Here is a 288,358-nt window from a genome sequence, read left to right as displayed (position 1 = left end):
TAAGACATATACAGGATTTGCAACCAACAATTTGGTAACTTTTTTTTTTTTTTACAAATGTACAGGGGATATTTATGAAAATTGATCACATACTAAGCCATAAAGCAATATCCAACTACTTTCAATAATTACTATCACAAAGACCAGATGTTTCTGACCAAAATGCAATTTAAAAAGTAAACATATGAATAGAAAACAAGGGTGTGCATATGTATGTGTGCACACATACAAGTTTCTAAATTATTCATGGGTAAAGAGAGAAGAACCCCTAATCGAAATTACAGAATATTTTTAAAAGATGTATTTATTTATTTTGGGGTGGGAGGGCAGAGGGAAAGAGAGAGTCAACCAGACTCCACACTGAGCATGGAGCCCAAATTGGGGCTCAATCTCACAACCCAGAGATCATGACCTGAGCCAAAACAAAAAGTAGGACACTTAACTGTGCCACCCAGGTGCTTCAGAAATTATAGAATATTTAGAACTGAATAGCAATGAAATTATTGTCACTCATCACACTTTGTAGAACATAGGCAAACTGATGATTAGGAAAAAAATTGTATGTTTAAATATTTAGAAAAGAGGAAATGGTGAAACCTAATAAGGTAAGCAAACAATTTAGGAAGTGAGGGGGGAAAAACACAGGAGAATAAATCCGAATAAAGTATAGGAAAGTAGTTAACAAAGGACAGTTAGGAAAATAGAAACAAAGTTATTAACAAGATATTCCCCCAACAGACAGCTCTCACTATTTGGCCCACAGTGATACTCAGAGTTGAAAACCTCACCAAATGCTGAGAGCTTCCAAATAAATTTTTAGGCTCTAGCTCTCTCAATCATTGATATACACCCAAGATTATCACATATATAAGGAAAGCCTATAACATAGAACGCAAATCAAATTGAACAAATGGGAGGTGGACAACTTGGATAAAGCAAAGATTCTTCAGAGAGAAATAAAAATTTAAAAGTTATTATTAATATCTTCAGAGATATAAGAAAATTCAAAGCTTTAATGAAGCAATAGCAGAGTGTTAGAATAAAAGGAACATGCAGGAAACAAAATTCAATGTATGATAGCAGAAGTAAAAATCAGGAAGGGAGACTGCTAAATAAATTTAAGAAACTTTACCATAAAGTAAAAGGATAATAAAATAAAATTAGAAAACCGTTTCAGTGTGTCCAGCATCCAAAAGGAGAACAGATAAAATAAAGTAGAATATCATCAATGAAATAATTCAAGGAGATTTATCAAGAATGAAAGACATAACTTTCTAGACTGAAAAGGGTATGGCACAATGGATGGAAGTAAGCACACTCTGAGGTATGTTATTGTAAAATTTCAGACCATAGAGTAGAAAAAGTTCCTAAAACTTCCAGAGGGAAAAAACAGGTGACATAGATAGGATTGAGAATCACAATAGCTTCAGATATTTCTATACCAATATGGAAAGCTAACAGACACTTTAGCAATGACTTTCTGAAGGAAAATGTTTTCTACATTAAATTCCCATACCAACCAATTACCAATTTGGGTGGGAAAAGTACAGATATCTTCAGACATAGATAATCTATGATTTTTTCCTTCTACATATCCTTTCTCAGAAAGCTACTAAAGAATGTGTCCCATCAAAGCTAGGAAGTAAAGCAGGAAAGACAAATACATGACATACAAGAAATGAAAGCCCAATGCAAAGAAAGATGAAAGTCATCCCCAAGATGATAATGGACGAAGAGGTATAAGATGGCAAACAATCCAAATTGTATCATGTATGAAATTCTTGGACAAAAAAATTTAGGATCCCATAAAAACAGCCACTCTTTCTTGTAAAACATATGAATGGGCCTAATAAAAGTCCACAGAGAGACATTATTTGCTCTGATGGGTCCAAATGTTGCAGGTGTCAGGCTGAATCTGAAAGACAACAAAGAATAAGTTCCTAAAATAAGTGGATTCACTAAGCCTGATGATTCTTTTTTGGCCAAAAAAATAAGCAAAACCTTTCTGATACCCACAAACTGAAACATAAGAGAACTTACCCTATATATGCATATATACTTGTATATACCTAGAATAACTCTGGAAAGATAAATGTAATTGCCTCTGGGAAGAGGAACTTAGTAAAAGGGATATGAGGAAGATTTATTTTTCACCATTTATTCCTTTGTTTCTTTTGAATCTTATACATATGTACATACAGCCTATCCAAAATGAATAAAATAAAATATATAACTTGTACCCTTTGATCCAATAATTTTGCTCCTAGGAATTTATCCTAAAATACATCTTCACAAGTGCAGAGTGATACATGTTCAAAGTTACTTACTTAAGTGCTATTTTTAACAGCATAAGATTGGATATAATTTATGTCCTTTGACCAAAAAAACTGATAAATTTACATATATATAACCTTTATATATGTGTGTGTGTGTGTGTGTGTATATCCATATAGGATTATACTATGCATCCACAAAAGAAAATGAAAAATGATCTTTCCTGATACGAAACAGTATTATTCCATATACTATTGAATATAAAAGTTTAGAAGAACAAAAGTATACTACCTATTAAGAAAATGTAAAAGTGTTTACTTATACATATTTTTACTTATATATTCTTGTGTATCATTACCTAGGAGGATATGCAAGAAATTGATAACAGTGATTAGAGGGTAATTTAATGGCAGAAGAACAAGAATGAGAGAGATTTCCTATTGCATATCCTTCTTTGCCTTCTGAATTTTAACCACGTAAATACATTACCTATGCAAAAAATACACAAAATAAATCAAAATAAAGATATAAAAGAAAATAAATAATATTTGAAATAAAAGAGCGTTGCAATTAGTAATACAGCAAGGAATTAAATAATATCAATTATTATCACTAATTTTATACCAATGTGTGTTAAAATATAGATATAACTCACAAATTCCTGGATAACTTATCAAAACTGGATCAAAAAGAATAGAAAAACAATTATAGTAAAAGGCATTGGGCCAGTAACTGTTAAATGTTCCACCAAGTAAACACTGGTCTCAAACCGTTCGATAGGTAAATTCTATCAAATACTCATGGAACAACAAAATATTAAAAAAAAATAAAGGCAGGGATTTTTATATATTTTGTTCTGTGCTATATCTCAAATATCTAGAGCAATTTCTGGCATAGAGTAGACTCCTCATTCATTTTAGGAGTCTAGAGTAGATTCTTAGTTCTTTGGTATGAACTTAATTGTGCAAACAGACATGAACAGTATGTATATACAATATCTTCCTAAACCTAGTAAATGGCATCTTACCATAAACCTAGAAGAAGCATCACCTCAGTAGAGAATTGTTAGAATTATTTTCTGTAGAATCAGTAACAGGATAAAGTTTCATAATAAAAGAACTCCTATTTAGCACTGGAGAGCCTAACCCACATAATAGTATTAAAGAAGACATACAGATGGCTAACAGACACATGAAAAAATGTTCAACATCACTAGCCATCAGGGAAATTCAAATCAAAACCACCCTGAGATACCACCTTACACCAGTTAGAATGGCAAAAATTAACAAGGCAGGAAACAACAAATGTTGGAGAGGATGTGGAGAAAGGGGAACCCTGTTACACTGTTGGTGGAAATGCAGGTTGGTACAGCCACTCTGGAAAACAGTATGGAGGTTCCTCAAAAAGTTAAAAATAGAGCTACCTTATGACCCAGCAATTGCACTACTGGGTATTTACCCCAAAGATATAGAGGTGAAAAGAAGGGGCATATTCACCGCAATGTTCATAGCAGCAATGTCCACAATAGCCAAACTGTAGAAGGAGCTGAGATGCCCTTCAGCCAATGAATGGATAAAGAAGATGTGGTTCATATATACAATGGAATATTATTCATCCATCAAAAAGGATGAATACCCACCATTTGCATCGACATGGATGGACTGGAGGGGATTATGCTAAGTGAAATGAGTCAAGCAGAGAAAGACAATTATATGGTTTCACTCATATGTGGAACATAAGGAATAGCATGGAGGACATTAGGAGAAGGAAGGGAAAAATGAAGGGGGGGAATCAGAGGGGGAGATGAACCATGAGAGACTATGGACTCTGGGAAACAAACTGAGGGTTTCAGAGGGGAAGGAGGTGAGGGGATGCATTAGCCCGGTTATGGGTATTAAGGAGGGCACATATTGAGATGAGCACTGGGTGTTATACACAAATAATGAATAATGGAACATTACATCAAAAACTAATGAAGTACTGTATGGTGACTAACATAATAAAAATAAATAAAATAAATAAATAAAAAGAAAATAAAAGCTGTAAGGATTAGAATGATAGAAACAGATATGATTACCTACCTAGAAAACCCAAATAGTTTTACAGACAAATTACTAGAATTAATAAGAAAATATGGCAGTGGCTAGACTAAAATTCATATACAAATATTGTAATTTTATACAGCAGCAATAAACAAAATGTTTTTAAATATTTGAAGTACCATAAAAATATATAAATTATCTGGACATAAATATATCAAAATATGGGCAATGTTTTTATGGAGAAAGTATAAACCAAAAGTGAAAGACAATAAAGAGAACTACATTAATGGAAATTTATACCATACTCATAGTTAAGGATACTCTCTACAATGAAAATATCAGTTGTCCTATAGATAGATAGATAGGTAGATAGATAGATAGATGATAGATAGATAGATAGATAGATTCATGCAATCTCAGCTAAAACATCAGCAGTCTTACAAGGAATAAGTGACTCCAAAATTCACATGGAAATGCAAAAGAGAATGCGGAAGAGAAGAGACTCCAGAGAGCATAGAAAAAATTAAAAAGGAAGACAGGAGATATACTAGCAACCAACTTCACCTGATATCTACAGAACATTCCAACTCACAACAAGAAACCGAGGCAAGGGAAACAAAAGCAAAAATAAACTATTGGAACTTGATCAAGATAAAAAGCTTCTGCACAGTGAAGGAAACAATCAACAAAACTAAAAGGCAACCCAAGGAATGGGAGTAGGTATTTGCAAAGGACATCTCTGATAAAAGGTTAGTATCCAAAATATATAAGGAATTTATCAAACTCAACACCCAAAACCAAATAATACAATTAAAAATGGGAAGAAGACATGAATAGACATTTTTCCAAAGACATTCAGATGGCCAACAGACATATGTAAAGATGCTCAACATAACTGATCACCAGGGAAATACAAATCAAAACTACAACTAGGTATCATCTTACACCTGTCAGAATGGATAAAATCAACACCATAAGAAACAACAGGTGTTGGCAAGATTGTGGAGAAAGAGGAACCCTCTTGCAACTGTTGGTGGGAATGCAAACTGGTACAGCCACTCTGGAAAACAGTGTGGAGGTTCCTCAAAAACTTAAAAATAGAACTATCCTACAATCCAGCAATTGCACTAGTAGGTATTAATCCAAAGAACATGAAAACACTAATTCAAAGGGAATATATGCACCCTGATGTTTACAGCAGCATTATCTACAACAGCCAAATTATGGAAATAGCCCAAGTGTCCATCAACTGATGAATGGATAAGGAAGATGTGGTATGTATATACAGTGGAATATTATTCAGTCATAAAGAATGAAATCTTGCCATTTGCAACAATGTGGATGGAGCTGGAGAGTATTATGCTAAGCAAAATAAGTCAGTCAGAGAAAGACAAATACCATATGGTTTCACTCATGTGTGGAATTTAAGAAACAAAACAAATGATCAAAAGGGAAAAAAGGCAAACCAAGAAACAGACTCTTAACTACAGAGAACAAACTGATGGCTACCAGAGGGCAGGTGGGTGGGGGGATGGGTGAAATGGAGGATGGGTGAAATAGGTGATGGGGATTAAGGAGTGCACTTGCTGTGCTGAGCAGCAGGGATTGTATGGAAGTGTTAAATCATGCTATTGTCCACCTGAAATTAATATTACACTATTAAATAAATAAATTTTATTTATTTAAATTTAAATAAAACATAGAAATTAGCAGAATTTAAATAAAACTTAGAAAAAAGAAACAGAAGAAACAAGCAGAAAAATATAATAAGAGAGCAGACTTAGTCTAATATACAAATAACATTAATATAAGTGGTTCAGATACACTAATTACAAGACAGAAATGGACCGAGTAAATTTATTAAAAAATTTCCCAACTATATTTGTCTATAAGAAACTCACTTTAAACACAACACAGGGGCACCTGGGTGGCTCAGTTGGTTAAGTATCTGCCTTCAGCTCAGGTCAAGATCTCAGAGTCCTGGGATCGAGACCCTGCATCAGGCTCCCTGCTCAGTGGGGAGTCTGCTTCTCCCCATCTCGTCCCCCTCCCCCCCAAACTCATGTTCTCTCTCACTCTCTCTTTCTCAAATAAATAAATAAAATCTTTAAAAGAAAAACATAACAACACAGGTACCTCAAAAGTAAGAGAAGAGAAAAAGATGGAGCATGCTAATGTTAATCAAAAACTAAACTGGATGAATTGGTTAAAAGTAAAACAATGAAAAAAGATACGCATCAGTCAGAATAAAATATCTAAAGTAGCTATATTAGGTATCAGAAAAGGGGACTTCAGAACAATGACTATTATCATGAATTAGGAGGAACTTTTTTAATGACAAGAACTCAAGAAGAGAGAACAATCCTAATTGTGCACGCACATAATAATGGAGCTTCAAAATTTGTGAAGTAATAACTGACAGAACTGAAAGAAGAAATAGACAAACCCACTATTGGAGTTAAAACTTCAACACTACAGTTGTTTTAAATAGTTTATAAATATAAATAAAGAAACTAAGAAATGAATAGAAATCTTTTATAAAAATGCTTCAAGAGAAGCTGATAGCTATGGAAGACAAAGGAGATCAACCATATACATGATTCATCATTTATAACAAACAGAATACACAGAATGGTCCAGAATACTTTTAAAAATCTTTCATTAATGAGAAAATGCTTGAACCTGTAGATTGACCTTACACAAGGAGAAAAATATTGAGTTTTCTACAAGGATATTAGAAACCCACATTATCCTGGATGGCTTCACAGCAAGTCAGTGCCAGAGGACAATGGAGCATGACTCATGGCTTTTTTTTACTTTTTTACTTTTTACAGCAAATCTTGAATTAAAAATTACAAAGTTTATATCTTATTTACAGCTTTATGGGGAAATAGAATCAAGGGCAGAGGAATGTGCACTGTGCTGGGTAACGGAATTCCAGGACCCATCTCCCAGATCTCTCCTATACTGTCTGTATCCTTGAGTAAGTTACTTCACCTGTCCTAACTCAAGGTGAAAACTATGTAAAAATCACAACCTCAAAGGTAGGGTGATGGCCTGGCTGCCAAGACTGGTCCTGAGGAGCAGGTCCTCAAAAGGAGTGAGATCAGGCATGATCCAGGAGAATGCCTATACTAGGAAGATCCAATCTGGTGGGCAAAGACAGTGCCCTATGTGAGGTGGGCAGGTATGGGCTATGACTGAATGGCAATGTGAAGTGGTTAAGAGCACAGGCTTTAGGGTGAAACATTTGGGTATTTGAATCTGAAGTTGGCCATCCTACCAGCTGTGTGATCTTGGGTAAAGCATATTAGCCTCATTTTCCTCATCTGTAATATAAAAATAATAATCCTGCTCTCATAAAATTAAGTTTCATATTGTTTGCAAAATACCCATAATTGTGTTTGGTGCAGCATTTGCACTTAATAAACTGCAGCTATCATTATTCAACAAATTCTAGGCCTTCCCAAATGTGCACCAAAGACTGTTGCTAAGTGTCCTGCCCTAGTTTGTACTGGCTTAGAAAAGGGCAGGGTTGAGCCTGTTCATCCCTTATGCCCCTGTAAGGAGCTAGGTAAGTCAGGAGCAGACACACTGCCTCTTAACTTCAGTTTTGTCATCCTACATAAAAGGGTTTGATCAGACAATCTCTAAGGACCTCATAGCTCATAGTTCTCAAACTCTTTGATCTGTGAACCAAATCTAATGTGTATTCTATGTTTAGAATTGATACATTGTTAGATCAGCTGGGAATTGCCAAAATCATATCATCTATTGATTTATATAAAGGGTTATGGTAAATGACCTTGGATAAAGAATCTAATCTAAAATGGTATTTGTAACATCAAATGGAGTGTAAAGATTTAACGGCTTACCCTTTGGACTGAGGACCTCTTAGACTCATATATTCTTACAGTTTAAAGTGATCTCAGAAGCTAACTTGTCAAACCTCCCAACCATTGGAGGAACCACTTCTACAGCATCCCTACAGTGCTCACAACCTGGCTTGAATATATCTCATGACAGGCACCTTACTACCTCATGAGATGCCTTTTTCATTTCTGGAATTCTATTATTAAAGGACACTTATGTTTATTTTGAGACCAAAGTTTTTTAATCCCAAAACCTTTCCTTCTTGAACAAAATGGTCGTCTTATTGGAAATAACTGTCAGCCTTCTCCTTAACTTCTCTTCCAGGCTACACATCCTTAAACACTTCAGTCATTCTATGTATGTTTCCAGACCCCACAGCATCCTGATTGCCTTCCTCAGGACCACTTTGTAGGCCAGTTAAATGTATCCCCTGAATTAAGTACAGTACACCAAACATGGTGCAAGAAAGAACAGTTATCCCCAGTAGGTGGGACACAATGCCCTTTTTAAGGTCACCAAAGACTTAAATAGACATTTCTCCAAAGAAGACACACAAATGGCTAAGAGGTATAAAAAAATGCTCATTGTCACTAATCATGAAGGAAATGCAAATCAAAACCACAATAAGATAGTACTTCATACCTGTCAGGATGGTTATTATAAAAAAAAAAAAGACAACAAGCATTAGCAAGGATGTGGAGAAACTGGAATATTTATGCACTGTCAGTTGGAACACAAATCATGCTGCAGCTTTTTTTTTGTAAACAGTATGGAAGGTCCTCAAAAAATTAAAAATAGAACTACCATATGATCCAGCAATCCTACTTCTGGGTATTTATCTAAAAGAATTGAAATCAGGATCTCAAAGAGGTAATAGCACTATGTTCATCTTAGCATTATTTGTTTTTTTTTTTTTTAAAGATTTTATTTATTTATTTGAGAGAGAGAATGAGATAGAGAGAGCATGAGAGGGGGGAGGGCCAGAGGGAGAAGCAGACTCCCCGCCGAGCAGGGAGCCCGATGCGGGACTCGATCCCGGGACTCCAGGATCATGACCTGAGCTGAAGGCAGTCGCTTGACCAACTGAGCCACCCAGGCGCCCCTCATCTTAGCATTATTTGTAACCACCAAGACATGGAAAAAATGTAAATGTCCATTGATAAACAAATGGATAAAGAAAATTAGGTACATACATACATACAATGGAATACTATTCCACCTGAAAAAAAAGAAATTCTGCCATATGTGACAACACAAATGAACCCTCAGGACATTATGCTGAGTAAAATAAGCCCATCACAGAAAGACAAATACTACATAATTCCACTTACATGAGGTATGTAAAATAGTTAAATTCATAGAATCGAAGAGTGGAATGGTGGCTTCCAGGGGAAAGGGGTAAACATGGGGAGTATACTAATCAACAGGCATAAAGATTCAGTTAAGCAAGATGAATAAGCTCTGAAGATCTGCTGTATACCACTGTACCTACTGTCAACAATAATGTATTGTACAGTTAAAAATTTAAGAGGTTAGATCTCACATTAAGCGTTCTTACCACAATAGCTTTTTTTTTAATGGAGTCATACTAAAAAGAAGAATGGGTTTTATGTTCAAGAAGCCCCACTTCACTGTTAGCTCATATTATACTCATTGCTTTGACCATGGCATCCTCAACAAAACAAGTGGTTAGGCTACAAGATCAAAGGCACTTTTTAAAAAAGTTATGTGAACTCTTACTTCAAATGAGACCATATTTGTATCCCTAACATGGAAACAGAACCAATGGAAGTGTGCTGGTTTTGCCTGCGCCATTGGATCCCTGCTCACTCAGTTACCCACCCACTGCTCATGGACGGGACCTCTAAGGCATTGCCCAGAAAGCTGGAAAAATCCCTGAACATCCTGATCTCCCAGTTTCCTTCAAACCCTAATATTCTAAAATTTTCACACACACACACACAAAAACACAATTTTCACATGAACTGTTGCCATGGATTATAGCATAGTGCTCACCATTGTCAGTTCAAATCCTACTTCTACCATTCTGTGGCTACATGATATTGGGAAAATTTTGGTGCCTGTAGAATGGGAAGAATAATTGCCCTTACCTCATAGGGATGCTGTTAGGATTAAATGATTTAACTGACAGAGAGCTCTTAGAATAGTACCTGGTACTTAGATTCCTATCAGCTGCCAGCTCAAGCTTCCCCAATCTTGACTCACATAATTAAATTTCTGAACCTAAACTCAGAACATTAAGCTTTCTGCATTTAAATTTTCTCTACTTGGTATAGACTCAGTCTTCAGGATTCAGGCTCAAGATAAGTTTGAATCTTGATTCCCTCATCTTTTCCCTTGGCTATCTCTCCCAGGACTCTGGCATCTGCATTTTTAATAGGCAAACCTGTGCCTTTATCCAGGTCACCAGTCTCTTCCTAAAGATGAAATTTGACTTTATTGTGTGGCTATGACTATAAAAATAACATGCCAGTATTTTTTAAAGATTTTATTTACTTGGAGAGAAAGAAAGCAGGGGGAAGGGCAGAGGGAAAGAGAGACTCTCAAGCAGACTTCGTGCTGAGTGCAGAGCCTGATGTGGGGCTTGATCTCATTAACCTGAGATCATGACCTTAGCTGAAATCAAGAGTCAGATGCTTAACCAACTGAGCCATCAGGGTGCCCCAACACACCAGTACTTAACCACCATGTATGTGGATATCATAAAGATAATGTTTGGGTAAAACTTAGTAAATTCCTCTTTGGACTTCCAAAGGTCATACTTTCTGAAAACAATGTATAAGTGAACATATTACTTATCACAATGAATTAGAAATACATAAGATTTTTTTTTTAAAGATTCTGTTTATTTATTTATTTGACAGAGAGATAGGGAGCACAAGTAGGCAGAGCAGCAGGCAGAGGAAGAGGCAGAAGCAGGCTCCCCACTGAGCAGGGAGCCCCATGTAGGGCTCTATCCCAGGACCCTGGGATCATGACCTGAGCCGAAGGCAGATGCTTAACCGACTGAGCCACCCAGGTGTCCCTAAATACATAAGATTTTAGATACTAGTCATTACCTAAACTTTGAAGTAGCCCAATCAATTATTTTTTTAATTACTTAGAAACCAAAGGAAATTTGAGAACCCAACAACTGATAAGCCACAAAGTGTTAAGACAATTTCTAAGAGAAGCAATGCGTTTTTGCTTCTTTACCAGTCTCCAAAACTCCATTCAATCCAGAAAACTTTCTTAGCGCTGATAGATTACATCTCAGCTCCCTAATATGGCTCATGGCATTTTCCACAACTTTGACCCACCTACCTCTCTCACCAATATTCCAGTCACACAAAATTTGTTCTCCTTTTTATGAATGTATCATATACTTCTACACTTGTGACATCTGATATACTATTCCTTCTGCCTATTAAATTTCCTTCGTTTTCTCTCTGTGGCAACTTTCATTCATTCTTACAGACCCACTTCTTCTGTGAAATTAACTCCAATTCCAAAATCACTCCTCCTTCCTCTGAGCTTCCCATTGGATTCTGTGATTCTTCTTTTATAGTCCTCACAATGCTATATTGTGATCAATTGTTTCCAAGTATGTCTCATTGGCAACAGCTAGCTAGGGGATATTGTATGATTCCTCAACTAATGAACCAGTTTTAAGCATATTGGAGAACTTAGATTTTAAGCCAGTAGTATAGGACTGACTTTCATTATTTCATTTCTGTGGGAATTTCATTATTTATGTAGGAAAATATGAATAATGTTCCCAAGAGAGGAATTTCAAATTACCTTTGAGAACACAATCCTATTACGGATCTGTTCTTTCATTCAACAAATGTTTCTCAAGCAATTACTGTATCTCAGGCATTGTTTGAGCCAGAAGAGGTACAACAGTAAGCAAATCAGTCAAGTTTCATACCCTCATAGAGCTTATACTAAAATGGGGAAGATAAAATTAAAAGATGAAATAAGGGGTCCCTGCGTGGCTCCTTGGTTAGTTAAGCATCTGCCTTCAGCTCAGGTCATGATCCCAGAGTCCTGGGATCGAGCCCCAAGTCAGGCTCCCGCTCAGCAGGGAGTCTGCTTCTCTCTCTCACTCTCCCTCTGTGTGTTCTCTCTCTTCCTCTCTCTCAAATAAATAAAATCTTTAAGAAAAATAAAAGATGAAATAATTTTAAAAATATGGTGTTTGAAGTGATAATGGTAAGGGGGAAATAAATCATGGTAGAAGGATAGAAAATATCAGGGAATTAGTTGCAGTTTTTCAATAAGTGATCAGGGACGGCCTCACAGAGATGACGCACTAAAATAAAAACATGAGGGAAGTGAGTAAGTGAGCTGTGTGAATAGCTGAGAAAAGAGAATGCCTGGCAGAGGAAACAGCAAGGTCAAGGCCTAGGAGGGGAAGACTGCCTGCTATGTTCAAGGACAGCAGTGATGCAAACTGGCTGAAGTGGGAAGAGCCAGGTCACACAGAGCTCCATAGGTGAGCATGAGGACTTTGGGTTTCAGTCTGATGACATGGGAATCCAATGACAGTAATAAGCAGAAGAGTGATATGACCTGATTTGTATTTTCACAGGGTTACTTTGGATGCTTTGATAAGAATAGTTTTAGGGGAGGCATGGAGAACAAACACAGAAGCAAGACATCAGGTAGGAAGTTATGTGATAACACAGGTGAGATGTGATGGGAGTTGTGAAAAGTGGTAAAATTTTAGAAGAATTTGTCAAGACTCTCTGACAGATCAATGAAGGCTGTGATAAAATAGAAAGAGTTAAGGCTGAGTATTATGACTTTTCATCCTAGCAATTTAAAGGATGAAGTTCCATTAACTGAAATGGAGAAAAGAGTAAGAAAACCTGGTTTGGAGAAAGATCCAGAGCTTAGCTTTGGAGATGTTAAATTTGCAATCCCTATTAGACATCCAAGTGTAGATGTCAAATAAGCAGTAGGATACATGGGTCTTATCAGAGAAGACACTGGGTTGAAGAATTTGGATGATATCAACACTGAGATGCTATTTAAAGGCATAAATCTAGACTAGATCACCTATAGAGTGACTATGGATAGGAAAAATGAAGAGATCCAGGGGCTGAGCACTATGGTACTCCAATATTTAGGTGAGGAAATAAGAGGAGAAAAACAGGGGGGAAAGGGAAACAAAAAGACTGAGAAAGAGCATTTATAAAACTGGGAGGAAAACAAGGCAAGTGTAATTATCTTAGAAGCCAAGAAGAGAAAGAGTTTCACAGAGGAGAGAGTGAACAGCTGTGTGTCAAGTGCTGTTGAGATTTTAAGTAAGATGAAGACTGAAAATAACCATTGGATTCAGCAACATGGAAATCAAGGGTGACCTTGACAAGTACAGTTGCAGGAGAACAGCGGTAGTGAAGGCCTGATTGGGGTAGTTTCAGGTGAGAATGGAAGGAGATAAATTAATTTTTAAAAATTTAAGATGCTCTAAAGTAATGAGAAGGAGTTAGTAATTACTAGAATGGGAACAGAGGTTGAGAGGGGTCTCCCTTCTTTTAGGACGTGAGAAACACTGGATTGTTAATATGCAGTAGACAAGGATATTCAGTAAAGAGGAGAAATTTGTTGATGGAGGAGAAGGGGAGAATCGCCAGAGTGATGTCCTTGAGCAGGCTTTAGGGAATATAGCAGCAAATGCTACATGGGAGCAGTGATATGGGCAGAATATGGACAATGGTCAGATATTGGGAAGGCCACATAAGCAAGTTACAAATCAAGGATGTAGAGTGAAGGTAAGGATCAGGCCTGTAGGTTGAGGTTGGAGACTAAGTCAGGATCATGCAGGGAAAGAACAAGTAAACAGGAGGACCAGAGTCAGAAGAGCAATCTGAGACTAGTCCAGGAGGTTACTATGAAGTCAAGGCAAAGGAAACTAGAAAGCATGCACTGTATGACTAATATGCTACACAGACAGCATTTTGTGCCAACACTCCTTTTGAGAGCCTGTACTCCTTTCCCATGGATTTTCTTCACCTGGTTCCTGAATCTGATGGCCAATATATTCTTTCTAAGAGATTCCCTTTATCGTTATATTAATGAAGAGTTATATTTGTATACAAAAAGTATTATTGAATGTGTAATGTACCAAGAGCTCTGAAAATTGCCTATTCCAGAAAGTCCCATCAATGCTTCCAAAACCCACAGAAACAATCACAGTGATAAATACCAGGGTGGCGGACCGTGGTCACCAAACCATTTTCAATTTCCTGGGCACTCACCTTACTATCTTTTTGCCTCTGTGCATCTATCTGCGGTCAAATGAAACTGAAATGTCAGAGTTGCAAGAATGAAACAGTCTGAGTTCCTGAGCCGCTGGGTCCTTGGAAGATAACAGCATGGGGGGCCATCCAACCTGGATCAGATTCTGATAAAAACAAGAAATAACTCTTTGTTGTGTTAGGTCAATGACACTTATTTTTTTCCCACAGCATAGCCTAACATGACCCTGCCTACACCATAAGTACACCACCTTAGAACTGAGGCAACCATTTGGTCTATAAATGCCAACGCTTTAAGTCATAGCAAGCATCACAGATGCTTAAATAACAAGTTCCCTTAGGATATAAAACATAATTTGATCCACAACAATTTGGCTTTCACACAGCACATCTGGTTTTCAGGAATACATCTATGTAAATTGAGTTACCTCCATAATGATATTGTATTTGCATCTGAGGAACTGAAAAGACAAGACTGGCTGCAGGTTAAGTAAAAACCACGTAGGTCTATCTTGATTTGCTCTCCAAGCTCCTGTGATAACATATGTAAACACCCTGTAGGTAATTAGATTCTAAATTCTTCTTCGCTGTAATGATCCAGGTGTCATTGGAATGATGGTTTTTAAAAAAGTCATTTTTCCTACATAAGGTTACAGTGTATGATTTTTTTTCTTTTTTAATTAAACCTCTGTACAGTGAATAATGCACCTGATTTAGACATTCAAATCTTCCCCCCTCCGCGCCCCCCCCTCCACTACCACCACCACCACCTCAGCTAAGAGAGTTAGTCTAGCTGATTCAGGCAATTGTGTTGCCTTATAAAACACTGTCCCCAAAGAATCCTTTTAGCCACTCAGAGCTGACATAGAGTCAATTATTAAGGTTTCTACCTGTATTGCTCAGTCTGCACTTTACACCTTAGTACTGTCCCTATTAATCTGCTCAGGAACCACTTTGTTATTTCTGATGCTGGGGTAGGGATTGTTCAGGTATCCCCTTGGGTTTTCTTTGGTTGTTTAACCTTGGAGGAGAACAGAAATGGTAGCAGCAGGCTGATATTTGGGTTTAGACCATGCCACCTAGTCCAGGTGTTGAAGAGAGGGTTGCTGGAATGTGTCCTGCATCATGAACCTCTTATTGAAAGTACTTTCTACTCCATTGACAAAATGACAGGACTTATTAACCAGAATTTATCTCTACTGGTTCTTTTATCACCGACAGTATGTTTCCATAACAGCTTCACTGTCCCAAATATTTGTTAAAGGCTTAAACAGTTTCAAATGTGTGCTCCTTTATTTAATTTACAGCTGCTTCTGAAAATGCACTATTCAGTATTAGATGAAATAGCTTATATCTCCTGTCAAATTTCACATTTTGTCTTATGCTTTGGTAGATTTCATGGTGATCTCTTTTTAACCAGTAAAATTTGTTTTAGGGAAGATGATATATTTTCTTTAAATAGTCAAGCTGCAGAAAAAGTCCTATATCATGAAGTATTTTCACTGGCTTACATATCAACAGTAGGTCTTGCAGACCTTTAAAAAATATCTGGGCCTCTTCGTTCTCAGGGAGGCTGGTTGCATTCTTGCACAGCCTCATTTCACAAAAACAACTATGGTACAGTCCAATGCATGCTCAACCTAACGCATCGGGCTCTAAATCCTGACCCTGCCACATTCAAACTCTAATTTTAGACAAATTACTGAACTTCTCTGAGCCTCATCACCCTCATCTGTGAATTGGGGCAAATCATACTTGTTCACAGGGCAATTCTAAGGAGTCAAGACAATACCCATGTAAAAGTGCCTAGCATTGAGTCTGGCCCAAAATAGGCAATCAAGACTCTTTATTAGAATCTCCAGGGCACACACACTGCATCTAGCATGAGATCCTATGAGTTAGTTTACACCAAATCTCCTAAAGTGAAATAATATGGAGAACTCCAGGGCAATTTAAGATGTTCTGGCCATTTAAGATTTACCTGATTTACACCCAACTTCCTGTGCTTATCCTTCAGTAATACAGGTCTTGCTGTTCAACTTGCTACTATTTTGAGAGGTTTTACTTTTACTCTCCCCACCAAGGAATAGCCCTGTGGCTTCTCCACCAGAGTTCTGGTTCCCTGTCTCTCCCTACTGCCTCTGCCTCAGTCAGTGCCAACAGAGCACAAGAAGTACCTAGCAAGGCTTTGTTTTTAACTCAGAGATGTAGGTGTCTGGGGCTGTGGTGGATGGCACCAATCTACTTTCTCTTCCTAAGAGAATCTGCTTAGATGAATCCATGTCTGGAGTACAAAGGCATCTCCTCCAAACATTCCCTATAAGAACCTACTTGCTGCCAAGCTCAGGGGATGGAAGGAATTCAGGTTCAGGGCCAACAGTGACACTGAGTTCTCTTCCTTTCAACCTACAGGCAAGTCCTTCTGCGGCAGAGAGTACTTTCAAATAGCAAACGTGACCTTCTCTCCAATCTGTACCCAGCTAACATACAATCCCCTAACCCAGCTAGTGCCTATGGGTGGCAGGAGGTTTCATCTAAAGTGGCTTAAATAATTCTTCTCTTCTCTCCCTCTCACCATTCTTTGCCATCTCAGTGACCGGCTTTCAAACTCTGTTGACTGTAACCCACACATAAGAAATACATGTTACTTTGCAACCCAGTATTCACACATACATGCACACATGCACACAACTATCAAAAAAGTGATGCAACAATTATTTCCCTTGCTATGTATGAGGTGCTTTATTTTCCCCTCTATTATATTTTACTTCATTTTTTAAAATGCTGGTCATGACCTATCAAATTGATTTTATGCCTCACTAATGGGTCACAGCTTGTAGTTTTAAAAATACTGATCCAGGTATTTAATAAGGAGCTACTAGTCTGGAAAAGGAGAGTATGAAAACCATACTTCAAAGTAATTGGAAAGCTTAAGTTTTGTTAAAAGTATACGGACAGTTCTGGTAAGATAGAAAAGATGCACTTTACCCTATTCCTCCTACTAAGTACAACTATAAACTAGAAAATATATATAAAGTAAACATAAAATCCTGAAAGGTGGAGAGAAGGTGGCAGACTTCTAGGGACTAGGGAATCCAATGAATGGCATACTGCTGAACTCTCTGGTTTTCTTTTTGCCTCATTTATGTCTCAGACTTGAAGCTGAAGAACTGGCAACCTGGAAATGGCAGCAAGTGCAGACAAAGTCCACTCTCTCTAAACTAAGGACCAAGAAAGGGGAATACTACAAAGACTGAAAACTTTTAGATAATAATCACTCTATGCCAAAGACAACAGGTAAAACTGCAACCCCATCCCCACCCATGTCAGCAAAGGCCAAGTGGAAAACCTAGACAAGATTACAACCCACTTAAGCCACAAGACACCTTAATCGACCTAATGTGGGGATATCAGAAAATGATGAGTATAACATCCTAACTGGATGGTAATGAGCTCCTCTCATCCCTGTCTACCTACAGTGACATTGCAGATATGGTGAGGAGCCTGGGCTTCTGCCTCTACCCAGAAGTACCTCCTCTGGGTACTAATGAGTACTCAGAAGACAGACCTCCCCTTCCCACTAAGGTGGTGTCAGGGGAAGCCTAGTGAAGAGTCAGGACTTTTACCACTCTTCAGGGGTAACAAGACCACCCACTCTATGTGGTGCAGACCATGTGAGGAATAGTGAGGAACTTTTATTTCCTGCAGCCAAGAGGTATCAGACTGAAGCCAGAATTCCCACCACTGCCCAGCATTAACAAGGAGCCTCTGCTCTGTTGTCAGTGGAGGTTTAGTGGGAAACCTGAACTTCTACCCCCATATGTCAGTAATGAGTTGATGAACCTCCCTTCCCTTCCAGAAGGGTTCCATAGGACACGAGTTTTAATAAGTTCTAGAGTCTAATAATGTAATACCCACAAGGTCAGGTTTAAGTAGAAAATCACTCATCATGACAAGAAACAGCAAAATATCAAACTTAATTTTTAAAAGATAATACATACTATCATTGAGATGACAGAGATGTCAGAATTGTATGATAAATATTTTAAAGGAGCCCTCATAGGGGAACCTGGGTGGCTCAGTCGTTGGGCATCTGCCTTCGGCTCAGGTCATGATCCCAGGGTCCTGGGATCGAGTCCCACATCGGGCTCCTTGCTCGCCGGAGAGCCTGCTTCTCTCTCTACTGCTCTGCCTGCCACTCCCCCTTCTTGTGCTCTCTCTCTCTGACAAATAAATAAATAAAATCTTTAAAAAAAATAAAAAATAAATAAATAAAGGAGGCCTCATAAAAATGCTTCAATTACCAGTTACAGACATGCTTGAGACACATGAAAAAATATAAATTCCAGACAAAGAAACAGAAATCTTCAGCAAATAAATAGAAGATATAAAGGAGAACCAACTGGAAATTTTAGAACTGAAAAGTACAAAAACCAAATTTAAAAATTTAACAGCAGCAAATAAATAAATATAAATTTAACAGCAGAATGAATAGGGCAGAGGAAAGAATCAATGAACTGGAACATTGAATAGAAATAAGTCAGAGAAAGAAAGTCATTCACATGTAGAACTTAAGAGACAAAACAAATGAGCAAAGGGGGGAAAAATGAGAGAGACAGAGACAAACCAGGAAACAGACTTAGCCACAGAGAACAAACTGATGGTTGCCAGAGGGGAGGCAGGTGGGGATGAAGGAGTGCACTTGTCATGATGAGCACTGAGTTGTTAGAATCACAAAATTGCTGAATCATTATATTGTATACCAGAAACTAATGTAACACTGTATGTTAACTATACTGGAATTAAAATTAAAAACTTAATTAAAAAAAGAAAGTTTAAAAAAAAATCTTTGACTTCTTTTTGTCCAGCATATAATAAGCTTTTAAATTGCCACTGCATCCTAACAATAAGTAAAAAGGCTGAACACAACAGAAAATCAATAACTCTTCTTGGATCCAAGAGAGAAATAAGGTTACGGGACAAGCCACTGACCTCAAAACTGCAAAGACTGGAGAGAAGGAAAGATGGGTGGACGAGTAGGGGACACTATTTCAACTGGTCCCCGGAACTGAGCTGGATATCTACCAGACCACTCTGAGCACCCATGAAACCAGCCTGAGTTGTAAGAAGATCTGGATCTCTACAAACAGAATATCGCAGGTGGTTGGTTTTGAGGTACGAAGCAGGGAGCCCTGATTCCATGGGCAGATATCGGAGGATAAACGGCAGCGGGAGGGTGCCTGGCCGTGGGGAACCTACACCCCCGGTGAGCGACAGCCTGGTGCGCTGGGGATGGGGCACAGACTCGCAGACCGGTGGCTGCGGGGAAAGGACTTTAGGGCAGCCCCTGGGGCAGAAACCCGAAGCGGCGGGGTCGCACAGGTGAACTGGGAGCGGCTGGCAGTTTTAGAAGCACAAAGGGCAGAGACGTGCCCCAACCTGGAGGCAGGACTGGGAGCGCTGCGGAGGGGCGCACAACCCAGGACGCTGCAGTTTATAGCAGCACAGACAGAAATGGAGACAGTGTGGCCTGGAGAGCTCACTGAAGAACAGACTATGGTCTCTCTGCTCCGAGGCAGAGGGTTGGAAACGGTCTCTTCTGCTCTGACTCACGGAAGAGATGCAAAAAGTCGCCAGGGAAAGATGCCAGAGAACAAAAGCCCCAAAAACTGATTCCCACTGAGCCCATCCCCCGCCACAGGGGGGCAGGGCAACTCCGCCAAAACAGGGTTGCCTGAGGAACAGCGCACAGACCCCTCCCCCAGAAGACAGGCTGGGAAAACAAGAGGCCAGCAACCCTAAGGTCCCAAGAAAACAGCTGTATCTTGCTTGGGTTCTGGTCAATAATTTGGACTCTATACATTCCCTCAAACACCCCTCAACAGAATGACTAGGAGGAAGAACCCCCAAAATAGAAAAGACTCAGAGATCATGACTTATGCTGCAGATTTACAAATGGATGCAGATATAACCAAGATGTCGGAGATGGAATTCAGGCTAGCAATTGTGAAGACAATGGCTAGAGTGGAGAAATCAATTAATGGCAACACAGAGTCTCTAAAGGCAGAAATGAAAGCTAAATTGGCAGAACTTAAAAATGCTATCAATGAGATCCAATCCAATCTAGATAATCTAACAGCTAGGGCAACTGAGGCAGAAGAACGAATAAGCGACCTGGAAGACAATATAATACATAAAAAGGGAAAAGAGGAGGCCAGGGAAAAACAACTCAGAATCCATGAAAATAGAATCAGAGAAATAAGTGACACCATGAAGTGTTCCAATGTCAGAATAATTGGAATCTGGAGGGGGTGGAGAGAGAGAGAGGACTAGAAGATGTATTTGAGCAAACTGTAGCTGAGAACTTCCCTAATCAGGGGAATGAAACAAACATTCGTGTCCTAGAGGCAGAGAGGACCCCTCCCAAAATCAAGGAAAACAGGCCAACACCCCAGCACGTAATAGTAAAACTAGCAAATCTTAGAACCAAGGAAACCATCTTAAGGGCAGTTACGGGGAAGAGATTCCTTATGTACAAAGGAAGGAACATCAGAATAATGTCAGGCCTATCCACAGAGACCTGGCAAGCCAGAAAGGCCTGGCAAGACATATTCAGGGTACTAAATGAGAAGAACATGCAGACAAGAATACTTTATCCAGCAAGGCTTTCATTTAGAATGGATGGAGAGATGCAGGGCTTCCACGACCGGCAGAAACTGAAAGAATATGTGACCACTAAGACGGCCCTGCAAGAAATATAAAGCGGGGTTCTATAAAAGGAGAGAGACCCCAAGAGTCATATACAACAGAAATTTACAGGGACAATCTATAAAAAAAACGTCTTCACAGGCAACATGATGATAATTAATTCATATCTTTCAATAATCACTCTCAATGTGAATGGCCTAAATGCTCCCATAAAATGGCACAGAGTTGCAGATTGGATAAAAAGACAGGACCCATCCATATGCTGCCTACAAGAGACTCATTTTGAACCTAAAGATACATCCAGACTGAAAGTGAAGGGATGGAGATCCATCTTCCATGCCAGCGGACCTCAAAAGAAAGCTGGGGTAGCAATTCTTAAATTAGACAAATTAGATTTTAAACTAAAATCTGTAATTAGAGACACAGAAGGACACTATATCATTCTTAAAGGGCCTATCCAACAAGAAGATCTAACAATTGTAAATATCTGTGCCCCCAACATGGGAGCAGCCATCTACATAAGCCAACTGTTAACCAAAATAAAGAGTCATATTGATAACAATACATTAATTGTAGGAGACCTCAATACTCCACTCTAAGCAATGGACAGATCATCTAAGCAGAAAATCAACAAGGAAACAAGTGCCTTGAATGATACACTGGACCAGATGGACCTCATATATTTACAGAACATTCCACCCTAAAACAACAGAATACTCATTCTTCTCGAGCACACATGGAACTTTCTCCAGAATAGACCATATCCTGGGTCACAAATCTGGTCTCAACTGATACCAAAACACTGAGATTATTCCCTGCATATTTTCAGACCACAATGCTTTAAAACTCGAACTCAATCACAAGACAAAAATTGGCAGAAATTCAAACACTTTGAAGCTAAAGACCACTCTACTCAAGAATGTTTGGGTCAACCAGAAAATCAAAGAACTTAAAACAATTCATGGAAATCAATGAGAACGAAAACACATCGGTCCAAAACCTATGGGATACTACAAAGGCGGTGCTAAGGGGGAAATACATAGCCATCCAAGCCTCACTCAAAAAATAGAAAAATCCCGAATTCACCAACTAACTCTACACATTAAAGAACTAGAGAAAAAGCAACAAATGACGCCTAAGCCACACATTAAAGAGAAATAATTAAAATTAGAGCAGAAATCAATGAATTAGAAACCAGAAAAACAGTAATCAGATCAACAAAACTAGAAGTTGGTTCTTTGAAAGAATTAATAAGATCAATAAACCACTCGCCAGACTTATCCAAAAGAAAAGAGAAAGGACCCAAATTAATAAAATTATGAATGAAAGGGGAGAGATCACGACTAACACCAAATAGAAACAATTATTAGAAATTATTATCAACAACTATATGCCAATAAACTGAGCAATCTGGATGAAATGGAGGCCTTCCTGGAAACCCATAAGCTGCCAAGACTGAAACAGGAAGAAATTGACAACCTGAATAGGCCAATAACCAGTAACGAGATTGAAGCAGTGATCAAAAACCTCCCAAAAAACAAGAGTCCAGGGCCTGATGGATTCCCTGGGGAATTCTACCAAACATTCAAAGAAGAAATAATACCTATTCTACTGAAGCTGTTTCAAAAAACAGAAACAGAAGGAAAACTTCCAAACTCATTCTATGAGGCCAGCATTACCTTAACCCCCAAACCAGGCAAAGACTCCATCGAAAAGGAGAATTTCAGACCGATAACCCTGATGAATACGGATTCCAAAATCCTCAACAAAATCCTAGCTAATAGGATCCAACAATACATTAAAAGAATCATCCACCACAACCAAGTGGGATTCATCCCCAGGATGCAAGGGTGGTTCAACATCCGTAAATCAATCAATGTGATAGAACACATTAATAAGAGGAGGGAGAAGAACATGTGGTCCTCTCAATTGATGCAGAAAAAGCATTTGACAAAATACAACATCCTTTCAAGATTAAAACTCTTCAGAGTATAGGGATAGAGGGAACATTCCTCAATTTCATAAAATCCATCTATGAAAAACCTACAGTGAATATCATCCTCAATGGGGAAAAGCTGAGAGCCTTTCCCTTAAGATCAGGAACACGTAAAGGATGCCCACTCTCACCACTATTGTTCAACATAGTACTAGAAGTCCTAGCAACAGCAATCAGAAAACAAAAAGAAATAAAAGGTATTCAAATTGGCAAAGAAGAAGTCAAACTCTCTTTTCGCAGACGACATGATACTTTATGTGGAAAACCCAAAAGACTCCACCCCCAAATTACTTGAACTCATACAGCAGTTCAATAATGTGGCAGGATACAAAATCAATGCACAGAAATCAGTTGCAGGCGCCTGGGTGGCTCAGTTGGTTGAGCGACTGCCTTGGCTCAGGTCATGGTCCCGGGGTCCTGGGATCGAGTCCCGCATCGGGCTCCCTGCTCTGCGGGGAGCCTGCTTCTCCCTCTCCCACTCCCCCTGCTTGTGTTCCCTCTCTCGCTGTGTCTCTCTCTGTCAAATAAATAAATAAAGTCTTTAAAAAAAAAGAAAAAAGAAAAAAAAAAAGAAATCAGTTGCTTTCTTATACACTAACAACGCAACTGTAGAAAGAGAAATTAGAGAAACGATTCCATTTACAATAGCGCCAAACACCATAAGATACCTTGGAATACACCTAACCAAGGAGGTAAAGGATCTATACTCTAGGAACTACAGAACACTCACGAAAGAAATTGAAGAAGACACAAAAAGATGGAAAAATATTCCATGCTCATAGATCGGAAAAATAAACATTGCTAAAATGTCTATGCTACCCAGAGCAATCTATAATTTCAATGCCATCCCGATCAAAATTCCAATGACACTTTTCAAAGTGCTGGAACAAACGATCCTAAAATTTGTATGGAATCAGAAAAGACCCCAAATCGCCAAGGAAATGTTGAAAAAGAAAAACAAAGCTGGGGGCATCATGTTGCCCGATTTCAAGCTATATTAGAAAGCTGTGATCACCAAGACAGCGTGGTACTGGCACAAAAAGAGACATATAGACCAATGGAACAGAAAAGAGAACCCAGATATGGACCCTCAACTCTATGGTCAAATAATCTTTGACAAAGCAGGAAAAAACATGCAATGGACAAAAGACAGTCTCTTCAATAAATGGTGCTGGGCAAATTGGACAGCCACATGCAGAAGAATGAAACTAGACCATTCTCTAACACCATTCACAAAGATAAACTCAAAGTGGATGAAACACCTCAATGTGAGACAGGAATCCATCAAAATCCTAGAGGAGAACATAGGCAGTAACTTCTTTGACATCGCCCACAGCAACTTCTTTCAAGATACATCTCCAAAAGCTACTGAAACAAAAGCAAGAATGAACTTTTGGGACTTCATCAAGATAAAAAGCATCTGCACAGCAAAGGAAACAGTCAACAAAACAATGAGGCAACCCAGAGAATGGGAGAAGATATTTGCAAATGACACTACAGATAAAGGGCTGGTATCCAAAATCTATAAAGAACTTCTCAAACTCAACACCCAAAAAACAAGTAATCAAGTCAAAAAGTGGGCAGAAGATATCAAAAGACACTTCTCTGAAGAAGACATACAAATGGCTAACAGACACATGAAAAAATGTTCATCATCATTAGCCATCGGGAAATTCAAATCAAAACCACATTGAGATACCACCTTACACCAGTTAGAATGGCAAAAATGGACAGGGAAAGAAACAACAAATGTTGGATTCATTGTGGAGAAAGGGGAACCCTCTTACACTGTTGGTGGGAATGCAAGTTGGTACAGCCACTTTGGAAAACAGTGTGGAGGTGCCTCAAAAATTTAAAAATAGAGCTACCCTATGACCCAGCAATTGCACTACTGGGTATTTACCCCAAAGACACAGATGTAGTGAAAAGAAGGGCCATATGCACCCCAATGTTCATAGCAGCAATGTCCACAATAGCCAAACTGTAGAAAGAGCCGAGATGCCCTTCAACAGATGAATGGATAAAAAGATGTAGTTCATATATACAATGGAATATTATTCATCCATCAGAAAGGATGAATACCCAACTTTTACATCAACATGGACGGGACTGGAGATTATGCTAAGTGAAAGAAGACAAGCAAAGAAAGTCAATTATATGGTTTCACTTATTTGTGGAACATGAGGAATAGCATGGAGAACATTAGGAGAAGGAAGGGAAAAATGAGTGGGGGGGGATTGGAGGGAGAGATGAACCATGAGAGAATATGGACTCTGAGAGACAAACAGGGTTTTGGAGGGGAGGGGTGAGGGGGAATTGGTTGGCCCGGTGATGGGTATTAAGGAGGGCACGTACTGCATGGAGCACTGGGTGTTATACGAAAACAATGGATCGTGGATCACCACATCAAAAACTAATGATGTACTGTATGGTGACTAACATAACATAATAGAATTAAAAAAAAAAAAACTGCAAAGATTGATGGGTGAATACAGAGAATCATGACTTACCTGAGTAGAAACCCTGGAGCTTAAACTTCCAAAGAAACCAGTGCTCAGGTAGGAAAGCCTGAATAGTAATTGACAACTGCTGGAGGTTCAGTGTGCACAACTCCTGACAGTTAAAAACTCCAGGGAGATGCATTCATAGGAGGCCTCACATATTTTTGAGTTTTATCTCCAGGAGCTTGACTTGGTTTTCACAGTATCAGACAAAATCCCTTTCATGTTTCCAGCAGGGAGAAGGGAAAAGGAACCATTTTGGAAAATGTCTGAGTGCTCTGTTCTACTTAACAAGGTCTGCCCTCAGAAGAAGTATTTTAACCAGAGCCTAAGCTGTTGAGGTTTTAACAGAGCCTAACTCCTCTATGGGAAGAGAAATATTTAAAAACAGCCATTTTTTGCCTTCCACATGGAGGAAAGGGAAATGCTCAACACCATCCCCCTCTAATCTTCCCCAAGAGAAAAGGGAAATACCCAACTCAAGCACACTCTAACCATCCTGTCCCAATCAAAGGCAGTAGGGGGAATAAGGGAGAGTGAGAAACACATGTGGAGTTTACAGTCTAGAGAAACTAAAATTCTCTAAAAGGCTGAGACCCAATCATAGGACTATAGAACACTTCCTTTTCCCCAGCAGCCTATCTGTGGTACTCTCTTTTATCTAGTACATCATGTCATTTCTACCAAGAAAAAATTACAAAACATACTAAGAGATTAAAAAAAAACACACACACAATCTGAAAAAACAAAGCAGACCTCAAAACCAGACTCATAAATAGGAGGGATGTTGGAATTATCAGACCAGGAATTTAAAATAACTATGACTGGGCGACTGGGTGGCTCAGTTGGTTAAGCAACTGCCTTCGGCTCAGGTCATGATTCTGGAGTCTCGGGATCGAGTCCCACATTGGGCTCCCTGCTCAGCAGGGGGTCTGCTTCTCCCTCTGACCCTCCCCCTCTCATGCTCTGTCTCCCATTCTCTCTCTCAGATAAATAAATAAAATCTTTAAAAAAATAAAATTAAAAAAATAAAATTAAATAACTATGACTTATGTGCTAAGGTTTCCAACAGATAAAACGAAGAGCATACAAGAACATATGGGCAATGTAAGCAGAGAGAGAGGCATTCTAAGAAAGAACCAAAAAGAGATGCTAGGGATCAAAAACACTGTAACAGAAATGAAGAATGCCTTTGATAAGCTTTTAGTAGATTGGACATGCTGAGGAAAGAAACTCTGAGCTTGAGGATATCTCAATACAAACCTTCAAATCCAAAAAGCAAGCAGGAAAAAAAAAAAAAAAAGACTGGGAAAACCAGGACAGAATATCCAAGAACTGTGGGACAACTACAAAAGTTGTAACATATATGTAGTGAGAATACTAAAAAGAGAGAGAGAGAGAGAGAGAGAGAAAGGAACAGAAGAAATATTTGAAACAATAGCGACTATTAGTTTTCCCAAATTAATGTCAGACACCAAACTATAGATCTAGAAAGCTCACAGAACACCATGCACAAATAGTAATATAAAAACTACACCAAAGTACATCATTTTCAAATGACAGAAAATCAAAACTAAAGAGAAAATCCTCAAAAAAGCCAGAGGGAAAAAACACCTCACCTATAGAACAGCAAAGAAACTATATGTGACTTCTCAGAAACTGTGTAAGCAAGTAGAGAATGAAGTAAAATATTTAAACTGTTGAGAGGAAAAATAAACACCAACCTAGAATTCTGTGCCCTGCAAAATTATCCTTCAAAAGTGAAAGATAAAGACTTTCTCAGAAAAACATAAACTGAGGGAATTTGTTGTTGACAGGCCTGCCTTGCAAGAAATATTAAAAGAAGTTCTTTAGAGAGAAGAAAAGTAACAGAGGTCAGAAACTCAGATCTACACAAAGAAAGAAGAGTATCAGAGAAGAAATAAGTGATAAAATAAAAAGTTATAAAATAGAAGCTTTTTATTCTTAATTGTAACAGATAAGTTGGTTCAAAATATTAATAGCCACAATGTGTTTTATAGGTGGTTTTTATTTATATATATAAATATAGTTATTTAATATACATGTTTAATATTAACATATTTAAATATTAGTATATTTGATATATATAGTGAGAGTTATATATGTTTAAGTATAAGAGAAATGAATGACAGCAAAAATAGAAAGAGCAGGAAGGAGGAAATCAAGATTATGTTGTTACTATAAGGTACTCACACTGTGAAATGGCAGTGTTACTTGAAAGTAGACTTGTATTAGTTGTAAATGTATATTTCAAACACTAAGGCAACCAATTAAAAAAAAGTTAAAAAAAAAGTATAATTAAAATGCTAAGGAAGGAAGAAAATGAAATTATTTAAAATGCTCAATTGAAACCACAAAGGTCACAAAAAAGAGTGGAAGACAAAATAGGAACAAAGAACAAAAGCAACAAATACAAACAGTAACAGTTATGGCAGATATTAATATAACTGTATCAATATAGTTATCACTTTGGATGTCGATGGTCTAGATTTATCAATTAAAAGACAAAGATCATCAGAGATAAAACCCAGTTATATGTTGTCTATAAGAACTCTACCTTAAATATAAAGACACATATAGATTAAAAGTAAATGGATGGAAAATATATATGCCATTCTAACACTAATCAAAAGAAAGCAGGAGTAGCTACATTAATTTCACAAAGAGCAGAGTTCAGAGCAGGAAAGTTATCAGGAATAAAGAGGTGGCATTATATAATGATTAAGAGGTCAATAGAAGACATAACAACCTTTAGCATGTATGGACCTATGACGAGAGTGTCAAAATATATGAGACAAAAAACTGATAGAACTGCCAAGAGAAATAGATGAATCCATCATTATAGTTGGATATTTCAACACCCCTCTATCAGAAGTGGACAGACGCAGCAGGCAGAAAATTAGTAAGGATATAGTTGAACTCAATAGCACCATTAATCAACTGAATATAATGGACATCTATAGACTATTTCATCTCAAAACAGCAGAACACACATTCTTCTTAAGTGCATATGGAACATTCACCAAGACAGGGCACATTTTAGGCCATAAAACACACCTCAACAAATTTAAAAGAATACAAATCATACAATGTCTGCTTTCAGACTACAGTGTAATTAAACTAGAAATCAATAACAGGAAGATAGCTAGAAAATCCCCCAAATACCTGGAGATTAAACAACACATTTCTAAATAACACACAAGTCAAAGAAGAAATCTCAAGAGAACTTTTTAAATTTTTGAATTAAATGAAAATAAAAACACAACTTATCCAAACTGTGGGATGCAACAAAAGCAATGCTTAGAGAGAAATTATATTATTGAATGCATATATTAGGAAAGAAAAAAGATCTAAAATTAATCATCTAAACATCCACCCTAGGAAACTAGGAAAAGAAGAGTGAATTAAATCCAGTCAGCAGAAGAAAATAATAATAAAAATCAGAGCAGAAATTGAAAATAGAAATAGGGAAAAAACACAATGAAACTAAAAGCCTGTTCTTTGAAAAAAAATAAATAAAATCAGTAAGTCTCTAGCCAAGCTAACTAGAGAAAAAGAGAGAGGACACAAATCACTAATATCAGAAACAAAAGAGGGGACATCACTACAGACTTCATGGACATTAAAAGGATAATCAAAGAATATTATGAATAACTCTATGCCCACAAATTTGATAACCTATCTTGATAAAATAGATCAATTCCTTAAAAAGTATAATCTGCCAAAACTCACACAAGAAGTAGGCTATCTGAATAGGCCTATATTTATTAAAGATATTGAATCAATAATTAAAAACTTTCCAAAATAGAAAGCACCAGTCCCAGATTGGTTCACTGGTAAATTCCACCAAACATTTAAGGGAGAAATATTATACCAATTCTCTATAATCTCTTTTAGAAGACAAGAGCAGAGAAATTACTTCCTAACTCATTCTATGAGGCCAGCATTACCCTCTGACTAAAACCAGACAAAGAAATGACAAGAAAACTACAAATTTTACAAAAATCTCCCATAAACATAGATGCAAAAACTCTCAACAAAATGTTAGCAAACTGATTCCAAAAATGTAAAAAAAAAAAAAAAAAAAAAAGAAAGTATATACTGCAACCAGGTGTGATTTATCTCAGGTACGTAAAGCTGTTTCAACATTTGAAAAACAATGTAATCCATCATATAAACAGGCCACAGAAGAAAAAAATCACAAGATCATCTCAATATGTGCAGAAAAATTATTTGACAAAATCTAAAACCCACGGATTATTTTTTTGAAATCTCAATAAACTAAGAATAGAGAGAAACTTTTTCAACTTGATACAGAATATCTATAAAAAAAACCCTACAGATAACATTATAATGGTGGGAAACTCAAAGTTTTCCCACTAAGATCAGCAACAAGGCAAGGATGTCCCCGCTGACCATTGTTTTTCAGTATCATACTGGAAGTCCTAGAAAATGCAGTAAAATAAAAAAAGGAAATAAAAATAACAGATCGGGAAGGAAGCAATAAAACTGTCTTTAAAGATGACATGATCATCTAGGTAGAATAAAAAAAAAATCAACAAAACATTCCTGGAACATTGCAGTATACAAAGTTAATACACAAAATTTATTTGCCTTCCTATATATCAGCAATGGACAAATGGAATTTGAAATTTAAAATGCAATACTACCAGGGTGCCTGGGTGGCACAGTCAGTTGAGCCTCTGACTCTTGGTTTCAGCTCAGGTCATGATCTCAGGGTCCTGGGATTGAGCCCTGTGTCAGCTCCACACTCAGCAGGAAGTCTGCTTCTCTGCCCCCTCTCCCTTTCCTCCTGCCCCTCCCCCCGCTCACATGCTCTATCTTTAAAATAAATAAATAAATCTTTTTTAAAAATAGACAAATACAGGTGCCTGGGTGCCTCAGTCAGTTAAGCATCCAACTCTTGATTTTAGCTCAGGTCATGATCTCCGGGTCATGGATCAATCCCCTTATCATGCATGGCTCAGCACAGAGTCTGCTCTGGATTCTCTCTCCCTATACCCCACCCCCCCTTCAAATAAATAAATAAATAAATAAACAAATAAATAAATAACAATACTATCTACACTTGCACCCTGAAAAATGAAATACTTAGGTATAAGTCTAACACAATATATACAAGATCTGTATGAGAAAAACTACAAAACTCTGGTGAAAGAAGCCAATAACAAACCATTAGAGATAAGTGTTCATGGATAAGAACACTCAGTATTATCAAGATATCAGTTCTTTCCAATTTGATCTATAGATTCACTGCAATCCAAATAAAAATCCAGCAAGCTATTTTGTGGATGTTGACAAATTCATTCTAAAATTTATATGGAGAGGGAAAAGACCCAAAATAGGCAACACAATATTGAAAGGCAAAAACAAAGGTGGAGGACTGACACTATCCCATTTCAAAACTTACTAAAAAGCTATAGTAATTCAAACATTCATGAAAGAATAGAAAGATAAAAAGAATAGAGTCCAGAAATAAACCCACATAAATACAGTCAACCTATCTTTGATAAAGCAATATATTGGAAAAAAGATAGTTTTTTTTTTCAGTAAGTGGGGCTGGAATGATTGGCCATCCACATATGAAAAAACTAAATCTAGATAAAAAGTGGAATAGTAATCTGATGGAATATTATTCAGCCAAAAAAAAAAAAATGAAGCTCTGATACAACTGTAAGATGGATGAGCCTTGAGGGAGGAGCAAGATGGCGGAGGAGTAGGAGACCTGGATTTCGTCTGGTCCCAGGAATTCAGCTGGATAGAGATCAAATCATTCTGAACACCTACGAACTCAACAGGAGATCGAAGAAAAGAATAGCAACAACTCTCTGAACAGAAAAGCGACCACTTTCTGGAAGGTATGACGTGCGAAGAAGTGAATCCAAGGTGATATTCAGGAAGATAGACAGCGGGGGAGGGGGCCCCCGTCAGCAGCTTCTGGCAAGTGATAGAGCTGCAGAGCACAAAATCGGAACTTTTAGAAGTCGGCTCCGCTGAGGGACATCGCTCCCATGGCTAAGCAGAGGGTGGAACCCTCGTGGGACAGTGTGGTCTCAGTACCCTCGGGGTCACAGAAAGACCGGGGATGCCTGAGTGTAGCAGAGCTCCCAGGGATCATAGCAGGGAAGCTGGCTGCAGAGACGGAGCCGAGGCACGGGCTCTCAGCTCGGGGTTGCCATAAACCGTGATCCGCGGCACAGTCGGGCCACTGATCCTCCAGCAGGGACCCAACAAGCGGCAGATCCAGGAAGACTCCCCTTCCTCCCCCGGGGGGAGCGGCGTGGGAGCGCACTGCAGGGATCTGCTGGGTTTGGAAACTCCACACCAAGTCAGGTGCCACAGATAGAAATGCTCGGTCACAGGCCAGGTGAGCATGGAGTGCGGCCGGACACGGGGGAGATGGGAGTGATTGACTGCTTTTCTCTAGGGGCTCACTGAGGAGCGGGGCCCCAAGTTCTCAGCTCCTCCGGGACAGAGACTGGAAGGCTGCCATTTTCACTCTCTGCCTCCAAAGCTGTACGGAAAGCTTGCAGGGAACAAAAGCTCTGGACAGCAAACCCGAGCAGATTACTTAGCCCGGACGGGCAAGGGTGGGGCAATTCCCCCTCTGGCAAAGACATTTGGGAACCATGGCAGCAGGCCCCTCCCCCAGAAGATCAGCAAGAACAGCCAGCCAAGATGGCTCAGTCGTTAAGCATTTGCCTTAAGCTCAGGTCATGATCCCAGGGTCCTGGGATCGAGCTCCACGTTGGGCTCCCTGCTCAGCGGGGAGCCTGCTTCTCCCTCTCCCCCTGCTTGTGTTCCCTCTCTAGCTCTGTCTCTGTCAAGTTAATAGATAAAATCTTAAAAAAAAAAAAAAACGGCCAGCTAAGACGAAGTTTACCGATCAATGAGAACAGCAGAACTCCAGCGCCAGAGGAATACTGCACATAGAATTCATGGCATTTTCCCCATGATTCTTTAGTCTTTCAAAGTTAATTTTTTTTTAACTACCTTTTTTTTGAATTTTTTTTTCCTTTTTAAACCACCATCTTACCAATTCCTTTTTTTAAAAATCTTTATTATTTTCATTTTTAGAGTCATATTCTGTCCCTTCATAGTAGTTACCCTTATTTTTGGTGTGTGTATATATATATATATATATAAGTTGTTCTCTCTTTAAAATTTTGGGATACAGTTTCTTCTAACAGATCAAAATATACCCTAAATCTCTAGTGTATGGCTTTGTTCTACTCTCCTGCCTGATCACATTCTCTCCCTTTTTTCTTCTAAATCCTCTTCTTTCTTTTTTCAACCAACTTACCAATTCCTTTTATAAAATCTTTTATAATTTTCATCTTTACAGTCATATTCAATCCCTTCATCATATTAACCCTTATTTTGTACATATATAAGTTTCTCTTTCTATAAAATTTTGGGAGGCACTTTCTTCTAACAGACTAAAATACACCCAAAATCTAGTGTGTGGCACTGATCTATGCACCAGCCTGATCATATTTGATCATATTCTATTTCTTTGTTTTGTATTGTTTTCGTTTTTTTCTTTTCTTTTCTTTTTTCTTTCTTTCCCTTTCTTTTCCCCCAGCTTCAGGTCTTTTCTGATTTGTTTGGTGTATATATTCTGGGGATGTTGTTACCCTGTTAATATTTTGTTCTCTCATTCATCTATTCTCCTCTGGACAAAATGACAAGATGGAAAAAAATCACCTCCACCAAAAGAACAAGAGGCAGTACCGACTGCCAGGGACCTAATCAGCATGTACATTAGTAAGATGTCAGAACTAGAGTTCAGAATGATGATTGTAAAGATACTAGCTGGGCTTGAAAAAACCATGGAACTTATTAGAGAAACCCTTTCTGGATTAATAAAAGAACTAAAATCTAACGAAGTCAAAATCAAAAAGGCTATTAATGAGGTACAATCAAAAATGGAGGCTCTAACTGCTAGGATAAATGAGGCAGAAGAGAGAATTAGTGATATAGAAGACCAAGTGATGGAAAATAAAGAAGCTGAGAGAAAAAGAGATAAACAACTACTGGATCACGAGGGCAGAATACGAGAGATAAGTGATACCATAAGATGAAACAATATTAGAATAATTGGGACCCTAGAAGAAGAAGAAAGAGAGGGGCAGAAGGTATATTGGAGCAAATTACAGCAGAGAACTTCCCTAATTTGGGGAAGGAAACAGGCATCAAAATCCAGGAGGCACAGAGAACCCCTCTCAAAATCAATAAAAATAGGTCCACACCCCAACATTTAATAGTAAAATTTACGAGTCTCAGAGACAAAGAGAAAATCCTGAAGGCAGCTCGGGACAAGAGATCTGTAACCTACAATGGTAGAAACATTAGACTAGCAACAGACCTATCCACAGAGACCTGCCAGGCCAGAAAGGACTGGCATGATACATTTAGAGCACTAAACGAGAAAAATATGCAGCCAAGAATATTATATCCAGCTAGGCTGTCATTGAAAATAGGAGGAGAGATAAAAAGCTTCCAGGACAAACAAAAACTAAAGGAAACTGCAAACACGAAACCAGCCCTACAAGAAATATTGAAAGGGGTCCTCTAAGCAAAGAGAGAGCCTAAAAGCTATATAGACCAGAAAGGAACACAGACAATATACAGGAACAGTCACCTTATGGGCAATACAATAGCACTAAATTCCTATCTTTCAATAGTTACCCTGAATGTAAATGGGCTAAATGCCCCAATCAAAAGACACAGGCTATCAGATTGGATAAAAAAACAAGACCCATCGATATGCTGTCTGCAAGAGACTCATTTTAGACCCAAAGACAGCCCCAGATTGAAAGTGAGGGGGTGGAAAACCATTCACCATGCTAATGGACACCAAAAGAAAGCTGGTGTGGCAATCCTTATATCAGACAAATTAGACTTTACATCAAAGACTGTAATGAGAGATGACAAAGGACACTATATCCTACTTAAAGGGTCTATCCAACAAGAAGATCTAACAATTATAAATATCTATGTCCTAACATGGGAGCACCCAATTATATAAACCAATTAATAACAAAAGGAAAGAAACACATTGACAACAATACAATAATAGTGGGGGACTTTAACACCCCCCTCACTGAAATGGACAGATCATCTAAGCAAAAGATCAACAAGGAAATAAAGACTTTAAATGACACACTGGACCAAATGGACTTCACAGACATATTCAGAACATTCCATCCCAAAGCAACAGAATACACATTCTTCTCTAGTGCCCATGGAACATTCTCCAGAATCGATCACATCCTAGGTCACAAATCAGGTCTCAACAGGTACCAAAAGATTGGGATCATTCCCTGCCTATTTTCAGACCACAGTGCTTTGAAACTAGAACTCAATCACAAGAGGAAAGTCGGAAAGAACTCAAATACATGGAGGTTAAAGAGCATCCTACTGAAGTATAACTGGGTCAACCAGGGAATTAAAGAAGAATTTAAAAAATTCATGGAAACCAGTGAAAATGAAAACACAACTGTTCAAAATCCTTGAGATGCAACAAAGGCAGTCCTAAGAGAAAAGTACAGAGGAATACAAGCCTTTCTCATGAAATAAGAAAGGTCTCAAATACACAACCTAACCCTACACCTAAAGGAGCTGGAGAAAGAACAGCAAATAAAGCCTAAACCCAGCAGGAGAAGAGAAATAATAAAGATCAGAGCAGAAATCAATGAAATAGAAACCAAAAGAACAGTAGAACAGATCAACGGAAGTAGGAGCTGATTCTTTGAAAGAATTAACAAGATTGATAAACCCCTGGCCAGACTTATCAAAAAGAAAAGAGAAAGGACCCAAATCAACAAAATCATGAATGAAAGAGGAGAGATCACAACCAACACCAAAGAAATACAAACAATTATAAGAACATATTATAAGCAACTCTATGCCAGCAAATTAGAGAACCTGGAAGAAATGGATGCATTCCTAGAGATGTATCAACTACCAAAACTGAAGCAGGAAGAAATAGAAAACCTGAACAGACCTATAACCACTAAGGAAATTGAGCAGTTATCAAAAACCTCCCAACAAACAAAAGCCCAGGGCCAAATGGCTTCCCAGGGGAATTCTACCAAACATTTCAAGAAGAATTAATACCTATTCTTCTGAAAGTGTTCCAAAAAAATAGAAATGGAAGGAAAACTTCCAAACTCGTTTTATGAGGCCACCATTACCTTGATCCAAAAACCAGACAAAAACCCCATCAAAAGGAGAATTACAGACCAATATCCTTGATGAACATGGAAGCAAAAATTCTCACCAAAATACTAGCTAATAGGATCCAACAGTACATTAAAAGGATTCTTCACCAGGGGGGGAAATCGGAGGAGGAGACGAACCATGAGAGACGATGGACTCTGAAAAACAAACTGAGGGTTCTAGAGGAGAGGGGGGTGGGAGGATGGGTTAGCCTGGTGATGGGTATTAAAGAGGGCACGTTCTGCATGGAGCACTGGGTGTTATGCACAAACAATGAATCATGGAACACTACATCTAAAACTAATGATGTAATGTATGGTGATTAACAATAAAAATTAAAAAAAAAAAAAAATGATTCTTCACCACGACCAAGTGGGATTTATCCCTGGGCTGCAAGGTTGGTTCAACATCCGCAAATCAATGTGATACAGTACATTAATAAAAGAAAGAACAAGAACCATATGATCCTCTCAATAGATGCAGAAAAAGTATTTGACAAAGTACAGCATCCTTTCTTGATCAAAACTCTTCAGAGTATAGGCATAGAGGGTACACACCTCAATATCATAAAAGCCATCTATGAAAAACCCATAGCAAATATCATTCTCAATGGGGAAAAACTGAGAGCGTTCCCCCTGTGGTCATGAACATGGCAGGGATGTCCACTATCACCACTGCTATTCAACATAGTCCTAGCCACAGCAATCAGACAACAAAAAGAAATCAAAGGCATCCAAATCAGCAAAGAAGAAGTCAAACTCTCACTCTTTGCAGATGATATGATACTTTATGTGGAAAATCCAAAAAACTCCACCCCAAAACTGCTAGAACTCATACAGGAATTCAGTCAAGTGGCAGGATATAAAATCAATGCAGAAAAATCAATGGCATTCCTATACACCAACAAGACAGAAGAAAGAGAAATTAAGGATTCAATCCCATTTACAATTGCACCCAAAACCATAAGATACCTGGGAATAAATCTAACCAAAGAGGCAAAGGATCTGTACTCAGAAAACTATAAAATACTCATGAAAGAAATTGAGGAAGACATAAAGAAATGGAAAAACGTTCCATGCTCATGGATTGGAAGAACAAATATTGTGAAGATGTCAATGCTACCTAGAGCAATCTACACATTCAATGCAATCCCTATCAAAATACCATCCACTTTTTTCCAAGAAATGGAATAATCCTAAAATTTGTATGGAACCAGAAAGGACCCCAAATAGCCAGAGGAATGTTGAAAAATAAAGCAAAGCTGGCGGCATCACAATGTCAGACTTCAAGCCCTATTACAAAGTTGTCATTATCAAGACAGTATGGTACTGGCACAAAAACACATAGATCAATGGAACAGAACAGAGAGCCCAGAAGTGGACCCTCAACTCTATGGTCAACTCATCTTTGACAAAGCAGGAATGAATGTCCAATGGAAAAAAGACAGTCTCTTCAACAAATGGTGTTGGGAAAATGGGACAGCCACATGCAGAAGAATGAAACTGGACCACTTCCTTACACCACACACAAAAATAGACTCCAAATGGTTGAAAGACCTCAGTGTGAGACAGGATTCCATCAAAATCCTAAAGGAGAACACAGGCAGCAACCTCTTCGACCTCAGCTGCAGCAACTTCTTCCTAGAAACATCGCCAAGGGCAAGGGAAGCAAGGGCAAAAATGAACTATTGGGACTTCATCAAGATAAAAAGCTTTTGCACAGCAAAAGAAACAGTCCACAAAACCAAAAGACAACCGACAGAATGGGAGAAGATATTTGCAAATGACATATCAGATAAAGGGCTAGTATCCAAAGTCTATAAAGAACTCATCAAACTCAACACCCAAAGAACAAATGATCCAATCAAGAAATGGGCAGAAGACATGAACAGACATTTGTCCAAAGAAGACATCCAAATGGCCAACAGACACATGAAAAAGTGCTCAACATCGCTCGGCATCAGGAAAATCTAAATCAAAACCTCAATGAGATACCACCTCACACCAGTCAGAATGGCTAAAATTAACAAGTCAGGAAATGACAGATGTTGGTGGGGATGTGGAGAAAGGGGAACCGTCCTACACTGTTGGTGGGAATGCAAGCTGGTGCAGCCACTCTGGAAAACAGTATGGAGGTTCCTCAAAAAGTTGAAAATAGAGCTACCCTACAACCCAGCAATTGCACTACTGGGTATTTACCCCAAAGATACAAATGTAGGGATCCGAAGGGGTACGTGCACTCCGCTGTTTATAGCAGCAATGTCCACAATAGCCAAACTGTGGAAAGAGCCAAGATGTCCATCGACAGATGAATGGATAAGGAAGATGTGGCATATAGATATAGATATAGATATATATTGATATAGATATATATAGATATAGATATAGATATATAAAGAGGTATAGAGAAAGATATATATAGATAGAGATATACACACACACACACACACACACACACACAATGGAATATTATGCAGCCATCAAAAGGAATGAAAGCTTGCCATTTTCAACAACCTGGATGGAACTGGAGGGTGTTATGCCGAGCGAAATAAGTCAATCAGAGAAAGACATGTATCATATGACCTCACTGATATGAGGAATTCTTAATCTCAGGAAACAAACTGAGTGTTGCTGGAGTGGTGGGGGGTGGGAGGGATGGGGTGGTGGGGTGATAGACAATGGGGAGGGTGTGTGCTATGGTGAGCGCTGTGATTTGTATAAGACTGTTGAATCAGACCTATACCTCTCAAAGAAATAATACATTATATGTTTAAAAAAAAAAAAAGATAGCAAGAGGGGAAGGATGAAGGGGGTAATCGGAGGGGGAGACAAACCATGAGAGACTATGGACTCTGAAAAACCAACTGAGGGTTCTAGAGGGCAGGGGGATGGGGGGATGGGTTAGCCTGGTGATGGTTATTAAAGAGGCACGTTCTGCATGGAGCATGGGTGTTATATGCAAACAGTACATCATGGAACACTACATCAAAAACTAATGATGTAATGTATGGTGATAAACATAACAATAAAAAAAAGATGGATGAGCCTTGAAAACATTGTGCTAAGTGAACTAAGCCAGACATAAGACAAATATTACTGTTCCACTTACATGAAATACGTAGAATAGACAAATTCATAGAGACCAAAAGTAAATTAGAGGCTAGCAGAGGCTGGGAGGAGGTGGAAAGGGAGAGTGATTGATCAATGAGTGCAGAGTTTCTGTTTGAGGTGATAAAAATTTCAGAAATAAGATAGTAATTATGGTTGTACATCACTGTTAATGTAAATAATGCCACTGAATTGTATACTTAAAATGGAAAACCTTGTTATATGTATTTCACTATTATAAAAAAATATCTAAGCAAATCCCAAAAAGGATAAACCTAAAGAAAGACATGTCATAGTCAAATTCTGAAAACTAAAACTGAGAAATAATCTTGGGAACAGCCAGAGAATAATAATAACTTGTCTACTGATAGAAAAAACATCTGAATGATAGCATATATCTCTTCAAAAGCCATAGAAGTAAAAGGAAGTAGCACAATATTTTTCAAGGGCTGAAAGAATAGAACTGTCAATCCAGAATCCTATATCTAGTGAAAATATCCTTCAGGCATAAATGGAAAATCATGGCATTTTTCAGATGAAGGAAAACTAAAGATTTGGCACCAGTACATCTATCCTAAAAATAATAGCTAAAGATGTTTTCTAAACACAAAAGAACTGGAATATCAGCAAGGAAGGAAGGAAGGAAGGGAGGGAGGGAGGGAGGGAGGGAAAAAGAAAGAAAGAGGGGGAAGGAGGGAAGATAGGTAAGCAAAAATATGGTATCACATTGATTTTTTTTTAAAGATTTTATTTATTTATTTGAGAGAGAGAGAGAGCACACACAGAGGGAGAGTAAGAGGGAGAAGCAGACTCCCTGCTGAGCAGGGAGCGCAATGCAGGGCTTGATCCCAGGAAGCCAGGATCATGACCTGAGCCGAAGGCAGACACTTAACTGACTGAGCCACCCAGGTGCCCCAATATTTTATTTTTTATTTTTTTTTACTGATGTATAGTTGACACACAATGTTACATTAGTTTCAGGTGTACAATATAGTGATTTTACAACTCTACCATTATGCTATGTTTACCACAAGTGTAACTATCACACCAACTGATATTTTAATATTAAACCAGCCTTGTATCCCTGGAATAAACTCCATTCGGTTGTAGTGTATAATTCTTTTTATATACTGTTAAACTCCATTTGCTAATATTTTGTTAGGATATTCTCATGAAGGATATCTGACTGTAGTTTTTTTTTTTTTTTTGTACTGTCTTTGTCTACTTTTGGTATCAAGGTAATACTAACTTTATAAAATGAATTGGGAAGTGTTTCCTCCTTTTCTATTTTCTGGAAGAACTTGAGAATTGTCTCATTCTTGATATTGGTAATTTATGTCTTCTCTATTTTTTTCTTTTGTCAATATTGCAAGAAGAGTGTCAATTTTATTGATCTTTTTAAATAACCTGATTTTTGTTTCTTCCATTTTCTCTAGGGTTTTTTTTTTCCATTTCATTGATTTCTGCTCTTATCTTTATTATTTCTTCCTTTTGCATGCTTTGGGTTCATATGCTCTTTTTTCTCTAGATTCTTGAGGAGAGAGTTTACATGGTTGATAACAGACTCTTCCTCTTTCCTAATATATGTATTTAGTGCTCTAAGTTTCCCTCTTTTCTTTTTTTTTTTTTAAAAGATTTTATTTATTTATTTGACAGAGAGAGACACAGCGAGAGAGGGAACACCAGCAGGGGGAGTGGGAGAGGGAGAAGCAGGCTTCCCGCAGAGCAGGGAGCCTGATGTGGGACTTGATCCCAGGACCCTGGGATCATGACCTGAGCTGAAGGCAGTCACTTAACCAACTGAGCCACCCAGGCACCCTCCCTCTTTTCAATGTTTTAGCTATGTCCTACAAATATGACTTCCATCACTCTTATTCAAAATAGTTCAAGTTCTAGCCAGTACAATCAAGCAAGAAAAGGAAGTTAAATATATACTTATTGAAAGGAAGAAATAGAACTGTCTCTAATTTTTAGATGACATGACTGTCTTTATATAATAAATGTTTTAAAACTCATAGAACTAATAATTCACCAAAGTTGGAAAATACAAATAAACATACAAAATCAATTATATTTCTATATCCCAGCAAAAAACATGCAGACACCAAAACTGAAAACACAACACTATTTACAATAACTCAAAAAAATCTAACAAAATATGTACAGGATTTATATGCTAAAAACTGTAAAATTCTGATAAAATAAATCAAAGATCTAAATTAATGGACATACCATGTTCATAGATTAGAAGACTGAACATAGTAAAGATGCCAATTTTTCCAAATTGATATACAAGTTCAATGCATTTTCTACCAAAATTTAAAAAAAAAATCTTGTGGATATAGACAAGATTATTGTAAAATTTATATGGAAAAATTGAAGGAACTAGAATAGCTAAAGGCAATTTTGAATAATAAGAATATTCTACTTGAGGAATTTCTGGGTGGCTCAGTCAGTTAAGCATTTGCCTTCAGTTCAGGTCATGATCCTAGGGTACTGGGATGGAATCCGGCATTGAGCTCCTTGCTCAGCGGGGAGCAGGCTTCTCCCTCTGCCTGCCGCTCCCCCTGCTTGTGTTCTCTCTCACAAATAAATAAAATCTTTATAAGAACATTGTACTTGATTCTAAGACTTAATATATAACCACAGTAATCAATACTGTGTGGTGTTGATAGAGAAATCAGCAGATGGATCACTGAAACAGAAAAGAAGACCCAGATACAGGCCACATAAATATGCACAACTTATTTGTGACAGAGGTACAAGAGTAATTCAATGAAAGCAAGATAGTTTTTTCAACAAATGGTACTAGATCAATTGCACAACTCTTAGTATTAAACAACAACAAAATCCACCTTGACCTAGGTCTTACCCCTTAAGCAAAACTTAACTGAAAATACATCATAGGCTTAAATGTAAAGTATAAAGCTATAATGTTTTAGAAAACAACATAGGAACATCTTCAGAATATAGGGCTAGGCAAAGAGTTCTTAGACTTGATACCAAAACATGATACATATAAGTAAAAACTAATAAACTGGACTTTATGAAAATTTTAAAAAATATGTTCAACAGAAGATCTTGTTAATAGGCTGAAAAGACAAGCTACAGACTGAGAGAAAATATATGCGAACCACATATCTAATGAAGAACCAGTATGTAGAACATATAAGTAACTCAATTTGACAGTAAAAAATAAAAAATAGGGGCCCCTGGGTGGCTCAGTCAGTTAAGCGTCTGCCTTCGGCTCAGATCATGATCCTGGGGTCCTGGGATCAAGCCCTGCATTAGGCTCCCTGCTCAGAGGGGAGTCTGCTTCTCCTTCTCCCTCTGCCCCTCCCCCCCCACCTCATGCTCTCTCCCTCTCTCTCGCTCGCTCTCTCAAATAAATAAAATCTTAAAAACATAAAAAATTTAAAAAATAAAAACAAACAAAAAAGAAAATATAATTAGATAAACAAAAGACATAAAGAGACATTTCATTAAAGTGGATATAGAGATGGCAGATAAGTACCTGAAAATATGTTTAACATCGTTAGTCATTAGAGAAATGCATATTAAATCACAATAAGATCATTACACATCTATCAGAATGACTAAAATAAAAAATTGTGACACCAAAGGCTGGGAGAATGTGGAAAACTGGATCACGCATGCATTGCTAATGGGAATGTAAAATGGTACATCCAGCTCTGGAAAACAGTTTGGCACTCCCTTAAAAAACTAAACATGTAACTACCATATAACCCAGAAAATGCACTCCTGGGAATTTGTCCCGGAGAAATGAAAACTTACATTCACACAAAAACCTACTTAAACATTTATAGCAGCTTTATTTTGATATTTCAAACTAAAAACAACCCAGGTGTCCTTCAATGGGTGAATGGTTAAACACACTGTGGTGGTACCTCCGTATCATGGAATGCTACTCAACAATAAAAAGAAACAAACTACTGATACATGCATCAACCTGGATACATCTTCAGAGTATTATGATGAGTGAAAAAGACCAAAAGGTCCCACACTATTTTGTTTACATAACAATTTATGAAATGACAAAATTATAAAAATGGAGAACAGATCAATGGTTGTCTGAAGTTAAGGAGGTGGCGGCACCTGGGTGACTCGGCTGGTTGGGTGCCCAACACTTGATTTCGGCTCAGGTCATGATCTCAGCGTCGTGGGATCCGGCCCCACATTGGGCTCTGCACTCAGCACGGAGTCTGCTTGTCCCTCTCCCTCTGCTCCTCCCCCCACTCTCATGTGCCCGCTGTCTCAAATTAAGATAAATAAATAAATAAATTCTTTAAAAAAATAAAAGAAGTTTAGGAGGGGGTAGGGGCAGGAGGGGCATCCCCTCGTGATGATGGAAATGTTCTGTATCTTGGCCAAATCACATCAATATGCTGCTTGTGATATTGTACTACAGTTTTGGAAGATGTTACCATTGAGGAAAACTGGATAAAGGAGGGTAATGTAGATCTCTGTGCATTATTTTGTACAAATGCATGTGAATATACATTTATTTCAAAGTAAAAAAGTTAATTTTTTTTAAAAAGTGTCTGGACAGCATGAGCTGGAGACCTGAATTTTTTAACTTTCATCCATGGACCTTAGGCAAGTCATTTCACCTTCCTGGGCTTCAGTTTTCTTACCTGTGGAGCAGAATGGCAAAAGCTAGCTCAAAGTTCACTTGATTTTGATGTATAAATATAGAAAGCAAAAGCAGGATGAAGGAAGTGTGCACACAGTGATAATATTACCAGCCTTGCCTACCTTACAGGGCTATTTTGAAAATAGTATGGCAGAGAATATCCTGAAGTGAACTGGAAACGGCAAAGTATTATGCCAAAATTAGTTATTATTGCATTCTTTCTAGGCTAAAAAAAAAAAAAAAAAAAACCCAGGGGAGAGGGATCTGGATACATCCTGAAGTACATAACAGTTAATAAAATAATTGGGTTAAATTGTCTGAGGTTATCATGTGGAAAGAATAACACTTGATACGGCTTTATTGTGTCTTGTCTCTTACCCTTCTACCTCCTGCTACTGCTACACCTTCAGCCTCCTGAGGCTGGACAGAGAGTCTCACAGCCTAAGGCTGTAAGCTTTGGGAGTCTTCCACATCCACATAGGAGGGAGGAGGACAGTTACTGTACGTAACAAGCAATCTCCTGAAAGCTATCCATATGTGTCGGCACCCATTCTCCATTCTTAAGACAGGATCCACTTCATCCTCTTGAAGAAAAAAAAAAACAGAACAATATTTTATAGATTGGGGGTGAAAGAGAAGCAGAAATAATAGAACTAGCAATCTCAAGTCATCCAATGACCACTGGCAACCCATATGATGAGCCCTACAACACTCAAGAAAGCATTCTATTCAAGGTCAACCAAAAAGCCGGGGAGACAGAGAAATAAAGGGAGCAAGGAAAAGGCAAAGGTCACTTAGCACAGCAGTCTAGAGAATTATAGGCTTTTTCTGACACCTGGCATGTGGGTAAAAGGATAGTCCAACACCAACAGATAAGAAATTACTTTGCCACCCATCATAAAAACACAGTAGTGGCCCCTATGTGGCCCCTTACAACCCCTTAATTGCAGAGAGATATGCAGCAGGAGACAGCAGGTCCACTCGGTCAAATAAAGGGAAGATGGGGGTGTTTGTTTCATTTCTTCTAGGGCACCTGAAGTAAAAGAAGGAAGAGAAAAGAGGCCTTAGGACACTTGAGAGACAGAAATGAAGGAAAGCCACATAGCAGGAGTTCATGTAAATTTATTGAGTAGATATATTCACTGAAGATGTGAGGTCTTCCTAAGCCTGGGGCCTTCACACCTCTAGAGAGCCCAGGACAGAGCTTCATGTGAAAAGAACCAAGGCAAACTGGTGGATAATTGGGCGCAAGACAAATCCCTTTGCCTCAACTGGTTGTGAACGTTACTGTTCAAATAATTTCCACAGTTCCTTACTTACTGCCATAAAGAATTTTAGAATTTTATGGAAGCACCTTACAAAAAGAAAACACAATACTTTTCGAGGGAAAAGTTAGGATTTGTCAGCAAAGGGCATTATTAAGTAAGTGGCCCATTCCAGGATGCAAGAGGGTATTCCAAACACCTTGAAAAGAAACAATGTAAGTCACAGAGGAAAAAAAGATTACTTCCAGAGGGAAAACTGTTCTTTCTCCTCCACCAAATCCCATAGCTTTATTAAGATGTAATTACCTTTAAAGTATATAATGTGATGATTTGGTATACATATATATTGTGAAATGATTACCATAATAGGGTTAGTTAACAACTCCATCACCTCACATAATTACCTTGTGTGTGTATGTATGTGGGGTGGGAAGGGGTTGGTAAAGAACATTTCAGATCCACTCTCTTAAACTTTCATGCATATAATACAGTATTGTTAACTATTGTCACCATGCTATACATTAGATCCTCAAAACTTATTCATCTTATAACTGGCAGCTTGTACCCTTTGACCCACATCTCCCCATTTCCCCCAATTCCCAGTCCCTGGCAACCACCATTCTATGTTGTTTATGAGTTTGGCTTTTTTAGGTGGAAGATTGTTCTTAAGTTCCATTCCAATTCATATATTGCTAGCACTGTGGTATAAACATGAGAGAGAAAAAAACAATTTTTAAAAACTGTGTCTATATGCAACAAGTTTATAATCAAGAAAAAACCAAAGAGCCCTGTGTATAGTGAATAGCTAATGATTAACTTATATATTTCAATCTACTAAAGATAGCTTAGAGATTACATACATATATATTTTTACATATATATTACATGTATAAATATAAGCATAGAATATTTGAAAGTGGGATTTTCTCCTTGGTTCCAAATATATCTACTCAATAAATTTACATGAACTCCTGCTATGTGGCTAGCAGTGTGCTGGGCACAGGGTTGCAAAGATGACTGATATACAGTCAAAAAGGAGAGAGAGATGGGTGCTTATAATTACAAAATAGTGAACTGTTTGGGGGTGGTGGCAAGAACAAGACAGGATGATTGACAAAAAGGGATGAATAAATTCTCTGGCTGATGGAGAAGTTGCAGGGGAAAGATGGAATAGTGGTGGAAGGATAGGAGAGGCAGTCAAAAAGTCAATGGTCACTCTTTAGTTATGACCTACAAGTGGCTTGAAATAGGAGAAGGAATTGTGTAGGCAGGAACTAGGTGCCTGACTGGTTCTTGTTGAACAAATTCCCAATAATGATTATAGTTATTTCCCTGGTATTCCCTGGTTGTATCTAATTTACTTTCCTAAAACATAAGAGCAACATTAGAGTGACTTCTTCCATGGGACTTGCTTTATTGAGTTTGATGATACTTCTGGTAAATTTTTCTGTAATTTGCCCCCTCTAGCTTCCCTAACATAATATTTATCTGAAAGCAATTGCAAGAGAAGATGTAATCACCTTGACTCAAGGCACGATACCCCTGATTTCCTGGCCTTTTATCTCTTTCCTATAACTTTGGTACCGACCATAAATACCAGTGACTCGGAAGCAAACATACATGGAGATGGTTGTGGGACATGCTTTTCTCACAATGTCTAAACTCAACTTCCTATTTCTGGTCTGAAATATGATTCTTGTTCTATTCACTTCCTCTTGTATTTCCCATGACAACTGAGACAAGATACCAGTTTGATTTTAGACCAAGCTGCATTAGACCACCTACCACGGGGAGTTCATACTAGAAACAAGGGGAGTCTCTCTGTAGCCAGAAGCCCATTCACAGTTTAGAGTGAGGCAAGGGTAAAATCAGAGCCACTGGTTAAAAGCCCCAAGCCCACAATTTTCTCCTTTATTCACATTTTCTATTATGCACTTGGAGACATGCCCATGCACTGATGAACAATTGTATTCTGCATTTTGCATTCTGCTTTGTTTGTGGAGACCTGGATAGATTTGTGGACACTGGGATAAATTATGTGAGGTGATGTGGCTATTCTTTACTGTTTCAGGTGATGAGAGCTGGAAGCCCATGGACATCTAGAGAAATTATTTTCAGAAATGAGCAGTGGTAGCGGATCATGTGATGAACTCTAGGCACAGAAATAAATTATGATCTGAAACAGCTTGGACATTCATTATTCCTGATGGAGCTAGGCCCTCATTTGGGTTTGGAGATTGTTGTGATGTATGTATCTTAAACAGAAAATTCCTCAACCTTTGCTACAATATGAACTCCTGAGGTGAAGGTAAGGTATGATCATCCAAAATTTGAGTTGTTTTCCATGCTCTTGTTTCCATATTTACTATATATTGAGAAGGGTTCTGAAAATTAACTCCTTCATCGAGACATTAAGCCATAGGAAACTCTGTTTTATACTGGGCTACAGGAATTTGAAAGTCCTTCTTCTAAATTCATGAAGCCAGTTAGGCACAAAAATTTCTCACAAGGATAATTTGAAGGGCTTTTCGGCTAAGGGACACAATAAAAACAACAGATCTTATTTTTCACTGGATAAAGCCATTATAAATTGAGAATTTCATTTGGGGCCACTGTAGATGCATAATGAACCAATTAGAAGATGTCCTGTCTTGATTACATGATAAAAACCTAGGTAATTCTCTGATGTTGACTTTCCATGAATTGTGGCCCTTATCACAGAATAAACTATTTAAAATAACCAAAATGGAAAGTTTCAGTTTTCTGGCAGAGAACAGCATCCTTTTCTTCCTTCCTTTCCTGATTACAATCTCAGGGCATGGCACATTTCATTTCTATCAATTTGGATCTCATTTCTGGCCTCATGCCCATTGGGCCCAGTTATGTTCAAGGGCATTTTGGAATGTGTTAAGTGGCAGGTGTAATCACTTGCACTTTTATACCTCTGAGCATGGATGGGAAAGGATCCCCAGCATCAATCTTCTGGATCCTTGGCCCAGGCTGTGGTATGGCAGGATGTGACTGCCTTGCTCAATAAAGGTCACCTAGCTCTGAGTAACTTTGTGTCAGGAAATTCTGAGATGCTAATTTTGAGTCAAGAACTTAGCTTTAGGAAATAAGTTGATTTTGTTTTCTGCTGTTCTGCTAAAGCTGCCATCCTGAGTTTCTGATTACATGTGAAAGCATTGCCTATTGTTCCACAGAAGGACCACTGTCAGTTGGGTGCCTGGGTGGCTCAGTTGGTTAAGCGACTGCCTTCGGCTCAGGTCATGATCCTGGAGTCCTGGGATCGAGTCCCGCATCGGGCTCCCTGCTCGGCGGGGAGTCTGCTTCTCCCTCTGACCCTCCTCCCTCTCATGCTCTCTGTCTCAAATAAATAAATAAAATCTTTAAAAAAAAAAAAAAAAGAAGGACCACTGTCAGCATCCAACTGTTGTGTCTAATAGGGAAGGCAGGACACGCTCTGCCTATGGAACCTGTGTCACTCTTGACTTGCCTGACTGCTTCCCCTCTGACTCAAACATGTACCTTATAACATTTTCCTTGGGAGCCAAAAAGAACAGTGAATAAGCAAATCCTCTGCTGGAGCTGAATAAGTGGCAAACCTCATAAAGAAAAAGATGATATGGGCCTTATACAGAACACCTCACTCTGAGCTGGCTGCTGGCATACTGGGGTGTGTGCCCCCTGGCTTATCTGGGAGCACAGATCACCTGAGGCTGGCTTATCAGTCAGTCCTACTGTGACCTCACAGAGATCACTGATAGCTAATATTAAGTACCAAAGTGGTACCCATAGTTCTTGGCCTTAGCAGCCAAGGACTCAATTGAGTGGTAGGATTCACTACCTAAGCTTATTGCAGTGAGCTTATTAGGAAGTAGCTAAAATGATAGGGAGTATGCACGACAGAGTGGGGAAGAGCATCAAAGCCAGGTGCACAGGCTTTGGGTTTGGACTATAGATAGCATTTAACATGGGTAACCTAAGGCAAACCTTATTAATTCTTGATTTTCTCATCCATTCAATCACTTGTGTGACAAATGCATGTTGAGCAACTACTATGTGTGAGGTGCCATACTAAGGACTGGGAAGCAATGAACAAAGTTGCATGGAGCTTGCAGTCTTGTTGGCGGAGACAATGAACAAAATAAATAAGCAAAATAAAGTATGTTCAATGGTAAGAATGGTCTTGGAATAAAACAGCACCTATTTCTTAGAATTGTTATGCAGGTTACATGAGATGGTATCTGGCCCTAAACAAGCTCTAATATTGCAAGTGGCACTAATATTAGGAAGGCACTAATAGGAAACAAATTATTTCTGTTCGAACTCTGTCTTCTTCAACAAGTTTATAATCTACTAAGTGGGGGGAAGCAAGAGTCCTAAGGGACTGAAGAGATCACACAAAATATGACCCATAGAGGATCACTACTCTGTCCTAGGCCTCCCACAACCTTCCCCTTTCTCTCTTTCCATGAGCCTAAAGATTCAGGTCCTCTCGAGACCTGCCATGACACACCCAGGGCAAGACAAAAGTTCTTCTTCTCCAGCACTGACTGCTAGGAAGAATGGAGTCTCCTTTTACGATATGATGCAAAACAAGGTTTGCGCCCTTTTCATTCAATGTTTTTCTGCTATTTCCATAGGAAAGCAGTTGTTCAACCATAATTACAAAAAAAATGACAAACTTGGAGAACTTACAAAGCTTCCAGCAGCACTGTGTCTGGTCAGTGTTCCTGACCTCAGAGGTACTCATAACCTGAACATCCCAAACATATTCTCTTTCCTCAACACCCTGCCCTCTGTCTCCTGCTCTTTTCTGGGTCCCTTAGACCTTTGCTACTCAAACTGTGGTCCATGGACCAGGAACACCAGCATCATCTGAGTGCTTGTTAAAAATTCAGAAGCTTAGAACTTCTAAATAAAAATCTTCATTTTAACAAGATACCCTGGTGATTTGTGTGCACACTGACAATCAAGGAGCACTATTTTGGTCCTTCTCTCTTGTAGAGTGAAGACAGGATAGCAGTTGTTAAAAAATGATAATGATGATAATAGTAAAAAAAAAAAATAACAGCATTACAACTACCACTACCAACACTAATAATAGGATTTACTGAGAGTGTACTACCTGAAAGGACCATGCTAAGGGCTTTCTATTCAATAGCTCCTTTAACTAGTGCCTATTCTAGTGTCCCTTATGTCTCAGTAAATTTTAGGATTTCCCATCTCAGGATATCCCTCGTTCCACATTTCATATGAGAAGAGTCACCTTAAAGCATAAACTCTCAGGAAATCCAGGCATCAGAGAAGCCAGAAGCCTAGTTGGGCACAATGTCCACAAAAATAGCAATGAGGAGAGTTGCCAGAGCTGCCAGAGTGGGCCAGATAAACAGACAGCCATGGGGAGATTCACAGGAACTGGAGTTAAGGGAACAGGGCCAGACAGAAAGAACAGAGTGAAGGATTGCTAGTGAGGCAGCCTGTCCCAAGTTCACTGCCATTACTATCCCTTACCCTCCTGAGTCTGTCCCAAGAAAGCTCAGCCTTCTACCTACAAGATAAAGACATCTAGATACACACACAGACACAGAGACACACACCACCCTGATTGAAAGTACCTAGGCAGAGTCAAAGAAGGGCAGGAAACAAACAGCTCCTTATGACTGAGATGGGACTAGAATCCAGATGTAGACAGATATATATATATCTGCCCCATAATGATAAAAGCCCCCGCAAAGGTGGGATGCTGCAGGAGACTGTGATTTAGCAAATGACTGGGCCATAACATGAGGAAGCCAAGGTTGCGTGTCACTTCTCATGTGGGTCAGGCTAAGGTGGTCCACGTCCAAAGACACACCCTCAAAAGGTGTTTCACAATCTCGCAACCAAAAGTAAGTGGACATAGAAGTATTGAGTGGGAAAGTGGCCACAGATACAACACAAATGAACCTAAAGGCCAGCTATGATAAACTCCACTCTACACTACATCTCTTCTCAAGACACTGTCTTCTAGATCATTGATCCTTACTCATAGATATGAATGGGTTTCAGCAACATCTCATACCAGAACTGATGCTGGAAGTGAAGCCTACACTCATATTTGGGTTGTCAATCACTATCTCGTGTGCGTAACCTAAACAATGTATTGATTCTGATTGCCTAGAAATGCACTTGAGAAGGACGAGGTGACATTTCAAAGGAGAGACAAGATACTTTCAAGTCAATTAGAAGCAGCAGGGAATTCAGTGCATGGGGGAGGAGCTTACCTCAAAGGAGCAGCCCCCTGAGAATGTGAATTAAGCCCCCTCTGATACACCAAGTCCTCCAGTAACCTCCAACATCTAAGAGATGTGGTTGCCTGCCCCATCACCCATGCTACCATCAAGATGCCATGGCTTTCTGCACCATACCTGTAAGATGCAAAGTGGTTGTGACTGTCAGGACAAATGCAGAGTATTGACTCACATGGAATCCCAGTCTAAGCACCTAACATCTCAGGTTTGGAAGACGGACGGTTGCTTTGACTTGATAAATAAAACATAATCCCTTCTATTTGCAAAGCACTCTGTACTTTTCAGACAACTTTAGCCTCTCATTTACTCTCAGTGGCACCTACTATAATCCTGTAAGAAAGACTCAGCTATCATATTTATGCCCAGATGAGAGATGAGGAAATTGGGATCTAAAAAGATACACCAATTTAGTCAAATTCACCCCCATTAGGTAGTGTCCGATGTTCAACTAGAATCAGATTATCCCAGGGACCTTTCCATTTAATCTCACAGGCTTTAACCCTGACTGGGGTGGGGGAGGAGCCTTAGGAAAGGCAAGCTACTCCAGGGGATTTTAATTCTGTACATGAGTTTAAAACAAGGTCCATTTATTAGATCTGCCTGTGGCTTTAATGCCAGTCTTATAGTCAGGCAGACAGAGTCCTACCCTAAAAAGGAGGAGAGCTCCCAAGAGCCTGGATTCCCAAAGACAAGTCAAACACTCACAGGCAGATTTTCAGGATTTACCAAGCCTGAAGCTTATACTTGGGAATTCCTGTTTTAGAAAAGAATACAAAATGACAAACTCGCAAGGCAGGGTGTCTGGCTGGCTCGGTCAGGAGAGCATGCAACTCTTGATCTTGGGGTTGTGAGTTCGAGTCCCACACTGGGTATAGAGATTACTAAAAAAATCACAACAACAACAAAGAAACAAGATGACAAACTCGAAGTTAAGTAAGTGTAAATATTTGTTTAGAATGAGAAAATAAATCACAATAAAGTATAAATTTTAAAAAGCTGACAAATACCACAAATACTAAAAATTTTTCAAATTTTAAAAAATAACCTAATACTATTATTAATTGCTTGACAAATTCTACATTGCTTCTTTTTCCATATATTATTAAATGCATAATCACATTTTCGTATGGCAGTTATAAGTTTCTATAGAGAGAATAGAAAGACAATTCAGTCTTTATAACTGGTGACCATTTCTTATTAATAATTCAGAGAAGTTTCTTTCAGCTTCATACCTGTAACTATCAATGTCATGTAAATTTTTAGGATTGTGGGCAAATTCGGGAAAACTTCTGTCAAGTTTCTTTCATATTTGATCTGAAAGATTTAAAAGACTTTTCCATAGACTAGCTTCTGTTTCAAAACTTGTTTATTCTCCACCTACATCCAGCACCAGGCAAAATAGCACATCCTGATACCATGATAAGACCTCCAGCCCTATAATTCTAGAGGCTGGTGATGGTACCAGGGATGGCAAAAATATTTCTAGAAGCCATTCCTATACTGGGGCAACTGGCAATAAAATAACTACAAATGGAACCTATATTAACAAACCCACAAAACACAAACTCAATGTCTCACCTCAGCTTCTCCTTAGCATTACAAAATGCCCTTAGACATTCCAACATCTCCCTGCACAAGGGCAGCAAGACAGAGGGGAACTTGGAGTTGAAAGAGACAGCAATCTCAACCAACTGTAATTTAAAAAAAAACAACTTAACATCCAAAATGTATAATCATGAATATATTACTAGAGAGTCTCCCACATTCTTAGAAGGGGTTCTGCTAGAGAGGCACTCTGCAAATGTCCCTTTTGCCCATTGGTGTTTTTGCTTATCAATAAGATGAGGTGGCCAATCATTTCCACTCCTCTAAGAGGATACAGGATTGACCCGGATTAGAGATGACTTCACAGGGACTAAACATGGGGGTTCTTACATCCTGATCCAGAATGCCCGGCATCTGCCACACCCATCCTCAGCTGGAGATGCAGGATAAAATGGGATCAATTGAATACTGTGTGGGGTATACAAAGCACTTTGAGCTACTTGAAGAAAGAACAAATTAAACACAAGTCAAACAGAAAGAATACAAACGAGTTGTTTTGTAGACTCCCTGGAGTCTGCTATTAAGCCTGCTTCACTCTGGTACTGAAAGACTGGTCAATTAATCCCAGTGCACCCTGGCATCCTGGCTTCCAAGTCCCTCCAGTGTCCAGGCTTTAATGTAGATCCAGATAATGGCTCTCTCCTCCCTCCAATGGCTCTCTCCTCCCTCCAATCAGGCCAGGCAGCCTCGTGGTGCTTTACTCCAACAAATCTCCTGCAGCTCCAGTAACTGCTGCCACTCACTGCTTCTTTAAGGGTCTTAACAAAACTTGCTTAATCCTCCTGGCATGGAATCCAGCTGCAGCAGGGCAGGTTTTATGGAGTGTGTAATCACAAGATTTCATGCCCGTCATTACAGGGCTCCAGCTTCCTTAGCCACCCTGCTGCCCTGTACACTGCAGGACTGTCCCTAGCACCGCTCTGCTCTGCTCCTCTCCCCACCACTGCCGGGCCCTGTGGACTGAGTGTTGTGTGATTCTGTGCAGAGAGCAGAAAGGGGAGAGGATGGGGGAAGGGAAACAGGGAGGGAAGACAGATGTAGAAAAGACAGAGGCAGAGATAAAGAGAAAGTTAGAGAAAACTGTACCAAGTCCCTAAGGAAATCAGATGGAGGTGTTCTTTTAGCTCAGCCAAAGGAAAGAGTGAGCTTGTGTTTTTAAGCCTGCAGGCTGTTGGCAAGGAAAATAAACCTCAGAACAGCCCCTGAATCCGATGGTAGCAAGGAGAAAAGGATGGAAAATTGAGGACAGGAGAGTGGGGGAGTTGGGAGAGATGACTGAATTTTCCCTAAAGGATCCTAGAAGAATCCTTTGAATGCAGAGTGTTTTACTCAGCGATACTCGGCACTGACCGACTTCAGCCGCTGACTTTTCCATGGAGGCTGTAGATCAGTAACTTAAGTCAGCATTTACATTAATGTAGTGATCAAATGGATGAATCTCGAGTGTATTTTGGGTCAGGGGAGGTGGGAACTTCATGGCATGCCAGACTCAATGGTTATCATTGTCCCAAATATCATCATCAACACCACTTTCATCATTGTTGGTCTTTTAGTTGAGAAAACCCTTCAAGAACAGGCTCCTGCAATTTTGACTCCCCTCCCCACCCTATGTCTTCTGCATTAACAGACCCCGGGGCACAGTTGCACAGACATCTTCCCGCTGTAGCTCTCTGCACTCTCCCCTCCCCCTTCAACTTTCTTCCATGTATGTGATTGTGGGGATTCTGGTGTAAAGCCAAATATCATGGAATTGTGGATAGGAAATAAGAGAAAAGGACAAAGAGGGAAAAACCAGAGAAAAAGCAACAAAATTTAAACTTAGCATTGCCTGAAATGCACAAGCACTGTTTATCTAGGTACTCAGAAACCATATGCAGATCACATGCAAATGAACCCATGGCTCTCTTAACTAATTTGCTACACCTGGATGTGGCTCTTAGGAAAAGCCTAATGGAGACACCTGCTATCAACACTGAAGGAATAGTCCCCCTGGTAGTATTTCACCCCTTCTGTTTCTGCTACCAATTCTAACTAGGGGAAGTAATGAGCTGGCACAAAACAATAACTAAGAGCTGGCGGGGGGGGGGGGGGGGAGAAAAAGTAACCATTGATTTTCATTCAAGCTGTCACTCTTCTGTGCTGAGAAATTACCAGAAGGCATCGACCTACCCATCAAACCTCAAAATGCAAAACACACTTCATATCCTCTACAAGGGACATAGGGTACATTAGTCAGAGGTAGCCGTGTTTCCAGCCTCTACCTTCCGTGATGGGAGAGAAGGGGCCCCTTTTCCACTGCCTGGGCTAGGGGAAGGGAGTGTCAGCCTTCATTCTCCCAGCTAGCTCCCAGCAATCAGCAGGGGACCAGGGGAAACAGTTGGACCAAGCCGGCTTCTTGTTGGGAACTTTCTCTGATCTTGGACTGAGTGACAGGTCTGTGATGTTCCCACCTGCAGTAGGAGAAAGCAAATGATGCTCCCTCCTTCATCTGCCTGCCCCGCACAGGAAGGGCTGCTGACAGGGTCTACTGCACTAACTTCCCAGCTGAGCCCTTTCCTTGAAGTCTCACACCCACCTGGCTCCTGCAGAGAAATTGGTCTTTTAGGATTAGGATGATTCAGGACAAGACAGTCTCAAATTTCCCAAAGATTTAAATGAAGGAGGAACAGGGATGAAAAAGGAGAAAATATGTACATCGAGGGGGACACCTGATAGGTACCTGGAAGAGGTTTTTGCAATATTAATACATTTTTCACCCAGCAAACATGACTTCTTATATGTGCAGACTATGTGAGATTTGGGGTCCATTTCCCAGAACAGAAAATGGAAAAACACGTTGGCGTATGCCCAGTCACAAGTATGCTATCCTCAAGTCCCTAGACAGCAGTCTTAAGGGAATTCATGGGGGTTCACATCTCTATTTCAACCTGTATCAGTCAGGGTTCAAAGAAGCAGAACCACTAGGAGAGCTGGTAGATACACAGACAGGCTGGCAGGCAGACACACAAATGGATGGATAGATGGGTAGACAGATTTATTACAAGGATTTGACTTGATGCAATTGTGAAACCTGGCTAAAGGATTTCATCTGTACAGCCGCTGCTGCAGCTTGGAGACCACGGGGCAGGCAGTCAGGACAGTGGGGGAAAGAAAGAATGAGCAGGAGCTCAGAAGCCACGGGATGAACTGAAAGGCATGTCAGTTCTCGCCTCTGGCCTCAGTGGCATGGCTCTCCTGGAGCCAGGCTCCTTTATCGTGGAGCCAAACACACACATCTGGCCTTAGAGTCAGGGAGGCTGGGAATCCAGAAGAAGGTGGAACAACCCAGGCCCAGTGGCTTCTTCTCACTGACGGATGTCCAGGAGCTACCCAAGGGCTGCTGCTTCACTGGCACCCTCCTTCACTTGTGCGAACCTCGCCAGCAGCTTACCTGCACAAGAAACATACAGGAAAGGGAGCTCTGGGAAACCTAGTTCTGCCTGCCTGAGTCCACACATTGTAAAGCCACCATGCCATCTAAAGCTTCTCTCCCAGAAAAGACTAGGCTCTAGGCTTCACCTCTGCCAGCAGACGGTGTCTTGTCATAAGCAGAAGCTCTAAGCTTTCAGGACTGGCCCCTGACACGGCTGGAGGAAGGACACAGAAGCACATCTGAGGGAGAGAGTTTGCAGAGTCACCCAAATGTGCCAAGGGCCAGTGATGGAGAGGGAAGCCTGGCTTGACACAGCCTCCACTCCTCTCCTTCCCCAACCCCAGGGCACTTGGACCAGTGAAGGGACACAAACTATCATCTTGCCAACCTCACTGGCAGAGTCTGCGGTCTCCTCCTGGGCTGCAGACTTGTTCATTTTATTATTCAGCTCTGACTGCTTATAGAGGGAGGAGTCAGCCTTGCTGGAGGATGCAGACAGGAAGGCTCTCTTCATCCTCAATTTTCACTTTGATAGTGGGTTTCACTGCAGGGACTTGCAATCAGCTGTGTTCTACTAGTGCTACTGTGGAAATGAAGGAAAATTGCCTGCGGTTGGATAAAAAGGAGCTAGATGTTCTAGCCCCACGTTGGCATGCACAGAGATTATTAAACTCCTCATTAACTGAACTAGGGCTTTGCCAGGACCCCAGGCAAGTGGTGTGGGACTGTGAGCACATGCATGACTCAGAGGATGAGTGCATCCAAAAGGCAACACTGATGGTTTGGGGGGGGCGGGGAGTGGCTAATTCCTGACACTCCTCTCAGTGAGGCAGGACTCAGAAATGCCCCCTTTCCTGGACAGCCCCATGGGAATGTCAGCTAGTCAATCCTAGAGAGGCCTGTTTCAGCATAACAGATACGCACCCCAGTCTGATGCTCAATCTAACTTACCAGATGGCACTGAAAAGTCACAGCTTCCGTTTTTCTTACCCTGACAAGGTTGCAGAAGGGTAGAAATGAAACACTTCTTCTAAGTGAAATAGTGTCTGTTCTGGCACCGGGGAGGCTTCCTTCCAACACGAGAGTGCGGAGGCTTGCATATGCGTGTGTGCACATGTCTGTGTGCCTGTGTGAGCAGGAGGTTGGGGCAGGGATGGTAGAACATGTGATCCCTAAAACCCTACTCTCTTCTCATGTCCTTACAAACTCTAATGCTCAAAAACAAATAGCCCAGGTCACGGAACAGGCATACAGCACAGTCACAACATGCATCAGGTAAAAGCAAATTAAGTGTACAAGTAGTTAACTCAAAATCAGTCTTTGTAGTCTAGAATATTTGCAGCGTATCTTAATCAGGGGTATCAAGAAAGTCAAACAGCCAGGACAAGATGGACCCAGGTTGGAGCTCTGTTCTCACTGATATGGCACCTTCGATTAGCAAGCTATGCCACACTGCTGTAAATTATGAGTTGCTCTGCAAAGTGGTCCAAGGGGAGCTGGTCAAGATCATCAGAGATGCTAGAGCTAACAGTGATACTAGGAGAAGCTAAGAAATTAGTGAACTGTGGCAGAATAGGCAGTGAGAGGTTCAGAAAGCACAACTAGCTTAGTCCCTACTTCCAGAGAATGACAAGACAAATCCCCAGTTCAGGATGTTGATGTCAAAGCCCACCTGTTCATCTTCATCGCCTGCCTTTCAATGCGATGATTGGCCACAGTCAGCCAAAAGCATTTCCCCATTCACACTTCTGGATTCAGGTTTCCTCAGATCTGGGACTTTGCAGAAATATGAGTAAGTTCGATATTCATATCACAGAGTTATGGAAGCTACATCTTTGTTGCAGCTTACTGGAGCCTACATTTCAAAACTTCTGCCTGCCCCAACCTGTTCTTTAACCTCCAATTCTGGACCCCATATGCACCTCTTGGAACAATAATTTCCTAATTCTTTTCTTGCCTGAGACCTCCTAGACCTTCTTCCAGAGACAGAATCTAGTAACAGTGACCATTAACTCTTTCTGAAACTCAGCCTTGCCTCTTAGGGTAGCTAACATCCTGTTTCTTCCAACATCAGATAAATGCATTCTGGGTCATGCATTCTTTGTGTCTGGCCCAGCAAAAACATTAGAGTCTCTGCACCTGAGTTGGTCCCAGTACAAGAAATACTACTCCTTCTTCTTGATAATCCATGTAGATTGGTAGGTGAGGTATCCACCGAGCACCAAGCTTGAGCCACTGTAGAGAAAGCTGATCTCTGTATTGGTCAGAGCAGGAGGAGGACGTAGCCAAATTTTGGCATCATTAAACTGGTCAACCAGCTGCAAGACATTACCAGCTGCTGTGTTAATCATTAATGAGGCAGACAGTGCGTGTTGCCTGTGTAGTGAACCAAACATTATGACTTGGGTTTTCATTTCATTTAAAATTAACTCACTGAATGAAGAATCGGTCTCCAGCTTGTGAGACAGAGCTGTTGGCACAAAGAGGGGACTGGCAGGCCAGAAGCACAAAAGGAACATAAAGTCCTCACTGACATGATCCAACTGTTTGCATGCAGGCCATGTCTTTTAATTCAATTCGATCTCAGCTCCTCAAAGCTGCCGCTCAAAATATTTCTGTGTTCCCAAGCAGAGCCTCCACGTGTCACAGTTCCTTCCTGCTGTGGGATGTGCTGATGGCTCTCCAAATTACTTTTACTATGGCTTAAAACTCAGGCAAAGTGGGAGCATAGTCCTAATTTTTGTTTTTGGATTGTATTGTCTTGTTCAAGAAAAAGATATGCAATTTTTGGAAAACTTTTTATTGTGTTTAAACACAAAGTCAGAGAGAATAATATAATGAACTCCCACATACATTTTCCTTTAGTAACAATCAATATTTTACCAATCTTGTTTTATCTATCTCCCCAAATTGGTTGTTTTCGTTTTTCCTAGAATATTTTGAAGCAAAACCAAGACATCATGCCATTCTACCCCAAAATTATTTGGTATGGATTTCTGACTGATAAGAACATCACCTATCTATCTATGCCTATATAACCACTACGCCATTATTAAACCTAAAAAATTGACATGTGTTTATTACCATCAAACATGTAAACATTTCAAATTTCCCGGATTGTCTCAAAGTTGTCAGTTTACAACTGGTTGTTCTATTCAGCATCTAAACAAGGTGCACACATTGCATTTGGTTGGTAGGTTTTATTTTATAATACTCTCATCCTTTTTCCCAGAATGGTTAGTAAAACTGGGTCATTTGTTCTTCTCTAAAAAGTCCTATATTCCAAATTTGGTTGATTGCTTCCTCATGGTGTTATTGAACTTGTTCTTCTATCCTCCATATTTCTTGTAAACTGGAGGTTAAAGCTGAAAGTTTGATGAGATTCAAGTTCAGGGTTTTTTTAAAGTGAAAAGCATTCATAGATGGCGCTGTATATTTTTTATTGCATCATATCATAGGGTACATGGTATTTGGAGCCCCATTTTTAGTGATGCTAAGATTAAACAATGGGGTCAGTGGATCACTCTATTATAATATTCTTCATTAATCTTTCACCTAAAAATTGTGCATCACTTGATCAATTGATGACCCATTGTCTCATTAGAGGTTGAAATGGGAATTTTCAGTTCCATTAATTGGAATTCTGTAAAGAAGAACCTGTCTTTATCAGTCATTGATTTTCCTGAATACAATTCCTACAGCAAAGGCAAGATAATGGCTTAACTCTTACCCATTTTTGAACCAATCTTCAGAGTAATGAATTGTGCCCTAGAAAGGCCCAATAGTGACCATTTTTGTATTAACAGTTTGAAGTCATGGGTTCTTGTATGTTTCATGTGTTTCAATTAAATGTGGTTAATGATCAACTTTCCCAATGTAAGCTCTACAAATTGGCTTCATTGTTCTTTTGACATGACCATTAGCTTTTTAAAAATATATTTACTGTGGTATAATATATATATATCATAAATTTTGCCATTTTAGCCATTTTAAATGTACAGTGGTATTTATTACATTCACAATGTTGTGAGATAATCACCACTATCTACTTCAAAACCTTTCCATATTCCAAACAGAAACTCTGTACCCAATAAACAATAATTCTTCATCTACACCTCTAGCCTCTGAATAACCAATAATCTATGTTTCTATGAGTTTGACAATTCCAGATATTTCATATAAGTAGAATCATACAGTATTTGTCCTTTTGTGTCTGGTTTAGTTCACTTAACAATGTTTGTGCTCCCTCTCTTGCTGTGTCTCTCTCTGTCAAATAAATAAAATCTTTAAAAAAAAATATTTTCAAGATTCATCTATGTTGTAGCATGTATCCATCTATGTTCACTCATTTTTATGGTTGAATAATGTTTCATTGTATGTACAGACCACATTTTATCAATTCATCTGTCAACATACACTTGAATTGTCTCCACCTTTTGGCTGTTGTAAATAATGTTGCAATAAACAATGGCATACATGTATTTGTTTAAGTCCCTGTTTTTGATTCTTTTGGCTATATATCTAGGAGTGGAACTGCTAAGTCATATGGTAATTCTATGTTTAACTTTTTGAGGAACTGCCAAGTTGTTTTCCACAGCAGTTGAACCATTTTACCACCAGCAGTGTACAATGGTTCTAATTTCTCCACATTCTCACCATTGTGATCCATTAGTCTTCGATAGCTTGCCAGTTTTCTGGAACAACATGATGCTCAAAATAATCTTGTACAATTATTGCTCTAAACTTGGAATCAGCCATTTCTCCAAGAAATCCTTGTTTCTTTGAATTAAGAATAGTATTTAGGGAACACTGGCTAGGTACTAGGGCTGCTCATAGATGCTGGGTTATTACTGCTTCTGAGTCATTTCAATGAACAGAGATATTTACTCTACTGGTACTCTTTTAATTCCCAGCTTTTTCAGCTGGCAAAGGTTCTTTAAGTAAGAATAAAGTCAGAGCAAAGACCATTGTCAGTACAACGTGGCCTCAAGGTAAGGCTCAAATTAAGAGTGGCTATAAGACTTCTTGTTAAGAGTTCAAAAGGATTTATGGCATTGTCTCAAACACTCTCAAATAAACAAAAACCCTTCTAAGGATCTTTCAGGCGTCTTACCAAAGCACCCAACTTGCAGCTCAAACTGGAAAGAGATCTACTCAAAGAGATTTGTAGGTGCCTTTCTAAAATGAAGTGAACCCCCGGTAAGATTCATAGAATACTTACAAAGTTTTAAAAGATAATTTTATAAAAGGCAATACAAGTTCAGATTAAAATGCATAGAAAGAAAGAAAACTTCTACGGACATACAAAAGGCTAAGAAAACTAACTCACTTGAAAAATTAAACCATTTCCTAAGGATACCTCAGAGATCACAGCCCAAATCCCAGAGGACAGAGCCAAAAGCTGAAGAAGACCAATACCAAAGACCAGAACTGTGCCTTTATCATGGACTATCCCATGGTCCAGGATACTGTGGACATAGGCCCAACTGGATTTTATAATTGCTGTGGGCCATTGACTGCCATATGCCTTCCATTTCCCTCTTTTTATTTTTTATTATTTTTTTTATTATGTTATGTTAGTCATCATACAGTACTTCATTAGTTTTTGATGTAGTGTTCCATGATTCATTATTTGCACATAACACCCAGTGCTCATTGCAATACATGAATTTCCCTCTTTTAAATAGGAGTGACTACTGCAGTTATTCTATCACTGTCTTATTGTTTTATGTTTGATATGGGTGTTGGTGGGGGGCAGTAACTTTTTCTTCAGATTGAGAAGAAGTACACTTGAGAAGCCTAATCCACATCTGGACTTGATGCAGATCATGAGATGCTGGAGTTCAGCCTGATGCCATAATTGGAAGAGACTTTGGTGACCTTGGAAGGGAGGTTGTGGTGTAGTTTTCACATGGGAGGGAAGTGAATTATTGTGGTCAGAGGGAAGAGTGTGATAGATGGTCTCTAAGATGGGCACCATCAATCCTTCCTCTCCTGTACACACATGCTACTCCACATACCAAGTGGTGACATCTAGGCTGAACTTGAGACTTGCTCTGAACAGAAGAATGCATCAGAAATTATGTTTTAGGACTTATGAGTCCAGACCTTAAGAGAACTTGTGGCTTCCACATCTTCTGTCTTGGAAATCAGGCACCATATACTAAAAACCCAATTATTCGAGGACCCTCATTCCATGAGAAAGCCAAAGTCAGCAACTTGGAGAGGCCTGACAGAATGAGAGGATGACCAGTCAGCTACTAACTCTTCTGGAAAACTACATTGGTGAAAGAACTGCAGTTTTGAGCACCAAATATATGAGTAAAGAAACCCTCTTGGAAATTTGAGGTCCAGCAGACACCACGTGGAACAGAAGAACTACCCAACTGAGCCCAGCCCAGACAGCAGAATAAGAAAACTTTAAGTTGTTATTCTTTCAAGCTCCTGCTTGTGGCACCCTGTAATGCAGCAATAGATAATTGAAATGCTGACTGAATAAATTCTTCATTTCTTATATTTTATTATTTTTTATTTCTAGCATGTCCACTTGATTCTTTTTTACAGATTCCTTTGCTCCTTGAAATACCCCATTTATTTCTGCATGCTGTTCACCTTTGTTTTACTAGGTCCTTTAATGTATTTATTATAGTCATTTTAAAGTTCTTTGATAATTTCAACATTTTGGCCATCTGAGGGTCTGTTTCTATTGATTCTTTTTCTTTTGATTATGTGTCTTATGTTCTTGCTTCTTCCACTGACCCATAATTTTTTACTATGCCAGACAACGTGTGTAAAAAAAAAAAATGGATTGATAAGTAAATATTTGTTCCCAGAAAACATTGCATCCCTTCTTCTGTCAGGCCACTACTGTAAGGGTCTGTTTCCATCTAATCTGTATTAAACTGGGCTTTGTTGCAGTTTTACTTAGATTTAGTTTACAACTGAATTTAAATATTTTGAGAGCAGGATCAGAACTTTTCCTTCAGCACAGCTTGGGATCAGAACACTAGGGAGACTGTGGAGGTTTTTTTTTACACTTTGTATCCCAGTCACCAACTTTCAGAACAATGAGAGACCTCTGCTTTGCAGCCTAACCACGAGCTTTTGGGTCACTGGGGAGTTCTCTTTTGTTTTTAGGCCCACTTTTAACTTTCTGTACTTCAGGAGATCACTCTGCACTCTGATGTCGTCTCCAGTTTTTAGAGAACTATAGCAATGGTAAAGACCTGAAGTGCCTAGGAGGGATTTTTTTCTACCTATGTTGCTCTTCCCCCAGCTTTCAGGGAGCATCCTCAGTGCATCTGGGGAAGAGCCAGTGATAGATTCAGTGAGGCTTAGAGAGATTTCCATAAATTCTCTTACCCTGGTGACAGTCTTCATTGGGCCATTACTTTGCACTCAGGAAAGGCCCCATGCATCTAGGTGGAGGATTTGTTCAGTTCAGATGCCCTCCCCCAGCATTCATCAGGCCACTTTATTGCACTTGGAGAAGGTCCTTGCCTTTCACTTAGGAAAGACCCTATGTTTATCATGGAAATTTCCCTCAGCTCTCTTGCCCAGTTGCCACCTTTGAAATTCTTTTTCTGTGTTCTTATTGAAGATTCAAGATGGAGTTAGCAGGTAGGTACTAACACATTCTGTGACTGAGGATACCATTGCACCAGCACCCATGTGGTCATTAAAATCGATGGACAGTCAGCTTGGTTTCTCTTTATACCTGTCTATGGTGGATTCCTCACTTTCCCACTGTTCTCCCAGTGAGGAACACAACCATGGGTCTCTTTTATTCTCAAATATAACTCACACAGGTTTCTTTGCATCTTCAGCTCTTTGTTGGGTTTTAATTATGATTTCATATTTTACTCTGTCTGTTCTTGTTACTTAGGTGGTCAGTTAAAAAAAGAAGCTGCATCAAGAACTGATGACATTTTCAGACTTCCTATTGACTTAGTGAGTTTCAGTTCTACAAAACTCAGTTTCTCCATCTATAAAACAGCTGCCACCTACTACTCAAAAGGTTGTAAAGATTAAATAGTAAACAGTGGTAAAATACTTAAAAATGGGGAAGGAAGTAAAATGCCAGTTTTAATTTAGACACAACCCACACACTTATTTGCTTCATCTTCCTCACACACTATACTCCATGGCTCCAATTTCCCTTCAGTAAGTTCCTTGAAAATATCATGTGCTCTAGCCTCTGAACATGCTGTTCTCTTTTCCAGGAACACTTGCTTCCTCTTCCCTCCTTTGGCCCTCCTAACTCTTAGTTTATACATTATTTCTTCCAGGAAACTTTCCCTGACTCCCACTCCTCCAATTAAGTACTTACCCATCAGAACACTTGCCATTCTGTATTATAATTGTGTATTATGTGTATACACTCCTCACTGGACTATAAGTTTTCTGAAAGCAGGACTTACGCTTGCCTTATGAGTTGTTACATCACAGCATATAACACTCTGTATATAGTGGGTACATATTAAGCATTTGTTAATAAATAAATAAATGACTGAATGAGTGAATAATTCACTCAAAATAGTGCTATTATTCCTTTGGAAAATATTTATTAGACACCTATTAGCATGATGCTAGGTGCTCCAGAAACAATAATGTATATCTATCTATAACAGTGCTCCCAGCCTTAAGGAACATAACATCTAGCTGGCAAGAAGAGAGATAAAAGAACATAGGAAAATCTAAATAGCATTTAAATATTCAACAAAAATAAGGTGGTCAACACAGTACTAGAAATCCTAGCCTCAGCAATCAGACAACAAAAAGAAATAAAAGGCATTCAAATTAGCAAAGAAGAAGTCAAACTCTCTCTCTTCACAGATGACATGATACTTTATGTGGAAAACCCAAAAGACTCAACCCTCAAATTACTAGAACTCATACAGCAATTCAGCAACATGGCAGGATACAAAAATCAATGCACAGAAATCAGTTGCACTTCTATACATGAACAATTTAACTGAAGAAAGAGAAATTAAGGAATCGATTCAATTTACAATAGCACAAAAAAACCATACGATACCTAGGAACAAACCTAACCAAAGACGTAAAGGATCTATACTCTAGAAACCACAGAACACTTACATGAAAGAAATTGAGGAAGACACAAAGAGATGGAAAAACATTCCATGTTCATAGATTGAAAGAATAAACATTGTTAAAATGTCTATGCTACCCAGCACAATCTACACTTTCAATGCAATCCCTATCGAAATACCATTGACATTTTTCACAGAGCTGGAACAAACAATCCTAATGACAAAAGACCCCGAATTGCCAGGAGAATGTTGAAAAAGAAAAGCAAAGCTGGGGGCATCACAATGCCGGACTTCAAGCTATATTACAAAGCTGTGATCATCAAGACAGCATGGTATTGGCACAAAAACAGACACATAGAACAATGGAACAGAATAGAGAGCCCAGAAATGGACCCTCACCTCTATGGTCAACTAATCTTTGACAAATGAGGAAAGAATATCCAATGGAAAGAAAACTCTCTCTTCAGTAAATGGTGCTAGGAAAACCAGAGAGCCACAAGCAGAAGAATGAAACTGGACCATTCTCTTACACCATACACAAAGATAAACTCAAAATGGATGAAAGATCTCAGTGTGAGACAGGAATCCATCAAAATCCTAGAGGAGAACATGGGCAGTAACTTCTTCGACATCAGCCAGAGCAACTTCTTTCAAGACACATCTCCAAAGGCAAGGGAAAAAAAGCAGAAATGAACTTTTGGGACCCTGTCAAGATAAAAAGCTTCTGCACAGCAAAGGAAACAGTCAACAAAACTAACAGGCAACCCACAGAAGGGGAGAAGATATTTGCAAATGACATTTCAGATAAAGTGCTGGTATCCAAGATCTATAAAGAACTTCTCAAACTCAACACCCAAAAAACAAATAATCCAGTCTAGAAATGGGCACAAGATATGAACAGACACTTCTCCAAAGAAGACATACAAATGGCTAACAGACACATGAAAAAATGCTCAACATCACTAGCCATGAGGTAAATACAAATCAAAACCACAATGAGATACCACCTTACACCAGTTAGAATAGCAAAAATTAACAAGACAGGAAACAACAAATGTTGGTGAGGATGTGGAGAAAGGAGAACCCTCTTACACTGTTGGCGGGAATGCAAGCTGGTACCGCCACTCTGGAAAACAGTATGGAGGTTCCTCAAGACATTAAAAATAGAGCTACCCTACAACCCAGCAATTGCACTATTACATGTTTACCCCAAAAATACAGATGTAGTGAAAAGAAGGGGCACATGCATCCCAATGTACATAGCAGCAATGTCAACAATAGCCAAACTGTGGGAGGAGATGAGATGTCCTTCAACAGATGAATGGATAAAGAAGATATGGTTCATATATACAATGGAATATTACTCAACCATCAGAAAGGATGAATACCTACATTTTGCTTCAACATGGATGAAACTGGAGGGGATTATGCTAAGTGAAATAAGTCAAACAGAGAAAGACAATTATATGGTTTCACTCATATTTGGAACATAAGGAATAGCAAGGAGGACCATATGGGAAGGGAAGGAAAACTGAGTGGGCAAAAATCAGAGAGGGAGACAAACCATGAGAGACTCTAAACTCCAGGAAACAAACTGAGGGTTACCGAAGGGAGTTGGGGGGTGGGATGGGGTAGTGAGGTGATTAGCATCAAGGAGGGCATGTGTTGTGATGAGCACTGCATGTTATATGCAACTAATGAATCATTGAACACTACACCAAAAACTGAACATAAGAAAAAAATATAATAATAATTTCAATCAGGAAAGATGGGGTCAACTTTTAACAGTACCAGTGTTGTTGATAAAAGATATAAAATCTGAGACTGTGCCTTTATGTTTGGCAGTTAGGAGGTTAACAGTGAACTCAGAGAGGAACTTCCAAACATGGTGACAATAGAAGCCAGAATGCAGGGCATTTGGAGGGACATAGTAGTGAGGAAACTCAGTCTGTGGGCGGAGCCCACATATTCAAGAAGTTTGGCAAGGAGAGAACAGGGGACCATTCTTTTGGAAGCACTAGATCAAGCTTGTTTAAAGGCAGATGGGAATTTACCCAAAAAGAGGAAGAGAGACTGAAAATGCCCAGGAAAAGCAGATAGAACATCATTCTGAAAGAGAAGATAGAAACCAGCAGTACCTACTGGGGCCAGGAGTGAGCTTAGCAAAGGGTGACTCCTCATCCAAAGATAGGAGAAGGATAAAGGCAAAAACTTTGAGGGAGCAGGTGGAGAAGGAGAAACTGACAGATGGCTCCCATAATCTCAGAAAAGCACAAAGCAAGGCCATTTGCTGAGAGCAAAAGAGGACTGCTAATGTGGGAAACTTAAGGAAAGTGGAGAAGGTTTGGAAGAGCTAATATGCAAAAGTGTCCTTTCTTGGATCATGGTCTATATCAGATGTCCTTGTATTCAGCAAAACAGGGCAGATATATGAGGGACACATGACATAAAACCTTCCACTGTGACTGGGCTGGTTTCTCCCAGACAGGCTAATGAAGAACACTGACAGGGAAGGCAAAGGCATTTCCAAGTGCATCCTATGGCAGAGTAGTAGAGAAAAGAAGGAAAATAAAACCCAGAGGAGTGTTACATCAGATCCCAGCGTATATGAGAGAAATGCTCAGCACCAAGGTAAAGACCAAGCTGAATAGTGAAGACTAGAAGAGGAGCTTCAAAGAAAACAGAAAAGGAGATAGGGATCAGAGTTCTAACTAGTGAAGTTCAGAGTACTCTGTTATTTCACAACATCCCAGGATGTTTGGCTATATTTTTATCAAGCCATCCACAACTGCAACTATTTTCCTCCTAGACCATTTTAGAAGTATGCTTGAACAGAAAAGTGACCACTTTCTGGAAGGTAGACGTGCGGAGAAGGGAATCCGAGGTGATATTCAGGAGGATAGACGGTGGGGGAGGGGGCCTCCGTCGGCCACTTACGGCAAGTTATAGAGCAGCGGAGCACAAAATCGGAACTTTTAGAAGTCAGCTCCGCTGAGGGACGTCGCTCCAGTGGTTAAGCGGGGGGTGGAACCCTTGAGGGACAGTGAGGTCTCAGGACCCTCGGGGTCACAGAAAGACCGGCGGTGCCTGAGTGTGGCAGAGCTCCCAGGTATCAGAGCGGAGAAGCTGGCTACAGAGACCAAGCTGAGGCGCAGGCTCTCAGCTCGGGGTTGCCATAAACCGTGATCCGCAGCACAGGTGGGCCACTGCTCCTCCAGCAGGGACCCAACAAGCGGAAGATCCGGGAGAATCCCCTTCCTCCCCGGGAGGAGCGGCATGGGAGTGCACCGCAGGGATCTGTGGGGTTTGGAGACTCCACACGGGGTCAGGTGCCAGAGATAGAAACACTCAGTCACAGGCCAGGTGAGCCCGGAGTAAGGCCAGAGACCGGGGAGATGGGAGTGATTGACTGCTTTTCTCTGGGGGCGCACTGAGGAGTGGGGCCCAAGTTCTCGGCTCCTCCGGGATAGAGATTGGGAGGCTGCCATTTTCACTCTCGTCCTCCAAAGCTGTATGGAAAGCTTGGAACAAAAGCTCCCAAGAGCAAACCCCAGCAGATTACTTACCCTGGACCCGGCAAGGGCGGGGCAATACCGCCTCTGGCAAAGAGATTTAGGAACCACGGCAACAGACCCCTCCCCCAGAAGATCAGCAAGAACATCCAACCAAGACCAAGTTTACCCATCAATGAGAATGGCAGAACTCCAGCGCTAGGGGAATACTACACATAGAATTCACGGCTTTTTTACCATGATTCTTTAGTCTTTCAAAGTTAATTTTTTTAATTTTCTTTTTTTTCTTTTTTTTTTGAATTTTTCTTTTTCCCTTTTTCAACCAACATCTTATCAATCCTTTTTTTAAAAAATCTTTATTTTTCATTTTTAGAGTCATATTATATCCCTTCATACTGGTTAACCTTAGTAACCTATAAAGAAGTTGTTCTCTCTTTAAAATTATGGGATACAGATTATTCTAACAGACCAAAATATATCCTAAACCTCTAGTGTATGGCTTTGTTCTAGTCTCCTGCATGATCACATTCTCTCCTTTTTTTTTTAATTTCTCTCCTTTCTTTTTTCAACGAACTTCTTATCAATTCCTTTTATAAATTCTTTTATAATTTTCATCTTTACAATCATATTCCATCCCTTCATCATATCTACCCTTACTTTTATACATATGTAACTTTTTCTTTCTTTAAAAATTTGGGAGGCAGGTTTGTCTAACAGACCAAAATATGCCCCCAAAATCTAGTGTGTGGCACTGATCTATACACACCAGCCTGATCATATTTGATCATATTCTGGTTTTTTTGTGTGTGTGTTTGTTTGTTGTTTGATCTTTTTCTTTTCCTTTTCCTTTTTTTCCCTTTCTTTTCCCCCAGGTTCAGGTCTCTTCTGATTTGTTTAGTGTGTATTTTTCTGGGGTCATTGTTACCCTCTTAGCATTTTTTTTATCGCACTCATCTATTCTCCTCTGGACAAAATGACAACACAGAAAAAGTCACCTCAAAAAGAACAAGAGGCAGTACCGACTGCCAGGGACCTAATCAATACGGACATTAGTAAGATGTCGGAACTAGAGTTCACAATGACAAATATAAAGATACTAGCTGGGCTTGAAAAAAGCATGGAAGATACTAGAGAAACCCTTTCTGGAGAAATGAAAGAACTAAAATCTAACCAAGTCAAAATCAAAAAGGCTATTAATAAGCTGCAATCAAAAATGGAGGCTCGGGCGCCTGGATGGCTCAGTCGTTAAGCGTCTGCCTTCGGCTCAGGTCATGATCCCAGGGTCCTGGGATCGAGTCCCACATCGGGCTCCCTGCTCTGCGGGAAGCCTGCTTCTCCCTCTCCCACTCCCCCGGCTTGTGTTCCTGCTCTCGCTATCTCTGTCTCTGTCAAATAAATAAATAAAATCTTTAAAAAAAAAAAAAAAAATGGAGGCTCTAACTGCTAGGATAAATGAGGCAGAAGAGCGAATCAGTGATATAGAAGACCAAATGATGGAAAATAAAGAAGCTGAGAAAAAGATAACTACTAGATCACAAGGGCAGAATTCAAGAGATAAGTGATACCATAAGATGAAACAATATTAGAATAATTGGGATCCCAGAAGAAGAAGAAAGAGAGAGGGGCAGAAGGTATAATGGAGCAAATTACAGCAGAGAACTTCCCTAATTCGGGGAAGGAAATAGGCATCAAAATGCAGGAGGCACAGAAAACCCCTCTCAAATCAATAAAAATAGGTCAACACCCCGACATCTAATAGTAAAACTTACAAGTCTCAGAAACAAAGAGAAAATCCGGAAAGCAGCTCAGAAGAAGAGATAGGTAACCTACAATGGTAGAAACATTAGATTGGCAACAGACCTATCCACAGACCTTTCAGGCAAGAAAGGACTGGCATGATATATTCAGAGCACTAAATGAGAAATATATGCAGCCAAGAATACTATATCCACCTAGGCTGTCATTGAAAATAGAAGGAGAGATCAAAAGCTTCCAGGACAAACAAAAACTAAAGGAATTTGCAAACACAAAACCAGCCCTACAAGAAATACTGAAAGCAAAGAGAGAGCCTAAAAGTAACATAGACCAGAAAGGAACACACACAATATACAGTAACAGTCACCTTACAGACAATACAATGGCACTAAATTCCTATCTTTCAATAGTTACCCTAAATGTAAATGGGCTAAATGCCCCAATCAAAAGACACAGGTTATCAGGTTGGATAAAAAAACAAGACCCATCAATATGCTGTCTGCAAGAGACTCATTTTAGACCCAAAGACACCTCCAGATTGAACGTGAGGGGGTGGAAAACCATTTACTATGCTAATGGACACCAAAAGAAAGCTGGGGTGGCAATCCTTATATCAGACAAATTCGATTTTGAACCAAAGACTGTAATAAACAGATGAGGAAGGACACTATATCCTACTTAAAGGGTCTATCCAACAAGATCTAACAATTGTAAATATCTATGCCCCTAACATGGGAGCAGCTGATTATATAAGCCAGTTAATAACAAAAGCAAAGAAACACATTGACAACAATACAGTAATAGTGGAGGACTTTAACACCCCCCTCACTGAAATGGACAGATCATGTAAGCAAAAGATCAACAAGGAAATAAAGACATTAAATGACACACTGGACCAAATGGACTTCACAGACATATTCAGAACATTCCATCCCAAAGCAACAGAATACACATTCTTCTCTAGTGCCCATGGAACATTCTCCAGAATCGATCACATCCTAAGTCACAAATCAGGTCTCAACCGGTACCAAAAGATTGGGATCATTCCCTGCCTATTTTCAGACCACAATGCTTTGAAACTAGAACTCAATCACAAGAGGAAAGTCGGAAAGAACTCAAATACAAGGAGGCTAAAGAGCATCCTACTAAAGAATGAATGGGTCAACCAGGAAATTAAAGAAGAATTTAAAAAATTCATGGAAACCAATGAAAATGAAAACACAACTGTTCAAAATCATTGGGATGCAGCAAAGGCAGTCCTAAGAGGAAAGTATATAGCAATACAAGCCTTTCTCAAGAAACAAGAAAGGTCTCAAACACACAAACTAACCCTACACCTAAAGGAGCTGGAGAAAGAGCGGCAAATAAAGCCTAAACCCAGCAGGAGAAGAGAAATAATAAAGATCAGAGCAGAAATCAATGAAATAGAAACCAAAAGAACAGTAGAACAGATCAATGAAACTAGGAGCTGTGAAAGAATTAATAAGATTGATAAACCCCTGGCCAGACTTATCAAAAAGAAAAGAGAAATGACACAAATACATAAAATCATGAATGAAAGATGAGAGATCATAACCAACACCAAAGAAATGCAAACAATTATAAGAACATATTATGAGCAACTATATGCCAACAAATTAGATAATCCTGGAAGAAATGAACGGATTCCTAGAGACAATGTAAACTACCAAAACTGAACCAGGAAGAAATAGAAAACCTGAACAGACCTATAACCACTAAGGAAATTGAAGCAGTCATCAAAAATCTCCCAAAAAACAAAAGCCCAGGGCCAGATGGCTTCCCAGGGGAATTCTACCAAACATTTCAAGAAGAATTAATACCTATTCTTCTGAAAGTGTTCCCAAAAAATAGAAATGGAAGGAAAACTTCCAAACTCGTTTTATGAGGCCACCATTACCTTGATCCAAAAACCAGACAAAGACCCCTTCAAAAAGGAGAATTACAGACCAATATCCTTGATGAACATGGATGCAAAAATTCTCACCAAAATACTAGACAATAGGCTCCAACAGTACGTTAAAAGGATTCTTCACCACAACCAAGTGGAATTTATCCCTGGGCTGCAAGGTTGGTTCAACATCCACAAATCAATCACTGTGATACATTAATAAAAGAACAAGAACCATATGATCCTCTCAATAGATGCAGAAAAAGTATTTGACAAAGTACAGCATCCTTTCTTGATCAAAACTCTTCAGAGTATAGGCATAGAGGGTACACACCTCAATATCATAAAAGCCATCTATGAAAAACCCATAGCAAATATCACTCTCAATGGGGAAAACCTGAGAGCTTTCCCCCTAAGGTCAGGAACATGGCAGGGATGTCCACTATCACCACTGCTATTCAACATAGTATTAGAAGTCCTAGCCACAGCAATCAGACAACAAAAAGAAATCAAAGGCATCCAAATCAGCAAAGAAGAAGGCAAACTCGCACTCTTTGCAGATGATATGATACTTTATGTGGAAAACCCAAAAGACTCCACCCCAAAACTGCTAGAACTCATACAGGAATTCAGTCAAGTGGCAGGATATGAAATCAATGCACAGAAATCAGTGGCATTCCTATACACCAACAACAAGACAGAAGAAAGAGAAATTAAGGAGTCAAGCCCATTTACAATTGCGCCCAAAACCATAAGATACCTAGGAATAAATCTAACCAAGGAGACAAAGGATCTGTACTCAGAAAACTATAAAATACTCATGAAAGAAATTGAGGAAGACACAAAGAAAGGAAAAACGTTCCATGTTCATGGATTGGAAGAACAAATATTGTGAAGATGTCAATGCTACCTAGAGCAGTCTACACATTCAATGCAATCCCTATCAAAATACCATCCACTTTTTTCAAAGAAATGGAACAAATAATCCTAAAATTTGTATGGAACCAGAAAAGACCCTGAAGAGCCAGAGGAATGTTGAAAAAGAAAAGCAAAGCTGGCGGCATCACAATGCCAGACTTCAAGCCCTATTACAAAGCTGACATCATCAAGACAGCATGGTACTGGCACAAAAACAGACACATAGATCAATGGAACAGAACAGAGAGCCCAGAAATGGACCCTCAACTCTATGGTCAACTCATCTTTGACAAAGCAGGAAAGAATGTCCAATGGAAAAAAGACAGTCTCTTCAACAAATGGTGTTGGGAAAATGGGACAGCCACATGCAGAAGAATGAAACTGGACCATTTCCTTACACCACACACAAAAATAGACTCCAAATGGTTGAAAGACCTCAATGTGAGACAGGACTCCATCAAAATCCTAAAGGAGAACACAGGCAGCAACCTCTTCGACCTCAGCCGCAGCAACTTCTTCCTAGAAACATAGCCAAAGGCAAGGGAAGCAAGGGGCAAAAGTGAACTATTGGGACTTCATCAAGATAAAAAGCTTTTGCACAGCAAAAGAAACAGTCCACAAAACCAAAAGACAACCGACAGAATGGGAGAAGATATTTGCAAATGACATATCAGATAAAGGGCTAGTATCCAAAATCTATAAAGAACTTCTTAAACTCAACACCCAAAGAACAAATGATCCAATCAAGCAATGGGCAGAAGACATGAACAGACATTTTTCCAAAAAAGACATCCAAATGGCCAACAGACACATGAAAAAGTGCTCAACATCTCTTGGCATCAGGGAAATCCAAATCCAAATCTCAATGAGATACCACCTCACACCAATCAGAATGGCTAAAATTAGCAAGTCAGGAAACGACAGATGTTGGCGGGGATGCGGAGAAAGGGGAACCCTCCTACACTGTTGGTGGGAATGCAAGCTGGTGCAGCCACTCTGGAAAACAGTATGGAGGTTCCTCAAAAAGTTGAAAATAGAGCTACCATATGAGCCAGCAAATGCACTACTGGGTATTTACCCCAAAGATACAAATGTAGTGTTCTGAAGGGGTATGTGCACCTCAATGTTTATAGCAGCAATGTCCACAATAGCCAAACTATGGAAAGAGCCAAGATGTCCATCGAAAGATGAATGGATAAATGTGTGTATATATATATATATATATATATATACACACACACACACACACATACATACACACATACATTCAATGGAATATTATGCAACCATCAAAAAAAACCAAAAAACAAAAAAAACGAAATCTTGCCATTTGCAACGACGTGGATGGAACTAGATGGTATTATGCTAAGTGAAATAAGTCAATCAGAGAAAGACATGTATCATATGATCTCACTGATATGAGGAATTCTTAATCTCAGGAAACAAACTGAGGGTTGCTGGAGTGGTGGGGGGTGGGAGGGATGGGGTGGCTGGGTGATAGACATTGGGGAGGGTATGTGCTATGGTGAGTGGTGTGAACTGTGTAAGACTGTTGAATCACAGACCTGTACCTCTGAAACAAATTATACATTATATGTTAAAAAAAAAAAAAAAAAAGATGATAGTAGGAAGGGAAAAATGAAGTGGGGGGAAATCGGAGGGGGAGACGGACCATGAAAGACTACAGACTCTGAGAAACAAACTTAGGGTTCTGGGGGCGGTTCGGGGGATGGGTTAGCCTGGTGATGGGTATTAAAGAGGGCACGTACTGCATGGAGCACTGTATGTTATACGCAAATAATGAATCATGGAACACTACATCAAAAACTAATGACGTAATGTATGGTGATTAACAACATAATAAAATAATAAAATAATAAATAAATAAATAAATAAATAAATATTGGCTGACTATTAAAAAAAAAGTATGCTTGGCTTTTGGCATCAACAAACAAGCAGGTGGCACCAGAGAAATATGTCACATACAGCAGGGCTCAAGGTCAATGTCAAGATCTAACACAAGACAAGTTCACAGTCCTGTAAACCACTGAGGTATTACCAAACAGAACTGGCACAAAGGGAGCAAGTCAAAAGCTTTACACTAGAATTGAGATTCATTCTGAAGATTAGTTCTTGAGGAAGAGGTAGAGTAGGCCATTTATTAGAATTTGGGAGAGAGTGAGAGATGACTGGGACTTAAAAACATGACTGATCTTGGGCCTCTAACTAGTTACAAGGGTCATATTAAATCAATTTCTCCTATCACCATCAACATGAGTTTGGGAACTCCAAAAGGATTGAGCCAGCAATGACAATGTATAGGCTTAAGACATGGTGCAGATGGGTTTGGACACAGAATCCCAGGAGATCTGGTTGGCCAGAGTGAAGCTACATAAGACTCATGAACTAGGTCTGGAACCACAAAGTCAGGGGAGTGGAAATAATCATCATAAGAGTGCAGAGAAGTAAAGACTACTGGTCCAATGTAGGCAGATACCAAGCCATTTCTGAAAGTGTAAATAAGATGGGATAACTGTGATAGCCCAAAGGCATTCTCTACCCTCAATTTTGAAGGCCTGTGTTCAGCCTGGGGAACCAGGCAGGTCTCCATAGCACATATAGTATAGGAATCAAAAGGACACAAAGGACTCAGCACAAGGAAGCTTAAGTGAGATCACCTGGTATATTAGTGAATCTGGGCTGAATTCTGAGAGCCTTTCTGATCTTGTGAAAATGGAATTGGGAAATGACAGTTTGGTGGAGGTGACCACAGGTAACAACTAAAATGTGCAGTGTACAAATATGTTTTTTTGCTGCCAAGCATCCATTCTCTTAATCTGTGAGGAAATATCCTTCTACCTGTGTGTATGTGGTCTTGGGCATGGGTGATTCACAGTGCCTTCCACTACCATTTTCCATCACAGAAGCTAAAAGAACCCAGATCCTGGTTCATCCCATATTTTGCCATCCTAGAAAATAGGCACTGGGCCCTAAGCTCAGCCAATCAGACTCTAGGATTTTGAATCCTGAACACATAAGGCAGGGAGGTGTGGATTGGTGGACACTGCAGTGAGAGTAATAGGATCCTTGGTCCCTTCTAATTTTCTAAGTATATTCTTGATCTCATCAATTCTCTGAGCCCTTCATATCTTTCCAGTCTATGCCCTTTCTGGTTACAATTATCAGAGATGCTTTCTATCACTTGCAATCAAAATTCCTGACTGACACAGTATGGTACATGGTCAGAAGGATGAGAGCATATCTAGTTGTCAGCAAGGGCACTATTGATTAAACTGACCTTGAAATGGAGAACACAGAGAAAGATGTTACTGGTTGAGGTGAAACTGAGGAGTCAAAAGTTAAGAAAGTTGTGGGCATGAATGGGTTTTGGAGAGAGGGAGACCGCACATAATTTAGTAGTTGCTTTGGAAAGGATGAGGGGCTGGTGGAAACAAAGAGCTTACTGTCTAGCAAAGAAAAGAAAATTACATGAACAATCACCACAAAATGTGATAAATGTCACCGTTAAGAATATGAGCTTTGAAATAAAAATATCTATATTCGGGCGCCTGGGTGGCTCAGATGGTTAAGCGTCTGCCTTTGGCTGAGGTCATGATCCCAGCGTCCTGGGATCGAGCCCCGCATCGGGCTCCCTGCTCAGCAGGGAGCCTGCTTCTCCCTCTCCCTCTGCCTCTCTCCCTGCTCATGCTCTCTCTCTATCTCTGTGTCTAAAATGAATAAATAAAATCTTTAAATAAAATAAAATAAAATAAAAAATAAAAAAAATATCTATATTCAAATTCCATCCTTCATGAACTATATGAATTCTCAGTATCTAAGTTCCTTTATTTGTAAAACAGGGTAGTAGTCTATACATGGAAAACAATTCAAATAGTGCAGAAAAGCGGGCATATACTCAAAAAATGTTATTTTTTTTTTATAGGGAATGCAGGGTGTTCTATGGAAGCATAAAGCCATTTGCCTAACCTAGTCTTAGAACAGGGGCAGAAATTAGTGGTAATAAAGAAAGTGATGTTTAAACTAAGACCTGAAAGATGAATAATAACAATAGTAGTAATAATTGCTAACGTTTATTGAGCTCCTTCCATGTGTCAGGAGTTTTAAAGTCCTTTATTTGTCACAAGAGCCCTACAAGATAGGCACCAATATTATCCCTGTTTTGTGGATGAAAGAACCTTGCTGCTCAGAGAAGTTAAGCGCCTACACTGAAATCACTATGTTAACTAGATGATGAGGAAAAGGAGAAGTGAGAGAGAGGCAGAGGGGTAGCATACTGGAGACTACTCAAAATAAACTTCTGATCTGGAGTCCTGTGAAATCCTTCATTGCCAAAGACCCTGCCTTCACCTCTACAGATTGGAGGCATTTTTCTGCCTAAAAACATCCTCAGTTTTATAACATAAGATGTTCAGAGGACACAATTCCTTAGACTAAATTTTGTTTTCCACCCCAGTTTTCAAGAGCATGTATTCTTCATAATCAAAGAGTAACTGATGTGGTTATTGATCATGACAACATTAATACATTTTAATTTGATTCATATCAGAGCACCTCCCAGAGCTGACTCTCAAAATCCTGCTCAGTTTCCTCCTGCCTCTGATGTGAGTGAGGAAAAAACATGCTCAGTGCTCTCCTCTTCACTCAAAGAGAGGCCACATTTGTCCTGCACACTAATCAAAGAAATGTGCTTCTGTCTTTTCCCAATTGGAGCCCTGACTTCATTACTAAAATGAGGTGTCAGCTGAGATGGGTGACTGGGGCAGCTGTTCAACATATGCCTAGCAACACTGAACAGTCCATGAGTCCAGGAAGTGAGGAATGCTCTATCCCTTCTATGTTGAAGGGGAAATTGTAAGTAAACTTAAAGTAATTACCCAGTTGGAATCTGTCCAGGCCATGTTCAATGCAATTGAAAGCTTTTGTCCTTGATGCCAACCCTCTCCAGCTTAGGGAGGTCAGAGAATCTGGAATATTTTCACCACTCTGTGCTGCAGAGACCTGATCTGCTTTGAAGATCTGTCTGAAATTCACTGAGGTCGCTGAGGGGAGGGATTACCGCCTTCCCAGCCAAAGAACATCCTGTCTCCTGAGAGTTAATATCATTTCAAATGCTCTTTGGTTCATGTTAAATATTGGTGCTCTCTTCCTGTGTGTAGTGGCATACAGAGTGCCTTCCACAGATATTATCCTATTGAGCAGTACAACAACCGTGTGAGGGAAACAGGGGCATGTATTCTCACTCTCAATTCAGAGGAAAGGAAACGATGATAGAGAGAGTAACTGATTGAGTGAGGATGGAGTCATGGTCTTCTGAGTCTTGTCGTCTGGGCAGTTAGTGTCTGTTTTTCTCTACCCAACTTGAACTCTAACACCATGATTCCCAATTGTGATGGTTAATTTTATGTGTCAACTTGACCGGGCCAAAATTAACATTATTTCTGGGTCTGTGATGGTTCTTCCAGATGAGATTAGCATTTGAATCAGTGGACTCAGTAAAGCAGACTGCCCTCCCCAATATGGGTGCCCACCATCCAATCCATTGAGGGCCTGAATAGAACAAAAACTGGAGGAAGGAGGAATTCACCCCTTTTGCTTCCTGCTTGCCCATTTGAGCTGAGACACTAGTCTTCTCATGCCCCTGCACTGGGGTTTACACCATTGGCTCACCCAGTTCTCAGGCTTTGAGGCTCAGCCTGAGTCTCCAGCTTGAAGACAGCACATGGTGGGACTTCCCAGCCTTCATAATCATTTGAGCCAGCTCCTCATGATAAAGCTCTTCCTTTATTTATTTGTTTATCTTTGGTTCTGTTTCTCTGGAGAATCCTTACTAATACACGAATCAACCCTCATTTGGGGACATCTGAGGTTTTTTTTTTTTTCTTTCCAATTGCCTTAAAGGTCTTCAAGAAATAGCCCCCCAAAATATTTTTTTCAAAAGAAAAGTCACATAAAGTAATATTTTTAAAGATACACATTTCAGCTTCTGAATCTTATGAAGACGATAACCTAGTACTTGCTGACTTCTTCAAATTCAACCCTGGAGTACATGACAAGGCAGGTGGGACACGTGACTGTTCAGAGCTAACAAAAGAGCATGTGAATCTCATGGGAGGCTGGAAGATGTTTTGAACTGGTAGGTGGGGAATATACTGCATTCTGAGACAAAAGGCTGTGAAATGTAGCAGTGAGAAAGTAGACTCAAGAAAAGCACTTTGCTGTAGCCCTTGACTTTCTCCCTCATTGCTTTGAGAAAATTATCACCACCAACCTCTTCCCTGCAAAAGTCCTTTTACATTCCAGACAATTGTTGGCAGTATAATTAAGCAATGCAGATGCATGCTGGGGGAAGAGATGCTGAATGCAGGGGCAGCTGACCAGGCCACTGCTAGCTGTGCTAGATGCTGAATGCAGCTGGCAGCTGACCAGGCCACCAGTGTCGTATGTATTGCTAGAACATACGACACTGTGTGCATTAGGGAAAGGCACCCCTGCCTCCAGATAGGCAGGGCCTCACACCAGGGTACAGAGCTGGGGAGTGGAGGTTGATGGCAACATCTGCTCCCCCTCTCCCATGAGTTGGAGCCAACTGCACAATTATGAGCAGCAGCCTTAGCCCTTCAGTATCCTGACCCCCACTTACTCTTCCCCCAAACTCCCATGCCTGGAGGAATTACAATCTGTGGAGACTGATTCATCCCAGTATTGCCTCTCCCCAATAATTCAATTTAAAGGAGAACCTACCCAGGGAAGTTGCCCAGGGGACAGGCAGTAAAAGGCAATGATACGAAGTGCTTTGATGGTGCCTGTTGTGCTATGACCTAGGGTCGACACATCCCATTCTTTAAAATGTGTCTAAATGGATAGAGACTAGAGCTGATACTTGGTCTTTTCCAACAAACATTACCAGGCAGAGTACCTGATATCCACAGGAGAGCATGAGTTATAAACCCAAATAACTATAGTAAAGAAAGACAAAAACAGATCATCATACACTATCTGAAGCAGAACCATTTCAACAAATGGAAGAATGTAACATTAGTAAGATAACTATGTTTAAGGAGATGTAGGATGATATTAGTGAAGTAAAATAAGACATCTTAAAAAGAACCAAATGAAATACTACATATTAAAAAAGTATGTATTGGAATAAATAACAGGATGAAATTGAGCTAGAGCAAGAATTAGTGGATTGGAGAATCAGAATGTGAAATCCTTCATAAAAGCAACAGGAAAGAATAGACAGAAAATATAATTAAAGAAAAATTTAAAAGCTAAGAAATATGGAGAATTGAAGTACTAACATCCAGATAATAGGATCCCAGAAGGAATGGGGGTAGAGAAATAGAAAAAGAAAAATATTTAAAGAAATAATGTAGATAAATATTCCAAGATTAATAAATGATAAAACCCTTCAGAATGAAGAGGCTCTTTGAGGAGAGATAAAGAAATATCCATACCTATTCACATTATAATAAAATTTTAAAATACTAAAGCACAGAAAAATACTTAAAGCTTCCAAAATGGAAGGGAAAAAGGTCCCCTGTGAAGTAGCAAGAGTCAGGCTAACACTAAAAGTTTCAAGAACAATGAAAGCAAGATGATAATGGAATTTTTTAAAAAAGGATAATGGAGTATAATTTTCAAGCATTGAAGGAAATGTATTTTTAAACCTAGAATGTTATTATAATTCAAATATGAGGGCATAAAAATATTTTCAACTATAAAAGACCTCAGGAGGTTTGACATACAAAAATCCCCACTACAAACACTCTTGTGGGATATACTCAAATAAGAAAAAAAGTAGAAATGCTCCAAGAGATAGGCAAAGTAAACATAGTTAAATATCTTGATGTTTATTGTTCATTGTTCAAGCTGGTTTTTTTGAATAAGCGATAGAAAGAAAACTCTGACAAATCTGATCAAAGAAATATTGTAAATACTACAATAAATAAAATACAGGGGGAAAAGAGCAAACAACTATAAATACAACAAGGATTCAGATGATAATATTGTCAACTACATATTAATAACTTCTGAAACCTAGAAAACAGAAAATGTAAAGTGCCAAAATTAGTGCAATGTGAAACAGAGGACATGAATAAACAAATAACTATATCTAAAAGGCAATATCTCAGGTTTAAGACCTCCCTTCTAAAAAAAAAAAAAATTATAATCCCCATGTTCAGACTGTTTTAGAAGTGAATTCTGCCAAAATTCTAAGGATTAGCTATTTCCTAGGTTGTACAAATTTTTCAAGAGAAAGGAAAAAGCAAAAAACACCCAGCTAATTTAATGAGGGAACAATAATCAATATTTTCTTTAAAACCAAATAAAAGGGGCACCTGGCTAGCTCAGTCAGTTTAGCGTCCAACTCTTGATTTTAGCTCAGGTTGTGTTGGGTCCTGGGATCTAGTCCCATGTCAAGCTCCACAGTCAGCGGGGAGTCTGCTTGAGATTTTCTCCCTCCATCTCCCTCTGCCCCTCCCCCATCCCTCCCCCCCTCTAAAATAAAGTCTTTAAAAAATATAAAATAAAACCAAATAAAAATAAGAAATTAATCATGTTAAACGTAGATGAAAAAAAACTAAGTAAAAGTCTAGCTAAACGACTAAACATAAGCACATCATAATGATACAGTGATTATGTGGTTTTAAAGATCTTTCCTTTGAAAGTTACATACTGAAGCATTTTTTGATGAAATGATACAATGTCTGGAATTTGCTTCAAATGATCCAGTCTGGAGGGATGTGAAGAAAGGGCAACAGTTGAAACAAAATGGACCATAAATTGATAACTACTGAACCCAAATGGTGGGTATACAAGAGATGGTTATATTATTTTCTGTACTTTTTAATTTTGCATAAGAAAAAATTTAAAAATGATTATGAGTAGTTATTCCAGTACTGAAACAGTGGTTTCAAAAAATCAGAGAAATCTATAAATGTAATTCACAATAGTAACAGATTTAAGAATAAAAATATGATTCTCTCAGTTGATGCAGAAACAGTATTTGACATGATTCAACACCTGTTTATGATGACATTTTAAAAAATATATTCTTATCAAATCAGAAATCCAGTCAACTTTAACTTTTTAAAGTTAAGAGAACCTATAGCAACATTATATTTAATGGATAATTTTAGATGTTTTCCCTATAAAATTGGGAGCAAGAAAAGTAATTAATCATTAGCACTACAACTTTTTAACACAGTGCTAGAAGTCCTAGCCAACACTATATTGAAAGAAAAAAAAAAAGAAACAAGGCAAATAAGGCATTTCAAGAAAGAGATAAAATGTCATTATTTACAGAGAGATTAAAAAGAAAATTCAGCAAGTTTGTAAAGTACAAGATCAATTTATAAAAATCGATAGGATTTTAATATCATGAAGCTCTCAGTTCTCCCCCATATTAATCTATAAACTCAAAGCAATCTCATTCAAAATACCAGTTGGAATTTTGAGAAACTCAATAAGCTCATTTGAAATCTTATATAAAAAATTAAAGATCCACAAATATTTAAGTCAACCTTGAAAAAAGAATTTTAAAGATTTTTATTTATTTATTTATTTATTTATTTATTTATTTATTTATGAGAGGGGGAGGCGGAGGGGCAGAGGGAGAGGGGAAGAGAATCTCGAGCAGACTCCCTGCTGAGCACAGAGCCTGACTCGGAGCTTGATCTCACAACCCTGAGATCATGACCTGAGCTGAAATCAGGAGTCTGACACTTAACTGACTGAGCCACCAGGTGCCCTGAAAAAAGTTTCAAAGATAGAAGCATAGAGTTGTTCTACCACATATTAAATATAGTAATAAAGTCCTAGTAATGAAAACAAGGTGATACTGGCATGAGAACAAAATATGGACAATGGAAAAACATTGTTCCATAGAGAACAACAGTAGTTCAGAGAGAGCGCGCCACGTATGCATGAGAACTTAATGTATGATAAAGATGGCACCCAAATCAAAGTGAAAAAAAATGGCTGTTTAGTGAATAAGGTTGGGGAAATAAGCTCACTACATGGACAAAAATAAAACTAGATCTCTACTTAATATTTCATATAAGCTGGAAAATGGATGGATTAAAGATCTAAATGCAAACAGCATTTTTTATAAAGTTAAGCAGGAAAAAAAAAAGCTGTATGAGAATATCTATGTGGCCTAGGTATGAAGAAGGACTTCTTAAACAAAACGTCCAAGCACAAGTCATAAAGAACCCCCATCCAAAAAAATAATTGCATCAAAATTAAATATTTCTCACAGAGATAGAACAAACAATCCTAAATTTATGTGGAACCAAGAAAGACCCCAAATAGCCAAAGCAATCCTGAAAAAGAAAAGCAAAGCTGGAGGCATCATGATTCCAGATTTCAAGCTCCACTACAAAACTGCAGTCATCAAGACAGTATGGGGGGGCGGAGCAAGATGGCAGAGGAGTAGGAGACCTGGATTTCGTCTCCTCTCAGGAATTCAGCTGGAGAGAGGTCAAACCATTCTGAACACCTACAAACTCAACAGGAGATCGAAGAAAAGAAGAGCAACAACTCTCTCATCAGAAAAGCGACCACTTTCTGGAAGGTCGGACGTGCGGAGAAGTGAATCCGAGGCGATATTCGGGAGGATAGACGGTGGGGGAGGGGCCTCTGTCTGCCGCTTCTGGCAAGTGATAGAACCACGGAGCACAAAATCGGAACTTTTAGTCGGCTCCGCCGAGGGACGTCACTCTGGTGGCTAAGCGGGGGGTGGAACCCTCCGGGACAGTGTGGTCTCAGGACCCTTCGGGTCACAGAAAGACCGGGGGTGCCTAAGTGTGGCGGAGCTCCCAGGTATCGGAGCAGGGAAGCCGGCTGCAGAGGCGGAGCCCAGGCGCGGGCTCTCAGCTCGGGATTGCCATAAACTGTGATCCCTGGCACAGTCGGGCCACTGCTCCTCCAGCAGGGACCCAACAAGCGGCAGATCCGGGGAGACTCACCTTCCTCCCCTGGGAGGAGCCGCGTGGGAGTGCACCGCAGGGATCTGCTGGGTTTGGAGACTCCACCCGGGGTAGGGTGCCAGAGATAGAAACATGCGGTCACAGGCCGGGTGAGCACGGAGTGCAGCCGGAGACCGGGGAGACGGGAGTGACTGACAGCTTTTCTCTGGGGGTTCACTGAGGAGCGGGGCCCCGAGTTCTCGGCTCCTCCGGGACAGAGATTGGGAGGCCGCCATTTTCACTCTCCGCCTCCAAAGCTGTACGGAAAGCTCGCAGGGAACAAAAGCCCCGGAGAGCAAACCTGAGCAGATTACTTAGCCCGGAGGGGGCAAGGGCAGGGCAATTCCGCCTCCGGCAAAGACATTTGGAAACCACGGCAACAGGCCCCTCCCCAGAAGATCAGCGAGAACAGCCAGCCAAGACCAAGTTTACCCATCAATGAGAATGGCAGAACTCCAGTGCTAGGAGAATACTGCACATAGAATTCATGGCTTTTTTACCATGATTCTTTAGTCTTTCAAAGTTAATATTTTTTTAACTGTCTTTTTTTCTTTTTTTTTTTTTTTGAATTTTTCTTTTTCCCTTTTTCAACCAACATTTTATCAATCCCTTTTTTTAAAAAAACATTTTTATTTTTCATTTTTAGAGTCATATTCTGTCCCTTCATAGTAGTTACCCGTATTTTTGGCATATATATATATAAGTTGTTCTCTCTTTAAAATTTTGAGATAGTTTCTTCTAACAGATCAAAATATACCCTAAATCTCTAGTATATGATGTTTTCTATTACCCTGCCTGATCACATTCTCTCCCTTTTTTTTTCTTTTTCTTTTTTTAAATCCTCTTCTTTCTTTTTTCAAACAACTTCTTATCAATTGCTTTTACAAAATTTTTTATAATTTCCATCTTTACAGTCATATTCCATCCCTTCATCATATCAACCCTTATTTTTGTACATATATAAGTTTTTCTTTCTTTAAAATTTTGGGAGGCACTTTCTTCTATAAGACCAAAATACACCCCAAATCTAGTGTGTGGCACTGATCTATATACCAGCCTGATCATATTTGATGACATTCTGGTTTTTTTGTTGTTGTTATTTTGTTTTGTTTGTTTTTATCTTTATCTTTTTCTTTTTCATTTTTTTCTTTTTCTTTTTCCTCTCTTTCCATTTCTTTTTCCACTGCTTCAGGTCTTTTCTGATTTGTTTAGAGTATATTTTCTGGGGACATTGTTACTCTGCTAGCATTTTGTTCTCTCATTAATCTATTCTCCTCTGCACAAAATGACAAGACGGAAAAAATCACCTCAACAAAAAGAACAAGAGGTAGTACCGACTGCCAGGGACCTACTCAATACAGACATTAGTACGATGTCAGAACTAGAGTTCAGAATCATCACTTTAAAGATACTAGCTGGGCTTGAAAAAAATATGGAAGTTATTAGAGAAACCCTTTCTGGAGAAGTAAAAGAACTAAAATCTAACCAAGTAGAAATCAAAAAGGCTATTAATGAGGTGCAATCAAAAATGGGAGCGCTAACTGCTAGAATAAATGAGGCAGAAGAGAGAATCAGTGATATAGAAGACCAAATGATGGAAAATAAAGAAGCTGAGAAAAAGAGAGATAAACAACTACTGGATCACGAGGGCAGAATTCGAGAGATAAGCGATACCATAAGACGAAACAACATTAGAATAAATGGGATCCCAGAAGAAGAAGAAAGAGAGAGAGAGGAGCAGAAGGTATAATGGAGCAAATTATAGCAGAGAACTTCCCTAATTTGGGGAAGGAAACAAGCATCAAAATCCAGGAAGCACAGAGAACCCCTCTCAAAACCAATAGGTCAACACCCCAACATCTAATAGTAAAACTTACAAGTCTCATAGACAAAGAGAAAATCCTGAAAGCAGCTCGGGAGAAGAGATATGTAACCTACAATGGTAGAAACATTAGACTGGTAACAGACCTATCCACAGAGACCTGGCAGGCCAGAAAGGAATGGCAGGATATATTCAGAGCACTAAATGAGAAAAATATGCAGCCAAGAATACTACATCTAGCTAGGCTGTCATTGAAAATTGAAGGACAGATCAAAAGCTTCCAGGACAAACAAAAACTAAAGGAATTTGCAAACACAAAACCAGACCTACAGGAAATCTTGAAAGGGGTCCTCTAAGCAAAGAGAGACCCTAAAAGCAACATAGACCAGAAAGGAACACAGACAATATACGGTAACAGTCACCTTACAGGCAATACAATGGCACTAAATTCCTATCTTTCAATAGTTACCCTGAATGTAAATGGGCTAAATGCCCCAATCAAAAGACACAGGCTATCAGACTGGATTAAAAAACAAGACCCATCGATATGCTGTCTGCAAGAGACTCATTTTAGAACCAAAGACACCCCCAGATTGAAAGTGAGGGGGTGGAAAACCATTTACCATGCTAATGGACACCAAAAGAAAGCTGGGGTGGCAATCCTTATATCAGACAAATTCGATTTTGAACCAAAGACTGTAATAAGAGATGAGGAAGGACATTATATCCTACTTAAAGGGTCTATCCAACAAGAAGATCTAACAATTGTAAATATCTATGCCCCTAACATGGGAGCAGCCAATTATATAAGCCAATTAATAACAAAAGCAAAGAAACACATCGACAACAATACAATAATAGTGGGGGACTTTAACACCCCCCTCACTGAAATGGACAGATCGTCTAAGAAAAAGATCAACAAGGAAATAAAGACTTTAAATGACACACTGGACCAAATGGACTTCACAGACATATTCAGAACATTCCATCCCAAAGCAACGGAATACACATTCTTCTCTAGTGCCCATGGAACATTCTCCAGAATAGATCACATCCTAGGTCTTAAATCAGGTCTCAACCGGTACCAAAAGACTGGGATCATTCCCTGCCTATTTTCAGACCACAATGCTTTGAAACTAGAACTCAATCACAAGAGGAAAGTCGGAAGGAACTCAAATACATGGAGGCTAAAGAACATCCTACTGAAGAATGAATGGGTCAACCAGGAAATTAAAGAATTAAAAAAATACATGGAAACCAATGAAAATGAAAACACAACTATTCAAAATCTTTGGGATGCAGCAAAGGCAGTCCTAAGAGGAAAGTATATAGCAATACAAGCCTTTCTCAAGAAACAAGAAAGGTCTCAAGTACACAACCTAACCCTACACCTAAAGGAGTTGGAGAAAGAACAGCAAATAAAGCCTAAACCCAGCAGGAGAAGAGAAATAAAGATCAGAGCAGAAATCAATGAAATAGAAACTAAAAGAATAGTAGAACAGATCAACAAAACTAGGAGCTGGTTCTTTGAAAGAATGAACAAGATTGATAAACCCCTGGCTAGACTTATCAAAAAGAGAAGAGAAATGACCCAAATCAACAAAATCATGAATGAAAGAGGAGAGATCACACCTAACACCAAAGAAACACAAACAATTATAAGAACATATTATGAGCAACTCTATGCCAGCAAATTAGAGAACCTGGAAGAAATGGATGCATTCCTAGAGATGTATCAACTACCAAAACTGAACCAGGAAGAAATAGAAAACCTGAACAGACCTATAACCTCTAAGGAAATTGAAGCAGTCATCAAAAATCTCCCAAAAAACAAAAGCCTAGGGCCACATGGCTTCCCAGGGGAATTCTACCAGACATTTCAAGAAAAATTAATACCTAATCTTCTGAAACTGTTCCAAAAAATAGAAATGGAAGGAACACTTTCAAACTCATTTTATGAGGCCACCATTACCTTGATCCCAAAACCAGACAAAGACCCCATCAAAAAGGAGAATTACAGACCAATATCCCTGATGAACATGGATGCAAAAATTCTCACCAAAATACTAGCTAATAGGATCCAACAGTACATTAAAAGGATTCTTCACCACGACCAAGTGGGATTTATCCCTGGGCTGCAAGGTTGGTTCAACATCCGCAAATCAATCAATGTGATACAATACATTAACAAAAGAAAGAACAAGAATCATATGATCTTCTAAATAGATGCAGAAAAAGCATTTGACAAAGTACAGCATCCTTTCTTGATCAAAACTCTTCAGAGTATAGGCATAGAGGGTACATACCTCAATATCATAAAAGCCATCTATGAAAAACCTACAGCGAATATCATTCTCAATGGGGAAAAACTGAGAGCTTTCCCCCTAAGGTCAGGAATGCGGCAGGGATGTCCACTATCACCACTGCTATTCAACATAGTATTGGAAGTCCTAGCCACAGCAATCAGACAACAAAAAGTAATCAAAGGCATCCAAATCGGCAAAGAAGAAGTCAAACTCTCACTCTTTGCAGATGATATGATACTTTATGTGGAAAACCCAAAAGACTCCACCCCAAAACTGCTAGAACTCATACAGGAATTCAGTCAAGTGGCAGGATATAATATCAATGCACAGAAGTCATTGGCATTCCTATATACCAACAACAAGACAGAAGAAAGAGAAATTAAGGAGTCAAGCCCATTTACAATTCCACCCAAAACCATAAGATACCTAGGAATAAATCTAACCAAGGAGACAAAGGATCTGTACTCAGAAAACTATAAAATACTTATGAAAGAAATTGAGGAAGACATAAAGAAAGGAAAAACGTTCCATGCTCATGGATTGGAAGAACAAATATTGTAAAGATGTTAATGCTACCTAGAGCAATCTACGCATTCAGTGCAATCCCTATCAAAATACCATCCACTTTTTTCAAAGAAATGGAACAAATAATCCTAAAATTTGTATGGAACCAGAAAAGACCCCGCATAGCCAGAGGAATGTTGAAAAAGAAAAGCAAAGCTGGCGGCATCACAATTCCGGACTTCCAGCTCTATTACAAAGCTGTCATCATCAAGACAGCATGGTACTGGCACAAAAACAGACACATAGATCAATGGAACAGAATAGAGAGCCCAGAAATGGACCCTCAACTCTATGGTCAACTCATCTTTGACAAAGCAGGAAAGAATGTCCAATGGAACAAAGACAGTCTCGTCAACAAATGGTGTTGGGAAAATTGGATAGCCACATGCAGAAGAATGAAACTGGACCATTTCCTTACACCACACACAAAAATAGACTCCAAATGGTTGAAAGACCTCAATGTGAGACAGGAGTCCATCAAAATCCTAAAGGAGAACACAGGCAGCAAACTCTTTGACCTCAGCCGCAGCAACTTCTTCCTAGAAACATCGCCAAAGGCAAGGGAGGCAAGGGCAAAAATGAACTATTGGGACTTCATCAAGATAAAAAGCTTTTGCAAAGCAAAGGAAACAGTCCACAAAACCAAAAGACAACCGACAGAATGGGAGAAGATATTTGCAAATGACATATCAGATAAAGGGCTAGTATCCAAAATCTATAAAGAACTCATCAAACTCAACACCCAAAGAACAAAGAATCCAATCAAGAAATGGGCAAAAGACATGAACAGACATTTTTCAAAAAAAGACATCCAAATGGCCAACAGACACATGAAAAAGTGTTCAATATCGCTTGGCAGCAGGGAAATCCAAATCAAAACCTCAATGAGATACCACCTCACACCAGTCAGAATGGCTAAAATTAACAAGTCAGGAAATGACAGATGTTGGCGGGGATGCAGAGAAAGAGGAACCCTCCTACACTGTTGGTGGGAATGCAAGCTGGTGCAGCCACTCTGGAAAACAGTATGGAGGTTCCTCAAAAAGTTGAAAATAGAGCTACCATACGGTCCAGCAATTGCACTACTGGGTATTTACCCCAAAGATACAAAAGAAGGGATCCAAAAGGGTACGTGCACTCCGCTGTTTATAGCAGCAATGTCCACAATAGCCAAACTGTGGAAAGAGCCAAGATGTTTATCGACAGATGAATGGATAAAGAAGAAGTGGTATATATATGCAATGGAATATTATGCAGCCATCAAAAGGAATGAGATCTTGCCATTTGCAACGATGTGGATGGAACTGGAGGGTATTATGTTGAGTGAAATAAGTCAAACAGAGAAAGACATGTATCATATGATCTCACTGATATGAGGAATTCTTAATTGCAGGAAACAAACTGAGGGTTTTTGGAGTGGGGGTGGGAGGGATGGGGTGACTGGGTGATAGACACTGGGGAGGGTATGTTCTATGGTGAGCGCTGTGAATTGTGTAAGACTGTTGAATCACAGATCTGTACCTCTGAAACAAATAATGCAATATATGTTAAGAAAAAAAAAAGAAGAAGAAGAAGGTAGCGGGAGGGGAAGAATGAATTGGGGGAAATTGGAGGGGTAGACGAACCATGAGAGACGATGGACTCTGAAAAACAAACTGAGGGTTCTAGAGGGGAGGAGGGTGGGAGGATGGGTTAGCCTGGTGGTGGGTATTGAGGAGGGCACATTCTGCATGGAGCACTGGGTGTTGTGCACAAACAATGAATCATGGAACACTTCATCTATAACTAATGATGTAATGTATGGGGATTAACGTAAGAATAAAAAAATTTTTAAAATTAAAAAAAAAAAAAGACAGTATGGTACTGGCACAAAAACAGACACATAGATCAATGGAATAGAATAGAGAACCCAGAAATGGATCTTCAACTCTATGGTCAACTGATCTTTGACAAAGCAGGAAAGAAGATCCAATGGAAAAAAAGAGTCTCTTCAACAGATGGTGTTTGGGAAACTGGACAGCCACATGCAGAAGAATGAAACTGGACCACCTTCTGACACCATACACACAAAAAAATTTTTAATGGATGAAATACCTAAATGTGAGACAGGAAACCATTAAAATCCTAGAAAAGAACACAGGCAGCAATCTCTTTGACCTCAGCCATAGCAACTTCTTTCTAGACACGTCACTGAGGCAAGGGAAACAAAAGCAAAAATGAACTATTGGAACTTCATGAAGATAGAAAGCTTCTGGCACAGCAATAGAAACAATCAACAAAACTAAAGGCAACCTACAGAATGGGAGAAGATATTTGCAAATGACATATCTGATAAAGGATTAGTATACAAAAATCTATAGAGAATTTATCAAACTCAACACCCAAAAAACAAATAATCCAGTTAAGAAATGGGCAGAAGACATGAATAGACACCTTTCAAAGAAGACATCCAGATGGCAGACACATGGAAAGGTGCTCCATATCACTCATCATCAGAGAAATACAAATCAAAATCACAATGAGATATCACCCCTGTTAGAATGGCTAAAATTAACAACACAAGAAACAACAGTGTTGGCAAGGAGAGAGGGGAACCCTCTTGCACTGTTGGTGGAAATGCAAGCTGGTGCAGCAACTCTGGAAAACGGTATGGAGGTTCCTCAAAAAGAACAGAACTACCCTACAACCTAGCAATTGCACTACTAGGTAATTATCCAAAGGACATGAAAATACAGATTTGAAGGAGTACATGCATCCCAGTGTTTATAGCAGCATTATCCACAATAGTCAAACTATGGAAAGAGCCCAAATGTCTATCAACTGATAAATGGATAAAGAAGATAATACTCAGACATCAAAAAGAATGAAATCTTACCATTTGCAATAATGTGGACAGAGCTAGGGTGTATTATGCTAGGCAAAATAAGTCAGTCAGAGAAAGACAAATACCATATGGTTTCACTCATATGTGGAATTTAAGAAACAAAACAGAATTAACAGGGTGCCTGGGTGGCTCAGTTGGTTAAGCAACTGCCTTCGGCTCAGGTCATGATCCTGGAGTCCCTGGATCGGGTCCCGCATTGGGCTCCCTGCTCGGCAGGGAGTCTGCTTCGCCCTCTGACCCTCCCCCCTTTCATGCTCTCTCTCTCAAATAAATAAAATCTTTAAAAAAAAAAAAACAGAATTAACATATATATGGGGGGAACAGAGAGATTAAGAAACAAACCATGAGACTCTTAATGATAGAGAACAAACTGAGGGGTGCTGGAGGGAGGTGGGTAGGGGACGGGCTAGACGGGTGATGGGTATTAAAGAGGGCACTTGTTATGATGAGCACCGGGTGTTGTATGTAAGTGATGAACCACTGAATTCTACTCCTGAAACCAATATTGCACTGTGTGTTAACTAACTAGAATTAAATTAAAATTTAAAAAAAAAACACAAAACAGAATGAGATACCACTACACACCTATTAGAATGGCCCAGATTTAGAACACTGACAAGACCAAATGCTGTTGAGGATATGGAACAACTGGGACTCTCATTCATTACTGGTAGGAATGAAAAATGGTACAGCCACTTTGGAAGACACTTTGGCAGTTTCTTAAAACTACTAAACATAATCTCATCATACAATCCAGCAACTGTACTTCTTGATATTTACCCAAAGAATCTGAAAATGTATGCCCACACAAAAACCTGCACATGAATGTTTATAGTAGTTTTATTCATAACTGCCAAGACTTGGAAGCAACCAATATGTCCTTCAGTAGGTAAACGGGTAAACTGGTACATCGAGATAATAGAATACTGTTTAGTAGTAAAAAGAAACAAGCTATCAAATCATGAAAAGACATGGAAGAAACTTAAATGCATTTTATTAAGGGAAAGAAGGAAATCTGAAAAGACTATGTACTGTATCATTCCAACTATATGACATTCTGGAGAAGGCAAAACTAGAGAGATAATAAAAGATCAGTGGTTGCAGGGAATTGGGTACAGGGAGGAATAGGCAGAGCACAGAGGACTTTTAGGGCAGTGCATGAAGTATCTATGTCATGACACCTGATGTATCTATGTCAAACCCATAGAATGTACAACACCAAGAGTGAACCCTAAGGTAAACTATGAAGTTTGGGTAATTTCAGAGTGTCAATGTAGGTTCATCCTTGGTAACAAATGAGTCACTCTGGTGAGTGATGTCAATAGTAGGGGAGGCTATGCATGGTTGTCGGGGTGTTTATAGAAAATCTCTGTCCCTTCCTCCCAATTTTGTTACAAACCTAAAACTGCTCTAAAAAAGATCTTTAAAAAAAAAAAACAAAATTAAATATTTCTCTATTCAACAAAGGACACCAGGGGCACCTAGGTGGCGCAGTTAGTTGGGCATCCGCCTCAGCTTCCTGATCCTGGGGTCCTGGAATCAAGCCCCGTGTCAGGCTCCCTGCTTGGTGAGGAGTCTGCTTCTCCCTGTCCCTCTGTGCTTCCCCACCCCTGCTCATGCTCTCTCTCTCAAATGGATAAAATCTTGAAAAAGGGGGTGGGGCATCAAAAAGTTTATAGAGATAACAGATTAGGAGAATATATTTCCAATGTCTCAAATAAAAAATTCCATCTGGAATATTACAAGGCACTCGTAACAACTCAACATTAAAAATGTATATACAGGGACATCAGTTTGCAAATGGGTAAAGTATAGGAACATATAATTCACAGAGAAGAAATCTAAATGGCTACCAAATATATGAAGGCATACTCAAAATTAGTAATCAGAAAACCATAAATTAACACAACAACAGGATGTCACTTTATACCAATTAAAGTGACAAGAATCAGAAAGCTGGTTAATGTGTTAGTGAAGGTGTGGGATAAGAACCCTGAGCACTGTGCAAGGATACTCACTGCAGCATGGCTTGAGATGGTAGCAGAGATCATCCAAGTGCCCATCAATGGACAGTGGATAGGCAAACTGTGGATAATGATATCCATTAAGGAGCTAATACCATCAGTATGATATTCTTTGCCTAGAGGAATGCACTTCACAGAATAAGTTAGAAGCAATAGCGTATATGTACATATATAGTAACATGGATTGATCTGAATATACAGTGCTGATATGTGTATAATACAATTGTGTAAATTGAAAGTGTGTGTATACGAAACAATAATTTACATCTTAAGATAATGCATCCAAACAAGAGGATGCACATTAGACTTTAGAATGGTTGCCTAATGGGTACCGAGAAGGAAATAGGGTAAAAGGAAATAAATGAATAAATAAATGAAAGATTGAATAACTAACCTTACATGGATTAATGATAATGTATCGTGAATGGAGGGGTATGAATAACTTAACATTCATTAGGTTTCAAAATAAATAAATAGATAGATAGATAGATAGATAGAATTTCATAAGTACCTATGTTCGATGGCATTCTGAAGAGAGATAAACAGTGAAGAGATGAGACAGAGCAAGGCAAAATCAGCTATGTGCAGCAAATAACCAACCAAAACTGAAAACTCTTGCTTTGGTTTATGGTTCACACACTTGGTCGGTCTCTGGAACACCTTCTTCATCAAGACTAAAGACCCTGAGAACCACCAACTCCATCCACTCCTGCTTATTCTCACCTCTCTAAATCCTTTCTGAGTGTCTAGGAAGATGACCACAGTTTTTTATGAGAGGCTAAAGCAGACTGACACAAGCTAATGATGAACATTACAAAGAACTGCCATGGTGCCAAAACACTTCCCTTAACCCTAAACTGCAAAATAAAGCTTTGGAATTCTAACACCTACAGGGAAGTAAAAAAGGTAAAATCTTTAATTAATGATGAAATTTGTGACACTAATGACTAGTGAAATATCCAAATAACCTTACTCTTAGGTGTAGAGTCCAACTTTCCCAGGGTTCTTGTTTCTCTTTCTCCTGCCCTTCTGCCCTGCCTTGACATATTCAAAAACCAGGCAGTAAGCAAAAATTATATAACTGGTTTTAGCCTAAGACAACCTCCCTGTGGACTTGGGCACTGCCAGGGGTTAAAGCAGCTTGAAGAGGTATCATCCTCACTGCTACAATGGCTGAGATCTGACCTTTTCCTCCCCATAAAGGAAGCCTTTCCAACCCTGCGGTCCCCATGCAGATTCACTCGTAATTATGCTCCCTGTGGCTCTGTTTCTCACAAGTTCTAACCTATGTAGACTACATCCATGGGTACCCTTGTCATCTGGCTTCCAGTGGAGTTCGGTCAATCAGGAGTAATGGCAGGAGACCAGAATAGTGGGGAATTGCCCCAGTTCCCCTCCTGAAGGGTTGCCTTCTAGGGCTGTATGCATTCCAGCAATCTTGGCTATAGTCAAATGATGCTCCCAGAAGCCCTGAATGTCCTAGGGCTCCAGGAGCCACTCAGTCTCACCACTCCCTCAGACTGTGGGGCGGTGCTGGAGCCCACTGTTGCTAGCCTCCAGTGTACTGCTTAGTTTGCCTACACCATATCTTTAAAAATTATCCTTTTAGGGGCACCTGGGTGGCTCAGTCATTAGGCATCTGCCTTCGGCTCAGGTCATGATCCCAGGGTCCTGGAATCGAGCCCCACATCAGGCTCCCTGCTCCGCGGGAGGCCTGCTTCTCCCTCTCCCACTCCCCCTGCTTGTGTTCCTCTCTCACTGTCTCTGTTAAATAAATAAAATCTTTTTTAAAAAATGATCCTTTTAATAAAAAGCTCCTAAAATTATCCTGATGTAATCCTCCGGTCTGTTTCCTCCTGCACCAATGACTGACACACCCAACCTGCTCTGTATCTGGCAAAGGGGTCATACACTCTTTTGATCCTAGAAAGAAGTTCACCTTCTTTGAGGACCATTTTTAAGCCCTCTGTGAACACACAGAGTTTCAAATTTTGATGTTGCTTAGAGGTTGTGAGTCAAAGTTATAAACCATACTGGTTTGGAGACCTGGTCTGAATCACCCAAAATCTGCTGAGAGGACCTTTGAAAATGATGGACCAAAAGTTTTCCTCAATCTGTTCTCGGAGGTATCGCCTCCCTCCCCTTTCTGGGATATTTTGCTGGAGACTACCCTCTGTGCTTTTATAGGTTTCATTACAATTGTAACAGTTTTATGTTTCATTGTTAAGAGTTGAATAAAACTTTACTCATAAAAAGTAAATCATTGCAAATCCCTAGACAAATGGAATGGTCTCGGCATCATAATATTAATTTATATGGCATATGCAGCATAACTTCCATCTGCAGAGCACCTCAGGTTAAAATGACTTACAGGGTTAAAGAGTAGTTGGGGCAGGCTAAGAAGGAGCTAGTCCACAAGACAAATGTAACAAGTGGATATCGATAAGCTAACACAGGGATCACTTCGCCACTCTACTGGGTGCCCGACAACTCGGAGGTAAAACACCACAGCTGTTAACTGCTAGAGCAAAAAGTCTCAATTTAAGAAAGGGAATAAAGAAAAATGGCCTGCCGACAAGTACTGCACAAGGGGAGTTTAGAAGGCACAGGACAATGAATACAATTAGAATCACTTGGGAGAGCCGTGGAGTGCCATGGAGTTCCATCTCCTGCCATGTGGCCTGGTTCCCTAACTACACTATTACTTAAGGCGAGGTATTGGTGTTATTTCTTATATACTCTCTCCCCACTGCACACACAATGCAGACACACACATTCATGGGACAGATACACAGAAGAGGCAGGGTTCAAGAGTGCCTACCAACCATTCACTCAACAAATGTGTCCTATGTTCCTGGCACTGTCTGAGCCCTCAGAAGTGACAGTAAATACAACAGTCCTTGGTCTCATGAAGCTTATATTCCAGTTGTCTATGTGATTGGATGGAGTGGGGGAAAAGGGACAGTAAATAACAAACAAATACATAAGATGTCATGTAGTATGAAAGCGTTAAGGGGAAAAAATATGACCCAACTGAGAGTGATAGAGGATGCTATTTTAGAAAGTTTAGACAAGGAAGCCAATAGCTAGGAAAGATAGACAAATCAGATAAGGTCCTCTTATCTGGGAAAGTATTCACATTTTTTAATATAGTGATGCACAGGGCTGGATGACCCCAGAGTAGACTTCAGTCTTTCCTAAAATGATTCCTGCTGCTGAAGGCAGCCCAGTACCTACAGTGTCCTGGAGAAAACAATGCATTGCCAGTGCCATCCCCCATGAGCCCAATTTTATACACTCTTTTGATACTGAGATGCAATGACAGATAAAGCTCTGTAAGAAAGGATCAAGAGGAAGGTAAGTGACAGGTACCAAGTGAGTCCCACAGGCTATAAACCTGTCACGAGGAAAATAAGGATGATAAGAGTTTATATCTGCAAAGCTCTAGCCTCCAAGGAAAACATGGGTCTCTTTCCAGATTGTCTATTGAAGTAATTAAACAGTAAGACATCCCTTAGTAGTACAGGGAAACTCTCCTTGACTTCATTTCATAGATGGTAAAACTCGAGGCCCTGAGACATTCTTTAATTACCCTATCTAAGGTTAACTATAACTAGCAGAGGCAAAACATAGGGTTGGGGCAATTGGGTACATTATTAAAAGGGAAACATACACCCCAGACCAGTGTAGGGAAAATAGGGAACTTCTGCCTAAATTGTATAAAATGACTACATTTACCTAATAATTGTTTCCCTCTTCCCTTCACTATGCTTATAAGGTCTTGCCAGAGATCATTAATGAGGTTTGAGAGATGGTATGTCACAGTTGAAAGAACACAGGCCATTCATGAATACACATTTTACAAGAACACAGAAACAAATCAAAACAAACAAACCACTCCTTTACCTGAGGCAAAAATCAAATACCTTATGTAGGGGAGTCAAACAGACCTGACCCAGTGGCTCATTGGCAAGTCCTCAACTTTTCTGAATCCCAGTGTCATGCTCTGAAACACAGACATAATAATATAGACAGCCCCTGTCAGTTTTCAGAATTATGGCACATGGAAGAACACCATGGCCGACTGCAGTAGGGCTCGCCAATGTGCAGTTCTTTTCCTTCCTGCGCACATGGAAGATTATGAAATTAGCCACCTTGAAGTTTTCAAAACCACACAGTGATTCAGGATGAGTCAGCAAAAGTCTCAGTGACATTCTCCAGCTTCCATCTTTCCCCTTGGCAGAGAGTTTGGGGGCCATGTATCTCAATGGGAGGGCGAAAATTACTGAAGCAGGATGGATGGATGGATGGATGGGTAGGTGGATGGGTGGGGACAGCTTTCTGGATAGTTGCAGGAAACCACAATGGATTTGGCAGAAGCAAAAAAATAAACTCTTATTGTTAAACCACTGACATATAGGGGTTGTTTGTTACTGCAGCATGGTTTACTCCAACATGATTTATACACATGCAATCTCCACCTTTCTTGTATAGCCAGGAACAGCTATAACCTCAGATCCTACAGGACATGAATGGTAGGAAGAAATCAAGCACTGGTCTACTGGCCTTTTGAGCTTTTAATGTGAGCCTAAGGGCTGGACACGAAGACCTGGGAATGGGGAAATAAGCCATGGTCTACCACTAGAATTAGAATGCTCGGTTCATGTTCAGGCATCACTGTATAAACCTGCCTAGGCTGTCTCTGGGAGGGAGCTTACCCTAATCCATGAAACTCTCCCCTAGATCATCCAGTCCTCTGTGCATTTTTTTCCCCAGGAGACACTAAAGCCCAGAACAAATCCCCTTATGTGAAGATTTTACAGTAGCCCTTCCCCTGCCTCTGAGTAATAGGAGTTGTCTGTTATCTCTAGCTAGAAAATTAAAGTTTTACTTGGCCACAGCCAAAAGGTAATACAATTCTATAACCTTGTGGTTTCATCTGTTTATTACTTACTGTTTGGGGAAAAGACAATAAATAAAATATCTGTGCATGTAATCCCCTTTTCCCTCCGGGACTCATATAGGTTCCAAATTTCTAAATAACCTCAGTGTGAAGCAATGTTTGTAAACAGTCCACCAGCTTCTTTATGGCTCTCTCATTAACCTTTTCAACCTTCCAATTCCTGTTTCTTGGGTCTGATAACTTCTATTTAATAATCTTAGTACAAACTACTGCATAGACTAAAATAACAGAATGGGCATGTCCTCACACTTACTCAAACAGTGTGCCAGCCCCTGTGTAATTACAGGACTATAAAACATCAAGAGGGGGCCATAGGATAGAGAGGAGGCTATATATGGATGATAACATAAGTCACACAAAAACTGATCTTGGTCATATTATCTAGTAGCTGGTTCTCCACGCAAAACCTCTACATTCACTCCCTCCCAGCTGTCTTCAGTAGAAAATGCAGGAGCCAACAACTGTGCTAAGAAGAACCACCAAAAAGCAGGGTAATGAGATCCTCACAACCTTGCAAGTTTCTCATCTTCAGAGTTTTCAGTTGCCCTGGAAAGCGTATCCTGAGTATATTGGGGGGCTTGGGGGGGGACTACTGTTTACTATAAGAGTAGCCTGCTTTTGATCATCCCCACCTCTCCTCATCTGCTGCTCTGGCTTGGATTTGACACATCACTTCTATAATAGGAAGCCAGAAGGACACTGGGCCTCAGGCATTTTCATTTCTTAAAGACTCTTAATGACTTGTTAAGATTCCAGGAGAACAGTTACCCTGATGTGCTTCTTTCCAATGTCATCTGCCCAGTCCTGATCTCCTGGTCCTTCTGCCTTCCCGTTGCTTCCATCAAAACAGAAGAGGATTCTATAACCTCAGGTCTTTTACAACTTGATAAAACACTTTCATAATAATGCATTCATTCTCCTAGGTAATTTTAAGCCTCTTATCTTTAATTGTAGAATTAAGGATTTTATCTCCCATGAAAGGAATTTATTGCATCAACTAAGCCATGTGCAGGGTAGAGGTGGAAGGGAGCTTCCTAGGGCTCCTACAAATCACACTAAGTCTTGGGAGAACCAGAGCCGACACTGCTTCAGGAACATGAGGGACGGAGGTCAGAGGAGAGAGCCTGAGTCAGAGAGAAGCGTAAGTGTTCTGCTTCCTTGCTCCCTTGACTGTCCTCAGGTGCACAGACCTGTGCTGCTTCCTAACAAGCTCTTTTCTGCAGTGGTTGCAAGGGAAAAGATCCTGGAGTTGCTGGTTTCCGGCACTGCAGCTCCTGGTCCTGGAACAAGAGGATCTGAGCCCCTCCCCTTCCTTGGTCCTCCAGGATCCTCTCTCATCCTAATACTCTGGGGCTACACAGCCCAGTCCTTCTGTCCCTCCATCTCCCCTCCCCAGAGCCACCCTCACTGACCTGTTTGTGCCCCTTCACCAAATGCCCCCCACTGCTGCCACTTTCCCTCTAGAAAGATTGTCCACTCCCTCAAAGCACAGAGTTCTCTGCCTTGAGGTCTTTAACAAAGGGATACCTGAATTGTGGGAGGAGGAAAAGAGCTGGAAACCTCCCATTGCTCCAGAAGTATCAGCTCCAGAGACAGGAGAGCCTAGGTAATCACAGAAGAAGCTTCAGTCATGGGAGAGGTAGAGCCAACAGAGACCCGGGATTTACCACTTTCCCTTCATATGCAAGTGCATCTGTGAGAGAGAGAAAGAGAACATGAGGGTGTTGAGGGAAAAATTGACGTCTTTGACAATAATTATAGTTACCAAGAAACTTTAAAAGTGAGAAAAAGAACTGAAACTTTGGCTAGCTAAAAGTAATACTAATTACAGCCTTTATGCAAATTAACTCTAATTATCATGCAACACAATAATAATATGTCTATCACTATAACATGTCAGATTAACTTTCTTGTAAATTTTCCGTAACAATTCTGAGCTTTCTTCATGTGCAAGAATTGTGTAAGTAAAAACTATAAATTAGCAGGACTACCTTGTCTTTTCAAGTCCTGTGCGCACATTTCTACATGCTTATCTTTTTCCTTAATGATTTTTAAATGGTCTTTATGCATTTAGGAAACAATTCATCTACTACATGTGCTGCAAATACTTATTCCAGTTTGGAACTTGTCTTTTAACTTTGACGGTGTATTAGACTATATAGAAAAATTGGTCTGACTGGGTCCTTCATAATCACACTTCATGAGCTCACTTTCCATGAAGCATACTCTCCCGCTCACAAGTTTTTTAAAATATAGGAAAAAGTACCCATTATATCCATTTGCTGAAGCCTGAAATTCCTTTGAACAAGAAATAATCTTTCATTCCACAATTAGAGATAAAAGGTTTACAGATGCACAGAACCTTAGAGATAATACATTAATGTGTTTCAGGTAAATGTGTGTGATGGTAACAGTCTTGCCTATTTATGGGAGGGGGGTTCACTTAGAAAGCAATAGAGAATTTGGTGCCAGAATGGGGGAGGGAGGGAGGAAGGAAGGCCACCAGAAGCAGTTCAGAGTCCAAGACTGACCACCTCCTAGAAACTTCCCGACTTCCACGTCAAGTTAGATAGCTCTTGCCTGTGGTCCCACAGCACCTATGTATATCTCTGTTGTATCCCACGGATCTCACAGCAATACAATTACTATTCACTTCTGTCTTGCCCTCTTTGCTGTAAGATGCTTAGAGAGCAGGGACTGCACTGACTAGTTGGCCATCATTTCCACAGCACCATGCCTTATGCATTTTCAATAAATATTCACTGAATGCATAAGAAAAGGAATACATCAATAAACAAATATTATTTTCCACAGGGCTTATGTGACTGGATTACTACTTCTGTCATAGAAAGATAGAATAGGACTGGATATTAAAGGAGACAATTGAGTCCCTACAGGATGACCACCACCTTTCCAGGATTTAGCCCCAAAATGCCCACTCAAAGACCATGCCCTCCCACAGAATTCAGATTCCAATGTATCAAGATGAATGGGGGGAATGCCTCCCTCCCCTCACTCCCCAAGAGAAACAGAGCTTCCCTAAGATTAGCTGAGATCCTCACCCAACAGGGTACCTTGACCAAGCCAGAGCTCCTTTAGCATTCTCCTGAGTGTTTTATTATTAATCTGGCTTGAACCTCTTTACCTTCCTGGAATTTGCTGAGCTTTTGATCCTCCATTAGCTGGCCTCAGATAACACCACATCCTGCTCTCTGTAACCGTGACCAGCTGCAATGAATCTCAGACTCCTATCTAGACAGCACAGGCTTTGCCCAACACACCATCAGGGCTGACCTCTCCTCTGGCCTTCCTGGCGAGTTCAGCCTGACTGACCCTGGCTTCTGCCTCATTCTGGTACCTTGTACAGACAGGCACTTGCCTATTCCCTGCCCTACTCTAAATACATTCAGCCCTGACCATACACCCTTGCCTGCCAATGCCTGAACCTGCTCTGTCTGGACAATGTCAGCTCTTCCTGACAAGGTCTATGCATGTGCATCACATAGTAGGGGGTTGTTTGCCACACTAGTGTCTTCTTGCATCCAGTGCTGTGTGAGTATCCCCACCTGCTCACCTCTGTTTTCAAACTCCTGTTACCTGAGTGCTTTAACCTAGACTTCTAGACTCCTATCGTCCTAGCACTGGCTTGGATTCCTCCTCCTGGTTACTCAGTGATCATTCTTCTGGGAACCATCCAGGCTGCCTCTCAGAATTCAGGACTGATCTCTGCTCTGTTGCTGGTAACTGCAGGCACCTTCAGATGGTGCCTGAGCACCCACCCCACTGCACACTCTGTTCTTCCGTTCCAGTGGGCACCCTCCCAGAACTGCTCACCTGGATCATCATTGTCCAGCCCTGAGAAGGGGATATAAGTACAACCTCCACCTGTGCCACATAAAATAAAATCAGATCTCTTTTGAGAAGTTCATCGGCAAAACAGCAGAGTGTGCAGGTTCCTTCCCAGCCTGGGGAGAGGCTTCTGAGTGGAGCAAAGCTGGGTAAACAGTGGAAAGGGCTCTAGTAAAAAGAACCTATCCCCTAATGTTCTACAACAAATTTTCTAGGAAAAGGTGGCTGAGGAACATCTAGTTAACTGTGTGACAACAAGGCCTTTAGAAGTGAAGAGATCAGCTCCTGGTATTAGTCTTTCTAATGAGCTTACTCAGATGGTTGATCCAGCTTCTAGCTACACAACCAAGAGCAGGAGGAAATGAGCCTCCAGGCCATCCAGATAGCTTTTCTCTCTGGCTCCTTCATGCCTGGCTTACCATCAGCCCCCACCCCCAGCCTGAGTCCCCAGTGTTGCCCACACAAGCCTATTCTCAGCTCTTACACAGACATCCACAGCCTACTTCCTCTCCGGGCCCCAGCAAGATGAAAGGTTCACAAATGCACAGAACCTTAAAGATAATACATTGGTGTTTCATGAAAAAGTGTGTAATGATAGCATCTTTTCCTATGTTTGTGGGAAAGAGTTTTATCTAGAAAACAGTGGAGAGTTCCATGCCATCATGGGTGAGGGAGTGAAGCCACTAAGACGAGCCCTTGAGCTGCTCTAGACTTGACAGTTTTTCTCATTGCAAGGACCCTGTCCCAGTTTATGTCACTTTCTCAATCTCCTGCCCACCTCTGACCAAAACTCACCCATCTTCTAATTCATTCTCCTAGGACCCTGCTCTCTAATAGAACCGTAGAGCCATAGAGTTTTAGGTGTACATGATCTAATCATAACATGGGACCATAAAGATCTCTAGCCCAGTGCAGTAAAATCACTGTTACAAAAGGTGGGATTTTTGGTCTTTGTGTCCCCTCCTTTACTGACAGGTCCCATTTCTTCTCTATAGCACCCTGTCCCCTATCCTTCTAAATCATCAGCTATTTGATCCTGGCTAACTGTCTAAATCTTTTTATGCCTTTGTTTTTTCATTCAGCAAAATGGGATTATATTGTACCTTTTTCAAAGGATTGACCAGAGGATTGGAGATAATCCTATGTGAATCACTTAGCATGGTACCTGGGGCACTCCATAAATGTTAGCTCTTACTATTTCTTTAAGCCTTTATATCTCCTAGTTATTCTTTAAGAAAACCAACCCAAACCAATCTATTAAATAGTATTTAACGGCAATGTATTTTGCCAGGTAATTGAACTTTCCCAGGTAATATAACTACATTGAGCCTGCAAGTATGTTTTCATCCAATGAGAGATGTACCTGGAGAATCCCAAGCTTCCTGGCAGATGGAAAAGGGAAGTACTTTAGGGGAAGTGGGATTCAGTGATCCCTGATATCAAGCAAAGTAGAGAATGACCTGGGCTTATTGTCCAAATTCCTTAAAGCCCCAAATGGAAAAGGACAAGGACTTATTTTCACACCTCCATTAGAAAAGGAGGTTACAATAGATCATTTTATTTCTCCTGCTCATGCCATATAGTCTTCCTTTTTAATTTTGCTTAAGAGTTAAAGTATGGCATGACTAATTTAAATTCCTAAACTCTTAGGCTATTTAACAACTATAGCAATGTTTATCTTTTACAGATTTTTTTTCTATGTCCAAATCAATTCCACTATTCTGCTAAACACTGACATCAGTTTTGGCAGACATTTATTACAAAGGTGTTTCTAGCTTTTCCACAGGCTGATATTTTTCCAAGAGTTTATTCAAATTCTACACAAACACCAAAAATTCTCCTAAGGTGAGCTCCCCACCCTGAATTGCCTTCCAGTTTTGATTAGCAGGGCCAATTTCTAATGGAAAGCCAAAGGTGTAACATGTTTCCTTCCCTGCTTTTTTATCAAATGCTCCTTTGGAGGAGTGTTCATTGCCTGTTAATTGTCCAAGTTTATTTCCTTCATAGGTCTTATTAAAGCAGAGTTGGCAGAGGGGGCGACAGGGAATGTAGCTGTACCTCAGCAGCCTTCAAAGTCATCTTTAATCTTATAATCGCCTTCATCCATCAGCCAGCCTCTCTTTTCCCTTGCCTCCATTTTCAGAAATGGTTATTCAGAAAAGCCTTTCTCATTCTCATTTGCTCACATTAATTCACCCTGCTCTTTGGCTGCCCTAACTTGCGTTGCATATTCTCATTTGATTCCCTCCTGTTGCTTTCCTTTCCAAGTCAGATTTTTCTTTGCTCATAGATTTTTAAGCCACCCTTTGTAAATCCACTTCGCAAAGAGCAAGCAATCTCCAATCTTCTTTTCCAGAGCAACTGTAATCCACTATGCTTTAATTATAGTGTCTATTCAGATGTTCAAAATTCCATCCAGTTATAGATTTTAATATTTCTTCCCTCTGCACTGTATTTATTAGATTAATTCCCCAAATGTGCTTTTTTGAAGTTTAATACCCTCGGTCTTTGAAGCCATTGCTTACTTAAAGAATTCAAAAAGATCATGATTGCTGGTAACAAGGCAGCTGCCTTGGGTTTAACTACATGATTCAGCTGTTGCTATCCCAGTTAGTCTTATTGCTGTTCCACTCTAAGCTTGAGTTGCCAGCATCTTAATCAAAACCCTGTCCTCTCCCTGTCCTGGGACACACTGCGACGGATGTGGTTTTGCCTATAACCCATGGAGGATCTGTACCCAGGAAGTTTCACGGAAAGATAAATCAAATAAGGATTGGCGTCTTTTCTATTATTGTTCACTCTCATCTTAGATGATTGATAATAAGTTAAAGCAACTCACATTTATCTGGACCTTCATTTTCATACAAGTGAAATGAAGAAGGAGGGCTAGATGGTTTTTAAGATACCTTCTAGCTCTTGTAAATGCTATGTTTCTACGATTCCAATTTATTCTCACAAATTGTGAAGTTCATTATTTCTGGCATATTAATCTGGACTATGAAACACTTTATTGTTTAAAAATAAATATTTTATTTTAGATATGTTGAGTAGTTAAATCTTATTTTTTTAAAAGCTTTATTAAGGTAAAATTCACATATGCACGTAAAGTGTGCAATCTGATATGCTTTGCCATCTGTATATACTCGTTAAACCATCACCACAACCAAGATAACATTAATATCCATCACCCCTACTTTGGGATTCGTTGAGTATCCCTTATGATTCCATACTATCTACCTTGTTGGAATTTTAGCTAGAATTCTTTGTAGTTTTGTTTCAGGAGTAACTCTAAAGTTTATATACCTTTAACCAATCTACCCTCAAGTGATATTGTACCACTTCATTTATTGTTCAAGAACCTAGCAACCAAAAATTTCATTTCTTCTCTCTTAACCTTTGTGATATTGTTGTCATACGTTTTCATTATTTTATTAAAGTATAGTTGAAAAAAAATATAGTTGACACAAGATTTTACATTAATTTCAGTTAAATGACATAGTGATTCAACAAGTCTATACCTTATGCTATGCCCACCACAAGTGTAGCTACCATCTGTCACACAATGGCTATTACAATACCACTGAATATACATTTTGCTTCTCTATGTTATAAACTCCAACATAGCTATTATTTTTGCTTTCAACGATCATTTTCTTTCAAAGAAATTAAAATAATTGTTTGAAGTCTTACATTTACCCACATAGTTACCATGTCCAGTGCTCTTTATTCCTTTGTATAGATTCATATCTCCCTTGTATCATTTTTCTTCTGTCTAAAGGACACTTTTTCTATAGTAAGAATATGTTGGTACCAAGTTTTTTCAGGTTTTGTACATCTGAAAAATCTCTTTTTTATTTTTTAACATTAGCTGTTGAAACATTTTCATTGGGTATAATATTCTAAGTTAACAGTTACTGTTCCATCAGTACTTTAAATGTTGACTCACGCTCTTCTCTTGTATTGTTTCTGATAAGAAATCTGTTGTCATCCTTAACTTTGTTCCTCTATACATAATGTACCCCCTTTTCTCCTGGCTGCTTGTAGGGTTCTTCCCTTTATCACAGAATGTTATACAGTTTGATTATGATGTGCTCCTGTGGTTTTCTTCATGTTTCTTGGGCACTGGTGAGCCTTGAAATTATGGATCTACAGTTTTCATCAAATTTGGACAATGTTTGGTCACTATGCCTTCAAATTTTTTTTTGCTACTCTGCTCTCCTCTGAGGATGCCAATTACATGTATCTCAGGCCACTGGAAGTACACTACAGTTAACTGAGGCTCTGTTCATTATCTTTCCCAGGCTTTTATCTCTGTGTTTCATTCTGGATAGTTTCTACTGTGTTTTTATGTTCAATAATCTTTTCTTCTGCATTGTCTAATCTGCCATTAATCTTACCTAGTGTATTTTTCATCTCAGAAATCATAGTTTTTATCTCTAGAAGTCTTTTTTTAATTTTTTATTGTTATGTTAATCACCATACATTACATTAGTTTTTTTTTTCCTTATGTTAATCCCCATACATTACATCATTAGTTTTAGATGAAGTGTTCCATGATTCATTGTTTGTGCGTAACACCCAGTGCTCCATGCAAAACATGCCCTCTTTAATACCCATCACCAGGCTAACCCATCCTCCCACCCCCCTCCCTTCTAGAACCCTCCGTTTGTTTTTCAGAGTCCATTGTCTCTCATGGTTCATCTCCCCCTCTGATTTTCCCCCCTTCATTCTTCCCCTCCTGCTATCTTCTTCTTTTTTTTTCTTAACATATATTGCATTATTTGTTTCAGAGGTACAGATCTGAGATTCAACAGTCTTGCACAATTCACAGAGCTCACCATAGCACATACCCTCCCCAATGTCTACCACCCAGCCATCCCATCCCTCCCACCCCATCCTCCACTCCAGCAACCCTCAGTTTGTTTCCTGAGATTAAGAATTCATCATATCAGTGAGGATACATGTCTTTCTCTGACTGACTTATTTCGCTCAGCATAACACCCTCCAGTTCCATCCACGTCATTGCAAATGGCAAGATCTCATTCCTTTTGATGGCTGCATAATATTCCATTGCATATATACACCACATCTTCTTTATCCATTCCATCTGTCGATGGACATCTTGGCTCTTTCCACAGTTTGGCTATTGTGGACATTGCTGCTATAAACATCGGGGTGCACGTACCCCTTTGGATCCCTACATTTGTATCTTTGGGGTAAATACCCAGTAGTGCAATTGCTGGATCATATGGTAGCTCTATTTTCAACTTTTTGAGGAACCTCCATACTGTTTTCCAGAGTGGCTGCACCAGCTTGCATTCCCACCAACAGTGTAGGAGGGTTCCCCTTTCTCCACATCCCCACCAACATCTGTCGTTTCCTGACTTGCTAATTTTAGCCATTCTGACTGGTGTGAGGTGGTATCTCATTGAGATTTGGATTTGGATTTCCCTGATGCCAAGAGATGTTGAGCACTTTTTCATGGGTCTGTTGGCCATTTGGATGTCTTCTTTGGAAAAATGTCTGTTCATGTCTTCTGCCCATTGCTTGATTGGATCATTTGTTCTTTGGGTGTTGAGTTTAAGAAGTTCTTTATAGATTTTGGATACTAGCCCTTTATCTGATATGTCATTTGCAAATATCTTCTCCCATTCTGTCGGTTGTCTTTTGGTTTTGTGGACTGTTTCTTTTGCTGTGCAAAAGCTTTTTATCTTGATGAAGTCCCAATAGTTCATTTTTGCCCTTGCTTCCCTTGCCTTTGGCGATGTTTCTAGGAAGAAGTTGCTGCGGCTGAGGTCGAAGAGGTTGCTGCCTGTGTTCTCCTTTAGGATTTTGATGGACTCCTGTCTCACATTGAGGTCTTTCAACCATTTGGAGTCTATTTTTGTGTGTGGTGTAAGGAAGTGGTCCAGTTTCATTCTTCTGCATGTGGCTGTCCCATTTTCCCAACACCATTTGTTGAAGAGACTGTCTTTTTCCCATTGGACATTCTTTCCTGCTTTGTCAAAGATGAGTTGACCATAGAATTGAGGGTCCATTTCTGGGCTCTCTATTCTGTTCCATTGATCTGTGTGTCTGTTTTTGTGCCAGTACCATACTGTCTTGATGATGACAGCTTTGTAATAGAGCTGGAAGTCTGGCATTGTGATGCCGCCAGCTTTGCTTTTCTTTTTCAACATTCCTCTGGCTATTTGGGGTCTTTTCTGGTTCCATACAAATTTTAGGATTATTTGTTCCATTTCTTGGAAAAAAGTGGATGGTATTTTGATAGGGATTGCACTGAATGTGTAGACTGCTCTAGGTAGCATTGACATCTTCACAATATTTGTTCTTCCAATCCATGAGCATGGAATGTTTTTCCATTTCTTTGTGTCTTCCTCAATTTCTTTCATGAGTATTTTATAGTTTTCTGAATACAGATCCTTTGCCTCTTTGGTTAGATTTATTCCTAGGTATCTTATGGTTTTGGGTGCAATTGTAAATGGGCTTGACTCCTGAATTTCTCTTTCTTCTGTCTTGTTGTTGGTGTATAGGAATGCCACTGACTTCTGTGCATTGATTTTATATCCTGCCACTTGACTGAATTCCTGTATGAGTTCTAGCAGTTTTGGGGTGGAGTCTTTTGGGTTTTCCACATAAAGTATCATATCATCTGCAAAGAGTGAGAGTTTGACTTCTTCTTTGCCAATTTGGCTGCCTTTGATTTCTTTTTGTTGTCTGATTGCTGTGGCTAGGACTTCTAATACTATGTTGAACAGCAGTGGTGATATTGGACATCCCTGCCACGTTCCTGACCTTAGGGGGAAAGCTCTCAGTTTTTCCCCATTGAGAATGATATTCACTGTAGGTTTTTCATAGATGGCTTTTATGATATTGAGGTGTGTACCCTCTATGCCTATAGTCTGAAGTGTTTTGATCAAGAAAGGATGCTGTACTTTGTCAAATGCTTTTTCTGCATCTATTGAGAAGATCATATGATTCTTGTTCTTTCTTTTGTTAATGTATTGTATTATCTCTAGAAGTTTTTTATTTTTTTATTTTTTTAAAGATTTTATTTATTTGACAGAGAGAGATACACAGCGAGAGAGAGAACACAAGCAGGGGGAGTGGGAGGGGGAGAAGCAGGCTTCCCGCAGACCAGGGAGCCCGATGCGGGGCTCAATCCCAGGACTCTGGGATCATGACCTGAGCCGAAGGCAGACGCTTAACGACTGAGCCACCCAGGCGCCACCTCTAGAAGTTTTTTAAACATATTTCCCACAATATGATCTTTAATATGCTCCATCTTCTCTCTAGCTTCTTGGGCATATGAAATGTCTTTGTCTAATAATTTTGTCATCTGTGCCATTTCTGGGTTGGTAGTGATTGATTTTTCTCCTGATTATAGATCATATATTTTCTTGCTTCTTTGCATGCCTGGTAATTTTTTACTGGATGCCAGACATTGTGAATTTTATCTTGTTGGGTGCTGGATATTTTTGTACTTCTATTAATAATCTTGAGTTTTGTTCTGCTTCACCATTAATTTACTTGGAAGCAGTTTGATCCTTTTTTGGCCATTCTTTTAAACTTTGCTAGGCAAGATCATAGCAGTGCTTTGTCTAGGACTAATTTCAAATCCACTGCTGGAGCAGGACCCTTCTGATTATTCTACCCAATGTCTCATGAATTATGATATTTTCCACTTTGGTGGGAACAGACTATATTCCCAGTCTTGTTTGAGTTTTGAGACTGTCCTTCCCAATCCTCTCAAGTTATTCCATCCCCAGCTTTGGGGAGTTTCCTTATAAGCACATGCTGATCAGTACCCAGCTGCAGACTCAAGGGAGACTGTTTATGCAGCTCTCTCCTGCAAGCATCTGCCCTGCAAAGTCCAGCCACATTGGCCTCCCCAGACTATCAACTCTATCTGCTCAAACCAAGGAGACCCCCAAGGTTTTTCTGCACTTCCCCTCCTATGCCATGGCCTGGAAATTTTCTCTTGGTAACACTGGGATAATCAGAGGACTCACATCATTTGTTTTCTCTCTCTCAGGGATTACTATATCCCTTTTCTTTGATGCCTAACATCTTACAAGCCATTGTTTTGTGCTATTTGTCCAGGTGTTTAGCTGTTTCATGCGAGCAGGCAAATCTAGCCTCTGTTACTCCACCTTGGCCAGAAGCAGAAGTGATCCACCTGAACTGGAACTGCTACAGAACTCTCATTTGGATGACCATCCCCCTAAGTATTTCATGACTAATGCCACAGACTGCCCATCTGTCTTCCAGTACTACAGCTTCAAGTCATTCTCAACAACCTTTCTTAGCTCTGCACCTAAATATATATTTACTGCTTCACTAATTTTTCTTCAATAAACAGTTTCATGAAAATGCCATGAATGCTTACTGCTTTTCTTTCTACGTTGGTTTCCACTATTTGTAAATCACATTATTACAGAAGTCCTAGTAGAGGCAAGCTCATCGATGCTGGCCTAGTTTAAGAACCAGAGACAAAGATTCAAACATTTTGGTGGCCGCATTCTAAGTCCATTTTACATGTTTCATATGTACAAATTTGGTGATGACTTCCAAAGATAGGGGAAGGTTTCCTCCTGGGGAAAAAAACTGTCTCTGTGCATAAAAAAGAACCCCCCCTTTCCAATTATTCACTGTTTCCAAAGTATAAACTGGCCCTGATTTCCCAACAATGCCACAACTGGATTGTAATGATTTGTGCAAAATCAGTTCTTAACTCCCTTCTATTCATTATATATTCTCTTATTCCATCTAATAGTTAATGGATGAATTTAATACATACACATACACACACCCCTATCTAGTGCTCTGTTCATGCCAATATAGACTATTTCTCAACCCATTTTTTCATGTACAATAATAAAAAAAAAAAAACTAATGTTACAAAATAAATAAATGATACCAGAACTGAGGTCCTGGGAGAACCCATTCAATTGAAAGCCTGTTAATAGACAGTAAAGTGCCCTGTGCCCTAGGGAAGAAAGGTGCTATAAAAACCTATAATATTGTTGCCACAGTTAGACTAGCTCTATAGTACACAAAAGAGCCAGAGACATTTCCTTTAATCTAGTTCCTGTGATTTCACCATGTCACCTTGATTTTACATCAGGTAACAGAATAAAAAGTTTTCTGTCCCAACTTCTGTCTTCCCAGTGGGCCTATGCTCCATGCTTATATGTACTGTTTTCTGTTCTCCTGGCAGCAGGGCAGCATTCAAACATTATGGATGAGACTGGCAGCCTATCAGGAGCCTGAGGGTGCAGGCTCATCATCCAGGAACAGAGGGAACCAAGCTGCAGGCTTGTTCTGAGGCTCAGCACATGCTCCCTGTGTGTGGCCAGGGCAATTAGGATCAATCAGACCCTTTCTTAGCTCAGTTGCTTACAGTCACAGAAGGGTCACTGGTCCACTGAAGGCCCATTTCTCCCAGACCCTCCTTCACAGGCCTACCCGACAAGCAAACAAGGAATTGTTGGACCATGCATTTTCTCAAAAGCCATTTTCTGCCTGCAAGGTTAGACCTCACAAACTAACACAGCCAGTCATATGAAACAGGCCCCCACACAATGTTTTCAGGGGTGAGTGACCAATGTAGTCTCCTTCCTAACCCTGGAAAGGGGCACAGGATGTTGGAGAAATGCCAATGATCTTCTTGAATGAAACAAACTTATTTGGTTCTTCTTCACTAACAAATTTCCTCCACTCAAAAAAACATGACTTATAGTTGAGTAACTCTTGATATATGCTTATTTAACAAATACGTATCAGGCCCCTGTTCTGCAGCAGACACAGTGCTAGGAGGTGGACGTGTGGAAATGAGCAAGGTAGTCATGGCCCCAGCCATCACAGGGCTCACTGTTTGTTGAAGAGATCAGACAAGACAAAAGCACTTGCAACAATGACAAGAGAAGCCCCGGATATAAACACACATAAGAGAGTCACTGTATGCAGGCCCCGAAACCTTAGGGAAAACATCCCTGTGGAAGTTATGACTAAGTTGAAATCTGCCAGATGAGGCTAACACAGGCTAAAAGAAGTGGAGGGGGAGAGAGAGAAGAGTGTTCCAGGCTGAGGAACCATCATGAAATAAGGAAGATCTTTGTGAGAGGTTTCTCAAGACTGGAGTCCAGTGTGGGCTTCGAGTGGGGGGCAGATTATAATGAGGGGGAGGCATGGGGTGGCAGCAGGGGCCCAATCCAAGGCTTTGGGACTTTAACACGCAAGGTGTTTGAATTTTAACCTGGTGGCAGCAGGGTACCACTGAAAGGTTTTAAGCAAGTTCCATCCAACAGTATGAGAGTCACACTGTAGAAAGACCACTCAGGTTGGGAGAGTGTGGGGCACAGGTAATAAGGTGGAGATGAAGAAAGTAACAGGAAACTATTGTCACCTAAACAAGGAATGACCCTGATCTGAATCAAGTTAGTAGCAGTGGCGTTTCAGTAAAGTAGATACATTCAGAAATCCATATGAGGTAGACTCAACAAAAGTACACAAGGGAGAGGTGGGAGCCAAGCAAGATGCTTCTATAAAGGGGATGGTGGTACCATCTGATGAGAGGAAACATAAGAGGAGACAGAGGTCCATAGTGCACACTAAGTTTTTCTTTCATCAATTTGGTTCAGGTGCCTGTAGGAAGTGAGGGAGGTGGAGAGGTCAGATGGTCCCTGACACCCCTGTACCCATCCTCACTTGGAAGATGAGGGTGACTGGCAGGATACTGAAAAGCAGAGAGGCTGAGGCATGACATGAAAAGAAGATATTCCTCAAGGACTCACAGGAAGTTCATGGTTGGGTCCCCAAGTTTTGGTCCAAAGCTCCAACCTCCTGACCTGGTATCCTTATCAAAGGGAATTTCTGATTTTACATTAAATGCCAGGTAGTAGTCTGGAGTAGATCCAGAGGCCCCAGAGCTAGAGACATATTTTAAATTAGTCAAAAATAGATGAATAAATCAGAGGCTACTGAAGCCAGCTTGTTACCTTCAGGCTTGATATGTGCCAACAACTGCCTTGCTTAGGACAATGGGGACAGCTGAAGGCTGAGCCCACATGCCCTGAAGGCTGTACTCAGCCCACCTGCCCCTTCCCTCTGCCTCTTGCTCCTCCTGCTGAGGACACAGAGGATCCTGGTTCTGTTATCAGAGCTCTCATCCTCAGATGCAACTCTTCTCTTCAGACCCTTCTCCGGTTTCTCCTGCCACCTGTATGCCACACATATTAGAAGAGATCCACTTTCTTGACAACCCAAAATTGTGCCGTGCCTCCTTCAAGCCCCCGGTCCTGGCCTCAGGCTGCAAACAGATCCCTAGGCCACCATGGCCACCCTCTGTCCTCTAAACCTGCAAATGAATAACTGGGCTATGATTTTGCTGGGGAACTCTCATTGCACACAGGCACATTAGACTGCAGAGTCGATGCTCTTTCCCATTGAGCTGGAAATGTAAATAGAGAGAGAAAAACGACTGTGCCATGAAATGCTCCACAGGGTTCCTAAGGACCTAATTATGAATGGACATTAAATATTTAATCTCATCTTTAACCCTCGAGCCTGAGGTCCAGAGTGGGCTTGACTTACTCCACCAGCCAAACTCCACAGGATTTTCCCACATCAGTTTCTCTCCCATGGATAGTTTAGCCTCACCATCAAAATGTACCCTCTTTTCTCTCCACTTATGAAAACAAACTTGCTCCTACCCCTACCTCCTTGCAGTTCCTCCTTCTTCCCAATGAATCTTTCTCAGCCTAAAAATCAGTGGTTTTATATTAGCCCCATTTTTATTTAATGGTAACAATGATGATGACAACCGCTGGCATCTACTGAATGCCTACTATGGAGCAGGCCCCGGGGGGTGCTTTAGAAACTTTACATATGTTCTTTCATGTAATCTGCAGAAAACCCTATGAGGCAAGTTTTTTGGGGGTTTTGGGGTTTTTTTTTATTGTATTATGTTAATCACCATACATTACATCATTAGTTTTTGATGTAGTGTTCCATGATTCATTGTTTGCATATAACACCCAGTGCTCCATTCAGTACGTGCCCTCCTTAATACCCATCACCAGGCTAACCCATCCCCCTACTGCCCTCCCCTCTAGAACCCTCAGTTTGTTTCTCAGAGTCCATAGTCTCTCATGGTTCGTCTCCTCCTCCGATTCCCCCTCTTCATTTTTCCCTTCCAATTTTTTTTTTAACATATAATGTATTATTTGTTTCAGAGGTACAGATCTGTGATTCATCAGTCTTACACAATTCACAGCGCTCACCATAGCACATACACTCCCCAATGTCTATCACCCAGCCACCCCATCTCTCCCACCCCCCACCACTCCAGCAACCCTCAGTTTGTTTCCTGAGATTAAGAATTGCTTATATCAGTGAGATCATATGATACATGTCTTTCTCTGATTGACTTATTTTATTCCTATTTCATAGATAGAAAACTGCAGCTCAGCCAGAATAACTGGCCCAAGTTATATCGTGTATAATTGGTAAAGCTGGGATTCAAACCCAGGTCTGACTTCACAGTTCATGCTCATCTACCATATGATAAAAATAGTAATACTAAAAACTCACTCTAGGGCGCCTAGGTGGCTCAGTTGGTTAAGGGACTGCCTTCGGCTCAGGTCATGATCCTGGAGTCCCTGGATCGAGTCCCACAACGGGCTCCCTGCTCGGCAGGCAGTCTGCTTCTCCCTCTGACCCTCCCCACTCTCATGTGCTCTCTCTCATTCTCTCTCTCACAAATAAATAAATAAAATCTTTAAAAAAATAAAATAAAATAAAAACTCACTCTAGAACTCAATGAAATCCTAATACCCCTTTTAAGCATCAATAATCCTGGCTTAACTTCGGTTCTCCCCAAGATCCTATAAGGAGATGTGCACTGCAAGGCAAACGAGGCCATTTCCAAAGTACAGAGAAGAGGAGGAAAGTATGTCTAGTACCTTGTAGGTGCCAAAGGCCCTGAAGCATTTTCTATCCCAGTGAATCTTTACAACCACGTGGATAGGTATCATTACGTAAGTTTTTCCAGTGAGGAATCTTAGATAACTTGTACCTATCGTCATAAACCAGTTGAATTGTGGCACAGAGTTGATCTGCATCACTCTCACTGCCAAGCCCAAGAGTGTTCTAATCCCAACTATTACCACACACAAAAAGCAGAGACACTTCCCTCTTCATTAATTTTTATAGGATGCTGGATGTGACAGTCAGCAATGCCTTCTGTCCTTCTGAGGTGGTGCAACCGAAACCTTGATTTCTGACTTTGTCCTTCATTTGAGGCACATGTTTCACAAGAGCCTGCAGGGATGTCTGTCCAAAAGTAAAGGTAAATCTCAGCCTGTCACTTCCAATGTGGCCCAGTAAACACCATATTCCTGTGATATTAAACTTCCCACAGATAACAATAAACTCTGGAAAAAATCCAGAAAGGAAATAAGAAAATAACCTGAAGAGTGAAAAACCAAAGCAGGCCGATTCTGGAGGGGTGTCAAAAGGAAATTTGCATGGAATGAGTTACCCATTCTTATAAATTTAAGAAAGAGACAGAATTTTATAGGGTTGTTTAAGCTAAAGTAGTCAAAACAGAAAACCATAATCTTTTTGGCCTGAAGAACCAGAAGACAGAGTTTGGTATATTTACAGTCACTGGAAAGAGAGAATCACAGAAACAAGAGTTATATAGATGGTCCCCCAGATTCTGTGCATAAACTCTACCCTGCCCAAACCTCTGGCTCACCCTTCACAGTACCAGATGGACTCAAAAGCAGTTCAGCTAAGGATAAAAGAACTACATTTGGCTATTGGCCAACATACAGGATGTGCAGTTTAAATCCAACCAAAGTAATTGTCTGGGAAACCAAAATGTCAATAGTCTTCAAAGATATATAACTGAATCTGGAGTGTCCACAATAAAACCAACAGTACTGAGGGTAAAGTAAAAAATATTTGACCTTTTAAATAGGTCAGAAAGGGAAAGATAAATACTATATGGTTTCAATTATATATTGAATGTAAAAAACAAAACAAAACAAACAAAAAACAGAAACAGACCCATAAATACAGGGAACAAACTGATGACTGTCAGAGGTGAAGGGGTGGGGAATGGACAAAATGGGTGAAGGGGAGTGGAAGATACAGCCTTCCAGTTATGGAAGGAGTAAGTCACAGGAATAAAAGGCACCGTATAAGAAATAAAGTCCATGATACTGTAATGATACTGTCCTGATGTAACAGGACAGATAGTAGCTATACTTGTGGTGAGCATAGTATAACATATAAAGTTATTGAATAACTATGTTGCACACCTAAAACTAATGTTAACATTGTGTGTCAACTATATTTCAATAAAAGAAAAATATCTGAAATTCTAAGAACTATGGAAATTCAAAGGACCAAGAAAAAAGTTATCAACAGAGATTAAAAACAAGTCGACCCAGAAATTGGAATTATCAGGGAAGGATTTTAAAGCAGCTATTATAACTCTGCTCAATAGTATGAAGTAAAATATGCTCACAATGAACAAAAGATATGAAATCTCAGCAGATGAACTATATTTTTAAACTGGAAGTTCTGAAACTGAAAAATAGATTCTACAATTTAAAATTCATGGGATGTGCCTAACAGCAGAATGAGATGACAGAAGAAAGAGTCAGGGAACCTGAGGATAGATCAACACAAATTATCCAATCTGAAGAGTAGGTGGAAAAAATTATTTTAAAATGGACAGAACTTTATTAAAACATATAATATATGCATAATTGGAGGGCCAGAATAGGAGGGACAATGGAGCAGAAAAAACATCCGAAGAAATAATGACCAAAATTTTTCCAAATTTGATGATAAACAGATTCAAGAATCTCAGGGATGTAAGTAAGATAACTGTAAGAAAACTATGCCTAGGCATATCATAATCAAACTGCAAAAAAGAAAGAGAAAATCTTGCAAGCAGACAGAGGAAAACAATACATAACATACAGAAGAATAAAATATAACAATTACCATAGCCTTCTTGTCAGAAGCCTTGGAAGCCAAAAGATAACAGAACAATGTCTTTAAAGTGCTGTAAGAAAAACTGTTAACCCATAATTCTCTATGCAGTGAAACAACCCTTCAAGAATGAGGCAAAATTAAGGTATTTTCAGGTATTCTAAAAATAAGAATTCATCACCAGCAAAATTGCAATATATTAAATGCTAAAGGAAGCTCTTAGGGATAAAAGAAAGTGATACCAGGTTGAAACTCATATCCTTAGGAAGGAATGAAGAATATTGGAAATAACAAATATATGAGCAAATACAAAATGCTATTTTTTCTTTTTATTCTATAAAATACATACGACTACAGAAAATTATAATATATAGGGTTATATAATTATAACATATAGTCTTATAGGGTTTATGTAGATTTAATACATATTCCAAGTATAGCATAGATGCCTGATTGGGGTTGAGGCAGGTAAATGAACCTAAATAGTTGCAAATTTTCTATACATTATATGAATTGGTACAATATTAACTCTTAGCTGATTGTGAAAAGTTAAGAATTTATATTGTAGTCCCTAAAACAACCAGTAAAAAATGCAAAAAAGTAATTTAATAGAGAAATTAATGTGGTATTCTAAAAATTATTTGATCCAAAAGAAAGCAGGAAAGGAGAAAAAGAGAAACAAAACCGAAGCATACAAAGAGAAAATAAATAGAAGGCAAGCCAAAATCTAAACATATCAATAATTACATTAAATGTCAATGGACTAAACACTCCAATGTAAGTCAGAGATTGTTAAAAAAAAAAAAAAAAAAAAGACCCAACCATATGCTTCCTATAGGAGATTCCACTTTAAACAGAAACAGATAGGGAAACCCCTCTTACACTATTGGTGGAAATGCAAACGTGCAGCCACTCTGGAAAACAGTATGGAGGTTCCTTGAAAAGTTAAAAATAGTACCCTATGACCCAGCAATTGCACTACAAGGCATTTACCCAAAGGATACAAAAATACAGATTCAAAGGGGCACATGCACCTCAATGTTTACAGCAGCATTATCAACAATAGCTAAATTATGGAAAGAGCCCAAAAGTCCACTGACTCATGAATGGATAAAGAAGAGGTAATATGTGTGTGTGAAGAATGAAATCTTGAAAAAAGAATGGAATCTTACTATTTGCAACAACGTGGATGGAGCTACTGAATTATGCTAAATGAAATACATCAGTCAGAGAAAGACAAATACCATATGATTTCACTCATGTGTGGAATTTAAAAAACAAAACACATGAACATGGGGGGAAGAGAGAGAGGAAAATCATAAAATAGACTCTAAACTATAGAGAACAAACTGAGGGTTGCTGGAAGGGAGGTGGGTAGGGGGATGGGCTAAATGGGTGATAGGTATTAAGGAGAGCACTGGTTGTGATGGGCACTGGGTGCTGTATGTACACTATATATTAACTAACTAGAATTTAAATAAAAACTTGAAACAAAAGAAAGGAAGGAAGGAAAAGAAAAGAAAGAAAAGAAAGGGAAAGGAAGGGAAGGGAGGAAGGAAGGAAGGAAGGAAGGAAAAGAAATAGGTTGAAAGAAAATGTGTAATATGTAATATATGTAAAATGTATACACTAGGCAAATAGCAAAATAGGAAGACTAGAGCAGCTATTTTAATATCAGATAAAACACATTTCAAGATAAAAAGTAACATTAAAGATAAAGGACATTGCAATGTGATAAATGGCTTGGGCGCCTGGGTGGCTCAGTAGTTAAGCGTCTGCCTTCGGCTCAGGTCATGATCCCAGGGTCCTGGGATGGAGTCCCACATCGGGCTCCCTGCTCGGCAGGAAGCCCGCTTCTCCCTCTCCCACTCCCCCTGCTTGTGTTCCTGCTCTCGCTCTGTCAAATAAATAAATAAAATCTTTTTTTAAAAATGTGATAAATGGCTCAATTGATCAAGAGGACGTACTAATCATCAGTGTGGCATGTACCTACATACAGCAGAGCTACAAAACACATAAACCAAAAATTTACAGAATTAAAAGAGAAACAGACAGTTCTACAACATACTAGGATATTTTAACACCCATCTCTCAACAACTGATAGAACTCTTTAGACAACAACAAAAAATCAGTAGAGACATAAGTGATCTAAATCATACTTTTCAAACACCTTGACCTACAACCAAAGAATACATATTCTTTTCAAGTGCACATGGTATGTTCATCAAAACAGGCCATATGCTGGGTCATAAAAGAAGTTTCAATAAATTATAAACCACTGAAAATATAATAGCCCTCTGTGGAACCTAAAATTTAAACTCCTTAAGATCAGAGACATTTTTTGTTCTCTGCTATATCTCTGGATCAGGCAGGGTTCTCTAGAGAAACAGATTATTAGGAAATAAATACCTATATATTATCTATTACATATCTCTTGTATAAAATATATATTTTATGTTTTACTTTTAATTGTGTATGTATGCATGTGTGCATATATATACATACATGTGTATATATGTATTAACATATAGATTTAAGGAATTAGATTATGCAATTTGAGGGCTGATAAGTCCAAAATCTGTAGGGCAGGCCGAACAGGCTGGAAACTTGAGCAGGAGTTTGCTTCAGTCTTGAAGCAGATTTCTTCTTCCCCAGAAAACCTGTCTTTACTATCAAAGCCTTCAACTGATTAGATACAGCTCATCCACGTTATCAAGGGCAATCTCCTTAAACTGATTGTAGATGTTAATCACATCTACAAAATACCTTTGAGGAACACCTAGGTATGTGTTTCATTAAATAATTGGGTACCACAGTCTATCTAGGTTGACACATAAAGTTAACCATCACAATCTCTAAAGCCAAGAACAAACTGATGCTTAAAGGTTAACAATAATCATTTGTTGAATGGACACTGAATATATAATTATGGGATCATGGGGCCAAAATCTGAAGGTAGAACATAACCTTAGAGACTAGGCCAGGATGTTGAAGCTTCAGAGATTCCCCATGCTTCATCTTCCAGAGCATCGATGTCAAGGGCTGTGGTGGAGTCCAGGAAATGGTTTTTTACAAGCATACCAGGGCCTCCACATGGGGATGTGCAAATTATTCAATGTACTACTCAATCCCATTGCCCCACTAGCATCCACATGTGATCCTGATGCAAATAATCCACAGACCACAATCTGAAAACTCTGAAGTTACTGACTCATCAAATATAATACTCTCTGTGGCATTCCAGACAGTAGCCCTCTAGCACTTTGAAGGAGTGTGTGCTCACTACCTACTCAGTCTATTTCATCTTTAGTCAGCTGAATGTCTAAAAGTCCTTCATTATATTGGGTCTAACCAGGACTTTCTGAAATTTCTGATCATTGATACCAGTTCTCCTATGTGCAACTCAGTATTTCAGGGTCTATGGCTGTTCTACAAAAAATTGATAGGGCAGCTTAGCTTCATACAGTTGTTTAGAAGACTTGGTCCCGGGGCATCTGGGTGGCACAGTCAGTTACGCATCTGACTCTTGGTTTCTGCTCAGGTCGTGATCTCAGGGTCCTGGGATCGAGCCCTGTGTTGGGCTCTGTGCTGGGCGTGGAGTCTGCTTGAGATTCTCTCTCTCTCCCTCTGCCCCTCCCCCTACTTATGCACATGTTCTCTAAAATAAATAAATAAAATCTTTAAAAAAAAAGAGAGAGAGACTTGGTCCCCATGATGGCTACTGCTGACCTGTGAAGGGACCTAATGTAAGCCAGATATATTGGCAAGTGTACTAACATGTGGGATTGTCTGGGAAGAGCCCACAAAGGCACTGACTAGTTAGGAGAACATCAGGAATACTTTACAGGGCCATGGTGGTACAGTGAGCCATGGACACCTACTTCAAGAAGGTAGGTTGTGATGGTAAATACCTGGTTCTGCTTATTAGAGGATGGACGACCAGACCTAACAAAAATGCTAAATTATAAATCCGGAGTAAGGAACTAGAATAAAACTGCTTAAGATGACTGGAAACAGCAAAAGAAATTTGGATGTAGACAATGCTGGGGCTTTTCTACCTTAGCTGACACAAGTTGGTATACTCTCTAAGCCATTCTTTTGCTGATTCACTAAATACTGAGTACATGCTTATTGTAAAACACGTACGAGGAATGGGTGGTGGTTTAACATGGTCTCTCCCCTGGTGGGATTCAAATCTGGTGGGGGTGACACAGTAAACAAGCCAAAATGTAAGTATGTTAAATAATGAGCACCTTATGAAAAAACAGGGTATCTTTGTAGAGGGAATAACAAGGCAGACCAGGTGTTCAGGGAAAGCTAGAGCATGAGATCTGAGGGCGAACAGAAGTTTACTGAGTGCTCTAGGCACAGGCAGAGGGAAAGGCACATGCAAAAGAGAGGCAACAAAGAACTTGGCACAGACGGGACTCTGAAAGCCAGTGTAGTGGGAGCACGGGTGAAGGGAGGCTGTGGTTCAAGATGAGGCTGCGGAGGTAGACGCGACAGCTGTCACGGTAAATATTGGAAAGGAAGCCATTGAAGGATAAAAAGCAGAAAGCTGAATAATTCACGTTGGAAGGGATTACTCTGGTTATAGTGGGAGAACAGAATGGAAGGGGACAAGACTGAAGGAGGTTATTTAATAAGTACTGCCTAAGTGAGAAATATTGGTGGTAAGAACTAGGGTATCTGGGGGAAGAATCTGAGAAAGGCAGATGCACTCAAAATACACTCATGAGTTAGAACAGAGTGTATTCCGTGAGAGGAGAGACCATGTCTGTTTTGCATAGCAGTGTAACTTCCCTTAGCACGGTGTCCAGTATGGAAATATGAGTAGAGTCAATTCTCATTATTCACAGATTCCATATTTGTGAATTTGCCTACTTGCTAAACTTTACCCCCAAATCAGTATTCATGGTCCTTTTGCCATCATTCAAAGATACGAACCCGTGCAGACAGGAGAGAACTTTGAGTTGCCTGATACGCGTGTTCCCAGCTGAGGTCCAAGAAGGCAACACTTGTTTCTTGGTTCAGTGCTCATGCCTCATGAACAGGTGTCCTTCTCACTGATACTTAGTGCCATTTTCTTTGCCTTTTTGTGCTTTCTGCTGGTGCTTCTACTGTTTCAAAGGATGCCTATGTGTACTGTCCAAGTGTTTTCTAGTGTTCCTATGTGCCAAGTGGCTGTGATGGGCCTTGCAGAGAAAATATCTATTAGATAAACTGTTCAGAAATGAGTCATAATGCTGCTGAGTTCAATGTTAATGAATCAATAATATAGATTAAAGAAGGTGTCTTCTAACAGAAACACACATAAAACGTATTAAGCACTTGACAAAAATGTGGTGACCAGAGCCTCACAAGAACCTAACCCCATGTTTTCCGGCTAGTGTTCCCTAAATCTGCGTTCTCACGACTTTATGGCACATAACTACCTCAAATACCGAGAACCAACTACAGATGCTAACTGAACAAATGAAGGCAAGAAATGTGACAGCACTTACTCATGAAATGAGGCTGCAGGCTTGAACAACTGCGTTGACGTGGGTGTCACTCATGGAAACAGGATATTCTGGGAAAGGAACAGGTGAGGGGAGGGGAATGAACAATTCCATTTTGACATGTGTCTTTTGAGACACCTTGGACGTGATGACATCCAAGTAGAGAAGTCAAGTAGCCAGGTGGATATACGAGTCTGAACCTCAGGGATTTCTGGACGGGAGACGTAAGTGTACACGTCATCAGCATACAGATGGCACAGAGAGCTACAGGGATAGAGGAGATCGTGTAGGAAGTAAGTGTAGGCACACGAGGGGGCCCAGGGCTAAGCTCTAGAGCACAGCCCCACTCAGAGAGGCCAGACTGAAGCGGGTAGCCAGCAGGGAAAAGGATAATCAGGAAATGTGTGGAGTCGTGGAAGCCAGGAGGGGGCTGTGTTCAGAAGAAATGTGGCCAGCCCTGGCAATGATGGCCAGGGAACCATGAACACGAATGTGAGAGCTGCCCTTGGACAGTGCAAGGACTATGTCAGGGAGCTTGAGCCACCTGCCGGGCAAAGGAGCAGACTGAAGAATGACCAAAAGAGGAGAGAAAATAAATACAATTCAACAACTTTTAGAAGTTGGGCTCTGTAGAGAAGCAGAGAATTGAGGCATTGGCTGATGCGAAACGGGGTCAAGACAGGATTTTATTTTGATTGGATTTTAACTTGGAAAATACTACAACATGTGTGTGAACAGGTAGGAATGATGCAGTAAGAAAGGGGATAATTGGTGATGCTAAAGAGAAGAGAAAACCGAAGACCCTGCAGAGGTAAGAAATAATGGGATCCAGGGCACATTTGAAGGAGCTAGACTTTGTCAAGGGGAGTGATTACCACTCTTGTTCTGTGTGTGTGGGTGTGTGGGGGTGTGTGTGCATGGGTGTGTGTGTGCACGCGTGTGCGTGGGTGGGTGTGTGCACGTGTGCACATGTGCCCTCACCCATATACCTCTGCAATTGATATCCAAGGTCAGTGTAAAACTCTCCGTGAATTCCTATTATCTTACTGATTTTCACCAAAGTTCCAACAGGTACAGTGCCTCCAGTCTCCCTAGGTTTGCATCTTTCTTTTTTCCCCATGTTTCAACCTTCAGACCTTTGCACTTGATTTTCTATGAAGTTACCCTTCTGGGGTTCTTCTAAGTCTCTGACTTAGTTCTTTCTAGAGACTTATCTTCTGTTCCCTTCTCCCGGCTTCTAAAAATTTGAGTCAGAGGCAGTGCCTCTGGTAGAAAAAAGACATGACTCAAATCCATTTTTGGCATTAGGTGGTTGTATTGGGGGCATACCTGGGGACATGGATTTTACTTAATCTTTATATTGTTTCAAAGAAAGTCCTAAATCAGCAGAGGTTGCCATGAAGAAAAATACCAATTCAAACCCAGGTCCCCACCTGGCTCAATCCCTGACCCAGCGAACAGCTGCCTGTTACCCCTTGGAAGGTCATGGTTGGGCTTCCTCTTTGGGAGAAACCACCATACACTGTGATTTTAGCCACCCTCTCCAACGTAAGTCATGGAAATAAGATGGGGGTGCAATGATTTTAAGTCCCTGGCAACTTCTTTGGCACGCTCTGAAAAATGATGTTCTAGAAGAGGCCTAGTTGATGTAAAGGTGAATAATAAATAATGAGCTTCAAAGCAAGGAAGAAATGACACCGCAGTGACTGGAAAGGGGCCACCGCAGCCTCGAACGCACCCTGCTCATGTGTTCACATAGGTGGTAGGGAGGGATGTCTCCCTGCAGTAGATGTTGTAAGGAGACCAACAGTACCCAAGCCACACCAAGAGAAGAAACAGCCTGATTCAAGTGAGAGCAGCAGAGGAAAGCTCTGGAGTAAGAAATGGAGAGTGAGCTGGGGGTGCTCAGGAGGCCCCCCGGCTTGCTGCAGCGTGAGCCTAGAATTGGGCCAGGTGAAGCAGCAGCGGAAGGAAAGGATGAGGCAGGCAGAGAAGCTGCAGACAGACTGTGTAAACCTCACAAATCACAAGAGGATGTTTAGGGCTTTCTTTGAAACAATATAAAGGAAGTATAGAGGCAGACTAAGAAGTGATTGATAACAATTTAAGATTAGAGCCAATCTTATTCCACTCGATATCCTTTTATTAACCAGGAGTACAGAGTTAGGTTGCTACAGATCAATTTACACTGTATTCTATTTTAATAAAGGGGGATCTGTTTTTTTTTTTAAAGCAGATGTGATTTGATTATGTGCTAATCTCTGCCCAATTAATAGTGTTACTCGGACTGTCTCCAAAGTGCATCAAAACAAACTAGTTAAAAAGGAAGGATTAAGTAAAATCCATTTTTGGCATTAGGTGGTTGTATTGGGGGCATACCTGGGGACACCTGATTTCACAACCTCCTCCTGACATTCAAACCACCTTGTGTGCATAGGCACAGGCCCAAGACAATGACAGCCAGATTTTCAAATCTAGTTTCTCATAGACCCTTCAGTCCCCTCAGAGACAGGAGAGGATTTGGTGGTGAGGTTTGTCTAATTAATGGCAAAATGTGGGAGTAAAAAACCCACACCACAACCCAAATACTTCATCACCCTTTCAAGCAACTTTTTTGAACACAGAGTTTTGTAACATGCAGCTGCACAAGACAGAGGTGAGGGCAACACAACACTCACACAACCACATATGCATGCACCGCACATGCCCACACACACAGAGCCCACAGCACTCAGGGCACACCGATGCTACTGCTGGATTTGGTGAAGAAGAGAACCAATCTAACCTTAGGAGATGAAAAGTTTAAAATAAACGTCTTGATACAACTGCTACCTGAAATCACCTGCTCCAAAGCAGTATCATTACCATAACTATTACTGTTAATATTAATAACAAAAAAACTAGTATTTGCATAACACTTTACATAAATTATTGGGCTTTGAAGATATTTTGCTAACATTTTCAACAAATAGTCAAGTTAGAGTGAACAAAAAGAAAAAAACCTTTGTATCAGGGGCTCCCAGGCTTTCTATCACCAAAGACCCCCTTTTTCTTCTCCCTACAAGGTTTCTTATTTTTAATATGTTTTTGTCTGACAATCTTTACTAAAGAGCATTCTATCTCCTTATCTTTATTCATCAAAGAACAATCAGTGCGCAATAATCCACATTACCTCACAGAGCTAATATAATTCCATGAACTTGGTGTTTGAGTTACCTCCTGATGCCTTATTATCAGTAAATCAATTCTAGTTTGGCTTTTTGATATACTGAAGATAACTTTAAGATCATCACCCTCTTAACGGACTTCTAAGGATCCTCTGGCTCTGCGCAGGGAAGCAGTGACTGAGATCTCAGATGATTACTTCCTACTTCTTTCTTTTAAAATTAAATATGTGCAGATAGAGGAAGGGTTTAAAAATTTTTAAAGAAAACTCAGAAATCTCTGATAACAGATATCACAAAGATGTGGGCACGCGCACGCATACACACACACACGCACGCACACACGAAGGCAGGCAGGCAAAAAACTAACCACTGCCAATACCAGTCTCACCAAAACCACATTCTGGCCTGGCAGAGCTGTTACTAGCACTCTCCACCAGTGTGGAGCTCTGAGGTCAATCCACCTGATCTCCTTTCCTGGCCGTCACTTCTTAAGTAAATGCATGGGAAAGTTTCTAAACTTCTCCAGCCCTCAGCTTCCTCATCTGGAACATGGGTTCATAATGGGCCCACTTGTTAAGGCTCAATGGGACCTCTGTGAATAATTACACAAGAAACGCTTCACATGGCATCTGACACGTGGCAAGGTGGTGATACATCTTAGCTATTATTATCATCCTAAGTACATACTTCCAGGACCAGTGGCTGGTTCCCAAGCTATTTCAGGGCCATGAAAAGAAAAATCTGGTCATTCATGAAATCCATTTCTGTTGAACCTCTTGTTCCCAACATTGTTAGAATAACTGGGAATCTCTGCTTTGGTTAAATCTGAATCAGCAGGCATAGAAGTTAGGGATGAAAACTGTGAAGGCAGAATTGCCTCTTTTCAAAGAATTTCTCTAGCTCCTAGCAGTTAGGAAGAGCTGGATATAACCTGGAGCATATCTCTAAGAGGGAGAGAAAGTTGAGTATATACCTGGAGTATATCCCCAAGCCTCATGTTTCCCTTCCCATAAAAGAGATCATAACTATCTCCTCAGGCACTGGAGATTTAAGGAGATGGCAGATCCCCTCCCCCTCAAAAAAAAAAAAATAGCTATCATGATTACTATACATTAACACATGAAAGTATATTTGCTGAATCTAGTCTCTGGTGCAAAATAGAAGACTTCTGAAATCCAAATACATCCTCATTTACTAAGGCAAAGCACTTAGATAAACCGATAATTAGCCTTGGAAATGGAAGGCTAAAAAGAAATATCACTAGTAAGTTTGCTCATTTTTCTTTTCCCCTCGCACACATTAACTGTGGCTTGATCTTGAACTATGTCAATATACATCAGCTAGTTCAACAGTTTTAAGTGATCTACTTATTTTGCTGGTGCCTTGAGTTAAAGGACTGATTAGTAGTCAATTAATAGCTGGCCAGTTTAATCAAAAGCATCGAACTGCAGTAGTTTTTCCCTAATGTTGCAGTTGTATCAGAGGTCCTGCTGGAGACCTATGGAGAGGAGAAATTGTTCACAAAGATGCCCCATGCATCCCCTTGCTTCTAAGATGGCTCAGATGACCCCCATGTCCAGCTCCACCCCAGATCCCCTTCCTCAGCTATCTATCCAAATCAAATTTGACAGGGAGGGCCCTTCCCTTTCTTCTCCGACTCTGAACTGAAGCCTTCACAGACCTTCTCCGTGGTTCTATGGGGAAAACCAAACCCTACCTAAATAATAAAAAGTGGAAAAGTTTCCCCAGGCAGACTGTCTCTTCCGTACCTTGATTAGCCAAGCAAAATGCAGACATAAAAAGCAATTGCTTTTTTTCCCCAGATGCTAAAAATGTCAGCCTTGATTTACCCCGATACTCTGACTGACTCACGGCAGACATATATCCTTCACGCCCAACGCAATCATTTGTTGACCTGCTCAGTGGTGGAGAGAGGGAGGGCTTTGCATTTATCTTCCTGATACCAGCACCTCAATCCCAGTAACTTTTCCTTCATCTACTCCTGTGAGAAGCAAAGCCTGGAGGAGTCAAGGCAGAAAGGCCCATGTTTACTATATTTTTTTTCTGAAACCTCATGCAACAAGGGTATTTTTTTTTTTATTAAGAAGGGAAGAAGAAAATTAAAATAATATTTTTACAGATTTCCTCTCACCTGACCCACAACCTCACCTCATCACTGCTTCATCCTTGATTAGGAAAATGCAAGAATACCTCCCCCATGGAAAGGAGCTGTCTTTCTGCTACAGGAAAAACCTGATGTCTTTCTGCTGGATACTGTCCCAGGTCAGCACAGGTGACATTCCAGGGACTTACAGGAGAGCTGTGAAAATTGCCATTGTTTATAGTTTGCCCAAACACAGCCGGGTGGCCCGTCAGTGTGAAAGCATAGCCTCCATAAACTTAGCATGTGAAACACAATCCACTATGCAAATGGGCACTGACTGGTTAATAGGGTCTGACCCCTCACTAAGAGAGGCTCTGGGCCAGTCATTTCTTTCTTCATAATTAGGACCCCAAATCCTTAAGATGGTCCCATACATGTCTCATCTCTTCCTCCACAGGGACCTTGCTGCATTTTGAAATGCTTTGGGCTCTCCTGAAACAAGGAAAGAGGTAGATTGAGGGCACAGTTCTCTCTGCTCTTCATGGCCATGAGCCAGAATAATGATGCCCAATGTTCCCATGAGAAGGGTCTCTTGCCTTCCAAATTCACAAAGTGGATCACTGCTGAGAGCCACTTGTCTCCTATGTAGGAGGGTGACATTCTCTCTCTAGCCACTCACCCACTCCCCTCCCCAAGGCCATGACGGCCAAGAGGCCCTTCCCAGTACTCCCATTTCTCCTTTTACTCCTGTCCTTTGTCAGTGAGGTTTTCTTTGTCCTCTTCCCTTTGAGTTTCTAGCCAGGAAGTTTCTTAATGGCAGAGACTAGATCCCTGTGCCTGGTGTATAGTAGGTGCCCGATAATAAATTAATGAAATGAGATTGTCTTCTCATAGCCCCTGTCTTCCAACCCTTGGCCAAACAACCCTCTCATTAAAAAGACCCTCCTAAATCTTTCCAGAGCCAAAAGCTGGAGGATTCTCCTCCTACCCACATACTCCTGCAAATCCTGATTTGTCTCCCTTTGTCTCCTTCTGTCCCAGCCTACAGAGGTCATTGGGAACTTAATTCCAGGGCCACTGGATGGGGTAGGGGTGGGCAAAGGCACATCTCTCCCATATGTCCATGACCTCCTCAGCAGGCCACCTCCTCCCGCCTGGCCCAGCCCCTGCCTGTCTCTACCTGCCGACAGCTTACTTCAGGAGGGCCACACCCATGTACAGCCTCTTGGTTCTCTGGAGTGTGGGGTGCCCTCAGAGACGAGAGGGCAAGACGCTCTGAGTGCCACATACAAGACTGACTGCCTCCACGCCTACAGTCAAGAGGGCCTCCAACCTGGCCTTCCAGGGAAGGCAGGTTATTTAGAAAATTGTACGTCTTCGCAGCAACCAGAATAAGGATGACGAAGTGTTTAAGCAGCACCCTCGGCATTTTTATGAATTTTTTGTCACCGGACCAGAATCACACTAGAAACAAGTTTTTCCTGACATTGTGAAAGGTGAAGTTGAAGGTCAGCAACTTTTATCATCCCTCTCTGGTTGAGGTTGGTTTTACTAACCCTTTACTCTCACCCCACAACTTTCTCCCAGTTCCAGCTGGTCCACCAAAGGAACAAAGTTACCAGAGCCTCTTTCACTCATGCCCTGCGTGGACCATGAAGACCCAAGCCCCATGTAGGGATGAAAGGGACCCTGCAGCAGCTACTTAGGCTCTAGCTCAAAGTATATTGTCATTGAAGCTCCATTCTGCAAATCCAAGAGGAAAGGGGAAAAAATTAACACCAGCACTTAAGATGTTATGGAAACTGTGTGACATGCTCTACTAGCCAGCCCCTGGCCTTGGAATCCATACATTATTTAATGGGAAGGAAGACATGTTCTAAATGAGCCAGAACAATTGCTTAAAGGGGGAGAGGGTGGAAAGGGAAGGATTGTGTATTTTTTTTTAATTTCTCAGACCGTGCCCATTAGTTTTGTTTCTTATTTAGGATACAGCATTAATCATGCTAATATTTTACAGCCAGGCTTCACTCTTTAGTCATTACTTTAATCAAACCCATCAGCGAACGAAGGAACACGTTACCAGGTGGGAATAACTGCTACTGCTCGCTGTTAATTACTTTGCATTTCACAGCAATCAGCAACAGGGGCTGAAATCATAATAAATTCATGACTTATGGGCCCATAAAATCATTACTGTAGGAAAAGATGTTTTATCGGGGATTCGATGGGCCGCTGCTCAGAGAGATTTCTTGAAGGAAATGAAACCCATGAAATTAAACTGATCCTTGCAGTCAGCAGAAATGCAAATGCACAAAGAGAGCAAAATTTTACTGTGGGAGAAAAAGGGTGGCGGGAGGCGGGACTGGGAGCAGGTTGAGCGGAGAGGGGCGTGGCTACGAACAGGGCGGGGCCAATAGGTGCTGCGTGTCCGGGGATGGGCCACTAAAAGGCTCCCAAGCAGGGGAAAGCAATTAGAGTGGAGCAGGAAAGCAACTCAGTGACTGTGGGCTGATCCAGAGGCGTGAGAGAGCAGCCCTTTTACTATGCCATTGAGTCTACCCTGTCCCATCCTTCTTTATTTCAGCCAACTTTTCCCCATTGGTTGGGGCACTGAGACAGGTGGTCGCAGAGGCCAGGAGGGCGGTAGTGATAAAGGCAGAAGGACAAGTCAAGAAATCATCCCTGAGAGAGTTAGAGACGGGAGGGAAACCCTCTCCTGAGTCCTCCCCTCTCCTCAGGCAACTCAGGGAGGTTGTTTGATGGATAAGATCACTCTTTAACTGAGGCAACCCTGCCCTCGGCAGCTAACTCCCTCTGCTACCCCATAGGGCTCCAGCCTAGCCTGTGGTCCTCCTGCTCTTGAAGGCCATCTCTGGCCCATAGGAAATGCTCTCCAAGGAAGATAATTAAACCCACGGTGTTTGTTTTGTTTGGGGGTTTCTCTATCTTCAAGTTTCTCCCAAGATGCATTCATGCCGTTTGTTTGAAAGTAACTGTTTCCCTTTTCCTTCACTTCTTCCAATTATGCTAGACAAGCACAGACCCTTATTTAGTGTTATTTAAGCATGAAATTATAACAGATCCTTTTAAATGCTAAGGCACTAAAAATAAGTCCTTTTATCAAAGCACACCAGGTCCAGATCTAGTAGCTCATTAATTTCTGTAACTCAGACAAGATGAAATTCAAACAAAACCCAAAAGCTTCCAATGGAAGATTTATTCATTCTTCCCGGAATGATCACCACCCTTGTTCATCACTATCATCATAAATCACATTTCTAAAGGGCAAGGGAGGGGCTGTCCTCTCAACCAGAGTAAATAGCACAGCTAAGAGGGATCAATGTCACCAAAAATAAGGAACCACACATGAGTTTGAATCCCACCCCTATCACTTACTAGTTGTGGGGTCTTAGAGAATTTATTTAACTTCCTAGACCTCAATTTTTGATTCTGTAAAATAGGGGAAATTGTACCTACCTTTAAGTAAAAAGTTACTTGGAAAATAAAATGAGCTTACTGTGTACATGTAGCAAAAAATAAAACATTAGGCAGGTCTTCTGACAAAGTTGATCCACTTCTTGGAAACTCTCCACCCCCCCAGCCCAAGGTCAGTCCAGGTAAAACTGCCAGCTCCCTGAAGGAAGTCAGGATGCTAAGGAGCCGGCTGGGACAAGTTGGCCCACAGGAACCCTGCACGGCAGCAGCCTGTTACATGGAATGATGAATGAATGGTGTGGGACATTTGGCCACATTCCCACCCATCACTGTGACTTTCAGGAATATGTACTACACTCTTTGGTTCTCGGGAGATTCTGCATCTCATGAGAGAGATTTGCTTCAGGTGCAAGAGTCAGGGACAGAAGGCATCAGCCTACCTGGAACAGATGGGAATGCCCTGACAAGCTGGGCATGGGCTCTGGGCGATGTTGTCCACTTTTCCCCATTATAATCTCCTCCTCGTTCATCTACCTTTTCAAGCCATTGGTAATAAAGAGAAAGAAGGAGGACTCTTGCTTTCCTTTGTCCCGGCATCCTCTCCCCACAAACCCAAGGCATGGCCGCAGCATGCCCCAACCCTACCCCCTGCGGCCTCAGAGGCAGTGCTGGCAGTAAAGTTCAGCAAGGTATCCCCTTCTCCCTAAGCTATTAACTGCCTTCACTGCCAGTAAGAGCAAAGCTGGACCTGCCTCCCTGCCTAGTTCCTTCCTCTGGCCCCCAGCCCAGTCCACCACCTCGGCACTAGGGAAAGAGAAAGAGATGAGGAACTATGGACAAGATTAATTATTTTTAAATAAGAAAACCAAGAAATGCAATAACCCACCAGCATTTCATCTCTCAGATCAGATTTTCAATATGATTTTGAATCACAAGTGAAATGAGTTTGATGGATGCTGACCTTTCAGCCACCTGTGAGTCCTTGATAAGTTGTCTAAGTGAGCCCCTGAGGGAGGATTCAGAAGCGTACAGGGTTTCCCCCCTAAGTTTTCTGAAGCAATGCTGGAGCAGCTGTGGTGCCATGGAAGAAGAACAGTACCACGGTCAGCACAGACAGGTTCAAGTCCTCCCTCTGTCACATACTAGTTACCTGACTGCATGAGTTACTTAACCACTCTGATCCTCCGTTTCTCCATCTGAATTACTGGGATTATGCATCTACCTTTCAGGACTGTTATAAAGAAGTAAAGGATTAATGCTTCTGAAACATCTATAACAGGGTAAATAGTCACAATTGCTCATAGTTATTTCTTAATTAAAACCTATTACTAAATTAGCATCTTGTTACTGAAAAGGCTCCAAGGAGCTATTATAATGAGTAAGAGTGAGGATTCTAACCTGTTAGAAACCTCAAAACAGTTTGTGCTATAAAATGCAATATGTGGTACCAGAATGCCTGTATCAGTTAGGATCCTTTGGCTATAAGCAGAAGAAACTTACTCTAGACATCCCCCATAGAAGGTGTATTTATCAAAATAGATAACATATAGCTCAGTAACTTAACTTTAAATCTCAACTATCATTAGATGCCATTATGAGAGATTCTATAAGAGATTTTACCTAACCATTGTTAAGTGAGCAGAGGAAGACCCAAGAACCAAGAGAAAAAGGAATTAAAGCTCCATGTCTCTCTTGTGTCTTCCATGTCTTCACATTTACGCTTTAAATATGTCAAGTCATCTGGACTACTACAAAAAGTTCCCATCATATTCAAATAACAGCACAGAGGTACTGTTCTTCAGACGCCATGCACACATGCCACTTTCTATCTTCCAGGTACTATAACACGTAGGAGATCAATAAATATCCTGATACTGATTATTTTAACAGAAAAAAACTTTCAGTTATAGACATTAGATTGGGGACAATAGTAGAGAAACCTCTTCTTTGAAAGGGGAAAGGAAAAGAAAGTTATCAGATACCAAATCTGTGCTAGGTATTTTCACATATTATCACAATTGATCCTAACAACAACCTAGGAGGTAGGGAGGTTAAGATACTGAAGGATGTAAGAGCATGCCAATGTATTTGTGTTACTAGTGGGGGTAGAGAGAGACAGAGAAGAAAGAGAAAGAGCGGGAGGGAGAAGAAAGGCTTTAAAAATCAATAAGGATAAATAAACAGAAATTTGGGTCTTAAGAGCAACCATCACAAAATCAAAATTAGAAGTATATCAATAAATCCAATGAAAAGCAGGGAGTAAAATAAATAAAAGGACAGTAAGTAGAAAAAATTAATAAGATGATAGAATTAAATTCTAACATAATAGTAATTAGAATAAATACAAATTAACTCATTAATTGAAATACAGAACCTGTCTGATTTTTTTAATCCAAAAATATATTGGCTACAAGATACAGACTTTAAAATACACAGATATATTAGAAATAAAAGGATAGAAAAGATGTATTAGTAAAATATGGAACCAAAAGAAAGCTTAGTAGTGATCATATTATCTGGACAAGATGGAATTTAAAGCTAAATAATTTTGAAAGGAAAAAAGAACATCACTAGTTCATAAAAGGGGGAAGGAAATAAAAAAGGTATAGCCAACATAAACATGTATGCATTGAATACAGCTTCAAGTATATAAAGGAACAGTCATATAAACTACAGGAAGAAAGAAATTAATCAACAACTGTAGTTGTGGTAGATATATTAGAAGCCAATATACCGAACAGAAGGAAACAGCACAGATATAAAAAACCTAAATGACATAATCAGTAAATTCTAGCAAGCATATAAAGAATATATATGGAAATTCTGCCCCAGTAAATAGAAATACAGTTCTTATCACACCACAGTTACAAACATAGACCACATATAGATCATTAAAGCAATCTCAATAAATTACTAAAGAGCAACATCAAACAGACTATGTTCTTCAAAAATAATGAAACAGAAATTGAAATTACCTACAAAGGGACAATTTAGGTAACACTTGGAAATGAAATCACATTTTATTAAACATTTCTTAGGTTAAACAGAAAAAGATAAGGAAATTAAGAAATATTCAAGACTGCATGATAATTAAAACACCACCTGTCAAAATCTGTGGGATATGAATAAGTCCGTGCTTAGAGAAAAGTTTATAGTTGTAAATAAACTATCAGGAAACAAGAAAAGTTAGAAATAAATTAGCTAAGCATGCAACTAAATAAGTTGGAGAAAGAGCCTTAGAGCAAACCCAAAATAAAAAGAAAATAGGAACAGCAAGGGCAAAAATCAATGATATGGAGAACACACACAACAACAAAAGAGTAACAAATTTAAAAGATGTTTTGTTTGTTTCCTAATAAAAATAAAATACAAAGATCTCTGGCAAGAATGGTCAAAAAAGTAGAAAAAAAAAGAAAAAAGTTGCACGCCTTCCCCATGAAAAAGGATGAAAAGGAAGGAATTAAGAAAAATAGCTGTAAAAAAAAAAAAAAAGAAAAAAGAAAAATAGAGGTAAAGTGAATATATACAACAAAATAAATTTTTAAATGCCAAAATTTATAACAATAAGACTTTGGTAGCTTAAAGAGACCAACAAGTATTTAAAAGAGCTAGAGAGGGAGTAGGAGACCTGGATTTCGTCTGGTCTCAGGAATTCAGCTGGATAGGGATCAAACCATTATGAACACCTACAAACTCAACAGAAGATCGAAGAAAAGAATAGCAACAAATCTCTAAACAGAAAAGCGACCACTTTCTGGAAGGTAGGACGTGCAGAGAAGTGAATCTGAGGCGATACTCGGGAGGATAGACGGCGGGGAAGGGGCCTCCATCGGCCGCTTCTGGCAAGTGATAGAGCCGTGGAGCACAAAATCGGAACTTTTAGAAGTCGGCTCCACTGAGGGATGTCACTCCAGTGGCTAACCTGGGGGTGGAACCCTTGCAGGACAGTGTGGTCTCAGGACCCTCTGGGTCACAGAAAGACCGGGGGTGCCTGAGTGTAGCAGAGCTCCCAGGTATCGGAGCGGGGAAGCCGGCTGCAGAGACGGAGCTGAGGAGTGGGCTCTCCGCTCACGGTTGCCATAAACCATGATCCGCGGCACAGTCAGGCCACTGCTCCTCCAGCAGGGACCCAACAAGCGGCAGATCCGGGGAGACTCCCCTTCCTCCCCCGGGAGGAGTGGCACAGGAGCACACCACAGGGATCTGCTGGGTTTGGAGACTCCACACCAAGTCAGGTGCCAGAGATAGAAATGCTCGGTCACAGGCCAGGTGAGCACGGAGTGCCCCCGGAGATCAGGGAGACGGGAGTGACTGACTGCTTTTCTGGGAGGGCTCACTGAGGAACAGGGCCCCGAGTTCTCGGCTCCTCCGGGTCGGAGATTGGGAGGCCGCCATTTCACTCTCGGCCTCCAAAGCTGTAGGGAAAGCTTGCAGGGAACAAAAGCTCCCAAGAGCAAACCCAAGCAGATTACTTAGCAGGGACCCAGCAAGGGCGAGCAATTCCGCCTCAGGCAAAGACATTTGGGAACCATGGCAAGAGACCCCTCCCCCAGAAGATCAGCGAGAACAGCCAGCCAAGACCAAGTTTACCCATCAATGAGAACAGCAGAACTCCAGCGCTAGGGGAATAATGCACATAGAATCCATGGCTTTTTTACCATGATTCTTCAGTCTTTCAAAGTTAATATTTTTTTTAACTGTCTTTTTTTTTTTTTTTTGAATTTTTCTTTTTCCCTTTTTCAACCAACATCTTATCAATCCCTTTTTTAAAAAACATTTTTATTTTTCATTTTTAGAGTCATATTCTATCCCTTCATAGTAGTTACCCGTATTTTTGGCATATATATATATAAGTTGTTCTCTCTTTAAAATTTTGAGATAGTTTCTTCTAACAGATCAAAATATACCCTAAATCTCTAGTGTATAGTTTTTTTCTACTCTCCTGCCTGATCACATTCTCTCCTTTTTTTTTTTAAATCTTCTTTTTTTTTCCAAACAACTTCTAATCAATTCCTTTTATAAAATTTTTTATAATTTTCATCTTTACAATCATATTCCATACCGTCATCATATCAACCCTTATTTTTGTACATATATAAGTTTTTCTTTCTTTAATATTTTGGGAGGCACTTTCTTCTAACAGACCAAAAGACACCCAAAATGTAGTGTGTGGCACTGATCTATGTACCAGCCAGATCACATTTGATCATATTCTGTTTTTTTTGTTTTGTTCTGTTTTTGTTTGTTTTCATCTTTATCTTTTTCTTTTTCTTTTCTCTCTCTTTTCCTTTCTTTTCCCCCTGATTCAGGTCTTTTCTGGTTTGTTTAGAGTATATTTTCCGGGGACGTGGTTACCCTGTTAGCATTTTGTTCTCTCATTAATCTATTCTCCTCTGGGCAAAATGACAAGACAGAAAAAATCACCTCAACAAAAAGAACGAGAGGTAGTACCGACTGCCAGGGACCTACTCAATACGCACATTAGTACGATGTCGGATCTAGAGTTCAGATTCATCACTTTAAAGATACTAGCTGGGCTTGAAAAAAGCATGGAAATTATTAGAGAAACCCTTTCTGGAGAAACAAAAGAACTAAAATCTAACCAAGTCGAAATCAAAAAGGCTATTAATGAGGTGCAATCAAAAATGGGGGCGCTAACTGCTAGGATAAATGAGGCAGAAGAGCGAATCAGTGATACAGAAGACCAAATGATGGAAAATAAAGAAGCTGAGAAAAAGAGAGATAAATAACTACTGGATCACGAGGCCAGAATTCGAGAGATAAGCGATACCATAAGATGAAACAACATTAGAATAACTGGGATCCCAGAAGAAGAAGAAAGAGAGAGAGGAGCAGAAGGTATAATGGAGCAAATTATAGCAGAGAACTTCCCTAATTTGGGGAAGGAAACAGGCAACAAAATCCAGGAATCACAAAGAACCCCTCTCAAAATCAATAAAAATAGGTCAACACCCTGACATCTAATAGTAAAACTTACGTTTCTCAGAGACAAAGAGAAACTCCTGAAAGCAGCTCGGAAGAAGAGATATGTAACCTACAATGGTAGAAACATTAGACTGGTAACAGACCTATCCACAGAGACCTGGCAGGCCTGAAAGGACTGGCAGGATATATTCAGAGCACTAAATGAGAAAAATATGCAGCCAAGAATACTATATCCAGCTAGGCTGTCATTGAAAATAGAAGGAGAGATCAAAAGCTTCCAGGACAAACAAAAACTAAAGGAATTCGCAAACACAAAACCAGCCCTACAAGAAATACTGAAAGGGGTCCTCTAAGCAAAGAGAGACCCTAAAAGCAACATACACCAGAAAGGAACACAGACAATATACGGTAACAGTCACCTTACAGGCAATACAATGGCACTAAATTCCTATCTTTCAATAGTTACCCTGAATGTAAATGGGCTTATTGCCCCAATCAAAAGACACAGGCCATCAGATTGGATAAAAAAACAAGACCCATCGATATGCTGTCTGCAAGAGACTCATTTTAGACCCAAAGACAGCCCCAGATTGAGGGTGAGGGGGTGGAAAACCATTTACCATGCTAATGGACACCAAAAGAAAGCTGGGATGGCAATCCTTATATCAGACAAATTAGACTTTAAACCAAAGACTGTAAAAGAGATGAGGAAGGACACTATATCCTACTTAAAGGGTCTATCCAACAAGAAGATCTAACAATTGTAAATATCTATGCCCCTAACATGGGAGCAGCCAATTATATAAGGCAATTAATAACAAAAGCAAAGAAACACATCGACAACAATACAATAATAGTGGGGGACTTTAACACCCCCCTCACTGAAATGGACAGATCGTCTAAGCAAAAGATCAACAAGGAAATAAAGACTTTAAATGACACACTGGACCAAATGGACTTCACAGACATATTCAGAACATTCCATCCCAAAGCAACGGAATACACATTCTTCTCTAGTGCCCATGGAACATTCTCCAGAATCGATCACATTCTAGGTCACAAATCAGGTCTCAATCGGTACCAAAAGACTGGGATCATTCCCTGCCTATTTTCAGACCACAATGCTTTGAAACTAGAACTCAATCACAAGAGGAAAGTTGGAAAGAACTCAAATACATGGAGGCTAAAGAGTATCCTACTGAAGAATGAATGGGTCAACCAGGAAATTAAAGAAGAATTTAAAAAATACATGGAAACCAATGAAAATGAAAACACAACTATTCAAAATCTTTGGGATGCAGCAAAGGCAGTCCTAAGAGGAAAGTATATAGCAATACAAGCCTTTCTCAAGAAACAAGAAAGGTCTCAAGTACACAATCTAACCCTACACCTAAAGGAGCTGGAGAAAGAACAGCAAATAAAGCCTAAACCCAGCAGGAGAAGAGAAATAATAAAGATCAGAGCAGAAATCAATGAAATAGAAACTAAAAGAACAGTAGAACAGATCAACAAAACTAGGAGCTGGTTCTTTGAAAGAATGAACAAGATTGATAAACCCCTGGCCAGACTTATCAAAAAGAAAAAGAGAAAGGACCCAAATCAACAAAATCATGAATGAAAGAGGAGAGATCACAACCAACACCAAAGAAATACAAACAATTATAAAAACATATTATGAGCAACTCTATGCTAGCAAATTAGAGAATCTGGAAGAAATGGATGCATTCCTAGAGATGTATCAACTACCAAAACTGAACCAGGAAGAAATAGAAAACCTGAACAGACCTATAACCTCTAAGGAAATTGAAGCAGTCATCAAAAACCTCCCAACAAACAAAAGCCCAGGGCCAGATGGCTTCCCAGGGGAATTCTACCAAACATTTCAAGAAGAATTAATACCTATTCTTCTGAAACTGTTCCAAAAAATAGAAATGGAACACTTCCGAACTCATTTCATGAGGCCACCATTACCTTGATCCCAAAACCAGACAAAGACCCCATCAAAAAGGAGAATTACAGACCAATATCCCTGATGCACATGGATGCAAAAATTCTCACCAAAATACTAGCCAAAAGGATCCAACAGTACATTAAAAGGATTATTCACCATGACCAAGTGGGATTTATCCACTGGCTGCAAGGGTGGTTCAACATCCACAAATAAATCAATGTGATACAATACATTAATAAAAGAAAGAACAAGAATCATATGATCCTCTCAATAGATGCAGAAAAAGCTTTTGACAAAGTACAGCATCCTTTCTTGATCAAAACTCTTCAGAGTAAGAGGGTACATACCTCAGTATCATAAAAGCCATCTATGAAAAACCTACAGCAAATATCATTCTCAATGGGGAAAAACTGAGAGCTTTCCCCCTAAGGTCAGGAACGCGGCAGGGATGTCCACTATCACCACTGCTATTCAACATAGTATTGGAAGTCCTAGCCACAGCAATCAGACAACAACAAGAAATCAAAGGCATCCAAATTGGCAAAGAAGAAGTCAAACTCTCACTCTTTGCTGATGATTTGATACTTTATGTGGAAAACCCAAAAGACTCCACCCCAAAACTGCTAGAACTCATACAGGAATTCAGTAAAGTGGCAGGATATAAAATCAATGCACAGAACTCAGTGGCATTGTAAATTGTATGCAGATGAGAAAAATGAGAAAAATATGCAGCCAAGAATATTATATCCAGCTAGGCTGTCATTGAAAATAGAAGGAGAGATCAAAAGCTTTCAGGACAAAACACCAACAACAAGACAGAAGAAAGAGAAATTAAGGAGTCGAGCCCATTTACAATTGCACCCCAAACCAAAAGATACCTAGGAATAAATCTAACCAAGGAGACAAAAGATCTGTACTCAGAAAACTATAAAATACTCATGAAAGAAATTGAGGAAGACACAAAGAAATGGAAAAATGTTCCATGCTCATGGATTGGAAGAACAAATATTGTGAAGATGTCAATGCTACCTAGAGCAATCTACACATTCAATGCAATCTCCATCAAAATACCATCCACTTTTTTCAAAGAAATGGAACAAATAATCCTAAAATTTGTTTGGAACCAGAAAAGACCCCGAATAGCCAGAGGAATGTTGAAAAAGAAAAGCAAAGCTGGCGGCATCACAATTCCAGACTTCCAGCTCTATTACAAAGCTGTCATCATCCAGACAGTATGGTACTGGCACAAAAACAGATACATAGATCAGTGGAACAGAATAGAGAACCCAGAAATGGACCCTCAACTCTATGGTCAACTCATCTTTGACAAAGCAGGAAAGAATGTCCAATGGAAAAAAGACAGTCTCTTCAACAAATGGTGTTGGGATAATTGGATAGCCACATGCAGAAGAATGAACCTGGACCATTTCCTTACACCACACACAAAAATAGACTCCAAATGGTTGAAAGACCTCAATGTGAGACAGGAGTCCATCAAAATCCTAAAGGAGAACACAGGCAGCAACCTCTTCGACCTCAGCCGCAGCAACTTCTTCCTAGAAACATCGCCAAAGGCAAGGGAAGCAAGGGGCAAAAATGAACTATTGGGACTTCATCAAGATAAAAAGCTTTTGCACAGCAAAGGAAACAGTCAACAAAACCAAAAGACAACTGACAGAATGGGAGAAGATATTTGCAAATGACATATCAGATAAAGGGCTAGTATCCAAAATCTATAAAGAACTTCTTAAACTCAACACCCAAAGAACTAATGATCCAATAAAGCAATGGGCAGAAGACATGATCAGACATTTTTCCAAAGAAGACATCCAAATGGCCAACAGACACATGAAAAAGTGCTCACTATCGCTCGGCATCAGGGAAATCCAAATCAAAACCTCAATGAGACACCACCTCACACCAATCAGAATGGCTAAAATTAGCAAGTCAGGAAATGACAGATGTTGGCGGGGACGTGGAGAAAGGGCAACCCTCCTACACTGTTGGTGGGAATGCAAGCTGGTGCAGCCACTCTGGAAAACAGTATGGAGGTTCCTCAAAAAGTTGAAAATAGAGCTACCATATGTTCCAGCATTTGCACTACTGGGTATTTACCCCAAAGATACAAATGTAGGGACCCGAAAGTGTACGTGCACTCCATTGTTTATAGCAGCAATGTCCACAATAGCCAAACTGTGGAAAGAGCCAAGATGTCCATCGACAGATGAATGGATAAAGAAGAGGTGGTATATATATATACAATGGAATATTATGCAGCCATCAAAAGGAATGAGATCTTGCCATTTGCAGCGACATGGATGGAACTGGAGGGTATTATGTTGAGCGAAATAAGTCAATCAGAGAAAGACATGTATCATATGACCTCACTGATATGAGGAATTCTTAATCTCAGGAAACAAACTGAGGGTTGCTGGAGTGGGGGGTGGGGTGGGAGGGATGGGGTGACTGGGTGATAGACACTGGGGAGGGTATGTGCTCTGGTAAGCGCTGTGAATTGTGCAAGACTGTTGAATCTCAGATCTGTACCTCTGAAACAAATAATGCAATATATGTTAAGGAAAAAAAAAACAAAAGAAGAAGATAGCAGGAGCGGAAGAATGAAGGGGGGGAAATCGGAGGGGTAAACAAACCGTGAGAGACGATGGACTCTGAAAAACAAACTGAGGGTTCTAGAGGGGAGGGGGGTGGGAGGGTGGGTTAGCCTGGTGATGGGTATTAAAGAGGGCATGTTCTGCATGGAGCACTGGGTGTTACGCACAAACAATCAATCATGGAACACTACATCTAAAACTAATGATGTAATGTATGGGGATTAACATAACAATTTAAAAAATTTTAAAAAAAAGAAAAATGGGCAATATAAACACACAATTCATAAAGAGGAAATACAAAACCTGAGAAGCATATCAAGAGATGCTCAAATTCATCAGTAGTCAGAAAAATGCAAATTAAAACAACATTGAGATTTCACTCTATAGCAATTAGAACAGCAAAAATTAGAAAACTGGATAATGCCCAGCACTGAGGCAGGGAATGCAGGTATATTGGAATTGGCATTTTCAGGGGAAACAGTCTTGCACTATCCACACAAACTAAATGTACATACCTTATGACCTAAGACATCTCCTCCTAGATTATATAGTTAAAAGAAATTTTCACGTAAGTCCAAAAGGGGATGTGTTCAAGATATTTGCCATAAGGGTTATTTGTAGTCTGTGCAAATGTCAACTCCTGGAATGATACAGATGACAACCTCGTACAACGGCCTGAACTTGGTCATCCATCACTGGGAGAGTACATCAAATGTGGAGATGTGCACTATGGAGCCTCACACGGTATTATATGCAACAGGTATTTATATACATACTAAGCATACTTCTTAGTGGAAAAGTCAGAAATATGATGAGATACATAAGGTAAGACATATACTTCTTTCAAAAACTAAAACTACATGCATACAAAACAAAAATAAATGTTTTATAAGAACACATATGTACTCAACTCTGCCATTGTAACAAGAAAGCAGCCACAGATAAAAAAAGAAAAAAGAAAAAAAATTTTTTTTAATTTAAAAAAAGAAAGCAGCCACAGAGAGTATGTACAAGAACAAGCATGGCTGTGTTCCAATAAAACTTTATTTACCAAAACAGGTGGTGGGCAGGATTTGGCTCATGGGCTATAGTTTGCTGCATTAAAGGACTCTTGGTTATGAAGACTTTGTTTACAGATCCAAAAATCTTGTTATGTGGCCTGAAAAATTCCAGTGTACTTTAGTGAGCAAGAGAATAGAATAAAGAACAAAAACCGTCTCAAACAACCCATGGGTTTAGTGTCTCAGACTCCAGGCAGGAAGAGAAGATAGAGTTGAAATGATCTCTAGGTAGAGTTATTCTTACTGAAACTCTACTAGTTTTTTAAATTGCTACTTCCATGGGAGCTACCAAATCTGGAAAAAGAGGCAGAAGCTGGTCAGGGTCCTATTATTAGAATTCTTACATAAGCAGAAAATGACAGATACCAGGATTCCATATTATAGTCCTACAATCCTATAAATACCATTTTCTTCTTCTGGGAAGCATGTCTGACCAAAACATATGAAGCAATGTGACAGGCTAGTAAAAGAGAATAGAGGTTTAAATGTCAGCTGAAACAATGTTCATTTCCTTAAAAAAATAAAATAAAATCATTTGCACAGCTCTTTGAGCCACCAAGTAAACCTCTTACAGTTTGAAGTTCATCCAGAAAATCCCTTTGCAAAATATTTGCTGAAACACTGTAATATAGGAATTGTAAGAGATTAAGGTTTGTTCTGTTCCTCCTCCGCCACACCTATCTTCCCTGAGCCGACTTCCGCAGCCTGGTAAATCCATGTGTCTAAGGCCCAGATGCCAAAATCAACATATCACTCTCCCACTCCCACCAAAAACTAAAATGTTACTGAAATGTCTGTCTTGTAACTAAAATCTGCTTTGGTGAGTAGACCATAGGTCTGTTTGGCAATCCTCTTAGCCCCCAAACTCTCCCAACAGATCCTCTTTTGTCCTTCACTTGTTCTGATATCCATGAGATCCTTGCACTGTAGTGTTTCAAATGCAGTGTGGTCCCCTGCCTTCAAATCACCACCGAGCTCAGCCACTGAGGCTCATAGAGGGAACAGCTGTGTGGCAATGACCCCAAGTACAATGGTTCAAAGAGGGGAGGAACGAGTGTGGGCTGCAGTGGTGTGGAGGGGGTCCATCTTTCTGAGGGCAGAATGTCCTGGAACAAAAACATCCAAAGTATGAGGAGATATCTGGCAGGGAAAATGGAATGATGGTTTTATTTTAACTACAACAAATTAGAAGGTGCATAGCACCCTTGTTTAGGACACGGAATTTTAAAAGGCTTCAGGATTTTTCACCGGCTTTTTACTAACTTTTGTTTCTATCCACTTTTCTCAATAGAAATCCCCGTCACAAGTATAGATGTTGCAATCATATTATTTACCAGTCAGGTATTTTAAAAGTAAAAAAGATTTCAGGTTTCTTAAACTGCTATGTCATCAAATTTTATAGCCTCACCTCAGCCACTGGATTCACACTGACCCTTATTCTACGTGAAACATACCTGGGTCTTAAAATGTATAAACCGAATCTTCTCTACTTCATCCCTATAGCCTCGGCCACATGGTTTTCCACAAAACTTTTTTCAAACACCTATAATAGATAATGGAATACCTATAATGTATAATGGAAACTTCATTCAAATATGCCCAGTGTTGAGTTAGATAATGAATCCACAAACCCAAGTTTTTCCATCCCTGTAATTAGTCTTGAACGTTGCCTTGTGAGAACAGTAGTCACTCATATGCATATGAATGTGTTGCATGAATGTCTGTGTAACAATATGTAGAATAAGATTTTGCCTTCCTTAACCATTTGCCTCAACCACCTATATGCCACCCCCACGTCCCAACCGTCTATGAAAGCAGACGACCATGCGGGGAAGTGTGGGAGCAGAGAGAACCACTGGGAAGCATGGCATGGAGACTAACATGGTGGTTACTTGTGCTATCAGCAGAGCATTTCTGATTCTTCTCCCTTTGGGGCATACAGCACAGTTGCAGGCCCTGACCCTTTGGTCAAGATAGGACCATGGGACTAGTTGTAGATTATATGTCACTTCTAGGTCAGAGTGGAAAATGGCCAGTGTGGGGCCTCCCAGAGCTTGCATTACCCCCCTCTGACACAGCGGCCAGCACCATTCAGAGGGTAGCTTCTATTCAGCAATAATAAACATCCCTACCAACTAGCAGTGGACAAGTAACTCAAACAAGATTTTTTTCTGTGTTGTCTTTAGCTCCCAAGGCTTAGGGGAGTTTGTTACCATCAGAATGTAGCACACCCTGACTACATTAAAGGAAGGAGTACACTATTTTCTCCTCACTTCCATCTTATGTTCCTATCATCCTCCAAGCCAGAAGTGGGGGCTCAAAGAGAAGTATTTTTAGAGACTGAGGATACTAGCAAAAAAGGGAGAATGGCCTCTTTTCCTCTGTTAAATTATCTGCTTATGTAACAGATTTGATGCCTATTTGACCAAGTGAAAAATGAATGAGAGGGAGACAGCAAGGCAGAGAGAGGAGTAGAAGTTCAGTTGACTAACCCTCCATGGTGATGCCAAGGATGCGAGAGGTTCCTGTGGGACGAAAGAAAAGACCTTCCAAGTTACCTGGGCTAACTCTACCTAAGTGCAGATCAAGTCCGTTGCATAGGCAAATGTTCACCTGGGCCACGTGATGTCAGCCCTCCCCTGTATGCAGGCTCGCCCAGTTCTGTAACTGATCCTTTGGGGCTCTCTCTGCCATTGTCACCAAAATAACTTCACTTGGCTGAGCAGGATGGTAAGCAATAGTTGAAAAGGAGACGTGTGTCTGTCTGTTGATCTTGGTCCTCTTTCCGATACGCTAGATGATCAAAGGAATGCTGAAAAGGACCCTGCCTCTTCCTCACTGTAGATCCCTCCAGGAAATGGTCAGTCCAAGAAATGGGACTTGCAAATTAAATAAGACTTTACTGGACCTTAGTAACTGAAAATGGCCAAAAAGCTACAGGAAAACATCTATATCATTCTGAGAGAGGAAAGTTGGACAATATGGTCAAAAGCAGTGGTCAGAGAAAGGAAAACTGCTTCATGCTCGTACAGCAATGAGTTTGGAATGTTCACTAAAATAATTACATATTTAGCTAAAAATAATGATTAATTTTTTCTAAAGCACTCAAGAACTCATACATCCAAAAAGGTACTGTCATTCAAAGTAATCTCTAAGGCTACAATTCTTCATCCAGTAATGTTGCCATTGCTCAAAACATTTTTGAAATTGCCTTCAGAGTCAGTTTATGAACCAAAGAATAAAATGTCCCTTTATAGCCACAGCTCAGCCCTCCTTGGGTTACTTCTTTATTTGCCCTGTCTCCCTCTCTTCTGACTTTATGCAGCCTAACTCCACACTTCTCCCTCCCACTCTATCAAATAAGGCAAGCAAAGTTCATGCTTACTCTAGAAGAGTCCTAGGTTGAGGGATATAAAGGACTGGGGAGATGAAGCAAGGAAGCAAAGGGAGTTTTATGAGAAGTAGCCCATTTGGATGTTGCCCACCGAAAAGCAGTAAATTGCTAACAAGGGCATTGCTGGCTGACCATACAAATGTGACCCCCAAAGTTTAATTCCTCTTATTTTAAAAAAGCATTTGGGACCATAATATAAGTCTCAATAAATTTAAAGGGATTCAAATCATACAAAGTATGTTCCATGACCACAATGGAATTAAATTACAAATCAATAACAGAAAGATATATGGAAAATACACCCCAAACATTTGGATACTAAATAACACAGGTCTAAACAACCCATGGGTCAAATAAGAAATTAAAAGGGAAATTAGAAAGAACTTTGAACAGAATGAAAATGAAAACACAACATACCAGAATTTGTGGGATGCTGCTAATATAGCACTTAAGGGGATATTTATAGCACTAAACAAACACCTATATTAGAAAAGGAGAAAAGTCATAAATCAATGACCTCACCTTTGAATTTAATAAACTAGAAAGCAAAGAGCAAATTAAGCCCAAAGTAAGAAGAAAGTAAATAATAAAAATCAAAACAGGAATCAATGAAATAGGAAATAGGAAAACAATAGAAAAAAAGCAATGAAACCAAAAGCTGGTTCTTTGAAAAAAAAAAATCAGTAACATTGATAAAGCTCTCGTAACACTGATCAGGAAAAAAAAGAGAAAGAAAACACTAACTGCTATATTGGGTATGAGAGGTGACATCATTATAGATTATACAGATAACAAAAGGATAATAATATTATCAATATCTGTATAATGCCTATAAATTCAACTAGTTAGATAAAATGGACAAATATCTTGAAAGACACAAACTATGAATCTCACTCAAGTGTAAATATGTAGAATATAATTCAATAGAATAAAAAATGATAAGGCAATAAATAAATATGTAGCCTGAATAGACCTGTTTTTTTATTATGTTATGTTAATCACCATACATTACATCATTAGTTTTTGATGTAGTGTTCCATGATTCATTATTTGCGTATAACACCCAGTGCTCCATGCAGAGCGTGCCCTCTTTAATACCCATCACCAGGCTAACCCATCCTCCCACCCCCTCCCCTCTAGAACCCTCAGTTTGTTTTTCAGAGTCCATCATCTCTCATGGTTCATCTTCCCCTCCGATTTCCCCCCCTTCATTCTTCCCCTCCTGCTATCTTCTTTTTTTTTTTTTTTAACATATAATGTATTATTTGTTTCAGAGGTACAGATCTGTGATTCAACAGTGAATAGACCTATTTTTTTAAAGAAACTGAATTTGTACTTGAAAACCTACCCACAAAGAAAATTCCAGGCTCAGATAACTCCACTGGTACATTCTAAAAAAACACTGAAGAAAGAAATAACATCAATTCTAAAACAAATTTTCTCCAAAAAATTGCAGAGGAGGAAATACTTCTCGATTCAGGCTATGAGGCCAATGTTACCCTGATACCCCAAACAAAGCATCACTAGAAAACAGATATCCCCATGAACATAGCTGCTATATTTCTAAACAAAATTTTATCAACAATATATAGAAAGGATAATACATTATGACCAGATCAAATTTTTTCCTGGAATGCAATGTTGATTTAACATTCAAAAATCAACCGATGCAACTCACCATATTAACAAGCCAGACAAACAAACAAACAAACAAAAAAACCAGGTGATCATCAACATAATGGAAATAAGAGGGAAAGAAGAATCAAGGATGAATCCTAGGATTTGGGCCTAAAAAAAAAAAGTGTCAAATGTCACAGACAACTCCAACAAAAGAGATACCAGCCCAGCCATTTAGGTTTGATATTCAAGAGATCATTTGTAGATTTTCATAATAGTTTCAGGAGAAGGATAGGGATAATAGAGCTGATGAGTAAAGGGGGTAAACATCACACATGAGTAAGAGACCACTGCTATTTCTACACAATCCTCAACCACAACCTTTGACAGAAGAGGAATATTTCTCCCCACTTCCTATCTGGATATAAACTGCATCAGATAAAATATTCTGAGTTTTGAGCCAATATAAATTCAGTCTTGGTCCTACATAAACCCCGACTATACTTATAAAGTAGCTTACTGAAAAATATGCTAAAGAAAGTCTTAGCCACAAATTGTCTCTCAGAACCTAGAGATTAGGGAAAAAGAAAATGTGGTGGTAAAGTACTAGATGCTTTAGACCCAACTGACAAATTTAGAAACAAATAAATTATGGGGAGTAGATGGCACCCATCCAAGGGTATGATGGAACTCAAGGATGAAATTGTGAAGCTGTTGGCCTCGAGGTTACAAATGGCCAAATGCCACCAGAGTGGCAGACTGCCAGAGTGGTTCTCTCCATGACAGGGGCTGCGGGGAGGGCAGGGCAGGTCTCCCACCCTCTGAGGGGACAGAGGGTGGTCTGGAGGAGTGAGCAACAGCTAGAAATTGGGAGAACCACTCTGCTGTCTATTCTGCCCCTACCAAGACTGTAATCACCCTGTGTCTCATTTTCAACTGCAAAACGGGGCTAATATCTACCCCCATAAAATTGTTGGGAGGTCGAGAGGTGGTAACAGAGATTATTATGCTTTATGCTAAAAAAAAAAAAAAAAAAAAGCCTATGTCATCTGTGGCACTCATGTATTAAGAAGGATAACAAGTATTCTGTTCTACTAAATGCCTGTAGAAAAGAGTGAAAACCCAGTGACTGCTCCCCTGTCACAACACTATTAGCCACCTCCTTTTGTCTCTCCTCTACCCTGATTTTCATTACTTTGCATGTATCACCCTTCACCCCCCACTACTCTTCGACATCTGTGTGCCCTACCTGAGCCTCAATCCTGAACTCATCAGTTTTGTTCCCAGCCTTGTGTCTCCACCGTGTTCCTTGTTTCTGCTAATGGTACGGCAGTCTTACCCATGACCCAGGCCTTGGACCTTCTTTTCTCCTCCACTAAACTCATAAGTGTGCACACACACGTGTGCGTGCACACGCGCACACACACACACACAAAACATTTTGCTAATTCTTGTCAATTCTCTATCAAGATGCCTCGAATCCATGCCTTCGTTTGATTCCTCCCAGGGCTAACCTAATTCAGCTCCTGCTATCTCAGTCATTCTCTGAGAATGTACTGAGACCCTTCTATGTGCCAGGTATCATGAAAGATGTGATGGTGAATAAGATATGAGTCTTGCTCAAAAGTTTCTCAGAGTCAAGAGCTGTCGGTTGAGGCTTTCTATAAAAAGGAGATCGACCACGTTATGTGACCAAGGTAAGAAGAGGGCACTGATAATAACAGAGGATCTAGGAGAGACGAGGTATCTCCTCCAACATCAGGTGGTCAGGAGAAGTCTCCCAGCAGAGGAGATTCCTGAGCAGAAATCTTCTAAGTAGAGGCTGCAGGGCTGTAAGCATGCAGAGGAGACAGGAAGGGGTGTAGGAAGGAAAGAATTCCCATCAGAAGCTGCAGAAAACGTTCAGGAAATTATAAGCATCTGAGGATGTTTGAAACACACCTTGTGAAGGAAGAGGCAAGACAGAAGTGTCAAGAGAGAGGCAGGAGCCAGATGTTTTGGGGGGGCTTGTAAACTATGGTATAGTACTTTCACTTTAGGAAGAAGGGAGAGGTTCTGTGCATGGATGTGACACGGATTGATTGATTATTTGTTTGTTTATTAGAAGGGAGAGGTTCTGTGCATGGATGTGACATGGACTGATTGATTGATTGATTGATTGATGCAAAATCACCCTGTCAGAGCCAAGCCCCACATCTCGGGGCCTGGTATCCTGCCTCAAATGCTCACAGCATGTCGCCCACCCAGCTTGGTCTCTGCACCCAGAGCATGCCAACCTGTTGAATGCCTGTCCACCCTGTTGCCGCCCAGAGACCGGGCCTCCCTTTCAGGCCACAGATGAGTCCTGGGGGCCAAGCAGCATCTCACCCCCAGCAGACTGTCAGGACCTCTTGCCTTGGCAAATATGCAGCCATATGACTCTACCTTCCTCAGTTGAGGCCCTTATGATGGTTCATCCTCTTCTCTTATTTCCAGGCAACTGGGTGTTTCTTCTCCCCTGATCCAACTTCTGGCACTCTCATTTCTCTTAAATCCTTGCCCTGTGTCTCTGGAAGTTCCACTCCTTAAATTCCCTTGCACCTTCAACTTCACCAAATGTCCATTTACTCCATTATCTTGACATGCTTGTCCCCTGAGAACCCTACTTCCCCTGAAGCCATCTCAAGTGGAGGCTTCCTGTTTATCCAACACCCCATGCCATTCAAGACTGGCGGCCAGGTCCAAAACCCAGTAACCAGCAAGTCCCAGACCACCATCATTCCACCCTCTTACATAATCCAGCCCAGCTCCCTTCCCTGTGGCAGCTGAGCAGTCCTCAGCTTGGTCATCCACTGCCCTCATGGACACTGTGCTTCATTCACTGAAATCTGCAGGACCTCCCCCAAGTCTGCCGCCATCTTGACCAGCCCCAAACACCCTGACTCCTGAGTAGTTCTTTGACTTTCTAACCTCCCAAGAACTTCTCTATCTAGTTTCTTATCTCCACCAGAAACTCTTTTATTTCCAAAGAGTATACCCTATAATCATACAGCATGCCATCCATCCAATTCCCCAGGTAGGGACTCCCATTATACCAGTTCACTGGGGCTTCCAATTCACAGACCTTGCTAATCTCTCAACTCCTCCCCACTCCCCATGCATCTTATACTCCATAATCCATTACTTGAATCACTCTTTGGCTGACACGCTATATTGAGTCTTTGTAGAATCAATTCAGTTAGCACTCCCATTTTCAGAAACCCATGCCCTGTGCTAAATGGGGTATCCCTGTATTATCAAAAGACTCCTAACCAGTATCTTCCTATTCTAATATTCTTCCCACCCTAAAACATCTAGTACCTCATTTCCTAAATCATTTGCCTAAGGCTGAGCTTTGATTACTACTCTGCTCACAAATTGTCAAGTGACGCCCACTGCCTAGCAAAGTAACTTTACCCATCTGAGACTCATATTCCAGAACCTCCCCCAACCCACCCCACACCTCTCTGGTCTTCTCCTCCTCTGCTCCTGTCCATTTTTAGTATCCTCTAATCACCCTGATCTCACTTCCCACCCATGTCTCAAACACACCATACTTTTCTCTTCCTCCAAAGGCAGGGGTGTGTGCATGGGTGGGTGTGTGCATGGGTGGGTGGGTGTGTGTGTGTGTCCTGAATTACTGTTGTACAGCCAGCTCAGTGCCATGCATCCCCAGAGTCTTCCCGGCTTTCCCTGGAAGAACCCAGGGATACCACGACACCACATGGTGCAGCCAGTGCCTGGTCCTGCCCCAGTCCTGCCCCAGTCCTGCCCACAGTGCTGGCCACAGTGTTGGCCACGTGCACCACATGCTGACACTTCCCCCAAGGATAGAGCCATTTCTCCTGTGTGATCCCACCCCAAGACTCCCTCTGCCTGTACCACTCTGAGCTGCTTCCTCAGCTTCCCCCCTCCCAACATACCCCAGGGAACCATGATCCAAATTTGTAATCCTAAAAGAGAGCTTTTGGGTATTCCCAACATTTCACAGAGGGTTTGCGTGAAATCCACATTTCACTTACTGCTTGCAATCTCTCTTCATAGGACTCAGCCATAAGGCCATGGAGACTGGCTGGTGGAGAAAATCTGCAGAGTGTTTTTCTCTGAGCCTTTCCCAACTCCCACTCCCACTCCCCATCTCTGTCACCATATCTCCCCTGGAGCTGATCAAGATGGCTTTCACCGTAAAAAGAAACCCAATAAAGGGCTTTCTTTTACGGTGAAGTTTTCTGTGAGGTTTGGCAGAAAACTAGTCAGTAATCCAAAGGCCAGACTTCACCACTGGTGACCTCAAGAGAGCCACTTGGCTTTTCTGAGGGGCATGCCTCAGCTGCCCCACCTAGAGCAGAGCTGTTGTGAGAACCATCCAAGATGATACAACTGAAATAAAGCTGTAAATCATCAAATGTTACAGACATGTAAGCTTCTAAAAGGCAGAGATCTTGGTGTCTAGCCTAGAGCAAATTAATTAACTTTCCACACCTCAGTTTCTCCATCTATAAAATGGGCTAATAAGGATCATCTCATAAAGCCACTTTGAGAATGAAATGTACAGGAGATGACTAATAGTGTAGTTGTGACTAGAAGACCATCATAAATCTAGATACGTGTGTGATAGCCACAGTCGTGGTGCTATTCCATGAGAGAAGGTAAAGATGATAACCCTACTGCACATCTAATATAACACTGTATGTTAACTAGACTGGAATTAAAATTTAAAACCTAATAAAAAAAAGATGATATCCCTATCTTGAAACCTGAAGGTTTTAGCCTGCTTATATAAAAGTCCAGCTGGATCTTCACTGACTTGCTGATCTTACCCAAAAGATACAAAATACCAATTAGTACTAGAAATCCTCCAAAGGGAGATTTCTTGTTACTTAGAAAACATTTGAATTTTCTAGTAAAGGAGTTTTAAAATTCATCTATATTGTAATATTATCCAATATCCATAAAACATCATTATATGTAACGGCATATATAATTTGAATGTTTCAAAATCTCTTTAAGATATTACAAAAATTCTATTGCTATAAAAAATATATTTGCAATGTTGGCATATTATACAGACATACTTTTATAACATCAGTATAATTGTTCAGGGCCAAGTTTAACTCCTTTTTGTCTGGTATATTTTTGCCCAAGATTTAATTTGGGATAAACAGCCCAATATAAGCAGAGCAGAAAAGGCACCACGTGGTAATTTCGTATTTTCAGCACATTGTGTCTGGCCATACATTTTTAATATGATAAAATTGGCTTGTTTTGTAATATTTTGATTGGAGATTTATGCATACTGTTGCCACATTCTTTAAACAGATGTGCAATAAATTTGATGAAAAAAACAAATCTCTTCCTCCTAAAACTAGGGCACTTGCTCATTTAAATAATATAGAATGACAGTCACTGTGGATGTTTTAGAAACACAGGATGTTCTACAAAGTAAAAGACCTCAAAATGTGCGGTCATGGTTTTATTCCCAATTCACTGCAGACCTTCAAAACAGCCAACTGACGTACTGCTCTATTTCCTACAGCAGTCACTCCTACCCATATTGTCTCATGGTCAGTAGCAACACAAAACACCGGGAAGCAAGAAGACTGGCCTCTTAGTCAGCAACAGCAGCCCCGTAGAGGGGGTTAAACGGACCGTGTCCAGGGCCTAATCGAGGCTACAGAGAACAATGGAGAGGACCCAGGCTTTGGAATTAGACATTCAGGGTTCTGATCCCAGTCCTAGAACTCACTGCCTATGGAACTCTGTTCTCCTTCAGTTTCCTCATCCGTCAGATGGAGATAAAACCTACTCTGCATGAAGGCTGTCAAGAGTTTGATGAAATCATCCATAATGCCTCCAACAGTTCCTGGCCCACAACAGATTCTCTGTAAATTATATTCAGAATACTTTATATTTTGTTATTAGAATCACTATCTTGCTAGTAGGTATCCTTGATCTAAATGAGCCTCAAGAGAAAGGTGAAAGGATCTTTATAAATCCTCACCAACTACTAGAAAAACAATAACCACCATCACAACACTATGCCTGTTCGTTAATGGCAACAGATCTTACATGCAGAATAACAATTATATTAAAAGCCTCTCCAAACCCACCTTCATCATGAAATTTTCTTGTAAGTTATGGTTTTAAGTGGGCTTTGCATACCATTTTGAACAACCTTCCTAATTCCAGAGACCATACACTCTAAAACACCTGAACTAATTTGCATATGCTGTGTGATGTTTTTATTCAATGCTCTAGCTGTATTAATCCACAACTAATCCCAAACCTCATTTAAATGAGTTGTTTCCAACTCCTCCCCAACTGAGGCTTTTACTAAATTATTTCCACCAGTATCCAAAGGGACTGATTTGAGTTCTTTCTCCTCTGGTGAAGATGCTAATGAACACCAATAGTCAAATGCCAAAACACCAAAGGGAAACCAGGGACTTTGGATTATCTGCTAAGGATAGATAATTAAGCACAAACTATATTTTAATTTCCTACTTTGCTTGGCCTTAGCAAACTTTACATCTGGAGTCACTCTGTCAATCAAACCCTCCTTTATCTGATACCCCCTCCAGCGACCACTCCATTTCTCTGCCCCCTTTGTAAGCAAAACTCCAGAGTTGTCTCTTTATTATTTTCACTTTCCCCTTCCCTTTCGCTCTCAAACCCACTTCAATCGGCTTGCCCAATAAATGCTTCACTGAAAATTCTTTTGTCCTAGTCACAAATGACTTCCATATTGACAAATTCGGTGGTTAAATTATTGTTTTTCTTTTCATTTAGAATTTCTTAGGCAATATTTACACTATGCAAAAAATATAAATAATTCGGTGATTATCTGTGTACCTACCACCCAGCTTAAAAAGCAAAGTATTACCAATGTTGCTGAATGTCTCCTGTGCATACCCTCCTGAATCACTTTCTCTTCTCCCACTTGTAAAATAACTAGTATCCTAAATTTCCTATGTTTTATTTCCATGTATTTCTTTATACTTTGACTATGTAGGATCCTCTAAGCAATGTTTGTTCTGCATACTTTAAACTTTGTAAGTGGTATTCAACTGCTCATATTCCTCAACTTTTTTCCTCACTACCGTGTTTGTGGGATTCATCCACATGACTCTAGCTCATTCATTTTTCAGCAGAATAAAATTCCACTGTGCAAACATAGCACAGTGTGTTTAGTCATTCTCCTATTGATAGACATTTGGGAATGCTTCCAATATTTTGCTAGAAATAAACAGTGCTTCTGTGAGCACTCTTGTATGGTTCTTGTATTGACCCCAATAGTCAATTCTCATTGCTCTCCTTACCTGACCTCCTAGAGACATTTGATGCAGAGATCACTCCTTCTTTAAAATGGACCTCTAACAGAACTTGACTTTTAACTTGACACCACATTCCTGTTTTCTTCCAACATCACTACAGATTCTCAGTCTCCTTCACTGGCTCCTCCTCTTTCCAACCTCTAAATGCTGAGGTGCTGCAGGACTGAGGCTTTATCATTCCTCCTTTCTTTCTTTTCACTCTCTAATCTCATCCACTTCTATGGCTTTAAATCCCATTTTTTGGATAATGATTCCAAAATACAGATCATTAGCTCTGCCCTCCCCTGCGACCCTCAGGCTTCTTTATCCAACTCCCTATTCAATACCTCCTTGGGATATCTAAATTTAACATATCCAAAATTGATGGATTTCCACCAGTTGTCTCCTCAAAGTTTTTTCCTTCCTGTCTTCTTTCCATTTCATTGAATCAAATCATTCAATCAGTTGCTCTAGGGGAGGGGAGAAAAGGCTCTCCTCTTTTCTTCCTGTACACCACATCAAACACTTCAAATCCACCCAAAAATCCTATGGGATCTACCTTCAAAATATACTTCAAAATAAGCCAGTTCTCATCATTGCCACCTCTACCAAACCACCATATTCTCTTACCCAGACTATGTCATAGCTTCCTGCTCTGCCTACTTTCACTCGAGCCTCCCTGCAAGCCACAAAGCAGCTTTAAGAAAAGTAAATCATCTTTAAGAAAAGTAAATGATATAAATTATATTATGTCTTTCCTCTGCTTGGAACTCCCCAATGACTGCCCATAATCCAAACATCCTGTCATAGCCTGTGAAGCTCTAGATGATCTAGCCCCCTAATTTCTTAGCTTCCTAATCTCCAACCACTTCCCTTTGCTCACTAGGCTCCTATCACCCGGGCCTCTTTGCTGTTCTTCAAACATACTTAACATTTGATACCTCAGGTCCTTTGTATATGCTGTTCCTTCTGCCTGGTTGCTCCTCCTCCCACTAGATTTGCATAACTTGGTTTCTCATGTCATTCACATCTCTACTCAAATGACTCCTTCCCTGACCATCTTATGGAATATTTCTCCTCCATTACTCCCTATTCCCTTATCCATACCACTCTTGTGAATATGGTCTAGATTCTTTTGGAATTCCAGGTGCTCTGACTTTATACTTCAAGTGTTTGGGAATAGAGGCCAAAGCAGAATTTTTCAGTATTTCTGTTTGACATTTGCATTACTATGATTCTTCTCATGGGTAAAAAGAAATGCCTGACAAGAGCTTGAAGGAATGTGCTGAGGGATACATTTTTTACTCTGTTTTCAGGCCACTTACACTACTGTTGCCCAACCCAAGATTCCCTAGAATATTGGTGTAGACAAAAACTGCCAAGTCTGTCAGCTGAATCTTGCCTCAGACTTTCATGGAAACATCATGGAAGATGTGGTGACACAGAGCTCCCTTGTGGGAGCTGCAGGAATAAATTCATTTAAGTACTGAACAACCATAAGACACAAAGCACCACTATCACTCTATTCAAGACTACGAAAGTGTAAGGCATGGTCTCTACCCATCTCCGTGTCCCAGAGGCCTGTCATGGGGCCAGTGATGTACTGTGGTATCTGAGGAGTGATATACTAGGTGCAAATAACAAGACGTGCTGCAGTTCAGAGGAAGGAAGGTCAGCAAGTAACAACAGCCAATATTTGTTGAGCAATTAGTGTGCGAGGCTCAGAGCTAAATGATCTACGTATATTATTTTGGTTCAACTTAAAATTAATTCTTGGAAGTAGACATTTACTATAATCCCCATTGTGCAGTGAGAAAAATTGAGGTCCAACATCACACCAGTAGAAGGACCTCAGTCTGTTCCACAGCAAAGTCTGAGTTCTTCATCCCTATGCCTGCATGAGAGGGTGAGTGCAATGTCACCCACTAGGAGTTCTGCCCTCTGAGCCCTCAGGGTGTACCTCAGTCACAGTAGAGCTTTGAAGATGAGGGAACTAGAATGCATTCTATTCACAAATATGTATTTAGCATCAGCATCGTGCCACAAACTGGGGGAATAAAGATGGACAAGTGGAGCCACCATCCGCAAAGAGATCAAAGCTGAGTCAGGAAACAGGCATCATTAAAGGTTGTGCTGTGGGGTTAGATCATCCAGATTGAAATCCTGGCTCTTCCACTTATTTACTGAGTGGCTTAGACAAGTTATGTCACCTCTCTATGCTTCAATCTCCTACTCTATAAAATGTTGCCTTGTTCATGCATTCATTTGGCAAATCATTTTTGAGTACATATTATTTGTTCTAGCTGTTGGGAAACAGAACTGAGCAAGACCAACAAAACAGAGGCTTCATGGATCCTTCCATCTAGAAAGAGATCAGAGTCTACCCCATAGGTTTTAACAAATATAAAAGGAGATAATAAGCATTTAATATATGTTAGTTATTAATATATTTTCAACACATCCATTTATTCAACAAATGTTTGTTGGTTGCCTCTAACGTGCCAGGCACTGGTTTAGGCACTGAGGATACAAAAGTGACCAAAACAGATGAAGTCCCTTGCGCCCATGAAGTTTACACTCTAGATGAAGAGACAGAAAATGAATAAATGCACAATACAATGTCAGGTGAGAACCATGAAGAAATATAAAACAGAATAATAAACCAGAGGATGACAAGGGCCAGGGGGATTAATAATGTGGGGGAAGAAATAGAGCAGGGAAGGCCTCCCTGAGGAGGTGTCATTTGAATACGGACATCTGGGAGGAGAAAAAGAGAGACATGCTAATATCTGAGAGGAGAGTGTTCCTCTTAGCACTCTCTGAGAGCAGAGAGACGGGCTGAGGTGCAGGAATGCACCACCCGTGTTTAAAGAACATCAAGGAGGCCAGAACAGTTGGAACACAGGGACAGAGAAGAAGAGAGATAGAGGCTGTTCAGTCATAGAGGCCAAGTGGAAACATGATGAGAACCAACTGACATGGCCTGGTGGTTAATTTTATGTGTCAAGTTGGAGGGTGTTTTTGGATGAAATTAACATCTAAATTAGTGAATGCTGAGTAAGCAGACTGCCCTCCATAATGTGGGTGAGTCTCATCCAATCAGCTGAAAGCCTGAATAGAACAAAAAGACCAGCATCCACAAGCAAGAGGGACTTCTCCAGCAGCCTGCCTTCAGACTTCTATTCTCTCTCCTGGGTCTCTGGGCTACAGGCCTTCAGCCTGGAACTGCACCATCAACTCTCTTTGGTCTCCAGCGCACTGGTCCACACTGCAGATTCTGGACTTGCCAGCCTCTATAATCATGTGAGAATCTCCTTCTATACACAGACACATCCTATTGGTTGTTTCTCTGGAGAATCCTAATATACACGGGAAGCACCGATGGTTGTGAGCAAAGAGTTACACAATTTAATTCGTCTTTCATGTCTAGCTTCCACATGGAAGATACACTAGTGAAGCAGACATGGAGGCAAGGAGAACAGGTCAAACAGAGCTCAGTAATAATGATGAGAAATGACATTGGTCTGCACTGGAGTGGTAGAAGTGGATGTGGTGGGAAGTAATCGAACTTGGGATATATTTTGAAGGTAGTGCTGACAAGATTTGCTGATGGAATAATTATTATAATCATTGTAGAAATAAATGATGACAGAATGTGGTAAGAGCCATAATTAAGGGACACATAAGGTCATGTAGGATCAAAGATTAAGGAGAAATCAGTTCCTCCAGGAAGGTGAGGGTTCCTGGTCAGAAGAGCACTGAGATATATTAAAGTGACCTTTGGGTTGAGCTTTGAAGAGCAAGTCCCATGTACAAGGTGGGGCAAAAGGACATTCCAGGCTGACAGAGGGATATACCATGAAGTAGGTGGGCAAGAACACACAGGGCACATCCAGAGAAGATCCAAGTAGCTTCGTGAGACCTAAGCAGAGGTCCTACAAGGGAAATGCCTGGAAAGGAGTTTGAAAGGAAGATTGGGAAGGTAGACAGGGGTGTCAGCAGGCACTTTATCCTATTCTAATCAGATGATGGTGCATGAGAAGATGCATTTGAAGAGGTTGGTAATGGACTTCTGGGGCTTCCCAGGCCGATGGAAGAAACTGAAAGACATCTCCAACCCCAGCTGAAAGTGGCTGGTGACCCTGAGCAGCTCACACTGCCTAGGTCCCAGAAGCAAGACCAGTACTTTCAGAATCAAGTCCATGGGTGCAGACTTACATTCGTCATCTAATGCCAAAGAAAAAGTTGTTTCGTTCTAAGATGAGAAAAGCAGTGGGCTATTCACTCCTACAGCTTAAATTTGCCCTCTGTGCCTGCTAAAAACATTTTTTACAATCTGGCAGCAATCTTTTGCCTATTAAGCATCTCTGACCACAGAGAAGTGATATTGATTTATTTTATTTTTATGGCCAGAGGTATTTATTCCTATTTGCACCCATGCTTCTTTATCCCAGCTTTAAAAATATCTATGGTGGTGGTAGATCCTGGAGCTGATGATTCATAACTGGGGACATTTGGAGTAAGGGACACTGAAGGTGAACAGATGTTCATCATGACTTCTTCCTGGAGACAGAGCGAGCATGCTCTGGTCTGGCTAGACAAAGTGGAAAAGGACTCAAAATCAGTGCAAAAAGAAGGGTCCATGAATTCTAACCAGTTACCTCATTCCTCTAGATCCACTATATGTCAATTGCTGTGCTCAGAGCTGAAGGTGCAGAGATGGAGGCAGGCAGGGCCTTTGACCACAGAGCTTACAGTGGGAGTCAGATGTGCCAATAAAGCAAACCATTATGACAGAAGATGGGCACTGCCTTAATGGATGTGCGAACACCGTTACGGGCAATGGGAACTCCAAAGAAAGAGCACTAGATCATCCCAGGGAGGTGAAGAATGGGCTCACTGGGAGGTGACCTGCAGCTGAGATGTGAGGAAAGCAGTCACGAGACAGATAGGGGAAGGGCATTCTGCACAGAGGCAACCGTGGTGGAGCAAAGGATGCTTCAAATATAGTCTAACAAGAAAATTACAGCAGTCTCTCTGCTCAGTAAAACTTTACCAAGGACAAAAGTTCAGCTGCTCATTTCACACTAGCTACTTTGAAAAGACATTAGGACATTGGTTTTGTACAGAAATACATGGTAAACACTTTGTCCAGTTTTAAGCAAAATGTCTCCATAATTGTCTTAAATTCTGCCAGTGCTGGGGGTCTTGGGCCATCCCTCCTTCCACGATGCTCTCTCTGGGATCAGAAATGACTTCAGCGGCACCAGCAAAGTGGGGCAGGTCTAGGGAAACCAATGGCTACTCCAGTGATAGAGAAAACCACAGGCAGGAGAGAAGGTAAAAGAGAAGGGATGAAAAGAAGCAGAACAGGGGAAAGACAAATAGGGAGGAAGACGGGCCAAGAAAAGAGAGGATGAGCTTCGTTTGAGAGCTGGGAAAAGTCCTCACCAACAACTGCCACACAGGTTACTACCCAGGCACAGGACCTAAATCTGCCGTGGTGTGGCTCACTCATAGTGTCCAGGGGTCCTCAAGCTTGAGACAAGGGGCTCACTCATAGTGTCCAGGGGTCCTCAAGCTTGAGACAAGGCGCTTGAGACAAGGGGCTTGAGACAGCTAAGAGCTGGCCAGAGGAAGATGTCCGCTGCTGCCTCAAGGGACCTCCAGCCTGAAAGCTTCCCAACTTACCTTACAAATATCTTAGACCTAAAAAAAAAAAAGGGGGGGGTGGCTCCAAATACAAAAAGAAAATGTAAAACTGAAATTACGTGTTTAATTGAATGTCTACAAGATGTAATACTATGTCAACTCCATTAATTGTTCAATTTAGTATTCATCAAAAAAGTCATTAGAAAATCATTTAAGATTTCTCATCCCATGAGAACTCTTGAATATGGATGTAATTTCTAAAAATCACCCATCGTAAATAATTTTAAAACCATAATTAGAAAATAATTTTAAATTTAATAGCAAAAAAGAAAGATAAATTTACTGGGATCTATGGAAGAATTTCAGATCCTATCACATACCTGGGATGTTAAGAGGATCTGGGCTGAGGCTTCATGGGTAAGAGGGCCCAGGGCCTACAAAATCCTCGGAAGAGCCCTGGCTATCCTACAGGGTCCCTTTTGATCCTTTTCTGGGACTTCCTACCAGCGTCTCTCACCAAGACAACAAAAACTATCGGGAACCACTTTTGAGTGATTCAGAATATCCTCTGGTAATAATTAATGCTCACTTGGAGCTATGTTTGATTCCACTGTCAGCATAGGCTCAGATTCTTAGGATGTTTTCTGAAACTCCCAATAAGTAACAGAATGCCTTTCTAAGACATCATTTTTCCTGAGGGTAGGATTTACTTGACAAGTAAATAACTTGATGAATGCCTATCACAGTGCTTAGCACATAGTTAGTGCTTAATAAATATTTATCTAATGGGCAAAAGCTCCTATGATGCTTTATAAATCTCCACCTCCAATGCAGCAGGTGTCTATTGCACTGCAGTTTTTGGTGTGTTTTTCTCTTCTTTTGGGCATGAGTGTCCCCTCTGCACAAGAGGATGGGCACTATGCTTCATTCACACCTGGAGAGCTAGCATCTAACACGGTGCATCCTAGGTGCCCCAAAAGTAGTTGTTGAGTGAATGAGAGGTTAAAGGATAGAGAGATAATAAGTCTAAAGGACTAAAGCAAGGTTTTCTCTTAATGTGTCAGCTCGTGCTAATTCCAGTTCTAATAATAATTCCACCTGCCAGTTTTTGAATGGTTAGTGCACCACTGCACGCCGCACGCTTCTCAGTGAAGCCCCACATGTGTATGAAGAAGGCAGTAGTAAGATAACGAGACTGAGATTTGGGGACATGAAGCGAGTCACCCATGGCCATACACCTGAACTGGTAATACTGACATCCTCCCAAAAAAAAAAAAAAAAAAAAAACAGGCTTTCTTTTACTCTGTTCTGTACTATTGTCTTGCTTGCTTTTTCCCAGACACTCAAGATCTCACGGACATGAAGTGGGTCAGAATTCCTGCCCAGAGCAAACACACATGGAACAGCTCCCCATGTCAACTGTCCTGATTTCCCAGGCCCAGATTCTGACCATACCCTTCAGGAAGGGGCCACTGCCCACTAACCATGCAGCGAGCACAGACAGGAGTAGAAAGCAAGGCAGAAACAAGAGTCAGGGCAGCAACCCTCTGAGCCCCTCCAGAATGGGGGCCACACACCTTGCAGGAGAGGGCGCTGGCCCGGGACCAGGAAGCTGGGGCTCTGGGCTCCACCTCGAAGTGGCTGTGTGACCTCAGCCAAGCCTCCTAGCTTTCCGGGATTAGCATGGCCTCCTCCGTGCTAACGTCCTCTCTGTCTACAGGCCCAATCTCACCTCCACTTTTTTGCATCCTAGGGGACGTGCCTCTTCTCAACCTGGCCGTCATGTCATGTCTTACTGCAGAGGATGAATTACCTCAGGAATTGCAGGCTTACCCAGTGTACCTGCCAAAACGGCTGTTATTCTTCCAGCCATCTGAAAGCCCAGCTCACGGCTTGCCTCAGTTAAGAGTGAGCAGGTTGGGTTCCTTCGCAGGTTAATTACACATTGAGTGGAGAGCACTTCTTTCATCAGTTCTAAATTTGCTCCCTTTTAATTCTGTCAAGTGCGGCCTCTTTCTCCTATTAGGGGAAAGGGCAAGAAGGAGACTGCAACTGGCTTGCTGCTCCCATTCATTACACTCGCCACCTCACAAAGTGCTCACCCCTTTCCTCCGCTCCTTTCAGAACAAAATGTGTCATCTTTCTTGGTGTGGAAGTCGCCCTGTCCCCCATATCCATCTGTTCTGCCCTTCTGGGGACCTTTTCTATTTCTGTTGTGTCCTATCCTAGATGAGGTGAGCTGCAAAGTGAAGCTGGTAGTCAAGGTAAAGAGAGAGTGCAAATTTACCAGATGGAATAACAATTCTTCCCCACTTGTGCTCCGGTTCTTTCTTAATGCCGACTAATGTCTCGCTCACCTTTTGACTTACTCTTTCCCTTTAAAAATGAAATCCAATAGCATATTCAAGAAAACTAGTAGATCCTTTTTACCCAAAAGGGTGCCAGTAATTTAAGAGTCAAACTCGGAAGTTTAAATTTCTCTCTCCAGCGGTACCAGGGACCTTTGCTACTTTGTTATTTGTCAATACATAATGACATCTTCCCAAGAAAGAGAGAAGTTTGTTTCTTGAAGCAAAATAGCATAGTACTCTCAGACCCAGGGATCCCAGGCCCAGACGGTGACTGTGCACTGGGCACAGATTCCCTATATTTGGGTCTGGATGTGGCATTCAAGGCCATCTAGCAGCACCACTCCCCCCCATTAGGGCTACCAAGCCCAAGAAGTTTAGTGGGTTGTCCCAAGTATGCCATTCTCTGTTTGACTACTTAACAAATATTTCTTGAGCACTCACTATAAGCAGACACCGTCATAGGCATTGAAAACAGAGATGAATAAAACAGATCTAATCATAACAGCTACCAGTTTCTGAGAACTTGCCAGGCATTCTATAAATCACTTCGTATGGTATCTCACGTCATCCTACCCACAACTATGAGGAGAACACGGCTATTCTCATGCTCATTTTTCATGTCAGGACACTGAGGCTTAGAAAGGTTACAAGCTTTGTCCTAGGTAAGACAGAAAGCTGTGGAGCCAGGAGCCAAACCAAGAAGGGTGACATAGATTGTGGCCCTGCCTCGGCAGGCTCAGCCTGCTATCTGGGAGCCCCCTGCAGCCTACCTTTAAAGCTGGGCTGGGAGCTTTCCTCTCACTATGGGATACCGATTGTTTCTTCCAGGTCTCATCACTCCACCATGTCTCAGTGCATCAAGGGCTTTTTGGCTATACCTAAGCCCCACATTAACATCTGAGCCCTAGATTATACCCAAGCAGAGGTTTTCAGGCTTCATAAATGACACCAATAGTTCTGAGGTTCAGGGCTTTGGATTCAAAAACCCCAGCTCAACCTGACTCACAATGTTATTCCCAAATCAGGTGCCAGAACCCAGAGCAGGGAGCAGCGGGACGTTCCTGAAAGAGGGTGCTCACGAGCCCTGCTCCTGGAAGGAGCTTCTGCTGGGCTGCTTGAGGCACATGAAAGAGGAACAATGTTCATACATGCACGTCTGGGTTCTGGATGATGACGAGAATAGGTAACATCCAGTGAGCATTCACTACGGATGAGGCACTGTGTCAAGTGCTTACCCACATTACCTCATTTAAGACCCACAACTGCCCTATGAAATAAGTACTATTACCTTCTTTAACAGAAAAGGCTGAGACACAGAAAGTTTAATTAACTTGCCCAAGGTTGCACAGCCAGGCAGGACTCAAACCTGAGCTGTCTGATTCCAACAGAGGAATTTAGAGGGAAAGTCTCAATGATGCTTAAAGAAAAAGAAACTCATAGATAACCACGGAGGTCAGCAGCCCATCAACACAGGCTCCTGGCTCTCCTACACAGAACCAGCATACGGATTTTTCTCTCCTGAGCTCAGGCCAGCCACGTGACTGGAGTCCAGGAGCAGAAAGAGAAGCCTCTGCCCTTCCCCAGTAGCTCTGTCTGCTTAAAGCTGTGGCTGTTTATTACTGACTTCTCCTGATCTAATGGGAGTTGAAATTTCCATTAATTAAGAATATAAATAAATAAATGGGTAGGAAAGAAAGCGAGATGGTGGCGTGGTGCCCAGAAGGCTCTGCTGAAAGCAGCCAGTTCACGCTTCATTAGCATCTTTGCTTCCTCTCCAAACCTGCTAGCGCAGCCTTTCTCCGAGACACACTCAGGGAACTCCAGTTTGGAGGGGATGCTTGGGTTTCAGCCTTCGGTGCTCCTATGCATTTCTCACTGGCCTTTCATGGTCTTTAAGGACCAGCCTGCCCCAAAGCCAGGGTACCTCCTCCGCTCAGTCTCCCTTCCCCACAGTGCCTTCAAAAAGAAAGCGATTTCTGCAGGTCCCCCAACGGGAGCCTCAATGCAGTCACAATGCAATGTTGTGACGGTGACTCAGCTGGTCATTAACATTCTCTTGGTCAAGTTTTCCCCTCAGCTAGGTCTTTATGCCCCTCAGGTCAAATCCCTTCTCCCCAAAGTGAGCATTTTATCAGCAGGCTGCTGCTGTTGGCCAGGAGCCAGAGGTGAAAGGGGGAAATGAAGGCAGGACAATGGTGGGAAGTCCACTGCACCAGCAAGCATGCCCGGTGCACCTGTCACCCTGGGCTTTTGGTCAGATACAAAGCGGAGGGGGCAAGTTCGCTGCCCTCCGCGTGCAGCTATTGCAGGGAGAGGACACAATATGACAGCCGGCAGCATTTAACAAGGACAAAACTGCGTGCTGCAGATTTCATACAACAGAGTTCGGGAGAGATGATGGGGGTGCCAGAGGTAGGAAGAAGCTCCAGGAGGTCTACATGGTAGAGGCACAGAGGGAGGGCCCGGGCCCTGACTTGCTCCACAGATGCCCTCCAGTAGAAGCACACCGTGGTCCTTTGCTACAGCGTAAATGGAGCTAATGGACAGTAGTGCCCGTTAGCACCTCCCAACAAGCAATCCCCTGGTGCTGCTACTCTCATTGAGGGCTATGCCATCCTGGAAGCCGGGGCGCACGCTCGGCCAAGAAAGGATGGTAGACATTCCATTCTGCTTCCTCATGAAAAATAGGATTAGCAGCTAAAATGGGTGAGTGGAGCTGGGATCGATGGAGAATTGCTTCCGAGGCAGAGTCAGAGAACTCAGTCACATGCCAAATGATGTAACTGGACTGCTGTCTTACACCACCCACAAAAATCAACTCAAAACGAAAAGGCAGCCTACCAAATGAGAGAAAATATTTGCAAATCATATATTTGATGAGGGGCTAATATCAAAATTATATAAAGAACTCATACAACTCAATAGCAAATAACAGTCTGACTAGAAAAGGGGCCAGAGGATCCGAAGAGACATTTTTACAAAGAAGACATATGTATTGGCCAACAGGTCCATGAGAAGATGCTCAACATCACTCATCAGGGAAATGCAAATCAAAACCACAACAAGACATTACTTCACATCCATTAGAATGGCTGTTATCAAAGAGACAAGAAATAATCATTTTTGGTGAAGATGTGAAGAAAAGTGAACGCTTGTGCACTGTTGGTTGGAATGTAAATTGATCCAGCCACTACTGGGAAACAGTATGGAGGTTCCTTAAAGAACTAAAAATAAAACTACTATACGATCCAGTAATTCTGCTTCTGGGCATTTATCTAAAGAAAAAAACACAAATTCAAAAAGATATATGCACCCCCATGTTCACTGTAGCATTATTTACAATAGCCAAAATATGGAAACAACCTAAGTGTCCATCACAGATGAACAGATAAAGAAAATGTGGCATATATACACAATGGAATTCAGCCATAAAAAAGAATGAAATCTTGTCATTTACAACAACATGTATGGACCTCGAGGGCACTATGCTAAGTGAAGTCATACAGAGAAAGACAAATATATGATCTCACTTATATATGGAATGTTAAAACAAACAAAACAAAAAAACAAGCTCAAAGATACAGAGAACAGATTGGTGGTTGCCAAAGGGTTGGGGGTGGGGTGGGAGAAATGGGTGAAGTGGGTCAAAAGGTACAAATTTCCAGTTATAAATAAATAAGTCATAGGGGTGTAATGCACAGCACGACAACTATAATTAATAATGCTGAAATGCTCACTTGAAAGTTGCTAAGAGATTAGGTCTTAAAAGTTCTCATCTTGTAAGGGAGCGAGCTCAAATCCAAAAGTGACTTACCCACAGCCCTGCCTTGGTAACAAGGAGAGAACAGTGAACTCAAAGGGTTCAGGGGGCGCCTCGCCTGTGTGTCTTGTCCCGGAGGCCATTCGTAGCCAGCTTCAGATCCCATTCCTCATGGACAAAAACTTAAAAAAAGGAGTAAACAATTTAGGTGATACAAACAAACATTAACACGTGCTGAAGTGAACAGTCTCCTTTAGGAGAACTACAAAATTGGGGGTGGGAAGAAAAGAAGCTTTTATAGGATAAAAAATAAAAAAGAAGGAAGAGACAAATAGAATTATATATATATATATATATCCGATTGGCTGGGGCAACCCAGTCAACCTTGTTTGGGGTGAGAAGCCCCAGAGCTGACTTGGCATTTGGGGATTGACTGCTAGGTAGAGTTTCTGGTCAAGCAGAGCATTTATAGGGACAAGAAAGTTATGAAATTCCCATTTGCTGAGGTGGCTCCCTGGGCAGGAGCGGCTCCATCTTGTAACAGAAACTTATTTCAACAGACCCCAAACTTGTTCTTATCCCTTCCTTCCATACTTTGCTTACCTTATTTTTTTCCTAAAAATTAAGGATAAGGCAGCAGCCGCTGGTCCCCTAGACCTGTCCGGGGCTTCCCCAGAGTTTGGACGGCACTGACCCAGGGACGCCCCTTCTTCCCGCCTCCCCCCAGCCTCTAACCTCTTCTGCAGGCGCAGCCTCCAGAACCATCTTCTCTGCGATCCTCTGCCCCGCGAGCAGCCAGCAGAGCATCTTGAGCTTCCTCCTCGTCACCTCGGACCATGAGCTCCCGGCTTCACCCGAAGGACTCCGCCGCCTGCGGGCCTCGCACCCACCTCTCTCGGGGCTTCCACTCGGTGGCGGCGAGGTGGCTCCCCAGGGCGTGGGTCACACCCCGCAGCCCCGGAGCCGCCGCAGCCCCGGGGCCGAACCGAACCAGACCCTCTGGACCTGCGGGCCCGGTGCCGCTGACTTCCGGACGGCCACTTCCGGCACGAGCAGGTGACACCCATCAGGAAGACGCCCAGCACCTGACTCACCTCTGCAGCCTGCGCCGGCGAGTTCCCCTCCAGAGGCCCACCCTCCAGCACTGGCTAGGGGCCCCGGAGCCCAGCAGCCTCTGAGGGGCCCCGCTGCCCACCCCACCCCCACCCCCAGCCAGGGCTTCTGCTGGAGCCTCTCCTGCCCGCATTGGGCAGCTGTCTGACCATCCTGCACCCTCTCCGGAGCGGTGGGCCAAATGGAAACAATCAAGCTTTTTTCAGGCATTAAAAAAAAAAAAAAGAATGTAACAGTAAGATTCCCTGCAATCGGCCTGCTTCATAGATTAGCTCAAAAGAGCTTCACAGTGTAATTATTATAAATATTGTCGTATTTTGGGTTATTGGAGGTTAGGATTAAACTTCAGAGTCATTAGCTTAGTAATTTGGGGGGATGTTGGGTGTGAATAAGGACAGGGACACATTTTAGGGCATTAGAAAGAGCTCATCCAGCATTTCTAGCTTTCTTCCAAATTAAAGTGCAAATCATGTCTGTTTCATTTCTTCTGCCTCTCAGTCCCTGCCTAGTCCTCTCAGAGTTTCCAGAGAATAAGCTCACCCACCTTGATTGTTTAAATGAGAAAGGAGCTGCTATTCTTAGCCAGGGAGATTCACTTGTGTTGCTCTAACAACCTGCCTTTCTATCCTTTCCCCTGAGAGCGCGTCTCTTTCTCTAATGCAGTGGTTCTTGGCCCAGTTACATATTAGAATCACCTGGGGGTGCTCTTTAAAAAAATACCAACACTAGGCCCCACCTCCAGTGATTCTGACTTAATTGCTCTGCAGAATGTTTCTAATATTCAGCCAGGTTGAGGATAATTGCTGTAGTGTATGAAATAAATTTATCATCCATTCTCCTACCCTAATCAAACAATGGGTTTTTCCCTCCTCTGATGGAGTGAGAGTCCAGTTCTACTCATGATTTGCCTAGCTTTGGATGGATTGGGATTTTTTTTATTAGTTTTAGGGATGGTTTTTAGTGAATTAGGGAATTAAGATCTTTCTTTCAGAGAACTGTCAGGATATTACATGAACCAACTCACCCCTCCTTTGACCAAAATGAAAGAGGGCAAAAATATTTTTAAAATGAGACTCTGTGATGGGAATTAAGGAGGGCACGTGATGTGATGAGCACTGGGTGTTACATGCAACTGATAAATTGTGGAACACTACATCTGAGACTAGTGATGTACTATATGATGGCTAATTGAATTTAAATAATAATTTTTTAAAAAGACTCCGTGAGACTCCCAATGCAGTATAACACTTTGACAGATGTTAGGATCACTTAGCCCTGTATTTCTCAACTACAGGGCTGCCTCAGAATCACCTGTGCCCTGCTCAATGCCCCATTTGAATCCAGATACCAGGCCCCATCCACAGAAATTCTGATTCAGTAAATCTGAAGTAGGGATCAGGAATCTGAAGCTAAAACGGGTTCCCCAGAATATTCTGATACATAGCTAATTTGGGGAACCACTTATTTTGACAATTTCTCTCTTGCATTAATTGCTGGGAATGCCTTAGTTTCTACAGTAGTGTCCTTCAACCATCCTCTTTCAAAATGGTGTCCAAACTTTGAACTGTTGATGCCTCCTCCTTAGTATCCCTCTTAAATGTGTATGTAGCATGTCCTGTTTACAGTTAAAGAAAACTTGTGTTGAAGATTCTGAGAAAAAGTTTAGGGCTAGGGTTAAAATTGAATTAGGATCATAGAACTCCCTTTGGAAATAACACCAGACAGGTATACTACAGTGAGAACACACTTGAATCAGGAATAAAGTGGAAGGGGAAAAAACATTTGAATAAGAACTTGGCCTCTCCCTGTTCAAAGACCATGAAAGAGTCCCTTTCCTGGGTGTTGATAGCGGTCTATCCTTTCTCCCCAACCCTGTGTGTACTCTTCAATGCAAAGGAAATTAAATAGGAGACTTGAAAGAGAAAACTGGAGGAAGGCTAAGGTAGAAGGGAGTATAGAAAAGGAGGGAAAAGAATCGGGTAAGGAACAGTATGAGAAGCCTCCAAGTAGAGTTTGACACTGGGGGAGAAGAAACTCAGAGAGAGAGAAGATAGAGTACGCCACATGCTTCAACCCCTAGCACTCCGATTCCAAGTCTTCAGGATGTCCATGGACCACTCCCATCTCTGAACACACAAAACTCGATGCGGCACCATTTTTCCACAGAGCAGTATGCACCATACAGATATGAAACGGGGCTCCACATTTTCCACAGTACTTCTTTATCAACTTACAACATCCCTACATTGCTTCCTGCCTGCAGAAATCTTGGAAAAGTGGAGAGGAGACAGTCTGCTGGTGGAGCTACACAAATACAAGTTGAAGTTGAGATCCAGGGAGGCAGTGCTTGGGGCATAAGTCATCAAATCTCTTTGACTTTCTTTTTAAAAAATCACTGAGCACTTGTTAGGTATCCTGCATTTACCCACACATGATCTCATTTCATCCTCGGTAGGGCCCTAAGAAGCAGGACTACCATTTACATTTTACAGAGAAGGAAACTGAAGTTTCAGGAAGTAGCATGAAACATGACTGATCCAAAGAAGTAGAGCCAAGTTCAAACCCAGATCTTCCTGTACCAAGAACGGTACTCTTTCTGCTGTCCCCTGGCTGCTTTTAGATTTAAGCTCCAGGTTTTGGTCCAATAGAACTAGACTGTCTTTTTTTTCCTATTAACTGCTACATTTGGAATATGAAAAAGCTGCTCATGTTAGGGGAATTAGTAAAATTAAGGAGACAAATGCATCAGAGGGCATCCCTTTGTTACTTTCTGGTCTTTTCCCTAAATTTTCCTCACTCTGTTAATTTCCTTACAATTGCCCCCTGCTTGTCCCCATCTTGTATTCGTAACAGTTCTCCAGCAAACTTCCCATCCAGCTATGTTCAGGGTCATCTGTAAATGGAAGAATAGTTATTATAGCCATAATTTATTTATTTTATTTTATTTTTTAGCCATCATTTATTTTAGTGAGTGCTTACCATGTCAAGAAACTAAACTAAGCATTTCAAAGGCATCTCATTTAATGCATACAATAAACTCTTGTGACCAGTTCAATTAGTATCTCCATTTTACACATGAGAAAACTAAGGCATAGAATTCATGTAACTTACCCAAGATCTCACAGCCATTGAATGGTTACTTGAGAGATTCAGATTCATGCCAAACTACAGAGTTCACCTGACTAAACCAACCTAGATGAGTCAAGAGAACCATGAAGGTCTCAGGTCAGATCATTCAGAAAAAGCATAAAGCCCACACCAGAATTTCACAAATGGAATGAGCATGATATTAAAATTTTAAGCAATAATTTGAATCCTAAAGTTAATAGGGAACCACAAAAGACTCCAAAAAGCCAAAGTAATCTTGAGAAAGAAGAACAAAGCTAGAGACATCATGTTCCCTGCTTTCAAATTATATTACAAAGCATAATAATAAAAACAATATGATATTGGCATAAAAACAAACACAAAGATTAATGAAACAGAATAAGGAGCCCAGAAATAAACCCATGAGTATATGGTCAATTAATTTATGACAACGGAAACAAGAATATACAATAGGAAAAGGACAGTGCCTTCAATAAATGGTGTTGGGAAAACTAGAGAGAAATGCAGAAGAGTGAAACTGGACCACTGTATTACATCATACACAAAAAATAACTCAAAATGGACTAAAGACATGACCATAAGACCTGAAACCATAAAATTCCTACAAGAAAATATAAGCAGTAAGCTCCTTGACATCAGTCTTGAAAATAATGATTTTCTGAATTTGACACCAAAAGCAAAGGCTACAAAAACAAAAATAAGCAAGCGGGATTACATCAAATTAAAAAGCTTCTACACAGCAAAAGAAATTTTCAACAAAATGAAAAATCAACCTATGAGTGGGAGAAAATATTTGCAAATCATATATCTGATGAGGGGCTAATATTCAAATTATATAAAGAACTCATACAACTCAATAGCAAATAAGCAATCTGATTTTAAAAAAAGACAGAGGATCTGAAGAGGCATATTTCCAAAGAAGACCTACATATTGGCCAACATGTACATAAGAAGATGTTCAACATCACTCATCATTGGGGATACGCAAATCAAAACCACAAGGAGATATCACCATTAGAATGGCTATTATCAAAAAGACAAGAAATAGTCATTTTTGGTGAAGATACGGAGAAAAAGAAACTCTTGTGCACTGTTGGTTGGAATGTAAATTGGTGCAGCCACTGTGGGAAACAATTCCACTTCTGGGTATTTATCTGAAGAAAATGAAAACACTAATTTGAAAATATATGCACCCCCATGTTCATTACATTATTTACAATAGCCAAAATATGGAAACAATCTAAGTGTCCATCAACAGGTAAATGGATAAAGAAATGTGGTATATACATAAAATGAAATATTATTCAGCCATAAAAAAGAAAGACATCCTGTTGTTTATGACAACATGGATGACAAATACTGTATGATCTTACTTACATGTGGAAACTTAAAAAAAGAAGAAGAACTCATAGAACAGACTGGTGGTTGCCAGAGGCAGTGGGGGGAGGGGAGGGAGAGATGGATGAGGGGTTCAAAAGGTATAAACTTCCAGTTATAAAATAAGTCCTGGAGATGTAATGTATACCATTGTGACTATAGCTAATAATACTGAATTATGTATTTGAAAGTTTCTAAGAGTGTAAAACTTCTCATCACAAGAAAAAAGAATTTGTAAATATGTGTGTTGACAGATTTTAACTAGACTTATTTTGGCAACAAAAACTAAATTAAAAAGCAGCTAATAAATGTAGAGAGTGGAATGAGAGATTTCTTTCTTTTTAAAAAAACAAGTTTATTTATTTATTTTAGAGAGAGAGAGAGAGAGCACATGAATGGGGGCAGGGACAGAGAATCTCAAGCAGACTCCCCACTGAGCACAGAGCCCAACGAGGGGCTGGATCTCATTACCCTGAGATCATGACCTGAGGAAAATCAAGAGTCAGATGCTTAACTGACTGAGCCACCCAGGCACTCCTGGAATGAGAGATTTCTAATGCTGTTCCAGAACAGATAAGAACTAAGAATTTTCCAAAGTGAGTAATGCAAGAGTCACCAAGTCAAGACTGCCCTCTGACTGCTAAGCAAGAAAAATAAAGATAAATCCGTATCTGACACTAGTAAGCCTATAGAACATCAGGGAGAAAAGAGAAAAATACTTCAAAGCTACCAGAAGAGGGCGCCTGGGTGGCTCAGTCGTTAAGCATCTGCCTTCGGCTCAGGTCATGATCCCAGGATCCTGGGATCGAGTCCCACATTGGGCTCCCTGCTCCACGGGAAGCCTGCTTCTCCCTCTCCTACTCCCCCTGCTTGTGTTTCTGCTCTCACTATGTCTCTCTCTGTCAAATAAGTAAATAAAATCTTTAAAAAAAAAAAAAAAAGCTACCAGAAGAAAAGCCAGATTGCCTACAAAGGAATGACATTTGGAATGACAGAAGACTTCTCCCAAGCAACAAAGAGGATAGATGACAATGGGGTTATGTCTTTGAAAAGCTGAGGAAAAACTGTCAGCCTAGAATTACAGACCCAGTTAAAATACTGTTCAAGAGTGGGAACAAAACAAAGGCAAGTTTTAGTCACAAAATGGCAAAAAAAATATCATCTATATCTCCTTACTAAAAGATGCACAAAAGGATGTACTTCAACAAAAAGAGAAATGAGTACAGAAAAGAACCATGGCAACACAGGAAATTAAAAATGAGAACAGAAAATAATTTAAGTCAATAAATTTAATTAACTATTGGCCCTAAACATTGGTAACATTTTTCTGTTTTATTTTTTAATTTAATTTAATTTTATTATGTTATGTTAGTCAGCATACATTACATCATTAGTTTTAGATGTAGTTTTCCATGATTCATTATTTGCGTATAACACCCAGTGCTCCATGCAGTACGTGCCCTCCTTAATACCCATCACCAGGCTAACCCATCCCCCAGCCCCTCCTCTCTAAAACCCTCAGTTTGTTTCTCAGAGTCCATAGTCTCTCATGGTTCATCTCCCCCTCCGATTTCCCCCCCCTTCATTTTTCCCTTCCTTCTCCTAATGTCCTCAGAAAAAAAGAGGTAAAGCCACACTTTAGACAACAATAATGAGATGGGGGTTTAAGAGTTGTACGACTTCAGTCAAGTGTGTATTTTTTAAAGGGTAGGGGAAGCTACCAAGAAAAGAGCAGTACCACAGTCTTTATCTTCTAAGCCAATGGGAGAAATGTAAGAGTTGATGGTGGAAATATAGAAAATTGATCAATCCACAGAAGACAAGAAGGGAAAAAAAATAAAAGAAGGGGGAAAGATGATAAAAACACAAAATAAAAATATTAAAATAAGTCCAAAAATACCACTGTGTGTGTATACAGATTAAATTTTCAACAAAACATCAAAGAATAGCATGTTGGAATTTATTTTAAATACAACTATTATTGCTTAAAACAGACACACCTAAAGCAAAACACCCAGAAAATTTAAAATAAAGAGTACATCACTTAGGAGAACAAGTTATCAATATCTAGGTAAAGTTCAAGATAACCAAAATTCTTACTTCTTGGTAACATGTCACAGAACAGTGTTTTCCAAACTGCATTCTGTGACCCATTCCTCGGTCATGGAATCCATTTTGTAAGACACACATACACGTGTGCACGCACGCACACACACACACACACACACACGGACTCACACACACACACAGAATAGGAAACAGAATAAATAGATTAAGAAAGGATAGGCTATGACAACAGGATAAATATCAGTGTATATATCACAATGCTTCATGGATAGAAGAATGTATTGTTTTCATAAAACTTACTTGTGGTGTGTGTGTACATGATTATGCGAATGTGCATGTTACTACATTGCAACATAAAATGCATCTCTTCCCTTTTTTTAAGTTTGAGAAACCCTAGCCTAGAGAAATTCTTGCAAGTGTACGCAACAAAACATATATAGGGAAGTTTACTGCAGTATTATTTGTAATCAGGAAAAACTGGAAATATCTTGAAAGTTCATCAACAGGAGAATGGATATATTAATTCAGGTAAATATGCATACAAAAAGAAAATAAACTAAACCTGATTTTGCCAACAATCAAAAACAAAATATTTCATGAATAAAGGAAGCTGCAGACGTATCTACACTATACGCTAAAATTTATACAAAGCTTGAGAGCAAGCAATACTTTGTACTGTTATAAATGCACACTTACCGTCTGTAGAATGATGGTATAAAAAGGGCAGCATAAGTACCAGATTTGGGAGAGTAGTTAATTCTTGGGAATGAGGTGAGGGCAGGTAGTGGGGATAGGGAGGATTACATAAGAGGCTTCAACTATATCCATAATGTTAAGCAAAAAATGGAAGCAAGTATAGGAGAAATGTTAAAATGTAATAAGCCTGGGAGGATACATGAGTGTTAACAATTTACTCCTTATATTTTTCTCTATAATTGAAAAATTTTAGAGCCAAAAATTATAAAGTTTACAAAATCTGTGATTTTAGTCTCTGAGCTAATCTCAGGGGCTGGCATGAGCTTCCACCCTCCCAAACCTCATGTTTGGCTCATCGATATTCCAAATATTGACCCACTCTCTTACTCCTAAGCATACAGACATAGTCAGCTTTTCCATGATCACATGAAGCAAAAGAAAATTCTCTACACTGAGTGTGAAGCTCACACATTTATTTTTACCTGCAGCAGAAGCAGAGTTAGAACTCAACTCTGTGTCAAAAGGAGGCTGCCACACTAACCCTGAGTGCAACACAGGTCCCATTGTGCTTCTGATGAGCGAAAGATGACTGTACCACTTTACTCCACCTAATGAACATTTCAATCTTCTAATAAACACCCTAATAAAGAAAAATTGAGACTTAACTCACTTTTATTATCCCAACTGACATGTCGCAATGTCTTAATTGGGCTGAAAATGGCTTCCAATAATAACACCCTCCTTAATTGATTCATTAAAGGGGCCCCTACTGAGACAGAAGTGCTAGTTCCGGGAAAAGGAATGAAATAGAGCCCCAATTTCCCACTGAGTGGTTATGATACCTCTACCATCAACTCTCCGGGCCACTGAAGAGGACGTTAAGAGTGTCCAATGCCTGGAATAATTCTTCTAGTCCCAAAGTGGGCACACGCTCACCGCTCCCTTAGTGAGGTAACAAAAGAAAGTAATGGAATCTCACGGAATTCTTAGTATCAGATGAATCGGCAAATTAAGAAACCAGGTAATGGTAACTACACTCACCATGGTGACAACTGAGTAATGTATAGAATTGTCAAATCACTATGCCATACACCTGAAACTAATATAATGTTGTATGCCAACGGCAGTAATAAAAAAATTTTTTTAATTAAAAAAAAACGGGTGAGGGGATACATTAATAGCAAGAGATTAAAGTCTTTTACAAGATTGAGCCAAAAATTACCGTAGCCCAGCATGGCTGGGCAAGGAGAGGAGGGAGAAGGTATAGCAGAGAGAAGACATGAGGATTCAAAGAAAATTATCTGTTTGCAAGAAAGGGTGGTTTGAATCGTATCATGCAGATAAGATAGTCTAGTCATTAAAGCCATGGGGTTTGAAGTCAGGCAGACCTGGGAGTCTGTCCTGTTCTTCCTTCCACTTACAAGCTCTGTCACCCTGGACAGGTTACCAAGCCCATCTACCTCCCAGTTTCCTCAGCTATAAAACAGGAACGATAAACTAATAATCCACCCCAGCAGCCAGAGTAAGTCAGCTCATAGCATTCTTTTGCTCACAGCATCCAATGGCTCCTCATTGCATTCCCACCCTATCTGTGCCCTCCATCACCTCTCCCAATCCAGCTCCTACTCCCCTCCCCAACTCACTTCCTAGTGCTCTGCCCTCCACCCACTCACCCACCCTCATTCCTTGAAAGCACCCAGGAGGCTCTCATCTCTGGCCTTTGCTAGTGGTGCTCTCCCCTCCAGCTCTCTGTACTGCTCACTCTTTCACTGCTGTCAAGTCTTTGATCCAACACGACCATTCTATTTAAAATTGAAAACTGTCCCTCTGCTAATGCCAATACCACTTTCTCTGCTCTACTTTTTTTTTTTTTTGCATAGCACTTACCACCTTCTAACAAACCATATAACTCATTTGCTATGTCTATTGCTTATGCTCTCCTGCTGTTTTGTTCACTGATCTATCCCAAATGCCTAAAACACTAAAGAGCATATAGCAGGTGTTTAATTTTTGTTACATGAAAACCTCATAAGATTGTTTTGATGACTAAATTAGATAATGCATGCAAAGCACTTAGCTCTATGCAGGTATACAGAAGCGTTCAGTAAATATTATCTCTTATTACCATAGTGGTTACTAATATTGTGATTATTCTTATTTCCCATTCAACAGGAGGGATATTATTAACTAATCAGGTCATGGTTCTTTCAGCCATTGGTTCCTGGAGATGGAAGGCCTAGATTTAATTAAGTAGAATTTTCTGACACTATATGTCATCTTATTATGTATACATCACTGGCCAGGTCCACTGGCCAAGGATTAAAAGTGCCAGGTCACCTTTAGACACCATCGCATCCCATCCACTCTGCCAACACACATAGGGCCGAGGGCAGCTGCTAAGTCAAGAATGTATATCAAAGTACATCTAGGAACTCTTGTCCTTTTAGGACTGTACTTCATATAAATACCAACTTGACAGTGCCTGCATAACAGCAGAAGGGGAGAAAGGGTTTTATTTTACAATTAACAAAGAGTAAGAAAGGAAACAGGGAAAGGGATTATCCCACTGGCTTGCTGAGCCCCCAGAATTTACACTTCGGCCACATTCTCTGAGACATTTGTGCTTCTGTCCAAGAAAAGAAGAAAAGAGTAACCATCTGCCTACCTCATAACCTCCCAGGCACTAATGAGATGCCTTCTTCTTTGTCAAACACTCAGGAGCTTCCATGATCAAATGCTGACCTGGGTAAATAATGAATGGAACAAACCCATCAGCTCAAAGTTCAACTGCATCTTCCGTTTCCTGAACATGAAGGAAGACAAGAGCACCCTAGTCAATGAGCCATCCAGCACTCAAGAGCCAAAGCTTGTTCTCTGGTTCTGAGCTGATAAGCCACGTGAAGACTATACAGCAGCCAAGATGCCAAATGCAGGTCTCTGTGTGCTTTCTTCGCCATAATGCCCAGCTCCCTTTCATGCCACAGATGGCCCCTGTGCAAGGAAACACAGTTGGTGCATGTGAGCGTGATGATGGAATCATCAGCTTGGCCATCTACAGGGACACCAGGGGGTAGGGACAGGGCAGTAGCCGAAGGGCACAAGCACCTGAAAAAACACACTGACTCCGTCAATTAGCATCTGTGTGATTTCCCGCCAGTTACTTTATCCCTCTGAGCCTCAGTTTCCCCATCTATAAAATGTGACGACATTAGCAAACTCATAAAGTTTGTGGAGGACTGAATGATCAATTAACATTGAGTCTGGAGGATAGTAAGTGCTCAGTAAATATTACGCTTTCTTTGGAGGGCAGAGGGTCTGCAAGGAACAAAAAGCTTATGCCAATCATCTATTCGTCCAACAAATATTTATTGAATATTTACAAGTTCAGTCAAATATTTACTGAATGCTTCCTGGTTCCAAGTCCTAGGTCTAGCTCCAAAGACACAGCAGTGGGCAAAGCAGACAAGATACTCTGACCTCACAGAGCCTACAGTCCAGTGGATAATAGTGGCCAACACATAAAAGGTACTTACTATATGCCAGGCAGTGTTCTAAGTGCTTTAGCTATGTGAACTTATTTAATAATGAAGTACATTAACCCTTATTATCTCCATATGACAGAAGAAGCAACAGAGGCACAAATCTGTGAAATAAATTGCCCAACTTCATAAGGCCACTAAGCATCAAAGCCAGGGTTTGAAGCCAATTAGACTGACTCCATAGTCCATTCTCTTAAGCATTACATATACTGCCTTCTTGCAACTGCTCAACAGTGAGCTCTTTGTAGGTAGAGAACACGTCCTGTTCATTTCTGTATCCCCAGGGAAGCACCTGACTCATGAGAATGCTCAGTAAGTGCTCACTGCAGGAATGAAGAACGGTTCTTCTTTGAGACACTAAGGGCCACTCTTTTTGCCAGTCTCATGACATCTCCCTATAAACCCTGAATATATAATGAAAATATACTATTCTTCTTCTGCACAGAGAACATTATTGATCTTCTGTCCATAGGCTATGAAATGTAAGGCTGTTTTTCCAGAAATGGTGATGAATTTTCCTTGAACCACCTACTTGCATTTGAGAGGGGTCTGGCAGGGATTGAGCTATATTTTAAAAGTCCAGAAAATGTGGTGCCAACAGGACAGAACACATTAACACTTCTCCTTTATTTGGAAACCAATTAAATACCCCAACCACACTCAATACATCTCACTCAAGGCCTGAGATCTTCCACTCAAATATCTCTAACTCTTCACTCTTCTCAGGACTATTTATGAACATACTAGTTGAAATCTGAGTGGGCCACAACTGAAGGAGATGACAGAGCTACTACTAAGACTACACTGTGGGGGGTGGAGGCAGAAGAAAGAGGAGCTCCCCGGGGACTAAGATTGACAGTTCAATAGAGCTGGCTAATCTGCACTAAATATGGCCAGTACTTGATTGGTAGTAATTATAATAATTATTATCATATTACATCATATTAATTGAATTAATGGATTGTTATACATTATATTATATGTTTGTTTTATACCAATCATGTTACTAATATAGTACGTTATTATTATTATTACAAGTGCCATTTATTCAGAAAGTCTCCTAGGTTCCTTCTTTTTTTTCGTACTATCTCACTTAATCCCTTCAATAACCATCCATAGTAGCAGTATAATCTCTGTGAAGGAACAAAGTTCCTTTAACAAAGGCACCCAAAAAAGGCGGTGGTTTTAAACGTGATAGTTTTTCCCCTATTGTGTAACAATCTAGAAGAAGTATTATGTAACTTCTAAGCTGCTGTAACAAAGATAGAAAAAACATGATTTAAACAAGATCAAAGTTTCTCTTCCACATAACAATCCAGGACTAGGAAGGCAGCCTACCATCACCAACACGTGGCTTCCATTTGGGGGATCCAGTGGCTCCTTGACTACCCCTGTCATGTTCCAGCCAGCAGCAGGTAGAAGGAGCAGTGGGAGAGCATGCCCATTTATTTTAAGGATACAGTCCTGAAGTGGCACACATCACTTGCATCTCATTGGCTAGAACTTGGTCGCAAAGTTGTGATGAGGAGTAAACTGAAAAACCAGATGCCTTGAGTAAGGAATTGGATTAATGTCTTTCCCTGTCTTTTTGACATCAGCATCTTGAAAGGGAATCCTAGTATGATTATTTGATTATTATTCAGCAAAAAAACTCACTTCCTTCCCCTTCCCACTGAGGACAGAGTATACTTCCCTGCTCCACTGATGTTAGGCTTGGCACATAATTTGCTCTGTCCACTGGAAAGTTAGTGGATATGATGTGAGCACAAGCTTTAAATGTGTTGTATGGTTGAACTTAAGAGTGCTCCACTGATATGTTGTAAAAGGAGCTTATGCCCAGTGTAATCCCGAATTGAAAGCAAACTCCTACGGAAAAGATCTGAGCCCAGAACAGCCTGGAGCCAAACCCAATCACAAGCAACCTAAAACAAGTCCCCTTGCTGAACTCAGCCTAGATAGGCTGAATGACAATCCAACAGCAGACCTGCAAAGGTGAGATTAAGTGCTTATGATTGTAAGGCATGCGTTCTGGGGAATAGCTGGCCAACAGAGAAACTGGTATCAGAAGCAGAGTACTGTCATAATGAGAACCTAAAATATGAGACTGTGGTTTGGTGATTAGGCAGCAGATGATGAGGAAAGTGTTATAGAAAGCTGGAAACATGCCATCCATGTTATTTAGTGATAAAGCACTTGGCCAAACTCATCTGTGATAACATGGAGGACAGAAATCTGCCTAATGAACCTGAAGTACTGGATAAGAAAGTGTCAAGGCAGAATGTTGATAGTGCAATTTGATTGTTACCAGCTGGATAAGGGATTGCAAGACAAAGTTGAGTTTGTAAAGGAAACTGACCAGTATTCGAGCAATACTGAGAGAAAATGTAAAAAGCCCAGAAATTCTAGGACTTGCAGGTTTGAAAAGTTAAACTATCTTTATCTTACCATCTTATCAGCCTCAGGACAAAGACTAAATCACGAATGTGATTGTCACATGCTTTGTTACAACTTCTTTTGAAAGGACTGAAGTGGTGCCTATCAGTACTTTTCACCTGGACAAAGTGCTCCCAGAAATATAAAAGGCACGATCCCACGGAGGCCTAAAAAACCCAAGGTAGCCGAAATTAAGTCTTAAGAGAGAGATTTGTCTCAAAATGAATCATAGATGTAACAAACATGGAGTTGACTAAAATCAAATGTAGGAAACTCACAAAATTTTTGAGATACCTGTATTGGTAAAATGCCATCAACCTGAGACTATAACTGTCTCAGATGTAAAAAGATCTCTGGCTCCCAGATTTCTATAAGCAGAAAGTAGGCTGAAAACGTTGCTGATCCAGAAAGAAAGGCTTATTCTTTTTTTTTTTTATTAAAGATTTTATTTATTTATTTGAGAGAGAGAATGAGAGAGAGAGAGAGAGCATGAGAGGGGGAGGGTCAGAGGGAGAAGCAGACTCCCTGCCGAGCAGGGAGCCCGATGCGGGACTCGATCCCGGGACTCCAGGATCATGACCTGAGCCGAAGGCAGTCGCTCAACCAACTGAGCCACCCAGGCGCCCAGAAAGGCTTATTCTTTAAAGTTCTCTTCAGAAGTGTCCATGCATGGTGTTAGAAAACATTGGAGACAAAGACATGAAGAACAATGGACCAGTGAGCCACACCCAGGGAGAAGAACTAGAGCCTAGTCCAAGGGTCAGTGAAGCATGGCCCACAGACTAAACCCTATGTCACCCAGTTTAAATAAAGTTTTATTGGAACACAACCCCACCTGTACATTTACATATTGTCTACTGATGCTTTTGTCATAACACAGAATTGAGATGTTACAACAGATAACATGGTCTGCAAAGCCTAAAATATTTACTATCCGGCCCTGATCAGTTGCCTGGCCTAGTGAAAGAAGACTCTATACCTACACAATAAGGAAATCTGGTTATACTATACACAGCAGGATTTCAGAATGGCTGGGGTCAGTGACTGCAATCTACTACCATTCTTCCTTTTTTTTTTTTTTTAGATTTTATTTATTCATTTTATTAGAGAAAGAGAGCAGGGGGAGGGGAAGAGGATGAAGGAGAGAATCCCAAGCAGACTCCACCCTCAATGGGGAGCCCAGTGCAGGACTGGATCCCACACCCAGTTTTAGATCATGATCTGAGCCAAAACCAAGAGTTAGATGCTTAACTGACTGAGCCACCCAGGAGCCCCTCTTCCCTTTTGCGTTAGGAATATTTATTTCAGTTATTCTGTCCATGTCAGTATTGTATATCGGGTGGTTGGAAAGCAAATAATTTGTCTCTTTATGTTGTAAATAGAAATCAGTCAGTAGAAGCCATATCAGGATTTGGTATAATTTCAAGATCTTAGACATCAAGCCTGATATTGACTGGATGACATTTAAGGGTATTGAGATGCGAGTAAATATATTTTGCACACACAAAACAATGAATAAAAAAAACAGATTGTGATGGCTTATATTATTATTCACTCCCTTCCCCTCCTATTGGGTAGTATATCCTTCCTCATTGCATGGCTGTGGCCATGTGACTTCCTCCAGCCAATGGAACATGACCAGGTGTGGGAGAATAGGGACTTTCCCTATGTGCTTATATGGTTCATCATAGATCTTGTATTCCAGTGATCTGTCATGAGAAGAGCATCCTCTTCTATCCGGTCTTCAGAATAAATACACATGAAACAGATGTAAACCCAAGACATAGGCTTAAGCCAGATCCAGCCGACCTGAAGCCTGAAGCAGGGCCAGCCAGGTGAGGCCTGGCTAGATTAGCTAACTTCAGTCAATCCTGGACCGATAAGTGATAGCATGAATACTTGTTTTGAGCTACTGAATTTTGAGGTGGTTTATTACACAGCATTATTGCAACTGATCAATCACTGATTGATACACAGGGCTCCCATAAAATGATAAGGTGGCTGGAACTTAGTAAATTACACTTTCGTTCAGAAATCAAAAGACCTCAGTTCAAGTCCCAGCTCTGCCACTTACTTGTTATTTAATTGGAGGAAGTCACTATACCTTTCTGAATCTCAGTTTTAGATTTTGTTTTATTACAAATGACTATTCACAACCTAAATTAGAAGGTCATTAAAGACTAAATAAGATGATATACTTAAATGTTTTATAAATATAATAAGGTATACAAATATAAGATATTTTCATTATTAACTTCAGTTCACATAAAGCAGCCCTGGTTTTTGTTTTTTTTTTAAGATTTTATTTTTAAGGTATCTCTACATCCAACGTGGGGCTCGAACTCACAACCCTGAGATCAAGAGTTGCATGCTCTTTTGACTGAGCCAGCCAGGCACCCCAGCCCTGGTTATTTTTAATCGATTGTGGAGAAGGAGTTATGCCACTTCTGTCCTCTGACCCTGGAAGGTGGCCATGCTAAGTCTGGAAAGCTAAACATCTGTAAGCTGTTAGCCTTGCTGCAGTGTTTTAATAATTCTTTCTTGATTTTGTTTAACCTGAATGCTGAGTGTTTTTTTTCTCTAATAAACATGTATAATTTCATAATAAAAATCCAAAACAATATAAAGGTTATTCTTTTTAAAATTGATTATGCTACCCAAGCCCGACACTTCTGAGCACTTTCTGCTTCCCCAAACCTCCCACATGAGGAACACACAGTGCCCCTGACAGCAGTAACCTAAGTATTAGAGTGGAAAGAAAATTCTCTGAGCCTGCGTTCCTCTCTCATTGCAGAATGAAAGAAAAATCAGAATGTTCCCCTTCCTATACCACCCACAAATCACTGAAAAGCCCAACCAGTTAGTTGGATTCCCAGCAAACAAGGAACCTCCATTAGAAATAAAAGCCCACATTATGCCACCAAATTATTTTCCATGGACTCCAGTGTACCACACAACCAGGGCTGTGTCTGGGGCATTGCAACACCGTTACTTTGTGTTCATGTCAAAAAATCTTTTTCCATGTTGTACACATGAAACTAATGTAATATTGTATGTTGATTATACTTCAATTAAAAAAAATGTTTTTCTTTCTCCAAAATGCCAAAGGGAAGAGTGGGTTTTCTAGAAATGGCTCTAAATTGTCTCACTGCACCCAAGAGAACAGAGCAGTCAGGGCCTAGACACTGCCCACCAGGAGAGGGAAAAGGTCAGATCAAGAACACTGACGATACCCATTTGTTCCACAAAGACAGCCAACACAGATTTCTGGGGAAGGTTATTTGAGAAATAAATCTACCCACACAGTTCCTCTCAATCCTCCAGCCAAAGTAGCAGAACCCACTAGAAATCAGATCATACCTCTCAGCTTGCTTCTTAACAGAGCATCCAAGCTGGGCAATAACATGACAAAATGGAATCATTGATCAGATTAGCAGAGTGCTGAGAGCTGTGGGCGTGGGGTGCAGGACACAAGGGCTTTGGTGGAAAGGAGGGAATGGCCCCTGGGGAGAAGTCGGATACTTAGGAGCAGAGTCCTCCCTAAGGCAGAGCAATTATGGTGCCCACCGCAGGGCTAACTTCTGAGGGCCGCTGTCCTGCTGTAGGCACCCCCAGGCAGAGAACAAGAAAGCAACAAGCAGCAGAGGAAGGAGAAGCAGAGAGAGTGGTGTTGCCAGCTAGTCCTCATGACGACCTCTAGACTAATGATTGAAGCTAGAACCCCGGGTCACTCATTCCCCCTATAAATATCTGTTGCCCACCTACCACATGCTTGCACTATGCCAGGTGCTGGGTATGCAAAGGTACATAAGAGACCGTTCCTGCTCTTACATTGTGTATGCCCCCTTGCACCTAGCACATAACAGGAGCCCAATACATGTTCACTGTTACCTTACCGTTCAGCTTTGTGGGGCCTCTTTTCTCTGCCCTCCTGGGCACTTTTTTAAATCCTTATTTAATGAGTATTTATAGTGCTCTGAATTTTAGTTACTGATGCATATTTTATTTCCCCCAAAACACAGCAGGATTGCTCCGTATAGGATCTGTGTGTTCTTGTCACTGCATCGCTCAATACATACTTACTGAGTGAATGACTATGTAATCATAACTAGTATGTCAACACCTGCTACCATCATCGGAACAGGATGGGAGATCTAGGATCTGCAACTGAGGGAGAAAGCATGCTGGGCGAGGAGTCTGGAGACCTGCCTTCTAACAAGCTCCTCTCATCCACTGGCTGAGTGACTGTGGACCGCTCCTGAGTGCCTCGTGCTCCGCTTTAAGAGGAAGGAGTGGGTAGAAGATCACTAAGGTACCTTCCAGCCTTACAATTCATCATTTTAATTGTAGATTACAGATGACATTCACTGAGCACTTGGCGTGGTTCAGGCACAGGGTTAAGAACTTTGAGTTATCTCATGTGATCCTCAGAATAACTTTTTGAGGTGCAATGACTATCCCTATTTTACATAAAAGACCTAGAGAGGCTAAGTAACTTTCCGAATGCCACACAGACCAACTTGGAAACCCATACTCTCAACTACTGAGCCAGTCTGATTCCTCTCGCTCAGCCACATGTTGGGGACCTTTTGGGCCATCACTTCTCCTGAACAGTCTCATTTTCTATGATGGCCAATTTTTTTTTTTTATTTTAAAGAGAAAGAGTGAGAGATCACAAGCAGGGGGGAGAGGTAGAAGGAGAAGCGGATTCCCTGCTGAGCAGGGAGCCTGATGCAGGACTCGATCCCAGGACCCTGGGATTATGACCTGAGCCGAAGGCAGACACTTAACTGACTAAGCCACCCAGGCACCCCCATCATAGCCAATTTTTAAAAAATTGTTAGAAAAGCCTTTATCAAAAAAAAAAAAAAAAAGAAAGAAAAGAAAAGCCTTTATCAGAGAGGCACAGCAGGCAAGCTGTGCATACCTCACAGAAGCAGGTAGGGAGTTTCCTTATGTTTTTCGAGGCTCTGGAGCACCAGTCCAATTGCAAGGATCCCTACAACAGCAAGAGAACCTCAGCAACGAGTCACAGGGGGTGCCAGCCATGGCCCAGGCATAAGGCAGTTTGAGCCTCATTGAGAAACCATCGGAGAAGGCAAGAAAAAGAAAAGAAAGATAATATTTGGTTCAAGGAGCTTTGGGGAACTATAAAAACTTTGACCATATTCCAGATCCATCTGACAGATGCTTCTATTCATTCTCCCCCATATTTAAAGCATAGAGAGGAGAGATGTTTACTCTCCAACAGACAACTGGCAGTCTGCCGGGAGTCCAACAGTGAGAGCTTCAAGGCCCTTGCCAGTTTCTGGAGAACATGGTACCTCACACATGGGCCTCAAAACACCCAGAGGTGGCAGAGATTGATGGCACTGATGAAAGAATGGGGGGCAATATAGGAAAAAAAAAAAAAGATTTCTCCAAAGGAACATACTTATATAAGGAGACAGAAAAGTCAAGTAAAACTCTAAACCTCTTAGAGTTGTGTCTAAATTAAGAAAGAAAAAATGGGGATGCCTGCCTGGGTGGCTCAGTTGGTTAAGCATCTGCCTTCAGGGCGCCTGGGTGGCTCAGTTGGTTAAGCGACTGCCTTCGGCTCAGGTCATGATCCTGGAGTCCCAGGATCGAGTCCCGCATCGGGCTCCCTGCTCAGCAGGAAGTCTGCTTCTCCCTCTGACCCTCCCCCCTCATGTGCTCTCTCTCTCTCATTCTCTCTCTCAAATAAATAAATAAAATCTTAAAAAAAAAAAAAAAGCATCTGCCTTCAGCTCAGGTCATGATCCCAGGGTCCTGGGATCGAGTCCCACATCAGGCTTCTTGCTTAGTAGGGAGCCTGCTTCTCCCTCTGCCTCTGCCCTGCTGTTCCACCTGCTTGTGCTCTCTCTCTCTCTCCCTCTCTCTCTGACAAATAAATAAATAAAATCTCAAAAAAAAAAGAAAAAGAAAAAATTATAAATAACAACAGTGAATTCAAGAACTGAAGGATAAATGTATGACCCCCAAAAGTGAGGATCATAAACACATGCTACTTAAAGGAGAAAGGAGAGGAAAACAGCTCCTTTTTAGGAAGCAAAGATATTGAGAAATTTGGCAGGAGGAACGGGTCTGATTAATTAACCACATGCAAGTGAAAGGACCTCTCTTCCAAACCAAATGACCTTGAACCCAAGGCAGGGAAAGAATACAAGTATGGGATTTGGAGGAAGATGAATGCATTTTAATTGTCTCAAAGAGAAATGTGTGAGTAGAAATCCAGGAGTTCTTTGGGGTATGTGTGTGAGAGAGAGAGAGAGAAAGAGAGAGAGCAAGAGAGAGTTTCTCTTGGTGACAGAAAAATAGAAACCAATGGTGCTGGGTGGCTGCTATTCCCATAATGAAAGGAAGTCCCATTACATCTCATAATAAATGAGCACAGTGAGCCTTCCTATTAGTATTGGGCAAATGAGCTTCCAGATATGCCTAAATCCAAACCACAGAAAAGGAGCCAGGGCAGAGACAGGCAGTTTGCTCTGAGGCAAAATGACATTTTTCATGCTTAAATTACCAATTCCCTCCTCCACCATCTTCCTTTAAAATGCTGAATTGTTAGAGCAGTGGGCATTCTGGAAAAATAGGCAGGTAGAGATTTAGATTTGTTACCAGAGAGTAAAACCCGACTGCATTCCCCTGCCTTTGTTGGAGCTGGCCACGTCCACCCTGCTGGGCCCCGCGACCCTCAGTGAAGTTGACCTCCCAGCAAACTCAGCCACCCTCCTCCTCGTGAGTTGAATGGAAACATGGCCTGATGATACAACCTCTCGTGCCCTCCCTAAACCTGGTTGACAAGTCAGTTTGCAGACCTGCCCGGTGAAGCCAAGTGCTCGCTCGGCTCAGCTCAGACGCCCAGGACGCGTCCAGGAGTGGAGGTAGATAGCCAGACGTGATGTGAGGCCATTTTGAATTATTTACTAGGCTGCTTCTAAAAACAACTGCTTCCTATCTCCCCTTCTCTGAAGATCATAATCTCCCACACCTCCAAAATTTAAATTGGATCTATTAGAAATATTAAAATTTACAATTCTACATGAAGGGTGTGAGGGAAAAGGCAGGGGTCTCCAGGCAGCCTTGTAGGTTTTCCTCAGTGCTTACAATTATGCTCCAGTGTTTTAAAAAAAATCTGTGAAGAGATTTAATAGATGAAAAGAAACAGAGGTGGGAGGAGGTGGGGGGCGGGGGGGAGAAGAAAGGAGGAAGGGAAGGCCAAAGGGAGGATGGAAAGACAGAGAGAGGAAGAGGAGACAGGAAGACAGGTACCCTAAGGGCTTGATACGGTTTCCTGGTCTGCCAAGCAACTCCCTCCCTTTGAGCACAGTAACACTGCCACCTAGAGGCTAAAAGTGCCTTCCAGAACTTGTACAATAGTGTGCAAGATGTATTTATTTGTGTAACTCAGCCTGTCAAGGATCTTTGAGAAGGGGGAGGTAGATGATGGGAGGCGGGGGAGAGTTCTATCAAGAACTATAATATTTCGGGCGCCTGGGTGGCTCAGTTGGTTAAGCGACTGCCTTCGGCTCAGGTCATGATCCTGGAGTCCCTGGATCGAGTCCTGCATCGGGCTCCCTGCTCAGCGGGGAGTCTGCTTCTCCCTCTGACCCTCCCCCCTCTCATGTGCTCGCTCTCTCTCATTCTCTCTCTCAAATAAATAAATAAAATCTTAAAAAAAAAAAGAACTATAATATTTCAAAGTGGCTAATATTTATTAGGCGCCTACTGTGTGCCAGGGACTGAACAAAGGGCTGAGAATACAAACACAGAAAAGACATTCCCCTCCTCAAAGACCTCAGTGTAAGGGAGGAGACAGACACATGTAGAAATCATGCAGGCAGTGATAATAACCAGAACATATGGAAACACTGTGCTAACAGTATCAGTGAGATTAATTCTGGCTAGATCTGCAAGGAATTCAGGGAAGAGATGTGGGTGAGCTGGGTCACAGGAAATCTGGACAGATGAGCAGAGCTCCGGGTGAAGGTAACCATCCAACTAGGCATGAAGAAAGGAGTGCCCAGTATGACTGGACAACAAGGAATGTGATCTTACCTGCAGATGTGCAGACAGACCATAAAGGCCAGAAAAATGAGTTAAGCCAAATTGTAGATGACATTGAATGTTTGGCTGAAGAGTGTGTACTTTTTAAGTGGCTCTGTAACTGCTATGTTCACTCTGGGATGCCCAGCACCTAGAAAAATGTTTGGCACTTAGCAGTTGCTCAATTAGCACCAGAGGAATGAATGACTATAACAGGAAGAGGATGAAAATTTTATAGAAAGAGAATAATTAGATAAAACCAATGTTTCTGGGAAATACAACTTGAGATAATCTGTAGGAATGGAAGAAGAGTGGAAAGGCTCCATTAGACAGGTACTGCCAAAGCCAGGTAACGAGGGTCCGACCTGAGGCACAGTAGTGGGAATGGAAAGGCTGGAATGGCCATGAGCAGTCTTGGTGAAGTCAAATCTAGAAGTCTTCAATACCAACACCCCCTGTATGTGTTGAGCCATGGCGTTGGGCCAAGATAGAGAATGCAAAAGAAGGGACAGTGCTGGGGAGGAGATAGGGAATTTAGTTTAAGAGATAGAGCATTTCAGCTTCCTGGAGTATAACCAAGTGGACAAGGCCAGTAGGGTTACGGATACAGTGTGGAGCTCTGGGAGGGCTCTTGGCACCCACATGCCCTGTGCTCGCATAGACATGCACATCCTCGCCTAGCTGAATGCGACAGACATTTTTTTTTCATCCTAGTGTCAAAGATAAGGTAAGCCTGTAACAACCTTGAGAGTCAATTGTAGTCTATGCTTCGGTAGATCCAGAAGCTAGAGGGAGCACTCTCAGCTTCCATATCTGGAAAATGGGAATTGTTATAACCCATGTAAAGTGCTTAGCCCAGTGTCTGGCATAAGATAAATACACAAGACGTGTTGGTTTACAATCTAATCTCTCATTATGACATGATAGTTAGACTCTAAGATTAAAGTTCAAAGTCCAGCTCATCCCCTCATGATCTGTATGACCTTGGACAGGAAACATGGCATCTCTGAGTCTCAGTTTGCTCATCTGGTAAATGGGAAAAGTATTACCACATCTGCCTCACAAAATAAAATGAGATAATGCACATAAAAGAGTCTATAAACTTAAAGTCAGCTTATATAAATATTATGTATGATTTATCAAATGGAAGACCGAAGTAGAAAAATCTCCGAATTCCTTCAAGATACCGTGGTTCTAGGGGCACCTGGGTGGCTCAGTCGTTAAGCGTCTGCCTTTGGCTCAGGTCATGATCCCAGGGTCCTGGGATCGGGCCCCGCATCGGGCTCCCTGCTCTGCGGGAAGCCTGCTTCTCCCGCTCCCTCTCCCGCTCCCTCTGCTTGTGTTCCCTCTCTCACTGTGTCTCTCTCTGTCAAATAAATCAATAAAATCTTTAAAAAAAAAAGATACCGTGGTTCTAGATAAGCATGTATCTTTTTAATACCTTTCACCCCAAAGAGAGAGATTCTTCTCTGCCCCCATTTAGCAAGAAATTCCTCATTTGCCACCTTTCTATGTTCCAGACATGCTTTCATCACAGCACATGTCCTTTATCCCATCTTCAATTGAGATTTAAAAAGAAATCTTTGAAACTCCCCAGCTGGTAGAACCACTAGGGAATCAAAGCACATTTGTTCTTCTACATATTCTGCACATGGTTGACCAATCCAACTCATGCTGTTAATCTCAACTGACAGGAAATGGAGTATCATTTAAAGGAGACAAAGATGACCATAGCAGAGGAATAGAAACAAATAAGATTATTCAACTTCTGACCCACAAAGCGTTTCGTTTGTTCTTTGTGCTATCAATTCCCTCTAGAACATACCTGTAATGAAAGGCCAAGAACCTGGACAGCTGCTGGCTTTAGCCTTGTGGCCATCAACCCACCTCTGCACCTGTGTTGAAGTAACAGGAAAATCACAGAATCATTGGGCTGGAACTGAAGGAAATAGAATATGATGTGACTTTCTTCAGCCAGTTCACAGCACAACCCAGGAAGTCTTTTTGCAGTCAGTGACCAGCAAGCATTTAGCCTCAACTTAATCCCATTCAGGACCAGGCATTCATCAGTCGGTAAGAAGCTCATCCCACCACCAGGCAGACTGAATCAAGCGCTAGCCGGCTGGCTCGGTTATAAGTTGAAGCCTACTCCCTGCTGCCTCCACTCACGGCTCACGGAGCTGCCCTCTACTGCCGCATGGAATGAACCTCCTTTTCCCCTCAGCCTTCCCTTCTCTAAGTAGCCTTCATTCCTTCACAGTGTCCCTGTTTGATGTGTTTTGCTCCCCCAACTCCTTGCTAAATAAAAACCATGACTACAAGAAATGATTTGAGATCTCCTTGCGGTCCAGCTACCCCCAGGTGGGCACTGTGCGTTAACCCCCCGAAGTACCCAAACTATACTGGGTGACCACTGTATTGTCCCCTACCACCCCAGGGCAGCATCTCTGTGTGGTATTGTCTGCGCTACAACAGGCCTGGGGGTGACTGATGAAACACTTCATGTCCCCACAGCCCCTCCGATGGGGGATAACCATGACCACAATTTTTAGAGGAAGGTTGGAGGCATTTTCAACTTATCTCAAACCGAAGGTAACAGCCACTCCCCTCCCTCCCCTAGGACGGCTTGTGGCACCACCATGCCCTCAGTCAGCCTGGTCCTGGGGACATGGACCCAGCCTCAAAGGCTCCTTCTCCACATCCACATATCAGGTCAGCCACCCACTTCTGTCCATTCTCCACCTCACACCATCATCAGAGCATCATCAGAGCAGCCCCGGCTCTTCATTCTGACTGCTGCCACCTACCTCCGCTCGAGTCCTCTTGTGTTCAGAAACACTGAATGATTTCCGGGTTTCCCGATTAAAAAATATGTATCTAAAATCTTGAGCACAGCCCTCGATGTTCTCCAAAATCTAGCTAAATCCAATCTTTTGGGCCTAGTCTCCCACTACTCTCTGTATCGGTCAGGGAAACCGATGGCACACACACTACAGGGTTCAACTCCAGAGAATCCACTCAGGGGAGTGTCTGTAGGGCTGTGAGCAGGGTTTAAGGACCCAGCAAGGGAAGGTGAACCCCACAGGAACCAGCACCTGATGGGAGGCCACACTGCGGCTAGGTCTGAAGGAGCGAAGGCTAAGAACAGTGTTCCCCAATCCCTGGGAGAGTCACAGGTGAAGGAAGAAGAGAAGACGGTGGATTGTAGCTCTGCAGGAACCTCGGCAGCTTGGAGGTAGGGGGAGGGGAAGGCGAGAAGGAAGGGAATAAATATCCCCACCTCTGCTTCCCCCATCCTCTGACGGCTTGCTGTGCCTCCTATTGTTCAATTCCAACAGGAGACTGCAGGGCCAGGGAGTCCCTGTGATGGAACCACAGATGTCAGCTTCCTGGCGCACAGAGCAGGGAAGAGAAAGGCAAAGAATAGATAGACATCAGGGGCATGGAGAATAACCCAGACATTCCCTCCCTAGTATCCTATCTTCTGTCAAGTGCACAAGCTCACTATTTCCTAATCACATACACAATTTCCTGATCTTATGCCTTTCTTCCCACCACCTCCTCTCTTTGCAATGCCCTTTCCCTGCAGGAGAGACTGGCTCAGGGTCATCTGAGAGCCACTGAGGGTGACACATCCACTCAGGGGATCCTTGCTGCAAGCCTGGTTCACAGTAATACAGCTAGTAGAATGAAGGCTAGAGGAGGAGGGCAGTACTTGCAGGCAAAGCCCCAAAGGTGGGGTTCATCAACTAGGAGGGATGCTCAAAGGAATCCCTGTAGGCCCTCAATATACTCTGTTCATTAAAAAAAAAAAAAAAAAGGAGAAGCAGGTATTGGAAATGAAAAATGTGGACCTGTGTGTGATGACATCTGTCATCGGCAACTGGAAGGCAAAGCCTGTCTCTCTGCAGCACCTCTCACTCCCCAGGTCAGGGGCTGATGGCAGGACCAGTGGCTTCAGATCCTGGGTCCTCTTGAGCCAAGCCCCCTGCCCCAGCTGCCAGGCTCCTGAGGCCTCTGAATTGCTCCGTGGAACAGTAAGGCCGGCCCTGCACTTAGCAATTCTTTTCAGAGTAAAGGTTTTCCTCCCCACATAGTTCTTGCCTTTTGTCAAGGAAAAGAGAAGAAGAATCCACCCAGAGTGAATTCTGCACAGCTGGATGTTTGTAGGCAGCAGACGCTGCCAGAAGCACACACAGCGTATTTGTCTGAAACTGGTTCCCACTGCACAAAGGCAGGAGGTCCCTGCCTCCACCTCATCAGGGCCATCCCGGGGGCTGGAGCTTGGTTTCCATCCTTCAGGGGGCCAAAGAAGCCACATTTCCTGCCAAGTAGGGTAAGTGGGACAAGGTGGGGGGGCATCTAAGCATTCTAGATGGATCTGAAAAGCTGACAAGCACTTCTGCTATCATGCAGAACACTTTCAAAGAAAAATCAGGAAAGCTGATGAGGAAGCTCCTCATTTATGTATTCAACGAACATTTGCACTTACCCTGGCAAAGCAGTAAAGGGCATGGGCTTGGAAGCCAAACTGAATGGGTTCAAATTTTGTCTACACCATTAACAAGCTGTGTGCCCTTGGGCAATTTGGGTAGTTTTTCTGTGCCCCTCTGTTGGGAGGCCTAAATCAATCCATGTTAAATCATTTGCACAGTACCTGGCATCGAGTAGTAGCTCTCAAGAAAACTATCTCCATTTTCAGATGAGGTTATGTGGGTGAAAGTTGGTTATATAATTTGCCCAAGGTCATTCAGCCAGTAAGTGCCAGACCTTAGATTTGAAGAGTAGCAATGAACCAAAAGGCAAATTCATAATTGCAGCTGGTAAGAAACACCATGAAGAAAATGCAAAGCATACAGTGATAGAGCACAGGGGAGGGCGCACTAGTTAGTTTGGTCAGGGTATCCCATGCTGAGACATGAAGTGAGAGAAGAAACCAGCTGTGCAAAAAGCAGAGAGAGAATTCTAGGCAGAGGGAATGGCAGAGAGGAGATACTCAAGTGGGAAAGAGATCAGAAACTAAAGGAAGAGGCTGAAAGAAGGCTGGCATGGCAGGAATGGGGTGATTAAGGAAGAAAGGGAAGTGGGATACGTCCAGAATGGAGGGCAGGATCCAGATCATGGCAAGAACTTTCAGGTAATTACAGAGAGCTCAGATCCAAATGCAGCTGGAAGCTGCTAGAGGGTCTTAAAATGAAGAGCAACCTGATCTGAATGTTCGTGGCATGAGCCAAGAATGGAAGCATGGGGATTCTTAGAAAGCAACTGTGATCACGTTTAGTGATTTGGACTGGAGACATGTCAAGCTTGTTACTGATAAGGGAAGTGCCTTGTGACCAGTATAGAATAAAGGCATCACTCACATCCTGAGCCTAGACTTGATACACACTTATGTGTGTGTTTTTCCCATCATCACCGTCATCATCACTATCAAATCATGGGTGGATTTTGGAGGGAGGATGGCGGCAGAGTAGGAGGACTCTAGGCTCATCATGTCCCAGGAACAAAACTATCAAATCACGGACAAAGATCAAAATGGCCCTGGGCTAGTGATGACTCCATTCAAGCTCCCAGGCATAGGATCTCCCCTCTGGGATGACAGCTGACAGCACTGTGCCCCAGCCACCATGCATATCCAAGCACCTAAAGAAACCTGAAACTTAAAAAGCCCAGAAAGAGAGTATATACTTAGGGCAATCATGGGAGTTGCCTGTTAGATACAACTGTCCTTTTGGCTGTATCACCAATGAGGGACCGTAAGTGCCCGCCGTCCCGTTCTCTCAGTGTCTGACTGTTTGATACATTACTGCAGAATATCAGGATGCTTATCCATTCATTCAATCACCAAAAATGACTGAATAAACATGCTGTATCCCCTGTACTGGGTGTTGGGAAAATACTAAGACAAATAAAACACCATCTATGCCCTCAAGAATCATAAGTTTCCTTACTCCACAGACAAGTAAAGGGGCAATATGATTGGAGCTAGGATAAAGGGGCAATATGATTGGAGCTGAGGATGTGAGTGATGCCTTTATTCTATACTTCCACTGCTGTGGAAGTACTCAAGATGGCCATTAACCCAGGGGCAGGGACAGAGTCTGAGAGAGGGGGTACAGGGAAGACAAAAGAGGGGTGGGGCAGCATGTACGAGACTGGAGGGCACCTCTGGGATACAGAGGGACTGGAGGCACTTAGTGTGACTTAAGCCCAATATCCAAGAGGTGATAAAGGGACAGGGGAAGAGCTTTTAGGTTATTATAAGAAATTAGGACTTTTTCCAGATACTATGGGAAGCCATTAAACATTTTAAAGGAGTGTACAATGGTTGTATTTCACTTTAGAAAAGCCTTCTGTGTGTAGTATGAAGAGCAATGTAGAGGGGGAGGGACTAGGGGCAGAAAAAAGAGGGACAAGTCTTTTGTCATAATTCAATAATCAGGAGGGTGTGAGCTAAAGCAGGAGCAAAGAAAGTGGGCAGAAAGAGAGCCAATCAGTGGCGTAAGAGCAGGATAAATCAACAGGAGATACTGAGATACTGTGACTAATTGGATTTGGTGAGAAGACAGAAAGAGAAGGGTTAAAGTTTCCTCTCTCATATGAGAAATGAGGGCATACCTGAGAGGTCCTGCCTGCCAGCCTAGGGTGTCTGGGCTTGACATGGTAGGCAGTGGGGAGACACTAAATGCTTTTGAGCAGAGGAGTGAGAGATCACGGCTGTTACTTGATATGATTAATAGGCCAATAATATAGAAAACAGGTTGGAGGAAAGACACCGGAGGGGGAAGATAAGTAAGAATTCTCTTATGACAATCTACTACTAAGTGGGAGGAATCAAGGGGCCTGAACTAAGGGTTATGCGCACGGACAGGAAAAACTACGCGGTAGAGACAAGGCCAAGCAAGTACCTTGAAGGGAAGGCGATCAAGAGCAAGGGTAGAAGCTTTTGCCTTGACAAGGACATAGGGCTCATCAAGCCCTGAGGTGGGACAAAGCAGAGGGAGGTAGCTTCCATACAGAGAAGAGCAAAGCTGGTGAACCCCTACCTGCCCCCAAGCTTCTCAGTGGCATCGACAGCCATGAAGAGCCAGCTAAGAGTGCAGGGTATACATTAAAAGTTATGTTGAAGGCAAATATTGAAAGACATATAAAAATGTTCAGAATTTATTGTTAAGTAAAAAAGCAAGTTACAAAATGGCATAGGTAATATAATATTAATATTATAATAATATAATCCTGTTTGTTGGAAGCATGTGTGTGGACTGCAAAGCTCCATGCCGGAATGTTAACAGTGGTCATCTCTCAGAAGGGGAGTTCTAGGTGATTTTTATTTTCTTCTAGATGCTTTTTTTGTATTTTCTACAATGAACAAGCATGACTTTTGTAATCAGAAACCCAGGAGAGTGTAAAATATATTTGTTAAGCTTATATAGCATGGCTGTCTCCCAGAATTGAAGCGAGGGACCTGTTTGTTATCTCCTTTTTCCAGTACATTTATGGTTCTTAGAGACACAGAGTAACTTAAATGCTCCTGAAAGGAAAAGTTGTGCGTTCCATTTATAGCATACAGGATCCTCCCTCATCCCCCTGAAGGATCTCACTGTTCACCAGGGCATCTTCAACCCCCTTCCCCAACTCATAGGGTACTGGCTTCAGGCCTCCCTCCAGGGAACTCCATGCTGGAGCAGCCAGGCCCAGGAGGCTCTGAGCCCCTGAGGCTCCCAGCCCTCATCCACAGCCCCAGCCCTCCCTCCTAGTCCCCGCTCCCTCCCTTCATCCTTCAGCCGCTTCCTTCCTCCCAAAACACAGCACCGTTTTTTTTTTCCCCAAGGCTCAACCCCCAAAACTCCAGTTTTGATGGCCAACTTGCTTCTCTCTTCTCCCTGATCCCAAATTCTTTCTTTCTGAAATTATTAAACATGTTATTCAGATCCAAATCCCAGTGGGAGCCAGGGACAGAATAAAATAAAAGAATTCAAGTTTCTTTGAAGGGGAAGGGAGGGTTGGGGGGAACATGGGCATGTGAATCAGAAACTTCCGGGCTATGTACCCCACTAAGGCCAACTGTGTTCACAGAAGCTTCTTAAATATTCTGCATACGGTAGCCCCCCTTATCCATGGCAGACACATTCCAAGACCCCCAGTGGATGCTAGAAACACAGATGGTATTAAACCCTATAAATACTGTGTTTCCTTATATATACATACCTATAATAAATTTTAATTTATAAATTAGGCAGGTAAGAGATTAACAATAACTAACACTAAAAAAGAACAATTAGAGCAACATACTGTAATAAAAGTTATGTGAATGTGGTCTCTCTCTCTCTCTCTCTCTCTCAAAATCTCTGTACTGTACTTACCCTTCTTCTAGTGATGATGTGAGATGATAAAACGCCTACAGGATGAGATGAAGTGACGTGAACAACGCAGGCCTTATGACACAGGTAGGCTGCTATTGACCTGATGATTCACCGAGGGAGGATCATCTGCTTCCAGACCTCAGTTGAAGGCAGGTAACTGAAACCACAGAAGAGAAACTGCAGATAAGCTGGACTGCTGTACCTACGGGTGTCTTGGACCCTGGTCATAAGTAGTTGTTTGCGGAGGATCTCCAAAGAAATGAAGGCTCAGGCCTTTTCAGCAGGATGAATTTTACCTGGTGGGTGATGTAGAAATAAACAGGGATGAAAACAGGAAGTCCCTGGAAGTGCCCCCACTGCACGGAGGATTTTCTCAGAAACCTGCAAGTGCCAGGAACAGGCATGCCTGGAGCTTCTCCACATCCCTATGAATGGCGAACAGTAACAATGGTCCCATTCCATTTACTTCTCCAGACAGCCTGAGGTCAGTGAAGAGGGGGATGTCATCTCTTCTTACACCACCCACTCCTAAAGAGCAGGGACACTTTTTGTCTTGCGTCTCACCCACAGCCCAGCCCTGAGTATTCTGGGTTAATGAAATAAGACACAGGGAAGTTAAACAAGGTGCCCAAGATCACCCAGTTATTTATTTTTATTATTTTATTTATTATACTTTCTTTTATTTATTATTAGATATTTGTTATATTGATGAGCACCGCAGGCAGCAGGGATTCAGTCCAGGTGCTCTTCTGGGAGCTAGGGAAACAGAGCCCTGCCCTCAAGGGGCTTAGAGTCTAATTATGACAGAGCTGGGATGTGAACCCAGGACTTCTGACTCTGGCCTGGTGTATTTTCTCCTCTAGGACATCACTTTCCCTGCATTTGATCTCCTTACTTATGAAAAAGAAATCATTTTAATTTTACCAAAAATTTTCAAACATCTTATAAAAACTTTTAACTACAAAAACAATTATTTATAACTCTAAGTATACAGGATGAAAAAAAGTATCCCCAAATTCTGGGGGAAGCATTTCCTGGAGACTCTAAAAACAAATAAATTACTCTTTTGTTACATCAGAGAAATCTTTAAATACTTATAATTATAGCTTAGATTTATAATAACTTTCTTATTATTTCATGAAACCCTCAAAGACTTTCCACCGATGGTATCCCATTTCTTCTTAAAATACTGCTAAGACTTTTAACAGAAGATTCTATGAGAAAAAAAAAAGAGATATAGAATTTGAAATCATACGATTAATGAAAATATTAGCCTACATACCAGTTGCCTGATTTCCTGCCTATATATTGCTTTTTGGTTCCACGAATCTGAAGTGGAACTTCCTAAAACCAGCATTTATAGAATCATAGAAAGTTAGTGCCAAAAGGACCAAATGTCTTTCAGAACAGCCCCATGCTTCTGCAGATAGGGAAACAGGCCATTCAGTAAAGTGCCATCCCCAGTTCCCAAGTAGCTGTTCAACATCACATCCACCATTAAAATTCGGCCCATACTTGGCTTCTGGAAATCAGGTCACAGAAACAGCCTTTAGGAGATAAAAGGTAAGAGGAGGTGTCAAAGGTCTATGATAAACTGGGCATAGGAATTAAGAAGTGGAGTAGACCAAAAGAGCACAATTGTTTGGGGACTGTATTCTCCTGACACTCCCAAGATCAAAAACCAACAGAAGGCAGTCTGCTTGGCAGGGTTAACAGAAGCGTGGCTGCCAGGCTACCCTCCCAGGCCATAGCCGAATGAGGTCCAGATAACAAGCAGCAGGGAAACCTCCAAGGACCTTCTGGTAAAGGAAAGCTTGCACTCTCCAAGGAGAATGCAGTGTAGCTAGAGAGGGAGCTAGGTTTTAAAATATAACCAGAATGAAAGGAAATTTCCGACATGTTCTGATTTCTAGCTTTGTGTTTTTCTGATTCAGGTCAGCCCAGGGCCACCACCTTGCACAAATCCAGGTCTCCTTACACAAGTGTGATGTGGTGGTCCTAACTAACATGGCCAAGGGCACAGTGACCTTAGAGAGGTTCCTCGGTCTCTAACGTGGAATGAGGAGCCCCTAGTGGAGGCTCTGTAAAGGGGGAAAAGCAGGGACAGCAACAAGCCAGAAGGCCCAGAGCTGCTGGCGAGGCTGACAGGGGGTCTCTCTGTGGCCACAGGCCCAATGGGGCTCAGACAATCGACTCTCATTTATCCATGGTAACCGCAAGAAAGGTAACCCAGCTAATTTAAATCCATGGCTATAATCAAAAACCCCCCACTATAGCTAAAAGTCAGCCTCCCCATCCACCAAATCTTTTAAAAAGAACTGCTAATAAGGAACAAAACTGAATAGCTTAAGTTTTATTTCCCTTTACATTTCCTTTCTGGTAGAGCTGTTAATGAGGATGGAAAGGCCCAAAGAACATGGAGAGAAGAGATGAAAATGGCCTGGAAAATATAAACTGTACAGTCAACCTTCAAATAAGGGTGGGCTGATGCTAACATTAGTAGTGACAGACATTTGCAGAAAGTTCAAAGAGTTTCCTTAGAGACGGCCATGGAGATTGTAATGCAAGTGAGGGGAAACATCGAGGAACAAAGGAGACCTGGCCTGGGAGTCCCAGTTCATCGCTTCTCTTGTCCTCAGCTGTTTCCAGTATAAAACAGTGATTTAATGTTCTAAAATCTAGGACATAAATTCTCGCAACTCTGTAATATTGGGTTCTCTTTGTAGAATAGCAGTATAATCATACCTACTCTTCAGGATCTTGTGAAGATTAAATGAGAGCAGACAACATAAATTTATGATGTGCCAGGTAATATAAGCACTTAATATGTGTTAAGTCATTTATTTCTATCAGCAACCTCCCCAGATAGGAATTAATATGATCTCCATTTCACAAATAAGTGTGTTGAGGCTTGGAAAAGTTAGTGTCCATGTCTGACATCACACATGTACCAACTCGTAGAACTGGGACTTCAAACAGATCTGTTTGAGTTCCAAAGTCCATATTAGTAACCTCAGTGCAACACAGCCACTCTGATAAGGTGTGTGCAAGCTCCTGAAACATGACAGATTATCAATAAATATCAATAATGCTTAGACTATCACCCAGTATGATGTACTATTTTAATCTATGTTTATTGAATGGATGAAAAAATGCAAATGCAAACAAACCACATGTCACATAAGACTGCCACACTGAGACCCTGGACTTCCAGTGGCCGTCCAACCCCATTGTATAACAAATCCAATTACTAGGGAAATTTTCGGGCAGTTGCCTTTTCCAAGAGTCAGGAGGTAGAGTCAAGGAAGTTGTGTCTAGCCAAGGACTAAAGTATGGAAGAGTCTCAATAAAACACGGCAACCACATTATAGCACAAAAGCACCTAAAATATACTTGGGCACTATGATGCTGGCTTTTGTTGGATTTTAAGAAGAAGAAACAGACCAGGAAAGAAAGCATCTAATTTAATGACATTTTCCTGCTCAGCTCATTCAAGAAGGAAGGAAGAATTAGAATTCCAATAAGGAATTTTCCTATGTTCATACTGCCTTCCTGAAGTTCTTTTGACTTTATACAATCGTATGCCAAGACCCCCTCTTCAGAACAGCGGTGACATTTAATGATGATCTGTTGAGCAGGGTATGTGCCTTCACTCACCTCCAGAACAGACAGAACAACAGCTGAGCAAACCCCTCCCAGGGCTATGGTTATAAACTTGTCCCCTCACACCCCCACTCCCCATGGCAATCACAGTCTCCATAGCGAATAAGCTGGGTAAGAGGCTGTCTCAAAGAAAAGAGGTGGGCTTCCTGGAAGCAGCTATCTGTGCAAGCAGCAACCCCTGACTTTCTCTCCTTCCTGTTCAAATCAGCCCCATCTCTCCCTGTCCTCTCTTACTTCTGTTGCTGCAGACCTGGGTTACTGGGTGCTAAATGGCCCTCTCTCAGCTCTCGGAGAACTCTCACAATCACACACAGCGTCCAGTCCCAAGAGGTGAATTCTCTCTACTTCACCAACAAATTGTTTGAAAAACAAGAAAGAGGAGAAAATAACATTAGAAGTAAATAAATCACTAGAGCATGAAAGTAACCTTCTCAAAACACACAGACACAGCAGGCAAAAGGAGGCTAGGGCATGAAGAACAACGTGTGCTGTCCTCCAAGGCAGAGAAGAAACAAAATGTGTGTTGGAGCCCAAAGAATGCGTTGTTTCAAATCACTAATCAATGTTACACACCAACACCAGCAACTGCTAATAACGAAGGAAGAATCACCTCTCTTCAGCTGTAATTATTTCTGACACGGGTCTCCAGGAGGAGTGTCAAGACTCAGGTTAGTGGCTCAGTGTGATAATAACCCAAGATTACCAGCAATCCTCAATGTCTGAAGAAAAGGAGGGCTTGGAGGAAGGGAAGTGGCAATTAGAAATACTTGTCATGGTAATTGCATTGTGAATAGCAGGCATCCACTTTTCTTCCTGCCTGACTTTAGAAATACATCTTCCAGGCAGGTAGAGCAACTGAAGGAATACATCACATTTTCAGAATAGTGTGAAAAAAAGTATTTCTGTCCAAATAATGGTGTGCTGGATAATAAAAACTCCGGAAATCCATAAGGCTGAGATTGTATTATTCGACCAGCCAGTGGAGCTGCTTTAAGCCAACTAGCAGCCCCCTAATTTTTTCATTCAGAGTGATAATTTCAGTCCATGTCAACATATTGTCCTCTGCCAAGACCAAGATAGCTCTCTAAGGACAAAGAGTTGAGGCCCTTTGACATTATTCTTCAATTACTCACTTTGTCAAAAATGGGCACATCCAAAGCTCTCCATGCTGGAGCTGACCTAAACATTTAAACTGAAAATGGTCAACCAAGGTCTCTCAGATGCCAATCCTGTAGGATTCATAGCAGCCCACTCATGGCTCCAACAAATGGGACAATGTTACTCTTCCATGTGCTTTGAAAAACCATGCAGAAACCAGGAAATGTAAATACTCATTGGAGTCTCCAACAGACTCCTGTCTGAGCTCTAATACTGAACGATGCAGCTACTATTAAACTTGGAGCCTATATGAGCAGTGAGCATTCTAAAAAGCATCTCTAACCATGTCAACCTATGCTTAAAATCAGTCAGTGGTATCCTGTTGTTTTTTGGACAAACCATGGTCTCCTTAACATGAAATCCTTCACCTATAAGGCTCTCTATGATCAGGCTTCTCTCCAACTCTCAGAACTCAGCCCTGATACACTCACATCAAAATTTCAAACTGGGGCACCTGGATGGCTCAGTTGGTTAAGTATCTGCCTTCAGCTCAGGTCATGATCCCAGATTCCTGGGATTGAGTCCCGCATCAGGCTCCCTGTTCAGCAGGGAGTCTGCTTCTCCCTCTGCATCTACTGCTCCCCTTGCTTGTGCTCTCTCATTCTGTCAAATAAACAAACAAAATCTTTTTAAAAAAATTTCAAACTGTATTGAATTCATGACAATTCTTTTTTTTAATTTATTTTGTTATGTTATGTTAGTCACCATACAATACATCATTAGTTTTTGATGTAGTGTTCCATGATTCATTGTTTGCCTATAACCCCCAGTGCTCCATGCAGTACGTGCCCTCCTTAATACCCAACACCAGGCTAACCCATCCCCCCACCCCCCTCCCCTCTAGAACCCTCAGTTTGTTTCTCAGAGTCCATAGTCTCTCATGGTTCGTCTTTCCCTCCGATTTCCCTGAATTCATGACAATTCTTTAGACACACCATGCTTTCCAAGGCTTCATTCTTTTGTATATGTTGTTCATTTCACTCTGAGAATCCTTTTCATCTAATTAATACTCATTGAGCTCACCTCCAGAGTCACCTCCATTCTGAAGTCTTCCTTAATCTTACCCTCCACCCTCCACTGTCAAATCAGGTTCTGGTATCTCTTCTATATGTTGTTACTGCATCTAGTGCATTTCTGTATAACAGCTATCATACCCTATGCTGTTTACTTGTCCATTTCCCCCACTAAACTATGAGCAACTTGAGGGCCAGGGCTTGCCTTTCATCCCATTTTCCCTTGGGCAAATTATCATGAAGAACTCATTTGCCAGACTCAAACTGAATGGAATCCATAGATCAAGAAAGAAAAGAAGGAACAAAGTTAAATAATGAAGATAATGAAGAGTAATATTACTTGGTACTGTTGGGGAGAAAAATCTCTATACCCTTCTAGGTTCTTTGGCTGGTCTAATAATTAAATCAACACAAGCCAGATTAACAGGAGAAAAACAAACAAAAGTTTAATAACACATATACCTCCTATATACATGGGAGAAACCCAGAAAAAATAACCCCCAAAATGGTTGAAACCATCCCCTTAAATACCACCATCAGCTAAAGAGAAAGATGTTGGGGATGCGGAGTCAGTTGTGGGAAGCGAGCAGGAAGAGCATGGTAAACAAGGGCATAGTTGTTGTACAGATTTAAATTGTTGCCTGCTCCTCTGATAAGTGTTTCTGGAGATTGAGTCAGCCCCCTCTTCCTGGCACAGCGATGGAGACACCCTTAGAAGGGGAGATTTCCTTTATAAATGTAACTATCTCTTACAAAAGGCTAACTGCTACCCAGTTTCACAGTTTCACCTGTGTCTGCTGTCTCTTAAAAATAACCAGCTTATAATAATCAATATGCCAGAGAAGTATATCTTAGGGTAGCAAAATCTGTTTCCCTTCAGGACATTCAGAAAGAATTAAATTTCTTTCAAGCTCTGCGCTCAGCGCAAAGTCTGCTAGAGATTCTCTCCCTCCCCCTCTGCCCCCCTCTCTCTCTTTCTCAAATAAATAAATCTATCTTTAAAAAAAAAAAGAAAGAGGGGCACCTGGGTGGCTCAGTCGTCGAGCATCTGCCTTCAGCTCAGGTCATGGTCCCAGAGTCCTGGGATCGAGCCCCTGCTCCATGGGAAGCCTGCTTCTCCCTCTCCCACTTCCCCTGCTTGTGTTCCCTCTCTCACTGTGTCTCTCTCTGTCAAATAAATAAATAAAATCTTCAAAAAAAAAAAAAAAGAAAGAAAGAAAGAATTAAACTTCTTTAATAGAGAATGGTTTTGCAAAGTCTAGGCACTGGAGGCCTCTATTAGTCACATAGTATCCTCTCTGGCCAGATATCTGTATTTTAACAATACTTAGAGAGTTTTTCTAACATGGAAATTTCTTAAAGATGTTTTTTTACAAAAGGACTTACTGAGAATTTATAGAGAGAGGCAGTGATTTCCGATATTCCTCTCCTATGCCTCCTCTCTGAAAAATAGTGATGAGCAGTAAAGCAGAGACTCTCCTGGGCCTGCTTGGGCTCTCTTCTGCAGGCCCCACATGGTTCTGCCTAAAGGTTGGAATGTAGTTTGAGTCTTGTCTTAGGCACTTGCCCAGTGAATAAACTTTTAAGAACTGACTTCAGTTAATTCCTAGAAAGGTGCTGCTCTTCTCTTTCCTGCAAAATGCTGGCAGTGCCTCTATAAGCCTACACTACCAAATCCCATCCTAAGCTCCATTTCCATGGTCCCTCTAACTAGTAGATTCTCTGGGAGGGCACCATATTACTCTAGGCAAAGGGTGGTTTTAAAGTCTGTTCGGTAGAGAAAGTCTTTCCCTGCTCTGATTCAAACTGATTTGGACCACATTTGCATAATGCCACATCATTTCCTGCACACCACCAGTAAATATGCTCTGGGCAAGGCAATTTGAGACTTGACATTAGTTGAATTACTTGATGCTAGGTGATTGTGGCCTGCGTGGGACCAGAGATACTCATAGCTCTCATGTCAGATACTTGCTTGCACAGGGAGAAAGTGGCTTACAAGGAGAGAGAGTTGGGGCTCCAGCTGTAGAGAGATAAGGGACGTAAGGAAATAAGATCCTATGGGTAAGATTTCTAGTTGGGCTTTGCTTAATACACGCTGGGCCCACAAGGAGAAGTGAAGGCACTGTTTTCATAGGAATACTTGTAATACTTCAGGCACGTGAGTGCCACACTAGGGCACAGAGGACAAAATGCAACCAAAGTGCAACCCTGATGTACTTTATTAGCTTAGTAATGTCAGGAGAGTTTGCAGGTAAAAGTATCGGAAGACAGCAGCCCAGTCAGGAAAGCAATTTCCCATGGAGGGTACCAGCCATAGGGTACCCTCCTCGCAGTGTCTTTTGGGTTAAAGATACCATCAGGAGCCTGAACCAGGAGAATATGAAAGGCCATTCATGATCAATGATGAGACAAATGCAAATGCCCCCTGCAAATGTCCAGAAATACCCAGATGGAGGATGGTGTTGGGCAAGACTTTAAAGAGGCTGCGATCCTGCAAATGTAGGAGGGGCTAAAGTCTTTGCACATGCAAACCAGGAAACAAAATTAACATTATTGTTAAAGCAATTTCAGTCATACCTTTCATGAGAAATATTATCAAAAGCACCTGAAACCATTTCTGGCATAAAGAAGGTACTCAGTAAATGTTATTACATTTGGAGCTGAAGCAGGATCATGGAATATGAAACCAAAGCTGTTATGCAGCTAGTACACACCACAGTGGCCAAGTGCTCACCACCAATGTCTGCTCTGAATGGTCTCTGTGCTATTCCGTTCATTCTTTTGAATATTGCCCCTGAATGAGACCCTAAGAAGTCTGAGATGACCCCACCCTCTCCTCTGGTGATTGTCAAAGCAGTTCTGGACTGGCTCAAAAGTCTGCAGGTTCAGCAACCTTCCCTGAAAGAAGAGACTGGAAGCAGTTCCCCCACCACCCCTCTTGTCCCCACCCTCCCACTTACCTCCCCATCCACACCACACCAGAACCAGGTACATCCCAAACCAAGTTCTCTACAGTCTTCTCACGGAAAGACTCAATATCTGTGACTTGGGAGTAACACAGCTCATCTTTTGTAGCATTTTGTAAGTTTTGCCCTTAACGTGGGTGCCGGCCCATCTGACAGTTGTTTTGTGAGGAGCAGGGAAGGGTGTTTTACAGCTCAGCTGCTGGGAAGCACAGATGTTGCAGGCTGTGTCGTGGTGAGGTGGTAAAGGCTGCAAGGAAGGTGGGAGAGCATTAATTATCTTCCCGCAGCTGTTCATTAGCCCGCAGATGCCTTGTCTTGCCATCTTCGGGACTGAAAACCACATGATTCGAAAGCAAAGCAAACCAGGAAATTAGAAGGAGGAAGGAAAGAACTACACGAAGGTTAAAAGCAACATGCAGAACACCTTGAGAAGACATCCCCAATATCAGCTTTTGGGAGCACCAGTGATCACAGGGGTCTCCGGGAGATGACCTGGCGCTCAGCCCATCAGCGCATAAGGGAATCCCAGCACAGACTGCAGGTAAAGCTCTCTATCCAGATGCTGGAAGACCAGCCGTACAGGTGTCAGGAAACAAGATGCAGGGGCAAAGCTTCTCCTTTTAAAATTTAACTTGCAAGTGTTGATGAAAAATGCTGCTTCGCTGGCCTTTTCAACTCAAAAGCTGAGCCAGTTCAGTCTGAATAGAAGCAGAGTTCTTGCCAACAATCTGAAGGACAGCATTTCAGACCTCAGTGTATTTTACCTGCTGAGATATCACATGAGCTTCATCTCATTTTGCTCCACAGAGGGAAGGCACGCGTGATAGCCTCAAACACCGGTGGAACAATGTTCAAACCAGCACCCATGAGTTTTAGCCTGCCTGTCCTGTCACCAAGTGCCTGGTTCAGAGATGGCATAATTCTGTCAATATCTTCATCCCCCACTTATGATGCTCCTTTGCTCCCAGACCCTCTTCCCAGAGCAAGTGCCTTTCTTGCTTCAAAAATGACTTCAACCCCCCATCACTTTGTGAAACCTTAAAGTCAAGGTGGAAAGATGAATACCTTTCCTTGCCTACCCTGTGCCTCATGTGTTCATCATGTGTCCCACTCAAAAAGGAATGAAAAGGATAATATTGTATTCAGCGCAGATTAAGAGTCTCCATCTGACCAAGCCAGATACCCCTAAAGTAGAGTATGTAATGTGCTTCCTGCCAAGGCTGGTGGGCACCTATAGCAAGAAGGGGTCTCAAGCAAAAGATGAAGCCCTTCTCTGGCATTTCATGGGAATTTCTGCAGGCTGGGATATGGCCTCAACCTGTCAGGCCTTCGGCTGGTTCCCGGCACGGGAGATTGCCCATCCTGGTCCCATGTGTTGAAGCCCCACTGTGAGCAAGAAGCAGGGCTCTGTCCTGCCCCTACCTCTTCTCCCTTCCTGCAGGTAATCATGCTGACTGTCCTTCCACTAGGACTGTCACATCCCAGACAGCCATGTGGGTTTCTACTAGCCACAGAATACCAGTCATGGACAGTATGTCACAGCTATTTCTTTAATGACCTTGTATATGGTCTTGGTTTAAGTGTTGCCACATGCCCTGGAAAGATACGAGTGTTAGTTTGGAAACTAGGGAGCATCCCAGGCAGGTGTAATCTGAAACCAGCCCCTGTACTTAGAGGGCAGGGAGAGATGGAAGAAAAAGGCAGCCATACAAATTGGCAGGTGGCAGGTGTAATAAGCCAAGAGAACTTACAAATGAGGCTTGCCTTGGATGGCTGCAAGATGAGTAGATCCCCACAACTGTCTGAGCATCTTAAAAGGGCTTTTTTAGAGGCTTTCACTGGGTTCAGCCATGTATACCATCCAGATGGTCTCAACACCACATTGCCATATCAAGGTTCTGTCCTTGGGGCCGCCTCTGAGAGCCACAAAGGCAAATGGAACCCGTATTCCAAGGACACGGGTTGGGGTGAGGAGCCTCTCTGAGTGCTGGGGTCCATCTCGTGGGTCAACCAGAGGTCACATCCTTTCAGTGACCTCCCCAAACATAACAGGACCCGGGCTGACGGGGAGTCCCAGGTGCCATCTTGTCCGTCCCACCACCCAGACCCAGCCTAAGTCATTTGAGAGAACGGACTCATTTTAAAGATCTCTGGGCAAAGAAACTCATTCTTTCCTCTGTCGTCAAGTCACCATTTGGCCTTCTCTAAAAAAGTTCTCCCTCATGTCTAACCTGAACTCTGTTGAAGCTTTGAATCATTTCTCCCAGCTGTGCACATTCCCTATCTCTATGAAGTTTCACAACCTATTTCACATAGGCAACAGGTGTTAAAGGCTGTTCTCTGACAAATTAATATCATCAAGGACAAGGTATTAAAAGCCTGTCTGCGTCCCAGGGGCAGTCACTCAGCCACTTTTCTGGTCCAAAATCCCTAATCAAATGGACAAGATCTGGGCTCTTTTCAAAAGCAAGCATTGATTCCTGTCCTTTTCCTCTTCTTCGCCCCTAAGTGGTAACTCAGAGCTATCCATTTTTAAGTGATTTTCTTCTTTCTCAGTAGTTCCACTTTGGGTATTTTGCTATTTTTATATTATTTATATGGGTGTGATCTTTTTGTGATGATGATCTGTGATTAATCCTCGCAGCTATGGGAAAATCAGTGTAACAGCTTGTACTGCTTCTAACAAGAGTTGATGTCTGCGTAGCTTTTTTGTGTTAAGCAGCTTTGCAAGTTCACTTTAATTGACAAGAGAAAAAGAGGATATGCAATTAAAAAGGTGTTTATTATTTATTTTTTAATTTATAATTTATAGAAATTATGTATATAGTAGACAGATAATAAGGCACACTTCCAGCGGGATTTAATGAAGCCAGGTGGCACATCGGCAGGGCCCTAGTGCCCTCCAGCAAAGGGCGTCGCACACTCTCCTCCCTGGGTCTGGGTCTAGGCTGCCCTCAGAATGAAACCACCCTCCGCCAGTGGAAGGCAAGAGAAAGGGAGATGTTGTGATAGTCCAAGGAATATGATCACGGCATGGATCTCCAACTCCTGTTTAAAACAGGAGCTGCATCTAAATCATCACACCTCAGTTCTGACAATGTGGCACAAAGAGAAGCCAATTCTCCCCCTCTCCCCCAGACAGTGGCTAGCTGTCCAGACACTGTCAGTCAGGCAAGAACAACTCAGCCCTTGAGTGTAAAGGGTTAAAGAGGAGATTTACAGCTCCATAGTTCTTTCCCCGAAACATCAGGCAGTTCATATGTACACATTTCTCTCCACTAAGACCTAATTTTCCACCATTTCCCTTGATTTGCAGCTCCCTTTTCCCCATTTCCTTGATTTAATGCCCAATTATTTTTTGTCCCATTGCCAGTAAAACAAAATATTTCATAACTGCTTCTGTGAGGTTTTTGGATACTGTTTTAAACACATTACTTACACACCTTATATTGCAAAATTTAGAGAAATCTAGTGAACACTTCTATATGGATTCTGCATTTTTCTTAACCAGCTGACCTAAGCTTGACATTTAAAAGCACCATGCCATTCTTTTTTTTTTTAATTTTTTTATTTATTTATTTTTTTATTCTTATGTTAATCCCCATACATTACATCATTAGTTTTAGATGAGGTGTTCCATGATTCATAGTTTGTGCATAACACCCAGTGCTCCATGCAGAACGTGCCCTCCTCAATACCCACCACCAGGCTAACCCATCCTCCCACCCCCCTCCCCTCTAGAACCCTCAGTTTGTTTTTCAGAGTCCATCGTCTCTCATGGTTCGTCTACCCTTCCGATTTCCCCCGCTTCATTCTTCCCCTCCCGCTACCTTCTTCTTCTTCTTTTTTTTTTTCTTAACATATATTGCATTCTTTGTTTCAGAGGTACAGATCTGAGATTCAACAGTCTTGCACAATTCACAGCGCTTACCAGAGCACATACCCTCCCCAGTGTCCATCACCCAGTCATCCCATCCTTCCCACCCCACCCCCCACTCCAGCAACCCTCAGTTTGTTTCCTGAGATTAAGAATTCCTCATATCAGTGAGATCATATGATACATGTCTTTCTCTGTTTGACTTATTTCACTCAACATAATACCCTCCAGTTCCATCCACGTCGTTGCAAATGGCACGATGCCATTCTTTAACTAGTCCTCTACATTCGCCTCTCAGTTCCCACTCAGCATCCTTGGTGTCCACTTGGGAGCAGGGACGTTTAGACCCCATTTCTCCTCCTTTCCCTCCTCTGGTCATGAAGGGACACGAGAGGACAGAGAAGTAGCTGGGAAGTCCAGAGATTGGCACGCAGCTCCATGCCTGCCATCAACTGATTATGGAGCCTTGGCTGCCTCATCTCACCAATTTGGTTATTAGTTACTTCATGTACAGAACGGGGGTTTTGAATCAAATCACTTCTAGTTTTCTTACAGCTCTGAAAACTCTAGATTCCCTTCTGTGTCCTAGAAACAAAAACTAAACACCCAGACTTATGGGTCTGGTTTTGGTATTTGAGGAGAGAGAAAATAAAACATCAAGAGGCAAGGCTTCTCTACTATTAAAATCTTGTTTCCCTACTGAAGCCTCTTTTGGCCTAATTTTCACATGCCATAGACACAAGGACAGTGGGACAGAAAGGAATCTTATAGAAGTTGTCTCTGATTAGTTTGATAATCCTACTTATTTTCCTGCTCACCAGCTTTACACCTTATTGTTCAGTTCTCAACAAAATAAAAGCAAAAGCAACTTTGTTTTGAGAATGTCAAAAAAGCTATAAAAATACTGGAGACAACCTGGGGTATCCAAAACCATTATTTCCAAACCCACTCTGAAAATGTCACAGAATGTGGCCACTCAATTGCACACCTACCAGTAAGAAGGTACTACTTATAATTCAAGGCAAAGCTCCCCCATGTCAGCCCCCAGTTCTGTCGCATTCGCTATCAGGCACCTGCCTGATTTCCACCACCCAGGGAGGGCAGAGCTGGCTCCAGCCAGGTCCCCAGCCAAGGGTCCAAGACAGGAATTAGGTTCTATAAAAGGCACTTACAACCAGAGACAAGATCTAGTGGGGCAAACACAACCAAACCCAGGGAAAAAATGAGCTTCAAATCTAAGTCCAGAGACAGAGGGACCAAAGGCAAGGAAACCAGAAGTGCAGAGCTGAGTGGAGAAAGCCCAAAGGGAAATTAGATAGGACTAGATAAGAAGAGATTCCCAAAACCATCAAGGCAAGAGGACAGCCTGGACAAATTACCAGACCCAAGCTAGGAAGGGGTCAGATTATATTGCACATCAATCAAATCAGCCCTTGCTAGAGGGCCTGATTTTTTTTTCCCCCACTGGGTCCAAACACACTGTCAAGTGCCTGGGGATTCTAAGGTGATTACTATAAACCACTGATGGTATTTGCTTCTTGGGGACAGACAAGGGCCTGATACCTGGTTGGAATAGGCTGGAATTAAGAGGATTTTGGAAAGATGGTGGATTGACCACACAATGTTTCCCCCATACTTCCATCTCCAACTACCTCTATTTCCTGAGAAAAGGAGCTATTGGAGCCTGAAGGTACCAGGATGAATATGGGGGAAGCCTTCAGGGACCCTTTGGGAGGAGCTGGTGGAACTTTCTCCACTGGGGGCCTCTACTGAAACCCAGCTTCAGAGTGCCCAGCTCAGAACCTGTAGGTCCTAGCAGAGCTTGATATGCACAGTTGCCCTTCACACACACACACACACACACACACACACACACACACAGGCAGGGGGAGGTCTACAGCTGTCCTGGGTAAGGGTCCTGTTCTCCTTGCCCCTGGGAAGAGGTGAACTAAGTCCTCCCTACTCTTGGGGTTCGAAGGGCCCAAGGAAACCAGGAAGAAAAGAGAGTCTTCCTAGAGTTTAGGTGCAACACGGGTCTTCAGGGGTGATGAACCTTTGGCCTTTCTCCAGAATACCTCCACTTAAGGTTCTCCAACAAGCACACTTGAGCCTCAGTGAGGAGGCAAAGAGAGATAGCAACACAACCAGCAGTGAAAGAAGGTGTGATCACATTAAACAACATAGTCCTACCCTGTGGGAGCTTATGTTCTAGGAGGAAGTAAGTATCACAGCAAGAGTCGTGCATTTCCATCAACTCTAAAAAGAACCCAACATGAGAAAATCACCCTCTTTTATAAGGGGCAAGTAGAGCCGTTCACAACCCCCTTCCACAAGCAGGAAATGGGCATTTTTCTCTTTTGCCATATTTTTGGAGGAATTTTTAAAATAAAGGGATAGGGCCAAGGAAGACCTTCTCTCTTGTGGCTCCTTACTTTTTACCATGTCAGGCATGACTGTACCACAAGGAAGCTGGTCTTGTAATACAGGCAACAGAAATGTATACATCCAAATGAACACAGTCGATGGTGTTTTAAAAGGCTAATAAATAACACCTCTTTCTTTATCATCTGGAGATTAAAACCAAATGAGAGAGATACACAGGAGTCATACAGATAGAATTCAAAATATCACCAACATTATTGACGGTGAGGTTTTAGATCAGTGGCCAAGAGAGCTTACTAATCCTTCACTTCCAAGTTAATCAGATCCACCCACATAGACTTCCCCAGGGGGTGTCTTACTCCAGACCAAGACATCTGCACGCTGGCAGATCTGAAAGTAGGGCCCAGAAGAGGCTGGAGCCACCCACGCCCAGTCCTTCTCCCTAACTCAAGGTCAGACGCAATTATCCTTTGTTCCTGGAAGGAATGGGAATGGGTGGGGAGCGAGTGGAGAATGGCCAACCGTGCTATTCTAAAGGATAGCCCTCTACACAGGTGTATATCATCAGGGAAGATGCCTCCTCTGGCCCCTACCTAACAACCATCTCCTTCTAGGTGGACCGCTGCGCACAAAGTCTCTCTTTTCAATGCGACAATTGTTCAGAATATTTTGGAACTCCTCTCTATGAATCCTATTCAGAGTCTGCAGCTATCTGTCCACACCTTCAGATACAGCAAAATTTCATCTCCAGACAGGAGACGGTCTAAAGTCATTGGAGTAAAGCAAGCAGAAAACTTTGGGGACCAGTATGAGGATGACAGTGGAGAGATGAATGTGCTTTTCTTGTATGGCATACAGTAGTCCCCCCTTATCTGCGGCGGATACGTTCCAAACCCCCAGTGGATGCTTGAAACCATGGAGAGTCCTGAACCCTATGTATACTATGTTCTTCCCACACATACATACATACCTATGGTAAAGCTTGATTGATAAATGAGGCACAGTAAGAGATTAGCAACAGTAACTAATAATAAAATACAACAATTACAACAATATGTGTAATAAAAGTTATGTGAATGTGCTCTCTCTCTCTCTTTCAAAATACCTTATTGCACTATACTCACCCTTCTTGTGATGACGTGAGCTGATAAAATGCCTACGTGATGAGATGAAGCAAGCCAGTCGTGGTAAATGACGCAGTCATTGTGATGTAAAGCTGGGCTACGACTGACCTGACCTGCTGATGGTTTGTCAGGAGGAGGATCCTCTGCTTCCAGACAGCTGTTGACCGAGGGTAATTGAAACTGTGAAAAGCAAATCGGCAGTTAAGGGGGGTTTACTGTATAAACTGATCCTGAAGTTCAATCGGTGTTTTTACATAAGAGCAGCACCCTGGACTTGAGGGTATCGTTACTGTGGTGATACTTTCTGAAGCTAAAAATTGAGACACATGAGCTGACAAAGACTTTTTAAGCCACTTTCACATGGCGGAAGCTATCTTGCAAATATAACTTAGACGCTGAAATACTGAACTTTCTGACATATTTCAGTGGTTTATGAACAGAACCAGATGAAACTTTGATGGAGAACTGCATTATCAATTCTAAACACTCAAGTGGCATGTGTAGAGAGTACTTATAAGTTGAGAACTTTGAAGAGGTTAGTTTTCATTTCACAAAATTCTGGTATATTTCTATTTTAAAAAATCACACTTACTGCTTTACAGTAAAACCTAAAATGTGAACACTGGTGAGAGACTTTGGTCAGCTCAGCTGCTAGCGGAACAAAGGATTGAGCTGCAAATGAATAAACCATTTTTAACCGCATGTCAGTTTTAGAAGAGGAATTAATCATATTTTCTACTACATTTACATTTTCCATTGCTTTCCAATTAATTTTGTGGGATGGCCTCTTTTATAAGACGGGAAACAAGTAATAGGGTTCAAGAGGTGGATAGAAGAAGGTGAGGCATTCCAAGGTAATTAGAAGTTAGAAACCCAAGAGCCAAAAGAAGGTTCAGTGGCCACATTTGAAAAACCCTGGCAGTTAGAGGGGCTTGACCCTTCTTAGTGGAGAGAAAAGCTGCACACAGGGATCTGAGGAAGAAAGAGAAAGGCCCAAGGGTTGGGGAAAACAGACAAGGTACAGCTTGTAATGGTCAGAAAGAAATTAGGGTTTTTTCCAGCTACCTCCTCCTAAGGAGGGCAGGAGAGGAAGAAGGGGCCAGGAAAGTAAGGCAATGGGAAGCCCAAATAAATAACATTTCTTAGAGAATCATAAGAAATATGGGACTTATTCCTCTTGGCAAATACTGACATTTAGGAATGCTTAGCGCAGGGCAGAACACAGAGGCCCCCAGGGCCACGTTACCATAGCACACGGCTCTTCTATGGCAATCCTGGAGGACTCCCATTAGAACTTCAGACTGTTCGCCCCTCTGCTCAGAAGATACTTCGACTGCTGTCCGGAAGACAAGAACAGCTGGGCTGTTAAAGTCAACAGGCTCCCTCTTCCACACCGACCAGATTGTGTCATAATTGGAAATGTGAAATATGCCTTCCTCTCTTTAGACTTCCGAGGCAGGGTACGGCTTGTTTGTGTTTCCTCCAAACCCCAAAAAGAGACAGTCCCAGGCTTGCATAAATGCTGTAGGCTTGCTGGTGAAGAGAAGGGGCCTTGGCCCCTGCCAGGTCCAGTGAAATGTACGGGCTCAGTCAGAGTGGGGAGGAGGCTAGGAGACAGGAGGATGCAGGAGAGGCTAGAACTAAAAACATGCCATCTAAGCCATATTAGTCTTGCACATGGAATGACCTCACCAATCCCCTCCACCTGTCTACAGAATCTTCTGGTCTTTCAGGTTCAGCTCAAATCCTGCCTGTTCCATGAGGTATCCCTGGTGCCTCAAGAAACCCTCACTTCTCTGAGGTTGAACTTCCATAATGCTTGCAGTTTGCACATGGACACTCCCTGAAGCCCAGAGAAGTCTTCTGTGGGACCAAGCCCTCTGTCCCTACACTGCTTTTTCTTCCTTTTCCCTCAGTCCCCATCTTATTTAACCCTTTCCTGAAGTTCCCCTTCCTTACCCTCCCCCACCCATCCAGAACCCACTCCTTCCAACCACGTATCACGTAGCCCCAAGACCTGTATTATTCAGGTTCTGCTGTCTGTGGTGAGTCAAATATAGGCCTACTCTGCCCCCAATTTCTGCTGCTGGACGTGTTCTGGGGCTCTGGGTCCATGTATGGGAGGAAAGACTTTAGGGTTTACCATTCAAGTTTGTAGTTTGCTCTTTCCCCAAATCTCTAAACATACTAGATACATCTCAAACTGCAAGGATTCATTTCCTGCCAAAACTCATCACCAGGGCTAAAAAGACACACATTTATCCCATTAATGCAATTTTGAGCTGATTATTCTGCCAAAAGCCTTTGTCCCCTCCCAACCATCCTGCATGGTGAAAAACACGGTGCCTAGCCCCTCCTCCTCAACTTCTGGGTTTCCCTCTGGCTTGTTTAGGGGGTAGAGGTGAAGAGAGTAAGACAACTATCCTGCTACCCAGAAAGTTAAGATTTTTTTCTCCCCAACCAGAATGCAAATTCCTTTTTATTCCCCACAGATATAACATAGCAGCAGGCACATTTAGTTGCTTCAAGAGCTAGCTGAGGGACAGAACGGGGACTCAAACTCAGGTCCGTCAGACTGTGGACTTCCACACTGTCTCTGCTCGACACCATGGTTTTCCATGGCTGGACTGACCGGAAGTTTCTCTGAGAAAAAAAAATTTTTATCATTATTATTATTATTGGATCTGGGGATAAGATGAGAGGAGTGTTTGGAACTGGCAGAACTCCCCTGCCCTCTGTCCTGCTCTGCATGGCCTCCTAGCAAGCACACAAGTCCTCAGGTGAAGAAGTGGGGTCCAAGGCCATTTAACGTTGGAGCCAATGTTATCAACAGCTCCGTCCTAGTTTTGGCCAAGAAATTTGATCCCCAGCCAAAATTCAGCCCCATGGCCAGGGAAAAAGTGGTGAGGAGGCCAGCCCAGGAACCCTACTCCTCCATAATAATTTGGCTGAGAGTAAGAACAGAAAGCGCTAGTAATTTGTACTCTTTTTTTATTGACAAGAATCATGCCACAAGTCACCCGAATCTGCTAGGGCCCGACACCCACACTGAGATCTGGCCCTGGGTCAGTAGACAGAGGCTTTCATACATTTTCTAGTACTACAACCCCTTTTCTCCAGTGAAATCTTACACAGAACCCCAATACGGAAAAGCAGTGAAGGCGGTGGAGGTAGGGACGGGGGTCTCAGAGCCCATCTACCGGGTCCTCCTCCTTGGTCCTCCTTGCATCCCATACCCCTCCCCCAGCCCCGGGGACAGGCTGGGTGAGGAGCAGTCCTAGAACTACAGAGCAGAGTGGCAGGGAGCCGGGGGAGGGAGCGGACAGGCAGGAAGGCTGAACGGCACATTTGCTCTGCACAAGGCCCCTGCAAGTCTCTGTTTTTAGAGACTAAATAATCGGCTGAGGGATCAGAATGAAGCCTGACACAGGACCTGTCAATGTTTCTAGCATTCATAGTCTTTAAATATTCAAACGCCACGATTTTGAAGGATCTTTGACTTTTCTCTTCATTTTTTTTCTTCCAAATGTCAACAAACACTGCTTCTGCGGAGTGAAGAGTCTGGCCTTGCCTTTCTTGGTGGAAAACAAAAGAAGGGGAGTGAGAGAGAAGGTGAGGAAAAACAAGGACAAAGAATGAGTCTCCTCAAGCATCCTGAGAGAGAGACCCAGAATTTGGGGCAGGAATATGATCTAATGGCTATTTGGGGGGAAAACAAAACAAACCACTTGGGCAACAGAAAGAGTGTGGGTTGGAAGATAGTGAGCCTGGAGCGAGACCCATGTTAGGAGGTTGGTGCAATGACCCAGGCAGGAACATGGGGCTGCTGGGCTGTTCATTCGTGCCCTTCACTCTACAGATCAGGAAACTGGGGCTCCAAGAAGCAAATAGACTTACGTTAGATCATAAGGCCAAGTAAAAAAAAAAAAAATGAAATTGAAACTGGAACTCCCAGTTTCTGATTTCACAAGGCAAATGGTTTTCAAAGGGAAAAGGCTGTCCTCACAAACTAAGGGGAAAAAGGACCTACAGATGTGAATTAATGCTGTCAGCAAGCATTTATTGAGTCCCTACTGTGTGTCATCCGTTGCCCTGCGGGCTGGGGAAGAGGGATGAACAAGACACAGTCCCTGCCCCCAAGGAGTCCACAGGCCAGTGGATGAAGCAGACAGATAATAACCACCACACTACAACCCTTATGAGGTGCTGTGTATACGGGGCTGTGGGGGTGTCAGCAAGACCAGATACATAATCTATGGGCTCCAGTGCAAAATAAAAATGCAGGGCCTTGTGTTAAAAAAAAAAATTACTAAGAATTTTAAGATGGTGAGAGCAGAGCATTAAACCAAATGTGGGAGACTTCTGAGCATGGGGTGTTACGTGAGTACACAGTGTCACACACCACTTCACAGAGGAGGTGCTTCCACAGCCAAGCCGGGAAGACAAAGAAGTCACCAGCATACAGGGGAGGAAGAACATTCTGGGAAAAGATAACAGCATGTCTCAAGGCATGGGGAGGTGGAAATACGCAGTATATTTGGAACAAGTTCAGTTAGGCCAGAGTAGGAGTTAGGGGGTGGGAGTGTAATAAGAAATGAGGCCAGGAAGGAAGCAGACCCCAAGTAGCAAGATGCTTTTAAACCATACTAGGCTGGACCACCTCGGTGACACAGTCAGTTAAGTGTCCGACTCTTGATTGAGGCTCAGGTCATGATCTCAGGGTTGTGAGATAAAGCCCCGTGTCAGGCAGAGTCTGCTTGAGATTCTCTCTTCCTCTCCCTCTGTCCCTCCTGCTTGTGCTCTCTCTCTCTCAAATAAATAAGTAATCTTAAAAAAAGAAAAAAAGACACCATACTAGGCAGTTATCCTGTTGGTATCGGTGAGTCATTGAAGCTGCTCAGGAATATGATCTAATGGCTACTTTGGGGAAAAGCAAAACAAACCACTTGGGCAACAGAAAGAGTGTGGGTTTGGAAGATAGTGAGCCTGGACCAAGACCAAAGTTAGGAGGTTGGTGCAATGACCCAGGCAGGAACTGAAGAGAAGTATCCAGAGGGTATCCAAATACTGAAGAAAGAGTGTCTGGCTGGAGATGAAGATGGAGATTTAGGGGCTCATCCATGCACCGGGCAATTGAACTCTTGAGTCTAGAGTTGCCCAGAGTGAGAATGAGAAGGGGCACCAAAGGTAAAGATGCAGGTGAAGGAAGGAGACTTCCAAGGAGGGGTGTTCCAAGAGGATGATCAAAGGAGCAAATCACATGATTCAAGAGATAAAAGAGCTTCATGGGGGACAGAGTGGCGAGCTTGTAAAATAATTCCAGGGTAAGGTAAAGACTACAAGTGTCTGAGATAACTGAGGGGAGCAACAGAGGGTGAAATGTCCAAGGATGCAGGTGGAGTTGGTGGCTGTTTCCCAGGCAATGGTGGTCCAGACAATAGAAGGTTCTGGCTCTGTATCTCCACCTGCCCGGTGGCTGGACCCCTGCATCCCCCCGCAGGTTCTCAAGGGGCTGCAGTGGCCTGAATCACTGGTTGTCCCTAGAGCTGGAGCGAAGTGGCTCCTCCTCCCACCTTGCTCCCATGTGGCTGCCAGGTGCCCCTGCAAGGGCTGACAGAGGCCACATCTGAGCTTGGGGAGGACACTGAGGTATGGAACTGCTCCATGGCCACCCTCCCTCATCCTCACGGACACTGACCCAGTCACTCAGCCCGTTGCCAGCCACACCGTGGCCTCTGCAGCTGCCCAAGCCGTTTGCACGGAGGTTACACTACTGCACCACCAACCTTGAAACTCTCTCATGAGGCCCCAAATAGGAAGACCTCCTCCGCCATGCTTGTTAGAATGCAACAGTACTCTCATTTGACTTATTCTCCCAGAATAATAAATAGCTCATCTCACTTAGAACTTAGTACAAGTCTCCCATAAGGACCTGCTCAAGTATCAATGAGCAAGGTCCGTACAGCATCCCAGGTAAAACCCCCTCCTCCACTGGCCCTTGGCAGTAGACTGAGCCCCTTCCAAGCCCCAAAGAGCTCCTGTCACATTAAGTACATGGCCTGAGAGATCAGCTGTCTAACACAGAGTTTTCTTTCATGAAGTTCCTACTGTGTGTTGGCTGTGTCACATCGATTAGCTCATTTCCTTCTCAATTCAAGCCAATGGAGTAGGTGCTAGTATTGTCCTATTTCCCAGAAAAGGGAAACCAAGGCAGCCCACGGTTGTGTGACAGTACAAAGGGTGTTCAGGTCCTCCACTGCGTCTAGGGGAGGAGTCCTGCTTTTATACACTCTTTTGTGCTTTTCAATATCTCAGGCAATAGTTTCTATAAATTCAATACATTCTATATATTCAAAAGCTTCTGGCCTTGCCTCTCCCCAAAGATAGCATAGTAAGATGAACCAACCAGTGAGATCCTCTCTCATTCTTGATTTCACATCCACTGACTACCAGATTGTGGAAAGGGAGTGGGATGGGCCAAACTGGCCATAGTCCAAGGCTTCCAAAGGAGTTATCCCTCCTGACCCTGCAACAGAGAGTATGTGTGGCTTCCAAAGGAAAGCTTCTTGCTGTTTGCTGAAAGCACAGCGTGTGCGCGCGCGCGCGCACACACACACGCACCCCGACCTCCTCCTTACTGAGTAAAACCCATTTCCCCTGCACAGAGATAAACCACAGATGGAACCCACACCGTATTTGAAAATGCAAGCCAGTCCACACTGGTTCTGGCTTGTTTACAGCAGGCATTGCTTCTGATTTGGCTTCCATCCATTCTGACTAGCTGATGCCCATGCCATATCTGTTGGCTAAATATTTTTTATATCAGCCTCGATTCTGGAGACAATGAGGCCCAGACAAGTTAAGTAATATGCCTATGGACTCTCAGCTGTTAAATGGCAAAGCCAGCATTCATAACAGCCCTATCTAACTCCACAGCCCACAGTTCTTAGCGCCAACGCTCCATACGTCATGACTCTCTGACTGAACGCCTATTGGGTTGCCATGTAGATAGACCCTTAGTGGTCCACCCAAACATGCTTGATGTCCCATGATAAAAATTCGAAGTTGAGCCGGTTTGGAACCTTGGCTATGCACATTTAAAAAAAATATATCTCTAAGGAAAGGCACATGGTGAATCTCATTTCTACAAATCTCATAAATTTTGGATAAACCATCCAGTTGGAAGAATGAGCCAGGGCTTTTTTTCCCCCCTCTGAAGTAGATTACTAGTTCCTGGGAAATGCCCATAAATCAACATGCTTTCAGTTTCCAGGCCTTTACTTAGGTTATTGTGTGCTTTTAAAGTCCTCAGCTTGTTAGCAGGTGACCCTCACGAGTTTAGGGCAATGGGCCAGCCGAAGACACACTAAATTGAAACACACACAAATAACCACCCTTCTGCTCTCCTGAGAAACAATGTTCAGGAAGCACTCAGCAAGCCAGAGGTGCTGGAGCCGCATTGTCCTGCCACCACCCATGACCAGAGGGTTTGGGAAAATGGGTGCCTTGCTTCCCACACTTCCCAGCTTCCCTAATCCACCAAGACAGTGGTTCTCAAAGTGTGGCCTGTGACAGCGGCAGCAGCATCACCTGGGAACTCGTGAGGGATGCAGATGCTCTGGCCCCACCCCGTAACTGTTGAATCGGTGTTTTAACAAGCCCACCCACCGATTCTGATGTGCACTGAAATATAAGAGCCACTCCACTAGAAGCCTGCAAAGATTAAAATTGTAAGAGTCTGTCCCTTTGGCTAAGAGAACTTCAGAACCGTAAGCCCTTAAAGAGAAGCATGTCTAAAAGAAAGTGGTGTGGGAAAAGTATGAATTTAAGAGTTCAGAGTATGAAAATCGAATTGTATCCCAGCTCAGCCACTTGCTAATCATATGGCCTTGAGCACATCACCTAATATTTCTAAGAATTAGTTTCATCAGCTGTAAAATGGAAATCATAAAATCTATGCCTGGCATACAGAAGGTGCTAAGTAAAAAGTAACTGTTATAATGACGCTTCATTTCAATCAGCAACTGAGCACAACAGCCAGCAGCTACTGAGTACCTCTCTCTCTGGTAGGTAAACTACAGGGAGCATCCATACAAGGGGAGGGCTAACCTCCCTGGGGGGGAGGAGGCAGACTCCTCCACCCTCACCTGGGGAGCCAGGTGAGGAAGGTTCAAACTTGGATGAGCTCTGTTTGTGCTCAACAAGGAGAATAACAGGATCACAGTGATCTCATCAGCACAGTTGGGGAGCAACAGATACGAAGCCCAGATCCAGATCTTCAGGGACAGGATGTCACCAAGGTAAAGCTGCCTCATTCCTTCATGCCGACATTCTCCCAAGAAACCATTGCTTGGAGAAACTTCAAGTTCTGGGCTGAAGTGCAACGCAAAGCTAAACAAGACCCTGAAATGCAAATGTCTTCTCAGCACAGAGCAGGGCAAGTCTTCACAAGATAAACCAAAGGATCTCCAGCTCCCATCTTCCCAGGAGAGAAGGGGCAGAGGACAGGATAGGAGGCAAAGAATCAGGGGCCACGTGGACACCTGACACAGGGTCAGAAGGTAAGGCACAAATGAATGTAATTTACAGCAGAGCTTCTCAACTACTCAATGATGAGTATAACTCACTCATTAAAATGCAGATTTGGATTCACCAAATCTGGAAGTGTGCCTAAGACTCCGCATTTCTACAAGGGGATAAAATTGGGCTAGATAACAAGATTATTTTTGATGGGCTCGAGAAATAAAGAGGGAAATTTATAAATGCTGGCAACTTAATAAATTTTGTCTCCTTGCATAGGAACATGTCCTAGCCCTATGCTTCACACAATGTATTTCTTAATAAGATAAAGGATAAATTATAAAATAGTCTGCAGAAAAAAAAACACTTGTAAATGAAATGTTATTGTCATAATCATCACCGTGTTACTCTGGACTCTCCCTAGCACGTGGTATCTTAGAGTGCCAATCGATCCTCATTTATTCAACATCTCGAGGCTCTAAGGACCTCAAAATGGCCCTGATTTTAAACCAGAATTTACTCTGAATCCACACTATTTTTGTTTAGTCCATAAATACTTTTGCCTGCAGTTAAGCAGAATAATAGAACAATATTTTTGTAATGTTATTCTACATATTTTTCATTTCTGACAATTTTATAGCTTGTATTGCCCACCAGCCCTCCATCCTCAGAGTCTGAGTTATCCATGACATGGGGTGGGGTGAAGTAGAAGAGCGAGCAAGAAATTAAATTTTCCAAGAAGAAGGCTTTGACATTCAAGTTCAATTTTTTAAATTCACAGAAAAGATATTCTTCTTGAGAGCCCTGGTTTTGCAGTGCAAGAACTAGGTACTTGAGAAGATAAGAGTCTTTCTGAATTCTGTAGACTAGGGAGGATGGAAGACATGAAGTGGGAAAAATTTACCTCCACTAAAGGAGGAGAAGCTCGAGAAAAAAAACAGAGTAGAGAGTTATGTAAGGTCAATGTCCTGAGAGGACTCCACCTGTCCCTTCCAGGGCACCTCTCCAGGTGCTTGCTTACAGAATTCTGAGTGAAAAGGAAGTCCCCCTATCATGTGTTGATTGGGCATTGGTCAGGGTCCCTTGTTCTGAACCAGAAGGACAGACCATACATTACACCAGCTGCAGATATGGAGGCAACCAAAGCAGTAAGAACAGAGGGTAATGCCCCCAAACCTGGTAAGACCAACTACTCCTCCTCAAAGGCCAGACAGGACCAGAGGGAAGAACACAAACCAGACAGGAACCTTCCCACCTCTTGTTGCCATGATTCCGTAACTCCTTCCTGCAGGCAGGTGCTATCCCAGGTAGAAGAGAGAACACTTGCTAAGGGACAAGGGTGCTGATAGAAAGTTTACATTTAAAATAAGTGAGTTTTAACTGAGTAATTAGTGGAAAAAGACTACAAATCGCACCAGAATTTGACTAAGCTGCCTTTAATTGTCAAGAATAAGTCTTTTCACAATAGCAAAAAATGATGGCTAGTGACAGCTGTAAGAAAATAACATTACATTTTGCACATCTGAGTTGTGACTAAGTTTCAAACCCACTATGTGTCTTAGTTATGAGCAACAGCAAGAGCAAAACAGATGAAGTCTCTATTCCCCTGTGGAGCCCATAGTTCAGCGGGACACAGTCGTTAAAACAGGCAATCCCACAAATAGAAGACAAAGTCATGCTCAGTGCTATGAAGGGAAGGAGGAAAGTGCGGAAGACCCTTGTCCCAAATCATCCTGCCTGCTTATCCTGATGGCAGAAATTCAGCATCTAGAAATGAATTCTATTGTTTAATCATTGCTTTCTCCCTTAATCCTCTTTTAAATGCAAAGACTTGTGGAAGGAACTGCTCATGAACTTGCTAATCTTTTCATTTGAGAGTTAATGATTGTCATTCTGTTGAAAAGATCAAAAAGCAGGAAAGCTCCAAAAGTCTACTAGGGAAGGTAGGGAGGAGCCAACAGTGGGGACCCCGCAAAGGGGAACCCATGGGGGTTGGGAGGATGGAGAGGGGAAGAGATGATGAAGGGGGAGATAAGGGGCACAGGCAGCAGTGCGTAGGGATGGAGGTTTCCACAACAAACTTGCTTGACAGTCTTGCCTGAAGTTGCTCCATCCCGTACAATAGCATTTGGAGCTTAGCAGAAATTTAAAGTGATCCTGTGGGTATGGTCTGATGCCTGCACTAGGGTGGAATGGAGAGCGCCTAGATATCAGGACAAGCCTAGAAGGAAGTTTCATCTCTTTTCTAAATTCAAGGGACCTCAGCTTTCATCTCAGTGCCCAGTGGGAAGCAGGGCCCTTCTTCCAGTGAGGATAGGAAACCCAGTTAGCCAGAAACACTTCTCACTTCCAGGAAAGAGCATGGCATTGTGGTTAAATCCATTGCTCTGACATCCAGCAACATTCAGTCTCAGCCACTCACCAGATGATGGGAAAAATAAACGTAGTTATCTCATGGGGTTTTTGTGTTGATTATGCAGAATGCTTTTTACTTACCTGCTACTTACTGGAGTTCAGAGAGAGGCAACGGTGTGAAGCTGGCTGCAGCCAGTTTGGCAGGTGCACCCCAGCATCAGCATCAGCATCAGCTGGTGCTTGTTACACCTGAGCTCCACACCAGACCTATAGAACCAGAATCTCTAGGAACCTGTGTTTTAACAAACATTCCAGGTGACTTTTATGCACTCAGGTTTGAGAAGCATGACTCTGTAATCACAGATAAGCCTGAAATCATCCGTAGTATCCTTAGTGTGTGAGTAAAGCATTTGGGGAGGAGCAGGGGTGTTGAACTCTTGCTGGCAGAGTGTCTTAGGCAAATCCCTGGTTCTCCAGAGGCAGTGATAAGATTGATGAGAGCACCCCATCATATGCCTGAGAGGGCTTTGCAACACATCAAACAACGTGAGAGTGGAAAAGAATGCTTTTCTCACCACCACATCTGTAATAGGGTTTTTTAAAGGAAAAACAGCCAAGTCCTTGGCTTTCCTTCCCTGCTCTTGGCAAAACCTCCTACTGCTCTGGGAGGATTGCAAGAACACTGACCCAGAATTCCCTGCATGTCTCCTTGGAAAAGCAAGCTAACTCTGACAGCTAAAACTGCTACACGGTGTATCAAAGGATCCCCGAGGCTCAGACCCGACAGCTATTCCCTGGGGTCTCTGCCCTGCACAGCTGGCCCACCACGATGGGGCTCCCTGTGCCTCGGTAGCTTTCTGCTGATGGAGCATAGCTTCCAGGGAGCCCCAGGATTTGAACCAAGACCAGTAGGTGGGTAGAAGCTACAAAAGGCCGGGTTTCATGCCCAAATAAGGAAGAACTTTGCAGCTGTCAGAGCTACCCAAATGTGGCATGAACTTCCCTAGGAGGTGGTGAGTGAGATCCCTGACCCAGGAGAGGGTCACTCACAGGCCAGTGAGTGTGGCGAGGCTCTGGCAGGGCTATTTTATACTTTTTCTTCTTACCCAGCTCGAGTTGCGGTGTGCTCTGCCTGCCACCTGAGGGGCCTTCTTCAAAACCTCCCTGCATCCCTTCTTTCATTCAGTCAGTATTTGCTTATCACCTCCTGTGTGTCAGGCGCTGTCCTAGACACTCAGGATGAAGGGCCCTGCTCTCAGTTTAGACAAGATGCGCAAGGAAAGCTTCTATGCACAAGTGATGTTATAGGCTGACATCTAAATCACAAAAAGGAGCCAGAAGCAGGAAAATCATGTGGAAGAGCCTATCAGGCCAAGAAAACAAGTGATGGTAAAGCAGGTCCTGATGCAGGAATCCTGGGACGCAGTCAGGGGGGGCAAACAGCAAGAGAAGGCAGGGAGGGACCCAATCCTGTATGGAAGGCTTTATGAGCCAGTATATGGGATTCCTTTCTTTCTTTCTTCCTTTCTTCCTTTTTTCCTTCCTTCCTTTCCCTCTTTCTTTTTTCCTTTCTTTCTTCCTTCCTTCCTTCTCTTCTTTCTTTTTTCCTTTCTTTCTTCTTTATTCCTTCCTCCCTCCCTTTCTTTCTTCTTTCCTTTCTTCCTTCCTTCCTCCCTCCCTTTCTTTCTTTCTTCTTTCTTTTTCTTCTTTCCTTCCTTCTCTGCTGCAGCACTTAAACAGGCCTGCTGATTGCCAGCATCATCAAAATTCCTTTGTTGATAATGATGTACTGTATGGTGACTAACATAACATAATAAAAAAATAAAAATTAAAAATTCCTTTGTTGAGCACCTAGTTTCCGATACAAGCCTCAGGGAACCAGGGCTGTGTCCTCCCACCCAGCTGCTACTTCCTCTGAACACCCTGGAGCCTGGCCTTTGCTTTTGGCCGCTTTCTTCACCCACTAACATCCAAGAACTTGGATCTGACAGCCAATTGCTTGCTTTTTGATCTCCCAGCTAGTTACAGAACCAATATCCTTTTTCTTCTTCTATCTGTCTTTTCCATGTGATGAAACACAGGTGCATTGTGGACACGAGTCCAAATACAACTGGGAACAGAAAACTCAGTCTCTTGGGGTGGGGTCGAGGGGTAATGTAGCACAGTGGTTAAGGCACAGGGTCCGAGCACAAACACCTGGGTTTCAAAGCAGCTTCCTTCTCACTTGCCAGCTGTATGACCTTGGGCAAGCCACCTCCCAGAGCCTGTTTCGCCATATGTAAAATAAAGATACTGATAGTCCCTACTTCATGGGAGGGTGAGCAGGGACTGACATTTTACAAGTGAAGAATTTAGAGCAGGGGCTGGTACTTAGTGAGTGCTTAATAAGCATAAAGACTTATTTGGCTCAAACTTAGGCATCTTGTGAGTGTTAACATGTGATCAACACTGAACGAGTATTTGTTGAGCATCTACTATGTGCCAGGCACTGTGCCAGGCATGGTTTCACAAAAACAACTTTGGTCTAGAGGTCAGACAACCCACGTTCAGGGCTCAGTTTTGCCATGAACTAGCTGGGTGATCAAAGACCAACCTTGTCATCTCTCAGTCCTCGGGTTTCTTCCCCCTTAAAGGAGTCCACTGGGATCCCATGACTTGCGAGGGCTTGGCTGAATGACTGTCCTCAGGAGGACACAGCCTGCAGTCCTCCCCAGATGGGGCTGACCTCTCCAGCCACTCATGTCCACTGGTCCCAGTGTGTGCACACACGCCCTGATCACTGTCTTGTGCTCGCCATAAAATATTGATTAGGGAATTTAAAATTTCGAAATGATTTAGGAGCCCCAAGCCAGGGACGTAATGTGCTGTGCCCAGCTGTGTTATCAGCCATCTATCTCCTGTCAGCAAGCAGCAGGAAACTGACAGAATCAATACAAACATGTCTGAAAAGAGGCTTAACTCATTTCCTTCCTCCAGGGGCTGTGGTTGGAATGGCTCAGCCCTGGGAGATCAGCGTTGAAGCTAGAGTCTGGACACCCATTTGCCTGGTGCAGGGAAGGCAAGGCTGCTGGGGTACTGCCTATTTTCACTCTCTTCATTGGCTCCTACCTCAGGAAATATTAATGAATCTAGAACTTCCATTCTCTCTTTTCCTTTTCCAAGGCTTTAAAGAGGATCTTCTGGGCAGTGACCTGAAAGGAGTATGATAATTATAGCTGCCTCATATTTAGCACCTGATGGGCACTAGGAATCTTCTAATAATCATCTTAACTTCTCAGAGCCCCAGTTTCCTTATCTGTGAAAGGAAGAGAATGAGCACATGGCCTCATAGGGTCGATGCCAGATGAAGGCAGTACATTGTGAATGTACTTCATGCCACTGACTTGTACATTCAAAAATGGTTAGAATGGCAAGTTTCGTGTCATGTGTATTTTACCACTATAGAAAAAATAATAAAAACATAACAAGGTTAAAGCAGAGAAACAACAGTGCATCGTACACAAAAGATTCTCCAAACATGGCAACTACTGAAGAGACTGGGAGGCAGAGTGTAACAAGTAATGTGTTCAAGGTAACAAGTTTCAAAGCCATGGAGCTAGCATCTAAACCCAGGGCTCCTGATGCTCACACAGAAGCACTGTCCTCCCAGCTACTCTGTGCATGGAAGACAGAGCAAGCATGCTGCAGGAAGGTCTTCTACATCCTTCTTTGCCAGGTTCACCTATTTCCAAGGTGCAGGCCTTGCATTCCTCAGCAAGGTTAATAAATATGTCGTTCCCAAGGAATGGCTTTGCTCCTTCCTGCCTCTCACATAGTTCTATGCACCTGAAGAATTTATTAAACACACTGAGAGGCTTGAATAGGAATTCAATTTTTCTAGCTAAACGATGGTGTGTGCAGCAGACAAACAGAATTACTGGTTTAATCTTACCTTTGCACGCCTATTCAGCTTAAGGGGGCTGGCTTACCCCCAGAGCAGTGTGACATCTCAGGATTTAGGACACTAAAGAGCACATCTATAAAGGACCTATTTACTATAACAAGGGAAAGCCAATCCGTAGATCTTTTAAACTCAGGATATTTTTTTCAGGATAAATTTATCTTCCTAAGAACATATATACTAAAGCTGCTTTTCCCCAAGGCTGTGTTGACCCCCTCACAGTGCAGAGTATAGACCTGCTCTCTGTTTTGTCACGCCAAGCCTCAAATCCTAAAATCTCAGTGTGGCTTTTGCTTATCATAACTTACCTTTTATTCAAGCCCTTTCTGCTGTTTATCATTTCTTTACTCCAGTTATCACATTCATTGATTGAAAAAGCATTTGTTGGGCACCTACTACAGCCCAGGCAATATGGACCAGATGGAGAGACAATTAAGACAGAGTTTTTGCCCTCAGAAAACTAATGGCCTAGCAGAAAAGACAAACATGAAAAGAAAAGAGTACAATACAGTATTGGAAGTGATGCAATTCAGGGGTGCCAGTGGAGGGAACAGTTAATTCTCCTGAAGAGTCAGTAGCAATATCAGACTATGACTGACTTTTGAAATGCATCTTCATGGTAAGCAAAGGCACCCAAGTGGACTGAGTGAGGAAAAGCATTCCAGAGATGGCACATGGGCCATGGCATAGAGCTGAAGAACAGGATGGCTGATTAGGGAACTGAGTGTAGTGTGTCAAAGCTAGAGTTTAGGGTGTGGGTAGGGATGATGGGGTGGAGACTGAGGGCCAAAAACAGTTGCTTTGGTCGTTAGCAGCCAGAAGACCTGAACAAACATTTTTCCAAAGAAGACATGGCCAACAGGTACATGATGGCCAACAGGTACATGAAAAGGTGCTCAACATCACTCATCATCAGGAAAATGCAAATCAAAACCATAATGAGATATCACTTCTCACTTGTTAGAATGGTTATTATTTTTTTTTTTTTTTTTTTTTTTTTTTTTTTAAATTTTTATTTTTTTATTTGACAGAGAGAGACACAGCGAGAGCGGGAACACAAGCAGGGGGAGTGGGAGAGGGAGAAGCAGGCTTCCCGCTGAGCAGGGAGCCCGACGTGGGACTCGATCCCAGGACCTTGGGATCATGACCTGAGCCGAAGGCAGTCGCTTAACCAACTGAGCCACCCAGGTGCCCCAGAATGGTTATTATTAAAAAGATAAGAAATAACAGCGCTTGGTGAGGATGTGGAGAAAAGGGAACCCTTGTGCACTGTTGGTGGGAATGTAAATTGATACAACCACTACAGAAAACAATATGGAGGTTCCTCAAAACATGAAAAATAGAACTACCCTATAATCCAGTAATTCTGCTTCTGTGTATTTTTTCGAAGAAAACAAAAACGCTAATTTGAAAAGATACATGCACCCCCATGTTCACTGCAGCATTATTTACAATAGCCAAGATAGGAAATGGAAACAACCTAAGTGTCCATCAATGAATGAATGGATAAAGAAGATGGCATATTATACAGCCATTAAAAAGAATGAGATCTTGCCATTTGTAACAACATTGGTGAAAACTCGAGCAGTGAGCTAAGTGAAATAAGTCAAGAGAAAAACAAATGCCATATGACCTCACTTACACGTGGAATTAAAAAAGAGAAAAAACTACAAACAAACAAAAAAACCAAGCTCATAGATACAGAGAACATATTGGTGCTTACCAGAGGTGGGGGCAGATGGAAGAAATAGGCGGAAGAGGTCAAAAGATACAAATTTCCAGTTAGAATATAAATAAATCTTTGGATATAATGTACAGCATGGTGACTAAAGTTAATAACACCGTATTTCATATTTGAAAGTGGCTAAGAGAGTTGATCTTAAAAAGTTCTCAAGAAAAAAGTTTTGTAATTATGCAAGGTTATGAATGTTAACTAGACTTTTTATGGTGATCATTTCACAATGTGTGCAAATATGGAATAATTATATTGTATATCTGAAACTAATAAAATGTTACATGTCAATTTTACCTCGATTTTAAAAAATGGTGTGCTAGATTATATTATTGTTCTCAACTGTTTCCTCCCCCTTTCTGTAAGAGAAATAATGCTATCCCTTCCCGTTGCCAAGCAATATCAATTTATAGAAATGTCCTGTGAAAGTATATTCCCTGTCCTCATTGACCACAGGCTACATGAGCCTTGCTTTAGCCAACTGAATGTGAACCAAAGTGACATATGCCACATTCTTCATAAGAACCATTGTGTACGGGGCGCCTGGGTGGCTCAGTTGGTTAAGCGACTGCCTTCGGCTCAGGTCATGGTCCTGGAGTCCCAGGATCGAGTCCCACATCGGGCTCCCTGCTCAGCAGGAAGTCTGCTTCTCCCTCTGACCCTCCCCCCTCTCATGCTCTCTGTCTCCCATTCTCTCTCTCAGATAAATAAATAAAAAATCTTAAAAAAAAAAAAAGAACCATTGTGTGCCTCAGCCATATCTCTTTTTCATTTTCTGTAAGAATAGTTATCCCAGATGGTGGCTGTTTCTTCAACCTAGATTCTTAAAGGAAGAATATATTTGTTGTAGGAGAAGTGCCATTCCAACCCACAGACGATCTGAAACGTGATCAAATAAACTTCTATTGTAAGGCACTGAGATGTGGGGGTTGCTTGTTACTGCAACATAATCTACTGAAAACTGACTAATATAGTTGGGAACCTATTCGCACAAGCCTCCAAGAAACAGGCAAATGGAGCTTTAATGTCTAAGACTTTGCCAACCAGAACAGAAGTTGTGGACAAATGAAAAAGGGGTATTCGTTCTCCCAAAGTCATCGTCCATTTCGAGTATGATACAGTTTTCTCACTTGCATTCACTGCTCAAAATCTCTCAGATTTCTCACTAAAGACCTTTGATCATCATCTTTCTGGTAGAGGAGAGGCACTAGTAGGGTTTCCAAATTCTCTAAATTGAAATTATTCAGTTGAAGTCAAATACTGAATAAATCTAGCAAATAAGACTGAGCTAGCTGATTTCGTTACTTTAAATTTTTTTCATTTCCAAACCTGTTTCTATCTGTAAAACACCAAGGCAGTAGACCATCTGCCACTTAGGTTTCTACAGTAGAACTTAAAGCAGACAATGCTTTTTGCCTGAGGAAAGTTATCTTCCTTCTTGTGTTAGCTTATCCAAGAGAGACAAAGATAGAGTTCTGGTATTATCCAGAGGAAGACATTGCTAGAAGGGTTTTCACAGATTATTCGAGCTTCCTTTTTAGAGATGAGAAAATCGAAGACATAATGTGACTTATACATAGAAGCTGGCACATAATACATACTCAATAAATAACTGTTGAATAAATGGATGAATTAAAACCTGAATGAATGAATGAACACTCACCTGATTGCTGATGGCAAGAGTGGCCCTAATTAGACCTGGTATACCATGTCAACTGCACTATTCACCAGGATGAATTGTTTTACCTTTCATTCACCTGTTCATTCAACATCCAAATTGTATTGAGCTGCCCTGTGTGCTAGATATAATGCTGTACACTGGGAAAGAGAAAGATGGCTCAGGCAGGTCACAGCTTCTGCCCTCCGAGAGCCCTGGTCTAATGTGAGCCCCTCACCATTCTAACTTCTTCACCAATACCACTTTTGTATTCTATCTCATTAATTCTTCGATCATCCTCCCTTTCACAAAGGAAATTTTCTACCAGTATGCTTTTCTTTAATGCAGTTTTTTTCATTTTCCATAATAACTGTTAACACTAATAATATTTACCATATTTGAAATTAAAAATAAGAAATATGTATTTATTTATTCATTTAAATATAGCTATAATAAACCCACTACATATATAGCATTTTTCTTTTTAAAAAGATTACATTTTTCAAATAAAAATCATTTCAGTGAAAAGAATGGCATTGTTTTACATTTTTTCAAATATCTTTAATGCCCAGCTTAAAGAAAATCACTAGGTTCTCATGTCTGGTTTATATATTTAATCTCTTGTGATATCACATGTCATGTAGCCTTTGGAAAATTCCCTGGTACAGTGTGAGAATATGGAAAGGAGAAATAGTAAATAATGTCTTAATATTGTTTTGAACATAGTTTTGATCTCAGGGACCCGCTAGTGGTTTCAAGGACATCCTAAGGATCCCTAGACCACACTTAGAGAACCACTATTCTGAAGACAACTTAATCTTCCCTTCAAATGGGGGTGGGGGGAGGAGGAAAATTGGAAAGTTAAAAAGGAAAGGAAAATGCTAAGGGACCTGGGTGTGTCAAACCTCTGAACATATGTCCATTCAGGACATAGAGAGTCAAGGCGGAATGGGGCCTCCCCCCATGACCACTTAATTATTTTTTTAAGGTTGGACAGCAACTCCCCAGGAACATTTAATACTCTTTACACAGGGCCCATGAAATTTAAGGCAGGGTCATTGCTATACCAGTGTTTCTCCTCCATTAATCCTGTTTCATCCTCTTGAGGACCAAATGACTTACAAGGATAAAGGAAGTTGTTTTAAAGGAAAAGGTACAATCAATTACCCATACACCAGTCCCATGTCAAATAAATAAATGTCACCTTTACGCTAGTGAAGACAAGAATAATGCACCCAAAAATCATGTCTAAGCCTATGAAACCTTCCTTTTGTGTATATATAATCGAAGAGCAACACTCTGTACCAAAAAGGATATGTGGGAGATTATAAAAATATGAAAAATATATAATAATAATAAAAACAAAAATAGTGACATTAAAATAAAGAAATAATCAACATCTAACAGTAATATGAAGTCATGGAGGGATAGTAGACAAAAATGCAAGATTAAAAGACCTGCACAATCATCTAAATCATTTAAATTTGAGGTCCAGCTTCCTTTTAGCCCTAGCAAAAGCAGAAACACAATTAGCGACAAGATAATATATGCTAACTTTATTTAACATAGCTTTACTGGCACTGAAACTGTAGGTCCTCATGCCTCAAACAGTAAGTGGCATGGAGAAAATACATTTCTTATAACTTCCCTCAGTACAAGCTGAGACCATAACAGCAAGGCCATTAGACCACAAATTTAATATCTGTAATATATTGAGGGTTTCATGATTCTCAGTAATTCCAAAACTACTTGTACAAAGGTTTCCGGTAGCTTTTCACCTTCAATGACTCACATCCACACTCCCGAGGCCAGCATTCAGAGCCATGACCTAATTTCCTGAAGTTATCTCTCACTGCACTCATACTCAAACCCTCTACCCTAGACAGGCTGCGACAGTCACCCCTTCAACCTTGATTCCTGCCACCACACTTGTGTCTATGCCATGTCTCCCACTGAGTGTGTTCCTGCTGGGTATTTGTTACTTCGGGGCTTATGCCATGATCAGAGAAATATATATGAGTAACCTGCCTTCCCTTTAAGCTCTTTCTCACTCATTTTTGTTGGCTTGTTTTGTTTTGTTGTTGTTTCAGGAAGAATAGAATGAGATGGAGCAGGTCATATGGACCAGGGTACCATGTCTATGATTCATTTAGTGTCTCCATACAACATACCCTCTCACCCCTTTCCCTTTCCTGTCCCTAGATCATTGACTAAGTTCCATGAAAGGTGGTCATTCATTCCATTATTCATCCATTCAACAAAGATTTAAGAGTCAGGTGCTGTTCTGAGTTATACGGATATAGGAGTGAGTGAGAAAGACATAATCCCAGTCCATGCAGACAAAACACAAGTGAACAAAGAAATTGCAAGTTATAATTGATGCTATAAAAGTCAAAACAAGGGACTGAGAATGAAATTAGCACTTTAGATAGGGGAATCAAGGAAAACATCCTTGAAGAGTGATATTTCAGTTAAGATCTAAAAAAAAAAAAAAAAAAACCCGAGAGGAAATTATTACAGGAAAAGGGGGAAAGAGCATTCAGATGAGTAAATGTAAGTCGATTTTCTCATCTCTTAAATAAAAGACTAACAGTTCCTATCTTGTGTGGGTGATAGGAGAACTTAATGTGTTAATCCATGGAAAGCAGTTAGAACTGGCTGCACTCATAATAAATGCCATTAAGTTAGTGATGTAAATTACCATTCCTGGCAAAGGTGAAAGCATGTGCAAAATCCTTGATGTGTAAGGGAGTATATGCTCGAGGGATTAAAAGAAGACCAGCATAACTGGAGCATGGTGAATAAAGAGGAAAATATGGCAAGAAAAATTGGAGAGGTAAGAGAGCAAGCAAAGGCAGGACACACTATAGGAACTTAGGTTTTATTCTAGAGGCAATGTAAAAATTTGAAGGTTTGTGAGTAGGAAAATTGCTGCTGTGTATAGAACGGACAGTAATATAGAGTAAGACTGGAAGAAGAAAAGCCAATTAGGAAGTGGCTGTACAAGTCCAGGTGGAAGATGATGATATAGGCCAAGACTAGGAATGGCAATGGACATTGCAAGGTATATTCTAGAATTTGGAGTGACAGGACTTATTGATGCATATGATGTGAAGAGTTGGTAAACAGGCACTAAGAGTACCCTTCTGGTCTTACTCAATTTGAAATGTCTATAAGCAGCAATGCCAAGTAGACAACTGGATTTATAAGTCTAGAACTCAGAGGAGAGGTGAGACAAAAGTTATAAATATTGTGGACATCAGTGTAAACATATTTAAATACATGGGACTTGAGTAGATCAGCTAGGACAAGACTTGGGAGAGAACAAGAGAAGAGTCAAATCTAAACTCCAACGAATCTCAGTATTTAGAGGTTGGGTGAAGGAGAAAGAGCCAGCCAAGAAGACTGGAAGTCATGGTCATGAGGTCAGAGAAGAGTCAGGAAGAAAGGGGCACCTGGGTGGATTTTCCACATTTCCTGGCATGGAGCCCCATTGGGCTCCCTGCTCAGGGGAGTCTGCTTTCTCCCTCTCCCTCCGTCCTTCCCCCTGCTTGTGCTCTGTCTCTATTGCTCACTCTCTCTCTCTCTCTCAAATAAAAAAAACAAATCTTTTTTTACTATTATTATGTTATGTTATTCACCATACATTACATCATTAGTTTTTGATGTAGTGTTCCATGATTCATTGTTTGCGTATAACACCCAGTGCTCCATGCAGAACGTGCCCTCTTTAATACCCATCACCAGGCTAACCCATCCCCACAACCCCTCTCCTCTAGAACCTTCAGTTTGTTTCTCAGAGTCCATAGTCTCTCATGGTTCGTCTCCCCCTCCGGTTTCCCCCGCTTCATTCTTCCCTTCCTGCTATCTTCTTCTTCTTCTTTTTTTTTTTTTTAACATACAATGTATTATCTGTTTCAGAGGTACAGGTCTGTGATTCAACAGTCTTACACAGTTCACACCACTCACCATAGCACATACCCTCCCCAATGTCTATCACCCAGCCACCCCATCCCTCCCACCCCCCACCACTCCAGCAACCCCCAGTTTGTTTCCTGAGATTAAGAATTCCTCATATCAGTGAGGTCATATGATACATGTCTTTCTCTGATTGACTCATTTCGCTCAGCATAATACCCTCCAGTTCCATCCACGTCATTGCAAATGGCAAGATCTCATTCCTTTTGATGGCTGCATAATATTCCATTGGTATATATACCACATCTTCTATATCCATTCATCTGCCGATGGACATCTTGGCTCTTTCCAAAGTTTGGCTATTGTGGACATTGGTGCTATAAACGGCGGGGTGCACATACTCCTTTGTGTCCCTACATTTGTATCTTTGAGGTAAATACCCAGTAGTGCAATTGCTGGGTCATATGGTAGCTCTATTTTCAACTTTTTGAGGAACCACCATACTGTTTTCCAGAGTGGTTGCACCAGCTTGCATTCCCACCAACAGTGTAGAAGGGTTCCCCTTTCTCCGCATCCCCGCCAATATCTGTCATTTCCTGACTTGTTAATTTTAGCCATTCTGACTGGTGTGAGGTGGTATCTCATTGAGATTTGGATTTGGATTTCCCTGATGCTGAGCGATGTTGAGCACTTTTTCATGTGTCTGTTGGCCATTTGGATGTCTTCTTTGGAAAAATGTCTGTTCATGTCTTCTGCCCATTTCTTGATTGGATCATTTGTTCTTTGGGTGTTGAGTTTGATAAGTTCTTTATAGATTTTGGATACTAGCCCTTTATCTGATATGTCATTTGCAAATATCTTCTCCCATTCTGTCGGTTGTCTTTTGGTTTTGTGGACTGTTTCTTTTGCTGTGCAAAAGCTTTTTATCTTGATGAAGTCCCAATAGTTCATTTTTGCCCTTGCTTCCCTTGCCTTTGGCGATGTTTCTAGGAAGAAGTTGCTGCGGCTGAGGTCAAAGAGGTTACTGCCTGTGTTCTTCTTTAGGATTTTGATGGACTCCTGTCTCACATTGAGGTCTTTCAACCATTTGGAGTCTATTTTTGTGTGTGGTATAAGGAAATGGTCCAGTTTCATTCTTCTGCATGTGGCTGTCCAATTTTCCCAACACCATTTGTTGAAGAGACTCTCTTTTTCCATTGGACATTCTTTCCTGCTTTGTCAAAGATGAGTTGACCATAGAGTTGAGGGTCCATTTCTGGGCTCTCTATTCTGTTCCATTGATCTATGTGTCTGTTTTTGTGCCAGTACCATACTGTCTTGATGATGACAGCTTTGTAATAGAGCTGGAAGTCCGGAATTGTGATGCCACCAGCTTTGCTTTTCTTTTTCAACATTCCTCTGGCTATTCGGGGTCTTTTCTGGTTCCAAACAAATTTTAGGATTATTTGCTCCATTTCGTTGAAAAAAGTTGATGATATTTTGATGGGGATTGCACTGAATGTGTAGACTGCTCTAGGTAGCATTGACATCTTCACAATATTTGTTCTTCCAATCCATGAGCATGGAACGTTTTTCCATTTCCTTGTGTCTTCCTCAATTTATTTCATTAGTCTTTTATAGTGTTCTGAGTACAGATCCTTTGCCTCTTTGGTTAGATTTATTCCTAGGTATCATATGGTTTTGGGTGCAATTGTAAATGGGATCGACTCCTGAATTTCTCTTTCTTCTGTCTTGTTGTTGGTGTACAGGAGTGCCACTGATTTCTGTGCATTGATTTTATATCCTGCCACTTGATTGAATTCCTATATGAGTTCTAGCAGTTTTGGGGTGGAGTCTTTTGGGTTTACCACATAAAGTATCAAATCATCTGCAAAAAGTGAGAGTTTGATTTCTTCTTTGTCGTTTTGGATGCCTATTATTTCTGTTTGTTTTCTGACTGCTATGGCTAGGACTTCTAATACTATGTTGAACAGCATTGGTGATAGTGGACATCCCTGCTGTGTCCCTGAGCATAGGGGGAAAGCCCTCAGTTTTTCCCCATTGAGAATGGTATTTGCTGTGGGTTTTTCATAGATGGCTTTTATGATATTGAGGTATGTACAATCTATCCCTATACTCTGAAGAGTTTTGATAAAGAAACGGTGTACTTTGTCAAATGCTTTTTCTGCATCTATTGAGAGGATCATATGGTTCTTGTTCTCTCTTTTATTAATGTATTGTATCACATTGATTGATTTGTGGATGTTGAACCAACCTTGAAGCCCAGGGATAAATTCCACTTGGTTGTGGTGAAGAATCCTTTTAATGTACTGTTGGATCCTATTGGCTAGTATTTTGGTGAGAATTTTTGCATCCATGTTCATCAAGGATATTGGTTTGTAATTCTCCTTTTTGAGGGGTCTTTGTCTGGTTTGGGGATCAAGGTAATGTTGGCCTCATAAAACGAATTTGAAAGTTTTCCTTCCATTTCTATTTTTTTGGAACAGTTTCAGAAGAATAGGTATTAATTCTTCTTTAAATGTTTGGTGGAATTCCCCTGGGAAGCCATCTGGCCCTGGGCTTTTGTTTGTTGGGAGATTTTTGATGACTGCTTCAATTTCCTTAGTGGTTCTAGGTCTGTTCCTTCCCCAAATTAGGGAAGTTCTCTGCTATGATTTGCTCCAATATACCTTCTGCCCCTCTCTCTCTTTCTTCTTCTTCTGGGATCCCAATTATTCTAATGTTGTTTCATCTTATGGTATAACTTATCTCTCGAATTCTGCCCTCGTGATCCAGTAGTTGTTTATCTCTTTTTTTCTCAGCTTCTTTATTTTCCATCATTTGGTCTTCTGTATCACTAATTCTCTCTTCTGCCTCATTTATCCTAGCAGTTAGAGCCTCCATTTTTTATTGCACCTCATCAATAGCCTTTTTGACTTCGAGTTGGTTAGATTTTAGTTCTTTTATTTCTCCAGAAAGGGTTTCTCTAATAACTTCCATGCTTTTTTCAAGCACAGCTAGTATCTTTAAAATTATCATTCTGAACTCTAGTTCTGACATCGTACTAATGTCCATATTGATTAGGTCCCTGGCAGTCGGTACTGCCTCTTGTTCTTTTTGTTGAGGTGATTTTTTCCATCTTGTCATTTTGTCCAGAGGAGATTAGATGAATGAGATAACAAAACGCTAACAGGGTAAAAACATCCCCAGAAAATATACACTAAACAAATCAGAAAAGACCTGAAACTAAGGGAAAAGAAAGGGAAAGAAAGAAAAAAGAAAAAAAGAGAAAAAGATAAAAACAAACAAACAAAAAATAAAAACCAAATATGATCAAATATGATCAGGCTGGTGCATAGATCAGTGCCACACACTGGATTTTGGGCTATTTTGGTCTGTTAGAAGAAAGTGCTTCCCAAAATTTTAAAGAAAGAAAAACTTATATATGTACAAAAAAAGGGTTAATATGATGAAGGGGTGGAATATGACTGTAAAGATGAAAATTATAAAAGATTTTATAAAAGGAATTGATAAGATAAGAATTTGGTTGAAAAAAGAAAGAAGAGGATTTGAAAAAAAAAGGGGAGAGAATGTGATCAGGCAGGAGACTAGAACAAAGCCATACACTAGAGATTTAGGGTATATTTTGGTCTGTTAGAAGAAACTGTATCCCAAAATTTTAAAGAGAGAGTAACTTATATATACATACCAAAAATAAGGGTAACTACTATGAAGGGATAGAATATGACTCTAAAAATGAAAAAGATTTTTTTAAAAAAGGGATTGATAAGATGTTGGTTGAAAAAGGGAAAAAAAATTCAAAAAAAAAAAAGAAAAAGAAAGTTAAAAAAAAATTAACTTTGAAAGGCTAAAGAATCATGGTAAAAAGCCATGGATTCTACGTGCTGTATTCCCCTAGTGCTGGAGTTCTGCCATTCTCATTGATCGGTAAACTTGGTCTTGGCTGGCTGTTCTTGCTGATCTTCTGGGGGATGGGCCTGTTGCCATGGTTTCCAAATGTCTTTGCTGGAGGCGGAATTGCCCCGCCCTTGCCCGATCCGGGCTAAGTAATCTGCTCAGGTTTGCTCTTAGGAGCTGTTCTTCCAAGCTTTCCATACAGCTTTGGAGGACGAGAGTGAAATGGCGGCCTCCCAATCTCCACCCTGGAGGAGCCGAGAACTCGGGCCCCGCTCTCAGTGAGCCCCCAGAGAAAAGCAGTCAATCACTCCCTCTCCCCGGTCTCCGGCGGCACTCCGTGCTCACCCGGTCTGTGACCGACTGTTTCTATCTCTGGCACCCGACCCCTTGTGGAGTCTCCAAACCCAGCACATCCCTGTGGTGCGCTCCCGCGCTGCCCCTCCCAGGGGAGGAAGGGGAGTCTCCCCGGATCTGCTGCTTGTTGGGTCCCTGCTGGAGGAGCAGTGGCCCGACTGTGCCGGGGATCACGGTTTATGGCAACCCCGAGCCGAGAGCCCTCACCTCGGCTCCGTCTCTGCAGCCGGCTTCCCTACTCTGATACCTGGGAGCTCTGCCACACTCAGGCACCCCCAGTCTTTCTGTGACCCCGAGGGTCCTGAGACCACACTGTCCCATGAGGGTTCCACCCCCCGCTTAGCCACTGGATCGACGTCCCTCAGCGGAGCAGACTTCTAAAAGTTCCGATTTTGTGCTCCGCACACGGCTCTATCACTTGCCAGAAGCGGCCGACGGAGGCCCCTCCCCTGCCGTCTATCCTCCCAAATATCGCCTCGGATTCACTTCTCTGCACGTCCTACCTTCTAGAAAGTGGTCGCTTTTCTGTTTAGAGATTTGTTGCTATTCTTTTCTTCGATCTCCTGTTGAGTTCGTAGGTGTTCAGAATGGTTTGATCCCTATCCAGCTGAATTCCTGGGACCAGGCGAAATCCAGGTCTCCTACTCCTCTACCATCTTGCTCCTCCCCGCAAAAGTCAAATCTTTAAAAAAAAAAAAAGAGTCAGGAAGAAAGAATTTTCAAGGAAGCCAAGAAAGGAGGTGTTTCAAGAGAGAGGAAATGCTCCACATTGCCCCAAGATGTTGAGGGTTCAAACAAGGTGAAAATGAAGAGATACCATTGGATTTGGTAACTTGGAGGTCACCAGTAATCTTGACAAAATTGAATTCAGCCAATTGGTAGGATCAAAGGTTTGACTTGAGTGGATTTAAGAGAGATTGGAAAGTTCAGATATAGTAACAATGCGTGTAGACAACTCCTTTGAAAAATTTGTATAAGAAGAATATCAGAGAAATGAGACAGTAGCTGGAGAGCATGTGGAGCCAAGGAAGGAGTTCTGCCATAACTGATCACTGGTATTTACGGGAAGTGAACTTTGGTTTCCATGATTTTACCTCAGAAATTCTAAGCTCAATCAGCAAATGGGTTACATCTTTTGTCCCCTAAGGGGAAACACGCAACTGTAGGAAAACGCTGACAGATTTAAGTAGTCTCACCTAGGCATTCCTCCTAATTTCCTGCCCCCACCCAGCTATTACTTTACTTTTCCAGCCTCAGTAGGATATTCTTAAAGTTCCCTTATCCCAATATCAAAATAACCTTCTATGATCTATCTCAGAAATTAATTCAATTTGCAACTATTCTTGGTCGGAAGACATGTGTTCCATATGTCCTCATCCCTGCCTGAATGCCACAACATCCCCCCTCTCTCACCTGGATGCAGAGTAAATCATTAAGTTTCAATGCACCAAAGCAGTGTTCATTTAGATAGACACTACAGTGAGCCAAATATACTCATTTAAACATCAATAAACTCGACCTCCAACTGAGTTCATTTGTGCAGAGGGAGGTAGGATAGATTTGAGGAACATCAGTGAACCCCGTTAGCTCTCAAGATGTTATTAAAGCAGTGGAAGCACCAACCTCCCACCAATAGTTCCTAAATGTGATCACTTTCAATTTGTTCAATTCAGCAGATAAGTGATACACAGATTTGAGGCTTGGAATAAATTGTAACAAGAATTCCAACGCTGTAATGTTCTAGCAGGAACTGAGAACACATATCCCCATCCCACTCTGCTGAATTAATTTGGACCTGTTGTAGTATCACATCCCAGCAAACTTGTGAAAAGCAAAGTCTGCTTCTGTCACCAACTCACCTAAATACTAATGGCCCTACAACCTCCAAATGCAGTTTGATTACTGATTTTTTCATTTCTGTACTTTATCAAAGGGCTGTACAATATCCATCGAATATAATGCCATAACAGAAGACAATACAAACCAATTCCCTAAACAAGATTCTGTTCCAAGTCTCTATATTAAGGTAATCTTTGGTTAGTTTGAAGATACAGGTTTCGCCTTGGATTGGGTCAAGCACCTTTCATTTCACCCAAAAACATAGGCTCAGTAAACATTTTCATTAAAGCACTTTATCAAGGCAGAGTTTTATTCTAACCTAACAAATGAATAAAACCATAATTAATAATGTGCTGGATGTTTATGCTTGGTATAAACATTAATCATTTTAAAATAACATGGTGGGGAGGGAGACTAAAAGGAATCTAATCTTTGTTTGGGTTTCTAATGTGGGCTAAGAGCTGCGTTAGGCACTTTTAGTAACAGACTTAATTCATGCACCTCTCATATAAGGTAAGTATTATTACCACTGATTAGGAAGTGGGGTCTGGCATGTTAAGTGATTTGCTCAAGGTCACACACCCAGTAAAAACTGAATCAAGATTTGGCTGATCCCAAAGTCCATATGCTTTTCCCACTCCACTGGGCAACCTCCCCAACAAAATGACCCAAAACATATTACAAATGAGAAAGGGGAAGAAGTCAAAACAATTATATGTAGGGTCAAGACCCTAGAGCATTCACCTTTGCAAGAAATAAATCATGCTACCACACTGATCCATGCCAGTGAGTTAACTTCTCATTTATTCATTCCACAAAATAATCTAATTATATCAAGCCACCAGAGGACACGAAATTACCGCTCTAGTGCACTAAATTGCTCGCCAGTAACTTTAAAAAGCTAACCAAAAGGTCTAAGTTATTCCTGGAAAAGCCATCAGCCTATCAGTCAGGGAGAACTCATCCACTGCCCACCATAAATTGAGGTATTGCTTCCTATTCAGCTCCTGAAATTTCACACACTAAATAGCTGGACCTGCGCAGCCACAGTATCATGGAGTATTTTTCTTAGAAGAGGTTACTTGATCAGTCCTACTCACCTAAGCCTGAAAATGGAGAGGCAGGAAGGGAGAAAAAGAGAGACAGAAAGAGAAAGAGTGCTAGTAGGCTGCCTATGTGCAAGCACATGCATATCCACTGTTTATTTTTCTCTGTGCTGGTATGTTTAACCGTCTCTAATGGACTCCATAAATGCTTTCAAATCCAGTTTCAATGGTCTATTTGCTGCCTAGTATAGCATATAATCTTTTCCAAAAGTGGTATTGATCTTGCTCATCTAGACGTTGAGCATCCCTCTGCAGCATCATTTCTGTGGACAAACCAGGCACTCCTTCCATACAGCTCTCCATTCCCAGTATGTGAGAGCTTTGCCTACTAAATCCAATCAGGAGGCAGGGGCATAATCATGATAATAGCCACCAGGTATTGAGATGTACTGTGCTCAACACTTCACATGCATCTTCTCAAATGAGCCTCTCAACAGCCTCTCGGGGAAGTATTATTATCCCCCTGTTAGGCCAGGTGTTAAATGTTATCCCTATTTACGACAGGGAAACTGGGCTGAAAGAGTTAAGTAGCGGGCACAAGCACATTCATTCCGCTGAGAGGCACCCTCCACTGGCTCCTTCCCTCTGTCCTTTCTTTCCCTACTGCTCACCATCCCCAATTTTTACGAAGCATCCAAGAGAACTGTGTGATTGTTTCCTCCCTCATCTCTAAGGGCAGTATCCAATTCCACAGAGAATCCTGCAATGGGAGATGGAATGGAACGTGAAGTAGCATTCTGTCCCCCAACCCACAGCTGAATATGGAATGAAATTCAGACTCCTAACGTTGTGCCCAATCTTTTCTCCCAACTGTGTTTAATGAGTAAAACTGACTGTTTGGGTCCCACGTGGCCCATCAGCAATGGATAGTGAAGGCAGAGGCCCAGAGAAGATCTCAGCTCAGAATAGCACCTATGAGTAAAGGAAAGCTTTTCTTTAGGCAGAATGAAGAAGGAAATTGAAAGTGAACAATTACCACCTAGAATTTAAGAGGAAAGAATGGAAAGATCCATTGCCTGGGCTGACTGGCAAGACCTGGGAGGGGTTTCTGGGTGAGAGCCAGAGATGAGGTGAGCCTCCTGGGTATATGGAAGGACTGACAAGAAAGTGTGATCAACAGGGCAGGCCTGGAAAGAGATGACGTTCAACGTTCAGGACAATCTTTGCCTAGGACCAACTTTCTTTGCAAGGTAACTCAGTTGTCTCTGCTGAGATAGCAGGAGGCTCTGCAGACAGCCTGCTTGCTTGCCCTGTGCCACTGACAGGGAAGATTCATAAGGCCTGGGGAGGAGCAGTGACCTGCCTGCTATCTCTTTATGATCTCCAGCAACACAGTATGTACGTGGCAGAGAGGGAGGGGGAGCCAACAGAGGAGCAGACACCACCCTCACCCCCTCGACATTCACATGACCTGATTGTGTCAGTGCCACTTGTCCCATCTGTCACAATGTCAGCTCCTGCTGGGGCCCTGGGATCCACAGAGGTTGCTCCATGTGTCGCCCCATTTATCTTTGCAGGCGGCAGCGCTGATGTGTTTGACACTTCTATTTGTTATCCTCAAAGCAGGGTCCCCACTCTTCAAAGCAAAGGGGAGAAAAGTCAGGCACGGCATAGGACCAGGACAGAAATAAGCACTAGGAGAAATTTGGAGAAGGAGGTCTGCAGCATCTGTACACCTAAAGGGAGATCAGGCAATTTGGTTTCTGGAGGATGGCTGAACCAGGAGAAAGTGTGTGTGTGTGTGTGTGTGTGTGTGTGTGTGTGTGCCCGTGGAGAGACTGTGGCATCACACTATGACTCTCCGGTGACAAGAACAGTCTAGTATGCTTTTGTGAGACTAACCCCAGTGTCCTGTAACCACCACATTCAAACCCTCCCTCCCTATCTCCTCCCCCCACACCTTCTTCAAAGAGGGGAACAGTGGAGACATGGGTCCTCTGCTAGGCATTTGCCAGCCTATGGCATTTGCTCAGAACACAGACTCTGTCTTAGAAAAGATGCTATTCCTGGAGCAGCCCTGGATCCCCCCACATTCCTTGGAGTTCCCATTGTCATGAAAAGCCCTCCACCTGGATAACACGCACCCCACAGGAAGTCACCCTGCAGCTGCACAGAGGGGCTGGAACTCTGTACCGAAAGCTGACACCAGAGAGTCTACTGGGGTCTGGGATAGACTAGACTCCAGAAATAGTGCCCATGGGACTGGGCTGGGAAGTGTTGATTGATGTAGAAAGGAAACCAGGTGTGACCAGCAGGTGATGAAACTTAATTGTCTTGTGTCTCCTTAGCTGATTCCAAATGAATAAATGATCTAAAACTCCAGGACTTGAGAATCCATTCTTTTTTTTAATTTTATTTTATTATGTTATGTTAGTCACCATACATTACATCATTAGTTTTTGATGTAGTATTCCATGATTCATTGTTTGCGGATAACACCCAGTGCTCCATTCAATACATGCCCTCTTTAATACCTGGGGGGATGGGTTAGCCTGGTAATGGGTATTAAAGAGGGAATCCATTCTTAAGGATGATTCCATAAGGAAGGCAGGATAATCTGGCCCCCATGTTTGGTCAAAGTTTAATGGAACAAACATGGTCTTGGAGTCCAAAAGGATTAGGATAAGAATTCAATGACATGATAAGGAAAAGCACCTAAACACAGCAGATACTCTATAATTGGTATCTATTTTGACATTTTTATCATTATAATTATTAAAACCATCTGTAGCCTGGCCAAAAGGCTTCTATCCAGGCACCAAACATCCCCCTCTCTATTGCTTCACACTGAGCCCTGGGAAGGAGTGGGAGGGAATGAGCAAAAGCATCCACATTTGGGAGTGTCTGGAGCAGGCTGGCAGGGCGTGCTGTGGTGCATTCACAGAGCTGAGTGATCGTCTTTGTCAAGGAGACAAGAATGAGCAGTTCCTCAAGGAACCGTCAAGGGAAGCCCAGCAGTGAGATTGTGATAGGGACTGGGACGGGGAAGGGGAGAGCCCAGAGGAAGTCAGAAAGCAAAGTTCTGCTCTGGAGCCTGGGGACGGAGGGAAGGGGTTTTCCCTCACCTCACCTTCATCCAGCCCCACTGACCACCACAGTAATAATAAATAGAACGATCACTGTTTTTGAGTTCTGATTGCAGCCGAACATTAAGATAGGAATTCTCCATATATAATTATTTCATTCCTTATCTTAGATATGAAATTACTTCGAGACTGTGAAACTGACTTGTTCAGTGTCACTCAGTCAGCAAAGGGGGCTGAACCTAGAGACTTAAGATGCTAGTTTGGGCTCTTCTCACGAAGCCACCCTGCCTCTCAACAAAGGAACGATTTCTCAACTGATTCAGACCAAGCTAAAGAGAGGGTAGGGTTTGGAATATCAAAAGACTTGAGCAGGAGCTCCTGAGCATGGACCATGGGCTATGAAAAACCACAGGTTCTTCTGTCTCTTGCTGTCTCCCATCTGTTGCCTGTCTCCTCCACTGCCCAGTCCATGAAAACCCAAAGGGCTTCAGGGAGAAGTGACCAGGGGCCCAGCTGGCCTCTTTGTGCTTCTTCCATCCCTGGGGCTCTTCTCAGACAGTACTTGCTTGGCTTTGAAGCTGCCATGCTTCCCCTTTATATCCCTCCTCTCCAAACTGTTCTCAGGTATCCCAATGACATTCCTGCTTGAAAGAGTGAACTAATGAGAAATTGGGATGAGATCATAAAACAGGCCCGTGACCTAAAGAAGACGGGAGAATTTGGTTCATTGACTCCTAGCCAAGTGATGCTCAACCGCCAGGGCTCTCAGGGAGCCACTGGGCAGGGAAATATAGCCCAGGAAACCACCATTACTTGGCAATTTCTTAAGAAGTAGAGGATCTCGGGGCACCTGGGTGGCTCAGTTGGTTAAGCGACTGCCTTTGGCTCAGGTCATGATCCTGGAGTCCCGGGATTGAGTCCCACATCGGGCTCCCTGCTCAGCGGTGAGTCTGCTTCTCCCTGTGACCCTCCCCGCTCTCATGCTTTCTCTCTCTATCTCATTCTCTCTCTCAAATAAATAAATAAAATCTTTTTTTAAAAAAAGAAGAAGAAGTAGAGGATCTTGCCCCAGAATGAATAACAAGAATGGCATTCATTCTCATGAGAATATACCCATTCGTTCATGCTGGAACTTGGTGTTGTATTTTTCAAACGACTTTACTATGGCCCATTAGTTATTCAAAGAATGCCTCTCGGGAACCATTTTTTCTAATATGTATGTTTAAACATATCTTTTCCCATTGAGCATCTTTTATCTTACAATCCCTAAAGTCCTTTATAATTCTATTTCCATTAGCCTCCCCCCACCTTGCTGCCATAAGAGACTGGTTACTGAGTAATATCATTCCCATAATATCACCAAAGACATGGAGTTTGCCAGCAAATGTTTATAACATACCCTCTTATAATATACCCTCTCCTGAAAACTCTTTGTAAGTGCCTACTATCTGCCAGGCAGATGGCACACCAAGGCTCATCAAACAAGTAACCAAGAAAAGTAAGATATTTTCAGCCCAAACTTTCTCCTGCTGATCCCTTGCCCCATCACCCTAGGCTGTAAGTGAAAGGTTGCCAAGGTGCACATCTGCTTTGTCAGTTTCAGACATGAAGTTTAGTGGTGGTCTTTGTGTTTCCCTAGCTATTGAGCTGGAAAGAAATATGTGGCAAGGAAAAATAGCACCTATGCATAAAAGCAGAAAGTTATCATATACATATATAAATACATACACATACATAATTATGTATATATAATTAATGTATTATAATTTATTATAGAATAATTGTAATGTATTATATTTCATCATATTATATTATATTATATTAATTAGTGCTCCCAAAAGAATTGTAGTGATTCCATTCTCTCCATACAACCTCAGTAAATGGCCCAACAGACAAATGCAACAGCCGGGCATAGCCTCTGACCAGGGGAACAACTGGAGATACAATGGGGGAGGCTCCCTTCCATAGGAGAGGCTGACATCACCCAAGTCAGATCACAACATGCTTACTTAGAGGATCCGATTCCAGGCCCTGTAGAGCACAGCGTTTCTGGGCTATTCTTGCCCAAAGAAGGACAAGGTGCTGGGACAGAGGGAACATTGGACTTGGAGAAACCGCTCTGGCTGCATGTTCCAGATCTACTGTAGTGGTTAAGTCACATGCTTTCTCAGCCTCAATTTCTTCATCAATAAAATGGAATTCATATCTTTCTCACGGATATTAGAGGACTGTTGTGAAATACACATTGGATTTGTAATTTATACATTATAAAATATATAAGACCATAGAAGGAAATATCCCTGCACTGCAACTGGAAAACTCTGTAATAGCTTTCAGGTTTGGAGGCAGATACAGAGTGGTTTACGGACCAACCCATGCCTCTAATCTGCAGGATGTGTGTTAACGTGTGCTTGGAGGTTGTACAGTCATTTATGGATATGTAAGGCAGTCACTGTACACAGGCAGGTCTCTCAAGGGAGGATACAATGCCATCTAGGAGATAGGAGAGACATGCACAACACTCCGTGTGAACATAGCAACTGTTTCAAATGCATTTTTCACTCTTTTGGTTCAGAGATTTGGATTTTGTGGGGTATGGGGAGGCAGGGATGAAAGCAGACAAAGAAAGAGAGAGAGAGAAGATAGGAATTGGAACTACCCAGAAAACAGTCTTCAAGTCTTCAGGGCCCACTTGGTCAGGCTAGATGTCTCATGGGTCCTCCAACATGGTATGTCCTAAGCCTAACTCATCATTGTCCCAACCCTAGCCTGCCTGTCCTCCTCTGTTCTGTGTGTCAGACAATGGCTGCACCAACTACCCATTGTTCCAAACCTGAGCATCAGCCTGGACTCCCCACCCAGTTAATCCAAATCCAGTGACAGCAAATGTCCTTAAAATGCCAGCCCCGTGACTATGTCTGGGACTCTCTGCTGGCCTGAATTACCCCAATTACCTCTCAAAGTTCCCAGCTCTCTTCCTTGAATCCGTTCTCCATATTCCTGATTCCTAAAACCAAACCTGATCTTGTCCTTTCCCTCAGGCTCCTGCCTTGTTCTGTGCGTTTGTTTCTTGACTTTCTCTCACACACATCTAGACTTTTTCCTCTTGCTTCTGGGTTTTTGCATATGTTATTCCTCCTGTCTATAGGCACCTTTTCCCACTTCCCGTAAGTCCTTCTCATCCTGGAGGCTTCCAGAAAACCTTCCCATTCCCACAGACTAAATTCAGTGTCCCTCTCCAGTGCTTCCTGTTCACACCCTCTTTGACATGATCAAGTATTCAGAACACTGAATGGTAAGAATTGGTTTGCCAAGTGATTTCAAGACCATGAACACGTCTGAAGCAGGGCCCAGATCTTATTTCAGCTCTGTGTGTTAAGCACCCAAAAAAGTGACTAGAGCATGGGAGGTGCTCAAAAACTATTTGTTGATTTTTTTTTAATTTAAATTCAAGTTAGCAGACAAATAGTGTAGTATTGGTTTCTGGGATAGAATTTAGTGATTCATCACTTATATATAATACCCAGTGCTCATTCCAACAAGTGCTCTCCTTAATGCCCATCACCACTTAGCCCATCCCCCCACTCATCTTGCCTCCAGCAACCCTCAGTTTGTTCTCTATAGTTAAGAGTCTCTTATGGTTTGCCTCCCTCTCTATTTATATCTTACTTTATTTTTCCTTCCCTTCCCATATGTTCATGTGTTTTGTTTCTTAAATTCCACATATGAGTGAATCATATATTTGTCTTTCTCTGACTGACTCATTTCACTTGGCATAATATGCTCTAGTTCCATCCACACCATTGCAAATGGCAAGATTTCATTCCTTTTGATCGCCTAGTGATATTCCATTGAATATATATACCACATCTTCTTCATCCATTCATCAGTTGATGGACATTTGGACTCTTTCCATAATTTGACTATTGTTGATAGTGTTGCTATAAACATTGGGGTGCATGTGTCCCTTTGAATCAGCATTTTTGTATCCTTTGGATAAATACCTAGTAGTGCAATTGCTGGGTTGTAAGGTAGTTTTATTTTTAACTTTTTGAGGAACCTCCATACTATTTCCCAGAGTGGCTGCACCAGTTTGCATTTCCACCAACAGTTTCTCTTAAACTTCCCCTTTCTCTGCATCCTTACCAACATCTGTTGTTTCCTGAGTGGTTAATTTTAGCCATTCTGACAGGTGTGAGGTGGTATCTCATTGTAGTTTTGATTTGTATTTCCCTGATGATGAGTGATGTTGAGCATCTTTTCATGTGTCTGTTTGCCATCTGAATGTCCTCTTTGGCAAACTAATCTGCAACAAAGCAGGAAAGAATATCCAATGGAAAAAAGACAGTCTCTTCAACAAATGATGCTGGGAAAACTGGACAGCCACATGCAGAAGAATGAAACTGAACCATTTCCTTACACCATACACAAAAATAGACTCAAAATTGATGAAAGACCTAAATGTGAGACAGGGAACTATCAAAATACTGGAGGAGAAAACAGGCAGCAACCTCTGTGACCTCGGCTGCAGCAAATTCTTACTAGACATATCTCTGGAGGAAAGAGAAACAAAAGCAAAAATGAACTACTGGGACCTCATCAAGATAAAAAGCTTCTGCACAGTGAAGGAAATAATCAGCAAAACTAAAAGGCAGCCTATGGAATGGAAGAAGATATTTGCAAATGACATATCAGATAAAGGGTTAGTATCCAAAATCTTAAAGAATTTATCAAACTCAACACCCAAAAAACAAATAATCCAGTTAAAAAATGGACAGAAGACATGAATAGACACTTCTCCAAAGAACAGTTTGTTAATTTGGGTAGCAATTAAACTGAAGTGGATCTGTTTCGATTAGCCTGAAGAAATCAAAAGAAGCTTTGTTCTGACTATACCCCATTCCAGAGGACACCCCTTGCATTCCCCAGCCCGGCAAGTTGGTGACTGACTGGAGCTTTTCCACAAGTCAGGGCTCTACCAGAAGTCAGGAAACTTACTCCAAAGCTGGCCCAAATACGGTGTTTGCCCCAGTGAACCCGGCTTCCTATACTCCCCAATATAACCCATCTTCAGAAGTGGTTGGTTCATGATCTTAGACCCAGCAAGGGCCTTGATAATAGTCCTAAGACCATTACTTCAACTGCTTGACAGGCCCATTGAATGCATGTTTCCTGAATAAATCAATGAATGAATGCAAATCAAGTTTTGACACATGCCCTGCGTATTCTGCAGCATAAAGGAATAAAATTGTTCCCATTCCTTCCAAGCTTTATTCCTCACTACTTCAACGGGGTTTGGAGAGAGAGAGCATTCCTCCGCTCTCAGTAAAGTATATGGATGGGCTTTGTGATAGCTATTTTCTTGACTTTTTCTCCATGCAAGTGACAGTCTATATGGCCAAACTGCCAAAACTCAGGTCCTATTGTCTATATATTGTTATATGAAACACAATCCTTAAGATTTCTTTGGGTTTTTAAAATCTCTTTCTTACTGGCCTGAATTGTCCACAGGCTTTAGGAGGTTGCACAATGCAGATTCCCAAAATGGTGACAAGGGTTATTTCTCCCTTTATCCAAGCACTTTGCAATGTGGCTTTAGCTCCTCCCAGCAAAAGACAGTCTATTTCCCCTTCCTTTATATTCGGCTGCCATTGTCATGTGCTTTGCACCACAGAATGCAGTGGAAGTGACAGTAAGCTAGTTGAGAGCCTAGACCTCAAGAGACCTTTTGCACTTCCGCAGGAACCCTGCTTAGCTATCCTGCAAACAAGCCCCGTCAAGCCTGCTGAGTGACACCATAACTCCATTCCAGTTATCTATTGCTGCGTAACAAGCCACCTCAAACTCATTGCCTTAAAACAATTATCATCCATTTTCCTTACAAACGAGCACTTTGGGCAGGTCCTGGCAGAGACCGTTCATCTCTGCTTCCCACAGCATTAGCTAGGGCAGCTCAGAGGCTGGGGGTGACTCATCTGGGACCTGGAGTCATCGAAGTGTCACTCACATGTCTTCTGGTTGATGCTGGCTGTCAGTTGGGACCTCGGCTGGGACCGTGGGGCTGGACACCCAGCTGTAGCCTCTCCTTGTGGCTGCTGGACTTCCTCATAGAACTGGAGGTGGGTTCCAAGAGAAAAGTCATGATGGGAAGAAAATGGAAGCTACCAGTTTCTCAAGGCTAAACCTGGAAATTAGCACAGCATTCCTTCTGATGTATTCTATTGGTCAAAGCAGTCACAAAGTTCTTCCCAGATTCAAGGGGAAGGAGGAAACAGCAATCTCCCATTGTAAAAAGAACGCATGAGACAGGATATATTGTGGTGGTCATCTTTTGAAAATACAGTCTTCCACACTCCCATACCCTAACCAACAGTTAACCAACTGCCAGACACGCGATGAGGTCCTCCTGAACCAGTCAGACAGACAGACAGACAGACAGACACACACACACACACACACACACACGCCAACTGACAAACTGGCTGCAAATGCAGAAGCTAACTCAACCAAGATTAGCTGAACCTGACCCAGATCGGCAGGACCGCCCAGCTGCCCTGTCCATTAATACTGGCTGTAGACTTGAGGGCATTAATAGATGACTATCTTTGTAAGTCATCAAGTTTTTTGGGGATTTTTTTGTTTTTTTAAAGATTTTATTTATTTATTTGAGAGAGAGAGAGAGCATGAGGGGGGGAGGGTCAGAGGGAGAAGCAGACCTCCTGCCGAGCAGGGAGCCCGATGTGGGACTCGATCCCGGGACTCCAGGATCATGACCTGAGCCGAAGGCAGTCGCTCAACCAACCAAGCCACCCAGGCGCCCTGTAAGTCATCAAGTTTTAAGGTGGTTTGTCCCACAGAAATAATCCTGGCTCTACCACCTACTGCAAGTTAACGACTTTGAGCCTTAATTTCCTTGTTTATGAATATACCTATGTCACAGGTTCATAAATTATTAGGATTCAATGACATAACAGGACTCACGTGCCTAGCCCAGTGCTGGCACAGAATTCATATATGATAGTTCCCTTCCCTTCCTCACATATTCAAAGCTATAATGAAGGTCATGTTCTCATCATTCCCTATGACGCATACACTAAGGTCGTAGAATCTTGCTGTGTGTCAATCTCAGTTCTGCTTTGCAGAAGGTGACTTTCAAAAGTAACTCTCCTTACTAATCAATTAAACTAGTGAGAATTTTCAAAATCACTCAACTATTCCAGGAGAAAGGAGAAAGGGCAGGACAAGAGGTGAACTGTATGATCCTCTTAATGAAAATTTCAAGGAGTCTTGGTTTATAAACACTGCAAAAATCCATTCTAAACAAAAACATCAGCTTTTCACTGTGACTTGGATATTAGCCAGCAACGAAGGAGAGATTGACCTGATTTAGGGTTGGTTGCACAATATGAAAAGTGATTTTTTTTCCCTTTCCCTAGACCTACAGTTAATAGCTTTGTTTGTGTCCCTGATCAACAGAACATTGTGCCTGTCCCTTTTAAAATCTGTAAGTGCACAGTGGAACTTTGCTTATGGTTAACTCCACATGCGCTTTGGAGCTGCTGCAGTTGACATAAACTCAACTAAAGCAGGGGGTTCTGAATAAATGCATCACATTCTGATACTCTGTGCCTAAACTCCTGAGGGGAGAGGAATATAAAATAGAAAAGCAAAAGATGGTTGGTTGTCTCGGCTTTTGCCCCTGACAGTAACAACACAGGCTTATATTTGCAGGGAAATTTTCATCTGGCAGAGGACTCCAGGTCCCTGATTTCCTTTTAACCTGTACAACAGCCCTGTGGGACAGGAGAGTAAGTGTTAATATTCTCCTTCTACAGATGAGGACAGTTCTGGGATTTGACTCCTTGTTTAATGGTTGCCAAGCTTTTAATGAACTCTCAAACTGGGGAGTTTGTTAAAAATTTAGATTTACTGGGTTCTACCTCAGATATCTGGACTTGATAAGATGTAGGGTGGGGCTCACAAATTGGTATTTTGAACAACATCCTAGATGGCCCTTTGATAACATTGCTTCAGTCTGATACTCTTCCTACCATGAAAAATCAAAGGATGATTTTTAGAACTCATACACACAAATAAATCCTATTTTTTTCATGGCTTGTTACTCTTGAGAATTTGGAAATACCACGGGTCACATCATGCCCTCTTGAAACATAACTATTACCTTCAGTGAAAGCCTCATAGAGCACAGTTAATGCATTTGGTTGGTGCTTGATCTGACTGCCAACACCACAGTATTTGGCTTGGGAATGCAGATTTTTTTCCCAGTAGATTTGTCTTCCTAATTATGTCTGACTTCAGATAACATTAAAATTAAATTGCTTTTCCTTTTTCTTGGGCTCACACCAGGGAAGAAGTAAGGAGCGCTAGATGGCAGAAAAAACAAATGATGGACTCAAAGAGCTATAGTGATTATCTGGATCCTGCTTCTCATTGACTGAGGTAGAGAAACAAATGAATAGAGATATTAAAGGTCAAGACAATCCAGCCTTGACCAGAATAGTACCAAGCCATACATCATATAGCCCAAATGGCATTTGAAAACTCTGTGAGGGCAGTCTTGAGTTCTTCCTCTGAAAGTTAATCAACACTCTACCATATTTGCCCACACTTTCGTGGAACTAATAATTCAAATGAGAAGCCAACAGCCATATAGCATGATTATTCCTTTAGCACACTGTCTTGTGCTAAATTATAAATTACTGTTATTGAATAGATTATTTCATGAATTGAAAGTTTCTACCTCTTTGTAAAGACACATTACTATCTGAAGATATAACCAAAAACTATTCTATTGTCTTTTCATAGTAGATACTCAATAGCTGTTTGATGGATGAATGAGTGAGTGAGGAGGCAAGGCAAGAATCATTTTGATGATCCAGACAGACTCAGATGTAAAAGTTGAAGCATGTTAAGGGAAAATTCTAGAGAAGAGATGGGCAATATCAAGTTAACATCAAGTTGAATTAGCTCAGCCAGATGTAAAGCGTTTCAATATCCTCTGGAGGGGTCTTGATGTTATGAGAATATCTAGCAAGCATGAGGTTACTGCCACTTCTTCAGCATCTTGACCTAAGGAAGCAAAAATTAGTTCCACCTACCCCAGTGGATCAGGGGCCATCCTACTCAAAGAGGTCCTCACTGCTGTACATATTAATGTGCATATTCACATTTTGAAGTACAAAAGGCTCTTGCCTTGATCTAGTGGCCAAGGTCTCTGAACTTCCCTTGTGGCAAACCACCCTATAAAGCCTTACCCAATACAAATCTCTTTAATTTCACATCAACAAAAGTCATGCATCAGAGGCTAACTAAATGCTTGCCAGTCCCTTTTTCCCATCATAGGAATACAGAAAACCTACATTTCCTAGCTTCCCTTGCAGTTAGGTTGGGGCCATAGGACCAGGTTCTGGCCAAAGGAATATGAAAATAAATGATGATTGCCACTCCCAAGCTGGATAAAAAATACCCCACACAATCAACCTCATTCTATATCTTTGCTCATCAGCTGAGGAAAGCTGAAGCTCCAATGGAAAACATTGAAAAAGTCCTAGGAAACATGGGAACCATAGGACAAAATGTGTCCAAGTCCCCATATCAACACTGGAGTAGAGCCCTCCGAAGACGAGCCTGATCTCCAGGAGGCTCTGGCACAAGGGAGAAGGGAACCTCTGCTAATATAACCCCCAATGAGGGATGCCTGGGTGGCTCAGTTGGTTAAGGGTCTGCCTTCAGCTCAGGTCATGATCCCAGGGTCCTGGGATCGAGTCCCACATCAGGCTCCTTGCTCAGCAGGGAGCCTGCTTCTCCCTCTCCCTCTGCCTGCAGCTCCCCCTGCTTGTGATTGTTCTCTCTCTCTCTCTCTGACAAATAAATAAATAAAACCTTTAAAAAAAAATAACCCCCAATGAGAGGTGGAGGATGTTGACTACAGCACATGGTGAGTTCTAACTAATATGGGTCACATCTTCACGTGACTCAAGAATTGAGTCTATAATGGGCATATCTATAGACCAACATAAAACAACAGAATCATAATATGAAAAAACTTCTGTGGACTTTTTTTCTCTCTTCTGGAGAACAAAGAATTTATTATACTAAACATTAAAAAAAAAAAAAGAGCAAACTGAACAGCTCTCCCTCTATTTGTAGAAGTAAACATTTTCTCTGTCATACTTGTACTTCTTTTATATCTGAAACTGAGTCAGTTATTTATTTTTGTGATTATATAATCAAATCCAATCAAGAGAAAATCTGGACGGCTGTCTGTTACTAGCTTGGATGAGCTGGTTTTATCTTACAGCTTCTCTTTATTTGAAATGCTCACCTTTGTGTCAGACTCTTGGTGCCCCCAGGAGAAAAAAATATTATTACCAGATTTAGTAATATTTACTGAGCATTTACTGTGTACCAAGGACACTGCCAGCATTCTCACAAGCACCCTATGAGATAGGTTCCAATTTACAGATGAGAAAATTAAGGCAGAGAAAAGTTCTACTTGTTTCCAGGGTCACCTAGATCATAAATCATTTAGGCAGATTAGGATCTGTTCACTCTCACTATAGAAGCTGCTCTCCTGGGGACGCCTGGGTGGCTCAGTCGTTAAGCATCTGCCTTCGGCTCAGGTCATGGTCCCAGGGTCCTGGGATCGAGCCCCATGTCAGGCTCCCTGCTCAGTGGAGAGTCTGCTTCTCCCTCTCCCTCTGTCCCCCCATCCCCCGCTCATGCTCTCTCGCGCTCTCTCTCTCTCTCTCTCTCAAATAAATTAAATCTCTCACTCTCTCTCTCTCTCTCTCTCTAATAATAAATTAAATCTTTTTAAAAAAGAATCTGCTCTCCTAACCACCTCAGCTTATTTTCTTCCTTGATGCAGTTTTGGATGCTCATTTTCTCGGGGTTGTCTGTGACTATCACATAGTAACCATTTTCCTGGAGACAGAATTCCAAATTGGCTATGAAGTCAGTTACTTTAATTATGATCTGGTCACCTTCCTAAATGTACCTCCTCATTGGCCCTTATTTTATTACTCTGAGCTCTACATATTTATGAATGTAACTGAGGTTCTTTTGAGTTAGGCATTCTTCAAACTTTTCCAACTATTTTTCAAAGGCTTGGGGCTACACACACACTCCTTAATGACTTAAAGGGAAATTTTCTCTCCATTACAAATTTCAAGCCTGCTTACCTTTTAAATATCTAATATTTAGGTATTATAAGAGCAATGGGATTCTTTGATGTCCTAATTGCCTCGGGCCTTGTTTTCAGTGCCTTTGTAGCCAAGGCTGATATGAGCAGTGGTATCCATCCTGCTGCTTAGTTTAAAGAACCCCCGGACAGGCTGCCTGATACAAGACCCAGGGCTGAACTCACAGGAATATGAGTGCGCAGACTAACCACCCTCTGGAGACGCAGACTCCGCCCACCCTTCCCCTCCACACACACACATGCCTGCTGGTAAAATGAAATCACAATTCACATCCAGGACAGTATGAGAGAGAAAACAAAGAAGGCCAGTATGAGGCACAATCCCCTTACCCGCTTTTTCTTTGTTACTGGGAGTTCTCACACTGATGATATTTATAGATAAATGTACACCAGTATGTCCATTTGTGCGTGTCTGTACAGAATGTGAAAATGGAGCTTTAGGCTAAAGTCTTGAAACAGAGATACCATTTTGCTATGGTATCAAATTTCAAAAGACGGAAACAAAAACTATTCAACACTTAATCCCTTCACTCACATCAAGGGTTAAGATGGCAAGATTAAGAGATGAGGAATATATACGTGTGTGTATAATGTACATATATATATAAATACATATCCTATTGGTTCTAATTCTCTGGAAACCCACAACACAAAGGGGAACAATTAATAACTAGGCCCAGGCAACAAGCAACTGGGACCAGCCTGAGTAAACCAGGCTGCATGATCTCCTCCGTCAGAACCCAAGAGTTAGCCAAATGTGGAAGAAGGATTAGAAGTGCCAGGGAGGGGGCGCCTGGGTGGCTCAGTCATTAAGCGTCTGCCTTCGGCTCAGGTCATGATCCCAGGGTCCTGGGATCGAGCCCCGCATCGGGCTCCCTGCTCAGCAGGAAGCCTGCTTCTCCCTCTCCCACTTCTCCGCTTGTGTTCCCTCTCTTGCTGTCTCTCTCTCTCTGTCAAATAAATAAATAAAATCTTAAAAAAAAAAAAAGTGCCAGGGAGGAGAGAGGAGCCTGAGAACACCGTTTCCCTGACCATGGCCTCCTGCTTGGAATAAGCCTGAAGTGAGAGAAAGGGAGAATTTTTTTTATTTTAAAACAAAATCTGAGGGGGTTTTTTTGTTTTCATTTTTTGTTTTATTTTTTTTATTTTACATTCAATTAGCCAGCATATAGTACATCATTAGTTTCTGATGTAGTGTTCAATGATTCATCAGTTGCGTATAACACCCAGTGCTCACTTATTTATTTGAGAGAGAGAGTACGAGCTGGGGGATGGCCAGAGGGAGAGAGAAAAGGACAAGCAGACTCCCTGCTGAGTGGGAAGCCTGACACGAGGCTGAATCCCAGGACTCTGAGATCATGACCTGAGCCAAAGTCAGATGCTTAATCAACTGAGCCACCTAGGCACCTCCAAAATTTGAGTTTTAACTATAATATGGGATCAGATATACTGATTTCCATCCTGAGATGATGTTGGTGCCTTGAAGTGATGGGAGAAACATCTGAGTTACTCTGGCTTGGACAGAAGGGTCCTAGGACACATCTGTATTTAACTGGATGAAAGAAGAAAAATTAGTCCCACAGAGTGGACTTAGAAAATCAGTAGGAGACAAACTCAAGTGACTACCTGCCTTCCCTCCCTGGTTACATGTATGTATATATCCTTCACCTTGGTAGAAAACCCACCTGAGTTACACCCAGCTACCAGCTCCTGCAGCACCAAGGCCCAGCCTTGGGGCCCGGGCAGATACCTCTATCTTCCATACTCAGGGGCAGCTCTGGTGGGTTCCATGACCTGGGATGAGCTCAGCCACAACTCATGTTTTGGCACTCAGCATCTATTCTGCTCACACCTCAGTTGACATGATTAACCCATCAGGGCATCTGGTAACCACAAAGGCTGTTGAACACATTCATACTACTCTACACATTCAGTACGTATTTATCGAACATCTCCCTGTGCCTGGCGTTATTGCATAGAAGTACAAATAGAGAGCTTCTAGCTTCAAGAAACTTGCAATCACATGTAAACTTTGACATATATATATATTCTTGTATTCAATGTTAATCCTCTTTTGTATCTTAGTCAACATATTTTAAATTCTGAGAGTTCTGAATCTGATTTACTTGTTTTTCCAAACTTACCCCTGTAAGTTCTGTTCCTGGCTATAAAAATCAGAGCAAAGACTAGTTTTGCGGTTTGAATGAGAAACCTAACATAAAACACCACAAACTTTAAATTAGGGAGACTTTTCTTTAACTAGAGACTTAGAATGTGTGCAAAACCCTTTTATTGTGTACAGTACACAGAGACACACACACATACAATCATTACTTTTAGATTTTTCAGGTTGCATTTAAGTGATCTACTTTTTTTTTTTTTTTCTAAATGCTGAAAGAGGGCCTGAGGACTAAAATAAATTGCTCTTCCTAAGATATGGGAGTAGCACTGAAATTATCCTTTTGAAAAGCAGAGGGCCAGATGGCCAATCTATACAATCCTTTGAAAAAACTTAATTCCACAAGAGAGAGCTCATGAAATGGCCTCAGATTTTCTTTCAGGAAGTGAGCTAAGATGAAACCAAGTGGCTAACATTCTTAAGCACAAGATCCATGCTCTGACAGAGGGAAATGATCAGGGGTCAGAGCTTTGTTCTGAGATACAAAGTTCAGATGTCAGTCAATAAGGAGAGGAACAGAAGCAGACAGGGGCGTCCCCAGGGCTTGAGAACAGATCAGAATGAGACCCTGTGGGCTACACTGGGCAGAAGGGGCATTGTCCTAAGTGTGGTGTAGGCTCTCAGCACTTCCTGCCTTATTTCGTGGAAGAACGAACTACTGACACACTCAGCTCCCATGCCCCCTGCCCCTTACCATTCCCATGAAGCTGCCCTTTAGTTCCCATTTTAGCCAAAGCTCCTGTCACTGAAGCCTCACTCTGCACCTGTATTTCCAGAACTAAATCGGAGACCATCCAGAGAACTCGTTCATAAAGGAAATGGGAGGGGGAGTGCTATTGCTTTATCTAAAACCAAATGTATTTCTTGGCTCCCTGTCTGGCAGTTGGTTACTGTCCATAAAATCAAGCAAATTTCCTTGAAGGGATCTTTGCTTGTTTCCTGTGAAGCCCACTACACCTGCCCCAAATAAACCAAACTATCCTTAGCCTGCTCATTGCCACTGGCAGCTTACCTCCCCCTCATCCCCATCACCGTATCTCATGAGTGTTGCCCAGCCTTGATAAGCCTTACTCCCCTTGGAATTCAGTTAAGTCACCTTTTCCCTTCAAGGATACACATGGCTTCTGCCTCATGGAGTATCCTTGGCACATCACTGGCCCACGCCTGTTTTGTACCAGCAGAATCTCCCGAACTCTAACAGAGATGATACGGATGTAATTAAACCTGAATTCTACTCTCTCCTTGTGACAACTCAGCGGACAATTAATGATGATAAAAGAGCTTGCCAGTTGCTGTCTGACATACCAATGTGAGCTTCCAACTCCGATGAAGATGGAGGGTGAAGGGCAGGTCCCGCAGGCTCCATTTCAATCTGTCTTTTATCTCACACTAGCTAAAAATTAACACTCACTTTGGGGAGATTTAGATTCTTTCTTCTCCTTTCTTAAAAGCACCAGACAATGTGGGGTAATGCAATGTCTATGAAATAAACAAGAATGCTTCTGGGAAGAGTAACTTAAGCTTTACCACCAGGGATGGTAGATTCTAGCCTTAAAGCCAGAGAGAAGCAGGCTCTTCATCCCTGACCCCAACAGAAGAGAGGATGTGCCCACCGCCTTTTGGTAATGGTCATGGGGACATATCAGGTGGTAGGGAGGGATTTTCATAAGGAAGGCACTTCGTGGGTTTTTTCACAGTAATGCTGTTCCCCTTAAAACTAACTTTGATCTCATCTGTCCCTCTCTCTGTGTCTCTCTCTCCAAAATCTCAGGTTCATTCATGACTGCCGCCTGGTGCAATGAAATGCTTGGAGCGTGGCCAAGGCTGGAGAGACACATAGGCTGTGGAGGGAGATGACTGGAGAGAAAATAATCAAAAACAAGGAAGATGAGAGGGAATAAGAGAAGCCTGTTCCATGCTCACACTTCAAAGCCACTAGCCTAGCTCTGTGGCAACAGAGTTGCGATGCTGGCTTCCTGTGTTGCTTTCTGTTCAACAGTTTGGTGTTTGGGGGACTTGAGAATCCGTGTAGACAATTCCCAGGAGGAAAAATGCAAATGACTCATAAACATATGAAATAAATGTTCGACATCCCTTGTAATCAAAGAAATGCAAATATAAAACAAGAAGACAGCATTTTCACCTATCAAATTAACAGAGATTAAAAGGAATTCTAACAGTCAACAGGGACGGTGAGGTGGCCTGTCTCTTGCTGCTACGGAGCTGATTGGTACAACCTTTCTACTGGGCAATTTGGCACTATGTAGCCAAAGTCTTAAAAATATTCCTACTTCTTGGCCAGTAATTCCCCTTTTAGGTTCTACCCTAAGGACATAAACAGCCATCTGAGCAAATATATCATTGGGATGTTGTTTACAACAAGAAAAGGCACAGGTGCGCCTGGGTGGCTCAGTCGTTAAGCGTCTGCCTTCGGCTCAGGTCATGATCCCAGAGCCCTGGGATCAAGCCCTGCATCAGGCTCCCTGCTCTGCAGGAAGCCTGCTTCTCCCTCTCCCACTCCCCCTGCTTGTGTTCCCTCTCTGGCTATCTTTCTCTCTGTCAAATAAATAAAACCTTTAAAAAAAAAAAAGGCACAAAAATAAACTATTACTTTGTTATTAAATACATAATATAAGTAGAAAATATATAATATAAATATAAAAATAGATTACAACATTCCTTCACTAATATTGTGCAGCAAATGTATATATTTTAAAGACTATTGATATATATAAATTTAAAAAGCAATATTGTATATATAATGTGATCTTAGTTTTTAATATTTAATATATATGTATAAGAGAAAGAGAGAAGTAAAATACATCAAAATATTAACAGAAATTATTTCTTTCTAGGTGATTTCAGTGCATGTTTATTTCTGATACTTTCCTGTATTTTCAAAATTCCTCATGATGAACATATGATAATCAGAAAATAGGAGCAGCATTTTAAAAACGTGTAAATAAAGAATTAAAAGCATATGAGTCAGGATGGGATTTATAACAAACAAACCCCAAACCTCAGTTGCTTAAAACAATAAAGGCTGCAAATCCACTAAAGGCTCATCCTCACATTGCGTCACTCAGGAACAAAACGAATAGAGCCTCCATCATCTGGAGCATCATGGTCACCGTGACAAGGGAAAGGAAATGTGACAAATCCTGAACTGGCTCTTTTGTTCATCCACAGGTGAAGCATGGTACTACCACTTACATTTCATTGGCTGAAATCAGTCATATGATGAGTCTTTTCGAATGCAGATGGGGAAGTTCAATCAGCCTAGAGGGAAGAGAATCAGAAATATTTGTGAACAGAACCAGTATTTACTACCCAAAAAATGTCCATTGTTTTCTCAAGAATTAATTAGATGTCAGAATGGAAGTCTTTCCTCTCTGCTTCATTAGCAATTGAGATGTGACGTTATGCATCATTCATAAAACCCTAAACGACTTGGTTCTGCCTCTCAATGCAGGATATGGAATGTAAGCCATTTGGGAGATGTCAGTATTGCAAGCAAGAGGCTATTTAAAAAGGTAAAAAGCTGTAAACATACCAGAGCTACACTAAAGAAACATCCTTTCTTTCTAGGGCTCACGGAGTAGCCAGAGGAATGTCAGCATTCCCCAATCAGCATTCTAAACACAGAAAAATCAAAATAAGCAATATTGGAAATGTCTCTCACTTTTTCTTCAGTGTTGGGGCATGGGGCCTAAGTATATATACAAGGTTGTTAACCCAACCACTGAGAACAATTTTTTATTCATGACAGAGAGAGAGAGAGAGAGAGCGCGCACACACGCAGGGGGAGGGGCAGAGGGAGAGGGAGAAGCAGTCTCCCCGCCCAGCAGGGAGCCTGAAGCAGTACTCAATCCCAGGACCCTGGGACTACGACCTAAGCCAAAGGCAGACGCTTAACCAACTGAGCCACCCAGGCGCCCCACCACTGAGAACATTTTTCTAGTCAATAGTCTGTTTTCTTTTTAAATCTGTATTCTGCAAATATAAGAGATTAGAACACACCAATTCCAAAATACAACTATCAATGTTAAAGAAAATGCCATTATAATCCCCTGCACATTCAAACAGTTTATCATACTCGATTCAGTACCTTTTTAAAATGCTTTTGTGTTAACAAAAAATGAATATGACTTTATGAATAACAAAAATGGAAGGCACCATCATTTGGACATTAATTCACATTGTTTTGTTAAAATATAACTTGAACCATGTTAAAAATAAAAGTTAATTATATGGAATGTTAGCCTGTAGCTTGCGTTGGTAGACCTCTCTGAGGGATTCAGGTAATTATAGAAAATTCCATCCAAGCTAGAACCCTTAGGGTTATCTGGAATCTTTTCATCACCCACTATATCTAATTGGTCTTCAAATCTTACAGATTCTAAACTTCCTAAATATCCTTTTATCTGATTCTTTCTCTCCATTCACAATTGCTACATTCAGGGCTTTGTCATCCTTCACCCAGGCTATTTCAATTGCTTATTTGCTTGTCTTCTTCCTTCAGACTCCCCTCCCTCAGCCACCCTCCGCACTGCCACCAAAATATGTAATCCTGACAGTTCTTCTCTTAAAATCCCTCAGTGCGCCCCCCACCTGGAGGATCTAGTCCAAACTCCCCAGCAGAGCATGGAAAGTTCTTCGCCTCATGGCCCTAGGCTACCTCCCAAGCCTACAGTGGCTTTCTTCAAAATGTGTTCAATGGAATATCATTTCCACAGTTATGTAGAGGAATGTGGGTTCCATGGTCAGATAGATTGGGAAAAGACAGGTTCAACCTGTTTCGTTTCTTCAGGGATGGTCAGAGTTGAGAATTCAAATGTGACTCAATGCATCCCAAGGCTCAGCCCTGGCGCTCTTCTCTTCCTCGCTTACACTCATATCCTGGGTGACTTCACCCAGTCTCTTAGCCTTAACTACTCATATATGCTGACAACTCTTCAGTTTGTATCTCTGGCTCACACTCTGCTCTGAGCTCCAGACTGCCGATTCCCAATCTCCCGCGAGATATCTGAGCGACATCTGAAACCTGACGTTCTTTCAACCGCCTCCCTCAGTCTTGCCTCCCCACGCAACAGCAACTTCGTTCTGTTAAATTACTCAGGTCAAAAGCGTAATGCCATTCTTGATTCCTCTGTTTCTCCCACACCCCATATTTTGTTTATCAGCAAATCCCATCAGCTCAACATCCAAACTATATCCAGAATTCGACCATTTCTCATAGCCCACTCTGCCACCTCAGTTCGGGCCACCATCATCCTTCACCTAGATTCTTGAAAGGGCCTCCTAACCAGTGTCCCTGCTTCTGCTCTTTCCTGATGGCGTCTATTCCCAACCCAATCCCCCCGAGTAGAGTGCTTCGTTGACTTTAACAGGTCACCACACCCCTTTCCTTAAAACCCTGAAGTGGCTTCTCCTTTTACTCAGAATGGAAGCCAGAGTCCTGACTATGATCCCAAGCTCTAAATACTGCTCCTGCATGACCTCTCTGCCCACATCTCCCATCTTCTCCCCTCCCTCCCTGGGCTGTGGCCACACTAGCCTCGGGGCTCCTCTGTAAACCCTGAATGCTCACAGCTCCCTCTTGTCTGACTGCTTGTTAGCCAGAGACACACCCAACTCACTCCCTCTCTTCTTCTGTGTCTCTCCTCAAACCTAACATCTGGTGAGAACGTCCTTGACCTCCCTTTCAGAAGTCCAACACTCCCCTCCCCCACACTTCCAATATTCTTTCCCTCTTTATTTTTTTCTCTCTGTAGTATTTAATACCTTTCTCTAAAATGCCATATGCTTCAAGTTCTTATTCCGTTGATCGCCCGTCACACTAGATAGAATGTAAGCTCCATGAGGAGAGGGACTTTGATCTCTCCCAGTCACTGCTGTGTCTCCTGTACCTACAACAATGCCTGGCACATAGTAGATATTTAAAATATATTTGTTCAGGGGCGCCTGGGTGGCTCAGTCGTTAAGCGTCTGCCTTCGGCTCAGGTCATGATCCCAGGGTCCTAGGATCAAGCCCCGGGTCGGGCTCCCTGCTCAGCGGGAAGCCTGCTTCTCCCTCTCCCACTCCCCCTGCTTATGTTCCTGCCCTTGCTGTCTCTCTCTCTGTCAAGTAAATAAATAAAATCTTTAAAAAAATAAAATATATTTATTCAATGAAGGGATGAATAAATGAATGAACAGAAAAGAGTAAACAGCATTTCCCCAAATTATTCTAACTATTCTAATTGATTTTTTTCTAACTATTCTAATTATTATTCTAAAAGATCTCTTTTTCATGGGGCACTTCACAAGACAAGTTATGAACAAGCCACCACCCTCTTTGCCAGAGCTGAAGTCACACACCATGTTTCCAGTAAAGCTCAGAGTCTAGGTAGGAGAGGAAGAGGCCAACGAGGTGCAGCCCTTCCTGACGCTGCCCCCCTCCGATGTGCTCTAATTATATCACCTTCCCCACATCATACATACCACACATATGAAACAGCTCCCGTATGCCAGGCATTGAGACAACCATTGGTTGTACTTAGTACCAGTACTAAGTCCTAACTCTTCAGCCATGCCTCTGCTTAAAATTTCTTGGAGCTGTAGACCTTCATGGAGTCAGCTTCCCATTCTACTTCTTTGTGTACAAGTCTGTCTCCTTTAGCCAGTCATAAGCTTCTTGAAATCAGGAAGCATGTTTTAGGCATCTGAGAGTCTATCAGGTACCTCCCGTGATGTCTGGCTCACGGTGGGTGTTCAATAAACATTTGCTGCATTGCAAGTCATTGTGCAAGGGTGGTCAATCAGAGGTAGCCGTTAGAACGGGCTTCACTAAAACTGTTCAATGGCCCAAGTGAGCCTCACACCTGAACTGCACTGTGACTCCAAAGGGGAGCCCTGAATCCAAAGGAAATTAGGATTCCCAGACTTCCAAGAGAGGGCAGCACATTTATAACATCTAGACATAATCTAATGCCTAATCACCGGTCTGTGATGGTAGGAAATGTGCCCCAGCCCGATAGACAGAAGGAAAACTGCAAAGAAAGCATTCATGGCTATAAACAATTTTTCTTTATTCCTCATCTGGGTCCTGAGACCTGTGATTTGGCTCCAATTTTTCATTTGTGGTTGTTTGTTTCAGATAATAAAAATGTTCCTTTAAAATAATGGAGACTATATTGAACCTAAAAATAAATATCGAAAGACCAAAGTCCCTGAGTGGGAGCAATTATTGCAAAAGGACCAGCCAAGCTCAGAACAGCTGTGAAGGGATCCTGGCCCAGGTTGATCTGGAGTCAACATGAGCAAGTTGACAAACCAAAGTAGACAACATTTTAAAATACAGAAAACAAACACACGCAGCAATGGTAAATATACCACCCTATGAACATTGCTCTTATTTGATCATTACTGACCACTCACTCCATGCAGTATCTTTAGGACATGTCACAGAAGGGAGAGAGAATGAGCATTCGACATGTGAAGGAAAACAACAACAACAAAGAAGCAACAGGAAGAGCTACTTGTGAATGTCCAAGAGAAAGGGCACCAGGGTTCAATTTTGCTGTTAGATATACTAAGACCCAATGAGTCAGCAAATGAGAAGGAAGCCAAACTGATGTGGCTTCATTTCAATGCTCTCATTGTGTTCTTCTCTGCTGCATTCAGAGAAAAAAAAGTGACAAGATCATTCAGTAAGTTCCATGTACAGTAGTTACCAGGAGTCTGCAGCAATTTTCCTTTTCTCAAAGATTTTATTTATTTATTTATTTATTTATTTATTTATTTATTTATTTATTTGAGAGAGAGAGTGCAATCAGGGGGAGGAGCAGAGGGAGAGGGACAAGCAGACTCCGTGCTGAGTGCAGAGCCCAATGTGGGGCCGGATCCCACGACGCTGAGATCATGACCTGAGCCGAAATCAAGAGTCGGACGCTTAACCCACTGAGCCACCCAGGCGCCCCTGTGGCAGTTTTAGAAAAGACTTTCTCCACAAGATCTGGGTCTAAACAATTCAAAAGCACAACCTATATTTATTTTTCAAGAAACCTCTATGTAAAGACAACTCCCTAAAAAGTACAGCATCTCTAGGCATGCACTGTCCCCTTCTTAAGTGAATGTTTCAATATTTGTGTTGTTTAGGGATGCATTCCAACCAATAATCATTTGATCAATTATTTTTAATAATAGATTTTCTCATCATTCATTTATTTAATAAACATTTATCGAGCACCTACTAGGTACCAGACACTCTATTAAATGATACCAGAAAAAATGTGTTTAGTTTCTGTCCTCAAAAAGCTCAGGGTCTGGTGGAAGAGTTGCAAGGAAAGAGACACGAAGGATTAAACAAGGTAAGTGCTGTGATTTGGGAACACAGAGGATTAGCACTGAACCCAGCCTGGTGGACAACGTCTGGGATCAGACTTTCTGGAGAAAACTAAAGAGGGATCATAAAGGAGGTCTCCCTTAATCAGGTGGCTTTGCCAAGACCTGCAGAGAAAATAAGAGACTTATTACCATGAACTTACCAAAAGCAAAAACAGAAGCTAATATTGATCAAGAGCTTACTCTACACCAGGCATTGAGTTCAGTATTTTGAATATTAGATCTCATTGAGCAGACATTATTAATATATATAAAAAACAGGCCATCAACATCTGGTTGTGGTAGGAAGAATAATGCCCCCAAAGATGTCCACGTTTTTTTTTTAAGATTTTATTTATTTGACAAAGAGAGACACAGCGAGAGAGGGAACACATGCAGGGGGAGTGGGAGAGGGAGAAGCAGGCTTCCCGTGGAGCAGGGAGCCTGATGTGGGGCTCGATCCCAAGACCCCGAGATCATGACCTGAGCCGAAGGCAGACACTTAACGACTGAGCCACCCAGGCACCCCAGATGTCCACGTTTTTATCCCTGGAACTCATGACTATATTACATTGGCACAATATGGTCACATGCAAAAGGAGCTTTGCAGATGAAATTAAGGTTACGGACTTTTAAGATAGGGCTGTGGATTAACCCAGATTATCCAGGTGGGCCCAATATAATCAAATCACATGGGCCCTTAAAAATGGAATAGGGAAGCAGAAAAGGAGGTCAAAGTAATGCACTGTGAGAAGGATTCCCCCAACTGTTGCTGGCTCTGAAAATGGAGGAAAGAGGCCACGAGCCAAGCAAGGTGGGGGGCCTCTAGCAGCTGAGAATAATTCCGCAGCTTCCAGTCAGCAAGGAAATGGGACCTCAGTCCTACAGCCCCATGGAACTCAATTCTGCCAACACGATGAATGAGCCTAGAGGCAAATTATCCCTCAGACCATGCCAACATCTTGAATTCAGTCTCGCAAGACAGGCAGAGAAACCAACAGAGCCCACTGGACTCCTGACTTACAGATCTAAGAGATTATAAATATGTATTAAGCAACAAAATTTGTGGTTATGCATTATGACAGCCTAGAAAACCGATACAATGGCATCATCTGATTAAATGACAAAATAAAATGAGAAAATATTACTACTGCACCTACGATGTGTGTAGGGCTTCTCAAATATCATTCCCTTTAATCTTCATAAACATGCAAAGTTGATATTACTCTCCCCATTTCACAGATGACAAAACGGAAGCACAGAGATGTTTAAATAACTCAAGTCACAGTTAATAAGTGGTAGAATTAGGATCTGAGCCCAGGTCTGTCAGATCCAATGCTCCTGTTCTTTCCACTCTGCCGTGAGGCTCCCAGGTAATTATTCTTTGTATGTATATATGCTGGGTCAGAAGCACTTCTCTGTGCATTATCTTAATTGAACCCTGCAATGGTCTGCGAGACAGACCGGGCAGCAATCATTTACCCCTTTTTCCAAACGAGGCCACCCAATGTGAACATAAATTGCGAACTGCCTGTGGGCGCTCACAGGTGAGAACCCAGGCCTTCCAATGGCCAGCCCCACCCTCTCTGCTCCACCACCCCAGCGGTGCAGGGTGTAATTCACGTACACTCTGACAGGTAAGGTTTGTCTCGAATATGCAGCCTGTTCTCAGGCCACATAGTGACCTCAGACGGTCAGGTTTGCCTCGAATATGCGACCTGTTCTCACAAGCGGTGGGAGTGGGTCACTGCTAGGAGAGACGGTGTTGATGGGGCCCTGGGTGAGAAGTCAGTACTCTCCGTGAAACTGAAACCTAAGAGCTACATTGCTAGAGCTATATAAGCATTCTTTGTTTCAGTTGGGATGATAATTATCAATAATGCTGTAATATGACTTTAGTGCAGAGAGCCACGTCTTCGGTGTCCTCCACATCTGTGCTAGGGACAAGCAATGATGCCCCAAATGTCTCATTTTTACTCAATTATTTAATATATGTGTTCCTAGAGTCCTTTTGCATTCCGTGCTTTAAAATAATCCTGTTTTTGAGAAGGTTCCAAAGAAATATGCTTTTTCCATAACAGAATCCATTTACTCAAAGGTCTTTCTGGAATGCCTCTATGCGCCAAGCAGGGTGCTAGGCACCAGCAATGCTGGTCCCTGCCTTCATGGAGCTGACACTCTATCAGGAAGACAGATAATAAGCAAGTCAGCAAGTGAATAAAAGAATTCTATTTGAAAGATACAGTGAAGGCAATAAATAGGATTTATTTGTAAGGCTCTCACCATGCGGACTAGAGCCTGGGGCAATAGGGCTTCTGCACATAGTAGTAATCTCTGCCAGCTGTGCCCTGGGAGGGGCAGGGTCGAAAACAATGGAGAGATCCTCCATAGAGAGCCTGGTGTTGCAGGAAGGTAGGGGTAGAATGGTTAAGTAATTCAGTTCCTACAAAATACACCTGATCTGCTTCTCTTTCCTCACCATGTGAAGCTGGGCTATGTATTGACCCCGCTGGGCCTCAGTGTCTTCATAGGATGGTGTCAATGCTCGTAAATCACCAAATAGTGTTCAATACACAGAAAGTGCTCAAGAAATACAAACAGTTCCTGGTACATAGTTATTGCTTGATAAATGGTAGCTGTCTGGAGGGCGTGTCGGCCTGAAAAGTGAAGAAAAGGGAACGATTCCCCATACTGGGTACACAGTGAACATATATAAACATCTCTCACTATTGTTATCATCCCCATAAAATGAGGCATACTCTTATGGGTTGAATTGTGTTCCCAAAAAACGATGCTGAAGTCCTAACCCCCAGCACCCCAGCATATGACCTTATTTGGAAACAGGGTCATGGTAGATGTAATAAGTTAAAATGAAGTCATACTGTAGCAGAATGGGTCTCTAATCCAATATGACTGGTGTCCTTATCAAAAAGGGGAAATTTGGACACAGACATAGACGTGCATAGAAGGAAAACAATATGAAGAAAATATGAAGACACTGGAAGAAGATGGCCATCAACAAGCCTAGGAAAGGAGCCTGGAACAGATTCTTCCTTATAGCCCTCAGAAGGAATCAATCCCCCCATCCACTTGATCTCAGAATTTTAGCCTCCAGAACTGTGAGGCTATAAATTTCACCCAGGTTATGGTACTTTGTTAGGCAAGCCCTAGCAAACAAATACAGATTCCTTAAGGGTAAGAAGTATATATTGTCACCTAGGAATAAACTTAACCAAGGAGGTGAAAGACCTATACTCTGAAAACTATAAAACACTGATGAAAGAAATTGAAGATGACACAAACAAATGGAAAGATATTCCACACTCACAGATGGGAAGAATCAATATTGTTAATATGCCCATATACCCAAAGCAACCTACAGGGTTAATGCAATCCCTATCAAAATACCAACAACATTTTTCAAAGAACTAGAACAGATAATCCTAAAATATGTATGGAAACACAAAAGACCCCTAATAGCCACAGCAATTTTGAGAAAGAAGAGCAAAGCTGGAGGCATCACCATCCTAGATTTTTGTAGATCTACTATAAAGCTGTAGTAATCTAAAATAGTACATTACTGGCACAAAAATAGACACATGGACCAATGGAACAGAATAGAGAGCCCAAAAATAAACCCACACTTATATGGCCAACTTTAATCTATGACAAAGAAGGCAACATCATACAATGGGGAAAAGACAGTCTCTTCAACAAATGATGCTGGGAAAACTGGACAGCCACATGCAGAAGAATGAAACTGGACCACTTTCTTACACCATACACAAAAATGAATTCCAAATGGATTAAGGGCCTAAACATGAGACCTGAAACCATACAACCCGTAGAAGAAAACATAGGCAGTAATTTCTTTAACATCAGCCATAGAAACATTTTTCTAGATATGTCTCCTCAGGCAAGGGAAACAAAAGCAAAATTAAACTATCGGGACTACACCAAAATGAAAAGCTTTTGCACAGCAAAGGAAACCATCAATAAAATGAAAAGGCAAACTACAGAATGGGAGAAGATATTTGCAAATGATATGTCTGATAAGGGGTTAGTGTCCAAAATATACAAAGACCTTTTGCAACTCAACACCAAAAAAACAAACAAACTGATTTAAAAATGGACAGAGGACCTGAATAGACATTTTTACAAAGAAGACATCCAGATGGCCAACAGACACATGAAAAGATGCTCAATATCACTCATCATCAGGGAACTGCAAATCAAAACCACAATGTGATATCACCTTACACCTGTTAGAATGGCTAGAATAAAAAAGATGAGAGCTAACTCTTCTTAGTGAGGATGTGAAGAAAAAGGAACCCTGAGGGCGCCTGGGTGGCTCAGTCATTAAGCGTCTGCCTTCAGCTCAGGTTATGGTCCCAGGGGCCTGGGATTGAGCCCCTCATCAGTCTCGCTGCTCAACGGGAAGCCTGCTTCTCCATCTCCCACTCCCCCTGCTTGTGTTCCCTCTCTTGCGCTCTCTGTCAAATAAATAAATAAAATCTTTAAAAAAAAAAAAAAAAAAGAGGCAGACAGGTGCTTGACATTGTGATGAAGAAGACATCCTTGGAAGCCCCAAACTGGCAGGGGGCAGAGACACACAGAAAAGGCCTGTGAGGTCTGTGCCTGGGAGCAGATACGCTTGTCACAATGGGCTAGGGTGAAGCCCCAGGCCCTGGTGAGGGAAGCTGGCAAGAATAAGCAGCATCCCTGTAGGAGTTAAGAGTCCGAGGAGCCAACGGGGTGTGCAAAGAAGCCCATGCCCCCAGTCTGAGAAACCAATGGGGATGTGGGCTCCCACCTGGGAAATGAGGTGACAGTTTAGGGGTCGGCCTGACACGAGGGGGTGCTCAATTCTGAGCCCGCTCTCTCTGGGGGAGTACGACTGTGAAGCCTCTTCCGGAAAGGAGTGGAGAGGGGGGCTAGGTGGGCCGAAGAGCCGCAGCCGTCCAGTTGAGAGGGCTCCAGGGTCAGCAGAGGCAGAAGGATGAGAAGGAGCCTCCACGCAGGGCAGATGGAGTAGCAGGAGTTAAGGTGATAAGTCTACAGAGCAAAAGAAGAAGGGAGAAAAAAAGATTTTTGTAATTGAACTATTCTAATTGACTGCTGACTCTACAGTGTTCAGATTCACCAGGTAATTGCTCAATTCCCCATTTCATTTCGTCTGTGGCGATAGAACGGCGGCGGCTCGTTGGAGGGGGAGGGCGGCTTTAGGAACTGATGAGGGGAAATCACTCCTTGCAGGCCTTAGGTTATTCTTGTTAAAAATGATGCCAGGAAAATCATAATTAAAATGGGAACATGGTGAATAACAAGTGCCCCTTTCCTTGAATGTGAAATAAATTTTAACAGCTACCTTAGCTAAAGAACCTAACACATTCGACCTTCCAATAAGGGTAAGCAGGGTTTTCTATCAGAGTGAAATAGAAACTATAAATCAAACGTTTCATATCTAAAGTCCAAGCTGGCTCCAGTGAGTAAAATTCCACTCTCCAACAGTCTTACACATTTTTTCTTTTTTTTTTTTTCTCGCACTGGCTGGCTATCAGACTTCTTGACTCCGGAACTATATGGATACTGTTTCTTCATCTTAAATCTGTGAAAATACCTTCAAGAGCTATAGTCTTGACTACTTGTGACATACTATCCAAGATAAAGAAGCTGGTCAGTAATAAATGCGCCTGTGTGCGAGATTCTATCAAGTGCATACGGTTGAGATGGAATCGTCCTCGGGAGGAGAGCGGGAGAGAGGGAATGGGGTGGGGATGGGGAGGGTTGCAGAAGGATTCCAGAAGAGGAGGCAGGCAGCAGGAAGCACAGAGTGCTGGCTCAGATGCGTTTTAGAGAAGGGTTTATGTTGATAATCTAATTCTCCTGCTTCGAGAACAATGAAAATTTTCCTTCCCTGGCCTACATCTTCCCTGGTCTCCTCAAACTCAGTAAGGGACCCTGAAACATCCTACATTGAGGGAGGCTTTACACCCTGAAGGAGACAGGTTGCCTGTAGAAATTCAGGTAGCTTTTCTAGGATGCTGTTTGCTAACCAGAAGAGTGCTCAGAGCTGTGTGACTGACCGCTACCTTCGTCCTGTTGAAAATACAAGTGAATCATCCCTCAGCAGTTTGGTTCAGGGCAAGATGAAATATGCTCCCATGGTCACGGTCACACTCCACAAACTCTTCAGAGGCTCTCACAACTCTCCAGTGACTCTTTGATCATCTTAATGGGTTGACAGTGAGAGTCCCAGGGTGCGGTACAGCTGCTGAGGGGAGCCAGATCTCAGGGGAACTTTGGCAGCCTTTGCAAGACGCAATGGAGCCTTCTGCTGACCCAGCCCAGCGCCTTCAACGAGACCAGGTGTGGGGCTCCAGGATACCTGAGCACCCCTCCCCTTCCTTACATCTCCCCCACCCCCACACTCCCCCCCATCCCAACCAGGTACTTAGCCTCAGGCTATAGGAAATCTCAAAATTATGGCAATGAAGTAGTTGAAAATTCAGTGGCTGTTCCAATTACTAAAGCTTTATCACCTCTGGCCAACTGCAAACCAAGCCTTCTGGCAGATGCCACCCACCTTCCCATCTACAGACGTCTTTGTCCATCGCTTTGCAGCCCTGGATCCCATTAGAATCGCCTGGGGAGTCCTTGAAAAGAAAAATATCAACACCCAGGCCCTGCGCCCAGAGATTTTGATTTGATCAGTCTGGGGTGAGGTCGAGCCTGGCAACCATGTGTTTTCAAAAGCTCTCCAAGTGATTCTGAGCCACAGCCAGGGTGGGCCACCAGATGCTCCCCCCCACCAAGTCCTCTGGGTCATTCTTCGCAGGGATAGGTGACTGCTCTAAGGGAACTTCTGACAAAGGTGGTCTCACTTATCCCTTGTTTTCCTGAATAAATTCTCAGAGAGTAAACAAATCCAGAATCAGCCAGTCATAGAGGTCATCCTCAACATATGAACGAGAATATAAACCATCTATTTATTCAGAGTGAGCAAATATTTGGTGACTGCCTGCCACACACCAGACAGATGCGCTGCTGGGAACCAAGGCCAGTGTGCGTACATCGGTGTCTCCACTTGCTAATCCTCTCCTTCTGCCCCTTCGGATTCGGAAGCCTAGCTTTCTGTTCTGAAATCCTTCTCTCTCTCAACTGCTATACATGACACATCAACACAGACACATCCACTTATAGATCGTACAGCTCGTGCTCACCAATAAAGAGCTAATCTCCAACCTATTCCTGAGGTTCCGTGTAATTAGAATATGAGGAAACCCCCACAGAGGGAACGAGCACACCTCCCACACTCTCCTTTCCCAACTTCTTCCCCTGATCAAGTTTCTATTGTATTAGCCTAAGGATCAAATCGATGTTTAAATATTCAAGGAGCCCAAATAAAAGACTGTGTCTACTCTCTCTCGGCCCCGCCCTTTCAAGTGTTAAAATTGGACCAAGCTGTCAGGAAAAACACAATCATGAAACTCCCAACCAGATTTCCTAATTCTTGTGTATGTGTGAAACCTGAGGGAAAGGAAGGAAAATCCTGCAGCTGTAAACACGCTCCTACCAGCGCCGGAAAGACGAAAGATCTAGGACCACAGGCTTGAAGGGCCCTTATCAGTCACGAGTCACTCCGCCTCCGAGATGCGGCTCAGCCTCCTGCCCACTTTCGCCATTGTTTCCCATTTGGGTCTACATCTGTCTTCCCCACCGGACTGCGGCTGAACCACGAGCTGCGACTTCTCTTTTGCTGTACTCCCACCCTTCCAGCCCTACAAGAGAATGCATATAATAATTGCTCACATGAACATAACAATAAAAAATTTTTTAAAAAAACAACAAAAAATTTAAAAAATAATAATAATTGCTCACATGTATTGCGCCCTCACTATGTGCCAGGCACTGCCCCACATCCTTCTCGTGTGTTACTTAATCTTCAACTCTGTGAGGTTCCTACTTTCTCTGTGGAGTACAGAGTTTAAACAGCTTGCTCACATTTATGCAGGACCCAGGAGACAGAATTCTGATTCAAGTCCAAGCCATCTACTTTTGGATCCAACTCTCTTAGCCATTACTATACAATGCTGGGACTTAGACAAAAAACAAACAAAACAAAACAAAACAAAACAAAACAAACAACCAAACCAGTTGTTTCCAGGGTTTTTATTCAGTAGGAGGCAGCTGCAGTAATTACTAGACACATGACCTTGAGAACATTACTAAGCTTCTCTAAGCCTCAGTGTCCTCTTCTAGAAAATGAGAGTAAGAGTAACACTGAGCTCATGGGGTTACGTGATGATTAAATTAGATGATGCATATAAAGTACTTAGCACAGTGCCAGGCATTCAGTAAGTCCTTGAAAGCTGGATGCGGCTATTGTTATTTGGTACGTGGGTTTCTATCGTCAGGAGCATCTGGGGTCACTCCCCAGTCTGAGCGGCATTGCCTCTCCATGAGAACAGCGGACAGTAGCCACTAATTTTCTTATAATTTTATTGAGATGTAATTCACACACCATACCATGCACCCATTTAAAGTATACAATTCAGTGGTTTTTAGTATATTCACAGGATTGTACGACCATCATGGCAATCAACTTTAAAACCAATTCAGAACCAAACTTAGAGTCACTTCTGGGGGACTTTTCATCACACAAAATGAAGCTCTGTAACCCTTAGCAGTCACTCTCTGTTTCTCCCACACTCCCCCCACCATCCCCTGACAACGATTAATCTATTTCCTCTATAATCTGCACATTTCATGTAAATGTGCTCATGCAATATGTGGTCCTTTATGACTGACTTATTCTACTTAGCACGATGTTTTCAAGGTTCGCCCAGGCTTAGCATGGATCAGTACTTTGTTTCTTTTCACCGCGAATAATATTCCACTGCGTGGGTAGACCCCACCTTATTTATCCCTTCATTCCTTGATGGATTTTGGAGTGGCTTCCACTTTTTGGCTATGATGAATAATGCTGCTGTGAACATCGGTGTACAGGTGTTTGTAGGGACGTATGTTTTCATTTCTCTTGGGTCTATACTTAGGAGTCAAATTTCCGGGTCATTTGGTAACTCTATGTCTAACCTTTGGAGGATCCGCTAGATCATTTTCCAAAGTGAATAGCCACCAACCTTGCATTTTTGCTTTGAGGTGACCTGGAACAAACCCCTCAACCTCAACAAGCCTCAACTTCCTCATCTGCAAAATGAGGACACTACCTACCAGGGGAGGGATTGTAAGTACAGCGCCATCTACTGCCTGACACGTCATCAGGCGCTTCACAGAGGGCGGGGAATCGGTTGCCGTGGCAAATGCCTGTTCCTCCCCCTCTGTTTTGGATTCAAATTGGAAGGCCTGTAAAGTGGAAGACTTGAGTACAGCCTGATGCAGGTGTTAGGTGGAGAAAATCAGAGTACCAAGTCACACTTGGTACTTTCCTGGACCATGTCACCCGTCTCTAAAGTAAAGAAAATAAAGAAAGGAATGACTCGGGGTGCCTGGGTGGCTTAGTTGGTTAAGCGACTGCCTTCGGCTCAGGTCATGATCCTGGAGTCCCGGGATCGAGTCCCGGGATCGAGTCCCGCATCGGGCTCCCTGCTCAGCAGGGAGTCTGCTTCTCCCTCTGACCCTCCTTTCTCTCGTGCTCTCTGTCTCTCATTCTCTCTCTGTCAAATAAATAAATAAAATCTTAAAAAAAGAAAACACATTTAAAAGAAAGGAATGACTCTCCACTCAAGTGTGTGGATGTTATCTTTGCTTCTATAAACTGGACTTTTGCCCTGAAATCACAACAAGTAAAGAAGAAATCAATAACCCAAGTTTTATATGCTAATGTAATTTGGTGAAAAATGTACTACAATGAGCTCAGTTAAAGCAACATTCTCTCGATTGCCAAAATTTCTAACTGACCGCATCTCCAGAAGGACCTACAAAAACAAGATTCAGCAAAACTGTTGTCCACGTGGGCCTAAGCCAAGCATGGAAGTGTGAGTCCCCAGTCCCATCACGCTGATAGCCTGATTAGCATTTCTATTTCTGGCAGAAAAGACTGACAGTCCATCAGTCCCAAATAACAATAAGATAGCTCTGCAAAAAGAAGCTCTTCAGTTCTTAGGGGAGTTTGTGTTTCTTCAGGGTAAAAAATATCCCTTGGGCAGATTCACTTCACTGCAGAAGTTGGTTTCAGAGTTACTTTGCAAAACCTGGGGGGAGAAAAGAGAAAAAGAAAAGCAGAAAAAGTTGTGCGTGCAATATTTCACACTGTGAGGAATCTTTTTGCTTTGGGGACAATAGAACATTTGGAGAGACACCTCTCCTAGCATAGGGAAAAATAGAAGGAATTTTATCTTTAGCTGCAAAGGACTAGGACAGACTTGAAGATTCAATGCAAGTGAGGCTGCCCTAATTAACATGCATGGGGGTCACACACCAGCTGAAGCCCTTGTCCAAGGCTTGCTTTCATGGGTTCCAGCTTCTGTCTCCTGCTGCAGTAATGCTAATTATGGGGTGAGAAAAATTAATCTTTCTTTTTTCTAAAGACATTAATCAAACCTATCAAAGAAGTACAAAAAAAAAAAAACTTCAGTTGGGGATTGCAATGAAAGATTTGAGAGAAAAAATATATATAGGATTTGCTTACTATTAGCCATGTGAAGGTTAAGAGGCAACATGATAATTGAGTAAAAGCCACCTGGGATGTTCTTTATGTGTCTTCTACACACACACACACACAAAAATGTAAGCTGAGTATCATAGCCTACTTCTGAGCACTCAGTTGTCACTGAGTAAAAATATATGCCAGATAAATACACTGACAGCTCCCACAGGTGGTATTACTGTTCTGAGGCTAAATTCTGTATGAAGCAGGTGTGCCATAGAGCCCGTCAGTTACTAAAGGACTAACCCATCTCATTAGGAGTTGGTGCCTGATAGGTCTGGAAACACTACCGGTTGGGGGCGGAGGAGGAGATGGAGCGTCTGATCTTAGAGCCAGAGAATAAGTACAGTGGCCTTCTTAAATGAAATTGAGGAATGGTGGTGGAAGGACGGGTGGATTTTTTTCCTGGAATATTGCAGCTCGGGATCAAAGAAAACTCTAGTCTCTAAATCTAAAATGTTCTCTGTGGTCTCCGAGGCTTTGTTTAGATGGTTCCTTCTGCCCCAACCCACGCTAGCCTACTCATCCTATGGTCTCTGCACAGATACCACTTCCTATAGCCCGAGTTCCCCAGCTCCCCAAGGTTGAGTTCCATGACACCACCATGTGCTTGCCTAGCACCCTATAATCACTAGGGTGAATATCCTCCTAGAAACTGCTTACTTCTTCATCCCCTCCACCCCCGCTAGATTGTAAGTTCCTAGAAGAAACAGAAAAGGCATATCTTGTTCACAGGGTATCCTCGGGGCCAATACAACATGTATTTAAGGGGCTAAATAACGGTGCTGACTTCACAGAAGTCTCTAGCTGAGTGGGAGAAAGAGAGCATCTGAACCCAGGAGGGGAACAAACCCTGAAACAGCCCACCAGTCAAGGTAAATGGGGTCAAGTACTAGGGGACAGAGGGGTTCTGGAGGGATGGTTCTAGAGATAAACATCTCAAGGACAAGATTTTTTCCCCTTGCCAATCAATATCCATTGGAGCTTCCTTTTAAGAATCTGTGGCTCCTTACAGCAAAGGAAACAGTCAACAAAACCAAAAGACAACCGACAGAATGGGAGAAGATATTTGAAAATGACATATCAGATAAAGGGCTAGTATCCAAAATCTCTAAAGAACTTATCAAACTCAACACCCAAAGAACAAATTATCCAGTCAAGAAATGGGCAGAAGACATGAACAGACATTTCTCCAAAGAAGACATTCAAATGGCCAATAATCACATGAAAAAAATGCTCAACATCACTCATCATCAGGGAAATACAAATCAAAACTAAAATGAGATAGAACCTCCCACCTGTCAGAATGGCTAAAATCAACAAGTCAGGAAATGACAGATGTTGGCGAGGATGCCGAGAAAGGGGAACCCTCTTATGCTGTTGGTGGGGAATGCAAGCTGGTGCAGCCACTCTGGAAAACAGTATGGAGGTTCCTCAAAAGGTTGAAAATAGAGCTACCCAATGACTCAGTAATTGCACTACTGGGTATTTACCCCAAAGATACAGATGTACTGATCTGAAGTGCCACCTGCACCCCAATGTTTATAGCAGCAATGTCCACAATAGCCAAACTATGGAAAGAGCCCAGATGTCCATCGACAGATGAATGAATAAAGAAGATGTGGTGTATATATATATATATACACACAGACACACAATGGAATACTACTCAGCCATCAAAAAAATGAAATCTTGCCATTTGCAACAACATGGATGGAGCTAGAGAGTATAATGCTAAGTGAAATAAGCCAGTCAGAGAAAGACAAATACCATATAGTTTCATTGATATGTAGAATTTGAGAAACAAAACAAATGAGCATGGGGAAAAATAAGAAAGAGAAGCAAACCAAGAAACAGACTCTTAACTCCAGAGAACAAACTGATGGTCACCAAAGGGGAGGGTGGTGGGTGGATGGGTTAAATGGGTGATGGGGATTAAGAAGTGCACTTTTGTGATGAGCACTGAGTAATGTATAAAATTGTTGAATCACTATATTGTACACCTGAAACTAACACTGTGTGTTAACTATACTGGAATTAAAATAAAAATTTAATAAAAAAAAAAAAAGAATGTGAGGGGCGCTTGAGTGGCTCAGTCGGTTAAGCGTCTGACTCTTGGTTTCGGCTCAAGTCATGGTCTCAGGGTCATGAGATGGAGCCCCTCATTGGGCTCCACACTCAGCGGGGAGTCTGCTTGAGATTCTCTCTCTCTCCCTCTCTCTGCCCCTCCCTCCCCTCAAGCGCTCTCTCTCTGAAAAAGATAAATAAATCTTAAAAAAAAAAAAAAAGAATCTGTGGCTCTTTCTTACTCTATCTTTGAGCAAAGAAGCCTCTTGGCTGTTACCGTTAAAAAGTCAAAAACCCTTTGCAATTGTGAAGTGTTGTTATTAAATAGGAGCTTAGATCCTGAATATAGAGTAGAAGAACAGAGGCAATTAGACCTGAGTTCAAATCCTGACTTTGCTTAATATCTCAGTGCCTCAGGGATTTGTTTTTATTGAAGTAGTGTTGACACACACAATGTTACATTAGCTTCCGGGTGCTTCAGTTTTCTAACCCGCAAAATAGTGATGATAATAGTATTTTCATTGCAGAGTTCTTGTAATGATTAGGTTACATAATGTAAGATTATATTGGTCACTCCATTCAGTGAAATTTGTTGGTGACGGATGTGCGTGTATAAAGATGTGTTCCAGCAACCCGTAAAGGTATGATCCTGAAATGTTAACTAAATTTGTTCCTGTTATGTCAAGCACTATAAAGATAAACAAGCTGTTATTTCCTACCCTGGGGGAGGTCATAGTGTACTAAATTCTACTGACCCAGGACCAGCTGCAGCAGAGAGGTTGAGACACTTGCCTGAGGCTCCCATGGGACACAAATGGGACAAAAATAGAGGTCTAGTAATTCCCAGACACTGCTCTTTCCAACGGCTCCCATTTCAGGTGAAAGGAAAGGGAATTTCTTTAGCTTTCGTGCCCCCTCTGTGGAAGGTAAGCAAAAGAAAGAATAATACGATGTCAGATGGTACCTTAGTCCATTCAGGCTGCTCTAAGAAAATACCATAGGCTGGCTGGCTTATAAACAAGACATTCTATCTCTCATGCTTCTGGAGGCTGAGAAGTCCAAGATCAAGGCACTAACAGATTGAGTATCTAACAAGGACCCACTTTCTGGTTCATAGACAGCCGTATTTTCCTCTGTGTCCTCATGTGGTAGAAGGAATGAGGGATCTCTCTGGGCTCTCTTTTTTTAAGGGCACTAATGCCATTGATGAGGGCTCTACCCTCACGACCCAATCACCTCCTAAACACCCCATTTCCTAACACCAACTTGGGGGTTAGGATTTCATCATATGAATATTGGGAGGACCAAATATTCAGTCCCTAGCAGATGGCAAATGGGGTGTTTCCTAATCAGGATGCATGGAGGCTTAATGCAAAAAAAAATACGTTTGAGTTTCATTTAACAGTGTTGCCTCATGGGTCACCCAGAGCAGAAAACCTGGACTAGTGAAGACCAGGGAACTATTTTTCAGCTATAGAGGGAAATGCAGACAGGCTTCCATTTCCAGCCCCCTAACCACCTACATTTCATGACTCCTCTTCCCAAAAAAAAAAAAGCTTCCTGTTGCAAAAACTCTTCCCTACCCTCACAGGGAGAAATTTACGTGTGAAAGTAACAAAATCGTTTATTAACATTCTACCTCCCACTTTCCCACTTCAACCTGCCACCACCCAGAAGACTAGATCCTGATAGCCAGAAGGTTCTCTGTTTAACGGGTAGAGTAGGGGTGTTCAGATAGGAGTTGGGGGCAATAGATTCCTCTGCATAAGAAAGGAAGAGCTAGGGCGCCTGGGTGGCTCAGTTGGTTAAGCGACTGCCTTCGGCTCAGGTCATGATCCTGGAGTCCCGGGATCGAGTCCCGCATCGGGCTCCCTGCTCGGCAGGGAGTCTGCTTCTCCCTCTGACCCTTCCCCCTCTGATGTGCTCTCTCTCATTCTCTCTCTCTCAAATAAATAAATAAAATCTTTAAAAAAAAAAAAAAAAAGGAAGGAAGAGCTATTCCCATGGCAGGTGGCTGGGCAGTGTTCCTGGAACAGCTTGTACACAGCTTGCAGGAGCCAGGGTGGGCAAAAATGACCCTGTCCTTCAGATGTTGCGTATCAGTGCTCTGCTCGCTGAAGGCTACTTTTAATCTCAGAGGTGCAGACAAAATGGTGGGTGGCCATTGTTTTCGTACCACCCTCCACTGTTGCAAGCCTCTCCCCTCCAGCAGAAGTGACTTCCGGGGGATTTAAAGGGCTGGCACACTTCTCTCTCCCCTTTTATTTTTCTCTTTTTCCAATTTTTAGAGCCAGACATCAAAGACTAAGATATTCAAAAGCAACTGTGTATATAGGGGAAAATCAGAAAGTCACTGCATGCGCACAGGATCAGAAAACACCCGAGAATATCCTACATTCACAGCTCAGGCTGGTCCTCAGCAGAGGCCACCGACCACAATCAAACAAAAATTCAGCAAAAACAAAAACAGTAAACCCTAGGGAAGGGGAGAAATCTGATTTTTGGAGTTACCACCTTATTAGATTCAAAAAAAAGGAAAAAAAAGAGAAAGGAAGGAAGGAAGAGCTATTGAGAGCGGCCTTGAGGAAAGTTCCCAACTTAAAATCCTCCTACTAAGCGCATACTGAGTGTCTTCTCATCAATGGCATTGACTGGCTGGGTTCACACGCGGTCCTCACTGTAAGTCAACGCGCCGTGAGTCACAAGCTAGGCATCATTGTGGTGTATCATTTTTTAACTGATGAAACAGGCTCAAAGGTAAAATGATTTCCTGAAGGTGAGACTATGATCTGTAAATGCAATGGTGGGAATTCAGTTTATACAAATTGTATGCTTTTAGGGCTGAACACAGAGCTTGGCAGGAGTGGGGAAGGAGACCGAAACGTTTGCTGAGGCACGGGGAGGGAATAGGAGAAGTTCCGGAGAATACTATGAAGTTAGGAATTCCAGGGCATTGGGGGAACTCCTCAGGGCAGCAACAGGAGCTGGGAAAGCAGAAGAAGAGAGGAGCCTTCTGGAGGAAGACCAGGGCAGGAAGGCAGGCTGGGCCTCCTTCAGAATTTCCGGAAGACCAAATTTGGGTGAGAGCAGTGTGACTAGAATCAGGGGTCATCGGCTTTCGTCCTAGCTGTGCTGCATGCTTGCTGTCTGACCCTAGTTAGGCACATCACTGAATCTCCTCCAGTCCTGCCATTGTCTCGCCTGCAAAATGGGCACTTTTTGCTTCACTGCAATGATGAGTTACTACCTTTGCAGGTGGTTTGAAAACCACATGGGCTCGGGAACATGGTCTGAGGTGAAGCTTCCAGATGGTTTCTCAACCACCATCTCCACTTTGTCTGATGCCCCACCCTCTTTGGGGGACACCATCTACATCTCAAGCTTTATTTGTCCAGGGTCCAATTATTTCAGAATGGTACCTGACTGGAAACTAATACAACACTGTATTATAATTATTTGAATTAAATATATAATTATATTCATATAATTATATTTGAATTAAAAAAAAAGAATTGTACTTGACTTATCTCCTTCCCTAGATAAGAGAGATGCCAGGTAGGGAGGAGACCTCTCACCCACACTGCAGAGTTAATCACCACCTAACCCTTGTTCTAGTCCCGGTAGTGCGAAGTCATTGTCTCCTTTCCACTGGGTTTTCTTATGCTTAAATGAGAGGGTTGGGACCAATGATCTCGAAGGTACCTTCAGGCTCCAAAGCTGTGTGGTGCTTGGAAGACCCCTCCTGAGGCTGTCCTGCCAGCCCAGTGTTCCAGCTCCTTCTATTGCCCAATTAGCAGCATTTACCCAACTTTTTTTTTTATCAGGTATGTGTTTCTATTCCAGGCATTCTGAGCCAATTCTGCAAATCAGACTTCTTGGAAGACTCAAATGTTTTAACAATCTTCAAACATATGACATCAAACGTGCCATTTTCCCTTCATCCACCAACTTTGTACTTTCATCCAAAAAAAAAAAAAGAAAAGAAAAGAAAGAAAAGAGGTACTGAGTCCATCTGGCATGATATGCTTTGAATAAAAGCCCATCTGCTTATTATTTCTAATTTCATTGTCCTCTAGAATGTTTACAGAAGTTTCTTTCAATATTTATTGCACCGTGTTTCTAATTACAGATCCAGACCATCCACGCAGACTTGGTGGGATGCTGGGCTGGGATGTAGGTGTCTTTCTCATTTTCATCTCCACACTGCTTTACTCTGGGGGCACCATGTGGCCCTCGGCCGTCATCACGCCACCCTGGTGTAATGCTGCAGAGGCGGATTCTGACAATCAGCCCCTTTATCCTGAGTCTCCCTGGGGACTTGCAAAGCCGCCTCTGATGAATTTTTGCCTGCCTCAACACCATTATTGTCACAGGAAGGATGGAGATAATTACCTGGTTTATTATCCTGAGGCTGGCTTCATCTGGGGGCCCCGTGATCACTGGGAACAGAAGGCTCATCTCTATCTTCAGGAGTCCTGAATAGATGGGTAAAAGATTCACATTCTCCAAATGGTGGTGTCTCTGAAAGGCAAGGGATGATCTCTGCAATGAAAATACTTCCAACTGGATCCTTTTTAAATTACCTCTCCCCCCCGAAATGCCCCCCTAAGCCAAAATGCTGTTTTAAATTAAGCTCTTTTCCTCCCCAAATAAGTTCCCATTTCTGATCTCCCCAGTTCTCTCATGATGCTTTATTCTTCTCATCTCATGGCACATCACCCCCCACAACAAAGCAAGTCCCGTTACTCCCTCTTTGTGGCATCTTAATGCTTTTCCCATCTGTCCCACTCCATCGCCCAGTTTCCACCCAATATCCCATTGTCTCCATTCCTGCAGGAGCTCCTCCTTGTCTCCTAGTCTCTCCCGACCCCACCCACCATGTACCTGAATCTGGAATAATCCACATAAAATCCATCAAAATCCACATATTGATTTCATCACTCTCCAATTCAGCAATACTGTGTGAGTGCCCTTTGCTTTCAGGATGACGTCTCCATACCAGCTGCCGGGCAGGATCTCCACCATCGGGCCTCACAGCCCCCCACCACCTGGGCATCCACTGAATCCTCCTTCTAGCCACATAGGAGTGCTCTGGGCTCTGCAGTCTCAGCTCTTGCTCACACACTGACTTCCCAAGCATGTGGAAAACCTGAGAAAGAAAAAAAAAGCAGTATTTGAGGGGCGCCTGGGTGGCTCAGTTGGTTAAGCATCTGCCTTCAGCTCAGGTCATAATTCCCAGGGTCTGGGATTGAGTCCCACATGGGGCTCCCTGCTTGGTGGGAAGTCTGCTTCTCCCTCTCCCCAACTCATTCTCTCTCTCTCTCAAATAAATAAAATTTTTTTAAAAGACAGTATTTGAGGTGATTCTTAGTGCAGACAGACATCTAGGAGTTAAAAGTGAATTCTACCCTATTTTTGTATGTGGCATATCATGATGCTCCTTATTCTGATACTCCCCCAGATCCTGGAAAAATGTTCCCACTGTGTCGTCCACTAAATAGACCATAGCTCTCCCTCAATGATTCAGAAGGAAGTTCTAGCCAAAAAAAAAGGAAAGAAAAGAAAAGAGAAGAGAAGGCATGATACAGGAAAGGCAGTGAGTATGGGTTAAAAAGAAAGGATTTGGAATTAAGTAGAACTGTATTCAAACCCCAGTTCAGACACTTACTAATGCTTGGCATTAGTTGAGCGCATCACTTAACCTGCCTGAGACTGCCTCCTTATCAGCAAACAGGGCTAATATTGCCTTGCAGGGTTGGTGTGAGAGCCAAAGTCAACAACTTGGTGTTTATTTGTTAACCCAAGTGAGAGCTGGTAAGAATCTGAACTAAGACCTATTGGTAAGATTGAAAGGAGTGAAGACATTTCAGAACTATTTAGGAGATGAGATCATCAGGATATGGGACTCGTTAGGAAGAGAAGGGAGAGGAGGCAGCAATGAATGAGGCCCAGATTTCTGTCATGAATGAAAAGTCAAGATTTGATTGGTAAGTTAGAAATCCTAAGAGTATTAGGGTGCCTGGCTGGCTCAGTCAGTGGAGTATGCGACTCTTGATCACGGGGTTGTAATTTCATGCCCCACATTGGGTGTAGAGATTACTTAAAAATAAAATCTTTAAAAAAGAGTATTTAGATTTATATGATACTTTTTCTGTGCAACATTAGAGATATTCTCAAATTTCAGACAATGCTAAATAGAGGTTTCATCATACCAAATGGATAACAAAGAAAATACTTATTTCTAGATACTGAAGCCTCAGATGGACAAGTTTTTCAGGTAGCAATAGATCTTGTATTCAATTGAAGTGTCTACTACTGATGTCCAGTCCCCTGGAAATGACAACCTCTACAAAGAAGACCAGATGGAAGGGGAAGATCCATCTGGAAGCAAAGACTGTCATATTGGTACAGGATAAATGCCTGTGGTCCCAATGGTGGGATTGTGATCAGAACAACACTGGAGAAAGTGGGCAAGTGAACTGCTGCAACTTGACCACACTACTGCTAACAAGTCCCAAAACCAGAGCGATGAAGGACTACACCTTGGGGCTGACGCTACTTGAAACTCTTCATAAAATTTTCAATCATAAAATAGTCCAACATGAGTTCAAGATTTCCCATCTTGGTCATTCTGGATCATTCACTTTTTTTTTTGGTCAGGTTCTACTAACTGGAACCAGAAAAGTCTACATGAGAAAATGGAAGATGGGGGGTTGGAAATGAGTTTTAGAAGGAAGGCAAATGTCAGGCTTAGGGATGTGGTCTGTATTTGTAAGCAATAGGGAGTGACTGAAGGTTTTAGAGCAAAGCCATGATGAGATGCAAGCGAATTTTTAAGAAGAGAACAGT

Source organism: Neomonachus schauinslandi, chromosome 6 (genome assembly GCF_002201575.2).
Source record: "Neomonachus schauinslandi chromosome 6, ASM220157v2, whole genome shotgun sequence".
NCBI classification, from domain to species: domain Eukaryota; kingdom Metazoa; phylum Chordata; class Mammalia; order Carnivora; family Phocidae; genus Neomonachus; species Neomonachus schauinslandi.
Note: the sequence above shows the minus strand (reverse complement) of the source record.